Source organism: Onychostruthus taczanowskii, unplaced genomic scaffold (assembly GCF_017590055.1).
Source record: "Onychostruthus taczanowskii isolate IOZ18803 unplaced genomic scaffold, ASM1759005v1 scaffold16, whole genome shotgun sequence".
NCBI classification, from domain to species: domain Eukaryota; kingdom Metazoa; phylum Chordata; class Aves; order Passeriformes; family Passeridae; genus Onychostruthus; species Onychostruthus taczanowskii.
The window spans coordinates 1,252,392-1,540,749 of NW_024498795.1; the positions used below are offsets into that span (position 1 = coordinate 1,252,392).

General features: G+C 36.1%; 4 protein-coding genes across 4 annotated transcripts in view; 2 read left to right on the forward strand and 2 right to left on the reverse strand.

Annotated features, from left to right (window-relative positions):
- Nucleotides 1-26,163: 26,163 nt before the first annotated feature.
- Nucleotides 26,164-54,688, reverse strand: SOCS6 (suppressor of cytokine signaling 6). Its single transcript, XM_041399384.1, has 2 exons — nt 54,154-54,688; nt 26,164-32,169 (listed from the first exon to the last, which is right to left on the reverse strand). Exon 2 carries the CDS (start codon nt 32,042-32,044, stop codon nt 30,440-30,442), a length of 1,605 nt encoding a protein of 534 aa, XP_041255318.1. The 5' UTR covers nt 32,045-32,169; nt 54,154-54,688; the 3' UTR covers nt 26,164-30,439.
- Nucleotides 54,689-87,128: 32,440 nt separating this feature from the next.
- On the forward strand, nt 87,129-165,931 carry RTTN (rotatin). Its single transcript, XM_041399304.1, has 49 exons — nt 87,129-87,185; nt 87,775-87,962; nt 89,200-89,395; nt 91,091-91,180; nt 92,341-92,419; nt 93,677-93,791; nt 94,321-94,471; nt 95,384-95,549; nt 98,055-98,236; nt 101,336-101,451; nt 103,173-103,343; nt 104,720-104,932; nt 106,168-106,280; nt 107,362-107,488; nt 108,501-108,626; nt 110,726-110,842; nt 112,559-112,698; nt 112,913-113,084; nt 113,983-114,082; nt 115,077-115,165; nt 117,272-117,389; nt 117,661-117,757; nt 118,502-118,570; nt 118,903-119,091; nt 119,781-120,020; nt 121,419-121,563; nt 122,342-122,496; nt 123,744-123,963; nt 125,617-125,745; nt 127,053-127,160; nt 127,808-127,966; nt 129,320-129,391; nt 132,789-132,981; nt 134,820-134,902; nt 140,922-141,030; nt 141,728-141,926; nt 142,918-143,008; nt 143,990-144,143; nt 144,296-144,433; nt 145,278-145,489; nt 149,271-149,376; nt 152,716-152,810; nt 156,483-156,560; nt 157,991-158,117; nt 159,841-160,040; nt 161,869-162,136; nt 163,369-163,472; nt 163,825-163,894; nt 165,501-165,931. The coding sequence occupies exons 1-49, from the start codon at nt 87,155-87,157 to the stop codon at nt 165,581-165,583; spliced, it is 6,693 nt and encodes a 2,230-aa protein (XP_041255238.1). The 5' UTR covers nt 87,129-87,154; the 3' UTR covers nt 165,584-165,931.
- Nucleotides 165,932-179,588: 13,657 nt separating this feature from the next.
- Nucleotides 179,589-209,496, forward strand: CD226 (CD226 molecule). Its single transcript, XM_041399215.1, is given in 11 exon segments — nt 179,589-179,688; nt 183,556-183,590; nt 183,593-183,729; nt 183,731-183,767; nt 183,769-183,836; nt 198,979-199,055; nt 199,058-199,311; nt 202,292-202,298; nt 207,029-207,138; nt 207,970-208,029; nt 209,365-209,496. Coding segments are annotated over 11 exon segments (1,017 nt in total).
- Nucleotides 209,497-221,756: 12,260 nt separating this feature from the next.
- Nucleotides 221,757-288,358, reverse strand: part of DOK6 (docking protein 6) — a 239,576-nt gene continuing 172,974 nt past the window's right edge. The window contains exons 6-8 of the mRNA XM_041399372.1: nt 282,154-282,292; nt 261,259-261,376; nt 221,757-221,965 (exon numbers count right to left, since the gene is read on the reverse strand). Coding sequence (XP_041255306.1) covers nt 221,826-221,965; nt 261,259-261,376; nt 282,154-282,292 — 397 coding nt within the window. The 3' untranslated portion in view covers nt 221,757-221,825. The remainder of the gene's footprint in view (nt 221,966-261,258; nt 261,377-282,153; nt 282,293-288,358) is intronic.

The window sequence follows — 288,358 nt, forward strand, 5'->3', positions numbered from 1 at the left end:
AAGAAAGGTCTTTTATTAGTTCTAGGCTCTTGGTGAGTAGGAAGTACAGAGGAGGGAGAAAAATGCAGAAAGAGTTTGGGGGGCAAAATGAAAATAGAGCTTTATTTCTCCCAGCAATTTTAGTTTTGGAAGCTCTTTAATACTAAAATTAGGTGAAAGCCTAAACTGATGTAACTGAAGGACACAAAGTTAAGATACTGTTTCACTGTTAACATAAAAACTCATCCGCAAGAATCAAATAGGAAAATGACTATCAAATATCTAAATAATTCCTGTCAAATCATCAGTGTGGTTTTGTAGATTGCATGTCAGTGAGGAGTGCAGAAAAAGATAAATATTTTAAAATACAGTTTCTTGTGAAAGAAGACAAGATTTTTATTTTTCTGGTTTTACCATTAAGATCTTTTTCTAGGCATCCAAAAATTAAAAATCATTTATGTCTTAATTATCTTAGAGTCACTTATCTTTGTTGCTACAATACTCTTTTCACTTGGAGTTTACAGTCTTTGGAGCCACTGACTTGATCATGCAAGTAGCAAGTCCTCATGATTTGGCCAATTTACATAGCTTTTTAAAAAGAGGAGAGAAAAATAAACTTCTAACTCTAAACTAGTGCTTTCACCCAGCAACCATGGAAACTTTCCACTGAAATTGAACGGGCACCACGTGGTACTGTGAAAGCAGGGCTCACAGCTGAGCTGTGGGGTATCTCTCTGGCATGGCACTGGACCAGTGAAAGAATCAAAAATTAGATTATTAACAGATAAAGCTGTTTCAAAGCTATGCAAGAACCACCAGCTGGCCAAAATTCAGATTGTATACAAACCCCTTCAGAGGGGCAGCAACATAGCGGTTTAGGATTCACCTCTTTGTCATCTAACCTGCTCTAGTTGGCACACCATCTGCTGAAATGGGACTAATGCTTTCCTGGGGAAATGAGAGATAGGTAGAATTACTAATAATTGGCATGGGGGTTATATGAATATGTATGATCTGAATTCTCTGTGTGTGTGGAAGCAGACCGCTTTGGCTGTTCTGGCCATTTTCATCATGATTTGATAGCAGCAGATGGAATTCACTGTGTCTTTTTAAAATATTGAAGTTATTTCTCTTCCCTGCTGCAATAAAGTTTGGAAGTGACATTTATAGTCTATAGGTCAGATCCTGAGGGGTGCAGTCACACACTTGCAAGAATATCTGGCCAATTCACTGTATGAAGAAAGAGTCCAGTTCCATAAGTCTCGTGGAGCTAAAGTCCCTGTCGGGAGTTCCTTGACAATTGATTTTAAGAATGAAAGGCATTCAAGTTAGATTGGGCTAGTCTTCTGTAGGTTTGTAGCTTCCTCTGGAATGAGAACTTATGTCTGTAAAGCTGTATCTAAAATATTCTGCCTTTCTAAAGCTACCATTACATACTGGCGTTTGTATCACATTCTTATGTGCATGTCAAATCCACATAGATTTGTATCAGGCTGGTTTTCTAGTCCAAAGTCAATCAAACTGATTGAACTGAGCCCAGAGAGACCAGCAGTGGCTGGGAAGTTGCTATTCACAACTCAGTCATCATTTCAGTCTGCTCAAAATAAAGTCTGCTCAAAATTTTGGTGTCACCAAGCTGGACTGGAGCGAGTAATGATATCTGATATTTCTCATATGCAGAAGGACACAGAAAACTGTGTGCTTCAAAGCTAAGCATAGTCTGTAACTAAGATGTATTTATGGGCAAAAACTCACCTATTTCTCATAATACTGATAACAGAAAAGTATAATGGTACTTTACCTATCTTTTCATAGCTGATGTGTGTGAGAACACAGGTTTTTCACATTTCTTCCTCTCCTCCTCCAATCCACCCTTCCCATTCTGCCCCCATTAGCCAGAAATTAAAAGAGGTACAAATTGTGCACTTTACTATTTAAAGTTTTTGGGACCTCTTACCCTGTCACAGTCCTTTCTATTGCCCAGTCCCACAACAGGATTTGCAGGTTTCCAATAGCCCCATATGTGCTGTAGTTCTGCTCCACCCTGCTCCAGGGTTTTCTTAGGAAGGTGTAGGAGTGGGATAACCAAGGAGAGGACAAACACAATTCCAAGCTGCTACTCCAGCAGCAATTGAATAAGAAAAGGGAAGAAAGGTATGCTGCACATAAGAAAAAGCATTTGGGGTTTGCAGTGCTGTGTTGAGTAGTACTGGTAACATCAACGTTAATAATGCTGGCACCTCCTCAGTATAATTTGCATTGGGAAGAGAGAACATATATACTGAGCATCAACAGAATAAGGTAGCTGTATACATCCGCACACGAGGAAATCCAGACATTTGAATCACCCTTTTTTCTCATTCCAGTACATTTCCATGGATAAAATGTATGCTCTGTGCACTTCTGTAGCACTCTTGAGAAAATGAAGGGGAAAACTGCAAAACTGAAAGGGAGAATGAACTCTCCATATGTAGCAGGCCTGACTGTAACCACCATTTCTTTTGCTCCATGTCATAAACAACTGGGATTCCAAACAGATCCCTTTATCCCATTTCTGTTTGTCAATATCTACATAAGCCTGCTAAGGAAGGATGCAATACACCACCTCTTTAGGCTGCTTGCCTTAGCAGTTACCTTACCAGTTTTTCCCACTTATATCTCAGTTCAGTCTCAAACAATTAAGTTTAAATGTATTCAATATTCTGTTCCTTCTTTGATTTTTTTTATGTTTGTAGGGTGAAATAAAAGCATACGTGATATTTTTTCTTTAATTCAATTAAAAGTAAAAGAAACCAGACCTCTTTTATTCCAGATACAAGCAATTTATTATACAGGTCTATTAAATTAAATAGCAAGTTACATAATTTTGTTTCCAGGATGCATATCTGTATGTATTTATCTGATTATTTCTTCCAGGGCTGGATATATGCATAAGAGTGATATGCAAGTGACACAGCAACAAGGATAATTGTTCTTACCTGGTTAGCAACACATACAGTTCTGGCCATGTTATGCAAAATAAGTGTATGGACTTCATCCAGTGTGTTAAATCCTTTTATCTCTAAAGCAGGGTGAAAGAAACAAGACTCATTAATTTCATTCTGCTTTTTAAACTAAAATCTGTCCAGAATTTATCTGCTGGATCTCCACCAAAAAACTCTGTCACAGGTGCAGCCAGATCACTGAAAATACCTACGAACCACAGGGTCATCCTGATCCAGCCCACATGAGTCACTCATAGCTGCCTTAGAGAAAAATATGAGAAAGATACCATGAGAAAAAAAAATCAGCTAACCTGAAAGAGAAACTTCTATTAAAAAGACCCCAAAAACCACCAAACCTAAAAAACCAAACTGAAATACATCCGCCCCACCCCACCAAAAAAACTCAAACAACAAAACCAGCCCAAAACAATCTTGACTGGGACTTCAGTTGTGAGCAGTGTGGTATAAGTGGCCACATTTGGGTCCATATGCATTCCCCCAGTCATGCCTGTGCACTACAGACCTCTCCAGATTCTGAAACCTGATTCATTCTCATAAAAACAAAGAGTCAATATGTCTGTGTAGCCCCAGTCTCAGAAGTACTTTTAGATCCTTCTGATTAGAACCAGGTTTGGTAGTCAGTCTTAATGACTGGGGAGCACAATCCTTGACTGTCTGCCAGAACAAAAAAAAAAAAAAATCAGGACATGTCATGAGAAGTTTGCAATTGAAATTATTAATGCAAACCTCATTAAATAATTAGGGAGCATTTTGGATTTTCAAAATAAAAGATGAAAAAGAATTAAAGAGGGAAAGATCACATGTGTGAAATCTAAAGACCCTAAAAGAAATTAAAACAATGGGAAAACTTGTACCAGTAATAGCTGCCAGACCTTGCAGAAAACACAGATTCCACAAGAAGATCAGTACATCTTACCTAGAAGGCAGCCTCTTTCGCTTGAACTGCTGTTCACACATGATGGTCTTGTAAGGAGTGCTGCTTGATTTTTGAATCAAAGAACTCTCGCTTTTACTGTCTGAGAGCTTCAGGATACTACACCTAAATTATACCTATTCCAGCACAACTTTCATCCTCCTCCAGCTTGCTAAATGTACCCCAAATTCAGGTATCCTATTAGACCATCACATCTGGAGATTTAAGAGAATAGAAACCACTTGCAATGTGTGAACAGTTGTATTCCTCGTGGCTCTACCCTGCCAGAGGCAGCAAGGCACAGTTATATAAAGAGTGTTCTCAAGTGTGAAACAATGTCCTCAAACACCAGTTCAGGCTGCATCTCAGCCCCATGGGCTCCCACAGTTTTAGTACCAGGGCTAAACTGGTGAAAACAGACGACATGTTCACCCAGAAAGAGACATGTTGAAACTGAAAATTAAGAAAAATTGCAACTGAGGATGAAAAAAAGGCATAAATTGCTTTCTGGTTAAATGCTTTTGAAGTTAATGGAGAACTTTTCCCAGCACTCAAGGACTGGAAGTACCATCTTAAATCCTTTTTTGGTCCTTATTATTGATAGCTTTTCACAGAGAGTAACAAGAAAATATAGAAGTATTTCCAATAATGAATTTAACCTGCTTTTTTCAATACAGATTCTGTAAGCAATTAATATCCTTGAACATATTTATTTAATTAAATGTATTTATTACTTTAATTTGCTCAACAGAAGCTGGCAAGAATTATTTTATTTAATCTTTAGGCTGCACACCCACACACGCTTTCCTGCAAGAATTTTAGATTTCATATCAGAAACCTGAGATCTTTTTAGTTGCAGAGCGTCATGAATATTGTTTATCCCTTTTAACTGGCTCCAGTCATCAAAGTGTTGAGGAAAGCAGCTGGGACTGGGAATCTCTCAGGAACAGAAAGGCAGTACTAGGGAATGGTAGTAAATTTACATCTCTGAGTGATTTGAGGGCAGTAAAGACCCTCCTAGGAAACAGAATCCATTTTAAGATGGCATGCATACATAGCTGCATCCAGAACTTAATTTCTGAAATGGATTTTTTCATGTAATAGTCATGAAAATTTTTGACCTGTACTGTTTAAAGGCTATGGCACAGGGGCCATTTTGCTGTTCTTGCCATTCGTTGCACAAATACTGTAATGTCTGCATTCACTGAATCAAGAATTTTCTTTGTGTTCCTGAATGCTGTCTTTAATCAGTTAAAAAGTGAACCAATCAATGCTGTTACATTTCACAGTTACATTTTGAGAGTATTTTTAATGTTAGTAGAACTTTCTACATTGCAAGTGGTTTTGTTCATTTATTAATTAATTGGTCTCTGCCCATGCCATGGTATTTTAACAGCCTGTTCTGCAAAGCTGTGATATTAGATTATTGGATGATATTTCTAGCAGTTGTAGAAAACTCACATTAATCTTCAGTTAATTTTTGAATACATTTGTTAAAAGCCTAGCTTTGCTTATGATTTAGAAGTCTTGTTTGCAGCTGACAACAAGACAGATCAGGTACCTGTAAATGCCTAATAAACCTCCTCATCGTTCCCAGAGGAAGATCCATTATCAACGAACCTTAAAAAGGAACATTCAAAGGGCTCTGACGGTGACCTAGGGTGCATCTCACCAGGCTGCAGTGCGTGAACAGACCTGCTCCTGGGAGGCTGTGGGGAAACCTTGACAGAAGTGAAAATATAAGCAGCAATTTCTCTTCTGCCATGGTAAGTAGCTATGGTCTATCAGATCAAAGTGAGTCCATAGGACTGCTGCTTCTTATGTGATGAACACAGGCAATGAAGGGGTTACCATGTCATATTTTTTCCCAATTGCTGTAAATGTGGCTGGCTAAGGATTCAGGAAATATTTGCTATAGTTCTATGCCAGCACCTGATTGTGAAAGTCTGATTAGATTGAATTACTGAATGTATTGTCTGGTTTGCATAATAGAACAAAGAAAGGACACACCCTTCTCCTAATCCTATACACAGTCCTGGTGCTGTATTTCCACACTGAACAGATTTGCAAGTTTTCTACGTTCATTTACTACCCTTATGGGGTGAAAATATAGGTTGTACTTAAAAATAGTGTCACCACACTAAATATGACTCTAGCTTTAGAGCTGTTTTCTTCTAGCCACTCCTAAGGTAATCTACCTCCAAGCTATCATGTTGTTACACGTCAATGCATCATTTACTGACCACAGTGCAAAACATTGTTCTCCCTGCCTAGACAAACCCACAGCAGTAGTCCAAGAACACCTAACTAGACCTGAGCCTGGCATTATTTTACTATGACAATATTAAATGTAGCTCAAGAAGAAATTTTAATTTTGCCAACTACAAGGAAGTCAAAAATAAACTGCGAAACATTCAAAAGACTTTACTTTTCCACTGGTTTCTTTCAGTCTCTTATTCTCTGTGGCATGAGAACAGTTTGATCATGTTTTCACAGAGAAGTGCTCTGTTTGGACTTAGATACACATGAATGTATTGCACCAGTCCTTACAAACACATCTGTCATGCACTGGGGAGTTGGGCATAAACCTATCAGCTATTTGATGAATATACTGAGCCTGTTAGTCCATCTTGTCATTCCTGCTGCAAAGTGCCCTGCTGCCTCAGTGGAGCTGCTACTTTTGTCCCTCTCTTTTGTTTAATATTTCTTGCTTCCTGTCTTGTTGAGGCAGAGCTGTGTCTGCTGTGATAACACAGATCAAACATTTTTGAAACAATGAAGAAACCCAAGTGTGCAAGGATTTATTTTCAATATATGTGATTCACAATCAGAGAGCTAGGAAATGGCAGGTGCAAGTGTTAAACTGTAAGATTTGAAGTGTAGCCTGCTTTATATATCTTGAACGTAAATGAAAAATGAAGCTGGGAAGCTGCAGCATCCTGGAGTGAGTACCACAAAGCCAGTCATTTATAGAAGACAGCCACAAAACCATGAATGGGTGGAGACAGGAAGAAAATCCACTGATGTGAACAGAAGAATTATGTGCTTTGGGGCACAGAGGTCATTTCATCAGTTCAAGAGGACAGAATCAAACGAGCATGAGAAACCTTGCAGGAAAGTCGTCATAGCTGTAAAAATAGGAGCTCCTGTAATGAAAACTGATATAGTCCAAATGACATCAGGGGAGGAGAAAAGTAAATGGGATTAGTGTCATTTTACATCAGTCAGCTCTACAGTATAATCAATAATTTGTTTTTTCAATTTTTTTTTCAATGGACTGCAATTTAAAATAACCACAGAAAGTCTGACACCCTCACAGAAAATAGAGTTGTACTCTGTGGTCATAATTGCTCAGTTACATATAACTCTCATTTTTAAGGTTCAAACCAATAACTTATGGGACAAGCATCTTCCTACATACTGTGGCAAATCTTGTAATGGTACAGTGGTGTTCATCAGACATCAAATAGAAAGATTCACAGAATCATTCAGTCTGGAAGGGACCTATCAAAGTCATCACTAGATGACTTTCAGCTTCTGGCTCTAAAAAGGTCTGCTTCAAGTAGGTTGCTCATGTTCTTCTCTAGGTGAATCAACCTCTGAAATAATGGAACTTCCAAAGATACTTTGGGCAATTTGTTCCATTGTCTGACCATCCTCAAGATTAAAAATAAATATCCCTATTTCTTACATAGAATTATATCTGACAATCACATCTAGAAGAAAATTCTCACCTACCAACTCACGTCTCTCATCTCAAAACCATGTGTCTACAAGAGGAGTCTCACTCCATCTTCTACAAAGTCTCCCACTAGGCAGCTCTGGACAGCAATAACAGTATTGTGTCTCAGTATTTTCTTCTCAGAGCTTTCAGCTAAAAGCTGGATTTGCTCAAGCCCAATCCTCTCAGCTTTCCTCATGCACCTTGTACTCCAGACCCTTGAGCATCTCAGTGGTGAGTCCAAAACGGGATGCAGTACTTCAGAATTGATTTCCCAAGCACTCTACAGAGGGGAAGAGTTTGTTTGCTGGCTACAGTCATGCTAATACAGCCCGGGGTGCAACTGGCCTTTTGCATTATAAAGAAACACTGCTGGCTGATGGTCAGTTTGTTGTTCACCATGATCCCCAGGGCCTTTCCTCTGAAGCTGCATTCCAGCTGGTCATCTGCAAACTGTGTCTGTGCACAGGGTTATTCCATCTCACGTGCAGGACTGTACCTGGTCATGTTTGACTTCTCGCAGTACCTGCATTTTTCCAGGCCACAAAGATCCTTCTGAAGGGCAGCCCTGCCCACTATCATCTGCTGAGAGCACAGTGAATATCTTCTCTGCCTCATCATTCAGTTCATTAAGACCATATTACACAGCCTCAGAACTGACCCCCAAAGGACGCGACCAGTAAGCAGCTGTCAGATGGACTTTGTCCCATCGATCCCTCTGAGACCAGAGTGACATGCCCAAATGAAAAAACGGGCAATTATAGCTCTTCCCCCTGCTGTGACTGGTGAGAGCATATGATTGCGTTGGCACAGGCTGTCCCAGGGCAGGAGTTGCTGGACTGTGCAATTCCCCAGCTGTGTGAGGGAATGAATCATCCGATAATGACGACACCCATACTAATCATTCATATGATGCCACACTATTCATCCTACAAAACTAGACACAGTTGAAGCAGAGAAGCTTTCTGCAAGCTCTTATCATCTCCCTGGTAGTCAAAAGGGTGGTCACCTCTGATCTGGGTTCTATTACCAGTTTTGCAGTAGATTTCCTATATATATATCCTATATATTCCCTATTAACCAGGGCTGCCTTGAGCTATTTACTTGGTTAAAATCTATGCAAAAAATGTTATCACAACTTTAGTGATAAATATAGAAAGTGAGTTAATAATAGAAAATAAGAGTACTTTTTTCAATGCATGCTCCACTTTTATTAAATACTATTTATTCTTGTTAGTGAACAATTGAGTCTAATGATATTTGCAAGGGGTTTGAGATATTTGGAGGAAAATGTAAAGTGGTACCATTGTTTCTTAATCAAGTACTGTGACAATTATTTCATGGGGTATTTAGATCAAGGCATTGACAAATCTCCAAACCAACTTCCTCCACACCCCAGCTCTTCCCCTGATGGTGCAGAGCTTGCAGTGCTCCCATCAGCTAGGCGGGTCCCCTCAACAGGAATATGAGTGAAGCCATCCAGCATTTCACTTTGGAAAAGGAAATGCATTTTCCTGAATATGTGCCAGGTTCTACTCCACCCCTAACTCTCTGCACTGCTCAGTTATACACTGTTTAATGGCATGAAAGCTACAGAATTAGTGATCCATAACTGCTCTATCACTGCATTTTCAGTGACAATGACTGACTTTATTGCTTTATAAATAGAAGCATGAGAATAGGTATAACAACGAACCATGTAGATAAATGAGCCCCTGACTCCTAGATGATTCTAAAACTTTCTTTTGAACCTGAAAAATAGAGAACCAATTGTCGAAATGAGGTAGGATGTGTTCTAAATACCAAGTATTCAAAATAATGTGAAGAACCACAGAAAATGTACTCTGTCTATATGAATATTAAAAGAGTGATAAGTTATCTATGATAACAGTTTTGTAAGCTCTACAACACTTAATTAGTAGATACAGCAATTAATATGAAAACCATTCTATCCAAGGTAGACCCTGTAAAGGCATAGAGCAGTGAAGTAGTAATAAAGACCAAAGACAAAAAGCAGTAAATATGAGAGACATAGCTACATCAGTTATAGTTCTTCTGTGTTAGTAATTTTCAAAACAAAAAAACTCAATAATTCTGGAAGGGTCATCCAAAGAAATAAGAAGAAGAGGTAGCAAAGGAAATTACCTCTGTCTCCAGATTCTGCCCTTTATTACCAAACAATTTAGCCAGAAGTTTTCTGAAAATACCAATTAGTTTTACAGTGAGAGTAATTATTCATTAATAATGAATACTGTTGATGACTCCATTTCATTTCACATCAATCCAAAGCACCTGTTCATCCTTATTACTTCAGCATGATAGAAAAAAATTATACTTCCCTAAATATTTCATTGAATGTGCCATTCACCCTATTTTTAAAATAGTACCAAACTAAGTTTCAAAGTAAGACAGTGAAAAATTTCATTTGGAGAAGAATGACATAAAATATTTTTATGTTCTGAATTTCTTCTCCTCTGCCGCACTGTTTTTCAGATAAAACTACACGCCAGATTCAAAATTCCTGAAAATATAGCAAGAACTCTTGTACCATCTGTTTTCTGCCCCTCTGCTGAGGTAACATCCTTTCTGCAAATTTATGTCAGCAAAGATTATATTAAGGCATATGCTGAAAAATATAACAGCTAATTTTTCAGAGAGGCTAATCTTTAAGACTTGTTTATAAGAGTAAAATTTAAGTTAAGAAGGGTAGGCTGAATTTGAGTTGAATTTGAAGTCTCCATACAAATATAAAAGGACTAGTATGGCAATATGCGCCTGGGGCACCATTATGAAATTCCACTTACTGCGTGTTAGGCATATCATTTTCTGAACTGTGTATTTCCTTCTATAAATAAGGTTTCCAAAGAATAATTGCATGAGAGGAAAAAAACACAGAGGATAAAAATATTTTTTTTAGTAAAATAACATTTAGCTAAGTACACACAAAAAAGTTATCCATGTTTTTGCTTTAGACGTATTTTCAATTAAAAAAATTAACTCCAGGTTTTTTCTACCAATTGTTATTAGAATTCAGAAAAATGGCTATTACTGAAAACTATTTTCTCTAGGCCTTCTCACCACATGCATAAGTATTTCTTGTCTTAAGACTCCATGATTTAATGTGAACTGTGAGTAACATGCTTCACAGAAGTAATTAATAGGTGATTTATTTTGTAATTCATGACTTAGGCTCAGAAATCCATAACAAAATGGGATCAAAAAGTAGGCACTTGAAATTGAATTTCTTCTTGGAGGACACCTGAAAGCATCACCCTGTTCAGCACCATTTTTTAATGAAAGATTAGGAGGTTTCATTTGAATTTTGCTGAGCACTTAATTGTTAATTTTCACTCATGGACATTTTGCTCATAAGTTTAAGACTCAAAAGTTGTCCTAAAGCATGGAACTGGAGCTTTCAAGTGGTTTAACTGCCTCAAACCCTCTGGACGAGATCCTGCTTTCAATTATGAGGCCATGTTTACAATGAAATTTCATTATTTTCTCTTTAATTCAGAAGATACAAGGCTACTTCTACCTATTTGGTTTCCTGGGATGTGTCCTCTTCTTCTTCCATATGGGGTTTGAAGACTCTGGATACTTACAGGTTTTTTACTAGCATCCAGTAATGCCATCATATAACATGTTTGAAAAATCTTAGAATGCCTCTCAGATCCACCTTGCTGCAGTGGAAACCTGCCCATGCTTATATCTCTGGAAGTAGATCTTCTCAGTGATTCAGGTTAAATTTACAACAAATCATCTCAGGAATGAAAGCAGTAATATTTTATGTACATGGCAGTGGGATGCATGGGCTTTGTACAGATCCTGTATTTCTAGAATTCATTTACATAGGTTTGTATTATCTGTGCTTTTCTCTTGGGCACCAAAATCCTCCATTACCCAGAAATCTGTGTTAATTACAGCTGGTTCTCAAAGGAGATTTGATTTTCAAGCTCACAGGCACAAGAATGGCAGAGCACTGCCTTCCTCTCCCAGAGCTTCCATCTCCTCTGACCTTTGCATCCCAGGTATCCCAAGTGAGCAACAACACTTTCATTCAAAAGCAAATTGTAAATTTGATCTCAATGCTGCAAATTCTTACCTATTTAGATAATTTCACAGCTCTGATTATTTTTGAGGAAATTCATGGCTGTGGTACATCATGCCCCTAGAAGCACAGACGAGGCCTGAAAGATCCCAAGATCCGGATACTACAGGTATGAGTCAGCTCTGAAAGAAATAAGTCATTTTGCAGAGTACTGAATATCACTACAGTTACTAATAGAAAGATAAAGCATTAAAAAGTTATGTTTTTTATTAAGAAGATAAAGTGGTTTGCTATAGCTACCAAGACTCCTGCCACATAAAGGCATTCTCTGTTCTCATGTCACCAATAACAGGAGGCAGGTTTATGACAGCACTTGCCACTGGTTGAAGGGACAGGTCAGAAGAGGTAAAGGGAAGAAAGAACAAAATATGCAGCTATGGAAGCAATATTCGAATGAGATGAAATTTAAACACTCTTCTTTCTTGGAATTTATTTTTGCTTAGAAAAAAAAGTTGCAGCAGTAAACAAAGCTAAGGTAATTCACAGTAACTACTTTTCTTCTAGTTTTGCAGTTCTCTTTGTTTTCCATACTCCCTGTGAATAAAGCCTACCTTAGAAACCCTAACCACAGTCTCTGATGAGTGCAGTTATGAATTATGAAGAATAATTATGAAGCAGTCTAGATTTGAAGATTTTATGTATACAGTCATGGCAGACTACCAACAAGGTCATTGCTAAGATCCTATGTAACTTGATGGTTTTATTAAGGACTTCAGAGGAAGAGAGCAAACCACATAAATTCAGGGCTGTCTAAAGGGCCACTTGTGAAAACATCTGGAAAAAGTGATCCAAACAGTGAAAATTACAGTTCTTAAGTGAGAATCAATTCTTCTGAGAAAATATAAGAATTACCAAAACCTTCTGTGCCCCTTTTCTAATTTGAACCTCATCAAGTCGAACAGCTACTGTCCTTACTTCATACTCCTCCTTAAAAAACTGTACCAAAGTTCCTACTTTCTTTCTGTTTGTTTCTCCTAGATTTTGATATTTACATATAGTCACATTTTTCACTAAATTTATGGAGAAAATTTAAGAATAAACAGAAGTTTGTGCTTTGTCTTTGACAAACCTTTTCCATATGATTCCAATAAATAGTCAGAATAATGCCATACTTCACCCTATAGCATTCAGAGAAGTTAACTATTAAGGGAAGATGGATAAAGAAGGCACGGTTAATCTTCTCTTTAGTATAAAAGAAAGTTTTATTCTGATTTTTCCTTTTTCATAGAAAGAAAGGTGCAGTCTTGTTCAGCCACTTTATGCAGGAACTGGTCCCAGTCACCCTTTACAATGATTTAGGTGTGTCCCCTAAGCCTGTTACTCTGCTGTGCGCAGGGTATGAAGTACTGACATATGTCATTAAAAATTCAACAAATCCCCCTTTTCTGTCATTTCCACCAACTTCCTGCCTGATAATACTCCTCTTCCTTCTACAGCCCATACCAGCGCAGCACCAAAACTACTACTTTTCAGTCATGTTTGTGTACTTTCAAAAAGAAAAAAAAAAAAATTCCCCAGAGAGCACTACTTGTGTTATTGCTGCATCAGCAGGTTCTTGCTTGCTTCCTGTGATCACTAGGCAAGGAGCAGTAGCCACAGGCAGAGCAGCTCCCAAAATCAACAAACAGCCAAGCTGATGGGTAGGATCTGGTTTTAAACTGAGAGCAAAGAACTGAGCTGTGATTTAAGTCATAACTAGTAATAAAAAAATGAGGAAGATAAAAGGAGAATGGGAATAGGCTCAAATGTCTGGGGACCACTGTAATAGCTCTCATTCCACTGTGTATTGGAAAGTATCAGGTCAGCTGATAACAAGAAAATATATTCTAATCTCATTATTGCTGCTGAATATTGAAGTGGGAATAAGCTAGGTAAGCCTGTCTCAACCTTCCTATTTTGTGTCATTTTAACATGTAAAAGACAGAAGAATTAAAGGCTTGTCCTTGAATAAATTACCTCTTCTACACATACAGAAATGCTGTATAGGTTACTGTCTCTCTCATTTTCCTTCCAACCATTCTTCATCACAATCAGAAATCTACAGCTAATTGTCAAATGGCATCCTCCATGACTAATTAACTATCAGGGAAGCTAACATTACCAGGAATAAAGTGTTTGATGGGGTGTTTCCCTCTATTTCACATTCAAAGAGTCTGTTATAAATTGATGATTCCACAGCTGACTTTTCTTTCAAATGCCAAAGCCTTTCCTATGTAATAGAATGTGAATTTAAAGTAGAAAGGCATTATCCTTTATGAACCATATCACTGCAACACCGTAAATCACTTTTCTAAATGACTTCTTCATGTTACATGAGTAAAATGCTGAACCTATCAATCCCTCTTGCTTTATGAGTCTCGGGACAGCACAAAGGCGTGAAAGCTGAAGGAGTATATATTAATCCTTCTGAAAACTCACGACTCAGCTAATGTAAAGAAGTGAGCAGGCCTGACACTGCTCATTTGAAAGCTACAAAATGAATAACTCAAATGGGGAAGGTAGTGCTAGCACGTTCTCACAAGGAGACATAACAAATGGCAATCTACTGAGCATATATCAACAAAATCTGAGCACGCTAGTAAAAACATCTATGGTGGAGCTGTCAGCACAACAAAGACAGTGGGTTCAGAGGAGTCCACAAAATTCATCAGAGGGCTGCAACACCTCTCTTGTAAAGACAGGCTCAGAGAGCTGGGGTTGTTCAGCCTAGAGAAGAGAAGGCTTTAAGACCTTACAGCACCTTCCAATACCTTGAGGGGGAGTATTAGAAAGACAAACCTTTCAGCAGGACCTCTTGTGATGGCGCACAGGGAAATGGTTTTAAATGGAAGGAATGTCAGTTTAGATTAGATACAATGAAGTTATTTTTTTACACTGAGGGTAGTGAAACACTGGAGCAGGTTTCCAGGAGACAATTCCTCATCCTTGGAAAGTCAAGGTCAGATAGGATAAGGCTCTGGGAAACCTAATCTAAACGAAGATGTTCCTGGTGATTGCAGGGGAGTTGAACTAGATGGCCTTTAAAGGTGCCTTCCAACCCAAACTATTCCATGATCCTGTGATCTTCTAATATATTTAACTGGATACTCTTGTTTTACCCTTTCTACTATCTGGTAATCGTACACTGCAGTCAGATGCTACAATATTTGAAAAAGCTTCTTACAGCAAGATTTTAAAATTGCTAACATTTTAACAGTATTACTAAATTTGAAGTGGTTATTTGATAAATTCCTTGTTATAGTGAAATTATGGTTATACAAATATTCCTTCCCCTGACAATTACCATCCATAGTGACCAGCCTCAAGGCTTTAGGTAACCTCTTTCATCCAGAGGTGAATGAAGGAGACACACAGCCCACAGCAACTTTGCCTTGCTAGAGAAATTTGGGAATTCAGAGATACCCCTTGGATATTAGCTACACCAAATCCAAGTGGCAGTAGCAAAACCCAGACTCCTCAGCCAGCAGCTGTTAATGGTTAGCATACTTTTAAAATATAAGTATGCCCCTGACTTCCTCCAAAGAACAGCCAAGGCTGAGGGAAAGGTTTTGCTTTTAAAATATATTGTCTTTAACACCCTAACCTGTGGAATCAGTATTTGGCCAACTGTTGGACAGCTTCACAAAACAGGACCACTGGTGTGTAACTTCTCCTAGGACTGAAAGAATCCTTGTGCCACTTTCATCAAAGAACCAGAAGCCAGAGCTGTAATTTTTGACTTTGTTTCTTTAATAAAATAAACATCCATATACATAAATAAAGCAATGACATGCTGTTGAACAGAGATTTCTCTCTGTGCTCTACAAAGGCTGTATGGAGCCCTCCACAGGCATGTAAATTACGACATCCACTGGAGGATGTTATGATCAATAGTTTAACTTCAAATTTGTAGAGTGATTCCATGTATCTACTGATCAATAGTGATCTGATAACCTTTCCAAGTACCTGCCCATAAATGCTGCCTCTTTGAAGACATATTCCAGCTGCAAAATCACATAAAAATTAAAATAGGCTGTACTGTGAAATTTGAAAAAAATTTCAGTGTTATTCTAACCCCTCTGAAGGCAAGATGCTTTTGATTTCAATGTGAATGGAACATGAATTCTCTCCATATTGCTTTCCAAGAACATATAAAAGTTATGACACGGTGAAATAATGAATTCAGCTACAAATTTCTAAACTATTTCTCCTTTACTGACTGTATCATCAGAAACTTTGAAAGCTCTAATTAAGGACAAGGCTGTCTCATACTTTTATGGGGTTTGACCACTTTTAATTTCTTCTGTTCAGCAATCTGGAAAAGTTATAATGATAGACATAAATATCATACTTTAAAATATACAAGCGAGCACTCTGTTTATTGCATTTCTTCTCACCTCCACAACATCACTAAAATAATTATCAATGTACTTAAAGAAATCATAGTTGACAGGATCTAAGAGACACTAAGTTAGCCTAGCAATATAAAGAAAAAGATAATTTAATATTCGAAGTTCTTAGCAAATTCAGGTCCCCTAGAATAAGTCAATATCTATTGGCATTGGAATATTATTTAAAAAAAAAAAAGCCCTCACTACATGACAAAAGTAGTTTCTCATACTGTCTGACAAATTAGCACTTCTGTTAATTTGGCACAAATATTTGGCTTGAATAATTTCCTAGAATTATATCCATTACAGTTTGATGCCTGTGGCTGAACAAATTTCTCCCTTGAATAGAGCAGAGATGAGTTACTATTGACACCCACAGAAATGTAATTGCCTCCAAAATCCTGACTAACAACAGCCTCTGAACTCTGAAATGCCCCATCAATGTTTGTCAGCTTACACTGGCTTTAAAGCAATTTGTAGTTTGTCATCAGAACATTTGTCATTATATGAATTGTTCCTGATTTCTAGCCAGAAAGATCAAATGGAACTACTTGTTCTACATTTTTGGTTCAAAATTTTTTTAATTGTGTTTATAGAATGCAAAAACAAAATAAGAGTATGCCTCAGTCACCAGTCATTAAGTCTTTAATGTATTTTTTTCTTAAGTCATAATAAGAAATGCAGGCTCAGAAGATACTTATTGAATAATTTAGTTTACAAGGAAAACCAAAATAAGTTTACTAGTTTCCAGAGTTCTAGGAGTCATCTTTTAAGCAATGCGCGTTGCATACCATTTAGCCAAAATTTTAACTTTAGTACTAAGCTACTGTGCTTCATTTTCCAGATGCAGTTTCTTGCCCTGAGTCTACTTAAACCAAGAGAAATCCTTTGCAGCTTAGAAAAAACCTAAACAAATTAAAAAAAAAAAAAAAAAACAAAACCAAAAAAAAAAAAAAAACCCCAAAAAAACCAACCACCCCCCCAAAAAACCAAAACAAAACAAACCCATAAAAAACAAAAAAAACCACCCCCCCAAAAAAACCCAAAGAAACCCCCAGAAGGTACACAAAATGCAGAAAGGTACTTTATTTACTTTTAAGCTGCTTTTTTTGATGTGTGCATGAATATTGCATGAATTTCAAGCTATTCATGCACATAGGTGATTACAGAAATTTCCATGCAAAAGAAACATTTGTCTGCATGTTATCATGCTGCTTATGATGACATGAGACTAATTCACAACTGTAATCACAAGGTCTGAAATGCTCTTTTGACCTGTCTGAACTTCTCCAGCATCCTCTCCCACACAGACATGAATGTGCACAGCCACCCAGGCACAAAAATTGATGGACAGATTGCACTTTAGATCAAAAACTCAGTGGGATTATTGCTTTGAGTACATTGACTTACCTGGATAGTTTAGGTGATCTCTTTGGAGTCTCATCCAGTCCAGTGCTTGCTTCACATCCTCCCCTCAAATTAGTCATCCCAAACCATAGTGCTTTGTGTAAAATTTATTTTCCTTTTCCACCTGTGTTATCCAGTGCTTTTTTGTTCTTGTCTGGCTGTCCTGCCAAGAGGCTCTGGGAAATTAAACAACGGGTGCAGGGTCACATATGTGTCAGCTCAGCCAAAATTGGCATGAAGTTTTAAAAACAGACGTATAACTGCACACAAAAATACAAAATAGGAAGAAAAATGTGAAACCTTGTCACTTTGAGGGCTGTTGAGTTGGTTTGTTTTTTTTTTTTTCCTACAGATAGTCTTAGGCAAATTAAGGTGCTGTCAAGAGAGGTTCTCTTCTCCCCTTTCTCCTGGTAGATCCTTGATTGTGTTATAGAACCACCTTCTTGCTCAGAAATAGTAAAGTTCGTAAGTTTTCCACTTCTTGTACCACCTCAGAAGGACAAGTTGTAGAAATGAACAGTGTTGTATCCAATTTTTAAAAAATGAAAGACATTTTTGGCTGTTGGCACCTATATTAAACTCTCTGTTAGACAACAGAGACCCACTATTGTTCTAATCTTTCTTGGAAGCTAAGAGAAAAACAGTACAGCAGTTCTCTAACATGAAGAAAATTAACCTCTTTTTCTGTCCTGATTTCTAAACTTTCCTGCTTTAGGCCTGTAAATAACTGCATTTAAGAGAATTGTGAGATGTATAAAAAGACAAAGGATTTTATGAGGTAATAAAATATTTTCTGTATTTATATTACTGTGTACCTAAGAAAAGAAGTAGTAGATTTGGAAAAGAAACTCAAGTAAGATCTGTGTAAGGCAGGGACAAGCTTCAGTTTGGCTCAAAAGTTGTTCAGATACAGTTTGACAATAAAGCATGCATTACTATTAAGAATATATGAGGATATAATACTGTACTATCTTACTACTAAGGATAGATGAGATTTTAATAATATATCACCTCTCTATATTCTATGTTTTACTTCCTGACATCTTCCCAAGATGCATGCCAACTGTCTCATGATTATTTAATGCATGTTTGTAAGACTAAGATTTGACACTTGTAAAAGGTCTTCTGAGGAGAAAAAATTCGTTCTCATCCATAATTTCTTTTGTAATTCCACAGCTCTGCAAAATAATTTGTGTTTAAAATCTAACACTGACTATCACCTTCTAGAAAAACCATAAGATTTTCTGGTCCCAACAGACTCCTAGAGAAAGGCAAGAATTTCAGTTAATTTGCCAGATTTTCACAGCATCCACTCTCTCAAATTAGAATTTGAGATTAGGAAAAAAAAAAAAAGGTAACAAAAATTACTTCTTTTACTATATAGAAGACACATGATTTTTCTTCTTTCAGTACTATTGACTAGCTCAGTTCCTAATATGGAATATTTTCATTTTCCTTGACCTTGAAGTGGAACAGGTGATGCATAAGCATTTATGGTTCTATATGTATGAGGCTCCAGATTTTCTTGTATGTCCCAGCACTTCAGATTTTTCTAATACACTTTTAGAGTTTGGAAATCACCATTATGGGCTTACTACTTTTAATTACTTCACACCGTTTAAAAAAAAATCTTTGGTCAAAATCCTTGGTGATTTTCAGTTCTCTCCTCATGAAAAACCAAAAAAAAACACTGCAGTATTTGGCATGCCCTTCAGCTTTAGTACTTTTGGAATAAAATATATCTTCCCTTTGTTCGTTATCAAAATCTATTTATATATTTCCACTGGGAAATATCTGAGACTTATAAAGCAATGAGAAAAAGCACTAATCCATTCATTAGCTGAGCATTTGATCTTTTCCAAGACTATTCAGGACAAAAAAATTAGGCTTCACTATTTTTCTTCTACAGCAATATAATCTTTAATGAAAATAATCAAAATCACAAAGCTGTTTTTTGATAGGTCTTTGAAGACATAATCTCTGAAGCTCTCTGAAAGCAAGCTGCAAAACACCTTTGAGAAATATATACTGGTGCCAAATTATGAAGCTCAGACACTGTATGGGGGTAGCATGACCAAACTCAACCATACACACTCTGAAGAAAAATAAATACTAAATCACTTTAATGTAGTGTTAATCTTTACTCAAGATGTCCCCAACCCCTCTAGTAGTATTTCTTCTCCATTTTACTTGCATATAAAAATAGAAGGATGAAAGATATTTTCCTCATTCTCCTCCTTCCCCTTTTTTTTATTTCCCCTTATCTATTTCATCAGCTCAGCAAATTAAAACAAACCAACCTCCAATGCAAGAATTAAAATACAACATTAAATAAATATGTCATTATGTTTCAAGTCAATTTTAAGGATAAGCAGGTCAGATTTTCTCCTGAAACCAACTGATACACAGAGATTTCTACCATTTTCCGTGCAGTTAAATATGCTTATGCTCTGGCAAACACAGGAGGAAGATGTAATTTCAGATTTGCTCTTGCTCTTCCTGTTTGCTGAAATATTTATACTACACAGATTCTGTGTTGGTTCAAAAAAATGTCTCTCTCAAATATGATATATTTCAAAGCTTTCAGTGCTAGAATGAGTCTGAAGCAGATCTTGAATTAATTTTAACACTGGCTTTGCACTAAAAAAGTACAGAAGAGCTTCATGAAAAATCTCTTAGATGCTCCAGTTGGGGACAATCCTTTACCTTGCAAAGGCCAAATTATTTACTGTTCTGTTTAATATTTCCTTAAAATAAAATTTAAAAAAAAAAAAAAAAAAAAAAGGTAACACTTTCCACAATGATCAAGAATGTACTTATCCTAAAATTTCCCTCTAACTCCAAAACATAGAAATAAGAATTCTTAGACAATATTTCAAGATTTACAATTTCTCATCCAGTGCAAAAACATAAACACAGGCGTAGAGTCAGACTACAAATCCTCACATGTCAGCATTATGTTTGTCCAGTCAGAAGCCAATTCTGGAAAAGATGACCAGCACAGGAAGTAAAAGTAAATAAAAGCAAGTAAAAAAGAGAAGAAATACTACTAGAGGGGTTGGACACATCTTGGTTAAAGATAAACATTAAATTACAGGGATTTAGTCTTGCCTTGCATAAACAATCTGCCCTTCAGATGCCCTCCTAGCCATCCTGTGCCATCACTGCATTTAGGAAAACAGAACAAGTATTTCTAACATATGAACTTACAGTGTTCTTGCCCACACACATTCTTAGCATGTAAAAAGGCCCATGAAAAGGAGATTCACACCTCAAGACCAGCTGTATGAAGCACATGCTCCTTTCTTTTGAACCTCTTCCTCTTACTTTTCCTTTTTCTCCTTTAGATCTTATTTTGGGAAAGGTAATGAATCATTGATCCTAGCTCCCACACAGTTCATCAGCTACCTGAAATAATTCCTTTTGTCCTTGGCCAGCAACCTGCATGTTACACCCACAGTGGGCTGGTTGTGGTGATCCTGAGTAGCTGCAGGTTATAACTCAGGGCAGGTAAATTGTGACTAGCAGCACTGGTGCTAAATGGAAATTCACTTCTCTTACATATTACACTTATTCTTGTTATGACAACCCTTGAAAATGCTTGTCTTGGACTCCTAAAAGCCTTAAGTATTAATTGTGAAAGTTTTCTACAGAGAATTCTAGAAGCTAATAGTTAATCTGCTCTAACCTTAGGATGACTTCCTTCAGGTCATCAAGCAACAACCACTGCCACCTTGCTGGAACCAGACCAGGCTTTAAGCCAGCAGCTTTACCTGGAGCCCCTTCCCAGGGCTGCACAGACCCCGGAGCAGTGACAGCACGGACTTTGCCAGGCACAGGTCTGATGTTTGTGCGGTGCTTCCTCCTCTCTGCCGTGTGAAGGGATAGAGGTGATCTTTGAGTCACACTGCAAGTTTTAATAGGAATGTCCCTCGAAGTGAGCAGGGAAGAGGTGCTGCAAGGGGGAAATGGCACCAAAACAAGGGATAGAAGCTACAGGAGAGAACTAGCTGCAAGTGATCAGGCTGGGCAAATTGTGGGGAGGAAAACTGAGCCACAGTCCTGAGGAGAACTGCTGACTCTACACACTGGTATGCCCTAGACTAGGTAGGTATATGAATGTGAAGTGTCAGCATTGTAATACATAATTCTTCCTTTTTTTAAAAAATCATAATTTTAAAACGTTGTTAATCTTCAAGCAGATTTCCTTAAAACCTCTATTTTATAACAGAAAAAGAATTACATAACCCTACAATCTCCGTTTTGAGTAAACTATAAAAACTTTTCTTCAAATTTTTATTCTAGGAGCTCAAAGCTATTATTATTATTATTATAACTGTTTTGTTCCCTTGCATTTCATTGTACATCAAATATTCTATACTATAAAATATTGACGATTTTCCAAGGACAATAACCTTCCAATGATTGAACACATTACCTAAATTTCAAGAAAAGCTAATCTCTATGAAACTAAGCAGTTCCCTATCTCAGCTTGTGCAAAATATATCTTTAACCTTCCTGAAACTGCAGAGCTGACAATACTGGAAAAAAGTCTACCTCTACCTCCATAAAAATCCTTCTTTAGGTACCATTACAAGTTTAATGCTGATATAAGTAAATTTACATAAACTAACCAAGTAATTTGGGTATTACCTAGGAGGCATGACATCTAAAAGTCAGTCTCTGCTGAGTAAAATTAAAACTGATACTTGGAACAAATAATTCACTAAAGTTTTTGAAAATAATTTTTATGTGTGTTATAGGCTTTTCTCAGGGTTCTTAAAATTGTTTCTATTTTCAATATGTCTCTTTTTTAAGTGACACCATCATTTGTATATTTAAGTACACCCTAAGGCTTCTCTTGAGCACTGATCTATTTGTGTGTGATACATGCCACTGACGTGATTACCTACATATGGACAAATCTCAAGGGTTTATTATTTTGTTGTTCTTTCACAATCCTTTTTCATTCACAGTTGTGCACAATGGTAATGTATAAAATAAATTGGTATTTTGGGGTAGCTTGAGGCAGGGATTGCTTCATTCTCTTGAGACAGACGTGGTTTTGCCACTGAACAATGAGGTTAGCTGATCTTAGGAAGTTACCAGATCATCTCAGCAGTACAGAAGGGTAACATCAGTGAAAGCAATATTTAGTTCTTACTTTTATGTATTACAGTTGGAAGCCCTTTTATTATATTAGAATCATATATTAAATTCATACATTATCAGTTGTTGAGAAATTAGTCTTTAATTATTACAACAGCAATTGCTGTTTCTGAAACAATTTCCAGGCTAACATTCTGCTTCTTGGCTATCCACAGAAAACTGTTCTAGGATTCAATTTAAAATTAATTAAACTTGAAAATTTATTAGGGTCAGTGTTAATTTGAAGATTTGACGGGGCCTTTTTTTTTTTTTTAACATGTAAGGATTTTTTTTTCCCAAATACCACTGTTGGAGAAAAGGTAATGATCTAATTATGAGACAATATGGCTTTCATTTTAGCAATAAATTATCTTCATAAGAAACCTACACATACAGTAAATTAAGTACCAAAAGATGACAGTGAGGTTATCTTCACTTTCACTATTATATTAACTGACATGAGTGCACAATTCTTTGATGAACACATTCTAACAGTTAACTGGTATGAAGATGTTAATGATGTCAATATTGAAGTTTATGTAACAGCCTGTAATCAGAGAAAAAAAAATTTCCCTTAAAATACAACAATAGTAATAGTTTCCATCATTCTGTAATTTTTTAATTTAGATTTATCCACTGAAACAAAAATTACACTTGAAGAGAAAGAAAACATAAGGGGAAGTTAGAAAACTTTAAACTGATTGATTGTCACAGGTGAGTGACAAAAAGGAACAAGCCTTCCATGGTCCTGTGCTTTGTTATTTCCTACCTTTACTATAGCCCAGAAAGACAGGAGTTTCTAGAACATTGCATTTCTGAACTTCATGCTTGTGAGAACTACAGAGTATCTTTGAATTTGTTGCACAATGAAGTCTTGAAACTGAGACTCTCAGAGATTTCGGCATCATCAGACTGGCAGAAAACTCTGCTTGACTAAAACAGTTCAGGTAACTTTTCCATTAGCTCAAAATAGGACTTTTGAAAGAGCTTTGCTTCAGAAAGATCAGGTTTGAGGAAGGCTGGAACGCTCACAGACTTATTTTCTTCTTGGAGTCATACAGGGCACACAGCCAAGGAAGAAAGGCGCCCTGGAAAAAAGTAAAGTATGCTTTTCAGGGGAAACAGGCATTTGTATTAGTGGGCACAGAAAACCTTTTGACAAACAAAAACTCCAACTAGAAACTGAACAAGACAGCTGCTGTCTCCTGATGGAAGCAGAGAGCTGGGGCAGAAGAAGCCCAGCTTTTTTTGGGAAGCAGCACTACTAAAAATCTCTTCAGCCCAGATAGCCCTTTGGTTCCTGTGGTGTGCTCAAATGCAGAAACACCCAGTAAAAGTTTAAGAAATTCAAGCTGTTTTCCTTTCTTCCTTACTTGAAAGGTGTATAACTGAAAAGCCACATGAATTAAAAAATAGATACAATGATCACACGATAATAGATGTCCTATCTATTTTTCAAAGGGCTGCAGCATCTCTCCTATGAGGAAAGTATAAGAGAATTGGGATTGGCCAGCCTGGAGAAGACTGACCTAATTTTGACCTTACAGTACCTGAAGGGAGCCTAAGAGGAAGGTGGGAGACTTTTTACCAGGGTGTGTAGTGACAGAATGAAAACGAATGGCTTTAAACTGAAGGAAAGTAGGTTTAGATTAGCTATTAGGAAGAAATTTTTCCTTTGAGGGTGGCAAGGCACTGAAACAGGTTGCTCAGAGTTGGGGATGTCCCATTCCTAAAAATGCTCAAGGCTGGGTTGGATGGGGCTCGGAGCAAGCAGGTCTAGTAGAAGGTGCGGCAGGGCTGTTGAACTAGAAAATCTTTTTAAGTCTCTTCTAACTCCAAGCCATTCTATGAAGCTGAACAAAGCATCTGCCCTGAGGCAGAACAACTCCTATTTCCAAGTCATTCCTCAAAGCCTAAGAAATAGCCATTGGTCTCCACTCCCTCCAATATCCTATTCCTATTCCACATGCATTGAGAGGAACCAATAGCTATTAGCTTATCAGAAAAAAAAAAAAATCAAAGTGCATACTAATGGTGCAAAAGATGCCAAAATTGGCTAAACCTTAGCCTTTGAATAGGAAAAACATAAAACCAAAACCAACCAAACCAAAAAGATGGACTGCAAGTAAATTGCATGTGCTAGGGAAAAAAATCAGAATATTGGAATATTGTTTCCTAAGTATCAAGGACTTAGCCACTAGATCTGGCAGCTTTGTAAGTATTGAGGTCTTAATTGGAGAAGGTGACATTTCAGGCCCTTGCTTGCTTTGGTCCTGCCAAACCTTGCTTTGGTCCCAGGGCTGCATTATCAGACATACAGCAAGATTGCAGCATCAGGCAGTGTCTCATTCCTTCTCTTCTACCACAACTATGAAGTTTGAATGTGGGGTAGAAATAGTACTGTAGGCATAAAATATGCAGCTCTGTCTGGATCATGAGAATTTCACAGGTGGCTGAAAAATTACTGCTTACTCACCTTTCACTACTTACCATGGAAATATTTGAGATTAAGTTTATTTTTCACTGAATTTCCGGAGTGAATAGAACAAACATAAAGAACATCATGCAGACCTAGTAACAAAACCCCTGCAAGATTCCCCAGGGGAACAAACCCCATGGGAACAACCACACAATGTACTGAGCATAAAGCAATACCAGCCCCAGCAGCAGGAAATAGGAGAATGTGCTTTTCTCTTAAGCAGCAAAAGCTACGAATCCTTCCTGGTTACTGTTTGAGGACTTATGTTACAGAATAAACAGAAAAGTACATATTATTGTGGACAATACGAGCACTAATTACTTGCTACCAAGGCTGGACTTTTAGTTTGTTTGCTTAAAAAAAAACCCTCAAACCAAACACCATCACCACCACACCTGGTTATAAAGCAAGACCTAAGGAACTGCTGGCACTCACTTGAATTTGAGTAGTGACTCCAAGTCCGAACTACATGGAAAAAATGTGAATAATTGTGCATATCTTCTGTAACACACTATTAATCTTCGACCTTCTATTTTATTTGTGCGACTTCCCAGCATCAAGTGAATATATGATGAACAATACAATGTCTAAATTTTGATTTTGGAGATACATAAGAAATATGTGGTTGCTTGAAAGGCAAGAGGCAATATATTATCTTTGAGGTACATCTGGATGAAATGAAGACTTTGGTTATGAATTCTGTAAATTTTAAATGGAAAAAACCAAATTAAAATGATCAAAAGGTTAACTTAATATAGTATTTATGCATATCTTTCAAAAATAATATTCTAGTTATATCCTATGGCAAATTTTTTTTTTAATTAGAAATTAAAATAATTGGTATACAGAAATACTTTGAAAGTCAACTAGTAAGGGTTAAAAAGTACAGAACAGTTAAAATAGTAACCATTAAAATTTAAATGTTTAAGTTGGATACCCAAATTTTACAGTGTCTCTCAGGATGTTCTTCTGTTTTAGAACGTCTTTAATGTATAGAAGACTCCACAAACCTTTTTGTGAATGAAATTTTTATTTACACACTGTATCCAGAAGCAGATACATAAATCCTTATACAATTATTTTTCAAAAATGTGCAAGAAATTACTATAATTTTGTTTACAAACCAAAACACATTAAAATCAATGGACTTTGGATAATTCACTCTGTGGCGTGCTTAGTACAAATAGTGCACACCAGGTCTGAAACAGAGAAAAGTGTAAACTACAGCAACCTGGATTGCAAGTATTAATTTCATGGCACTCCATCATCACTATAAAAATTCTTTAACCCAACAGGTATTCATAAAAAATTCCTTTAGAATTTTTCATTATCTGTGTAGAATTTAGACCACTTTCCAGATACAACAATGCCATATTTTTCACATTATGAACTACTATCTAGGTAATTTTTTATTTATAAAGAATGCCTGTAATTTTTATTCTTTGCAGTCATAGAAAGATTTAAGGAAATTAAATTGGCAATCATTAATTCATCTATAGCTTAGCTCAGAATTTGAAAGTTCAGTAACAGAGAAATACTTCTCATCATAGCCCATATATTGCTGGTATGCTGTTTTAAATTTATAATTCCAGTATTCACACAGATGAAATGCATCAAAACAAAAACTGCACAGATTTTATTTAGGCCAGCAGTCAACATTCACAGAAAGAAATTGGCTTTAACAAAATACAAAGTCAGCTCATCTGAGAACAAAAAGTTTAATTAATAATTGCATTTCTGATCCTTCTGACATAATTACATTTTGATAAAAAGATGGCATTCACTATGTCAACAGCAGGATAAATGCTATATCCTTCAAACAGATCAAAGAATATACATCACTTTCAGTTGTTTATAACACTGGCTTACAAAACAAAACAAAATTTAAAAAAAACCCCAGGAAATTGTGCAAATTTATTATTTCTAAATACAAGGTGTTGTTTCACTCTTCTAATTGGTAAAGCAAAGTTATCAGTAATGGTAATCATTTCAGCCACTGAAAGGAGTTTTATTTTGAAGTTTCATTTTCAAAAAACTTTTTCCTCAATTCAATTGCATAAAAAGCATACCTTTTGAACCCTTAAACTGTTGTGCTGAATAAATAGCCATATTTCTACTCTATGAGGACCATACTCTGTTAGCTTTTGTTCCTAGTGTATTTACTTCCAAAGGTCCCCAAAATATCCTCCATCATCTTTCTTTTATTTCTCAAGGACACTTTGTTCCTCTAATTCTCACGAAACAGAAGTCAACACAAATTTTGTGGTTATTCTGAGTGTTATAAATTGACTCATAACTAAATGCTACTGTGTTTCTTTTATATTAATCTTTATAATAAGAAATTGTAAGTGTCTTTAATATTTTCAAAGTATTTTTTCTGAGTTCCTTCTCCTGGCTGGCCAGACACCTCAGTATGAAAAAGTACTGTGAGGTTCTGATTAAAGAAACCTGTAAAAATAAGTATCTGTGTCTACTGATTTAAAAGTATTTGGAGCTTAGTAGAAATATCACCACCATTTTTTATTCGGAAGCAAAGTGCTCTATGGTTCTTACATCTTAGACCTCAAACACTCTTAAGTGTTCCTTTTGTGGTAGCTTTATGGCAGGGGAAATGACAAAGTTAACTTGACCCAATTAAGTTCACAGATGAACAACACAGCAAGGAAGGCAATTCAGAAAGTGGATAGCTGTTTTAAAACAGTTTTTTTTTTTATTATTTTAAAAAGCATCATTTATGAGCGAACAACTGAAATTTATAAAGGCATGGGCAAGAATTTTAGCATGTGTGTTCTTGCACGTTTTTCAATTCCACAATAAGACCAGGATATCGTAGCTTCAAATATTTAGGTTTCAACGCAATGACTGCTAAATTAATGCATGTGGCATAGTATAAACATATGTTTAATGTATTCAATAGTGGTATTAAATGACAATGAAAATATTTCATATACTATAATCTTTCAAAGATTCTGTAGAATGCATAGGCCCTATAGTATGGGGAAAGAATTTTTAAAGTGAAGAAAATGCCAGAGGTTTTCTTCCAAAAGTATGCATCTGAAATCCATAAAAAATGATTTTATTTTTCCTCTCCACAGACAGAATCAGAACACTGTACCATACAATAGGTTATTGTGCCTTTTTGAATAAAGTTAGTGATCCTGATTCAGGGGAGGGGGCATGGGACATGACTGGGGAGGGGGAGAAGTCAGTAGAGGAAAAAAAAAGAAAACAGAATCCTCCCTTTCATACATATATCTCCATGGCAGAGCCAACAAATCACATGTATAGACTGCTCTAGATTATTTTCTTTTTTAAGTTTAAAACTTTATCAGACTAAAGAGGAAATCCTTATTCTCCCTCCCTTAAAAACAAAGGCAGTCTTTATCTACCTTTGATTTTCTTTTTTTATTTTTTACTTAAACATTATGGTCAAAAAATAAATTAAAAAAATATAAATTTTGTCTATCAATTCAGGCAACCCAAGATGTAGTGCTACTGCACCACCTTGCAGCAATACTGTATTCACTTCTAAAGACTCATTTTAGGGGACAGAAATGCTAGATTAAATAAGGAGAAGAAAATGACCCAAACAAGAAAGATGTATCAAAGATGGACTTTTTTCCTAAGGTGATCTTCACTCATTAGCCACTTCTACCAGAGAAGGGCAATATGACATTTTAAAACACAAAACTGGGGCGCAGAGGCATGCAAAGCAAGGCCTATCAGCAATGCAGAGGCAGGCCTCCTTCCCAAACCAGCTATGACCCCTTTAGCAAGTAACTCATAAAAGTGATAAAAACATGGGAGAAAAGAAAACCAAACTAAAATAAAACAGGAAAATGCCATGGATTAACCTTGCATGATGAAAATATTACAGTGTAGAACCTGTACTCCCCACTGAAAGTCTTTTTTTCCCTACAGAAGGTTAGAATAACTGTAAGCTTTCCAAATGCCAGAATCTTTGACAGATATCATAAACACTTACCTAATTGATTCAATATTTCATATGTCAAAACATATTTCATGACAGCAAACTGAAACATATTCTGCGGTCACTGTATATCCAAACATCTCTTCCCAATAATTTGAAAGGCTAGGAGAATAGCACTTTAGAGATGCATTTAAACATCTTCCATATAAAATGTCATCAGTCCTGTTCCTTCCTCCTCAAAGGATATAGAAAAAAGGGAAAAATGATCCAAAGGATATTAGTGTATTCCTGTACTTTCTGAAGTGAAAGAAAAATGTAGAAAAATGGAAATTATAACATTTCAAGTAACTTGAACATAAATATGGTAGAAATAATCCTATTAGAAGTTTTAGCCCATCCCCAAAATGGCTTACAAATTTATGTTCCCATGATAACAATTCTTAGAGTCTTCCCACAAATCCAGGAAACTTCCTTCCCTTACTCTGCAAGAGTAGGCAGGAGGGAAAAGGAAAGAAAGAGTGGACCTGGTAGATGTTAATTTATTAACTGATGGCATGATTTCAAGAAGTAATATTTTACAAGACCCCAATACCACAATTTTCTTCTAGGTACTGTACATTGACTTTCATAAACTGTTTTTTAAAGGCCATTTTTTGAGGACAAAACACTGAGACGAGAAGGCTGAACCAACCTTCTCAAACACAAGAGTGTACAGACAGTACAAGGCTTAGGAGGAAGGCTTTTTTTCTCCCAGAGATATGCTGCATAACCATGTTCTTATCACACAGCTCTGTCTATACATTGGGGCATATCTCTACAGAAATGTCTAATTACAACACTAGGAAACAGTTTTTAACTTAGATGTAAAATCAGTAATTTAGAATACCAATATGTTATTTATCCATGATCATTTTTTTCCAGAGGTTGTTTTAAAGGAAAAAAAAAAATCCATTCAACAAGTTTCATTTAACTTTTACTTATCGTTGAATACACATGAAATGTGCTTTCAATGCATAAAAATCACAGTGGATAGCAGCAAAGGACTTGGGGGAAATTAAGGAGAATTTGATCATTCACATTGTGATTAATCTGCACATTGATGAAAGATAGCTATTTCACACTTCTAAAAATAAACTTGAGATCATTCTTTCCAACAAAACAAAACAAGAAAAAAAAGCCTCCCAAAATACACAACCCCCCCCCAAAAAAAAAAAAAAAAACATAAATCCAAATGCATTACTTTTCTTTTGCAGACAAAAATGAAATATTTTTATGGCAGCAAAAGATTTTGATAATAATGAAAGTCTGTAAACTGTAATTCAATCTCTTTTTGTTGTTGTTGTTCCCAAAGTGCAAGATGCAAGATTCCCGTAAGCTTTCAGTAGTGCTTTTCCTGTAAATAATCCTTCATTTTGTTTGGCAAAGGCAGTTTTTGAATCAGGTCTATTCTGGTGTACTGACGTATTACAAAACGACACAGGTACTGTAAAGAGCGCACCTGCATAAACCGGGACACTGGATTTGTCAGTCTCACGGGGTAAGTTGCAGATCCTGGTAGCCGGGATCTGGAATAGCAGAAAGCTCCATTTTCAGAGTCCCTGATTGAATGTTCAATTAAGTCAACTATAGACGTATGTCCCTCCACATCTGGCTGTTCATAAAAACTAAACCTACCATTTGAGTGTTCAATTCTAGTGTGAAGAGTTTTTCCATGGGAACGAAAACTCAAACTTAAAAGATAACGATCATCAGAACTATCTCGAACAAGAAACGAGCCATCAGGCACATTAGCTAATTTTCCCTCTGCCTCCCAGCGTGTAATGGGGCCCCAGTACCATCCTTGTTTTGCAAGTTTTTTCAGTTCTTCTGTGAGGCTTGTCACAACCATAGGACCGCTGTTCTGTACAGAGTCATAAACTCTTCCAACTCCTGGGGCAGTGTTAGGATCAAAATTCAAATGGCAGCGCATACTTTCAGCCACATGGGCATCTGTGCCATTTAATCCATTGAAGTTCCTTTGGATTTGATTATTCTGCATTGGAGGTAGCAAAGGTGAGAGTGGAGGGACATCACTATGATTAACTCTTGGGCTTTGCAACATGACTCCTGTGGTACCAATCAACAAACCATTCACCGTCTGGTCCACAAAGATATCCGGTGCAACGACTATGTCCTGATCCACTTGGCTCTCATCTTCATGGAAAGCATTTCCCCCCACTTGAGAAGAAACAGTCGAAACTTCCATGGGTGAGGAACTATCCAGACAGTAACTACGTGATCCTTCCAAAGGATACATTCCCTCATCTAAAGGCACAGTATACTGAATGTAGTCCTGAGGCATTAATCCAATAACTACAGGCACATGTTCATCAATATGAAGATGCAAGTCCCCGTTCTGAGATTCCGTATTTTTTAATGCATTGGTTTGTTCCTGGAACACATTTTCTGACTGCAAGTCATGGAAGTCCTTTCGAACACCATTCAGCGCTGGGCTTGGATTAGAGGAATGGACCAAGGCCTTGACTTTCACTTCCATTTTGATGCAAGTCTCTTCTGAATTTGTAGGTCGAAGTGGCCATGGAGTTGGGCTGTAATGGTGATTACGGAGGGAAGTGGATCTCAGAGGTCTTTGAGCTCGCACATCTTTGAAGGTTATTGGAGCAGATGAGGAAGAAAATGTGTCATCATCTGCAGAGCTTACAGATGGTGTGCTGCCTTTGCCTTTCTGTTTTTGTTTTGCTGAAAGCCTCCTTTTTAACGTACCCATTAAACTTTCACTTTTTGATCTATTTTTGCCTCCTTTTTCATCTTCATTATTGACTTCACAGCTAGCCAAATCTTTACCATAGCAGCTGCCAAACAAGGAGTCATCTTTTCCGAATTCACTTAATGATGGCTGCTGAACCACTACAAAGTCACTTTCATCTTTACTTTTATTTAAGTTAAAGGACTTGCGAATTGTTTTGAGACTAATTTTCTTCATTATGACAAGTTACCAAATCTGGCTGATCAGCAGTGCTTGCGGTGATATAGCCCTAACACACGAAGAGCAGCTTCTGCTTCATTTATGTGTTTTATCCAGCCTCATTTAACTTCAAGAGCCATTTCCTAGAAAGAAAAAAAAATAATTACATTCACAAAATAAAAATTTCAAAAATTATCTATAAGGGTTCCCCTTCTCCAAGCAGAACAGAAATTGCAGTACTTTAACAATGGGCAACACATAAAAGTAAAAATAGGTTGCTGACTTTGAAACAATTAGGCTCAAAAAATGAAACTCCTACATTTCCACAACTTCATTATGCTTTCAGCATGATAATTTTTGAAACATCCACACACCTTATATTACACTCACAGGCACATATATTTAACGCATTTATACATAATTTTCAATTTTCACATGAATACTCTTCTCTTTCCAAAGGCTCCTAAAACATCCCCCCACAAGTAACTACAGAAGATAAAACTACAGAAAACATTCTAATCAACAGAAATCCTACATCCAGGTTAAACTGAGATTGGTCCTAAAAACAGGGTCTTATAAGGTTATACTTTCTCTACACAAGAAAGTTGAGTAATATTTAAAAGGTTACATATTTAGAGCAAAACTAACTGTAGTGAAAATACAGATTTTCCTTAACAGCAAAGTAACATATATTTACAGCAAGTCCCCTCCTGAACTTCTGTGAAAGAAAGGATTTCCAATCTGTTTTAGCCACAGAAAACAAAGTCACAGCCTCTTATTGCCTAAAATTATTAGAACTTTTCTTCCTGTATTTCTGCCAAGATCTAGTGGACACAGCTGCTCCCACCCGGCATCTTACAGAATCAGGTACCCACAAAACTGATCTTTTGGATTGGTTTTTTCCTCGATTGAGGTTTGACTGTGTTTTAGGTGGGCTTTGGAGGGGCATGGTTTGTTTTGTTTTAATTTTAGCTAGACCTTCCAAAGTAAAGAGCTCTGCAAAGAGAAAGACAACGCATGAGAAAGAGAAGAGAGGGAAGTTGCTACTCTCACAGAAGTAGGTACTACAATTAGTAGTAACTGTTATTCCATGTACCTCCAAATATGTGTGATGTTAGCAGCACAACCTGCAGCAGCAAGCCTGGCTCCAGGCTAAGCATGGCAAGCTGAAGGAGTCTAAGAATCTTTCAAGAAATCTTCCAACCCTGGTGGACTGAGGGGAAAGTAAAACAGCCCTTATATACGCACTTCCCACTTTTCTCCCAGAGTATCACAATATAAGCAAACCGAGAAAAACAGTGCAACAGACTGAAATAAGTTTTATCAACTAAACAATACTGTTTTCTTAAATAAACATTCAAAAACTGCATAAAAGCATGGAAGGACAGTGATTACTATAACCAAAAAGCAGTCTACTGCCTATTGTTGTTGCCCAGCCCAACTTCTCTGGTCCTCAAGTATACAAAAGGTAAAGGATCACATCCAAAGCAAACTAAAAGGTAATGTGAAACATCTACGGATTCTGAACTTCAAAACACCTTGAAAAATTTTAAGTAAAACTGCTGCTAGAGGGGTGGACACTGTTCCATAAAAAGCAGAAGTAGTAAAGACTGATTTACGTGGATTGTACCCCAGTCCTATCTGCATCAACCTATTTCAAAGACTGGTTCTGTGTCATAACCTCTGATATTTCCCAAGTTCATCTTTAGAACACATTCAGGTCTTTCCATTTCATTTTCTTAGTTATCAAACTAAATAATACTTTCCTTTCTTTCAATGGGGAGGAAAGAAAAGGTTACTCCAGTCTCTAAACTGATTTGCTTTCTACCAGCAAAGAACAAACACGACCAAAACACTTTCTAAACAAAAGCCTAAGAATCAATAACTTGCTATAAGAGTATTTTAAGACTTAAAAAACCCGAACCAGTATTTTATGATATGTTCACTAGTTATTTTCCACTTTTAACAGGATACCTGTTTTATCAGGAGTCATGAAATCCTAAAACACCCTCCTCCAGTTACACAATATGAACACAATCCTGAGTTATGGGTATGAATTTTCAAAGGTTAAGACACTATGTTTACTTTCCTACAAGTGCAGATAAAGGGAGACTTACATGTCAATTAAAAGGAGGCTCAAAACGTCATTGACTTTCTAATCCTAAACCATTTGGATTTTGCCAGCTTTCCAATTTGCAGAACTCTTTTTGCCATATGTAACCAAATTAACCTACAAAATGAGTTAAAATTGCAACTTAAGGATTGCATTGCTTCTCCTAAACTAACAAAGTCAGAGCATTGATTCATTTGAAAAAATTAACTCTGCTTTTGTGCACATAGTACCAGAAACCTGGGAACTATCACATTAGCTCCACCTGTGAAATCCACAGTGTTCTCCAACTGCTTCTGACATCCACAAGCTGATATTATTTCCACTTTTCCAGAAATGTTCCCCCCTCCTTGTGGATGGTACTGCCTGCAGATACCAATCTCATCACTCTTATGACCAGTACCAGGACTCCAGGAAACAGCCGGAAGCTGAATCAGGGGATATTTAGGTTGGACACTAGGAAAAGGTTTTTCACACTGAGGGTGGCTGGGTACTGGAACAGGCTCTCCAGGGAAACGGTCACAGCACAAAGCCTGACAGAGTTCAAGAAGTGTATAGACAACGCTCTTAAGCACCTGATGTGATTCCTTGGGCTGTCCTACACAGAGCCGGAAGCTGGACTCGATTACCCTGAATGGGTCCCTTCCAACTCAGTATATTCTGGATTCTATAAAATGGTTGGTTTATTAGTTGTATTCTTGTAAAAACTCATGTCAAGGTATAAGAAAGGTTTGATAATCAACTGTAAAGCCCATAAAAAACATGCATCTATCCAGAAGCCCAGTTCATTCATGCATGAGAAGATGATAAAAATCTAGTGACAGTCCAGGTCAAAGCTCTTCAAAGTAAACTGAACACGCTCATGTCACGAGAGCAAGTCTCTAAACAAGCTGTCCATATGAGACTCACTCTATGATACCTCCTACACATATTTTATGCAGGACAGGAAAAAAAAAAACCACCCTGAAGTCAAATACCCTAATTGATCCCAATACTCCTCTTTCTTTGCACGTACTTAAAGAACACCAGCTAATTCTGCATTGCATATCAATGTGTTTATAAACACTGTATAAACAGCCCTCAATATATGATACACTCGTATGCTTGCAAGTATAGAATTCATTGCGGTCTTCATTTAATAGAGCTGGAGCAGAAGAGGCCAGACATGCACCCCTTCCTGGAATACATTAAAATGAATTATGCAACTTCTTCACGACCCTCAGCGCAGCAACAGCTTCACTAGTACTTTGCATGAATTACGGCCTGACTGAAGTCTCCCACTGATGTGCTCTTCCAGTGCCATCTGCTGAACAGTGAATTAGACAGCCTAACAAGAGACAACTCTAGAAATTCTTCTGGCAGATGTTTGCAACTATATACAGACTTGAACTCTACCAATGTATTCCCAAAGCCTGGTGACTATATGTGCAGAAACACCTGGAACACATAGACTGAAAATGAGATTAATCAAATCCAGAAAGAGAAGGAGATCTTAATGCACAGAATAATGTGAATGAATGAAATTTAAACTTATAAACTTTCATCACAAATTCTGCATCTCAGAATTTTTACTATTATGCAATTTTTACTATTTTTACTAATTTTTACTATTAACAAAATACAAGCCAGGTCTCTGGATGAAAACTACCAGCTTACTACACAGTAAACACCACGTCCTTTCTTGCACATAAAAATAATTAAAACTAAATTTGCACACCTCACTTGGAGGAAGAGCAACATTTATCAATCACATACAAATGTGAAATTACTAGTGAAGATAATTAGAGCTAAAAGTTCACTTTACAGACTGCTTCTTGGAAACATGAAAAGCAGGCGATGCAATGGTACATTAATTATTATGATGGCCAACACTGATGTATGAAAAATTATGGAAGTTTTAATTATATATTAATTTCTGCAAATCCGGTTTGAATATTCCAACACTTCAGAGTAGTTTCAGTTTGATGGAACAAAATAGTTTCAGTACATTGGAATCACATAGCTAACTCTAAGCAGTGTTTGCAAAAGTACACCAACAAAAAAAGTTTGATTATACTGTCTTTATTAATTTCTGATCTTTTTCACACTTTTATGTTAGGCATACTCATTTCCCAAGACAAATACTATAAACAATGCTACCAAAATGCACTACAATAGAAATAAACTAGGAATAACTTTAAGGAGCTAGGACAGAAAACATCATACTGGAAACACACAGCAAAATACAACTCATGTTTGAACAAAGAATTGTCCTTAAAAAGTTTAATAAAAAATTTTATCACAAAAATGACTTCAAATTATTAGTCAATGCTAGTTCAGAAAAGCTTTCTAAAATAAATGTTAATCTGCTTATTTATTTCCTTAAAGTGAAACAGTTGAGCATTGAACTTGATTTGTTTTTAGCTCCCATCATCCTGCATCATTCCTGAAAAGTCTGTCTTTCACTTAGAAATACATAAATCTTTATTCTTATACTGGTTCATCATAAGACTTCCATAATTTACAATTTCAATTTATCTTATTTTAACATAATTATTTATATTAGGAAAACAACTAAAAATACCTCAAAAGTGAAAAGTTTCTGCATTCCTGGGCATGACAACAACTAGGTTCTCATTACAGTCAGATAATGAATCCTATTCTAATCTTCAGAAGTGTAAGTTGTCATTCCCCAGCTTTCCCCAAATTGTCACTGAAATATATTCATGCATTCTTTGGAAGAGCATGTCAAACACAGAATCTTAAGGTAATGCAGATTTCAATGCTGTATTTTGGAAATTCCTAAGTGTCTGTATTTTCTCCAAAGTTACTAAATCTATTATTATGAATTATTAAGAAGTCGGTCTCCATATGCATTCCCATCAATTTTACTCCAGTACTGAAGTCTGTATAACTGGAAGTTTTTCTTCAAACCAGTATACAAAATACTGACTCGAGGTATTTCTTGCTATGTACTTAGAGCTTCAGGTTATATGAGTAAAAAAACTATGCACAAAATACTCAGTAAGTAAAGAGAGATTCAGTATCTACTTCAAACACCATCGGTTTCTAAAAGAACATACACACTACAAGGCAACTTTTTGCTTTTTCTCTACATGTGCCATAAGCACGCTGAAGATGGTGAGTTTTTTCCCTTTGCTGATCTTCAAGTAAATTCCTACATTATACTCCTTTTCAGTAAGAAGAATCTTTAAATTAAGCCATCTAAATTCCATTGCATACTCTTATACTTTGAAAACAATAAAAAAAGGTAAATGGTTTTAGTAGTGGCTTCCTTGCTAATGGATAAACACTCCCCTAATATGATCACAAATTTTATGAAAGCCCTTCTGACTCACACACACTGCTTTTCTAGTGAGTTCAGATGTACAACTCCACATAAAATTGTAACAAGGAAAAAACAGATGAGAAGCTCATCTGACAGCACATTACACTTATAACAATTCAAGAGTACTTAAAGCCTCCTATTTTTAAGCTAACTAATCAAACACCTGAACCATGAGTTATTCACTACAAATTTAAATTTATACCCTCTATGACTGGAGCAGCTGAGGAAAGTACCATCAACCTCTCTACAGGGCAATATAATTGAACAGGTTTTATACAGATTACAATTTAAAACCAACCAACCAAGAGTAAGTCACATCATTTAGTCATATCATCTTTCCTATTTTTTTTCCTCCTTTTACAGAACTTAAATGGGCAGTAGTCCATGGGCACTACTGTTCCAACACAGGATAGTGTAACCCTAATCACTACCAACCTTTAGCAGAGAATAACCAAGGTACACCTTTGGTAACACATAGAAAAGTGGAGTAAATTAATAATGAAAACTTGACACAATGAAATTTTTCTTTGTCACTTCTGATTATGGCAATTAAAAGTACGTAAAACCAGGAACATAGCCACTGGAAAAGTCCAAAGACCTTGACTTCTTTTCCCTGGCCTGCTGTTGAAAAAGAATGCCCTTTAACATTCAGATTTCCTTGATTTTAATTTTTTTATTCATTTTCTTTCTTTGAACACTATTTAATCCATGAGTGCTTGCAGTAGGTCCTGTTTTTTCCCATATTTGGTTGCAGAATGAAATATTTCTATCTGATTGGTGATCTTCCTCTGGGGAGTAACTTAATGGTGTTAAATGGCATCTCTATTATGGTTTGTATGTGTATATACAGACTTGTAACTATAATAATTTCATCACTACAACAGCCAAACCCAGTTACTAATATTAACAGTCCTCTGTCAAGGTTACATCTCTGTTACCCAAGGATGGCTGGCCGGGATCTGTATCTGCTCCAGAGCTACCATGGGCACACTAAATGGGGGTGTTAAACTGAAGTCGGCACCAATTGGTGCCGGCTCAAGAACACACAAAACATTGTGATACCGGAGCTGCTGTTGGAGGAGGAAACTCCAGGGAAGCTGGGTGGATGACAGCCAGTAACCACTTGAGCCATTCCTCCTAGATCTCTCACAAACTGAGAATCAACACTCAAATAGGGAAACAAGCAGACTGTACTTTGCATACATTTAGTAAGAGACAGACACAAGTACCACCTTTCATCACTTTCTTTTAAGCAAACATATGATAATAAAGCATACTGTTAACAAATTGTTTCAAGCATGTGGAAAAATTACCAGGAAAATGAAACCACAATTTGGCTCTAAGACCATGATTAACAGCAAGGGGAAAAGGAGAGGAAAAAAAAAAAAAAAAAAAACCAAATTCTATGTATGCCAAGGTGCTGAAAAAGAGAAAACATTTTTGATGGATCAGATGGGAAAAGTCACTAAAGAAATCTGATGTGTTCACGTGTTTCACTGCAGAAAATCCCATCCATTGACTGCAAATAAACTTTGGCTTTTAGTTTTCACACAGCTATGCAGAAGCAGATGAAGAGTGAGAATAATGCTCAGTCAGGCTCTGCTTTCATTTCTTACTATTTTACAAGAATGCAGCAGCCAGCCTTGGAGCAGACTGTCAGCAAAAATTAAGTACTTTCATAAGCAAAGGTTAGACTTACTGGGAGATAATGCATGAGAATTCCTTTCCAACTAACGGTCCATCCCTCATTCCATCCTTACAGAAGATCACATCAAAATGTTTTCCCTCCATTGTAAGGTATGGGGTAGCCTGAGCTTGATAATGAGGATTTATGCTTATCCAAGATATTTATGCAATCCTCTTAAACCATAACACAGTTTGTTAGGAGTCTGAAAAACTATAATGCTCTAAAAACAGCATTTCACTTTACAATAAAGACCAACATCACATTCTGTAAAAGGAATCAATTTTTAAACATTTTTGCTCTTAAGATGGCAAGGAACAGATTCTGTGCCTATGTATTTGAGGGCAACATAAGTGTTTGAAATTAATACCAGGAAAATGAAAGGAAGAACAGGAAAAACACAGTAAAAACAAAATAAAATTGCATTTCTGCACTTATTTTCATTGAGAACTATACATAAATGTCTAAATGCTGGAATATATGCTGAAAAGAACATAATATATGTAATTGTATGGATGCAGGTACTAAAACTTAATGCAGTTTGGTTTCTGAATCCTCAATTATGCATTTCCAAACATAATTTTAGAAATGCTATCCATCCGTTCAAAGCATATGCCAGAAAGACAGAAATAATAAAGCAGACAATTCTCTCAAAGTGATTTTTTGTGGTCAGCAATAATCTGACCACTCTTCATGTCAGTGACAAAATAATATAATTGTGAGAAACACTTTTCCAGCTCTTCCCAAAAAAGGAAAGAAAACACTCAGCAGACATGAAACAGCTAAATAGTACCACTTCACATTGACTTATATTAATTTTGGTTTCATTTTCAAAGTTCAGGCTGGTGCTTCTACAGCAAGCACAGAAACACTGTTACTGTGTACAGCTTTCAAAACACAAACCAAGACAGCTGAAAAAGGCCTGCTGCAAAAAAAATATTTTGACAAGGAGACATTAAACAGGTACCATGAACGATCTTTTCCTGCTGTGCTATCAGAACAGACATTCAACTTCTCAGGCCAAACATCTGTCACCAAAGAAACCCACAGTACGAGGAGCACATACCAAATAGGCAATACAGAAATATACCTCTCAGTTAACACCTCTAATGCTACATTACCTGTTTGTTTCCTGCTTCAAGGGGGAAAAAAATTACTAGGGAAAAAAAAAAAAAAAAAAAAAAAGGGAAGACATTGTAAGGAGAAAGAGGAAAATACAAGAAAAGTAATAGAAAGAGAAGCCTCATACCATATGGTACCATTACAGAGATGATCATTCTAGGAGGTATTGAAAAACATCTGGAGGACAACTCAGTCACTGGTCACAGCCAGAACACTGTCATGAGAGGAAAGTCCTGCTTGTTAAACCTGACTTCCTTTTATAACAAGGTAACCCACTTAGGTGATCAAAGGAAGAAAACTGATGTTATCTTTTTGGATTTCAGTACTTTTTGGTACTGTCTGTCATAGGATCCTTCTGGACAAAACGTCCAGCACACAGCTGCATAAACACAGCATGGGATTGGTGAGCAACTGGCTCACGGGTCGGGCACAAAGGGTTATACTGAATAGGGTGACATCAGACTGGCGACCTCTCACTAGTGGGGCTCTGCAGGGCTCCATCCTCAGCCCTGTGCTTCTTTCAACATCTTTAAAAATGACTTGGACACAGAACTCAAGAGATACTGAGCAAATTTGCAGATGAAACAAAACTGGGAGGTCCTGCAGAGAGACCTTGACAAGTTAGAGGGCTGGGCAATTGCCAACCATACAAGTTTCACAAGGGCAAGTGCCCAATTCTGCACCTGATATAGGGCAATCCCGGATGTACAGACAGACTGGGGAATGAGATGCTGGAGAGCAGTGCCACAGAAAGGGACCACAGGGTACTGGTGAATGGCAAGTTGACCATGAGTCAGCAGTGCCCTGGCAGCCAGGAGGGCCAAGCCTGTCCTGGGGGATATCAGGCACAGCATCACCAACCGGGCAAGGGAAGGGATTGTCCTGCTCTGCTCCGCACTGGGGGAAGCCTCACCCCACCTCCAGTCCCTTCCAACTCAAAATATTCTGCGATTCACGTTTCTATTGAAAATTTAAAGGGTTTATACAGCATCACTACATATGTCACTATAATACAGATTTTTAAATGTTGCCCCCTAAATTACGAGTGGTTAATTTGTTATAGTCATCTTTTTTTGCTTCTGCCTGTCCCAGTCACCTGACATGAAAATAAAGACAGAGGAAGTAGTTTTAAATTACTATAGCACCAAGCAAGCATGACTGATAATTTTGCTTTCTTTAAGGTGCAATATGGGATACTCTCTTCTTCAAGAACAAAAAAGAGAAAACAACAGGAAAGCTATGAAGTCACATTCACAAGGGGAAAAGCAAACCAAAAACAAACAAGCCCCAAAACACAACAAATCCACAACAAAGTTAAACCTAACTTTTAAACACCTCACTTGCCACACTATCTAGCCAACAGGTGGCTTCATAGCCCATGTTTGCAAAACAAGCATCTTCACCAGTAAGTGGCAAACTGCTCACCTTTCCACTTACATTTGTCATTTATGCTTGCTTATATGATGGACATCCAGGACCATATGTAATTGGCCTCTATTCTTACAAATAACATCCACCTGGCATAAAAGATATTAAAAAAAAAAAAAAAAAAAAAAAAAAAAACTGCACAAATTAGCTCCAGGTAATACAAATCCTTTCTAAATATCCAGATGGAAAAAAACCACCAGCCTTTTAAAAAGTATGCCAAAAACATAGTAATTAAATTCTTCAAGCAATAATTCAAATTTAGTTATCTAATGTATTCCAGCAGGAATAAAAGAAATGTTGTTAAACTCTAAAAGATAAATATATTTTATAGTGGTCTGTCTACCAAATACACGAGCTGAAACAAAGGCACCTGAAAAAAGTTTTCAAGATAGTGACTGGCTTTATAATTCACTACACAGAAAAAGAGGATTTTGTTCTTCTGCCATATGCAGCACAGTCATGTTCTGCAATTGGAGAATGTGTAATTGTAGGAAGACTCATTTTCTGATTTTTCAGCTCTTCTAGAAGGCCCGAACAAACAGCAATACACAGCAGCCTTACACCATCTTGTACCATCCTGCCTTGGATCTCATGACTGAGGCTGACTCCAAATTAACCTCCTCAGTACAGTATTTCATTGAGACTGAATGACCCTTTGAACTTGTATGACCAGGTAGAATCTCCAATGTTTTTACTGTTATCACCCCCACCTGCTTCATTCAGGGCATTTTCAATAAGAATAAAAGCATTCTTTCCTTGGAAGATAACACGGTCCTCTCAATTCAAGCTAAGATGCAGCAATTCTTTATGAGACAGTTAACCCTCTACATAAATGGAAGGATTAAATGAACTCATTTATGGTCTGATGGGAAAGAACACAGTGCCTTGATTAAAGAGAAATAAAAGTGGAAAGATCTTCCACAACATCTGTACAGAGTTCACACATGCAGAGAAATCTCCAAGCATGCTGAGGAGTAAGCAGCTAATAAGCACAATCCCCAGAATCACAGAGAAGAAAGGACTGACCTCTGTTTTGAGACTTTCTTCACTAAATTATCAGAGAAATACAATGTATTTGCTACACAGATGTCACAAAGGTCCCACTATTCCCCTCCAGACCATATAAAAATGCTTTTAGCTGAAGGCAGCAACATTTTTCCAAAGCAATAACCAATTGTCTTACCAAAATACATACATAACATACACATAATTTGAAAGTGTATACATCCTTTCAGTAAAATTCATTGAAAAGAGAAATAGATATTCAGTGAACTATGAAAGACCTGGGATGAAAAGGCATTGCCTACATTTCAGCAATAAGTATATTTAGTCAACCAAGGTCATTCTAATCCCTGAAATAACAACAAATACATAAAATACTGCAATAGACTGTCTCACGTAAAGTAAGAGGCTTCTATTCAAGAAGCCAAGTTCCCTAGTCACTTCTCAAAAGTTCAAGAAAAAAAAAAGCTCAAGAGTTAAACTCACATTCAGAGACTATTGTTTGTTTTAGCATTACTTCCCATAGAAAGAAAACTCAACCATGCAAGGTTTCTGTGTATGCCCTGAAGTCCCTCGAGGGCTGCCCAACCAAGTTTTATCAAATAAGTAGAAAGGCAGTGTCCCAACTAAGAGAGCAGCCATGGCAAAAATTCATATATTCTTACATATACAAAAATCCAAGGGCATTTCTAAACACAGGAAAAGCTTTATCTGGAACTCAAAAGTATTTTGAAAACCAAGGAGAAAAGTGACATGAAACATCTCCATTTCTCAGAGAGATGATGTTCACAAAAACTGCTTCATTGTAACATAAAAATGTTTACCTCTGACCTTAAAGATACCACCCACGTTCACTAGAAGTAAAAGTATTTTGTTACTGTGACCTGTTTTTCAATTCTGGTCAACTGTTAAAAAGCAGAAGGCTTAGGAGATACTTTTTATATCACTGCATTAAGAAATCAGTAGCGCAAAATATTAAACCTTTAAAAATTATCTCTAAGTTCCACTGACAATTTTACTTTCTTGAAAATCTAAAACATTATCACTAAAATAATCACAATCAACTTCTCTCAGCAAGTAAAATCCTTTGTGCTTTACCTCTCAAACAGCATAGTGAGAAAAGTAATTTTATATCCTTTATCTGAACCATTTATAGAGAAAACATTGTAGACAATTTCATTAAGGTTCCAAGTCTAAGAACTCAGAAGTTGAGAAAAGCTAGAAGGGTTTCCTAAACAATTCTCTTCTTTTTTCACACATGGGACAAAAATGTTTACATTAATGCTGCTCTTCAACATCCTTCAAAATGTATAGTCCTACCAATTACTTACAAGACACCAATTAAACTCAAAATTCCAGACAGAATTATTGACTTCATTAAGGACATTTTTGCTGTCTTCATGTCCAACATTTAAATGTTAGTGCACAGGCACTCAACGCTCTATTCAACACTTCATGAGAGTCAGAACATAGAGAGATTAATTTCCACTTTTTTAAGATGGATTCATAAGCTGAATACTATGCACCATCAGGCAAAACTAAGGTAGTTTAATTCTGAAACCTAAATTTGGATTCACGTAATGTGGAGTAATGGTGAAAACGAGTGAGAGCTGCTGGGGTTTTGAGAAAACACCTACCCTACCTAAATCTGAAATCTCCCACACTTCTCTAAGATGGCAGCAGAACTAAACAACAGCAGCGCCAGGAGTTGATTGCAACAGCAAATTGCTGCAAGAGATCACTTAAACTTCTGGTCCCTTTCAGAGGTTTGCTGACAATGGAGGAATAAGTATACCAAACCTTTCAGTAAACCTTCTATCACTGTCCTCTAGTCATGATCCAACTTCCCGACTTCCTTTAAAAGGTCACAATTCAGCAGATATTTTACAAAGTTCTTTCAGCCCAGTTGTTTTATTTATCAAAGCAGTAAGCAAATGCCCACGTTACAGTACCAAGATGTATCAGGTAGCAGGATGAGGAGCAGAGGATCCATCAGTGGTATGTAGCTAAAGATGTTAAAAAGATGCAGAAAGAAATAAAAGCAAACCACCAAAGTTACAGAGAACGGTAACAAAAAAATAAAACAAAGCCCCTTCTTCTCTTAAAAAAAAAAAAAAAAAAAAAAAGTGCAGCAAAACCCAAACACCTTTCAAGGTTAGTTCTAAACCATTAATTAAAATGATTGAAGTACAAACCACAAAGAAAGCTAATTCAGACTAAAAAACAGGCCAAGGCCCAGAGTTTAAGTTTTGCATGATACAAGCTCTGAGTTGGCTAAACTGGTGTCACTAGCATGGCACAAAGCATTCTCACAACCCCCACTCCATTCTGCTTGTAACAACAGATCTGAGGTTGATGGCCTGCTTTCCAAAAATACAATTGAAAGCAAAGTACATTTTGACAAACTACAAAGGTCAGAACTGCAACTACTCTTACCTAAAATAAAGAAATCTGGCTTTTGTCCAAGTTAGGATTATATTTTTTTCAGTATCTAGGCATAAGCAGTCCCTCTAAAAATCTACAGGAGTTGCAAGTACTTTGGGCATACTACAACAATCAGGTTCCTTAAAACTTTCACAGACATGCGGACCTTTGTTGTTCTTGAAAATCCTTCACATACAGGGAGAAGCTTAATTGAGGAAGCATCAGAATTTCAGAGATTTTTTTTTTATTTTAAATAAAAGCTCCTCAGTAGCCTTTAGTCTTATTTTTTGTAAAAGCAGAAGTACTTAGTGTTAAAAGAACAGTATCAGTGGCTGCCCTGTGGTTGACACCTTTATCTACATGTTTAATACTGTCTATCATCACCCAGAATCATGCCATATAAAGTTCAGTGGAAACCACTTCTTTTTGTGGACATCATGAGAAGTGGAAGCATGATCAAAGAATCCTTCTGGATCACATACGGAGCTTGCACAAATGGAAATCAAACTACATAGTCTAATTTACTTGGGCAGAGGTCCTAGACACCACAAAAGGAGAGTCTCACTTAATATATCCTATGTGCAGCAACAGTTTCAGATGCAGGATGAATTGGGAGAGAAAGTCAGATGCAGGTTTTCCCTCTCCAAATCAGTTGCTTACTCCACCAGGATGAGAAAAAGCACACTATCTAGATAATTCTCAGCTCTGTTAATCTTCTTCAGAATGGCTTTAGAAGAAGGAGTAGAAACCTTTTCACACTACAGAGCAACCAAAAGGCTGCTGTTCAGAGTAGTCCTCATACAGAAAGGACAGAACTGGAAAATTACTGTGGCTATCTTACATTCTGAATGAGGGCTCTACCTAGCAAGCTGTTATATCCTATATTTTTATATCACTGGGAAATGCAGCCTGTACTGCTTGCAGTCTGTGAAACCTATAAATGCAAATAACAAGGAAGTTTTTGCCTACATACTTTTGTATTTAATTTCATATTTCACTGCAGATACATTTTGTCCTTCACATAGAAGATATGCCCAATATCCACCTATTATCGATGGTCCTAAATAAATAACAATGACAACAATCCACTCACACACACTTGGGAATCCATTTAAAAGGCAAAGGAGCATTTAGTATATCAAGCATAAGGAACCCACTCCTACATAGTTGCACCTCAACTCTGGAACACACCTACTATTTCGTGATACAATTCAGCTGAGATTGTCATACAGTATCAACTACAGAACGATCAGTCTTTCATGGCCAGGAAAAGAGATCCAATCAGTGAAACAGAAAGTAAGGTTTATTTTACAGACAAGTCAGCACAACACAACAAACCAGAATGCAGAGGGTGAAGGGGTAGGAACAGAACTTCCTTCTCCTTTGTTAAAGACTGGGGGGATCTTGAGCCAGGTGGACCGCAAGGGGCAATCATCCTGAGTACCTCTAATTAAGCAGTCTCTCCTGGAATACGCTCCAGTAACACTATCTGTATCAGTCAAGCACCAAGCACTATGTGCCCACTAATCCCCTCTAGTGTTTGGCCTCGCTGCCCCTCCAAGGTCTTAGGACCCACTGCAGAGAGTAATCCAACCTCGGCATTTCAGAAAATGAGAATGCAAAACACAGCTTATTTAAAATATTTCCCTTCCCGATTTCCCTGGCAGGAGGCCAAATAAGAACAGAGTAAATGAATCATCTTCTTTATGGTTTAGAGTCTTTCCACACATAGGAAATAGGAGATATGGCTGCGCTTAAAGTACTGTCAAATACACCAGGTAAACACACCTGTAGAAAGAGTATTATCTGCAGCTAACATCACAAAATTACTTTAACACTCTGTTTCCCCTAAAAAAGAAGGTGAAACGTTAAATAAATTTCTAAATTCACCCTTTTAAATCCAAGGGTGCTTTTAGGAAGGCACATACCATTACACTGCACAACTTGCACACTGACCAGAATAGGAACAGAATTTTGACTGCACAGGCAAAGCTGTTCAGCCATCTTTTTCATAAAGTCCTGACTTGTCAGAATAAAACCTTTTTACAGGACTAGACCAGTTCTGACAAAACCTATTCCACATGCAAATTTTCTCATTTTGGGTCAAAATGAGAGAGACTCTTAATTATTCATGATTAAGATCAGGAAAGTCTTTCTTTCTCCTACACCTACACTCTCATCACCTGCAGACAGAAACAGCTCACTACTCCAACCAGCGAATCTGATGGCAAACATATTCATGGCAGTTTTTAGACAGACACTGTTTTGTCCTGATGCACGCTGGAAGATGGTTGGTTTGGGGTTGTTATGGGTTTTTTTTAAATAATTGCCAGTAGCAGAAAATCATTTTACACTTAGCCCTAAACTATCTGATTTTGCTAATATTCTGTCCTAACCCAACAAAGATTAATTAACTGTGAGCAGATATTTAACTCAATGGGACTCCTCACTGTACATTGTATTCAGCTTGCACATGAAAAAATTGGGCCTTACACTGAGCAACTTCACATCAGTGTATAAATTGTTATACACAGACAGGATCAGAGATAAAATTTTCACTGTCTGCATGAAGTAATGCGCTCTATCAGATTTACACAAACTCAAAGCCCTTAAGATAGCCATCTCCAGAGCAAGGTCAAATTTCTGCAGAGCCAGGAGTATCGAAGGCTGGCTGCAAAAGCTAGCTAAGCTTCAAAGTTCAACCACAAATAAAAGAGTCATGTACATGCACACTGACTTTCTTTTCTCCCGTTCTGACATTAAATTTAAAGACACACTATAAATAAAATGAAGGAAAAAAAAGTATTAGCCCAGTTTTAAAAAAAAGACAATCAAGGGGATACATACTTTTCAATGCTGATACACAGAACTTAAGTTCTTTTTTTTCTCCCATCAAAAAACATTTAAAACACTGCAGATTCCAAAAGCACTTATTTTTGTAATACATAGGACATACAAGTCAGTACTGATAGAACAACTTCTATTCAATGTCTTCTTCTGATCATCACTGGATTAGACAACAGCTCAGATAAGTGCAGTTGGTGAATAGAGACTTTTATCCGTGCAGTAAGGGACCATAGAATATTTACATTCACAGCAAGTATTTTCCCAAGTAACTGGATTTTTTGCACAAAATAATGCCAAAGGCTAACGGCTAGTATTTTATTACCTCTCAGTTTTACTTACTACTACTAACCAGCAGCTCCTTTCCTTTCAAAAGCCAAAGAGAGGACGAAAGTCAATGTTTCAGTGTGCATTGATCAGCACTGGTTTTGCTTTTTTTCCACTGAAGAGAGAACAGGGAGGGGAAGGAATAAAAAAGCCACCAGCCACCTACCTTACACAGACTGAGACTTAAGCTCTTACACACAACTCAGTGACTCGTACCTCTGAATGCACAAACCAACTATTCTAGAGCCGGTCTCCTAAGGCTAACCAAAATTCCACCCTGGAAAACTCCCCCAGCACATGTTTCACCCAAACCAGTATCCCTGCACAAACAGCTTCTGTTAGTGTATCCGGCAAGAATTCCTTTCTTGCCCAGTTCCCACCAGCTCCTGAAAGAACATCCATCCAAAAAGCTGCCTACCCTGTTTTTTGGAGTAGAGCTTCCACATAGCTCATCCTAGAAGGCACACCTTCTGTAATCAAAAACCTTTGCCCTGCTGACATTTGTCTCTGTTTCTCTATTTTATTAAAATGCATAATCTGATACCTGATTACTAACCCAAAGGGATTCCAAGGGTATTAAAACCCATTACTGAAGTCAAACACAGTCAAAATTACAGCTTGTAACTGCCCAGTCCTGCAGCACTTACTGAGGTAAAGCCAGGAGAGACAGAATTCTCTAGAGCAGAAGGAACAAAAAAAGAAGGCAAGTTTGACCACTGTGTTGTAGACATCATGGGAATGAAAAGAAACATTTGGAGTAGCCTACTATGTTCTCAACCTATTTGAGGAATGCAGACTGCTTTGGAGAAGGAAAAACAATCACCTACTCAAGACTCCTACAAGCTACTCTTTTAGCACATTTACCAGAAAACGTCAAGATTAATTAAGAATAAAACTACTCAAGAAAAAAACAAGAGATCACACACTGTAAAACCAAGTCTGACTGGAATCTCACTTTCAACAATGTTTTCAAAAGTAGCACTCTATGTACTGTTTTAAGCAATACAAAATATCCTTGAGGAAAAATGCAGATTTAATAACTTTGGTAATCTCAAATGCTAAATTAATCACTTTATCTCCTAACTGCATTCACCAGATGAACTCAAGATCATCAAAACCTAATACAACTGCTCTTACAGGTCAGTATCATATACATCCACGTTAAATGTACAAGTACAAGTACAGCTGCTGATTACATTCTGCAATAAGAAGCAAAGAACAATACCATATGTCTGTGTGATTTACTTAACAATATGCACAGGTTCATTTTCATGGTCTAAATTTTTAACTTCAGACCACTTAAACTCCCAGAAAAAATTACTAATATCTACTATCTCTACCTTCACTTCCAGAGAAAATGGCTCTCATCCAAAACTATTTTACAGCAGTTTACAGCAAGATTATTTAGTGTTTTCAACAAAAATCCCCACATTTTACAAATCTAAGATTTTTTTTAAATTGACAACCTATTGCACTTGGCAGATTACAAAAAAAGACTGCTTCCCAGAAGATAGAGCATGAGACACTATGTGCCCGAAATATACAAAAAAGGAAGCAATGTTAGGGGAGCAGCGCCTGGACAGAAATGTCTATATACAGCATTCTATGCTTTGCTCTACCTGCAAGAAAGATTTGCTTCATATTCCATCAATGGAGTTTAAAGTCAGAAGCAGAACAAGTCAGCCACTCTATTGACATCCATGCTAAACAAACACCTACGTTTAACTTGCATAGTTTTCTTGGTGATGCAGCAACCAAGAAAGAATTTTTAGGTAACATGTGGCCTCATAAATGAGGCCAACTGAGTTCCTCAGAGTCCGAAGTGTTATGTGAATGGTTTAGAAGACAGAAAAGGACCAATAGTTCCCAAAGTATTTTATCTTAATATTTTCCAGAAAAAAAAAATTCATGAGAGATAACAGTTTAATTAATCTTTTATAAATTAAAAATATGCAAAGATAGGTTCTTAAATCCACATTACAGACTAATGAGGAGCAGTTAGATTTGCAAAGCCAAACACCTCAAAGCCTTCTGAAATTGTCTGGAGTTCCAAATGCTTATTGTTCTCATGCCTGTACATGACAAAAGACCACATAAACTACCAAAACAAAATATCCAGAGTAACTTTTTTTAAGTGAGCTTAAGGACCTGAAGAGCTAAATTTCTAATGCTTTGATCTGAAAATTTTAATTCTCACAATAAGCAACTAAGCCAGATTTTGCTCCACATTGCCTATTCAAATTCAGTCTGTGTAGACTCTGGCAAAGTTTGTGTACCCTTTTTCATAACCTTGATGTATCAGTCAACACTTTACATAGAGTTAGCTTTCCATTTTCATCCAGGGCAATAATTATAGGCCAATTTTCTTTCAGTTTGGTTTTATGCACCAGGAGAGGCTGAAGTAGGCAACAGGTTTTTGTTTCAATAGTTTTTTTCAATTCAGCTACGGGGGAAAACCTTCTGCAATGAACAAAAACCCAAAGCCATGAGTTTCTAAATGTTTCTTTCAGAAGTAATGTAACTATTTTTAACACAGAAATTTATTCAACTTGCATAGTGCAGTGTTTTAATTCAGAAATCAGTTATTTCAAGAGGAAAAAATAAAACAATAATAAAAGAAGGAATGCACTGTGTACCATGAATCTTTATATTGTGCTGTATCAAAAATATATTTGAGTGGTATGATATGGTAATCCTGGACAATAAATATTCCATTACAAGCACAATCATCTTCTTTTCTACAAAAACATACTGTCATATGTAACTTGACATTTGAAATCATCAAGAATGATTTTTAAAAATGTTTTTCTTGAAGGATAATTCCTTCTCTACTACGACAAATTTATTGGGAGGGACCAGGACAAAGGTGGTAAGAACTTGGGACCTTTGTCTTCTGAAGACTGATATTTATTTCCAGAAAACGAAGTGTGCAACAAAACAGAATGCAAACAAATTTTGGAATAAACATAAGGACAAGGAACATTACAGATATAATTCTTTCTCTTCTGAAAAATAAAAAACATAAAAAAGAGTAAACTCAAATTTCTGTATTTGCTCTCAGTGTAATACTTTACAGTACAAAACATACAGTTACATGGCATAAGATATATCTATTCTGTTTTTCATCCTACCCAATTTATATTCAAGCCGTTTTAGCATCTGCATTACATTCCCTTTTATACTATTTGTATCTTATTTTCTTCTTTGGAGCATCAGAACTGCTTGAGCTACCCTCTCTAATTTCTTGCTAATACACATTTAAAGCCCTATCAATAAAACACTGAGGCACACACTAGCTGAGAACAGTCGTCTCCTTCCTATCTATTTTATGTTATTGCATTGTACTACCCAAACACTACTAAATTCGTGCTGTGTAGGCCCAAGAGGGCTGTAAAGAAAGAGAAAAAAAGGCACTGGAGTTAGGGATTACCCTGGACTATGGCCCCAGTTTTGCCAACAATAGCATAGCAAATATGTAGTGAACTCAGGGTAGCCCTACCAAATGAAGTCCTGCAACTCAAATTACTCTAAGACTATAAAAAAATCTTAAGAGCAGAAATAATTTACTTGCTTTGTATGAACAACTTTTTGTTAAAAGTTCACTCTCTCACTCCACCAATTGATTATGTTAAGGAGAGTCAGAAGTTGTAATCTACTCACAGAACAGTAAGAACCAGTTACCATTTCTTCAAACCATCCCTCTCCAAGAATAAGCCAAAGTTACTGACCAACTTCACAATCTAGGATTAAAGAAGTTAATAGCATAGTATAAATTAATACACAGCTGTTTTTTAGATTCCAGTACCTCAAGTTTTTATGGAACTTAGAATTATCCATCACATCATCTGAATCCATGCAAACACTTTGATGCTGCAATACATGCAGCACATTAAAGTGATGCTCATGAAACCCCTGGAAACAACACAGAGCTTCTCCCTAACTACTCCATACCCATGCAGCTATCCAGGGAGTTAGCTAACGTGGGTATGTCTGCATAACAATACACTGTTATCACTTAAACTTCTAAGTATTAAGGCTTAATTTCATTAAATTTTAACTTTTAAAAAAAATCTACCTAAATCTCAAAACTTGGGATAGAGGGAATGCATCCCTGATTAAGCATACAGGTGAACCTGTTTCAAGTAAAAGCTCAGTTCCAAACACAGTGCAATGCCACAAACTCAAGAAATCTTGAAGAGGAAGTGAAAATTCCCTTCAAGTACTGTTTAACACATCAGAAAAGTAAGCATTTGAAGAAGCTGAAATTGTCTTTCTTAAGTTACACTGTGAGTTATGACTACTGTCTTATTGCAGAAGACTCAAAAAATACCAACACATTCTCTAGTTGTTTAGAGTCTTCCAGCCAAGCTAAGTAATTTATTTTGTAATTGCACCAAAGCTTCCATATTTTCTACAATCCAAAGATGTATCTATTAGCACAAACAAAAACTAGAAACAGAACCAGTTCTGTTTATTTCCACCCAGAGCAGAAATGCAGATGCATTATTCCTTGAGTACTTGTGCAGACAGCAACTATCCAAGACAGGAGGCCTGCAGCAGGCATTTTTTAACTAAAAAGGAGTATTAAGAGGATAGACATGGCATAAACGTTCCTGGCCTGTAGGAAAGAGTGGTTGGGCCCTCACAGTGAAAGAGCACAAGAATTTTTTAAGGGGAAGTCAGTTTTCCTGACTAAAGCATATTCTACGACCAACTTCTTTAATGCAGTAACCTACTCCACAAGAAAAAAAATAAAAAAAAACCAAACAAACCTGTGTTCCAAAGTGAGATGATTTTGAAAACATAGGAAGACAAAAATAAAGAGGACAGAAAGACATAGCCAAAGCACCCTCACATCACAGAAGCATCATCCACTGCATCTCTCAAAACCCCGTTGTTTTGCAAAGGCTTTTTTCATAAGCAAACGGGCTGGCATGGGCTAGTTGTTTTCTAAGAGAAGTGGCATCATTACGGAAAGAGAGTGTAAAAAGCAGCTCGAAGAACAATGAAAGCGAGCAAAGTTTGAGGATCTGGTAATGCTTTTGTTAAAGTCAAGTTCTTAAGGGCTGCCTGTCACAGAAAGGAGCCTCTCTCGTTCGCCCCTTGGGGAGCCCTTGGCGCACCCTCACCTCGCAACAACCCGAGGATCCTCCACGGCACAAACCCTGACACCGGCTGCCCAAATCGCCACCTCCGGACACCCGCCCCGCCGGAGACGGGGACATACAAGCCTCAGCTGAAGGCGGGTTTCACGGCGGGGTAAAGGGAAATCAGCCCAATTCCGCCGCCCCCCACAATGGCACCATTAGGCGCGGGGTGCATTCGGGCAGCGGCCCAGGGTAGCAGCACGGGAGCCCGACGGGCCCCGCTGCCGCGACTGGCGGGGACGGGAGGCTGGCCTGGACCCCCTCCTGTCACGGCGGGGGCTGGGCAGCGCCTCGCCGGCCCGGGCCCGGCACTGCTTCCCTCCTGCCCACCCGGCCGCCTCGCAGGCCGCGCCGCGGCCCCGGTGCCTCCGCAGGGCCTGGCACCGCCGCGGGCTCGGGGAGCGCAGCAAACAAAGGGAGCGGAGGCCGGGGCCGCGGCCCGGGAAGAGGGCGGCGGGCAATGGCGAACCGTACCGGCCCAATCCACGGGCTCCCCCTCCACCGCAGCAGCCCTCCGCGCCCAGCGGTGAGGGGAGGGGGGAGCCGGGCCACGGTGCTCCCGTTGCCCCGGGGACGCTCACCCAGCGGAGGCCGCGGTGTCCCGCTCCCGGCGCGGGCCTCTTCCCGGGCACCTCAGCGGTGCGGCCCGGCCTCCGCCGGCTCCCAGGCTCGGCGGGGAGCAACCTCCGGGGGTGGCGGAGCGGCACTCACCGAGGAGGAGGAGAAGGAGGAGCTGGCTCTGCTGTTGCTTTCGCGGGGCCCGGCCCGGCTTCGGCTCTGGCTCCCTCCCTCGCCGTGCCGCCGCCTCCCTGTTCCTGGCGCCGCCGCCGCCGCTTCCTCCGCCTCCTCTGCCCCCACCCCTCCGTCCTCGGAGGGGCGCACGGGGGCGGCGAGCCCGCGATGGCCGCCGCCTGCCGCAGGCACGGCTACGGCTGAGGCTGCGGCTGCGGTGCCCGCGCACAGCCCGGCGGCGGCAGGAGGGCCGCGGGCATCCCCGCTCCGTCCTCCGCCTGCCCCGCCGCCCCCACCGCCCGACGGACACCACCAGCCCTCTGCGGCCCGTCTGCCCCGCAGAACCCGGGCCCCTTACTCGGGTCTGGGCGCCTCGCCCCGGGCTCGTTCCCGCTTGGCGGCCGCGGGAAACCCGCGGGGGGCGGCCGGGAGCCGCGCCGGAATGGAGGCAGGGAGGCGGTCTGGCTTTGTTAGCCCCGGCCCTTTCCTCTCTCCCCCATGCGCTCCGGTGTGTGACCTCTCCGCTGGGCTGCAGCAGCTCATCAGCGAAGTTCATAGGAAGCTGCCTCCCCCATTCCTTCTGACCACAGGGAGCTGCCTCCCCTATTCCTTCGCTGGTAGCGCCCGACCGGAGGGGTCCCTCAGCCGCTCCCCGCTGCCCCGCAGAGAGGCGCCGGCCATGGGCGCTCCCCGCCAGGCCCGCTTGTGCTGGAGAGGGAGCGGGAGAAGGAGGGAGGTGTTTTCTCCTCCGCTTCACCTTCCCTCACACCTCTCTTGGCGTGAAAGCGACGCGCCAGAACAGGCATTACTTTTGTGCTCAACTTTGCTTCACAGATCTCCTCGAGAAAAGTGACACTAAACTTCAGGCATATCAGCTGCGCTGCAGCAACTTCAGCTAAGCAGACTGCTTTGATTGCTTGTTCTCCGGTCTCTTTTTAAAAATAAAATGCTAACTCGAGAGCAAGAAAACAATTCTTAATTTAGGATGTGTGAGACTCATGGAAGTGACTAGCAGGGTGCGAAGGATTAAAATCTATGGACTATACGGCTCTTAAAAGTTGTTGTAAGTCGTGTTTGCTGACTGATGTGGAGCTAGTAAAATACTACCTTCGTTTCCTGCTTGTGGTGCATATAACTGATGCAAATCAACAACCAGATTTGCACAGATAAGTATAATTTGCTTACCTATGTAGTCCTATGACGGTCAGTAAGAGTATTTGTATGAGTTACTATGAAACAACTGAGTTCAAGGTTAAAAAGTATCCATTGAAACTCAAGGTTGTGAGACTATTCGTGCACATTCTGCTTGAATTCCATGAGATGTGAGGTGTTTGTGAGCTCAGGTCAGTGACTTGTTTAATTGCCTAGGTTATTTGAGGTCAGAGTGTGCCCTGATTGCATTCACATTTTTATATCCCAGGCATTTATAGAGTTAGATACTTTCCTTGAGTCTCATCCAAAGGTCGTATGCCTCCTTACGTGTCTGTTCAACCTCAGTTTCTGGCAGGCAGGACCATTTCAGGAGATGCTGACTCTAATCAGAGTTGCAGAAAGATTTTTTTTTTTTTCAAATATAAAGTTTAGCTTTTTCATTTATAAATAGAATGATTTATGTTTTTATTAAGTGTTTTAGATTAGAACTGTTTGTTTTACAATTATGATTACAGGTTATCAGTGGTATAACAAAGTTAAGAATCACTTCAAGTGGATCACATGAAACCTTATGGGTTTTAGTTTTTGTTTGTAAAACCAATATTGTTGATATGAAAAATACAAATTACTTTCTATGTTGGCAGTGGTGTTCAATCAAAGAAAGAAAATTAAACAAGTAATAAAATGCTAACTTTTTTTTTTTTTTTTTTTTTTTTTTTTTTTACAAGGTAGAGGGTTCCTTCTCCTAGATGAACTCTTGTAAGTTTAGCAACCTAGTTAAAAAAGGAAATAAGAGAGAGCAAGAAAGGCACTGATGGGGAAAGTTCTTCTTCATGTATATGTGTGTATGTCCTTACCTTCTCTCGGGCCTCCTTTTCCTTGGCATACAAGCATTTGAACAAGTAATTCTTTTCAGGATCCTGCTGGCATTCGTGCTTGACACATATATGTAGTATTAACTTAAGCTGGTTTAGTATTAACTTTTCAGCAGCAGCAGTATGTGAAGAAGCCAACTGGGCTTAAAATGTTTGTCCTTCATTTTGCTTTCAGGGAGCTTTTACCATAAGCCACCTTTGCAGCCATCTACATTGCATGTGAGATGAATGTTTTAAATTGTCTTAGAAATCTTATTCTACAGTCTCCCAAACTATTAAAAAAGCTGTTGAGTCTGGATGACGAGGTTTTCCAGTCCATGTGTTAACCAAAGGTTTCCATGTGCTTGAAACTGCCTCCTTGTTGGTCTTATGAATCAAAGGACTTAGCTTTTTGGAGAAATGGGGACTGATAGACAACAGGAAGTTTGAAGAAAAGAAATGCAAAACATTTGGTAGCTTTTTCCCCTGTGTCTTCCATACCTTAAAATTCTTTTCAGTAGGGATGATGTTAATTATGGTTTAAATTAGCATCACTACTCTAAGCACTCACCTTTCTCATTTTCTCTTCTCCTGCCCATGCACACCCCTCACTTTTTTCATGGTGGCTCCAGGCCTCATTGGTTCTCTCTAAGCCAGCTCAGGTGGCAAAATCTCTTGAGGTTCATTTTCCTAACAATAAATTGTGACGTAAAGAAGAACCAATGCCTTATTTCTCACATCTCATTCTTTTCCATAGGCTACCAGTGTGCTCTCAGCTTGTCTCAGCTTAACGTAGAGCTTCAGGTTTAGGATAGACTTTTTCCCATCAAAATGTGGCAGCAGGCAGCTGTATCCCAGTGAAAGCAACAGTTTATCACCAAGTCTGAACTCACGTAAGTGTGCTACTATGTTGCATCTTGGATGGCAGACAAGAAGAATGCAAGTGGGATCACTCAGATCAGTTTTTCTTGGCTTAAAAACACACATTGAACTAAATTTGGGCTGTTTGTACACTCATGCATCTTGTTTTGATGTTCTCTGTATGTATGACCTACCAGACTTGCCTCACAGTTGCTATTTTTTTTAAATGACAAGAATTAGAAATTTGGTCTTAGTAATAGGAAATCCAAATTTTTCCTATTTTCTTATTTCCTGATTTCCTTATATCTGGGGGTTTCTAAAATCAGTTTTCTACACCCATTTTTAATGACTTTTGGGTTGCAAGTTGGTATGTTCTCTATTTTGATATACTTATGCCTTTTTCACATTATATTTAAAACTACAATGAAATAATGAAAGTATAATGAAATAATGATTTCATTTTTTGAGATCAAACTGTGTATATACAAATCTGTAGTTCAGAGGGGATAGGTCAGAAATCTAAATTATGGGTGTTCATTGACAACAAAGCTAATAGTTATGTCCATTATATCTATTTCTTTCTTATTGCTACCTACCTGCCTGGCATAGGCTATCATCACCTTGTAACAACTTCCCTGGCCCTGGCTCTTTGGCCTGAATTGTGGTGGGAGGTTAGTGTCTTTGTCTTATTGTTCTTGCAGGCATATAACTGTGATTTTATTTTAAGGACCCAAATGCCTTCCTTTCCTGTTCTGTTCAGTATATTTCAGAAGGGGAATTTGTTGTCATTTTACTAAAATGTTTAAATTATTCTAATGCTTTACAGGAACTTGATGTTTTAGATTGTAAGTGTTCAGATCGCCTTGAAAATATATATTCTTTTAAGGAAAGCCATATATCCAAAATCACTAAATTGCTGGTCATTTTTGTAACTGTGGCCTAATTTTCTGGTTTTTTAATTCCCGTACTCCTTTTTTATTATGTGAATTTATGTATTCCTTTATTTGTGTTTTTAGATAATATTGTATATTTATATTCCTATGTTATAATATGTATTAGAAGTACTTAAATATCACATCATCATATATGGTTTTTAGACATTGTAGGTTGTTTGTTCCACTTCATTTTCTCTTAGGTTCTTTCACATTTTCTGTTGATAAATTCCATTTCTATTATAAAAGCTAATTTATGTAAATATTTTCAAAGTGGTTTTTTTTTTCTTAATTTTTGGAGAGACCTCCCCCTCCACCCAGTTTAATAGTATTGTTACAAAAATAACCCCACCAAAATGAGGTGAAGTATACAGGAAGTACTTTCACACAGACAAACCGTTTGTCTCAGATTGGAGTTAAATTGGCATTATTTACTGACACTGCTGAAATTAAAGGTACAGATGGCATTAAGACCTCTCACAGCTACTAAAGAACTATCATACATAAAAATGATGTGCTACATTTTAATCAGAGTACTGCTATTGCTTCTGCTTCTTGCTGTTGTTATGTCATGATATGCTATATCTCTTATGATTATGGATAAAAACCAAGTCCTTACTCACTTGGATGTTTTTCAAAATGCACCAATTTTGAGTGCCACTCCCATCTCTTTAATTTAACATCATTTTAAGATGAAATATAGTTCAAAATTATTGAGGAGCACTTCTGAAATTAAGATCCTTGCATTCATTATGAAGCCTTCTGCTGATGATAGAGTTTGTTCATTTTTTTAGCAGGAGTGCAGCTCAATATTTACTTTTACTTTCAAAGTTTTCCAACAATTATATTACAGTAGAAAACAGTGTAAAAAAAATGACATCTCTAGTAACAGCACAAGAGGACTAACTTCTGATCTGTTGAGTAAAGGAGAAAGGGAGGGGACATTTTAATTTTTTATGTACCAAAACCAGAATGGTTGGGTAAATTGAGCCTCAAAAATTGATTTCTGTTAATGTCAGAGAAATAAAATACCACTTTTCTTGTTGACAAAGATGCATAGTAAATCATGACTATAGCTGGCTGCAAATAGCTCTATACAGTGAGGTTAGCCAATGTATCTTATTCATTGATTGCCCATATTGCCTGTACAGTCACTTGTAATCTGCATTGAGTCATGTAGATGTGGAGATTCAGAACAAAAGGCAAGGTGGAGAACTCGTCCCAGCTCAGACCTCATCTGTGTAATCACTGATGACACAAACAGTCTGAATCTCTCGGCCCTGAGGACTTTGCCCTGGAGCAGGGCAGTAACAAAAACAATGTATATGAAGCCTATACTCTCAAAGCCAATGCGTTGGTGCACATATGCATTGTTTCATCTGCTTTCCCATATTACTTCATCAAAATAATATATATAAAAAGCCACAGTCATGTATTTCTCTTATAACAGTCAAGCAGAAACTTCGCATAGGCTTCCTTCTTCAATTTGTTTCTTCTGTTAAAATGTAAAGCATGTATCCAGTAAGAATGTATGTATCCATTTTTATGGCTACTGGTGTCGTGTTTTTTTTTTTTTTTTTTTCTTTTTAAGAAAAAAGAATTATGTTTAGAACATTATATTCTCCCCTGTAGCCAGATTTATTATATTCAATTCCTTTAATGTTCTTTACAATGCAGCTCATAAGCTTGGCTTTTTAGGCTTTACTTCAGTATTCACAGCTGGCCCAAAGAGTACACCTAAAGACAATCGTTTTGGAAAGCAAATGCCAAAGACAAATCAAAACAAATCCAAGTATCACTTTACTATACTTAAACACTCTGAGCTCTGGGTCATGGTTTTGCCATAGGTCTGGAGAATCAAATGAGATTTGTGGGATTTGACTGAGAATGTGACAAGGGTGTGTGTTGCTCAGATTTCTGGTTTCTCTTTTTGAGGAAGTGAAACTGGTCCAGAAAATGTTGAACTTGTACTGCTTTTTCAGAGTAGAGTTCATGACAAATATGAGTCCCAAAATTTTTAAATCTAAAACTGGTAATTTAAAAATAGGCAATTTTATTTTTCAGCAGTTTGTTGTCTTTAAGCAGGACTACTTAAAAGGAAAACAAGCTGTTGTTTGTTTTGTCATCTTTAAGGGGAAATAGAGGAAGGAATAAAAAAGGGGAAAATATTTAGAAGATGACTTACTCTTTCCTTTTACAGGCATAAATATTTTTTAAAACTTATGAGGTAATATTATTTTTGCATTTTTTCTTCAGCCTGCTCCTGTTAGAGTTATATGTGGACTAAGCATACAGCTGTAGCTAGAATTTTATTGAAAAATCTAAATATAAAAGTTTGTTGACATCATCGTACTTACTTCATTAAACCATATAAAAGGATGCAAAGTGTAGATGCTGGCTCAGAATGCTCACAACAGAAGATTGTATTAAATTTGAAAATGTCTGAAAACCCTAGTAGCAGGTGTGCCTTAAAATTAATGTTCCACTTGCTGTGTAACAACTAATTGTTCCTTTTGGCTTTGAGTGTTGCAGCCATTTCCTTAGTTATGAAAAAAGAAGGTCAAAAGGGTTCTTTTCCGTCCTACTCTTAAGAATATCCTTTTTAAAACATGCATAAGAGCACAATAAATACTCAGTTCATGGGCAGAAGCATATTAAAAACGAACAAACAAACAAGCCTGCCCCTAAAATGGAGGTAGGGTTGCAGGAAGTCATTTCACAATACCAGCTGAGCAGTTCTTGAGTCTTGATTGCCCTTCCCTTCCAGTTCACAGAAGAGATCCACATTTATCCCAACACTGCAAAGCTCTGCGTGTGATGCCACGAGCAGTTTCCCTTGATTTCTGAACTCCCTCTGAATTCACCTAGATCCATGGCTCCTCCAGTATTCTCATTTCTCAGGTGCTTATCCTTCCACTCTTAGGTCAAGAATGACTCTGATATTCTTGTTTCTCAAGGTCTTATCATTAGAGGGTGTACCTGCAGCTGCTAGTTTTGACATAGTTTCTAAATTATTTTAATCCCTATTTTTTATATTTATAAAGCAAAGTAAAATAAATTTTAAAAGAAGAAAACTTTGAGCTGTATCAATCAAGCAATAAAATTCACAGCATTCTGGAAAAAAAATTACTATTGTTGAAGAAACAATGTTTAAATCTAGATGGCTTACAGAGGTACATATGGAACTTCTCACATTTAGGTCACAAGTTCAAACATGGTCTTCATTAGCTGCAAATTAAAACGATCAATAACTGACATCTGTTACATAGCCAATATGGAATGAGTTGCTTTCTGAAGTGGATGGCTCAAAAGACATAATTGGTGAACTTGTTTCTAAATGCACTCTAAACATGCACATTTAAAGATGTTTGTTCTCAAAAATGAGTAATTTTATCTCTCAGGAAGGAGTCAACAGTACCAACCTCTACAATTTGGCACAACACATTTGTTACTTCTGTAATTGCAACAAGTAAAATACTGATGTTAAGAGCTCTGTTGTACCTGCAACCTACTTTCTCAATGAAGTCAGAGTTTTCAATTACAGTTCTTTACATATGTGCTGATCTCTCAGTAGAAGTGAAGCGGATTGGCAATGCAGGGTGGAAAAACCCCTTGCCTGCACTAGGGGTCTATTTTCTATAGACCTCAGTCCCAAGTCAGATCACTGTGAAATCCTGAAATGGCATTGTGTGCATTAGGAAACAGCCTACTGTGCCACTATGTATAATTTTCAAAAACACCCCAAGAACATTTATGAAGATGTCTATGCAAGTGTAGACCACACTGAGCCAGATGAAATTTGGGCTATTTTACAGAAGTAAGTTTGTCAAATTCACCACATAAAGCACACTGAACATTTGAAAAACATGAGAAAAAGATTCAGAAAAGGTGAAAAATTCTCATACAATGATTGGGTGTCTAAGTTGTTTTCAGTATGTAAAACAGTCAGGAAATACTCTGTGAGCTGATCTGCCTGCTACTTAGTGACCCAAGACAGAGTTGCAGTAATAAGTGTATGATCTTTTGTATAATCCTTCTTTCCCACAAAAGCTTTTTGGATCCCTTAAGGACTTCGCTGCTTTTTATTTATGAAGCAGTAAATTTTGTTAATGTTGATTATAGTGTAGCAAAACTCTTTTTAGTCATAATATTCTGTTCTACGTTAATGTAACTGGAGGCATCTTTTGGAAAACAATTGAAAGAAAGAATCAGTGACTTGGACACGCTGAAGATCATATCACAGCTTCCTTTCATGCAGGAACTTCCTAAAAGAAAAGAGCAGCGCTGCATATGCAGTGTGCTCTTCTAAAGCTGGAAATTATTACTGATGTAAATAACACTGCAGCATCTTCTTTCCACTGCATATGTAGTATACTTTAATGTGCATCTTACTACATGACAAAAATCAATGTTGGTAAACCGACCTCAAAGAATGACAGAATCCTAAACTCCAGATTGAATTATTTCAGCTGAAACTGATAATTAAGGCTATTTTTTTAGGAAAAAAAGGAGGCTAATATGTTGGCTAAAAATGCTAGCGATAGTGAATACACAAACACAGTCTCATTTGTGGGTAAAAATCAGATTTTAGCTGGCTATCAAATTTTGCTGCAGAAAAGAAAATGCTTTGATGGAAGAAATGGCATTCTACTAAATAGCATGCATTTAGGGCAAATTCTCAAAGACGTGAAGGGCACTTAGATATATCAGTTAGGTGCCTCATGGATCTTCATGCCTTTGAAAAAACGTCCTCTCTTGCTCTGTTAGGATTATCTTAATGCAGAATTTCTTTTATGACTCATCTCTATCATTTCTTTGCTGTAAATAAAACATGGTCTTGGCTTTATAAATATGTTGATGGGCAGCATGGAAAACATTAATTATTGTAAAGCTGAAGGATACTTAGCAAAAGTGAAGTGCATGAATTGAGAAATTTTGTTTGTAATTTGTTTGATTGATTTGTAAATTATATTCAATGGCTGCAAAAAGTTCTATGCAATCTCACTATTTTCACACCAGAAAGGTCATTTTACCATACAGGAAAAATAACAAAATTTCTATTTTTCTCATCTGAAAAAAAAGAAAAAGACAGCGAAACAAAGATATTTAAGAACATATTATTTAGCACTAATATTAAGAAGTTATAGAACACATTGACAAATATAGAATACTACCTTTTTCATAATGATACCTATTTTTCATAAAAATAAGAAAATGCTTTGATACTGGTAACATGTAAGTATATACCTAGTGGGAGCAATTTTCATACGTAGATAAGATAGATCTTTACATATCAATCAGAATTTAATTTTTTATAGGTAAAAATTTGAAACCAAATCTTTATTCTATGTGAATCCTTAGCAAAGTCGGTGCTCACTTCAGCATGACTGTGACTTCTTCACTCCTTGTTTAAATGCTAACTAGAATGGCTGTTTTATGTAAACTACTGAATGCTAAATAATTCCTGTAGCAATATGAAGACAAAATAATTGGGATTTCACTTTAAAACTTTTCAGCTTCAGAAGTCACACTACTTATATTTTCTGTTATTAAAAACAAAATTAAAAACCAAAATTAGCTAAATGAAACATCAAAAGCAGATTAACAGAAGTGACTATTTTTGTTGTATTAGAAGAGGAAATCTCTCAAAATTGCTCTTGTAAAAGTGGTCTCTAAATTTTTGAGAACTGTTTTAATATCACTGATCATTGCATCAAGTTATTGTTGGCTGTTGCTCATTCTTTGTTGTAGTGGTATCTATAAATATGTATTGTACAATTCTGCTTTTTTGTCCACAGCATTCAGGTTCAACACTGTAAGAGAAAAACTGACCTAAAATGTATAATTTGAATGGGATTTAATATACTCATTATCACCACGTTTTCTTTTAAGTGTATTTAATCTTAATCAAAGGCTTTTTTAGAACAGTATTATTACATTAATACTATTTTGCTTAGCAGGCAAACTTGAGATGCAAAAAAAGTTCAGTTAGTTTGATGAGACCCATGTGTCATTAAGATGTTTGGCAATTGACCACATTTCTCTCTTTTTAGTCTTCATTATCAAAACCCAGGCTAGTAATTTTCTACAATTTTTTTCCAGTCTTACTAAATACAGAGAGAAGTTGTGTCTGATAATATGCAACATGTATGTCAGTCAGAGAGGGGAAACTTTTCAGATTTCAGTTAGTGATGAAGGCAGAATTTTAGCATTATCTGTTTAAGTGTAATGAAATGCAATTTTTTTAATATTTTACAAAAATACTACTGTAACTGTGCCTTTATGGTGAAGTCTGTGGTGTAGAGTCTGCAGCACCTTCTTGAGCTTGCACTTGTCAGGCTGGGAGGAGGGCACGGTTCAGCCCTACATCAGGAGATGTGGTTAATTTAACTTCCAGCCCAATCCATACTTTGTGTAATGCAAATCCAAGACCCATAAGCAAGGCTGTAATTTTGAAACTAGTTAGAATGCTGGGTGTGATTTGTCAAATATATTTCAATTGGTCACATCCACAAATATCTCTTCATCCTCCATGCCAGGTATCAAGTCCCTGATACTTCCCTTGCACATAGTCAGATTATGCTGCTGCAGCATAATTGATTCTGCTGCTGCAGGATCAGCTCAATCCTTTATCCATACTCAGAGCCTGTCAGGGAAGGAGATGGGATAGTTTTTCAACAGTTCAACAAGCGGATCCAGCTCATAATGATGTATTTCCTAGGTCCAATATAAGCTTGAGAAGGAAAAGGCAAGTGCAGGACCACTGTACCCCAAAAGTCCATAGTCACACCAGGTCAGTGTGAGTTAAAACCACATCTTTAGTGCATGAAACCCCTGATTTACTGATACTACAATGTGAATAGGTAAGACAGCCAGAGGATGAGTGGAAGGCTTTGTGCTTTGACCAAAATTCAGTAGGACTGAAGTAGCAGCAGACAGCTTTTCAGAGTATTTTTTCAGCTGACTGTTGTTCTGGTTCTTGAACATATCTTCAGTTAAGAGCCCTAAAATATTTACAAGAAAAATCATACAAAGATTCTAGAAGGAACTCATTCATAAATATCAAAGTAATTACTCTAGATGACTCACTTTATGCCAGATGAAGATCCTCCTGGGAATGGCCAGTGATTTCAGATTTTCCAGTCTACTTGTGGCTGATCTTTGATGAAAAAAAATGGATTAATTTCAGTGAAATTACAGTAATTGGTACTACCAGAAAGTCTGTTTCTAGCCAATCATTTACTAATTACTCACTGGTGCAACAGAAAGTGAAAGTATCCCTTGCCATGAAAACTTTCAGGTTACTGGCACACAAGATAATCACTATGGTGACTTTATTTCTCTGTAGCAATTCACACCGCTTTGCATATCACTACCCTGTGAGTAACTAGATCCTTCCATACCATATTGTGACTATTTATATGCAGAGAGTTCTCACCAGCTCTCTAAGGACCCTCTTCATATCAAAGTTTAATTGGTATATGATAATTCACTGTTAGGTCTCTTAGCAAGATTGCCCTAAGCAAATAGGCAATGCATCTGAAAAGGGTAATTTTTCTCAAAAAAATTTAATAGAACATTGCTTAGACTTTAACATTCATCTGATAATCAAGACATATTTAATTCTTCTTATTTTTAGATATCATTAATTCAAAGGGGAAACTTGGATGTTTTCTCCAGTCTGTAACTCTCTTACACAGATTCAAAAGACAAAAGCTGTATTGTCTGTTTCTAAGGAAAAACTGCTGGAGGCAGTTCTTTTGTTTTTCTAATGAACACCATATGAAAACAGGCATAGAATAACTATTTACTTACATGTAGTGGTCTTCTAGGATCTCTTACATGATCTACTTTCCTCATCATGACACTGGTCAATCTATTTACAAGACTAGTCTCTTTTTCCCTATTTTTTGCAATGTAGCAATTTGTTTATTATTTTGACTTGAGTTTTTAATGAGGCTGCTCTATTTAAGGGTGAATGATATTATTAAGTATAGTTTACCAGACTTGAGCACATCAAAGTGCAATAGTATTTAATAGTTTTAAATGTTACGGAGTCAGTCTTGCTCACTTCCTTATTTCAAAGTTCAGATTTACTGTTCAATAACACCACAACTTTTATTGTTCCTGCTGCTAGAAGTTTCTCATTTGTCTGGTTAAGGATGATTTGGAGGGCATGTTGGAAGAGAAATTGATGTTTTTATAGGCTTTCCTGTATTAAACATTGATGGCTGGATGTGGTTTTAGTGATCAGCTATAATGATTTACATATTTGCTTTCCAGCCCAGCATTTTCTGCTGCATCAGTTCCATACCAGGCAGTTTGTGTATTTTCCTAAGCCTACTGACATAACAGCACCGGCCACGTTGTGAAATGTGTCGGACCTTGGCCTCCACCGTTCTGCTGCCAAAGAGAGGGAAACAGTAGCTGTACACTGCGATACTGTTGGATGGGGTTTTTATCCCCTCCCCTGTGTATGCAGATACACACAATGAGTTGGATACAGCACTCTGAAGAACAGCATTTCTTTGCAAACACAGTACAGGTACAGACATATATATTTCCCACATATATTAATTTCCCTGTGCAAGTTATTTTCTTCTTGCTGCATCATTAATTTTCTCAGAGAAGAAAACCTGATCTACTCATTTTAGCAACTATAACTGTGTTTTATAATGAAAAGTAACTTTTAGAAAATATTTAGCTAATAAAATAGTTGCCTATATAAAACCTTATTTGAGAAATAAGAATGCACAGTCCATAAGAGACAGGCTGAACAAAAGCAAAAGTATAGAAACTGACTTGCAATTTTCCAGTTTCTCTGAAAGTTTCAGAGCAGCTAACTACTACTAAAGATATATAGCATTCATTCAGTGAAGAATGACCTCTAGAAAGCATGCATCAAAAGCCAATAAAGTGAGGCAATGATTTATGTGCATCCCAGTATCAAAAGTGACTTTCAAAGGTAAGAAAGGTGTTCTGAAAAAATTATTGCCCCTGCTTGGAAAAAAAAATTTAAAAAAGCTTTTTTTGGAACCGATTATATTAAAGTGAAATGGATAACAAATATATCTGAAAGTAATTGCACAAATATTCAGTTCAAAGAAATCATAGGTCACTGGTAGGATCTGATGTGGTCAAAGGCTTTTTTTCTTGTGAAAAGCTTTGTAATTAAAACCACAGTTTGTATGGGATAAATATCCTACAGGGTTTTTCAGCTATAAATTGAGTTAAATACTTAATTTCTGTTAAATAAAAATACTGAGACACACCTAACACTATGAAATAAGAAATAGCACGTTGTTGGAAGAGCATTAGCAGAAAAAAACATTACAAGAAAGTTATTTTAAGTCTTGTTTCTCCCTACTTATACCTATTCTGTCTAAAACTGTAACTAATGGTGTGACATCTGGCAACCACATTACCTCAGGCTGTGACCTTGCCAGTTCTTACAAAACTGTGGGAAAAGTTTCACAGAGTAGGCATCAGGTTTGGATATCTTTTAACTGTCTAGAAGCACAGAATCAAATATAGATACAAGCTACTCAGATCTTTCATTTCTAAATAGCTATACCTGCTTTCCTCACAACAGATTTCTTTCAGCTTTTGGTCAGAGCAGTTCCTAAGTCATTACAGGAAGGCTACATTTTCCCAAATTAATTTATATCATCCAACTTAAAGAAATATATAGCAAAAGAGAGATGATTCTGAAAAATTGTAAAGTATTATCACAAAATTTTGTAGCCAGGAACTTTGCAAAGTTGTGCATTTTTCCTATCTGTTTGAAAAGGATGCTGTTTTCGTTACTAATATTAAGAATTTAGGTGCATTGTTATCTGACCATGTTAAAAATCATATTTGTAGTTATAATCACAAATATTTTGTTTTCCACCTGCTGTCAAGATAGTAATGAAAAGAAGATAAAACAACATCCTCAGTCTGCTTTCTGGCAGAGGTCACTTTCTGCTAGAATCTGATGCTCTTACAGAGTGAGTTTCTTTGTTCAGTCCCTGGAGAGCTTGTCACAGTATTTCCTCATTGCATGGCAATGATCACTGCAGAGCAGTTTTTCATTTCAGAGACCATCATGTTGCATTAAGCACTGTGAGGAGTGGTGTCTGGAGAAAGTCCATCAGTGTAAAAATGAAAGTTAGGAGGAACATTAACGTCAGACATGAGTATGAAATCATTGGTTCCACAGAAAAAGGAAAGAAGTCTTGGCTGAGTTGGTAATCTCCAGCTACCCAGAGACCATTCATTCTCTCTGTTTATCAGATGGCCATTTCATAGGTTTGGGTTTTGTTGTGGGGGTTTTTTTTGTTGGTTTTTTTTTTTTTTTTTTTTACATAACTTCTCATGGCTTCTTTAAAATTGCCAGAGAAAATAGTTCTTTTGCTGAAAAAGCTTTCTTAATTTCTTGTTTGCCCCACTGATAAAGTGCCTAAGGCACAAAGTGAGGATACAGCTTTGGAAGAATTTTAAGACAAGAACCATCAATTAGACAGGAGAAATCCTGTACCTCTGTACTTCTTCCAGTGTTGAGAACACAGCACCATGTTTTTTCTTCTGAAAATTTGTATAAGTAATTTAAGTAATATAAGTCTGTACTATGTTTGTCCTTTATCAAAGACATTATCTAAATGTTTAATCCTTCTACTTACATCATCACCCATTTTATTGAAAATTTCTGCCACAAACTGAAATTTTCAGTGCCCTTGTGTTTTTCTTTCTATAAATTGGGTGAGAATAAACACTGAAACAAATAAAGCATTTCTCTTTGCTCCTTAGGATCACATATACAGGGAAGATAAGTCTTTAACAGAATTTGCAATTCTCCATATTCAGAAAACCCACAGTTTCATCCAAGAATCCTTTTGGTAATGACTTTAATGTTCGGAAGCTACCAAAAATCTTCCTGTATTTTTTGATATCTAAAAGCCCATTTAAGCTCTACATGCTACTTTTGCTGTAATCATAGGTCTGGGTTAAGAAGTTCTACACATTACGAAAGATGCAAGTTACTGAAATAATGTTCATATTTTGAAAGAATGTTCCACTTTCAGGTAATGCGAAAAAAGCATCAGAAATATGTGCACCTAGAAGCTGCATATTTCTTCAGAAGACATGTATCTTAGCACACAAGTTACATTATATCTAGAATCGTAAGCCATTCCTGGATCTATGGGATAATTGTACAAGATACACAGAGAATGCTAGCACTGTGGCACTCCAGAAAAAAACTACAGTGGCAAAGTAATATCCAGCATTCCTGCAAAAAAATAGTTCTTAAATGAAAGTTAATAAGATGAGTTACTGTGGATACAGACTTCTCTGACTGCTGTCGTGGCTTGACCTTGGCAAGCTGCTCCGTGCCCATCAGCTCCTTTCTCACTCCCTCTCCTGGAGAGCACAGGAAGAGAAAATTAAATTAAAAAGTTTGTGGGCTGAGGAAAACACAGGGAGATTGCTTACCAATTACTGCTATGAGCAAAATAGACACAACTTGGTTATTATCAATTTCTTTTATTGCCTTATAACAATAAAGTAGAATTTTGAGAAAGAAAGAAAGAAAAAAAAAACATCTATCCCTACCCCTTCCCCCTTCTTCCCAGGCTCAATTCCTTAAGTCCTCATTCCTCTAGTCCTCCCCTGTTGCCAGAGGGGAGATCAGTACATGACAGCTCCTCTGCTGCTCCTCCTTCCTCCCACTCTTTCCCAGTTCCAGCATGGGTTCCCCATCATATGACATAGTCCTTCAGGAGTTTCTGCAGCATGGGTCCTTTCCAATCTTCAGGAAGATATTGCTCCAGCATGGGTCCCCTACCCAGGCTGCAGTTCCTGCCAGGAGCCTGATGTTTTGTGGGATCTCTCAGCATCCTTCAGGGTATTGCTGTCTTCTGATGGGGGACATTATCCACAGGGTGCAGGAGGACATTCTGCATCACCGTGGTATTCTTGGACTGCAGGGAATCTGACCTGGCACCTGGGACACCTCTTCCCCTCCTTTTCTGACCTTGGTGTCTGCAGGGTTCTTTCTCTCACATTTTCTCTTCTCTCTCTCACAGCTGCTGGACAGCATCTTTAACTTTTCATTAAACACGCTTTCCTGGAGGAGTCACTCTCATGGCTGTGGGACTGAGCTGTGCCCTGTGGTGGGTGGGCTGCAGCCAGCTGCAACTGTGTGTGGTGTGGGGCAGCTCATGTTGTGTTCTCACAGAGGCTACCCCTGCAGCCCCCCAGCTGCCAAAACATGGGGACCTACACCCAGCATGATGCTTCAGTGCTCTCTTAGCTGAAAGCAAGCACAAGCTGGGGCCTGATGCACATGGGGGTCAGTGGCACACAAGTGAACAGGTCAGCAATGTGACTGAAACCTGAGGAGCACAGCCATTGGTGGTGTCAGCTCTGCAGGTCTCACATGAGTAATGAAAGCATGATACTTGATAAGGGACTCCTCAGTTTGGGCATGACCAGCTTGGAATTTGGATAGTACTTGTGACCAGATTTGGAGGCATCTCTGAGCATCTCGGGTGAAAACAAAGGGAAGGACATGCAGATGTTCAACACCTGAAATTCAGACACAGGGAAAGTCAGGATAACCACTCACACTCGCTCTCATTTGGAGGTACTTATAAAAATATTGCCCTGGAAGAGGTGAAAAACAGCAACAGGAAAAAGGTTCAAGTCATAACACATCCATGGCTCCTGTAGGCCTGTTTGGGGTGGCAGAGAAGCAGCCAAAGGCTCATTCAGTCCAAGCTAGAGCATGAGCCAGCCTTTTGCCTCTAATCAGGTTGTTTCTCGTTCTGCATGTGTGAAATAATTCATGTCCCTCACCTGCCTCTCAGCACTATGGTACAACTTTAATAAAGAGGACAGCAAATTCATCCTGTGTGTCACACCCTTCACTATGATGCAAGTGCTCAAGTACCTGCTGGAAAACCTTGCCAAGGGAATCAGTGCCTGTGGTCCAGGTATCATTTCCATTATTAAACACTGATTTATTTAATGTCAGTATCAAATAGAATGCTAATAGCCAAAATTTGCCCAGTCATATTTAACATATTAAACAGATGTAAGCTTCCCTGTTGTTATCCTTAAATCCAAAGGATTAATCCATAAATTCAAAGTAAACTTGAAAGATACTCAGAAAAATCAGCTTTCATATTGAGGGATCTAAATGCTGAACAGACTGGAGAAGTCCTCTCTCCCTTTGTCCAATCTACATTCTCTGTAAGAAAACAGGAAAAAAAAGGAATGTCCACATACCTTAACAAATATAATAGAAAAATCTAAGTCAAAGACCATGGCAAAATCTTTGTAATAGTAATGTACAAAATATATTCCAACACTATTCATGTGAAATAGAGACAGATGATAAACAAAATGGTATTCTATTTCACTTATACAGGAAAAATAAGGACTTAATCAACTAAGTTACAATATATATATGCAATCTTACAAGCCTTGATATTCAAACTTAATTTTTTTATAACTGGTGATTCTTAACTAAATTTAGAATAATGGCCTGTAAAATCTTTAGGTTAAGCCAAAAAATTATTGAAAAAAATTTCACCTATTTCAAGATACCTTAAAGGCAATGTATGAAAATGAAACAACCTTTTTTCTTCTATCAGCAAATAAAAAACTATAAATTCAGTGCAGTTCACCAACAAATCCACAAATTTTTGAAAATCCAAATAATCTTTAGATTTGTTCTGAATTTTAAGTGACTCTCAGTCAAATTTGGTGCTAAGTAGATTAAAATTTTCTTTTCCTCAGTATTGATACGCTTTGATAATTACAGTTATGTCACTGACTATGTCCTCTGATGTTCAAATTCTATAAACAATTCTACAAACTGCAACTAGCTAGCTATGCTTTGAGTAATAGGGTTTCAATTAATATAAATTCAAACTAAAAAGTATTTTCCCAAAACTGGTCTGTAGAAATTCCTCTAACAATTTTGTCCCTTTTTTTTGTTGTTTCCTATTTTAAAATCTCATTTGAGACAGTTGTTCCAAGTTAGAGCAGATCTTGGTTGCAACTTGCACCAATGTAACCAAGTTTTGAGAAAACGGCTTACAGAACAAACAAAGACATAAAGAATCAAGTGTTCTCCATGTAACAGTGGTCTAACAATAGTTTCACTTTATGTGTAGAGCTTTTGTTTCTGGATCTGGGAACAGCATATGGGCAATTCCTCTTACCCTCGGAGGTCAGATTCCATTATATCTGACCTCCACATTACAAATTAGCAAACAAAGCCATTTGTGAGCCTTCACTGCTTGTTACTGTTATTCATGCAAATCTGCTGCAATGTGCCATTTAGGACAGTCCTTGTTGTAGCTCAACAACACCACGATCTATGCCAATGGCCAGCAGACTGAGATACAAAGAAAGAAACAAGAAGTTAGCATTGATTTTTCCAGCTGTCCGCACCTGCTGGTGTTAACAGCAGAAGTATCTAAAATGAAATGAGCCAGTCGTTGGTAAAGGAATGAGGGTCTTGCCCCCAAGAAACAACAGAGAGAGGCCTGCAGAGAAAAAGGAGGAAAAGGTGTGAATTCAGTTATCAGGAGGTTCAGAGCTGTTAAAGCCCCAGGTTGGAGGGGAAGAAAAGAAAAAAGATAAGTTGACATTGAGAAGCAGGTTTATTTCAATTCATCCTTTTTAGATGCTAATTCTTTTTTTTTTTTTTTTTTTTTTTCATGGACTGATCTCTATCAGATTGATTTATGTAGGTAAGGCATACTTAAAGACAATTACATATGATCAAAATAACAGCATTGATTGCTTTTTATTTAGAGTATCTTATTTTAGGTATTTTTGGTTCAAATGCTGTAAAATCCCAGGATCTTGAGAAAAGGTATGTGTATGCCATGAAGATGCCCATTTAAGCTATATTAAATTGGGGTAAGCATGTAGAGGGATGCTAGTTGTTTTGGAGTTAACCTGAAATAGCAAAATTTTAAGCGTGGTTATTATATCCACTTAAATGGAAAATCTGTAGTAGGGGGAGTCAGACTACATTAACTCCTCTTTTTGATGGTAACAAAGTGGCCTTTACTAGAGAGTGTAAAAAACAGTCGAGTAACAGCCAAGAGATGGGTTGTTTGATCTTGCAAATTCCTTCTGTATATAATTTACATAATTTTCTGTGACTCAGCAGTTGTTTATCAAATAGCTTTCATTACATAGGACTTCACAGATTCTGAGCCAAGCATCTTTGTAGCATTTATCCCTTCAAGTTTGACTTTAAATTATGGACACTTCCATGTAAAGAAAAATTAATCTATTTTATGTTGTTAATCATAAAGAGAAAAATTCCAAAATTTGATGGCACATTGGTGTGTGTGTGTGGGACATGGACTATTTTTACATAACAAATGAGTTACATAATCTGTAAGGAAACAAAGGAAGATAACAACATTTCTGTTTTCCTGGCTGTTCCTGTCCCCATGTTTTGATGTTTTTCTCTATATGTGTTTGGGAATTACTACATGTAATACGTAGCACCAGTTTTCTTACTGCCAGTGTTTTTATGTCTTCTTCTCCTTTGCTGGAAAAGTTTAAGGTAAAAATCAATGGGAACTTTTTCCTGTTTCAGTTATATAAATGTAGTTCAGTATAGTCCTTGGGATTTACTATTTAGGACCTTCCTTTGTATTTAGGATTTCCAATGGAGATTTTACAAATCATAAAATCGCAGGAATTTGAGAGTATTAAATTCTATGTAAAAAAAAAAAATAGGAAAAGGAAGAACAAACACTTGAGACTTTTGATTTTTAAAATATGTAATAAACAATTAGTAATATAAGGAAATATATTATTATAAATATGATTGATCATATATTTATCTCCTTTTCCTCTTTCTTATGTTTAATGGCCAGCCCTTCCAGTGTTTCAAGTCACAGACCCAGTAATTTCAGCGATGCATGGGGATAAACTCATCCACACAATTGTAAACCTGCCTCAGTGTTTTGGCAAAATATACATCTATAAAAGTATTGTATTTCACATCTGCATTTAGGGCCTCTTTCCCAGCCAACGGTCAGACCTTCTTTAAAAATTTTACCTTCTTTAAAAATTTGATCTGTATGCAAATAAAATAGCAATTTAGGCACGGACATTTTTTATCTGTTTTAGTTGTAATTAGATAGCCCACAATTCCTAAGAGGATATTTTATTTTTTCTCTAATTGTGATAATATTATAGCCAAACTACAAGTTATAATTGTGTAACTTACTACTATACAATATAGTATATCTGAAAATCCAAAGTACCTTGTTGCATCTTTTTACATTTTACAAGATTTTTTCCAGGCCATTTGCCAGGAACAAGCACTAAAATGCATCCTGAAATGCTGCACTGTTCATTGTAGCCGTTCTGATACACTGCTGAGTTAAACGATCTCTAATATCAATACCTTTTCTTTCCAAAACTAGTCACATCCGGGCACCTAAGAGTGTTTACTTCATCTGGGCCAGCTTTTTTTTTTTTTTTTTAAGTTATGAACGATTTTCTCAAACAAGGAAGTTCTATTAATATAAGTTTACAGGCAAGAAGCCCATGTCTATGTTCTTCTCTGACTCATCTGTTATCAAAAGAATGAGCATCAGCTTTAGAAAACTCTATTTTACAACTGCAGCCTGAAACTTCAAAACTGTTTAGAATCTTTCAAAGTCAAAAATTTGCAATGATAACAACTCAGATTAAACAAAGACTAACACAGAGAGAAAAATCCACTAGCTGTATTTGTGTCATGGAAAGACACAAAGACAGGATTTATCATACCTGATCAATATCCACGTGAACACCCTATCTAAACCTGGTAATCTATTTAAAGCTTTGCCCAGTGTGGGATGCTTCAACTAAAGAGGAAGTCTCACTACTCTCTCAAATTCCAAGTGAATTGTGTAATGCTGTTGAAAGCTTAGGACATGCAAGTATTTCCTAAATTGACCAAATACTGAGCTGAGCCCTGAGGCTTCCCTTAAAGCTCAGGAGTCTGTCTGAGACCATAGTCAGGATGTGGTTCCCTGGCAGGCCCTCAGTACTTGCTGCCTGTCAAATACACAGCCAACACCTGTATTTGACTCTTCTCAACCAACTTAAAGCAGAGGGAACTACTAAAACAATTCCTTTAAAAAAGTAAAAACAAGAGACAGGAAGCTTTTAATGAAAAGCCAGACCTAAGGCTGGAGGACAAGAAGAGTGCTGCTAGTATAAAGCACCTGTGACTCTGTGTCTGCACCCTGAAAGTTTTACTTAAATGTCTTCCACACTTGAGGATAAAGTCTGCTCTAGAAAGGGACATTTTCGTGCTGCTGGATGAGATAGCTTGCTGTGCTAACTATGAAAACTGTCACATCCATAACAAATAACTTGTGATGAAATATTTAAGTAACAGGATCGTTTCGGATTTCTAGTGGCACTGTTTCAGAGAGCACACAAGGCTGCACAGATAAAAAAGTCAGTGGAATTTCTTCAGTAGTGAATTACTGCTCATTTTCTCTGAAAGAATTGTAAATGTAGCTGTATATTTTATTGTAATATATCATTTTATTTTAGAAGTAGCAGAACAGCTGGGGTTATCCCGGTGTCACCCTATTTAGCTCTACTTTTTGAAGCTGGTGATTGTCAAACAATTTCAGCATGAATGTTTATCATATAAGGCCTCAGATCTGGAGAACATTTTCTAAATTAATTGTAAAATATTGCTTAAATTATTTCTGACTTGATCTGAATAAAATATAAATCAAAAATATTTTGGGACTGAGTTGTACTGAGGGATATTTTTCTCCCTCTGTTCTGAGTCCTAGCATTTTGATATGAGGATTTGACAGCTTTATTTTTCTGAAAGGCCAGCAAAATGATAAAGAGGAAAACTGAGATCCTAAGAACAAAAAACTAGGTTCTTTTTGAAAAATAACCAATATACACCTCAGGCTGGTACGTGATTTGCAATGATGTAAGTGGGCTTGCATTTTTATGTACTACAGCTTGAAAAGCACCTTGATTAATCCTGATTTTCTTTAGAGACAGAAAAGCTTTTAGAAACTGATGTTTTAAGAAAATGAATAAAAAGGGATACATATAGAAATTGCACAGGGGAAGAAGGTTTGAGACAAACAACATGCTACCCAGTGATAAATATATAGAGGGTGTTAGAATCAGAGTCTGTTGTCTGTCAGGAATGAAAATGTAAGCATGTAAAACGGAATGCAGAGAAAAAGATTTATCTTTACAAAGAATATAAGAAGTAAAAAAAAATATTTCAGAATATTTACAGAAGTCAAAGAGTTGAAATAGGCTAAATAAAACCTTCATAAATACTAGAGAGTACATTTTTCTCTTTAATGCAAAAATGATCTGGAAGACTTTCTAGACTTTAATTCATTTGTAATTTGTAGGTGTGGATATTGAAAAACTGCCTAGCAACACTGAGTGTCCAGTCCCTTATTTTTAACAGGATTGAAACATCTAGCTCTGTTAACTTATGAACCCTCTGAGCCCTAATATTGTGTTTAAAACGAGGCTGAGGCTGTGTGATAAGACATCTATTAACCAAATAGAGGTTGATAATGATCCCTTTGTTTCTGAGTATCTTCAGATGTGACTGCTAAATCATGCTTCTACCTTTGCACACCTGAGTCTCCCATTTTCCCAAGTTGTGCTTCTGCTGTACTTCAGTCCTCAGGGCAAAGAAAAGCAGTCCTGTCCTGCCTTGAAAGTCCTTTGTGTAGTGGCTTGGTTGCCCAGAGGGGTGCCTTACATCTCTCAATTTTTAGAACATTACCTTTAAAAAACATAACCAACAAGATAAAACGAAACAAAAAATTAAATTTTTTTAATTAAAGCCTGTTTCCATTAGTTGGCATGCACTGAAAACCACATGTCAGCTGGTGGGTGTGTATAAACACAGTGGTGAGGCTGCAGCTGGTCTTCAGACAGAAATAATGCTGCTGCTGAAGCAGAGAAGGATCATGTCATTTTGGAGTGTACAACCTATCAAGCAGTAATTTGGGGCTAGATTGCAGTTTTGACCTCATGCTAGCAGTGAGGAAGATGAGCTATATGCTAATAGCGGTTCCTAGCACTGCTCCCTGTTGTGCTGGGAGTGCACACACAGCAGCTGCTGCTGCCCTCCCCAGAGCTGTGCACATCCTGTCCCACACCAGCCCATCTCTGCTGACATCTGGGTACAAACAGCAACATTGCTTGAACCGTGTCGAGGCTGCCACCTGCCATTAATCAAGTTTCTGTCATCACTTTTGTCAGGTCCTGATGAAACAGATGAAGTTCTGAATGGAGCAAAATAAGGAAACAGAAGAATATGCTATCCTTCTTCATTCCTCTGCATATATTTTTGGAGAAATGCTAGCCAACAGCTTGTCATTTCACTGAGACATAGCTGTGCAGTGATACAGCTTTCAGACAGTTAAATGGGCAGCTTGCATCTAAAACAGAATTCTGGGAAGAACAATCTGAAACCAAAAACCTCTCACTTTGAAGCATCACCACCTAAGTGTTATTTAATCCATAAATAGTGAGGTGATATGAACGCACAGCCATCCTTCTACTAAAGTGAGAGCCAGCAATAGACCCCTGACTTGTGAGAATTACAAGATTGAGATCTAAGAAAGTGATTTGTGGCTCATATTGGACACACAATTATCTAGCACTAGTCCCAGAGAATCTACACTCTGCTTTCTGAAAGGGTCACACAGCTAAAATGGATTCTTAGTGAAATTAGTTATTTTGTAATTGTACAGCTAATTAATTTGTAAAGAGAGACCTGCTGGCACTGGAAACAATATTCACATTCATCAGATTCTTATTAAAAGAGCTGTTGAACTACTTTAGGCTGGCTGAACCTCTCTACACCTGTCTAATCCAGGTGTCTCCCAGTGTCTATGGAAAATATTTGCCTAGCGGAAACTAGATAATTTCAAGGCATGTTTTTTTGACAAATGTCTCTCTTAGAGATAAGTATACATCTGCTTCCTTCTGCTGATGCCTTAATTTTAGCTTTTATATTTTTCAGATTCTGTACTGCTTTAGTGAATAATTCTGAGCTTCATATTAAGGGACAGTAAGCTCTCTTCACAGAGTAGGTAGACAAAACAATTCCTTTTTTAGCTTGTGACCAAGGAGAACTGACCCAAATCTCAGGCCCAAGAGCATAAACAATGTAGACTGAAGAGAGAAAAAAAGGAAGGATGGGACTTCATAAGCTAAAGCTATAGTTGGACAATTAACTCCAATATGCTAATGGACCAGAATTTATAAAAGTGTGAGGCCTCATGACTGGTTGTCCATTTTGTGACCATTTTGGTTCATCTTCGGTGTAGCCCTGGCTGGGGTCTTGTACTGCCCATGGTGTATCCATTAAGGTCTTTTAATAAATACCTACTTTAACTTTGTCTAGTCTCTGTTCTAGGTCAGCCTTCACAAGGAATCACAGGCAGTGAACAAAGCAATAGAAAAATACTGGGATACTCTTTCCTCTGCTCCTGACATTAGCAATGGGAAGGTATATATAGCTAAGTGGCCCTTTTGCTACACCTAAATTCAATATACAGGAATTAAATCACTAAAAAAACCGCAACCAAGAAAAAACCCAAACCATAAACCAAATGAAAACTAAAAAACAATGGGACAAAAAACCTTCAAAAATATTATCATGTAAGAAAATGCAGATTTCTCTTCCATAAAGTGAAGAAGAGAAACATTGTCTAACATAAACAGTGCTAGCTCTCCCAGCGGCCACCATTACATTATTCATTAAAATGTCAGTGTATTCTTCCTCACTAAATATAGGGGTTTGGAACATTTAAATACTACCTGTAAACATAATGACTTTTCTATGAAAAAAATTAAAGTTAAAACATCATATAATTTTATCACTGTTTCATCCCAATATGCATATTTTACATGAAATTTGCTACTAGTTATCGACAAATGTGTGAACTAAGAATGGTAAAGAATTCAGTACTGAATAAAAATATTTTTAGCCCAGCATATGTCATATATCTCGTATCTTTAGGATACTATTAATAAAGTGTTCCTATATGAAACAAAAAAAGGCATTGGTAAAGACTGAAAAAACATATTTTTTTTTTTAATTTACACTTTGAAAACCAATTCATTGATAATAGCAGAAAGCTTTCCACATTTTCCTGCTCATGAATACTTCAGATTATTAAGATCACTTAAAAGTGCCTATATTTGAAAAGAAATCCTTGGGCGATGCATGCCATCAGACAACTGACTCCTTTAGGCAGCACTTGCAAAATTAGAGTTAAAAGAAGGTGCAAATCAGAGACAGGAGAAGACAGGCTTAGTGGAAATATTTTTCTTATATTACTTATACAGACATGTACACACAAATAATAATAAAATTAAAATAAATATATGTATAAGCCTATAGGGCTGATGAAACACAAATGCGAGGTTAGTTTTGCCTTTTTAAGCAGCGTTGATAACAAAGCTTCAGTGTTCTAACATATGACCTCTTCTTCACTCAGTGCAACTGAAGTTTCTGTGGTTTACATTTATCATGTTAACCTGGTGAAATTATGATCAGAAAAAAGTAAAAATGACAGGTTGGCAGCTCTGCTGGGTGTCATTCTATCAATGTCTCATTTATTCTCTCAGGCTACACATGCCAGTACAGTAACAGAGTGCATTCAGCTACCTGCAAATGAGCCCATTTCCCCCCTGCTCCCTGTCATTCATTGCCTACTGCCACTGAAGACTGCAGACACTTCCTCTTGCTAATAATCAGCTCTGTGGTTAATTCTGGAGGCAGAATACAGTCCATCCAGCTCATTGCTTGGCAGCTATTCTGACTTAGCTGTGTGACATTAGCTAAAACTTATTTTTGTCAGTTCACTAAGAAAATATCACTAGGTGAAGGCATACATATGGTACATTTTCAAACTGACTTCTGAAAAACATTCTCAGGATATTTGGAAAAATGCCTGTTTTAAAGACAGAACTGAAGATTAGTACAGAAAATAGGTTTTCTGCATACACTATACAAGTGCTACAGGTGAACTTGAGTATGATGCTTCTGCAAAAGTGCTTGCAGGATCAAAAAAAAAATCTAAGAGTTGCCACTCAAAACACGCCAGCAGACAGTCTTCAATTTTTAGCAATTCAAAGGCTGGGTAGGAAAACATGTAGGGAATACAACTGAATGATTTTTATATAAAACAAATAAAATCAATTTACAGATGAAATCATCAGCAACAAATACCTTTAAGATCTGTAGTCATTAAAAAATGTACATATTTTTCCAAGACTGTTTAGTTGTCTAACAAGCTCTGAAAGCTTGCCAAGAAATTGAGAAGTCTCACATTGTTCATCTTACTGTCCAAGAACATTCTCAGGCAATTACAGCTCTTGCAGATGTCATGATGTCAGATTTGTGGGCAATGACAAGCCACGTGATTTTGTGCTGCCTTCACAAACACCAACTGATCAATGTGCAGTATTAATCTCCAAAAGTTACTGTGCCTATATAAAAGCATGCAGTAACAAATGAAACAGCAACAACAATACTTAGAGTCTGTCAAAGAATGGTATTGCAATATATCTAGAGTCCAAGAACCAGTTTCAAAGCCTAGGAAAATCACATGAGAAATTTAGAAATCAAATCTGTGTTAGGGAAAATATTTATAAGTCTATAAAAATTTCTTAAAAATAAGTCTAAATCTGCAATCTGTGCATATACCACTTCAAACAGTGTTTAAGATAGAAATACAAATATTTTTATAATTTTTATGATCTTGATTTTTTGCAGAAATTTTTTGCAGTATATTTATTTTGAATTGATCAAGAGATGAGAGCATCTAACTCCACTGTCAAATATTTCAACAGATAACTATTTTGTTTTCAACAGTTTTTCAAAAGCTAGAGAAGTTGAGAACACAAAGTATATAAATTCAATTGCATCTTCAGTCACTGCTGTTTAAGTATTACTTTTGAGAAATTGTACCCTACTCAAGCCAGGACACAATTTACACTACAATTGTTGCTTCAGTAATTTTCTCCTTCTTGTCGTTTCTGCCTGATGTGAATCTACAGTGTTTGAAGCATGCAAGCCCCATGCATGTAGAGAATGCCACCTCTCTTGTGTGATGAGAAGCATAATTTTAAGAAATGTGGTAGATTCTTGACAAAAATTTGGTTGGAAACAGAATCTCATTTCCTCTTTCTTTGGCACCATTTTTGGTTATTTATTAGCTCTAAAGGAAGAAAGCATTGGAGAAAAGCAATAAATGTGACGGCACTCTTTTTCTTCTGAAGTTAAAAACACAGAATAATGGCCAAGCTCGTGAAAATGACGAGGTGGCTGTGATGTGTAGGGTAATGACATGAGTTTGCAAAACTCACTTTCTGAAGTAAATAGAGAGTATTACTTATCTTGTGGATACTATTATTGCTAATTAACAGAGACAACATTCAAAATTATATTGAGCTTTATTAATGTCAACCAAAGCTTTTACAAATCCATAAATTAATGATACAAAATGACTCCATAAGTATTTTAAGAAATTATTTCCTGTTTTGACTGAGTCTTGGTAATTTCATTACAGTTACATCAGAATAAAAACAAAATGTCATAATGTGGGCTAAAATGTGAATATCTTCCAAATCCAAAACCTTATTACTTAAATGTTTTTATCCTTTGCAATGATGTACAGCATTAGTATTAGTAGAAAAGAGTAACCTCCATGAAAACTTTAGTTCTCAAGAATATACTGTTTCCCAGAACAGTAGAGCGTCTTCAGATGTTTAATATTTTCCAAGCAATAAACTGCAGAAGCAGGTCCCTTTAGAATAAACTGTCTTTATGAACAAGTGCAGTAAACCATGTGGTAAACTACATAAAAGTCGTAGAGAAGTGCCCTGATACAAACTGAAATGCTAGATGTTTTAATAACATCAAATATTTTATCAGCTGTTTATTAATTTTAAATGACATAACCATAAACTTGTCCATAAAAAGGAAAATATATGTGGCAATTATGTGCCCTGAGCCAAAAATCCCGTGCAATGCACTGTGCCCTCAAGTGAAGCAAAGAAGTTATGTACACTAGGCATTGCATTGCCAGCTCTTTCTGTGAAGTGGATGCAGATTCAATCCATGGCTGTTTAATCCAACCTTTTCATTTTGGGGAAAAAAAACCCCAAACCCAAAACATGCCCATGTGCGGTTTAATTTGGCTTTATATTTTGGAGGGAACATTCCTACTACCTGTGAAAAGGTAATTAAAATCAGATGAGAGTAAGAAATGCCTTTCCAGGGGGCACTGACCTTGTTGCCCCCAGGTGATGACCACAGCCACTGCTGGGGTAGAGTTGCCTTCTCCTATATGAGTGCCCTGTCCTGCCCAAAGACCACAACCCCTGCCTTGGTGGGTGAGTGGGCACATCCCTGCCTGTGCTTCCCAAGTCTATGGGCCTGTTCTCCGTTAATTTGCCTAATCTGTTGTTTTTGGCTTTCCTGTTATTATCTGCATCGACAGCCTCCTCTGCCAACAAATTCTGCAAGTTCATCACCTGTAAAAATATGTTTTTATAGGTTTTAAACAAACACCATGGAAGAAAGATTTTCTCACTTAGGTTTCTTGAAGGCCTTTTGTTTTGCAGTTCATGCTAGACATTTACATTGATATTGACTGATTCACCAAATACAATAATCTGTATTAAAATAAATTATCTAGCTATTATTTAGATGCAACTGTTTTTTCTGCAGTTCTCTGTAAGTCAATTGCATATCTGCATATGCAATTTAGCACAGAAGATATATCCAGTTAAATGGAAAATTAAATAGGAAAACAGAGAAATTAGAAAGTCTCACTAGGGAAGAAAATATAGAAAATGAATTAATAATATCATTAATGAGCTTCCAAATTTGCATCTGCTCTGCTGTAAATACAAACATTTGTAACACATATTTTGGTTTGGTATTTTGTACCTGATTTAGAAGCAGTGAAAATCAGAAATTTACATTAAAGTACCTGATGAGATCATGTCACAAACTTTAAGATAATGCAATAATTACATGCTATTCCTGGCTGCAGAAAGCACAAAAAAAAAAAAAAAAAAAAAAGGTTTATATCTGCGTCTTCACTGGCATTAAAAGAAAACCTTTACAAAATTGCTATCATCCTACTGATTTAGAATACAAATTTCAGGAACGTGGTAGTCAGTTACAGCAATAAACACACAGATACTTGTATATGTGCAGGCCGTCTTTACTGTGCATGTGCAATAGGTCCACCACAGCCTGCACAGATAGATAACTAATAGTTGAGGCTTTGTTTGTTTGTTTGTGCTTTTCTTGTTGGGGTTTTTTATGTGGTTTTTTTTTTTTTTTTTTTTTTAAATTTCAGTTACTGATGTATTTTTTTGCCAACAGTAGGTAGTGACAAGAAAAGGATGAGAAAGCTTGGGTATGAGCAAGCAAGGTAGGCCTTCAGGGCAAGAAAGGATACTTTTAAATGGACTCAAACAAACTGAGTCAGATGAAGAAAAGATGACCATACAAGGATAATTTTCTTATGTGGGGAAGATCTCAACTCTCTTGTCCATTTCTACCCCCTTCCATTCCCAATACTCTGATCTCTGCTTTCTCTCCTTCCTTTTGGCAATCTTCTTTCAGCTGGCACGTCACAAGGTTAATTTTAACTATAGCAGTCAGTGATGCTTGGGCATCGTAGTCCCTATTTAGAGTTACTATCAGAGAGGTACTGGGAATTTATGGGGTTTTTTGCATCTGACATGCCCTGATGTTTCTTTGTCTGGTTGCTGCTCCTTGAGATAGGTGAAAAGCCAGACAGCAGGAAATTCCCAGAGAATTGGAAGTTGCAACAGTTAAGCTCACAAGTACAATAAAGATATTATCACTAATGGTATCGAGGCCCTGTCAGATCGATAGACTCTTTGATATGTTGATCTTCAGAGAATTTTTGGAATGTAAAAGGACAGAAGTCAGAGCAGTAAAGAAGGAAAAATATGTTATGAATAGACAGCTTTGAAAAAAGGATGCAGAGATAATAAGACTTCATCCTGTAATGAATGAGTCACAGAAATAATAAATAAAAAGAAGACCAAAACCTTCTTTAAAACCTCAGAAAAAGTTTTTTCAAGCTCCTCTCTCTGTATGACATTTGAAATAAGGGAAATTTAAAATTACAGCACATCTTGTATTGATAGTGCTAAGAGATAGCTTTTGTAAAATAACCTCTACAAAACTGTGAGAATTACAAAACCATCTTAATTTGTGCACCTGCAGTTATATGCTAAAATGCCATGCACATAGACACACAGCAATATCCACTGCTTGTCCACCTTTCATCAGTTTATTGGCATGGAACCCACCTAACACACAGGATATAAAAAAGAAAAAAAAAGTTATTTGAATTATAGAAACCAAGCTTGTGAGGAGTCAGGAGTAGGCAGCTCTTTAAAGTTCATCTTATGCAGAGTGCAGTAAGGAAGGAACAAGGGACAATGTAAATGAGATCAGTGACTAATTTTCCCAGTAGTGGAACTCCTACACATTTCAACTGCAGATCGGTAAGAATATACTTGGAAGAAAAGGTACCCATGTTAAATAATGCCAATGGAGAGGAAAAAGTCCAACTGGCTTCAGAAGCAGCTATGGGAATATACAAGCTAAGGGGAACAAGCAGGTAAGATGGAAAGCAGAGCTGCTCACATTAGTCCAAAACAAGAGCTGCAGACACAGAGGGAGTCAGTGCTCCCAGTAATGAGAGACTAATCTTCCCCTGTTTAGGTTGTCTTATAATGCCAGCAATAATTATTGAGCCCATACACCACTTCTTTTCATTTTTAATATCCAGTAAACTTTTTTGTCTCTGTGTGTGTGTTTTAGTTAGTATTTTATGGAGACATACACTTTTCCCTTAATATATCACTCTTCTATTTCTAAAAATTAAAATATTCAAATTGAATATAAGTCTTGAGCCATGACAGCATAAAATGTATTGCACCAGCTGGTACAGCAGTCCTCTGGATCAGTTTTGGGTAAACAATCATCTCTTTTCTGGTCTAAAACAAGAGCAGCGGAACTGAAGCTCCTTTTCAAGGTTAGGAATATTTCTTAAACATTAACCTAATTAGGCCATCATTTAAGAAAATCTGACCAAAATGGACACAATTAGAGTGCAGAAGTATATTGGCAATGGAGAGTGTATGTCTCTTCCATGAAACGCTTCTGTAGCCACTAACACCAACACTCAAGACAGCGTCAGAAAACTTTTGTTCAATATAGATTGACCATATTTAAAGAGGTGAGAAGGACTCAGATTGAACACTCCCATAAAGGTGAACGATGTAGCTTTTCCTCCTGAAGAAATTTTTTTTTTATTTTGTGAAATGCCTGCTTCCTTAATTCTTTCTTCTTGCTGCAGAAATGAGATACAAATCCACTTTATTATCACCACAAGTATCACACGGGGTCACATAAAGTTCCCACCAGTCCTATTTGGGGAAATGTGAGTAGCCTAGTGTGCATCTGGTTAGAGCTCTTAATTTTTCATTGAACAAGTGTATCATGCACAGCTAAAAGGAATTTTTACTCAGTAAGTGACGCTTCTCATGTAATTGCTCTTGATAGATCCATGCGAGTTCAGCCTCCTGTGCTAAACAAACCCCTGTTGCAGCAATAACAGTACATTTGTAATTAGTTCAATAAACCTTTGTTATATTGTTCTACAGACAGAAATACTGTCCTGCAAAATGACAGACGCTTTTGAGTTGCAATTAAGAATTTAGCAAAATCTTGATAGGGCAGATGGAGGACATTAATATGAATTTACTGTGAAAGAGTAGCACAGTGATGGCGACCACATAGAGAAACAATTAGCCATAAACTGAGCGGGCAGTGATATATATATCCTTTGGAAAGCGTTTGCATGTGCTGCACCGCACCTTTACATTTTTATTGTGTGGTGGTAAAAATGTAGCTTCTTGTGCAATACATGGTATAACTCCTCCCTGGTAACTATTATAAGGCCATCTTCTTTTGTGAACCTGCAGTCATGTGCAAAAAAATTTACCAGCAAAAAAATGCACACAACGTGTATCATTTGTCCAGCTATCATCAATTTATTTTTTCCACTTATGATGGCAAGCACGAATTTTCAAAAATTGTATCTGCCCTCAGATCAAGTGACCAACAATGTACCATCCATCTTTAGTATGTGCTTAAGAAACTCCTTGTGAAATAGCCTCACATTATAGACAAAGCAATGTAGTCCTAGAGTCTAGGTTACATAAAAAACAAAACCCAAACCCTCCTACTTCACCCCCTCATTGCTTTGCTTTACACGAGTCAGGAAGGGCTGACTTTTCCAGAGTGTTGGCAGACATAATCAAAGTGACATCAGCAAACACTCAATTATCACTATAAATGTAAACTGTAAAATAGAACAATGATTTGGGTTGGAGGGGACCTTAAATACCATCTAGTCCCAACCCCACTGCCATGGGCAGGGCACCTTCTGCTAGAACAGGTTCCTCAAAGCCCCATCCAGCCTGTCCTTGAACACTTCCAGGGATGGGACATCCACATCATCTCCGGGCAACCTGTTCCAGTGTCTCACCACCCTCACAGTAAAGAATTCCTTCCTCACATTTAATATAAACCCACCATCTTTCAGTTTGAAGTCATTTTCCCTTTTCCCATCACTACATGCGCTTGCTAAAAGTCCCTCGCCACCTTTCTAGCTGTCTCCCTTCCGTACTGGGATGAATAAATCATCCCCTGGCGGAGCTCAAGGCTGTGTCCTCTCATCCTATCACTGGTTAGTCGCCTGAGAGCAGAGGCCGATCCAATCTGACTACACTCCCGCAGGAAGGCGCAGATACTCGGAACTTTAGGTCCCTCAGCCGCCCCCCGCCGCCATCCCGGCCCGCGGGCCCGGCGCGGGGCTTCATGGGAGCTGTAGTTCTCTGTGCTCCCGCCGGCGGGCCGCTGGGCGATGAGAGTTCCCGGCGTGCTTCGCACGCAGCGCCGGGCGGCGGGCTCGGGGCGGAAGCGGACGGACTACATTTCCCGAAGTGCTCCGCGGGCGCCTCCAGCCGGGCGGGCGGCGGGTCGGCGCGGCGGTTGAATGCGGCGGGCGGAGCGGCGCGATGGAGCTGTCGGCGCTCGTCAGGAAGCTCGGTAATGGCTCCGCTCCCTCCCGGGCCCGCAGCCTTCGTGGAAAGGGAAACTGTGGCACGGCACTACTCTGCGGGAGCTCGGCCGCGCCTGCCCGGCCTCCGCCGCCCCTCTGCCTGCTGCTGTTCCTCTTCGCCCCCCGCGGCAGGCGTGGAGGGGGCGGCGGCGCTGCCCTAGGGGGGGCATGCTTCCATAAGGAAATGCCAAGGGCTTCCCCTCCAGACGCGGTGCCTCTCGATTCAGTGCGCTTGGGTAGTTTTTTGTTCTGTTGGAGCTTTCCGCACCCACAACATACTCTGGTAGGGGTTCCGGTACCAGGTCAGATCAGTAGAGGCGCGTTTGGCACCGGATTGTAGCAGTGTACCTTATAATGTCTCACCGCTTTATAATCATGCCAACACACTTGATGAGGTTGCTGCTGGTGAGTGCTAATCGTATTTGTCTTCCTGGTAGGCATGATTCTGGCAGCTTGTAAACCGGCTTTCTTTCACCGCATCTCTGGCAGCATTAAGTTTCTCCAAATAAGAAAAAAGTTATGTCAAATAATTTTATTGGTTTCTTAATCACTTTTTTTTTTTTTTTTTTTGGGCAGGTCATGAACTGACAGAGATAAGAGAGCGATCTTTGAAGGCTATTCTGTTTAAACTAGACCACAACTTGATTTCCTATGCTGATCTGATCCACGAAAAAGCGCTTTTTCGGAACCTTTTGGAGTGGTTCAATTTCCCAGTTGTACCAATAAAAGAGGAAGTACTAAATTTTGTGAACAGTTTGATCAAGGTATGGCATATTAGCATTCATTTATTTTTAAACTGTATGTTTTTAGAATGCTGAAGCTAAATAAAGCTGGATAATACTTGACTTTGTAGCTCCATGTAACGAGATTTTTAGAGTATTTTACAAAGACAGGAATAATAAAGCCACTGTGTGTATACCAAAAGTAAAACAATTTCAGTGACTTCAAATGGGTGAGAGAGGTGAGACAAATCTTTTTTTCTAGGTTTCTGCTTCAGTTTCTCAGCTTCTTCAATTTCTCAGCTTCTTCAGTTTCTCCTCTAGTGCTTCATTTTTAACTTGGAGTGTGATTTGCAGCTAAGTATTTGGATTGTTCCTGGAAAGTAAAGATTGGAACATTGTTGCAACTAATTTGAGAAAATGTTACAGAAACTTCAGATAGCTCAGATTTGTACATTCTTGTGTTTTAATCACTGAACTGCAACTTTGCAGAGCTAAAAAACAACCCATTCTTGATACTGAAGGATGGATGTCAGGCTTTAACCCCAGCCAGCAGCCAAGCTCCACACAGCTGCTTGCTTACACCTTACCAGTGACACTGAGGAGAGAATGGATTGGTGAAAGGCCGAAGACTCATGGGTTGAGACAAAGGTGTTTTCATAGGAAAAGCAAAAGCTGCATGCACAAGCAAAGCAAAACAAGAGATTAATTCACCACTTCCCATGGGCAGGCGGGTGTTCAGCCATCTCCATGAGAGCACAGCACCCTCACATGTAATAGTGACTTAAGAAGTGACTCCAAATGTTCCCCCTTCCTCTTCATTGCACTCCCTTTACAGACTGAGCATGCTGTTGGAACTAGATGATCTTTAAGGTTGCTTCCAACCCGGTCTTTATGTGATTCTGTGATATGGAATATCCCTCTGGTTGGTAGGGGTCACCTGTCCTGGCTGTGTCTCCTCCCAAACTCCCCTGTACTCCCAGATCCCTTGCCAGGACAGCAGAAGAGCCTTTGGTTCTGTGTAAGCCTTGCTTAGCAGTAACAAAAATATCTCTTTATTATCAACCCTGGGTTCAGCACAAGTCTAAAACACATCCCTGTGCCAGCCACTGGGAAGAAAATGAACTCTACCTCAGCACAATGGTTTAAACGAATAAAGGCAAACTATAACTCAAGAATTTCAATTATTTTCTTTCTTCCCCCTGCCGCTCTCTATTCCCTGCCCCCATCCAGAGACCTTAAGACTCTTCAAACTAACTGTCAGTTATTTGTCTTAATGTAGCATCCACCTGCTGCCCAGAAAATGGTTGGAGTTGGTGCAGTGGAATTCTTCTCTCAGCTCCGCTCTGACGTCGATCCAAATTTGCAGGCCATAATTGATGGGATTGTGGATAGATTGTTCTTTCTTTCTTCTGAACTCCCTTCTAGTTCTTCAGTATGTTATCAAGCTCAGTCTCAGCCTTCAGCAGATCAACCAGGTAAATTACCTCTTTTGAACTGTAATTTATTTTATATTAAAATAAAGCAAATGAAAAGGCTATGAGAAGCTGATGTTTTCTGGCATTGTAGGTGAATTATTCCTGAGTGATCAGTGAAGTGTGTTTTAATCAGATTCTGCCAGAGACAGTGTGACCTTAGCTAAATCACCTGGCGGCGTTCCTGTAATGGAATTCCGTATCCATTTCCTCAGTGTATAATATCTGTTTTCTATAATGTACAAAGAGCATGACACAACTTCCAAGGACAGCTTTATGGCAGCAAGTGTGTAGCAACTTCAAATAAATCTGTAATTTAGCCAGTGTGCTATGCTGCTATTCTTTGTATAGTAGTCTCTAGCTTGGAAAGCAATTCAAATCCTGTGAGAAGTAAAAAGAAAAAGAAAAACCAATAGTTGATCCTAATAGAATGATTTTTGAAACTACAGTAGCTGTATGCTCTATGTACTTGGTATTGGATAACCATTTGTCGTAGAAGAATACCTAAACTTTCTTTAAAATGTCGCATTATGTGTGAAGTGCTATTGCTTGCATCTGTTACCTAGCTCATTATCTGTCTGTTACAATGATTTACATTTCCTCCTAGATGTGGTCTAACCCATTTGGTTCGCCTCTTCTGCTTTAAAAATTTTGGAAGAGAGATTGGAGGAGAAAATTACATATCGTATTACATTACCTCCTGCTTATTGTGGGAAAGACAGTGCTGTTACACAGTGTGTGTAGCACTAATGACCACACCTCTGTCACCCATGCTGTGCAGTCACAGAGATAAAAGTAATTTTTTGGTGGTTTCTGCCCCTCTCTAATGCTTGGAGATTTAGTTCACTAGAACTATGTGCCTGGTGATTAATTTTTAATATTTTTCCTTCCTATGCCCACACAGGGGCAGATTTTTACGTAATGTTTCTACTGTATGGAGAATAATAGTCTTCTACATGTGCATTCTTAAATTATATCTTTCTGAAACTACTCAGTTGAAGTTATTTATACTGTAAATTGTATGCATGTGTGGATGGAATAATCCTAATGCTTTCTAGCAGGAGTGTTGTATTTTTCTTTCTGTTTCAACTTCAGTTGCTGGAAAAAATTACTGTAAACTAATAACTTGGCATTATCTAGTTTGATCCTTTGAACCATATGTTATGGTCTGGAGAGATTGCTTTTCATGTTAATATTTCTTGTGTATCTTTTTATATACAAGAGTTTGCATATGAATGATACGGGGCAAAATACATTTATACAAGATGGCAACTTTCTAGGTGACCTAAGAAGACAGCTGTTAGGTAGAAAAAGTTTTAAAGTAATTAATTTAAAAAGTTAATTTTATTACTACAGAGGTAGATTAAAGGAAAGCCATTTATTTGGCTGCCAGTCCTCCATCAGGCAATACATTTTGTGTAATTGTTTTTGCTATTGTTTGGATGGTAGGCTAGTTAGTGTGAAAAAATGGAGAAAAATGCACCCTTTACAGTTGCAGAATATGGTTATAAAAAAATAAACACTGTCACACTGTTTTTGCTCCATTTTTCTGATCATCTGAGACTCTTTTATCCTATTAAGGAAACTGATTTAAAACTCAAGGGCAAGAGAGAGGTAGTTAAGGAAAAGCATGAAAATAAATTGAGGGATTCTTTTGTGTGCATGCATTTTTTAAACTTACCCCTTTTTTCATTTTAGTTCTGCCTCAAGAGGAATTATTCACTGGATATTTTTGTCAAAGTAGAAGTCATCTGCCGCAGTTAGAAATATCTCCCAAAAGAACAGTTGGTATGTGTAGTTATAAAAGAATATGTTAATTACAGAAAGAGCTTAGAGTAGTAATTTAGATGGAATTCCATTACAAATGTGGATAGCAAAATTGGCTCTTCTTTTTCCTTTTGTTATTCCGTGAAATCTAACACCACAGAAGGTACAATTATAATGCTTATAAAAATTACATTCATCTTAATAGGTATTTCCCTTTTCTAGTAAATAGTGTAGCCCTTTGGAATATCTAAAGTACATTGGAAGGTGGTGCAATTTTAAAAATTATTTAAATTGCCACTGTTTTCAGATGATCTGTGTTTCATAATCAGAAGTGGCTTAAAGGATTAAGTACCTTTCATTTCAACAAAACTTAGTCTGAAGTATCTTTCTACTTTTTAGAAACTGGTTTAGTTGCTCGGGGAATCTTTGCTTTATATTTAAATGAAAACCAGTGTTATGCTTTGATTTTTTTTTTGTCAAATGATATGAAGTGTTTCACTGACAACCACAGACCAATAATATTTTGGCAAGTCTTTGCCTCTACCAGTATACTAGTAGCAGTTCACAGGAGAGTTTCTTATTTAAAATACAGTATGGTGCTGAGATCTAGATTTTAAAATAGGACTTTGCAGTTATTGTAGGTGAATCATCAGTTAAGTTTTTAGAAGAGTATCAACTATCTTAGGAATTGCACAATAATTATTACAAACTTCTAAGTTAGAAATAGCTTTAAAGTTATTTTCTTTAAAAAGTTGTGTCATAATTTTGTAAGAACAATAATTTCTACTGCTTGAAGAGTTAAAACCATGAAGTGAATTTTCCATTTTTAGACATCATGCTAATGGATAAAATATTCTTTAGCAGCAGATAAAAAATTATAATTTGATTGAAAGCATGGTGTGGCAGTTTAAGTATTCTTCCACTAATGCTGTGTTCATTATTTTCTAAAGGTTTCTTCTATAAACATATTTCATTTGGATTTGATATGACCTTAGTGGTGTTTTGGTATTTCTGAAAATTCTAAAAGCATTTGAGTTTGTGCAAGCCTATATTTACTAAAAGATATTTCTGTATAAGATAATATATGTACTGTTTATAAGTTTTTTACTTTGCCTTAAATGTATACAACATAATATTTATATAAAATATATTTCAAGACATCCGCTCTGGTTTTTTTGCAGTGAAATGCTTGAAATTTTCCACCTTTCCTTGGCTAACTCTGACTTCCACAGATAGACATGTTCTTTCATCAAATGAAAGGTGCAGTAATAGAAACATTACCATTTCCTTGTAATTTCTCATTTTCGGGAATAGTGGCTGTAAATTTCTGTCCTTCTGCATCATGAGGTTGTTATTGTAAATGAACAATGATAAACCAGATGAGCTAGCTTTGATAAATGAACTGGGCTAAAGCTGGGCACTGTCACTCTCCATTTTTTCTGTTTAAATCAGAGTGTCTTTGGGTCTTTTGTTCATGATACTTTAGTCTGTATTTTGAATTTCTTAAGTTGATCAAAGATTTCTTTCAGCTAATAATAGAACAAGCTGAAATAAAATCATTATTTACTTTACCCCCATGACCAGTTGGTAGGAAAATCCCCACTATCAGTAGCAGCTTTAGGCCAGTAAGTTTAGGTACAGGGCCTTATCCAGGCATTAAGTCATTCCAACTGTCTTTCTCCGGTGACTTTTTTTTTTTTTTTTAAATTTAGAAAAAGTGTTTGAAGTGCCCCAAGGGAGAATTCTGTAGTTGGGATTCCTTATGAGTTGTTACAGAGCTCTGATAGATTTCTAGCATAGTTTTTTTTTTTTTTTTTTTTTTGTGTGTGTTTATTTTGTCCTTTTGAAAGATTTCTGAAGCTGGAGAACTTGTTTAATGTTTAATTTCCTTTATGCCAGAGTAGAGAAGAGGAACACAGATTTGTAATGCTGGACATATTTGATTTTTTACAGTGGTTTCAGAAACAGTGGTTTCTGAAACAGTTGGAAAAAATGAAGTAGCATATCCTAAAGATTCTTATAATTTACTAATATTCATCTTAGAGAATTATTATTGCTAATATTCATCTTAGAGAATAAATTTCTCCCTTTTATGGAATTTCCCTCTTATGTAATGCAGGTGCTTTTAGGTTATACATGAACCTTAGTAATGAAAAAAACTTTCTTACTGGTATGAGTTATATTACTTGCTATATACCACTGAGATGATCACTAGCTTCACAGGGAATTTCCAGTAGTTCTTATTTTAATTTCAAATTCAGAATCAGTAGTTATTTCTCTTTTTGTAATCAAATTTTACTTGTAGGAATTGAGTTTGTTCTTTATTGTGTATAGGATTCATATAGCTAAGGAATAATGCAACTGAAAAAATGATATGGCAATAGAATTACAGGGATTTCTTTTTCTTTAGATTCTTCAGTGTTGTGATTATAACTTTCTTGTAAAGACTTGTTCAGGCTAATAATTGCTGGTTGGTTTTTATTTCATTTTAATACATATTTAAATATGAACTTGTAGCTCTTTGAGAAGTAACAACCAAAGTTTAATTTGGAGTACATGTGAGCTTCTTCAGGATGTGATTATGCAAGATTTTCCTGCAGAGATCTTCCTTCAAAGGCCGAAGATTGTACAGGCAAGAATTCACATAAAGTTTAAAGTTTTTATTGATATAAACTTTGCCAAGGATGAATTGATGCAAATGATTCAATTTGTTTTTAAGCAAAATAGTTAAACAGAAGTGCCTTCATGCTAACTCCAGGTGCATAGGAGAGGGGACATTGGCTATATATTGCAGTGTTAAAGTTTTTTGCTTGTAACTATGTATATTGCTAATCACTAATGAAGTGTTTTCTGAAGTAATACTTTGTTTCTTCTGAATTAGATAAATTTGTGTGGCTGTTGTCTGCACACCCTCTAATGGGCTCCCATAATGAAAGTGGTGACTTTATTGGAAATATTATGTGAAACTTGGCTTCTTCTTTAGGCCTGGTGGTCTTGCATTCAGTAATGAAACAGTAATTGAGCCTATTTATTCTTTGCTGTGATTTTGAAAAACACTTGGAAACATTTTTGAACTATATTTAGTGTAAGACTTGGTGGCATGGTTGTTCATGACAATTATTAATATTGAGGTCTTGATGTTGGTGGTTTTGTCTTTTCAGAGCCTTTTGTCTCTTCTAAACTTGGCTTTTGGAGGAGATGGGAGACACCAGTTGGCTTTGCAGGCTGTGTCATGCTTGCAACAGCTCTGCATCTTTTTGAGAAGTAGGCTTAACTTCCATAGAGATCCAAGTTTTTCTTCCTCAGAGCAAGGTAGGTGTTTTCAAGTATTTGAGATACTGTTGTTTTTACTACAGATAAGATTGTCTAAAATGGCAGAAAAAAAACCCAAACCAGAACCTTATAGCAAATTTAATCTTGTGAAATTATTTTGGTGTTCAGTGCTATTAATATTAATTAAAAAAAATTTGAGTACTTGCATTGTTTTAAAGTACTTATTCAGTTTTACTTTCCTGTTATTCCCCATTCATGAACTTCTCCCAGAATCCAATTGTTTGTATGTCAGCAGGGAAGGGATTTTTAACTAAAATGAAATTAAATCTGTAAAATAAAAGTGGGCAAAGTTTCAAAAAAGCTTTCAAGCTATTAGTACTTAACAATGTAGTTACTAATTTCATGAGCTATGTGAACTTTTTTTTTCTTATGCTGATGGCTAAAAATAGTTTAATCATTGTTTTGAATTTTGCAGTCATGAGGTCTTCTTCACAATGCTCTTAATGCTTAACTGTTGTAGCTTTAATGGTCTAGATTACTTATAATGGTCTTCTTTTTTCTATTTTGTCCTCTGAATTGAGTCAAAGCTTTGTTTCCATAAATTGGTAGTCTGGTTCTCTTCATAAGATTGCCCCTATATTTGGTGTCTTAATAAATGGTACTGGCTGCTAATTCAGTTATAACATCAAGTCCAATAGCCTTATCCAGACACTGTGTTTCCATTTTTAAAACTCAAGATTTATGATTCAGCTGGAATCTTCAGTGGTGTTTGCCTTGGAATTTGATTTCCGAACTCTGCTACTTGCCAGTGATCAGTTGTTCTATGCCATCAGTATTTGCATGGTGTTTTTTTCCATATCCTGCCTTAGTTACTTTTACTGTTTACTATATAGTATCTTTCAGAATAATGGATACTTCTAAGGGAAAATATGTTCTTTGTGTTACATAAAGGCACAGCTTCCCAGAATTCATCTATATCTTACTGTCAAGAAGCAAGAGGTGCTCCTCATTCTCAGAATCCATCACCTGGAAGCAGTAGTCCTCGGCCCTCTGTAATTGGACGGACGGTTCAGCGTCCTAGAGGAGATGGTCAAGATTGGGATGCAGTATCTTCTAGGTGAATGAAACAGGAAATAACTTATCCTTCAGTTAAAAACATTTTAATATAGGATTATATTATCAGCTCCTTTGTCAGTGTGTGGATTGTTGCAATGGTTTTGGTAACTTGTGAAGATTCAAATTGTGTTTATGAATTAAACCTTTCTTGAAGTGGTGTTCAGAATACATAAAAACACATCTATGTTTTGTACCCAGCCACCATTTTAAACAAATTCTCTTCCTATCAACTGTTGTTGCTTGTGCATGTATTTGTAAGACACAGAAAAGCATTTATTCAGTCTATTGCTGGAAAGTCAGGGATTTTTCTTTTTTTCAGCAGATGACCTCATAAGTTCTTTTAAGTGGAATGGCCATCCTGTAGGTAACAGTATTTAGTGTTGTCAAAAATGCTATGCTATATAAAGATTTCTATTGAAGTCTTTAAAATTTGTTGTTAAATGTGACAACAAATTTCAGTTCTATAATATGTAAATATTTGACTCTTACATGAAATTATAAATTATCTGTGTACCCTCAAAATGTAGAAGTTTTTGTGTGTGGTTTTGTGACTTGTCTTGACCCAACTTAAAGACTTAAAGCTGCTGTTCAAAGTACCAATGTCTTCTAGAATGTGGGATTTTAAAAGTCCCTGTAAATCTGTGTGCTTGTTGGTAGTTCATTTGAGTCCCTGTGATGTATGGGCTTAGTGACTGAGTACTTCCTAGGTATTTAAATAGACTGTGATGAGAATAGCTCAATTGTAAATACATCTTGACAGTCATATTAAGAAGGTATTTTTATTGAAGTGCAATATATTAATTTTTATCATGTATCTAATATGGCACTGTCAATGAATTCCAGGCTTTATGCCTTCTAGACCCTGGCCGTTTTCTGAAGCTGAACAGTTAACAGCTTAACAGCAGCTGATGCATATTGTGCAAGAGAGAGTGATGGCCTGGCTGTCAGTCTAGAAATGAAAGCTGCATAAGAATAAGTACCTGTTCAGGCAGTGATGAGACTTCTAGAAACCAGGGAGTGCTAATAGGGTCATTTTATGAGCTGCTTATGACTGTACACCTTTATCTTCTTGCATCCTGTGTGCTACAGTAGAGCTGCTCACTGCCCACAAATCTCATTTCTTACAAAAATTTAATTTAGCCATGTGGTAGCATAAAGAACAACATGATGTTGAATAGAAGATATGATAGAGAGAAATGACAGTAGTGTTGCTCTGATATTTCTGATTGTGATAAGGAAGAGCTTCTTTTAGTGAATCTTGTCTTTTTCTATGTAATTGTAATGTAAATTTGTTTATTTATTTGTATATTGTTATTCTATATGTAACTCTTCTTTTCCTTCTTCTTTAATCTTGAGACTCTTCAATCTGTCTGTTTGTCTGTTTCAAATTCTGCCTGGAAACTTAACCTTTCCCCTTCTGAATTGTTTTTGTGATTGATACCTCTCCTTCCTTTTCCTCTGGTAAGTGCAGCCATACCCAAACTACATATTGGTGAACTCTTGTGTTTTGCTTGTAGTTCTCTGTTGACTTTCTTAATCAGTCAGCATTTAACTTCTTATAGACAGACATCTTTTACATTTAATTGGACAATAGAATGTAACACAGTCATGCCACAATTCAGTTTCTTCAGCTTGTTTAATGATAAAAAAGGGAACCAATCAAAAGCCACTTACAAGTCATACAGGTTTTTAAAGGAAATCAAGATTGCTAAACATTGTTTGGGATAAGAAAACATTAAAAATATGTTCTGATTTTTATTAATTATAATGCTGATAGTGGAATTAGATTATTGTTGAAAACTAAAACAGTTATGAACTATATATTGTTCATAATATACGAACCATATATACTATATTTAATGATATATTCATATATCATAGATAAAATACTTAATAATTTTAAAAATGTCTTTAATAGCATTCTGTATACTTTGTTGTATATACTTGATAACATTTAAGGGTTTCTTGGACAAGGAAATACTTTGTGCTTTACAGTGGATAAGGTAGTCCTAAGGAGTAAACAGAGCTCATGCTTCGTAATTTTCCTTCTAAGGATTCTAGAATGGTTTCAATATAGTGAGTATAATTCAGGCTGAAATTTGATTTATTAAGTTGTGTTGCTTCAAGCCACTGATAGATTTTGTTCATCAAGAAAAAAAAAAAAAAGAATTTCAAATCAACTGCTATTTCTCATGCAATATTGTGTCTGTTGAATGTGTATTTCTTCCAGTACAGAGTGCTAAGTGATTTTGAAGATGATTGTCAAAATATTTGGCATTCACTTGTGATGCTACCTGTTCTGACATTAAAAAAAAAAAACAGCTAAACAAAATCTCCCTCTTCTTGCAACACTGGAAGATAGCAGAGAAAGTTTGGGATGGGAGGAAGGATATGCTTAAGGCAGGAGTCATGAAAATACTTAATGCTGTTTTTAACATCTCTACATATGTGTTTTCTCTTTGCAAGACTTAATTATATTTCTTTATTTTTTAATTTTTGTTTTAAGTGGAAACAGTACTCAAGCAAATGCAAACTCCAGAATCTCACTGCATTCCCCATTTGATGTAGGACATATTGACCTACCAGATACTGAAAATGAGGATACTTTGGAATTACAGATGAAGCAGCTTAGCCTTCCTCAGTTCTGTGTTTCCATCTTGGAAAATGCAATACCTCTTCTAAGAATAGGTGAGAAATTTTTGAGTTAAGTATTTAACTTGCGTATCTTTCCCATCTTTAATACAAGATACTCTTAAAAAGTTGGTTGATGAGGTGACTGCCTCAAACAAATAAGGCACAGATGACTACTGATGTACTGTGGCTAGTTGCAACAGGTCTTTACTAGGGACTTTGTTCAGGTCACAAAGCTTGAATCTTCTGACTGATTTCCAGAATTGCTGCAGAAATTTTAAGTGTTTTTTACTGACAGTGCCAGGAAGTCAGTATATGGTGGAAAAATGGTGTGTCAGGATAAAATGGCATTCAGGAAGATGGAAAAATAACCACTCTTAACCAAAGACGTTCTCCAAAGAATCTGTTCAAGCATGGAGTTTTCCTCCTGCTCAAGAAATAATAAACAAACAGTCTAGTGAAAGGCTTGTTTTTATTCTTACAAATGCAGTAAAAATGGTTTAAGGAACATAAGTAATGATAGTCTAATTGCAAATTTTAATTTATAGAGGTTCTAAATTGCAAAGCCCTTTTGGGGGACAATCTTTTTGCTCTGAGGTTGTCTAAAATGGTATTTAGCTGTAAAATGTAATATAATTGAAAACAGGTATTGGTAAATGTGGTGAAGGTTTTAAATATAGGAGATGGAAATGTGCATCTATGTATGATTAGGATACTAAAAGTTAGAGGCTTCTACTTATAAAAATTCTATGAAATGTGTATGAAAATTATTCAATTCTTTTTTTTGTTATAAACCAACGAAAATGAATTAAAGTTTGGTTTCTCCCTTTCATAATAATGGTATTTAAATATTAATTAGTCACAAGCACATTCATGACTTCTAGCATCTTTTATTTATAATGTAAAACTGCAGAAAATATATCTTCTATCTTTTCCATTTCTGGTGCCTGTCATTTCGAATCTGCAGAGTTAAAAGTTTTTCTACATTTCAAGGTTCTTTCAATCTTATCATAGAATTAAAATAGTTTTACTTTCTGGAAAGGTGGACCTGTCTTTGTTTATCTTTCCCTTAGTTTTTTTACACTTCTTTAACTCTCCTTGGTGATAGTTCTTCATTCTTCCACTGTGCTGTAATGAGGCACAGATTGTAAGGAAACTAATATTTTTATCCTGTTCCTGTTGATCTGAAAGCCTGTGATCTGAAGGCACACTGTGAGACAGTGTGATATTGTGAGACAGTAACACACAGTTTCTCATGTGGTTATATTTTTGGTTGTTATCTTTAGTAAAATCAACAGACATTTTAATGAACATTATTATCGACTTATATGGTATAGTGTAAATTTTAATCTAGATGTTTAAATTACTGGGTAAAGAAAAAAACAGTAAGCTTCCTTTTCTTCCTTCCTTTTCTTTTGCAATATGATGTGTATTTTAGTTAAGCTTCAATTCTATTCTTTGTGGAATTGTTCATTGGAATTTTTCTTCCTTTGTGCTGATCTGCCTTGTAAGCAAAGTGATTGCAGAAATCAGTAGTGGTGTGGACTTGTTTTGGTTTTGTGGGGGTTGTTTTGGGGGTATTTTTTTTTTTTTGTTAAAATGGAGAGATTTATTAATTTAAATTGGCCTAAAACCAATGGAAAACAGAACTTCTGTGAGATAAGTAAAACCAAGCTTTCAAAAAGGCTTTGTGCCATTTTCTGTCATTTCTCACCCAAAGCAGATCACTGAAGCTACAAATTGCAAAAGCTGTGGTCATTATCACTACACATCTAGGCACATAGAGAGATAAATTTTTTTTCCTCTAGTATATCAACAAGGCTTCTGCAGTGTGTAAAATTTACAAGAGATAGAAAAATCCACAAAGAAATAATTGTTTAGTTATAACAAACAAGTACAGCTTTATCTTCTTTAAACAGATTTTGTTTTGAGGATTTTGAGGCATGCAGAATTTTTATCTTAGTTAAAAGATACATTGAAAATTCAATGCTGTTGTGTGAAATCCATCTATGACTTTAAATAGAAACATACCATCAACAAGTAACTAAGCCAACAGTTGCACTACATTGATTATTTAAGGGAAACTGTCACCGTATGGTTCCTTAAGATGTCAGACAGTTTTGGCATCTTCACTTGTGTGAGGTTGAAAATATTTGGTCTGGCTCCAGATATTCTGCCTTGTTCTTCACAAAACCTTCTAACTCCTCTGTTTTCTCATTATCTGGGTACATTAGGAGGAGGTTTATATTTGTAGTAAATGTAGGCTGTAGATTTCTAAGCTCAGGCCAAGTTTCTTTGTGGCCACATATTCAAGCTTAAAATTGTACAAAGGATAAAAGTAACTAATGGTCCAGATTAGCCTTGTTATTAAGAGACATTCAAAAGAATAAATGAAAATTAATAAAAACCAGCCTACAAGCAAAGGGGAAACAGAGAATTGTGCAAGTAGCTCAAGAGGGTATTCATCTCTATGTCTTTCAAAATATCTCAAACAAAATAATCGTTGAAGAAAGGCACTCCTATACCAAAAATGCAGGTCAATGGGAATAGGTAATATATACAGAAGATTTGTAACACTAGAAGAATAAATGAAAATTAATAAATACCAGCCTACAAGCAAAGGGGAAACTGTTACAGAGAATTGTGCAAGTAGCTCAAGTGGGTATTCATCTCTATGTCTTTTAAAATATCTCAAACAAAATAATCAGTGAAGAAAGTCACTCCTATACCAAAAATGCGGGTCAATGGGAATAGGTAATATATACAGAAGATTTATAACACTACTGTCTGGCTGGGGGCAATTAGTGACTTTATTATGAACTTTAAAAAAGTCTGTAATCAGACTTACAGCTGTAGTAAAGTTCATGATTATTTTCCTAAATAATTTTGCGATAGGTTTTAAGGAAGTTCAGGTTTTTTCTAAGTATACAATTGCTTTAATCTATTGTGACTTTGGCTGGTTGTTGTCTTCTCTGATTCAGAGCTACTAGTTGTTGAGGACAGTTAGCATTAGTTTTGTAGAAGCATACAGGAAAACTAAAATACCAGAATTTCATATGAGTAATAATCTTTTGTTTATTTACAGTGGTGTCTTCTGAATATCAAAACATAATATTTTGTCTATATTTGAATTTATCCTTTCATTTGTGTTCGTAGGCAGTAGAAGAGTGACAATGGAAGTTCTTGAATTGCTTGTGGAAGACATGTCCCTTATTGGTGATGCTATTTCTGATAACGTTTGGGAAGATGACAGCCTTTTTGCATTGGAATTGGTAAGATTCTTCAGGTTTTGATCAGCCATATTTGTCTCCTTTGTTAAGCTTCTGACATTTTCTGCAGTGATTTGTATATCTAAGCTTCTGCTGAGCTGTGTATTTGAAAATTTTAAGTAGTTTATTACTAGTTCTATTGATGGCATTTTTTAAAATGTAAGTTCTTTTACCAGACAATATGTAGAGTTTCACTTCAAGCAGCCATTGAGAGAAACATGTAGGGGAGGGAAACTGAGGGAAAAGCGGTGACTACAAATGCTGGACACCAATTTGATGTACATAACAACTTTCCCTTTCTTTATTCCTTATAAACTATCTGTTTAAAATTAGAGAGATGTTCAGATCCAAGACTGGAATTCTAAGATACATGCTATCCATTTCTTACACAGGAGCTATAGATCCCTGCACAAATTTCAGGTATCTTAAAAATGTTGCTTAGCTGGGAAAGAAAGGAGAGGCCTTTTTGGCCCAGTGGAGATTCAAAGTATTAAGGTGCTGTTGACTAAATATTTTAAGTTGCTGAGCACAGCTGAGAGTAGTTATATACATTAATTATAAAACTAGTGAAAACAGATAAAATTATTATCACTTGCTTTTTTGAAGACAAGTGAAAGGTGAAGCATAAGGTAGCATGGCTCAGTCATGTAACAAACACACCAGAGTTGCAGACTGAAAATTGTCTAAAGACTTGAATTAAATGTACTGTTAAATGCACTTGACTTGTTAGAATTCATGAAAATACTGCTGAATAAGAAACAATAACAGCTGCAATATTAATTAATTAAAATATTGCTTTAGGCTTTCGTATTCTCTATTTTATAATTGTTAATATTTAAATTTATAGGACCTATTCGTGAATGAGATTTTTTTCTTTTATTTTAATCTTCCAATCTGTGAAAATCTGTTATAATTGATCAACATCACATCAGTGCTGAAGATTCCTTGCAGAACATTTAATCTCAGAAGCTTAATATCTCTTCATCTACTTGTTTTATGATCTGAATCAGTATATTTCATTACTTATGAACATGTCAAACGACAGTAGAATATATTATATATATATATACACACCATACTGATTATTATTAGTAGGATAATGTTTGTTTCCTGGCTACTAATAAACAAACCCCTGCAAATAAGGTAGGTAATGGTGCACAGTTATATTAATCTTTTTTTTTTTTTAATGGGGGGGGGGAAGAAAAAAGTTTTGCTTTTTCCTTTGAAAATCAATGGGGATAAAAAACTCTTTGATGTTTTCAAAGCTACTGTGAATTGGTTTGGGGAGGTTTGTTTTTTTGTTTTGTTTTGTTTTGTTTTTTTTTTTCAATTTTAAGGTAAAGCTTTATTAGCGGGTTCAACTGAGGACTTAATATTTCCTTATTAAGACTGAACTTCAGGTAAAATTTCAGAAGGTAAAATGTGTAGTGAGCAGAAGTAAAGGTGGTGGGGGGAGAGAGAAAAGTGGGAGAGAAAAGGGGAAGGAGCAACCAGGAATGGGTAATTATTGGGCAAAGTATTTAGAACTAATAGTGAAAGTAGACTGAGGTCTAGGACTAATGCATAGGTGACAAAAATATTGCAATGTATTTCGCAGCATTTATGCAATTTTAGTTTATGTGGCATAATTTTGCTGATGATACTGCAGGTGCTGTGTAAACACTGTAAATAAACAGTGATGATTCATTTTTTTCTAATTATTGTATTTCTGATTTTGTTTTCAGAAAGACAAATTGCTTCTGGTCTTGGGTTTGCTTGGAGAAACTATATTATATCACAAAAGCAATATAAGTGCAGAACAGCCCAAGGTGATGCTGGTGCATCACAGAATGGCATTTATTAGTATTTCACTCTTCACTGTTAGATTGCTCCAAGTACTTCTCCCTGTAGAAAAGGTATGTCATCACTAATTATGAGTGATTGTCTCTTGATTTTGCATTTTAAGAGGGCAGCAAGAGATACCTTCCTCAGGGGTGAATACTGAGAAAATAGCCTCTTGAACAGAGAAATTAATCTGATTTGCACTGGGTGATGTATGATCGCAGATGGCAATTTTGTCTGTTCTTCATTTACCAGTGTATTCTGCAGATTACAAATCTTAAAAAAAAATAAAATAAACAGAACATTTTTAATACAGTTTTTTAATGAAATTTGAAATTCAGTATTCTTTTTTTTTCCTGTAGTGTTTTTTTTTTCTGATATGATGTATGGTTTGCAAGGCTCTGCTGCCCTCTGCTCGTTTGTAGTATGCATGCAAGTAAGAGTAGGATTACGTAACATGTAAAATCATCACTCTTATTCTAATGGAATGTAGTAATCAATTACATTTTGTAAATTGGAGTGATTTTAATTGTTCTTTGCTTCCAGTACTCTTTTAAAATTCTGTTGTACCTCTTGGTTTTTTTTTTTTTTTTTTTTTTTTTTTTTTTTTTTTGACTCTTTTAATATTCTGTTGTACCTCTTGGGCTTTGTTTTCTTTTTTTTTGTGTTTTTTTTTTTTTTAGTGTGGAGGGGATTTTTTTGTTTATTTCAGTTGGGAAGGTCTGATGAAGTTTTTGTGTGATGGAAAGTGTTAGATGTTTAAACCTGAATCAGTTGTAATTTTGGACCAGTTTTTAGTGGATTGTAGCTTTTCCTAAATATTAGTCCATCGGATTAGAAGATTTCAGTTACTGGGGGTTTGTCACAAATATTAAGTCTTGTACCTGAAAATAAGTGTAGATGTACTAATCTAATGACTTTTCACGGTTTTTGTCTTTTATGTTCTTGTGTGCCTAATGCAAAGTTTCCATTCTGTGTATAACAAAGTTACTGTGTTTGAGGTCAAAATTTAAGTTGGAAGCATGTTCACTTTTAATTAAAAATAAAAGAAAAAACCCAAAGCAACAAGAAAAATCCCAGTCCTTAGTTTGTAATATGACCATGTTGAATTGTGGACAGCTTTTTAAATACAGAAATAATTGTGGTTTGTGTACTCTCTGCCATCTCGTGGTCAGACAGTGAATTGACTCTGGCCAGCAGTGTGCCGTGCCTGGATCATACACAATTTCTGTGACTGGTTGCAGGTCTGATATTAGGAGTGACATCTAAATAACTATCACTTTCAATGAAGAAAAAATAATTCTTCATATAAAACTCATTTAATGAAATGTGTTTTCTAAATTTTCAGTAGCAGCAGTAATGATTGTATTTGTTGAATGACTGCAAGTGGTATTGTTGGTTTTACTGTATTTTCAGGCTGTTATTCTGACAGTTGCTTTCTTTTTCAAAGGCGAGTAAAGTTACACAAAAGAGTTTGCTGAATGCTTTGTTCCTTCTCTCACTGGATATGTCATTCTCCTTGGAATACCCAAGCGTACACGAATCCGTTGCAGCCTATCTGGAGCAGATGAGTACTGAGAACTACAGTATTTATAAACAAGTTTCAGAAGCTGCATATTCAATTGAATGCACTTGTACCTTTATGGTTGAAGCTCATAAGGAGGTGTGAAACTTTATTATATAAAATATTTCCTGTTGGCAAATTTCTTTCCTCACTTTCTTTTCTCTCTAGTAAAAATTAAAGTCTAACATAGCAGAGGAAGATCCCCAATATGAGTATTCTGTATGATACAAGGTGTAGTTAATTTATATTTGTTTTCATTAATACTAGTCATGATCTTGGTAAAAAATCTTATCTGAGGTACAAAGAAATAAACAATTAGAAATTGGAAGAAGGCACAGGACCTCTTATGAGCAAAGAAAGGAGCAGCAAATACTCTGCTTATTATATACATATACATATACCTGTATATCAATATATATCTTTATATATAATATGCATTTATATATTCATACAGTACACTATTTATTTTATATCTATTAAAATATATAGTGTGGGTGCATGTGTGTTGTTCAGGAGTTAAATATATAGTTCAGAAAATTTTAAATCCCTAGTACTTTGGCAATTGCAGCTTTAGTAAACAACAACTAGACTGGCTGAGGTTTGTGTTTTTCTTTGTTATGAAGACAACGGCTTTATTAATTAAGAGATTCTAGCACAGTACTGAAATATACTTCTCCATTATCCAAATGGATAAGCAATTTTGCACAATGCTGGTTCTATTGATACTAATATAGGTGAATATCATACAGAATATAAATAGTGCTCTCTTAAATCAGAGTTAATCTATCCTTTGTCTAGTCAAGTTCTGAAGTTAATAGAAGCATTACTTTGCTCATAAAATGCTCTTTACAATGAAATTAACTCCATCCAATTTAAATGGCTCATGTTTAATGTATTTCGTTACCAAATATGATGAAGACATATGCACTTAAATTTAAAAAAAAAATCTAACTTGCTTATTAATAGTGATATGTTAAAAGTTTAATAGTTAAATCTTTTATTATATTCCTCTCACATAAAATGCATATTGATAAAAAAATACTGATTTGAATAGTGTTAGTGTTCATGCTTTAGACACATTATTCCTACTGAGTTTAATTGAAGTTTATTGGGACTCAGCAGCTGAAGGACTTTCAGCTCCCCAGAACAGGTTCTAATTTTTTTTTTTGTTGAAATGTTTTGGATTATTTAATTATAAACTCTGTGAAAGACTGGACAAAAACCTACTTAGTATTCAATTATGATAAATTTGAAAATATTATGCAGTAATATTTGATACTTTTAATTTTACTGATTTTGTTAGTTTCATTCTTTTTCTTCATTTTATTTCACAGGGGGACAAGAATCTTTCTGAATTACTAGAACTGGCAGATCAGGCTTTGAGTAGTCTACCCTTCCACCTACACTTTCCCTTGCTTCAAGAATGCATTCACATATGCTCAAATATGTAAGTATATTACTATTTAAAACTCTGCTTGAGAAAATGTGTTTTTTTTTGTTTTGTGGAAAAGGTTTCTCAAGTAGGAACTCATTTCTTTATTCCTTGTAGGAACAATTATTTTCTTTTAGCCATTGAACAGACTGCTTTGTGCCATTCTCTGGATTTCTTGAAAACTGAATTTCAGTTCCGAAAAAGTTAACTATATTCTATGTGATTTATAAGGAAGCAGTCTTAAACACTTTGACTTGCCTTTCAGATTTCTTGAAAATCCTTTGTCCTGAGTATATTTGTATAATTGACTTTTATTTTTCTTTCAGAAATCCTAAAGGACTTTCTTTATTCAAGATGCTTTATATTACAACATGGCATCTCATTTATTAAATAGCATATTTTTATTGCTTTTACGATTTTTCCATGTCTCTAGTTAGAGAATAAGTTACGTTATGGTGCCTGAAAAAGTTATCGAAGAACAAAAATTTAATTATATACTGATTCAGAACTTGACTTTAGGGATGTTTTTCAAAGGAGACTACATTTAAGAGCTTTCATGTAATTGTTCTAAATGATGAAATGTAAAAATGTTTTTCAATGTTCTAATGCTTTTAGAATTTATCATCGTTTGATTGATGTTTCAGGCAATAGGAAATTCAATTTTTAACTAATACCAATTCCCATCATGATAGTGAGATGGACTTTAACCTCTATAATGAAAAAATTCTAAAAGCACAGGTGGTTTTCATAATCATATATATGATCAAAGGTATCTACTGAAGCTCAATAGAATTTTATGTTTTCAGATGAACATCAATTTTTTTAGGCTCTTAATTTTGATCAGAGAGTTTTGAAAAAACTATGGTCTTTGATTACCTACACGTTTAAAAAAATAAAAATATACAAACACAAAGATTGATGCTATGAATTTGGCAAATGTGTTGTCATCTCTGAACTTTTTACTGTTTTCCAGAATGTATACCATTACAGGAAGTATTTTTCAGAGATTATCCTGAAATTTAACGAGAAAATATTTGTAGGAATCTTTAGGTACTGTAAAATAAATTGGTTTAATTAACTATTTTTTTATTTTTAGTTGGAAGTCTGCTGAAGCCAACTCATTGCTTCAGGTGGAGGGTCAGAAGTTGCTTCTCCATCTATTGTCTCATCCTTTGTTGAATATAAAAGCTGAAGCCTATCTCTGCTGTTTGGAAGTGGTTAAGGTTTGAATTAATGCTTACTTAACACTCTTGGTGTTGCACTCAATAATGCATGTTGTATGGTTTTGTCATTAGAAGCATTTTTAATACAAATTCTCTTTACTGTGCTATATGCTGAAAAATCAGCATAGGCCTGGGCTTGCAGTTTGCTGTTACATTCTTGATATTAAATCTACTTGGTTAGGTTAGACTTCAGGTACTGCACTTAAAAATGATACGTAAAGAACAGGTAAATCCTTTTATATACTAAAATACTCCTAATGTTGTTTGTATTTTGTTTTCTTTGGGGTTTTTTTCCCTGTTATGGAGCCATGTTGTGTGTGTTTTGGGTTTTTTTACATGGGTATTTTGTCATGGCCTTAGTTTTTTGTAATGATAGCCCAAGGGATAAAGAGCATGAACTTCCTGAAAGTATGGCTGTACTCTATGCTGGGAAATGGCAGTGTCATATTTATCGGGTCATTTTAGGTATTCAGTAATATTGGCTCAAAAAATAAAAATAATTTTTGTGTTTTCATATAATACTTGATTGGAACTTTAATTTCTATTATGGACATAATCTGCACCTGGTGTGCTTGTAGCACAATCCACTAATGTATTGATATGCTGGAACTAGTCTCTCTGAAAAAAACCCTTATCTCTGCTGAATGACACTTGTCTCTTTTTGCAAGATTTTTACCAGCCTGTTTTAGGTTTTTCTTATTGTAATGTAATGCCAAACATTGTCTTATTTAGTGCAATATAAAGTTTTAAAATTTATTTTCATAATTATTCAAAATAAAGCCAAAATTATTTTCTATTTCTTAGTCTTGTGCAGTAACAGGAGTTTCCAATCAGTGATCCAAACAGATTGTGTTTTTTCCAGGGCTGTCATGTTTAGCTTTCAAAACTAGTCCTCCAAAGGGCATAGAAAAAGTCTTTTACTGCATGACAACTTTGGTCTGTCTATAAAACAAGACGTGATAGTGGAGACTGACTTGAATTTTTAAACTAACCAACTTTATTTTCTCTGAAGGACTGTCTAGGTATCCATCATATTGCGAAGCCCGTGCCTTCAGTCTGCCAGGGAATACATTTTCTTCTGCACCCTAAAGTGTTGTATGAAATCTGCACATTTGGCCTTCAGGAAGATAAGAATGAGGTACGGTGTTTGCTAGCTGCCTTTGTAAGTTGGTGTGCATGCAGAGTAGGTGTTGATATTCTCCATAGTGGTCTAATGCTTACTTGAAGTTTTGACCAAATATGGTTTCTTGCATACAGGAAAGCTATGCAAATAGTAAGCTTGTAGTAAATGGAAGGATTTTTTATACAATTAATTCAGAGACAAGATAATACTATGTGCATAGGATGCTAGTAACTGTAATAAATACTAATGAAAAATGGAATAAGCTACCTTTTTACTTTTTTCCTGTAATATTGAGCCCTAGTAAAATGTATGTATGATGAAAAAGTATGTATGGTACTTCACATTTATGGGAAACATGAACTTTGAAGTCTCAAGTTTTGTAAAAGTGGGGTAACCTCAAGTTTTGTAAAAGTGGGGTAACCTCTGAAATGGCTGAGAAACAAAAAGACACTTTAAATCTGCAAGTCTCTGCTATATAATTGTATTTCACCACCACAAACATCTGTGTTTAAATATAGTTACCGGAGTATTATAGAATTGTTCTATAATGTAGGATAGGACCAAATTTCCATTGGGTTAACTTATATGTATGACTGCTTAACATGTGTCCACTGGCCTATAGAGCTAAGTAGGGAGTTGTGAGAGGACATAAAGTTACCTCTGTTCTTTATAACAACTCCTTTATACCTGAGCAATAACATCCCTACAGTCAGAAAGGATACTGACTAACAAATTATTTATATATTTTTAGCTTCTCTTCTGGAATGAGACTTTTTTTTAAATTCAGTATTAGGCACAGTTCCATTTAAAAGTGATTTTTTTAGATGTGAGCATTTTAAAGAGAGAAATAAAATGTCTGAGAATGTGCTATATGTTTATGCCTTGAACGTAATTTATCTTTTGCAAGGAAAGCATTTATTTTGGCTACTCTATTGGATATGTTATTAAAAAGACTGAGAGTTTTCTGTATTAGTGGTTGTTCAAGCAAAAGAAATACATTTCAATTGATGCAGAATTTAAGAAATCAGAGATAGTGCCTATTTACAAATTTGTCACATTTTGTTTCCTACCTTACAGTGCATTTTTATTATATTTCTAACAAAATAGATGAAGGACATTGTATCCAAGTATTTTTTTAATTTATATTACTTCTTGCTGTATAACTGCTGCTTAAGTGTTCATGAAGTATCAGTTTAATCTTTTAGGCATGTGACATTGAGAAAAAAATTGACAAAAACCTTGTATTTCAAGTTTGGCTTGATATTTGCTATATGATTCTGTAAAGCCAGTCTTTCTCTAAAGATAGGCTAGAGTGATATTATTAAAGGCTATCCTTGTTGCCCGGGGTGAGAGCATTTTTAGCTCTGGCATAAAATGCACGGTTTTAGCTGCTGAAGGTAGGTGTTTTCACACTATGTAAGGACTAATTAATTATGATAAGCTGGGCTTTTTTCCTATGTTCTCATTGCATTAATAATTTTAGCTTGTAAATACTCTAATATTACATGTTATGTAGATTATATACTGGATATGTTAATGCAGTGTAAGTGCTGTATCATACAGCTTTTTTGGTTTTGATAGAGAACTTTAGATTAATTATGATACAGCTTGAAATATTCGGTAGCCGCCTTAGTTTGACTCTTTGCCTCAGGAAAGTGAAATGGCCACGTAACACATAACTTAAAGCCACATAATGGCTTTAAGTCTCTTGTCTTTCTTGTATTTCAGAAGCATATAATAGACCAGGAATAAAATGCCTCAGAAGGCAAGGTCAGGAAAGAAGAGAAACAGAATTGCTTTTACCTGCAGGATAGAGGGACCAATAGGTGTAGAAGTTTTAAGTAATGATTTATTTTATTTCGAAAAGAGAAACCAGAGTTCTAAGGAGAAAATAATTATGTGCTGTTGAGGCAGAACTATTTGTGTGTTTTCTCTTGGAGGCTTTTCGAACAACTTAATATGTAGTTGAACTGGCAATTAAGTGTAGTATTCTGCAGTAAACATTTTTTGTCTTTGAGATGTTTTTGTATAACATTTCCAATTACAGCATTGACAAACTGACTTAGACACATTGGTGGTTGCATTAGTGGATTGTTTTTTTTCTTATTGAGCAGGTGAACTCTACAGCCAAGGCCATTCTGATACATCTGTTGCAAGGACGGTTAATGATGGAAGTAATGACTTGGAACAAGTTTATTGAGGCCCTCTGTCCTGTAATTCCTGTTTTACAGGTACTTCTAAGTGTTTTAATCTGAATTTGGTGTATGCAATCACATATATCAGGTTAAATAACAGATAGAAGTAGCAGATGGAAAATAGATAAACAGTAGCATACATACAGATTTGTTCTATCAGGTGTCAATTGGAGAAATATTTTATAGGTGTCCTAATATAGGTGTCCTAGCCTGGTATTACTTGTGCATGAAATTTGAAATATTGTAGCACAAATAGCCAGTACTGACTGGGGCTTAAAAGTTTTGAAGATATAAGTGGATAATGCAATGACAGATTAAAGCATTCATAATTACTGGAATGTCTCCCATGTCTTAAATTTGAAAACTGTAGCTCCTCTGTAATAGTTTTCTGATCAAATACACACTCAAAAAATAGCAATCAGCCTAAACTATTTTTTATTGGTTTTTGATTTTTTTTTTCAATATTACAGAAATATCTCTTGAACCTTAGTTTTCATGTTTCCAACAACGTACAAATTTAATTTTCATTATTTTTATTCTCAGCTTGATCTAAATGGAACTTTTGCCTTTCTCAGTTGGATTTTCAGCGTGATTACTTCATCTGGATTCTTTACTGTTCTTTTACTAGTACTTGAAATTTCCGTATTGTGGTCTGCTCTTAGTCTTCCAGATTAGATATTTTGCTGCGTTTGCTTGGTATCTGGTTTTTTTGCTTTATTTCTCAGCTAATAAATTCAAGTATACCTTTTGTCTTCATTTTCTCCAAAAAATCACACTCAATATTTATACCTACTTACTTGTTTCCCTGCTGTGTGTTCATTAATTGCCTGCACCTCAGTATTGCCCTATTTTGAAAAAGTAGCTTATATAACTTTTCTCTATATGCAAGTTGCACAAAAATCAAGGCAAAAATGAGGAGAAATTGCAAATAAGATGGGCCGTGAAATAGATGGCTAAGAAAGAAAAATATGTAGAGGAAATACACTGAGAACTTAAAGGAGAAGGGAGAAGGGTTATTTCAGAGCTTTCTCAACCAGTCATTAGAACTTTTTTATGTTACCTGCATATATATTTTACAAGTGATTGACATTCAAGATCAAATAGTTGGGGATATAATATAAGATGTAGGCTAAACATGTGAGAAATGTTTGTGAGTAGAATTTCCCTCTATTCTGTAGCCTGTAGTGGCTTTGTACAATAGATACCACAGTAGGGTATACCAGAGGTCTGTGTTTACCAGATGCATATAAAATGCATTGTATTTTGCTCTACTTTTAAAAGTTTGTAATATCACTACTTGATATAGCTGATTTCCTTTTGTCTGTGTGCAAAAACGCTTTGATGAAGATCTGAAAATAGGTAGAATTTAATGTTTTAAAATAATTTTCTTGTAGGGACTAAATTTTATTTATGGGAATGGAAACTGACTTTATAGAGCAGAATCATGTTAACAGATTGAAGGGTGAAGATTTGGTTCAAAGCACCTCCGACCCATGTAAAGAAATTTTTACTTTAATTTATATACAAGATGATTTATTAATTTTTTTTTCACAGAGAAATATTAATCTGCAGAATTTGAATGTTTTCTTAAAAATAGCTGCATAGTTGTTTTTTTTTTTTTTTATGCTGCTCTTTCCACACTCTCCTTTAGCCCCTAAAATGGAATTAATTACCTTGTCTAATTTGCTAAGTTAATAAGTGGATTTTTTCCAGTAATTCTGGAAATTTCTGTTTGCTGTTTGTTTCACTTAGGGTTATGCTGACACAAAAGATACTTTAGGTAAATGCATCCTCTCTTTGAGTGAAACAACGACTGACAAAGGAGAGGGCATTCTCCCGGGAACTCCCAGACTACAGGCTGCTCTGCGCCTTCTCTTCTCAAAAAAGCAGCTGTGAGTAATGCTCTGGAGTGTTTCAGCACATCATCTCATCTTGATGACAATAATGTCTTCTCCTAAATGTTGATTTGAAAGATTGATTAATGAATTCTGAATTTGGTACTTCCACCACATATTAACTTTTAAAATGAATTAATTTCTAACTATATGGCTGAAATTTTCCAGTATGAGTGCTTTATATATTTATTTTAAGTATTTGTTCATTTAGGGTTCGTTCTGTGGCTGCTAAACATTTAGCATTCCATGTTCTTAGTGAAGAAGGGGCAAACCTGAAACGCCCGTGCCTGGATGGTAATGTCCTTTCCAGCATTTCAAACTTATTTATTATAGAGGGAGCTATGGAGCTAAAATTGGATGATAAAATGAACTCAATAATTAAGGTTGGTAAACTCTCTAATTTTGCTCTTCTACCTGTTTAGTCTCTGAATTTCCACTTTCAGAAGTTGCAATTTCATACAAATTGCCTTGTTTCATAGAAAGAAATCTGTTGATGTATTCTTTCTGTGTGCACTGAAACAGTAGTTCTTATGCTACCATTTGCAACACTAAGAAAAAAGTCGTTCCTCTTTTTGTTCTCTGCAGGAATGATTTAATTGCAGAGAAGACAGGCTTAGTCTCTTCATAGCAATTTCATTCTGTGTGGATAGATTTTTCTCACATATTTTTTCCCCACAAAAATAATTTTTACTAAAACAGGTGCAAATAATTTTTAATATGAAATATTTTAAAACAGATTGCAAACTTATATCTGTGTTTACTTAATATTGCTGCTGTTGCAAAGTTTGAAGCAAATAATGAGTTTATGACTCAAGGGAATACCTCTCTTTTTTTCTTTCTGATTTCTCATCTCCCTTCCATTCTCCTTTCTTCCTTCCCCTCAATACTTTCTGATTAACAATATGATAAGCAAGTGCTTAGATGCTTGACTCTATTGCCATTAAAAGTCAGTCCCCTTCATAAACTTAAAAGCATGTTCTAGCATTTCAGCATAGTGTTAAGATTTCCGTAGGCCTACATAAATTAGCCATTATTTGTTAGAATTCTGCAGCTATGATGCACTAGAAACTGGTTTTCATATTCCACAGATGTTATTAGAGATTTATTGCAAAAAGATTGTAACCTAATCCATTCCTCTTACATTTATGTAGGATTTAATCAAATACATTCTAATAAATAATTAGGATATTTTTCTTTTCTACTTCCTGTTAGGAAATTTGGCTGGTATCTTTGTTTCATGGTAGTATCCTGGATGCAAATCTAATATGGTTTTACTTTTAGGCAGAAACTGTTGAAAAGCTGTATGACATTTTGACTTCTGATGCTGTTGACCTAGTTTTACGGAAGTCTGCAGCTGAGCAGCTGGTTGTTATTTTAGAAGGTAAAATTCTTCTGAAAATTTGTGTTCATGTGCTGGTCATTTGTGAGCTTGAAGTTTTGCTAGGTTGTCTGCATGCTTGTGCTAAGGGTCCTCTTTGTAATTTTTATTATGTGAATTTTGGTAAAAAGAAGTGGTTGAATTACAATGCAAGTAAGCAATCTAAGAGCATTATTTCACTTGGTGCATAACTGTCTTTGATGTCTTTACTGTATATACTCAAACTCTAATTCAAGGAATTTGGATTCTAATGAGAGTACATAAGTTCTTTACAATGGAAGGTGAAATCTTAGATAATATTAAAAATACTGTCAGAAAAATTGACACAAAAATAGGGAAGTGTATCTCCTTTGTCTCATAAAACATATGTAGTTATGACTGCAAAAATTTTCAGATGTCTCAAATTTGAAACAAAGCATAGGATGAAATTGTGAAGGAAAAAAATGCAGTTTTATCAGGACAAATTGCATTTGAAGGATCACTTTTAATTAAAAACAAACATTTTATTAAAAAACAAACCAACCCAACCAATTCAAATGTCATACCTTTCTGCAGTTTATGTTGTTGAATCTTCTTAAACCAACTACTCTAAAGGGTAATATCAGTGGAAAATACTTTCATGGTGATTAAGTAAATACCATTTTCAATTCCATATTAAACTGTTAAAGTCTTTTAAAATATTTGAAGTGACATCCTTGTTTGACTAAAATTGAGTTGCAGTGGGATACCTGTAATTTTTCAACATAAAATTCTTGTGGGAATTTATGTAACATATTTGAGAATCTGGTGTTCAAGAGGCTACTATAGTCAGGTAAAAATACTTTGAGAAGTCTTGCCTTGCTAGAGATCTGTATTACTGTTGATTGATTGGCAATATTAGAGACTTATTATAGATAGCAAGAGTTTGTAATCACATTAAACAATATTAATATTAACCATTTTGATATTAAATGCATGCAGAACCAGTCATTCTTGCTATCTTTTGCTTTTCCTACAGATACCAAAATGCATGACATTCTGAAAAAGTTAGGTGTGATAGAAAAGATATTGGCCTACCTTAATGAGTGTGTACACGTGGATGGCAAGGTAAAAGTGTTGTTAGAGGTTCTTCTGCAAGCATTGCACAGCATGACAGTCGTAGAGTCTGCCTTTTTCTGCACTTGCAACACTGGTCTTCATGCATTGACACAGCACTTGATGCAAGTGTTCAATAACAATTATAATTAAAATATGTATTTTGTTCTCGTTTTGATAATGCTAAGATTCTTTTAATGAGAGAAGATCGGTTTCCCTACCTGTGAGAAAAGATTTCCTGAGAGTTGTGTATGCGAGGTTCCGGAATGAACCAAAACTTCCCTGAAAGCTTTCTCAGTAGAGTACAAAAAAAGTTTAATGATCATTAAAAAGCAAAATATTATGTATAATAGTCTCTAAACTTAAATTTTGAAGCAAATTGTAATTAAAAATTGAGATGTAATTGTATGATGTGCTATTGTAAACGTGTCAGATTGAATTTCAGGTATAAATAATTTTCTGACGAATAGAAGATCACTTCACCAGGGAGGGTCTCTTGGCATAGATGATGGTGCTTTCTGTTTTTGTAATATGTGGGTAATCTGATGCTTGATTTTTTTTTTTTTTCTGGAATTCATTCCTTGAAATCATTTCATGCAAGCACATTTAAGCTAGAAAGTGTTCAACGTGACTTGAGTGGATAAAGATTTTTGGCTTTCTTGCATAGTATTGTTACTGCATTCCAGCAGTCCAAACCTTGAGTTTTTTTAAGAAACCATGAGAATTTTCATGTAGTAATGACTTTTTTTTTTCTAAAAATATTCTAGAGAAAAGAGCTGCTTGATGTTTAATGGAATTCTTTTTTTTTTTTTTTTGTCAAACTAATGAAAGTTACTTTTTCAGAAATAGCAGTTTTTTCCCCAGATTATCACTATCTAAGATTATCTCTATAGCATTAAAGAATGTCTTGTCCAATTTACGATCTCTTGTATAGAAGTACTTCAGTAAACTGTTCTAATGCAGTTGAAGAAATTGAAATACTGGGTTCCTCAGGTTTCTGAATATTGGGTTGGTTTTTTTGTGTCAGTTTTATAGTATCTTCTTTAGAAAGAGAAAGAAATGAAACTGTTGTTTTGGTTTGGGTAGTGAGTAGATATTACTCAATAATAAAGAAGGACAAGCATGGGAAATATATTGCCCTGAGCAGATTCTTCATAATCAAGTAAGGGTCTGGGATGAATTTTATAAAGGGCTAAAAATATTATTTTAAAGTTTAATCTAATCCAGGAAGGGCTCAGGCAACAACTCTTTGGAGTCTGTGTCATTTGGACACTATCCTGAGGGAATTTAGTCATGATCCTTGGTTCTCCCCTTGAATGATTTTTAAAAATTTCAGAGTCAATATCAAGGAAAATTCAACAAAAAATCTTACATGTTCTTAGAAAAGTGGCCACTGAGAAAAGAAAATGAAAGAAGTAGTAGAAATAAAAGTCAGCATCTAAATAAGGCTTTATATATAACTGTGCAAAAGATTTTTTCCATACTAGATAAGTAGGGGCTTTCATTCTTGTGGAATGAAAATAAAATTTATTTGTTGATGCTGTTTACAAAACAGATTTTAAAGGCAGAAACTCATAGGCAAAGTAATAATACTGTGAAAGAAATACTCCCTTCTCATTCTTAGGAGTTGTGACTTTGGTTGTATTTTTGGCCATTCATTGGTACTTTAACTTTTAGCAAACTGCTTTCCATTCTTATGATCTGACAAGCTGGGATCCAGAAAATTAGGGTGATATAATAAACTATTTACATTTTTTTAAAATAAATAAATTTAGATTGTTGCAAATACTTGATTTTTTTAAAAATCCTTCAGCTTACATATATCCTTTTAAAAATTCTGTAATTTGAAAGCAAATGTTACAATTCTGTTATGAAGCCAGAGACCAATAAAATTACCATCAATTAATAATAAAATGAATCAAGAAGTAAAAAATTTTTCTGAGAATATGCAGTTGTCATCTAGCTGAAATGTGCTTGTCTAAGTAAGTTCTAGACTTCTCTTTTACAAATAATGGAATTTATTGCTTAATAGTGGGACAGTATTAGTCTATGTTAAGTGCATCATAATAAATTTTACTGATAGTTTTATTTATTTAATCTTTTTCTCTGTTCCTGCAGCTTATGGAATCCATAGTGGTACCGTGTCTGACACTCCTACGCAAAATTGTGTGTGCTGACCCAGTTGTTCGCCTGTCCCTAGCACAGCAACCTTCTCTACTGCTTTTGCTATTCAGAGGTGAGAACTGTATTTCCATTGTAATACCCCTGTCAAAAGATGGTTAATGTTTCATAAAATACCTTCTTAAGAACTTTGGATCACTTCATGATATCATATTCTGATATTTAAAAGATAAATCACTGTGTGCTAGTTTTCCCATGTTGTGGCATGTGTTGAAAGTGTTGGCAGGAAACTGTGGAAAGCAGTTGCTTTTAACTACTTTTCTTCTATGTATTATTAGGTATCAGTTTTTTCCTAACATATCTTTAAATATCTTTGTTTTATTCAGTTTCCCTGATACTCCAAAGCGATCGTGCTGTTTTAACTGAAACCACAGTATTGCTTTGTCTTCTGTTGTTTGATGAAGTAGCAAGAACAGAAACATGGTATGAAAATCCACTTATTTAATAGCATATTGTAGAAAAATTTAAGTTTTTAATAGAAATAAATTTTTATATCTCTCCAGACAAGTTATACCCCAAACTTTTATAGATCCAAAATTGCATATTTGTAGTCCAGATTGTTTCAATAATTGGGTTACATGCTCTGGAGGCCTACATGGTACAATTTTGCACTATGAATACCTTAGTGTTAATTTTAAGTTTATTTTTCAAAACCCTTGATTGGTCTGTAATGCATCTTTTCCATTAATGAAAACTACAAAAATCAAATAGCTAGCTGTAGACATGTTTTTTTAGCTTAATTAGAATTCTTCTATTTACTTTAGCTTTTAAGTGTAGCAGTTGTCTTTGAAGCAACAGACCTCATCTTATGATATTGTATTTAAAACCTGCATGTGCATGAAAAATATGCTTTTAGAATTCACACACGTGAAATATACTGAAAATACTTATGTGTGGTTTTTCCTCTAAGAGAAAAAAGGAAACAAGTATGTGGAGTTTTTAATGTACAGTATATCTGCAATAAGTATTCCATTATGTGTGTGATTTCAGAAATATCTTAATGTTGGATAATCTTGACAAAATGTTGTTTATTAATACAAATTATTCACCAATGGGTTAGTAAAGATCTAGCTAAATGGAGAAATAATAAGGAAATAACATATGTAGCATTAGGAGAAAATCAAATCTTAAAATAGAGCGTAATAACTATGACTTAATCTCTTGCAGGGCTGGTGGCATAGCCAGTAATAATACTGAGGTACCTGCCTTCAGTTTACCTGTTGCTGTTGTTAGAAGGTATGTGTGGGTGCTGGCTGCTTCGTTGGTTCATTGGTTTTGATTGTTTTACAGTTAACTGCTGACTTCCATTTGCTGTCCTTCCTGAAGTATGGAAGTGACAGAATGAAGGGGAACCTTGATCAAAGCATTTTTATGATGATGACATCAGCGTTTTTACATAGGGAATTTTTTTCTCCATGCCTTTGTTCTCTGTAAAAGAGTTTCAAGAACTTTATTTGCAAACTTACAAGCTGGTTGTAATAAAGCACTTAATTTAAAAATGAGCAGACAAAAAAAACTCTCACCAACCACTTCCAAAAAAATTGTTGTTGTTATTTGGATATTTTTAGGTATCATCTCCCAGTCAGGATCACTGCTCATCATGTAGTTAGCCCTAATACTGTTGTGGTGCCATTGTCTTCTGAGTGCTTGGCTATGAAACCTGTGGCAGATATGCTTAAAACAGCTTGGAATCTGTCATGGTACCATGGGATTGAAAACCTACTGCAGCTGGTAAATTATGAGAAGGAAACAGAAAGGTGAGCCATTTTACCTTTCATTTTAAGTCCCAATATATCTCAATTAAATTAGTGTTTCATGAAGTTTAGATAGGTTTTCAACTTCAAACAGCAGTTCAAGCTGTTACTTGTTTGAGAATGCTGTCATTTAAACGTAAAGGATTGCATCCCAAGAGGATGAAGGTATGTTGTCACAGCTAATGTTTTACCTAAATTGCATTTTTACATGATGTCTAGAGCTTGATCTAACATTGATAGTCAGGCTAATTCCAAACAATTTTAAATGAGCTCTGTGGCTGTTTTTCTTTATAGTCATTAGGGTTTCTTAAGGAACTGACTATCGTTTTTTACTATGTAGACCCCCAGATGTAAAGTTGCATGACTTTCTCTTGGTTTTCTTGAAGGATTAAATTTCAAATAAATATTCTTAATGGTAGTACTAAGAATTATTTTTTAGGTATCATTTTTCCAAAGAACTCAAAACATCTCGTGATTTACGTGTGATGGTGTTGTTTTTGGTTTTGTTTTAGTTTTTTGTTTGGTTTGGTTTTTTCGAAGGTTTAGTGAAGAAAGAATTGGCTAACAAAAATAATGTTTTAAGCCAATTTCCCTTTTGTCTTCTCAGTTAATCAGGAAGGGGAAGAAGTCAACACTCTGAAACAGTTTGTCAAAATGCTGACTGTTAATAACTTTTCTCTATGCCTTTTCAGATTTTTAGACTCTCTAAAACTTTCCTCAGAAGACATTCTTATATTGAAAATAACTCACACAAACCATGGACTGCAGGATTGTCTTAGTTTGATCATTCAGGCAGCATCCCACAGGGATGCTAGAACTGCTCTCACTAGGCTTAGCTTCTATGTCCTGAATGACAGACTTGCATTAAAATGCAGTTCTGGGCCTTGTGGAACCACTTTGAAAAGCTTTGTTTGGCAGAAAGCAATGAACAGGTAAGCTATTGACTACAAGAATGCATTAAAGGTTGTTGTACTAAGTCGTAACATTTCTATTTTTTGTATTTTAAATTTAGGGAATTGATTGTCAATGCATCTCTGATTCTGATATATATGCATATATGTATATATATACACAAACATGTCTATCTATCATATGTCTATATATTTATATATTATATATGTGTATATCTATATCTGGGCTGACAGGAGCCTTAGGCAGTTGAACAAGGGGTAGTGCAGAATCCTGCACCTGGGGAGGAAGGAGCAAGCCCATTCCTCTGGGGTGAACCAAGCTGGAAAGCCACTTTGCAGAAAAGTATCTGGGGGTCCTGGTGGGACACCAAGCTGGAAATGAACCAGCAGTTTGTCTTTGCAGTAAAAAAAGCAAATGTTATCCTGGGCTGCTTTAGGAGGAGTGTTAGCAGCAAGTTGAGGCAGGTGATCCTTCTGTTCTATTCAGCGCTGGTCTGGAGCTCTGCGTCCAGTTTTGGACTTGCCAGTATAAGATAGAATCATATGGAGCACACATACTGGAGAGAATCCAATGAAGAACCACAAAGATCATGAAAGACTGGAATATCTTTCTTTTGAGTAAAGGATGAGAGTGCTCGGACTGATAAATGTGGAGGAAAGAATACTCCACAGGAAAGAATGAGGTTCTTATCAGTGTGTACGAGTACCAGAAGAGAAGGTGGGGCCAGGCTCTTTCCAGTGGTGTCAAGTGAGAGAAGGAATGGCCACAAACTGAAACACAAGACGATCCCTGTGAATATCAGGAAACACTATTTTACTGTGAAGGTGACCAAACACAGACACAGATTGCCCAGAGATATTGTAGCATCTGTATCCTTGGAGTTACTCAAAAGCTTCCTGGACCCAGTCCTGAGCAACCAGCTGCACATGGCCCTTCATAAGCAGGGTGGCATGACCAGGGGACCCCTGCAAGTCCCTTCCCATCTCAAAGATTATGTGATCTAGCAATTTACATACACAAAAACATCAAATACTTCAAATAAGGACTATTTGAAATACATAGGTAAGCTTTGCTATTATTACCAAATGCTAGTATTTGATAGATAATTAACTTTTTATTTCCTGTACGTGACCCAGGTCAGATTTCTCTACAGTTTATGAAACAGAATTCCATTATTACCATATACAAATAGATTTTAAAATATGCATAACTATTTTGCATAACAGTAATAATATTAACATAGTATGTTGTATATATTTGTGTCATTGGCTAATACAATGCCATATTTGCTATATGTGTAATATACATATTTACTCCATATAATTTAACATTTGCAGGTGACTTCAGTCCTATTAGCCTGAGGTTTTAAATGCTCTTTTAAAAAGGTACAAGAATGAAAGCTTTTATTTGTATTGCAGGTTTCTTCAAGTGCTTCCAGCTTCAGTGGAGGATGAAAAGCTTTTGGTAGACATCCTAAGATTTTTAAACAAATTGCTTAGAGAGCAGAAATCAAATCTGGAGTCAGACCATCTAAAGTGGATCTTGAAATCATTGCTTAAAAATGTAAGAATGGGGTTCTTATATATACTTACATGATTTGATTGACCATATAACTGTACTTGCACACACGTGTGCACCTGCAGAGCTGCATGAGAGTGTGCTTAGCTACATAGCTGCAAATGTATTACCTCTGTAACATGGAAGAGCATCCATTGTCTTACAAAGGGTGTCCTGTGTTAGATACAGTCTGCATGCAGTTACATTTTCCCATCTGCAAATACAATGTAAACATTTGTGGAAAAACGCTTGTAGACTTAATTTCAATTTCAATTACAGGTACTTCAATTTATATCGCTGCTTGGGAAGCCTATACATTTTTTTAGGTATGGCCCATTTGATACATTCATATAAAACCTTAAAGCCATTTGATATGAAGTCTTTCAAGCAGCTTAGAAGTCCAAACTGCAGCCTGAACTAATTTTGTTACTGTGTTTTGTTTTTTTGTGATCTATTTTTTATTGCTGGTTATACTTTGAGCTTTCTTTCATCCTTCATAATACACTTCCTTCTTAATGCCAGAATATTTGAAAGGCCTTAACACTAGATTATTTTATGGCATTTAGTAGATTCAAGATTCAAGTTAGTGGTATGATTTTAGTAATTATAGGAATTTTTCACTAAATTTTTTGCAGTTACTTCTTAGTTAAGTAATCATGGAATTTCTGGTTTATAGTGTGTGTGGTTTGCAAGTTTTCAACAGAAAAAATGGCTTTAACGAAGGCATTAAAAGAAGATTTAAACAATTAATTATGTGACTGTATTTTTTATTCTTTTCTTTTAGCAGCCAAAATCCCTTATGGGCCTTCTGGTGCGACCAGAATCCCAAGTGCAGGATGAAGTGGATGAAACACAGGCTGCTGTCAGGCAACGACTGGATAAAGAACTCGTTCGTCTTTTTAACCTGTTGTTAGTTTGTTCCATGTCAGTGACTGACAGGTACAGTGCAAATGGACTTGCCTCTGTCATTCTGACTGGCCATCATAACACCTATTGCTGCTGAAATTTTGGTCACCATTTGAATGTTGTTACATCATGGCTCAGTTGCTCTGAACCGTGAAGATACACTCTTGAAATGAAAATCAACATTAGATATTCCTTTTAACAGTAAAATTATGAAATTAACCAGGAAATGTGAAAGAGAATGTGCTAGTGATCACTTAGCAAACAGATAATTAAATTGATTACATGGAGAAGATGGGCTATTTCCTTTTTACTGCTGCAAATTTGCATGAGCAAATGGTAACTGCATTGATTTTGTAGCATGTATTTATAGCAAAGTAAAACATTGGAATGTTGGAAATAGCAATAAATGTTTCTTTTCATTGAACTCCTTTTTGGCCTATTTGCAACTGCTACTTTTAGCATGAAGCTCCAACCTTTTTCTATCAGTTGAGCAAACACAGAAATTAATTTACATTATTTTTTCTTTACATTTCTCATAAAACCTTTCCCACACTGAATCTCTCCATCCAAATGTATCCTAAGAGCTACTAAAATTTCAGTTTAAGGTAATTTTTGGTTATTTAGTGTCACAATATACCTTTGTGAAAATACTTTAAAAATGTTATCTTTTTCATTATTTTCACTTGGTTGTTTTTTAGCAGTTTTGACAGCAGGGAAAGGGCATATTATAGAAATCCATGCTAGTTATGTATTTCACACTCCTGTATTTTTTATCTACTTAATTCTAGATTTATTGTTTTTTGCAAGAAATGTTTTTAAACTTGTCTCTTGAATCAGAACGAACATAAGTGTAACAGGCCATACATTTAAGAGCTGGACTTGATAATCCTTGTTGGTCCCTTCCAACTTAGAATATTCTAGACACTGTGTGATTCTGGAACTACTGAGTTTTGCAGCTCTTCTCAATGTGTCATCCATTGTCCTCAATCTCTTGCTCTTTATTTAACATGCTCCTTAATAATGAGATATATCTCATTTGGTTTTTTTTAGTTAAGCAACTTCATTGTAATCAGATGCAATATTTTCAGAACCAGGGAAAAGCTAGAAATGTCAAATCTGATTTCATATTACTCTTTGCTTAATATAATATTAAGTAATTGAGATGCTGAGCCTCACAGGCTAACAGTAAGAAGAATGAGGCATTGGCCATTTTCAAAATGATTCTTTGTAACAGCTTCATATTGATGGATCATCTATTTTGTTTTTTACAATTAAACCAGAGAGGGCTTGGAACTTGCTGGCTCGTTCAGAACAGAGCTGGCTCTGAAGCTGCTTCAGTGCTTAAGGCTAACAGATGCACCACATTTTTATGGACTCCCATCACTGGAGAGAACATTGCAAGGAATGGTTCATATTACTGCTCTTCCAGGCTGGAGTACCTATTCTGCAGCAGTTGAACCTATCACAATTTGTAAAAAGTATTTAACAGGTCTTCTTGAGGTGAGTAGCTTATGTTCTTACTTAGCTTTTGGTTTGAATGCAGGTAAAGAACTGTGTAACTAATGATACTATGCTTTTTACAATGTACTTTTAGTGAATGTCATCACTATAGCAATATAGGTGTGGGAAAGATGCCTTTTCCTGCTAAGTGAATAGGAATGATATGGAGACTAGACTGATGTGTATCTGTAGTTCTGAAGATTGGTTGTATTGCATGTGCTTTCATCATTGGTTTAAGAGGTAATACAAACTGACTTAGTTTTAAGGAAGATAAAATATATATGTGGTGTTTTTAATAACTGGAACTCCAGGAGGAAAAATCCAAGATAACTTCCCCCAGGCAAAATCCACATATGAAAGGTGGTCTGGGAGAAGATTAGCTTGTTGGGTAGTTTGTTAACACAGAGAAAGCAGAAAAGAGGTAATTCAAGCTGCTGCGGTTGTTTAAAAGACAAAATTTCTTTCTTATTTTTAGTGTTCTTCTATGTTTGTCAAGTCTGTGGATGTGGTAGACAGCTAGCTTTTGCTCCTAAAATGATATCTTTTGAAAACTCCAGTCTTCTTAAAAGGAAAAGCATAATGCTGACTTTCTGTTTGTTTAACACATATTCAGTAATAAAATTCACTTTTAGAAGTTTTTAGTTCAAATACCAATACATCTGATAAAGGAGAGATATAGTGTTTTAGGGGCCTTACCTTGCCCAGATTTCTTGAGTAGAAAGAAATAAGCATTTTAGATCTGTTTGATTAGATGAGCTCTGTCATTTGAAGTCTAGGATAAAAATAGCACTAAGGTTATAGATGTTGTCATGGAAAAGAAAGATTATTACTGGAAAAAATAATAATAAGTATTATGGCATGAAATCGACTTGTGATGCATATACTCTTGTTCAGAAGAATTAGGCAGTTTTATTTGGCCTAAATATGAAAGTAAATGTGGGTTTCTTTTGGAGAAGAATGTGGAAAGTGGGTATAAAAAAACTTCTGTAGGCTGGGACACTGAAAGAAAGAGCAACAGCACAAATGCAGAGGTTTAAATCACTGTGTTTTATGGAGAAAAGTAAATATAGAAGTGTATCTTCTAAGTTTATTATTTTTTTAAAAAGTATTTTGGGGCACATTTTGTTGAAACCAGCATGCCTTTTAATATGCATGGTTACTTATTTGGTCAGACCGTTTATTTTATGTTAGGATTCACTGACCTTTATTTCTGTTTATAAGTATTTTGTATAGAAAGCTGATCAATTTCTTCAAATCACACCAAAATATATAAATGACACTTTCTCTTGAACACTGAATTTTGAAAAAAAAAATTATTTTTAATTCCAGACATAGCAAAAGAAACCCTGGGTACAATAAATGAACTTCCAGGTCCGTGGAAAGAAACTTTCAGGCTTCTATTCAACTTAGAGCTTACTATTTTAAGCTTGATTGTATTCTTCATTTAAACAGAAAACCAAAAACCACATATGCTCAGAAGTTTAAATATATAGGAAACCATCAGATAATCAAATAACTCAGAAATAAAGAAATTCTTACAATTCAGCTAGAAATCTATCAACTTTTCATGGGTTTAAATAATGACTTAGTGTGTCAAACAGTTTGTGTGCAGTTTGCCATAAAGCTGTTATGAACTTGTACCCCTGCTCTTAGGTCATCTCATCATTTTATGTTGAGTGGGGGGGAAATGCCATGTCCTTCATGGGAAAAGGTGTGACAAAAAGCACAGTCCTTTGCTTGCTTCACTTATCTCACGAAATGATGGCTCAAGCCAACGATATGGTGAGTGCATTCCTATTGTCCTTATCTCGTCGCTGGTGAGGGCTATGCAGAGAGATTTTTACTGCTGAAGTTCAATGATAAGTTTCTGTCATGGTTTAGGAATGGTACTCCAACTGAGTAGTCCTGCTAAAACCACACCACTGCTTACTCTTCCTTCCCCTCCAACTGTAAGCACAAAAGACAAAAAAACCCCACATTGATCTCATTTGGTCTATAATCTTAGATAAATGTACAGGATAGAGCATATTATAGAAAATGAAATTGTTTTGTAAATGATTTTGTGGATTTTGAAAGGCCTTCTTTCAGAATAAGTATAATTTCCTTTTTTATAAAAAAAAATGAAGCATTGGGATTTTTTGTAGGATGAATAAATATAAGAATTTTTAAGATCATTATTTCTTCAGCCTCACAGACAACAGGCTTTCTAACCTGTGTTTAAACATTCATGTACATTGAGCTTTCACAGTTGTGTGTGTGTATATATATATGTATATGTATGAAAAAATATGTATATACATGGAAAAAGGATTGCTAGATAAAAGGAGCAATCATTACATACTAGCAAAATACATATTGTGCTTTGTGTCCATGTACATGTTTGAGGGCTAGATTTGTCAGTTTAGTTATACAGCCTTTATCTTGAAGCAGTTGAAGCAAATTCAACAATTAAGTATTATTTAAAGAATTAAAATCCAGTCTTAGTAATATCTGTGATAGCCACAAATGAAAACCTTTCTTTATGATCAAGCACACATGTAACTAGTAACTGCTAACATGTAGCAGTATACCTGCTTCTCCAATTTCCAGGTTTCTCTTTCTTCAGTTCTCTGCTCCTTTTTCAAGATATTAGGTACTGAGTTTATTAAAATTGGAAGGGGACAGAGCTTTAAGTACACTGCAGGGAGACAGCAGCCTCCAAAGACTTAGATCATAAATGCATAGATGAAGGTGTGGACTTGATTTTTTTAGTATCATTGTTAGAGAGTAATATGCATAGTAGCATAATGATAAGTTTAATTTTCTTGTGTTTCTAAGTCATACTCTGTGTTTATGACAGTGTTACAGTTTAGACTGTACTAATAAATTTTAGTCTCAAAGAAATTTTAAAACCCGGCTGTTGTTTACAATCATGTGATTTATTGTCAAATCCTTATGGAAAGAGAAATACAAAATTATCCTTCCTCTGCACAATTAGTGCTATACAAAACTGTTTTAGTAGTTGTTGGTAGCTCACATTGTTAGTACACTAGCATAGATTGAAAGATTTATAAAATAAGTTCTTAATTTGTTTTCTGTTTGCTAATCAGGACTGGATATCTCTTTGGTCTTTGCCGTATGATAGTGGTGAAGAGCAAGTTCTGTCTCATCTAGGCCTGGCATGGCTGGTTCCTTTATGGGTAGATAGAGATCCTGAGGTTTGTTACTGTGATATTAACTTCATATCTTATTTTTACCCCTAAGCATTTGAAAATTTTTGATTCATTAATGTATTTAATAGTAGAACTGCTGTTCCAAATTATTTAGAATGTTACTAACTGTATCCTAAATAACAGTAATAATACAGTAGGGAGAGTGTTTCCATATAAACATCATCTAAGAAATCCTTCCTTATATCTTCTGTCTTCTATGCTTTCATTAGTCACTCACTATCATGATTCATAGGCAGTTTTCCTTGTCATTGTTGTAACTTAGCTGCAAAGCAGAAACATTTACATGAACTAAAAATTCAAAGCAAATCTATTTAATGGGAATCTGTTAAATTATGTGAGTTTGCTAAATGGACCTATTTTCCATGTGATAAAATATGAAGAATATTAAAGACTATCTTTCTTAGTTTTGAATACTTAAAAATAATTGTTTATTCACTTTTTAAATAAACACAAAGTGAAGTTAGTTTTGATTGTGAGTAGAAAGCAAGAGAAATATAGGAAAAGAGGTTGTCACTTTTGAAGTTATTCTCTTAAGCTCCAGATTCAGTTGATACAACTTAATATTAATAATAAAAAAAGTATTGTTAATTACTGTAAGAAATACCACTTTCTGTTGTGCTTATGTGTACTAGGTCAGATTTACAGCACTTGGAATAGGATCAGCTCTTACATCTCTTGAAATAGGATGCATTGCTTTAGCAGAAAGCTGCCAGAATATTTCAGGAGGCCTGTGGGGAACGGTGATAAATATCCTTCTGGATCAATCTGAATGTAGCATGGTACGCAGGGAGGTATGTTTCTTGTGTCCTTCTGCTGTTGTAGATTGTCAAGTTCTTTTTGATTATGGCGAAAAAAGATTTTGTATTTTTTATTGTATATATATTATCAATTATCTGATGCTGTTCAACATCTGCTGCTTTGTAAATTAAACACCACCTGATTAATATAAATGTTTAGCTGCTTATTGAGGAATTGCATAAGTAGGAGCAAATACAGATCAGTTATTTGAAAACAGAAATGACATAAACAATACAAGTGAACTCATAAAAACTGCTAAGGCTTACTCAGTAAGATAAATAGGTTGCTAAAGCGTAACTAATCAGGCTGATTTTAATTGCTGCTTTGTAACATTTATGAATGCTTTGGTACAAACTCATCCCCTGATCTGCAGTAAATATGTGTTCATTACAGACATGAAGTAATCTAATTTGTCTAGGCACTAAGGTTTACTGGTGAGAACTGAAGGTCTGTACTATGGTAGAACAACACATAGAATTATATATTGATGAATTTAAGGTCTGTACATTTTATTTTCAATTTTTTTACAGCTCTGTTGCAAGGTTTTCCTTCTGTTCTAATCGATAAGAAATAAAAGCTCTGACACTCGGTGACTTGTTTTTTTCCCAGCTCTACTGCTTAACTAATATTATTTTCCAAAGTAATATTTGAAATTATATCTCAAAATGGCTTTGATAATGTGTCCTTCATTATTTTATTTAACTCCAAATTATTGTCTCAATTACATTCTCTTAAGATTCATATCATTGACAAAAGATTGACAAAATATAAAAAAGGGATTTCAATCCATGCACAGACATGCAAAATATGCATGTCTGTGCATGTAATATAAATTAGAAAAACAAACATGCTGTGTATTTATAAAGGAAAATATTTGAAACATGTCTCTGTCCTAATGGGTTCATCACATTGTCCCAATTGTTATTTAATAATTAAAAACCCCAAAACACAAGAACAATGGACTGACTGATCATAAACAATTATCTAGGTTGTTCTGTTCAGGAGTTTTTTCCGCTAGTACGTGTAATGCTTGTTCTGTACAATTGACTGTACTGGAACAGTGATGAAAGTATTTTATAAATAAATTTGTTTCCTTGTGGTTTCTAGTCCATCTTTTCCTTGTCTTTTTTATATCAGCCTACTCTTGTGCCATGCTCTAATGACATCTCTTGTAAGTGAAGTTTGAGGGCTTTGAAGTTGTAATTATTTTTTCTCAACATGAACATGAGAATTCTGTGTATTTCAGTGTATATCTGAAGCAATATATAGACTGTACTCTTCAATCTGATGTGGTTTTTTGAAGTGTGATGGCTAGATGGCAATATTGTTGCTTTAATTTCTTTCAGGCTGCTTTTATTCTACAAAATCTACTTGTGATTCCAATCCCTACAGAAGACACTAAAGATTGTATTTGGCAAGTGAGTGACTATTACATTTGATAACAAAAGTCATAGTGTCCCAGAGAGATGTCATTTGATATGAAAAGTTGAGTCAGAATAACTATAAAATATGAACTTAAAAAATTACATGTCTAAGGTTACGTTTTGGAAATAGAAGTAAATGAATAGACAAACTTCTCTCAGACTTTTGGCAAGCTCAGTAAAACAAGCAAATTTAGATTAAATATATGTTGCATTTCATGAATGTAGTATCTTTGGGTTCCCAGGAAACTTGCTTACTTACATGGTATATCATTAATATTTTAGGATAGAAATTGATAATTTATTTTACTCACACTTGGAATGCAGGTAAAACATGATTTGAGGGGCATGAGGAAGAGGATTAAATTCTGTTAATGCGATGTTTATAAAATGTTTTGAAAGAAAGATGAAGCAGTTTGTCACTTAGGGCAATTTAAATGCTTTCTGAAGACAACCACTTGCTCAAAGCAAAGTGAACTAGACCAGGTTGCTCAGGGCTGTTTCCAGCTGGATTTTGAGTTTCTCCAAAAATGGAGACTCCACAGTCTCTCTGGGCAACTTGTTCTAATCTTTGACTACCCTCAGATAGAAAGTTTTTTTCTTAGGTTTAAATAGAATTTCCTGTATTTTAGTTTTTGCTCAATGCCTTTTCTTCTGTCACTGGATACCAGTGAGAGGAGTCTGTCTCTCTTTTCCTTCTCTTATCAGATATTTATTGAACTGATAAGATACCTTGGAAACCTTTCCAGTTCTGCTCTTGAGTCAGTCATCTTCTTTTACTCTCAGCAAGTCTGGTTCATTGTACATCAAGATACTTGGATCCTAGCTTGCAATTTTTAATTTTTTTGTAACCTTGATATCTGCTCCTTTCAGTGTGTGAGATTACTTATATGGGAACAGTGTATATTAGTTTTTGAAGAAATTTGCAGATGCAGCAATATTATTTTTAATCTGTTCCTTTCTGCAAAATATCAAGTTAGTGCTGAAAGGCATTCCAGCTGTTTCACTAGGATAAGTTATCTGTGATTCATCTGTACCCAAAATCGATCATGTTATTTCTTGAAGAGTTGAATTGTACAGAATGTCTCATCTTTTCTTTACAAGTAATCATAAAGGAAGATGTGGAAGCAATTTTACAAATCTGGCCCTTGTTTCAGTCTTACTACTTCTAATTTATCAATATAAATAGTAAGTGTTTAAATTCATAATAGTAGGGGGTTAAAAAGGGCAGCCAGTTTAACTTGTCAATATAAACTTTATTAAAAGATGCTTTTTAGTCTTTTATAAAAAAATTCAATTACTATGGTGAAGTGACAAAAATTGAATCCAGTTGCACAATTCTGGATGAATTCCAGTGCAATTAAAAGAAGCTTTGAGTCAATGTGATTCTTATTAAGAACTGCATTTAGTGGAAATTGCTCATCACTTAAAAAGTGTTCATGCTGAAAGATGTTATCAAACAACACTTCATGGTTACTGGTAAATTAAAACTGCTCAAAATAAAAACAACAATTAAAACTGTAACATACCACCAGGATAAAATTTTATATCTCAGAGTAACTTTTTTCCCTTGCACTGAATAAGGTAATTTGTTTGTTTCCTTTAGTGCCAGGAAAAAAAAGGAGGGCTATTAAGTGGATCTTGGTGAATAGTAGGAATACTGTGCCATAGCCAAATTAGACCATTACCATTTTGGTAGGTAATGGTCCTACCAAATAGGACTGGAAAAAGAAATATAAATAGAATTTGTAGGCCACTATCTTCATAAGAATGTCTCTAGTGTTACTTTTGTCTAGTTGATCTGCTATATAATATTTCATTTTGCTATGTCATTAAAAAAATTTCCTACACCACTCTTTAGTCATGAGTAAAGTCAACCTGTGTAAAGTTGCACTCTAAGAGCGCAGCAGACTGTGTTGTATAAAGATTGCTGAAGTCAGAGCACTCTGTCAATGTAATTGATGAGTAGCTCTTTCAAGGCCCCCATTTGTACTGTAAGGTATCTGACATGGCTTTTGAAACTGGCAAAGATAATCCTGGGCAGTAAAATTTGGACTAAATTTATCAGTATTTCCTAAGTTTGCACTTGCTGTAGTCAATATGGTCTAAGTCTATTGCTGACAGTGTATGAGTAGAGTTTTATAATTCATCATAAATAGTTTACTTGAAATGCTACATTCTGTCTCAAATTGTTTGTCATATCTCATTCTCCACTAGCTGGTGTAAAAGGCAAATAGTGAAAATAGTTTCTGTATTACAGAAACTAAAAAGAATGAGAGTAACAATCTAAAATTTTGGTAATTACTTATCTGGTAATACAAAATAGTATTACTGCTTCTACTGTATCTGGTTTTGGGTTTCATTTTTTTAAAATTGGGAGATAAACTTGTATTCAGTGTAAATGAAGGGGTTGGGGGAGAGTCTCTTGAGGATAAACAGTGTTTTCAAATTACTTATTTTCAGTTGATCCAGCTCTGCTCTCTCCTGACTGCCAAAGAAAATATCTAATTAGCACTGCAAGTTTTTCTTTCTATAATTTCAACTAATTTATTTTTTAACTACTGCAGTATGCCCTCTAAAACTGCCTTTCTGAATGTAATTGATTTGAATTTCTGAGTTCTTCTGCTTTTGCTTTTCTAATTTTTATGGTCAGTCTAAACCAGATTATGTGTAGCTTAATAAAACTTTTTGATTTTTTGTGTTAACTTGGAAAACACTGAAGAAACATTTAACAAAGGTAGTCAACTTAAACTGTTTATTTGAAATATGACTAGAATCCATTATTTTAAGGTATAAATTCACTGCTCTAGGAAGTTTTCCCTGATGTCAGTATTTAAAAAGAAATAATTGAAAACCACACTTCAAAGAGAATTTTTTTTGATTATGTCTTGTTTTCTAAAGTAATCTTTTTTCATAGAAGATTGACATAGCTAGATGTAGCATAATGACAGTATACTTTAGGGAAGGATGACTTTTTCAGGATATTTAGTCTTATCTAAGTGTGCTTTTTGCCTAAGGAAAGCTTTTTCATTGCTTAATATCTCTAAGTAGAAATAATTGAGACATTGAAATTGTAAAGTGTACTGATACATGTACTATCTTGAAGCCACTCATTTACAGATTTTCATGAGTTCTTACTTAACTGTTAGCACACTTCTCAGGAGATAAATATCTGTTTGATTTTGCTAAGTCATGACTGCTTTTGTAAAATGCTACAATTTAGCTCAACATTACAAACTACATTTCATTTTTGGAATTTATTAGTTACAGCCTGTAAACCAGTGTGCACACATATACACAGCATTAGCCTTAGTTAGGGTGAGTTTTTCTGACAGTTTATTCTATGTAAAATATTTCTTTAAAGTAATGATGTCTGTGAATTTCATGTCTTCAGGGTCCTTGTGTACATGATGAAGAATCTGGCCTCTCTCAGACAGGAATACCTGCGCTTAAAGCCCTTTTGTATCACTGCCAGTTCTATGAACATGTGAATCACATGGTGAAACACTGTTACCTAGGATGTTACATGTTCGATTTGAATTCTTACAAGGAAGACAAGCTCAGCGTTGAAAAAGGTGGTATTACTGGTAAGTGATGTTGGTGTAATCTTCTGGTATTTGAAACCTACTTAAATAAAGTGCAGTTTTGAGTAACTTACCTCCAGTAATTCTTAATAAGAGGGGAACAGAATGTATATAAACCCTGCACTTAAATATGTTTTGAAGTCAAAAGATTGCTGTGAGGATTTAAGTAAATAAGTCTCTAGTTTAACATAGCTCAGAAAAAGTTCTGAGCTGTTATTGAAGTCTTCAGAAAGCTGAAAATGGAAAAGACGTAATTGGTTCTGCAGTAAATTTTCTTGCAAAATATTGGGGGTAAAATACTTTTAACATTTTCCACTTTATGACATCCAGTCAACTTTCATACAAGGAAAATTTGAGAAAAAGAAATACATTAACTTTCTTTAGAGACCTGTTTCTTGATGTGTTTAGCTTCAAGGTTACATGAGTAGGAATGGACTCTAATAATCTGAATTGAGCTGCATTCTAAGACATTCAGATATAGTATAATTCCTAGGCTGATGAAATGGAATAGTCAGGTTGGATTTATTTGTGTATTTTTAATTTGTATTCCCTTGGAATACCTCAGGTCTAACTTTTATGTTTACTAATAATTTATTGAACGATATTTCTAAGGCTCACTATGATGCATAGTGGGAACACACTTCCTTGTCCAAATATATCTGATGATGATAAGTTTAATTTTTCAGAGACTTTATAACAGACCCAAAGAAAAGAAGTGTGCTTAGTAACTAACTGAGAGAAATACCTCACCAGTACACAAAATTCCAGCCATAAAAATCCTCAATTTCTTCAGTGTCTGCTTTTTTTAATCTATGAGTGTAATTTTTCAATCCAACACATTTTACTGCTCCCATGGTCCTCTAATATGTTCCTTTTGGTAGTTCTGTTAGCTCCTGCAATATTGTATCTAAGAGTAACTCAAAATGTAGAATGGTACAACTTTTCAGTGAGCAATTGGGATAAATTTTATTCAGTCTTTGCAAGGCAAAGCCAGAAAATACAGTATTTTAGGAATAAGAAACAATATTTTTGTTCCTTTAGAAAGGGAAGAATGGGACCTAAACCTTATAGGGTTTTTTCCTATGTAGTTTTCTTACTTTCTTTTTATATATTTTTTTTGAATGTATAAAAGTCATCTGCAATGTAATGATAAAATAGTTCAGTTTAGTAATTACTGAGGATACATATGGGACATGTACTTTTGTGGGGTTTGCATTCACAAACTGTGTAGTCTGACTTTATTATTTTTTATTTTCTAAGCATATGACAACTTTAAAAGTATTACTGTCAGATTTGTGCTATACCATTTTTTGGTACTTTTTATTCTAAAACAGATTTAAAAGTAATTCTACCTTTGTTATATTTATGAATATGGGTCCTTTTGAAACTATTTTTCTAAAAATGCGAATTTGAAGTTTTTTGAAGACAAACTTCAAATTTGCATTTTTAGAGAAATAGTTTCAAAAGGACCCATATTTTGAAGACAAGGACATCCGTTTACTATGTGTGTTCTTCGAGACCCTAGTATAGTCCTTCAGTACTTTTGTACTCTTGCATTTTAACTAAAATGAAATCTGAACTGTTTGAAATGACTGAAGGCTATGCAACTGCAATTTCAGTGAAGTGTAGTTTTTTCTAGACTACTTTATGTTGACCTGAAAATTTTTTGTTTCTGTTTATTCGGGGAATTTGATGTGTAAGATTTCATAGATACCATGTGTGAAAACTTGTGTTCTGAGATCTTCAGAAGGATAGCGGTGGTTGGCTATTTTTTCACTGAAACAGTCCTTTAAAAAGCTTGTTACAGCAATTTTGATTCTTTTTTTTTTTTTCCTCTACAGATTTTGATGATTCTCTCAATCTTTGGAAGGCTCCACCTAGTCAGAGAAAATCTTCACATTCTCACTCAACATCTGAAACTATGGTAACTTGCAGAGTAATTATTAATTTAAATATAAAGTTGTTTGTGAACTGCTTTCAAGAAAATTAGCACTCTTAAAATTGTTAAAAAAAACTCCAGCAAAACTCAAAACCTGAAATCAATCAGAAATTAGCTGTGAAATTGAGTTGAAATTTACTCCAATGTAGCTTTAATATGCTGAAAAAACCCTTTTGTGATTCTTAACCTGAGCAAAAATAAATAAGGTAGCTTGTCTTGACTAGCTAAGTGCATAAGCCAGTACTGAATTCTGTAGCTTCCCACAACAAGACATATTCTCTAGAGATTACTCTGTAATTGGCTTTATTGACAAAATGCAGTTGTCTCCATTTCTGGTTGTCACTTCTGTTGCTTTTATCCAAATTGTTTTTCAGAGTGAACCTGTGTTTACACAACACAGCTACAGAACTGGATCAGTCAAAGCCACATAAATACATTGGGTATTCTGTGCCGTAATAAACTCTGGATTCTGAAAATGCTTTTGTAGAATTTACAAGTGGCACAAGTGCTTGCAGACATGGAAAACAGAAAACGGAGGGCTGCTTGAAAAATTTGTTTCTGACTATGGCAATAAAAAGCTGTACACATGTGCCATCTTTCAAGATGGCAAATGCAGAGGAGAAATTGGAAGACATTCTTTTCGTTCCACAATAGATTTGCAGTATCAGTTCTGGCTGTGGAGGAAACTTCTATAACATTCATTAGTTACCTGATAAAAATAATGTATTTTTCAAAGACTGCAGTATAGAGCCAAGAAAACTGACATGTTGCACTGAAATTTATTTTTTAGTTTCATATTTAAAAAAATTTCATTTATGAATGACCATTTAATCTATTACTGAAGCCAGAATATCATTGTTTAGAAGTTTCTTTTCTCTCAAACAGATGCATGCATGGAAATGACAAATGCTGATAAATCACAAGATCCTGTATGTTTTTCTTGACAAAAATTTCTATGCTCAGTTTTCCTGTGTAACATGGTAAAAGTAAAACCAGAAAAATCAGTATTGAAATTTTGTCTCAAAAGTATTGCACAAGTACACTTTCCATGTTCTTTGATTCTCTATTATAAATTTATTGCTGTCTAGTACTGATAATGTTATCTTCCATGTTTTTAATAATTGAGGAAAAAGTGCACTTTAGTTGTAAACTGATTTCGCATTTTCAGAAATTTTATTAATTAATTTCATTTTCACTAATGAAGAACAACAAGCCCCCAGCCCTTTAGGGTTATTTTATACACAAATATTCAAATTTGAAGATCAAAACTAAAATAAATTAAAGTGCATGTAAACCAGGAAGTACCTGCAATCATGATTGCTCCTTAAAAAAACATTTACATAAGAATCTCATATTTTTTAAAAGCGGTTGTTCCCAGATCACTTTTTACTGAATAAATTGAATGCTGCTTACTTAGAGGAGTGAAAGTTGACCAAATTTCATCTTGTTTTGCTCACATTACTTGAAGAAAAAATTAAACTTCAGCAATTCTTATCAAGGCTTGGTGTCTAATTTACTTAAAATTGTGCTTGAGTTTTTATGAAGAATTGGACAAGTTCATAACATTAAATTTCTTCAGCTTCAGTAGTTAACAAAAAAGAAAAAAAATGTGGAATCTACTAGATCAAGTTAATGTGTGATAATTATATATGTAAAGTGGCATCATAGTTTAACACAAAGACTTAGCTCTACTATTCCATTCACCAGACACACAACTAATAATTAACAGTGGAAAGTACAGTGTAATGCTAAGCTATACTAATTTATATCAGTCTTCCACATATTGTAGACTTCATACTTGTTAAGATTAGGCTCTTACAGCTAACCTTGTGAGTTTTACAGAAGTTTGTGTATTGTTTTGTTTTCATTCTTTCCCTGACACCTATGAAGATGTCACACTAAGACTTTGATTGTCATTTCTGGATGTTAGTTTAATTTCCATTTATCCTTCATGGATTTTTTTTTTTAGCAACTGTAAACTTCTTTTTTTATTAACTAAGTTTCTTACCTTTAAAAAAAGCTTGTCCTGGCATGTTGTATTGAAAATCTCCAGCCACAAGATGTAGAGGTCTGATGTTCCAATGCCACTATTAATTGAGAAAAAAGGTGGATGAACATAACTTTGATGGAGGCTGATTGCAAATTGTATTTCAGAGGGCAGTTATCTGAAGTGTGTATCTAGTGAAGTTAGGAAATACTTCTCAAAATTCAAACTTGTCCTGAAATCTCAGGTATTTGTAATTTATTCCTACATAACTTCAAATTTGTGGGTCACAGTTTGGCCCAATTTCCGTTTTGATGTATGAATAAGGAAATATGTTTATGAAGGCATTACAAAAAGTTTGTAGAAGTTTATTGCTAAATGTTGGATGTTAATGGTGGTGGAAGACACTGTTATTCCAAGCCCACGAGATGGCGTGTTTTCCCCATCACAGATGGAAAGGAATCTGCAGGTCTCACTGAAAGGACAAATGTGTTTTAGGTGCATGGTGCAGATTTGATGAAAACACCCACAAATACTTGAGAACGAGCAATCAAACCAAGTAGAATTTTTTCTATTGAAAACTCTTCTCTCATATTTTAATAACATTAAAAAAAATTGATCTAAATAGGTCCATATTGATTCCTACTGCTAACATTCTATTATTTTTCTCTGCTTCCAAGATTTCATGTAACCAGTACTTTATTTGAGCTGTCTGCTATCATGAGAATATTTTTTCATAGAGCCATATGACCATAACTGAAAGTTGCAACTAAATTACTTTTTGGCTTCATTGTTTTTCCTCCATCCCCGATTATTTTCCCCAAATTTGCAGAAAGAAAATTGAGAAAATTAAAAACAGAGTCAGAAATTTTGCAGAGACCATAAGTAAAATTTTGTTCATTTTATAAAGAATAGTTGTGTGGTGATGAAATCAATGATTCAATGTAATAGAAAAAGACAGCAGAACTGGATTGTCAGTACTCTGTTAACTCATATGCACTGTATTTTGTGTCTTTAAGATCCTAGTGGATTACAGATTTTTGTCAAATTTATTTTTATTTTTCTGTGAACTGAAATGTGGATACTGCAAAAAGGCCAGTTGTGAGATAATTAATAATCCTGGTCTTTTATAGAATAAATAGTTTAAACATTAACTCAGGTTATCATTAGAAAAGACGAATCCTTACTCTTGTTTTAACCAACATGTTTGGTTTGTGTTTCGTGGATATGATAAGAGATCACAAATCTGCATGGAGATACCAACTTGCTTTACACTGCATAAATATGCTAGGGCTGTTCTGCGTCCAGGAAATCTTAGCAAAATGAGCAGTTATTTAAAAACTTGAGCTAAAAATGTTGTGGGCTAAAGAGCTACAGACATCTCCCAGACAGCTTTAAGTCATGGCTATTCTTTCCTATGAAATCTTCTTGCTATTTTGTATGAAAATGTGTGCTTTATTTTCTGGAACTGTGGTTACCAGAGTGCTATACAGTTAAGTGATTTAAACGTTTGAAAAGGGAACTGAATAGAATTAATCACTGCAAGCCTATTAAAGCAATGCCAGAAGGATTTTTGTACTAGAGGTTAAGAAAAGACCTTTTATTCCTATCTAGTAGATAAATGGCAAAACCCTCACATTTCTCCTGTATTTCCACTCTGACAATTTTTGTATTCTTTTGAATTGGTTCTAATCTGCAGTTGTCATCTCCCTCTCCACACACACAGAATCTTTTCCCCTATTACACCCCCTTCCAAAGTTTCACTGTTAAGCAACGCAATGCTTCATTGCTCTCAGGAACAATATGGTGGCAGTAGTAAATATCCTTTACTAAATACTGTGTGCCAAACTTCCAGTTCATCCTTATCAAAGGTGATTTATAGAAGTGGTAATATTTTTTTTTTCTCCTGGAAGGCAGAACAGTGTGGAAACAACTTCATTGTGTTACTGTGTGTTTTCTGTTATGACAGCAGAAAATTTTGGGGTTTAACTGATTTCCCACTGTGATGCAATTATCAATAAATGTTCCATTAGTGCAGGAAGATGTTATTTCTCTAACCAGCTTTTGCTGATTTTTTTTTAATTTATTTTTTTAATATAACTGAGAATTACTTGTTTTCTTGCCCAAAGTATTTAGAGAGTTGTAGAAGATAGAGGGAGAACAGTTGTATGAGGTAGCTGATACTTTTTACTAATATGTGAAAGGTAGTGTAATTCATAATAATATCTGTAGGATGACTGTCAATAGAGTTAAAGTCCTTTTAGGGTTTCACTTGTTTCTGAAGAACCGTATGGACTATTAGAAATTACATTTTTGGTTTGTACTATTTAAGGAAAAGTGTTATGGTTTTTCTCACCTATTAGAATGCTTGGAATTGACGTATAGTGCTGAATAAATGGAGAATTGCCATGTGTCATGATAGATTAGCTTAATAGAAATAATGGATTTTAGTAATTATTTAAATTAGCAAGCATAGAACTTCAAGTAAATTTTTTAAATTGGCAAATATGCTTTTTAGTTGTGCAATCAAAATAGACTTTGAATTTCAATCACTCAGTACAGCTTGGTACTGCATTTTGATAACAAGAAAATAATTTAGCCAAGCATTGTCCTAGTGTTTATGTGATCCAAACTCTGTGTGTTTTGGACACTCTATGTGCTCTATATGCTTTATATTTTGGACACTCTGTGTGTTCTGAGCTCTGTGTGCTCCCTGTGTTTTGGACACACCCCCAGATCTTACTGTAGCTTGTTTTATGTGTTACAAAAATCCTCTGACTTTCCTTGAGGAACAACTGAGCAGGCTTAAGAATAAAGACTCATGATTGTAGGATGAACAATAGTGGGAGACCAGAGGAAAATGCAGGAGAAAAGGAAGTTACAATGTGGAGGTTGCAAGGATACAATAACTAGGAACAGAGTGATCTGTGATTTCCTTCCCTGCACCCGTTTTGTCTGTTGCTTTTAACAGTCACTTTTAACATTTCCTTGGGTAAAAATATATTCCAGCTGTTGGAAACCTTTGCGATATTTCAGTCTTCCTTAGAAAGCTCACTGTGAGGAAAATTCTAATAACACCCTTCTTCAAGTTGTAATTCTGGGATTTCGTTGGATTCTCCAACATTGTATATTCTCTGCTTTGTATAGTGACACTCTTGAAGAAAATTGTCTAGTGTGACATTTCCATCTAGAAAATAAAAACCAGAAGTGAAAGAGTGACTTGACATGATAGTTACTTGTCCTGTGCTCTGAAACAAGTTGCAGGTCTTGCTGTGTCTCAAAAGCACATCATTGAGATGGATTCTGGGTCTTCTGATCTCAGGCTTGTGGTTTTGAAACACCGTAGCAAGAGCATTAGGAACTTTTGAAAACATGTGAAATTTGTAATGTAAATAATGCAAAATGGGTAGGAGGAGCGTGGTATTATGTCAGTAAAGTTATCTGCTGCCATTTAAACATCTTATATCTTCACTATGAAATGAATAGATTTAAGGATCACAGGATTAAGGTTAAGAGACGTACCCAGAGTTCAAAAGACTCAGGGACAGCAGCTTTGACTGATGACAAATGCACTTGTGATATTTTTATCTGAGTGTGTTCTGGTACAAAGGGACAAGTGCTGATGTTCTCAGTAGAGCAAATAGTCCATGAAAAATTTAAGTGCTTCAGTAATGTCTTTCTATCTTTATCCAAATGTAGGTTGAGTCAATTATATGGATGAAAAAGAAGGATGAAGAGAAGGAGTTTCTAGTAACATAGGCATTGATCAGTTTTTGACTAAAATGTTTCAGACTGTTCATATTACCCATCTTTTAATAGTTTCAGTTATTGGGTTTTTTATCATATATATACACACATAGTGGACAAAATCTAATTGAATTGATTTTGAACAATAATATTTATATCGTATTTGATTATGTTGATTATGATGGGTTGTTCCCCCTTCTCAAGCAGAATATAAAGAAAAGACTAGTCTGTAAAGGCTGGAATCAACTAGTTTCTCTTTTTATGGCTTTCTAGATTCTGTCTGCATCACCATCACTGGGGAGTGTTACTGAGCTTCAGGCAACAGTTCCAAGTTCAGCCAGTTTTATTCCAGAAACTGTGGTTGATCGGCTTACGGCACAAGGTAACTCAGGCTTGAGTCCTGTACCTGATGCTAAATACGGTGTATTCACCTGTTCACATTTCAGTGTTTGTCCATGCTCTACATTGTACAGCTTGCATGTTGCTGGAGCAGTTGATGCTTCGAGTAGTTGTTTTAGAAGACAAATATTAAATACTTCCTTTAATATGAAGTTTGACAGAAGCAAGTGAAAATGGTACTGCTTGAAATATTACTCGAGTTGGGTTCTCTTCCTGGCATCTAGTCATGCTTTCAACACATCAGTCATGGCAGAGCTGTCATATACATACATAGGAGTGTGTTTGCACACACATACACAAATATGTGTATATAATTATCTTTATATGTAGAAAGATAAAAACTAATATAATGTAAAACATATATTTATAATCATGTATGTAGAGAGAGCTGTGTACAAATAAAAATATTTTTCTTTTAAATAAAGGACTGGTAATTTGTGTCTTTCCAAATTTGCTAGCTATCTCTATTTAATGCCTGGTAGAGGGAGAATTTTATTTGGGAACTATTTTCTGTATCTGATTTCATTTTTTTTTTCCTCCCCTTCATTCCTGAATATACAATTTAAATGTGGAGAGGACTTGGATGTTTTATGAAAAATGCAAATAAACTTGGTTTATGTAACTGATGTAATTTAATCTTTTGGTTGTTTTGGTTTTTCTTTTTATTCAACATACTCTAGGTCAAAGTGATACAACCATAACAGAATCTCCAAGTCAACATGATTCTCCCATGTCCGCTGCTCTGTCTAAACAGCGTGCTGTAGTTACACCTGCCCTTTTGTCAGCTGTTTGCAGCCTTCTGCACAATCTGCTGGTTGTCATGCCAAAGGATACTGGAATTGCCCTTCAACAAACACATTTGCTAACAACTCTCAGCAGGTATGAGATCAATAACCGTTGAACTACAAACAAGGTGTAGCAATAGATGTTTAAAAAATCTTCGAATGAGATCTTCCCATGTTTATTACTAAAACTGTTAAACAAATTGATCACTTCTTGCTCCTGAAGTGTTCATTTTTTTTTTTTTAATAAAAAATACAATCAGTTGAAGAACTGAATCAGAATTACTTTTTTTTTTCAAAGACTAGATAGTCATTGGTGATTCCATTTGTGGTGGATGTCTTAAACAAGACTACTGTGTTCTTCTCGTGATGTTTTAGGGTTTTGTCTGGTATTTGGAATTGCAGATCATTTCAACTCATTTTATGTTTTTCTTCTTTGGATTGTATCAAGTATTTTGAAGATGGGCCAAGGATTTTCACACTAAAAGAGAGTAAATAAAACTTGCCAAATTTGGATGATGGATCCCAGTATTTTACTTCCTTTTAAAAGGAGGAACCACTTCAAAGAAGTCTTCAGATTGTGTGCCATGTTTCCATTTCCATTGTAGAAAATTCTTTTGTATGTAAAAAATGCTTGGAAGTCGTGAAGTGTAGCATGAAAAATTAGTTCATCTTTTGGCAAAAGTTTTCAAGAGCATTTTTAGTTGCTTTTCATAGTGCAATTAATGGAAAAAACTAAACACAGACAAACAAACATAAAACCCCAACAACCCTGGTGTGAATACAGCTAATATTATTGCAGAGCTGTTTATTCTTCTAGGGGAAAGAAAATAAGAAATCAAATAGAAAAAATTGATTTTTGCCAGTACAGTAGCAGCTATTGGAATTTATATTAGTCTAGCTATTTTGAAACAACATACTGCTGCTATAGTTGCCATTGCACTAGACTTCCTTAAACTAGTGGAGTTTAGCAGTAAGTGCTTCTTACTTTATTTCTACTTGGTTTATTTATATTATTCTCTTCTATGCAATGTTAATAGAAGGTTTATTTACTTAACTATATTTTTAACCAATATATTTTGTTTTAGTCTTGTAAGTGCTAATCTGGTTGAAAGATGCATCTTGGAACTGAAAGCTCCATTGGGTCATCGATGTCATATAGAACATGTAAAAGCTCAGGTTAGAGAAGCATTTGTTACTTACTAATTTTTTTAAGTTTTGAATTTAATTATGCTAGTATAATTTATCTTCATTAACATAGTCCAGACACACTGTTATAGGCTATATTCATGTGAATCTGTGTGCTTTTGACAAAGCTTAAGTGAAAATAAACCATTTTATTCAATGTATAGAAGGATTAATTTCTTTGTTAGGACTATAATTGGAATGACCACACTGAAAATGAATTGTCTTTTAAAAGTGTAAGTTAAATTCAGCCATTGAAGAAATTATGTAATAGAATTTTTTGTATGTTACTGAAGTATGAGCCAGATATAGTTGCTGACACATTGGATGTTTCTTGTCTGTAACAAACCTGGCTGCTATTCTTTGCCTCTGATCCTGCAGACACTTACATAGCTCTCAGCTGATTTTGATGTATGCAAACCATATAAGGTTACTGCTGATAAAACTACCTTTTTATCAAATTTAACTCTGTAAATACAATGTATAGAATATGCTGTTTCATGACACGGCCATTTCGTAGCTTCTGCTGCTCTGCATTCAGATTTACTTAGAAGTAAATTACTCTTCTAATTAAAGAAATGCGCTTCTGCAGAATACTTATGAGAATAAATAAATGTTAGCTTCTGTTTCTAGGAAGACACTTGTATTCCTTAGTATTAATAACCATTTTTGTGTTTTCCTTTGTGACTTTCCAATGAGTATGTTGCTGTAAATGTAGTAAGATTCATGACTTTCTCACAAGGAACTTTTGCTTTGCTACTAGAAAATTGATTGCACACGTGTTTCCAGACTAGGGATTCTGTTTCATCTTTTACAGTAAAAATTAAGAGAAACATTTTAAATTCATGTCCTGTTATTTAAATGGTGTATATTAAAACATTATGAATCAGTTAACATAATGTGAGTAAACTTACAATAATGTGGAAGGTGTAAATATATGGCTTTATTTCATATCTTTCTACAAACATTTAACAGGTCTTGTTACTACTTCAGTACTTGTCATCTGTGTCCAGGCTTCTAAAATCATGTTTATTGGTGGACTCGCAGCTTGTAAGCCAGGATGAACTGCTGAAACCTCTCTTGGGGAATACCTTCAGGATTCTCACCATACGTCCCAAAGATGGCTTAGGTAATGAAGTACTTTGTTTCCTTTATAACAAGACAGAGGCAGCTCTTCATTTAGGTACCACCTTGAGGTAAATGGACAGGTATGGTCAGGCTCAGCTTTCCAGGTTTGTGCACATTTGTAAATGTTTTGATTTTTCTGTGTTATCTTTGCAGATGCCGAGTTGACATCTGTACTTCATGAAACATGGGTAGACTCTTTCGGCCTTCTAGCTACATTACTGTGGAAAAGTGGCCAGATATCTTTTCCAGCTGTGACAGCAGCCCTTGCAAATCACTGTACAGCAGTAATTGGTAATGACTATTCCAGCATGGTTTTTTTTCCTAGCAACTAATAAACAAATAGAAAAGACAGTCATTGCTCTTTAGATGCTATTAAGTAATTGCTAATGAGATATCCACAATGAAAACCAATGTGTCCAGAGCTTGACTGACTTGCTTTGTTTTCTTCACAAGTATGGATGAATGATTTCAGTTGTAAACCTGAACCAAATGTGGCATTTGTTAAATGATCCATTAGCACTTAATTTTTTCCCCTTCTTTCTTTTTAAATATCTTGCATAAAAGGAAAGCAAAGTTTTGAGAGGAGATGAGAGATATAGAAATCCAAGGTTATTATAAAGGAGTTTGTTTTTTGTATTTTAATTATTCTTCATTAGTTACTTGCGTAGTTAGGCAAGAGTCAGTGACGTGCTTCAATACTGAAGTATGAACATAGTCCAGACAAGCTTGTGCCTGCTAAGAGATCTACTGAACTCAAATCCAATTGCAAATAAAGCAGCTAATGCATACTGTTTGTTTTATGATGTGAGCTGTTGATAAAATGAGGAGAGTTCAAAAAATTACTGGACAAATGAATGATTTGAGTGAAATGGAGATTGCTTTTTTTGTTTTATAGTCAAATGAATGCAGAGCAACTGATTCATTCAACCATTATAAAACTCAAACTTTTCTTTCTTAGATTATTTTGAAGTCTTATAAGATGCATAGAATTTGTAGAATTCCTTGAACAGTGCACAGTATAACTGCTTCTGGGTTCACGTGCTTTCTTTGCTGAGTCTTTCTGTGTTCTAAAGTATACTTGAGCTTTATTCATAATGAAATGTAAAAATATTAATTTTTTTGTTTAACCTTTTAGATACCATTTCTGATTGTATTCATCTGTCTAGCACATATCCTGCTTTATATGTGGCTAGTTTACAGTTCCTCTCTGTCCTTTTGAATGAGGAAGGAAGAAAACAGCTCCAGGATAAACAGAGTGTATGTCAAAATCCAACTATTAGCTTTCTTCTGGATCACACTGAAGAATGCCAGGCACCAGTAACTCAACTTACTGCTTTAATTATTCAGGTATTTAAAATTTGACAATGGGATTGCAGGATATGGTTTTGCATTTTTGATTCTTTTACTTCCTTTGTATTTAATCCTTCCCTTATTTACAGCTTGGTAGAAGTAAGCAAATTATATGTGAAATTTGCATCTTATTTGTTTTCCCTCCAACTTAGTTCTTTTATCCATATTCTTTAATTTATGTGCAGTTTCTCACTGTAACAATCATAGTGATCTGTGATTAGAAGTGTAGATTTTTTTTCTGAATGATGCACATTATATGAATGTCACTTATGATTTCTTTTGTTCTAAAGTCATTGTCTTACAACTATTTTTTAATAAGTATCTTAGTACTATTTTGCTATGTAAAGCATATTTTTTTGACATTTATTGGCCATATATTGGATGGTGTGACCAAAAGAATGCTCTCTTAGTATTCATCTCCCCGCTTCCTATGGATGCCGAATTCTTGTAGAATAACCTTACTCCTACCAAGACTTGTCCTGGTTTCTGTCACAAACTTTGTGCTCCTTTCCTGCTCTGTTGCAACACTGTGGCTCTGTTGTATTGGGGCATGGTATTCTGTCCACTGAGAACCTGCTGTCTTTCATGGAGGAAAAACTTCCCAATAGGGTCTTTCACTCTACAGGCCACATAACCAGAATTCTCTATGTCTTTGGCAACTAATTTCAGGTAATTTCAGGGCACAGCGTTTTCCTGTGAAGACGTGATTTTCAGGGACTCAAGCAAAGCAGGGGCACTTTGTTCAAATCCCATAGTTTGCTGAATATCCTGTTGGGTTTTTGTATTAATGCTTGCATATGTGCCTGAAACAAAACTCCTTGGCTCTGACACAAAAAAGTATGCATGAGAGTATGTCTGATGAAGACATGTTGTAACATTGGTCTGTTTTCATACAAGTGTGCATAACTGTTTATCAATCTGTGTCAGCAAAAAGGGGACAAATCCTATGCTGAGAGCAGAAAAAGTTGATACAATGGAGAATGAACTGCAGCCAGGTCAATGAAAGGACATTAGACATAGTTTGAGTATTGTAAGAGACATCAGCTTTTAACATGCTTTTTCACTGTTCAGAGATGAAGACAGACGTTGCATTTTGTTCATAAAAGAGTTCAAAAGTTAGCCTATGCTCTTTAGGTCCTTACAGGGCTGCTATGATCCCCCAAAAGGATAACAGAATTAGGAAAGAAACAGCTTCAGTTTCTTAGATCAAAGTACATATGTTTATTTACACCCCATCGCAGTGATCGTTGAGAGGACAATGGAATAATAAGCACATGGGATGTAAAGTAACCTATTGAAACAACAAACACTTAAACAAAGCCACCATTAAAAATGAAAAAACAACCCAAAAGATTTTGGACTTTCTTCAGGAGAAGCACTTTTAAAGAGAAGCAGTCAAGCAAATAATTGGCTAACATAGAGAGGATGGGAGACTTTACAAACAAACAGTCATCTCAATTAATCATCCTAAATACATACAATCTACAGAATACCTGATATATGCAGTGGCAAATGCTAATTTAGTACCCAGTGTACAGGTGTGAATATTGTTAGACCAGGTCTCAACTTGGAATTCATTATCACATATAAGAAATCTAGTAAGTGCACATGCTGACTTTGAAAGGCTTTGGTTGTTTTGTGTATGTAAATGTTATTTCTTGTGTACATGTGCTTAAGATCAGAAATAAAATTAAGAAGGAAATCATAACCTATATATAAACTCTCAAATTTTGGCCCTAACATTATTTTCCTAGATATAAAGCTTACCGTATAATAGAAAGACTGTGGTCTCCCCTGCAACTAACTTACAGTAGGTGAAGAGTAACATAGCCAGATCTGCTGTGGATTTATGGGACATCTTAAATTTAATATGCAACAAAATAAAAAAATAATAATTCAGGATCCATTCTCATTTTAATGCTTTTATTATAGTTTAAAACTATAGAATCTTTTGGCACAAGGTATTATAAATTTCTAGAGTTATTTTTTCCATTCAACTGGTAGTTAATCATTAATTAATTCTTAATTACTTGTGCTCCCTATGCTTGACATAAATTTTCTTTTTTTATTATGAACTGCAGTTCTTGATGGCAGAGTAAGAAAAAATGCATAGAAGAGCATGCTTCAAGAAAGGACAGAATTTTACTAGTGTTCAAGATAAAATGTAGAAAATAGTAAGAAGAAATTAAAACTTTTGAAAAAGTTATGGATATAAGACAACTCATCTTAATTATTGGATCAGTTCTACTCTACCACATAATACTTACAGAGGTTGATAGGCAAAATACCCAAGAGGTTGATAGGCAAACGTGTTTTGTATTACTAAAGTATTAATGAATACTAAGAAAAAGTAAAAACATTTAGCAATTTAATAGGGCAAAAGTCTTTGAGTGGATAAGTCATAAAACCTACATCTTAGGCTATGCAGGATTACTGGAATTCAACAATTTTTTCTTTCCAGGCTTGTGTTAATTAGTTTTAGCTTTTAAGCTTTTAAGTACTCAAACATCTAAATTTTTTAATTTGAAAAGAAACCATCACCCATCAGAACAGAAAAACAGTGAAGTTACTTCAAACATTCTTGTGTTGCTGTTAGATTTGAGATTTCACACCAGATCTAATAAGAACAGTTGTAGTCTAAATGTAAAGCTCTTTTTTGTTGGTTATAAACACAGAACCCAGTCCATGCTTCGGTGCTTTGATTTGGTGTCAGTTGTCCTTATCAATGTGGTGTTGGGATTTTTCTGGTTATTAACTTTCTATTCTTTATTCTTTGGCCTTCTCACCCTTGGTTACAGTGAACACTTCAAAAAATGATGATCTTCGAGCATAAATTGATATTTTATTGCGTATGAAAATTTGAAAAAATTAGTTCATTAATACATGGTGTATGTAGAATTAAAATCTGTGAGATCATATGGATAGGTACTCATGAGATTTCTGTCTAAAATATTAAGATTTTCTTAAGATGTTGTATTTTTGGCTAGCTTCAAAATACGTTTTTATCTTTACTAAGATCCAGCAACTGTTCTTATTTTCCTATATTTTTCTATTTGCAGTGGATGGTGTTTTCTGTTATCTTGGATGTCAGAACTGGCATGGTTTTGTAGGGAAAATTGCTAGATAGACAAATTCTGTAGTGGATAATATATGACGCACAGAGTGCTCCTTGTCTTTCAACTATCTTGTTATGTGATTCCAAATAAATATTCCTTTGAAAACAGAGATTATGCCTAGGTTATTAGAATTGTGGTGATGCTCACAAAGACCTCACAACACTAAGAAAAGCTACCATTTTTCACTGGTTAGTAAGAGTATCTAAGATAACTCTCAGTGATTTTTTTAAGGAATTTCACTGTATTTAATCTCCTCATCATCATTGTGTAGAAAGAAAGTGAGATTGCACTAAAGGCATATCAGTGAGTTGTCTGCAATACCAAGCCTATTCCTGAATATGAGAAAAATAATGGAATGCCAGGATTTAGAATCTAGGCCTTAGAAAAGTAGAATATTAAGAAAAGAATAAGAGGAGTGGGCTTAGGAGAAAAAAAAAAAAAAAAGAAAGATATAATTTTAAAAAATCAGTTTCAAAAAACCCTGGAACACTTCACTGCAGACTGACTATAAACATGAATATAGAGAGGGAGAACTCTATATAGGGATAGAGTTATAAATCATCCAAATGAAAATATAGACTCTGACAATATATTTATAGCTATGAATACTACTTTTAACATGGTCACTTTTTAATTTCAGTAATGAAATTGCATTTCTGTAGGTCTGTGAAAGAAAATCTTCAAAGGATGTGCTGAAAGAAGCTGCTACAAATGCACTGTTGTCTCTGTTAGCTGTCAGTAAAAATGCCCAGAAATGTGCTTTGGAAGGTGAGCATGTCAAAATTATATATGAATCAAATAAATTATATATGAATCAAATTAAATTATATATGAATCAAATGCTAGCAGGTGTTTTGCATATTACCTTGAGACTAGTTTTTTTTTTCAAAGCAGAAGACCTAGGTTTCAATGGCAGGGGTTTTACCAGATTTTCACTAAGAAATCTTAACTAATAATTAAAGTTTTCAGCTGCAGATGAAACATTATGTTGTAGCCAGTTTAAAACTCTGTGGTAAAGTCACAGGTCTGTGTTGGAGTAAGAAGAGACCTGTTAGCTTTTTACCACTAATGGCATATTCATCCATTAGAAACTGGAGATTTTTCACTGGCAGTATCCTCCAATGCTTTGGTAGGTGAAAGTATGCCCTGTGTTTTCAGTTGTGGCTGTACCTGAAATAAGAGGAGACTTCTTTTTCTCAGCTTTGTTCTTCCCTGGTTCTTTAGTCACATTTTACAGTTCAGGTAGGACTTTCTTCCCTTCACACCTTCTAATCACAGGCTATTTGTGCCCTCTAGAACATGGGAGAATGGAGAATTTGCATTTTTCATCTGGCATCATGTGTTTTACACCTTTTGATCTGGCCAAGTATATTTTGTCTTGGGTGCTTTCCTGTAACTTTCATCTGTTTTTTCCACTCTGTAAACCTACCCTACAGTGACATTGATAGCTTAGACAGATCCTACCCTACACTGACATTGATAGCTTAGACAGATCTGCTCAGTGTCTGATCCCTTTAGTAACAGAAAACTCAACTTCAGGTCTTATGCTTTCTGCTTTTTCCCAGTGTATTGGTTCTGTACTCAGCCCTTACTTCAGTCAGGTTCTTCTGTTGATGACTTACTAGATCATCTAATTTCCAGCTTCCTGTGAAGGCACTTCCACTGCCAGAAGTGCATCATTCTGTGCTACAGCAGCCGTCAAGTCATCCTTGCTGTTGTGCAACACAGACCTTAGAAAAGAGGAAGACAATTTCTGGGGCTCAAAGCATAAAGATACATGTACCTCTAGTATCACCTGTTGAGCTCTTAAGGGATACTTTAAGTTAAAAAATGCAAAGTCCTGCGCCTCAAAAGGTACAAGCCCTTACAGCAATAGAGGCTGACTGGAATGCTGAAAAAAGGAGCTGGTAGGCAGCAAGCTGAATATGCGAAGACTAACACCATCCTGGGCTGTATTAACAGAAACACAGCCATTAGATCAAGGGGAAAAGTTTCTTTTCTCTACTTTCCACTTGTGATTAAATCTCTAATAGCACATCCACTTTTAACCCAGTACAACAAATGTCAACAAACTGGAGCAGAGGGCCCCAGATGGGCCATCAGGGTGGTTGTGTTCACTTGTCATTAGAGAAGAAGCTGAGGGAGCTGGCTTATGTTCAACGTGGAGAAAAGAAGGTTTTGGGAGGACCTATGAGATTTTGAAGAAGTTGGAGGTGAATTTCTTACGGCAATGCATTGTATAGGAGGATGGAAAGAGTGGGCATAAAGTGAAACATGATAGGCAAACTGCCTGTAAATAAATATTTGCCCTTTGAAGGGAGTAAAGCAGTGCTAGACATAGTGTGCTGTCTCTGTCTTTGGACATTTTCAAGACCCAGCCGGATAAAGCTGCAGGCAAACCTTGCCTGCTTAGAGCTTGCTCTGCTTTGAGGAGAAGGTTGGGTATATGATCTCTGGAAGCCGTCTCTTCCAACTTGAATTGTCCCATTATTATGGAATCATAGAATGCATTGGAAAGGGCCTTTAAAGACCATCTAGGTCAACACCCCTGCAGTAATCAGGGATAACTTCAACTTCATCAGGTTACTCAGAGCCTTATCCAACCTGTTTCCAGGGGTAGGGCATCCATCACCTCTCTGGACAACCTGTTCCAGTGTTTCACCATCCTCATTGTAAAAAATTTCTTCCTCATATCTAGTTTATTTGTCTTCTTTTAGTTTAAAACCATTACCCCTTAAAACAGGCCCTGCTAAAATATTTGTCCCCATCTTTCTTAAGGTTTTTCTTTTAAGTGGAAGGCGACAACCAGGTCTTTCATTAGCATTCTCTTCTCCAGGCTGAACAATCCCAACCCTCTCAGCCTGTCCTCATAGATGTATTAGATCCTTTATTGTGATCTGCCTCTGGACCTGCTCCAACAGGTGTTTTCTCTGCTGGGGACCCCAGAGCTGGATGCAGTGTTCCAGGTGGGGGTCTCACCAGAGCAGAGCAGAGGGGCATAATCTCTTCCCTTTGCCTTGCTGGTGATGCTGCTTTGAATGCAGTCCATGATTTACTTGGCCTTCTAGACTGTGAGGTCTTATTGTCTGGCCATGTCCAACTTTTCATTCACCAGCACCCTAATTGCATCTTGTCAGGGCTGTTCTCAATCATTTTATCCCCCAATCTGTATTGATACTTGGGATTGTCCCAACCCAAGTGCAGCACCTTGCACATGACCTTGTTGAACGTCGTGAGGTCCATCTGGACCTTAAGCTTGTCCAGGTCCTCTGGCTGGCATCTGAGATCTCAGTTGTGTCAATTACACTCAGTTTGGTGCCACCTGCAAATTTACTGCAGGTGCACTCAATCCCATGATGGTACTGATGAAGGCATTAAACAGTATTGGTCCCAGTATGGATCCCTGAGGGACACCACTTGTCACCACTCTCCATCTGGACATTGATCCATTGACTGCTACCCTCTAGGTGTGACCATCTCACCAATTCCTCCTCCATTATCCAATCCACCTGTCAATTACTTAACTCTCCAGTTTGGAAGGATGTTGCAAAGGACTGTGTCAAAATCCTTACAGAAGTCCAGACAGATGATAGCTGTAGCTCTTACCTTCTCCACTAATGTTGTCACTCCATCGTCTTATAGTAACTTAAAGGATAGATCCAAAGAAAAGAGCCTAACTCAACATTTTGCCCTTTAAGTCACCTGAACAGTTGCTTTCCTTTGTCTCACCACAGATGCAGCAAATCTGCTGTTAGGAAAAGGTTGGGTGAAATAAATGGATGTCCTAAGCTCTTGAAGTTTCACACTTCTAAGGAGCATTGTTGAAGATACCCTGAAGAGTTATGAGTTATTATCCTCCCCACCCAAATCATCTTCTCTCAATCTTACCAGTCATTCCTTTGGGCATTCCTCTGATGGGACTTTGTTGCAAGAGAACTCAAATGTATTCTTGCTTCTTGAGAGCGTTCAACTAGATGCGCTTCATCTCAGAAAACATTTGCTACTTCCTGATAACAAGCAGATCATTGCCAGAAAGATACTTTGGTTTTTAATAAAACATTTTTGATTTGAATGTAATTATAAATGTTACTGGTTTTTGTCTTCCAGCTGACCTGATAGACAGCTGTATAGAAAACATGAAGCACATTCACGCACAGCTGAATTTGGATTCCCTAAAGCCTGGGAAAGCACAGAGAAAAAAGGTAGCTATAACAACCAGAACATTGATAGGATAAGGCACTTCCTAGCTTTCTTTTGTTTGTTTGTTTTCTTGAGGCAGATACTGCTTGTATGTGTCACGGATGAGACAAAGTAAATGACAGCTTGTGGTGGATCCAGATACTGGAGCTTCTGTAGAATTCAATGATTTTAGAACTTTTACCAACTTGATTATCTCACACGGTCTTCCACCTAGAGGTCTCACTAGGTCTCATCTACCTTTTCCAACACAGAGATGACTGCTACTTCAGTATTGTCAGGCAATAAATCACCTCAGTTCATACTTTGCAGCTGCCTGGTCTTGGTTGTTCATTGGACAAAGTCCCTGGGCATGTCCTGGTAGTTTTTTTCCAGGCCTCTCTCTGGTCCTCAGGATCTTCTCCCATTTGCCAGATTGTTCCTCCAACCAGGATCTTCACATTCTTCTTTTTGGGCCCATTTCTTTCTGTGAGGGACAGTCTCTTTTCAGGAATCCTTCTTTTTTCCACTATTCTTTCCAGAACTTCAAGCTTCTGTTTGCCCAAACTCAGTAATCTACATGTGAAGTACAACATGATCATCATCTGAATTACTGGTTTTGTCTCATGTCTTTTCATTAATTGGAGGATTTGGGCCTTCCCACTTTTAGTCTAGGTTATCAGAATTAGCAGCTAGTCCATCCTGGCTGAAAGCAGGAAATAGCAGGCTGATTGATAGTGCAAAATTCATTTTCAGACATCCACTCACATACACATCTCATCCTTTTGTAATCTGTTGTGCTTGTAATTTATGATATTAGTCTTATAGCAATATCAGAGTATTGTTTTCAAACTTAGTTGGACTTTCAGTCTTGACTTTATGGCCCTATCTAATCCAGCTAATTTTTTCCATCTTGTTTCCACAATAATTTTTTGTTTTCTTAAGTTGTTTTTTTTCAGTGTCTTTCAACCGGTGCTAGCTGTTTTGGTTTTGTCTGTTCTTGTATCAATCTCCCTCCCATCCCAAAACTAGTTCCATTCTGCTTGTGCATGTAAGTCATAGCTTTTTTACTTTCCTATTATCTGGCTTTCAGTTTTGTTTTGTTTTTTTTCTTCTCTTCTCCTTTGAACTTGGTCTGAACATCTCAGTTTCTTGTCATCATACTCAGTTGTCCCTGCTTTCTTAACTTGTTGTCAGTTTTGGGTCTTTTTAACCTCATACTTGTGGTCCTTCCACTGCCTCCATTCCCAGTAGCTTCTCTCCACTCAGTTTTATTTATTTAGCCTTTGTTTTTCAACCTGCCTTCCAGTTCTTCCAGACTGTCATGTCACCCAAGTCTTCTTTACCACATTTAGATATAAATTATGTCTTGCCATCATACAACATTTCATAAGATTTTTGTTGCAATCTGCTTGTTTTGTGCCACTTTGATCTAAGGGAATTAATAAAATACAGGCAGTAACCTCTGCTGTCAAGTTTGATATCTTGTCCACTCCCACGTAAATCAGAAATTGCAGGAAACACCTTCCTGTAGGGTATTTCTGCATTTCTTAGTAGTATTTATTAATAGTATTTTAAATAGTATTTTTTCTCTGAGATTTTGATACAGACATTAGCCTTGATTTGTGAGAGTATGGAATTATGTTTTATAAAAAGGAACTCTTAAAAAAAATTTGAGTTTGACCCTGAGATGTGAAGGCTATCATATTTTTTCTTGAGATCTCCTAAAGACATTAATTTTCCCTTTTCAAGTGTTGGAGGCTGAAAGGTGTCCTGCCCTAGATATGTCCTAAAAGGTTGAAGTCAGCTGATTCTTTGCAGTTTTTGGGTTGAGGAGAAATTTAAAACTTGAATGAAATTGGAGGAAAGGAGCCTCTGAGAAAGTTCAGAAAAACAGATTATGTTTAATTGAAAATTCTTTGAAAGATTTGCAAAAGATTTTGTGACAGATTTCCTGCTGAGCTGGGACTGCACGTTACGCATCATATGAAAGTGTGCTCTTCATCATATGTGGCACATAATGACAGTTTCATGTGGGGGACACTGAGATATTGCTCTCATGGTAGATTTATCTGATCATTCACAAAACTGCCCCTTTGCCCACTTCAGGGCACAACTCTCAGAGGAAAATCACGACAGCTTCTTTTCTTTTTTAACTTTCTCTGCCTCTTAATTATTGGGGAAAAACGTGTTTTACCTAGCTTCATTCTCAGGTCAGCTGAGGTGTTTTACTTGATATTCCTTTTCTTTCACAATAATTAGCATGATGCTAATAAAGAGCATGAAATGTATTTAAAAGTAGTCAAGCTTTCAAAAAATCATGTCAAAATGTTATTGTAATAAAAAAGCAAGATATCCTAAAATAAATAAACAGTGTTATCAATGCAATCCATAACTTTTTCAACTTCCTAGAAGTTTGTACATTAAATATGAGTTGTAGTTTGTGGCATTTTAATGTTATTTTACTTATTAACTAAATTAATGCATACAGAATGCCTTGAAAAAATTCTTGTCTTAAGAGTCTTGCCTTAGTGTTAGCATTTTATTTGACTAGAGGTGAGACAAACCAGTTATAAAATGTATTTGTAATAATGACTTGTATGTTTCTTCCAGACCTACTACACCTGGCTTTCATTAACCTTCTTGCAGTAGGCTGTACTGCAGAGTACTTTGTCTTTAAAAGTCATCAAATACATGATTGATGATGTATAAGCACGTTATGATTTATAAGCATGCATTGTTTCTTCACCTTGTCTGAGATTAAGTATGAATCCTATTTTACATTTTTGTTTCTTTATGCTTGATAAGACAGGAATAGTATCCTGTGGTGAACAAGCTTATTGGAATTTGGTAATCTTTCAGAAGTAGTTTAGTGTGTCACCTTATAGGAGTTAGGTCAGCCATCACTGCCCTGTAGTGTCACAGCTCTGTCAAGAAGATAGATTATTTTGTTCACTTTTAACTTGAATCTTAAGGTAGCACCTCACTGTCCAAAGGTCTGTATTTATTTTTCTAATATTCCTATCAGGTTGGAAGTTATTTATAGCTTCTATATTTATGGTTAAGGATAGAAAATTAAGATCCTGGGAATATAAGGATGGATTGGCCTGGCCCGCTATAGAGATCACAGAATATTCTGAGTTGGAAGGGTCTCCCAAGGATCATCAAATCCAGTTGTTAAATGAATAGTCTGTATAAAGGTCAAACCCACAACCTTAACATTATTGGCACTATGCTCAACTGAGCTCATCTCAGGGTCTGAAAGACAGAGCTAATTTAACCTTGTTTTTTTCCAAGGAAGAAAAATAAATGCTTCTAGGCAATCATTCATTTGACTTGTTTTAGACATGTGCTTTAGGATGGAACAAATACTCATGAAGGTTCCTCCTGTTCTTTATTAGTTGTAAGAGAAATGGAGCTCAACATTGTAGATTTCTGCATTTGGTCACATTGGTGCCCCTAGAAATAGTATCTGTGGCTTATAAAGAGAGATAAGGATAATAAGTTACTGGTTATAAATATCTTTAGTAAATGTGCTTGAAGATGAATTCTGCGTGAAATCAGAAGAAAACTGCTGAGCAGATGTGACCCAAATGTTGATACCTTAGATTTGCACTTCTTTTGAAATATCTTTCCTCCTTTTACAAAATTCATTCTGGTCTTACACTGATGATGTTCAATTATTTTTCCCTGGATAGGAGGATAACCTTATCAAGGAGTTAAGGTGTTCAATGCAGCTCCTTAGAAACTGCCTCTTTCAAAATGAAGAATGCAAAGTAAGTATTCTTATACTGAAGTAATATGAGCACATTTAGTTACTGAATGAAGATAAATTTTTTTTCTACTTTGAAGTTATTTTCAAGAGGGCTAAATTTAAATTTGATATTAATGGCAAGAAATACTTCATATTTCATTATTATTCCCACTTCCTAAGAATACTTTACACATCTATTAGGAACTTAGTGTTCGTATGGAAACATCATCTCCCAATGGTTTCAGATGGCTGTTATCTTTTATATCCACTTCTGCTTTTTGTATGTCAAATAATTCTAATTTTCAAAGCATACAACATAAAAAATGGATGTGGAGAAAAGTGTGGGGCCACCAGGAAGGTGCATAGTGATACATTTCAGATCTTAGAAAGTTGCTTCCTCTCCTTACTTTTTTGCCCTTCTGAAAGACAAGAAAACCCCAAAATGACCCCAATGAAACAAGCAAAACCAAACAAAAACCCAAAATCTAAAAAAAAATTTGCTATGTTTTTCTTTATGTGACTTAAATTGTACTAATCTTCCAAAACACAATTTGGTTTTCATATCCATTTTTTTATAGAATCATGTTTCTTGCTCAGAATTTTGAATGCCTTTTCATTTTATTCTTGTTTTTTCTCTGTACTTTTCAATTTCTTTTCAACTTCCATTCTGCCTACCTGTTTTTTCCATGGGGAGAATACTACATTACTTGTTTTCACTTTTTCTTATGTTTGTTCTTTCTGATCACTGCTTTTCCTCTTTCTTATTGCTGATAACATTTACAGATTTATTTCCACTTTCACAGTTTAATTTTTCTTGGCATTGTGTTACTTGTGCTATTTATACAACTTGGGCTACTTTTAGCAAATGCAGTGGTAGAGCTACAAGATTTCCTGAATTTCCAGGAGTACCCCTTTTCCAGGGCATGTATTAACATCCTTTTTGTATGCAGAACACTTGGGGCTGAATAAGGCATCTGATTATTCCTTAAGTCTCCATAACTTGGTTGTGCCATAATCTCAGCTAAGATTATTGTGGAAAGTTTTTCTTCTTTTGATCAGGATCTGCAGAAAGAATTGCTTGGAGGATTGAAGGAGGTTGCTGTTGATAACTGAAGATTTCTATCATTTGCTCTGTATACAACTGCACTCTTGTATTTCCATGTTTTTTGAGTTCCAATAATTACTTTAGAAGGAGTTGAATAAAACTTTAGAGAGCTCTTGAAAAAGAACACTTGGAATGAATAAGTCTTTTCTTTTGTTTGCATACCTTTCAGTAATTAAGATATGTTGTGGTTTTGACTAGTGTAGAGTTAAATTCATTAGTGGTTGAAATGATGGTGTCAGTTCTCCATACAGTCTTTTAAACCATAAGATGAAAATGTGGTTTTCTGATTCTATATTTCATTTTCAAAGGACTGATTGCATTTGAAATTCTTCCTCTTCTTGTTGTAGATGGCAGCACTCAAAGCTCATCTTGTTCCTGTTCTGCATTCTCTGTGGCCGTGGCTTTTAGCAGATGATTCCTCAATGCAAATAGCTCTGCATTTGCTTTGTGTCTACACTGCAAACTATCCTGCAGGTATGAAAGTCATGCTGTGGTGGAATACATCAAAATATTTTACCAGAATAATTAAGACAGAAAAGCAAAATAAAGGGAAAAGAATGTTTATTGCTACCATGCTAGGAAAGCGTAAAAGCACTGGTCCATCAAAGTCCATCAAGAGTTTTGATTTTATTACTTTCCAGACTTTTGTTCAGATCTGGTTCAAGCTGTTGGATTTAGCAAGAGTAATTGTACTAAAGGATTAAATAGCATTTAATTCAAACCATTATGTTTGGAGGTTTTGCTGAATGTCCTGCCAAGCTGAGTAGTATATTATAGTACTGTTCTAGAAATTCTTTAATAGAGAACAGTGTACCAGTACTTTGTATGGATTGTGCATCAGTCCTTATTGAGGACATTCTGGTTTTGAAATAGTCAATCAAATTCAATTTTGTATTAAATTTCTTCAATTTATTTATGCCTTGGACTCAGTAGCTTGCATTTGTATATTTGTCATAAGGAATCTCCTTTTCATGTGAGCAAACCTTTTATTTCCATTGATAGTTATCTCCACTGCTAGAAGCCTGAACTTTCTTCTAGCATGGATTTTTCTTTCCATATCCTGGTTATTTAGATTTAGCAAATCATAGTTAATAATTTGCAAGTAGCTTGAAGAGGCACAAATGTGTCTGTTCCTTTCTCCCTGTCAGGATACCATAACTATTAAAATAGTTAATGGTTTAAATATGACTTTTTTTACGTTGATGTCTCCAGACCTTAAATGAATTTGCAATGTTTTTTTTTTAATAGAGAATTTTTTTTTAATATGGGCTGAAGAAAGGTGTATATTAGTCAGCTACAGAGTCTAGAATAAAAATGTGCTGTCCTGTCCATCAAGCTGAAGTAACTCTAGGCTGCATTTTTATTGTCCTTGCTGATAAGAGCATGTGCTCGCTGATCAATCACGTTTTTTTTCTTTCTGTTCAGAATAGCTAGCTTATTGAGGTGTCCCAAATTCACCTACTCTGAACTGGTTAACCGCTCCTCCTCAGTATAGTCAGAGAAATGTATGTAAATATTTGTCACAGTTAAACATTGTCTCATTTTTGTTTACTTTGGCCATGTAAGAAATTACCTGTTGTTGCTGATGGCCAATGCCACTAAAAAAAAGACATATAAATGCCTTCTGTACAAATATAGATATTTGTATTAGATCGGTAACATAGCTGTTCCCTGCTGCTGTATTAATTCAAACTTGTAGCTCTGTAGCATAGGATTGTGCATTCTTCTGTTGTACAATGTAATGACAGCTGCAGACAGCACTTATATTTCTTAGAAAAATATTCTAAGAAACTTACATTAATCCTTTCAAATTATACAGAGACCTCTTTTTCTGAGCCAGTTTCAGAGAATCCCTTCAGATTCAACCTCCAAATAATTGTATAATTAGGTATATTGTTCCGGTTTTTAAGGAGAGTTTCTGAGATGGAGCAATGGCTTCTATTTGACAGCAGAATCACCTCTTACATTCTAGAACAATAGAACAGTAGATGCCTATTCCAGTAAAGTGCTACATTCAGGCACAATTCTATTCATAGCATGTCTGATTGACTTCATTGGGGTTCAAAGAAAAGATACCCAACAAATCATTTGGAAAGTTCCATCTCAGTGTTTGGGCAGTTGCACTGTTCTTTCTGTACATTTTTCTTTTAAATACATATCTGCATTTCTAATATGATAAATGTCTCATTGCTTTAAGGTTGTACTTCACTTTGTTGGGCCAGTGGTGGGCAATCATCACTTCCATCTGGACGAAGTGCAGCTGGCAATTCATTAATGCATTACATCTTGAAATTGGCTTCCTATGTGTCAAATGATAACAGCCCAGTTCAGCAGGTGGTCTTTTGTCTAATATCTAACCTTGCTCTGTCTCATGACTGTAAAGGCATTATTCAGAAGGTAAGTAAATGGTAACCTGTATTTTAGCAATGGATGCAGTTTCCTTTTTAATAAACCCTCATATTTTAATATGGAATGTCCTATGATCATATAGACATGCATCTGTGGGAATCAAATCCATTGTGTCTTCTCAGATGTGTTACTGTTCCCTAAGAGAAGAGTGTAATTCAATTATCTTCATGGTCTGGACAATTTTTGATAGAGCTTTTTGTAACCTCTCTGTTTCAGTGGGTTGTAACGTTTTTTAATACCCATATATATTGATAGCAATCAGTAGTGGATCATGCAAGTGAGTATGCTGTAGAACAAACTGCACGTGAATGAACAAGAAATTAAACACTGTAAATCATTAGGTATGCTATGGGAAACATAACCTTCGCAAAAGTTTTAGGAAAAAAGCAATAATTGGATGTTGGATAAAAATATTTTCTTATTACACAAATGTTTGTAATGTCTTTTCCTTTTTATATATTTTGTTTTAGAATGATCCTTACTCTGTTTTATGAAATGTGCTTTGAAAAATCTGTTTCCCTTAAACTTTGATCATTTAAATAAATTCAGACCTTGAGAAAAGAAGACGGACCATGTAGAAAGTCAACTGTAGTAGTGACATGATAAGATGAGCTAACGCAGCAGAAATTATAAAAAGTGTGCTTGTTTCTAGCATCTTTTATAGTAATTTATTAATTGCAAAATTTTTTTTTTTCATTAACAATGTTCTGCTTTTGGACCTAATTACCTGTTAGAAATGTAGAGAGAAATAGATCTTTTTGTGATGCTAATTATGTAAAGCATGGTCATACCACTGCAAAGTGGCTAATACTCAAACTTTTTGATAGAAACAAGGAGTTTGGGATCTCTTCTGTAGTAGCTGTTGTATTCTGTGAATTGTTTTTGCTTTTAGACTTTTAGAGTTTCACTCTAGTGTGGTAGTACTTTCTTCTGTCTCTTGGGCTCTGCTTTCATAAGTGTAAGCAATGCTGTATAACCAATTCCCTCTGAAAATTAAATTACCAATATTATATTCTCATAAAGAAAATCACAATGAGTTTGTATGCTGGATTGCTTGCTTTCAACCAGATGCTTGTATATATTGTCAAGATTCAGTGAGGCTGGGAATATTTAGTAAAGGACTTTTTCATTAGAGGAATTTATGTTAGAACGCCTCCCTCTTGCAACTGGGGAATTGATTTTCGTCTTCTCAGAATCTCCTTAAAGTGGAGGCAAAGCCTGAGATGGTGTATGTCATATCAATGTACAGTTCTTTTTCTTCAATGCTTACAAAAATAGAGGACATTCCTCTGGCTGGCAGTGAAGGGAGGAGTAGGGAGGAGTGGTGCTCTAGGTTCTTACGACTCACGACCAACTCGAGACATTTTATGGTAACTTTAACATTTGTTACTAGCATGCAATAATAAGTAAGGAATCAAGAATGCATTTTCTAAGTAGTGCATTGATTCACTTAAAATGTCACTAGCTTATTTATGGGTAGAAACAATGAATGCAAAACAAAAAACTTATGTAGTGGTGGGAATTAGCCTTTAAATAAATATATTGCGTTGGATCAACTTTTATGTATCTATGCTGCATAAATTATTATAGAAGAAATGTATGTTACCATATTAACTTTTTAACCATGCAGCAGATTCTTTTTCATATGTAATTATTTTCAAAAATCCTTGGCTAATAATGGGTTGCCTTTAATGTCTAAATTTAACAATACTACTACTGTCTGGTCAAGTATGTAGATTGGAACCTCAAACAACAGCAAACAAGGCATGGAATAAATTACTATAAATTCTAAAACCCTTTTTCTTTCTTCTAACAGAGTAACTTCCTGCAGAACTTTTTATCTCTTTCATTACCAAAAGGAAGTAATAAAAATTCTGGTAATGTATCTACTCTCTGGCTAAAGCTGCTACTGAACATATCTTTTGGAGAAGATGGACAACAGATGATTATGAAGATAAATGGCTTTTTAGACCAGATCATTGAAATGTGTAAATACAAGCACAAGAGCAGCCAACATCTAGCACTTCTTATTCTACATAACATATGTTTTAGTCCAGCTAATAAACCAAAGATATTAGGTAATGGTAAGTATCTGAAGGGTATGCAAACTATTGTTCCCTGAGAATATCATGGCTTCCAGACGCCTGTATTTTCATGGCAGTTTGGGTTACTGACCAAGAACTCAATGTTGTTTTTTAGAAGAGCATTTTTATAGAAATTAATTCTTAGAAGTAATTACAGAATACATATTTTGGCAGAGAGAATTACAGTAATTCATAATAAAAGGAAAAACAAATAAATAGTTCTCAAAAGAAAATCAAGATTCATTGTTAGGCAGATCATTTATATATAATAACAGATTATGAATGAAAGAATTTTTGCCGTTTTCTCAAACAGCTAGTTTTTCAGGGAAGGTTAAAGGATTCTTTGTATCAGTCAGTTTGAAATAACTGAAGTTCCTATCTTTCAGTTGGACAAAACTTTCTTGGCTTGTGCAAATCATGAATGTTGAGACAAACCATTTTATGTCCTATCATGTACAGAAAATGTTTACAATAGTGATAAAATTGTCATAGCATATATATTTAATGTAACAATATGTTCAGAACTTTTTTATTGGTTGTTTGTAGAAGGTATGTTTCTTTCCCTCATTTAATTGCAGAGAGAATGCTCCTGTCTTTGTTTCAAACTCTCAGCAGGTTTTCCATAGTGTCCAGGCTTTTTATTTTTCCTAAGATGTGGATTTACTGCCTTAATTAAATATACATTATTTAGTTACATAATCTATGAATTTTTGTTGTGACGTGAAGAAGCAAAGTGGAAGAGTTTGGCTTCAGAACAATGCTAGAAAATTAAGGCACCTACAGGGGGGTGGTAAATATTTCTCATTGGTTGCAAATCATCTGCATAATAAGTATGAAGGGAAATAGAAACATCTTAATATCCATCCTGATGTGGTTCTAATTGTGGCTACTGGGAGTTATAAAACAGTTTCACAGCTTACTTAGTCCCTAAGCATAGCTGATAGCTATACATAATGTTCATGTTTTATTACTGGTGGCTTAACTTTTTAGCATTTACTTGGTTTTGTTTTGCTATATTGTTTTTAACACTTCTTTCAACGTACTGTGATTTTATGAGCATATTGAAATTTAATCGATAATAAAGTTTCTGTAATTCCTCTGTCGTACCAGTACTTGTCATAAAAATAAGTATACTCCAAGCATCAATCTACTGAGGCATGTAAATATATTTACATTGTTCTTGATTATTTTCTAGATGCATTTGCTTTCATGTATTTTATTTGTCTCGTTAGATCAAGCAATTGCAGTACTGTCTGACTGTTTAGAAAGTAACAGTCCTGCTGTTCAGAGAATAGGAGCAGCTTCGCTTTGGGCTTTGCTTCACAACTATCAGAAGGTTAGTATTTAAGAAATCTATGAAAAAACTGTAATGTTATACTTTTATGCTGTAAACAATACAGTAATCTCTAAGTAAATAATAATAAAGTTTACAATAGTCATTCTGTTTTATTTTAATCACGTAGCTGCTGAGGCTGGGAGATTAAACAATGTGGTATAGAAGCAGTTTGTCCTTTGTAATTTGTGACTACTTATATAAATGTGGTTTAAATGGTGATAGAGTTATATTAATTCTAAAAATTCCTACATCTCATGCTCTGATGAATTATTGCAGTTTTTTTTTTTTAACTTTGCTGTTAAGGTGTGATCATATGGGTAAGAAAGCTCATTGTGTTTTGTGTGTGCTACAGGCAAAAGTGATCTTGAAGAATCCATCCATAAGAAGAAGAATAGATGAAGCTTATTCTTCAGTGAAGAAAAGTAGGTCTTACTTGTACCTAACGCCAATTTTTAATTTTTCCATCATTAAAGCATTTCAATTTATAACATCATAGTAAGTTTTTGTTATGCTACAAGTTTTTGAAAGGATACTTTTGTCCCTAAAATCACAATTAGCAATGTGGCTTATGGTTAGGCATCTTATAAATAGAGATGGAGAAAAATGCCTCGGGTGAAGACCTGAGGTAATTACCAAGGTTAGTTTTGAAGCATAGGTCTGATCATGCTTGCAATAAAAAGCCTTTTCACAATACAGTTCTGTGAATCTTTAAATCTTAAATTTAGTGATAAGAAAAATTGTTCTTTTAGCAATGACTTTGCCTAACCGTGCTCAGCCTCAGGGTGTTGAGCCACACAGAGAAGGGATCAGAACAGAGCATTGTTCCCACATTAAAATATCCTGGCATGGGTTAGTGGGATTCTGGAAGCTTCAGGTTTTTGCTTAAGTAACTGAACATAACTCTTGTTTGAATGGCTGCAATACAATAGGATCAGCTGAAGAACATTCAGTATGGAAGGTGCTCAAACAATGATCTGGCTCTTCAGTAGCTAATAATGGGTTTATTGATTGTTAGTCACATCAAGTTAGGCTAATCTTGAAAGGACATGATAATGTCTTTTTAAGCTAATGAGCTTTCCTACTAATTTAAATTGTTCTATGGATGTACTCAAACAGGTTTATTGATTAAGGGCTTTATAATACAAGGTTTCCATACTATTTGCATAACATATTTGCCACAAACTTTCTCTCTACATTGGCCATTGCTGGTATCCTAATAAGGAGGAGGTATATTTTTCATAGAATATCTCATCATTTTTCCTGTGCTGTCACCCAAATTCATTAATTTTGTGAATGTACTGTTGTTTCAAACTCAGCCTTTACTAAGTCAATCCTTAAACATAACAATACAACATTTCATATGCTGACAATATGTTAAGTCTGTATTGTTCCTTATAGCAGAACTACCATGGATCAGAGACTTTTCTACCTTGTTGAATCAACAAAGTAGAAATATGTACTTTATACGTACAATTTACCTTTTTTCTTTTATAGACTCATAACATTAATCCCCATTTGTTTGTGTACTGCTATAGAACATGAAAAGTCCCCAACTGAACTATTGATTTCTAATTCAATAAAAATTTACATATTCAAAATAAGGGATATAAAAGATTTTATGCAACTGTCATTGTTACACTTTACAGTTGTGTAATATATCATCAATATTGTCACTAAAACATTCCTGCATTTAGGGTCTCAACTAGCCTGTGCTTATAAAGCTTTGATCACTTAACAGTGATAATTGGGCTAAAATGGTAGATTGCTATTCTGAGTACACGTGGGGAAATATTTCAACATGGCCATTGTTATTTTACATTTCCTGCTTTGTCGTACCCAAGGGTAAATCCAAAACAGACTTTGCAACGTAAAGTAAAAGTATTTGATTTGCTACTAATTAATACAGAGGTTAAGGTCGTAAATCAGCATGAATTCTTGCAAGGCATTTAATGCAATCGTTGGAAAAGTAATTTTGTATTAAGAATCAACTAGAAATTCACATCTTGGATTTTTTTTTTTTCCTTTCAGGTTCTCCCCAGCCAGAAGAAAATGAACTACATGCCTACCATGTAAAATGCTTAGAGAATGTAGTGCAGCTTCTTGATTGTTAATGGTCATCAGTCGACTTCTCATGTTGAAATTGAATAGCTTATTCTATGAGAGCCTGAAATTTGAAGAAAGCACTTCTGATTCAGATTTGTGGCAGCAGCAGATTTGCTGTGGAAGAAATTGATGAAGCCTTTGAGGAAGGAGTTCATCTCTTTGAACCAAAGAAATTGCACTGTTTCTGGTTCAAACTGTTTGTACTGTAGTCCCAATGGGAAATTATAATTATGCTACTATGTAAGGCGTTTACACAGAAGAAGGAATGTACCGGGGAAAAGATTTGAAAAATGAGTTATTTTCTTAAATTATGCATTGAAATTGTTACTGCAAAGTATTAGAATTTCTGGTTTGGATTGTTCTTAATAAAGGGGTTTTTAACTGAGATCAGCATTTGTTGTGAGTGAAGTGGAATTTTTAAGATTGCAGGTGTACACTGTGTATGCTCAGATGCAAAAACTGGAAATGTTGGCAACTGTGGTGTGTTACGCATATTAGATGCAGAACAGCAAGATATGTGTTGTGGTTTTGAAGATGATTTCCGTTCAAAGTGCTGGATGCTTTTTAAGATGCTAACAATTGAAAAAGAGCTCTCAATTGCTGATATTAGAGGTGACAGTTATTTTAACACAGCAGTTTATTCAGGATATGAGGTGTTTGCATCCATTTTAGTCACATTACAACAATGTAGAAAATATCTGAGTCAAAATCCTTGGTTTCTAAAGACTTTGAATCTTTTGCTTGGGGCAAATTCCTCCCTTCCCCCTCATTATCCGGGCCTGTGTTGCCTTTGAAGTGCTACTATGTAACTATTGCTCTAAGTTTTCCAGTATTCTATGCTGACAGAGTTTGAGAAAAAAAATACATTGCTGTCTGAGCACAACTGTTTTTCTGGCCGTGCTTCTGGAGTATCTAACAGGGTGTTTTAATTTCCCTCAACACATAAAGCTTTTATTTTATGTCAGAGTCAGGTAGAAGTGAGCTAATTCAAAGCAAAACCCAAATAACATCTCTAAGAATTGTAGCAAGGCCACGTCGTCTACCTGTAATTAGTGTTTTCTTAACCAGGTGATGAAAGTATTTTCTGCTGACAGAGGGGATTTCGGTTTATTTGTTTAGCAGTGCTTGTAAATTATGTGTGACTTGATATAATTCAGCTGACCATAAGTGTGATGCTTATGGCTAGGTTAAGTCATAACTAGAAATGTAATTATTGGCTGATCTCCCATTCCTCCACCAAACAAAGAGCAAGGATGGACCACCAATAACTTGATTCTTTTCCACTCACTCTATTGTGTAATTACTGTATTTTGCAAAGCAGTTGTTAAATGCTGTCATGCTCATCCCACGGTATTTATTGCAGAACACTCAGCTGCAGGGCAGGAGACAGCTCTGCAAGTCAGCATTTGCTGACTGGGCTTGGAAGTTTGAGGTCTCTTCCCCTCAGATTACCAAGTGCTGACTCTCTTCAGAGACTTATGTTGCACCATACTCACCCCAGTGATCTTTCTCATAAATCAGTCACTAAGTCAAAATGCAGATTGTTTGCCATTTTTTCTGTTTCAAAAGGACAAAAAATGACAGCACTCAATGCCAAATGAATTGTAATGGAAGTTACCACTCCTGCAAGGAGGGCAAGATCTCATTCAAAGCATAGAAATACACATGGATCTCATGAGGAGAATGAGGGCTGCAGTTTCGTGACTTCCATGAAGTGCAAGTACAATATAATAAGGCCAGAGAATATCTGGATGCTTGTTTTCTATTAAACATTTCTATTTTACTAAGCTGTGCTTGTTCTTGAAGAATCTATTTATATTGAAAAATCTGGGCAAATTGCTAATATATTTGTTGTTACAGTAAGCCTCAGTGCTGTGCTTATCCCAAGATGAGTTATTTTCTCAGTATTCTGCAACACTTTACAGTTGTGGGAAGCAATTGTAGCAATGTCATAAGTAAATACTTATGTTTGGTGTTGCTATTCTGGAAAATCAAAACAATTTTTAAACTCTAAGGGCTAAAGTCTATATTCATATTTTAAATAAGCTTTTCTCCTTGAAGATTAAGGAAAGGGGCTTTATGTCATTATTTAAAGGACAGCATTTCCTTCCATCATGGTTTCCCTTGAAAACTGGGAACATAGAGTGGCTGTATCCTGCCTTCCTGCAGGTTTACAGAGTGAGTTATAAAATATAAATGACCCTATATTTCCTGTTCACTGACACTTAGACTGCCATAAATAGCCTCACAATAACCTTTATTCTTCATGAATTTCATGAAAAAAGATTTACATATTTAGACTTTTTTCACAGTTCATTTCCAAAGTTTGGAGATCATCCATCTATCTTGAAGGATGGGGTATTTGTCATGTTTGTGTTTTCAAAGAAAATTAAAATCTTAAATACCTTCAATTTCTAATAACATAAAATAATTTTTTACCTTACAGAGGAAAGTGCAATTAAAGTGGAGATGGATTTCCTGAATAAGCTACAGAGTTTAAAAGGTAGTATTCAACTTTCGTCTAGTTTCCCTAATAAAAGGCACAACCATGCAAGCTAGGAGTCTCTTGAAAATCCTTATCCAGGAGAATTCAATTACCATTTGCACTAACTGCAGATATATCATGCTCTTACTTGGCTGCTTTATCTTTTATGATAAGCTTGTAATCAGAGAGAAGTTATTAAATTCAAAAGAGGTAAGTGCATAAAATCCACTAATAATGAGGCTTTCAGATTCTTTTTTAAGATGGATGTGTCATCTAGTGCATGTTCAAAACTTTCACAGAAATAATTTTCACTTAAGTGGAATAATATTGTAGATTAAGCTTAAATAATTTCATTTTGATTGTGTGTGTTCATGCAAATAGAGACATTTAGTCATGACTTACTGATGAAGTTTTCAAACCTTTGAGTAATAGGTTTTCAAGCCTACTTAAAAATCCTCAGGAAAAATACTTCATTTATGAGAAAGGGACTATTTTTTGCTCTTCTAGCAATTTTGACGTATGGATTCTTCTCACTCAGCAACTACACATCCCTGGATGATGTTTTTCATTGATTCCCCTCCATACCAAACCTGCAAATTACAGCAATTATGGGCTTGTGGCAGCAGTACTAGCCAGACTGGGGAGGGGAGTTTTCTGTACTTGAGACTTCAGCGCAGCTTTTTTAAAGAATTTCTCTTCACAGTAAATAAAAGCTGCTGTGACAGCTTCTCAAATCTGCTTTTCCTTCAGAGAAATGTTTTAATGTCTTCTAGGGTAGGAAAAAATGGTTAGCAGCCGCACAAAGGTTGCTGTCCACTGGGGAATCTGGGGGCACTCCACACTTCACATGAGGTTTCTTATGGTTATGCAAAAAACAAAGTGATTACTTCAGCTCTCAAAGATGGCTCCTAAAGTAATCACTTACACCTCCCCTGCTGAGGTAGCTGCCATTGCTTTGGGATAGAGAAGCACTTGTGGTAAATACAATTTCACAACGCTGCAGTCCTTGTAGGCTCCTCTCTTGCTTCCTGGGCTGCCCTGTGGAAGATGTGCATTCTACATTTATCACCTCATCATCATCATCTTTTTGTGATTACCTAACTTTATTCAGGAATTCTGTGTGGCCTCTGAGCATTCCTAAGACCTGGTTAGTCTCCCTGTGTTGTAACCCATAAGGGTTTGGCTTCATGACTGAAGGTCAGTGTGTACCCTCTGGCCTCAGTTCCAGCTATTCTTGGGCACGTCTTTATTTTTATAACTGGTATTTTAGGTGCTGAACATTAGGTAGTAGGGATTTTATGATTCAGTTTGGTATTCAGGGTATGTTCCCCTCCACTCCTCCTCCAATCAGCCACCACAACCTTTAAAAAACAAATAAAGAGAAAATGGAAAAACTGGTTGCATTTTCACTGGAAGAGGAGAATTCTTACAGCACCCACTTTCATGCATCCAAAATGGAGTGTCAGTCTGTGTTGAATTTCAGTCAACCTATAGGTTTAGGCTCAGAAATGTCCTCATTCCTCTTAAGCAAAACACATAGACCTGCTTTGAATGGTCAGTCAGGATGTTTTGTCATCATTCCAGCTTCTTGATTGCTTGCCAACAGGCCTATAAGTTTGTATGTTTTTAGATCCCAGTCCTTAGCATTTACTACATACATGTAAGTCTTTGCTGAGCAGAACACAGGATGGCAATTCCCTGTGCTTCACATAACGTAGGTAATATGTTATTTAGCTCACATGTGACTTGCAAATTTCCACTGTTGTTGCAGATATTTCTTTAAAAACTCAGTTTCAGTAATGCTTCCTAATTGAGAATGTCTTCAGAATACTGACCTGGAGTTGAAATACAAATGAGGTCAGCAGCAACAGGGGGAATGCATTTAAACCCAAATATTCTCCCTCACCAAAATATCCTTCACTAACCGTAAGTGGCAGTGCAGAGCTTCAGAGAGATAGAGCAGAACAGGAGATTGGGAGGATGTCCTCAGCCTGTGGCCCGCTCTCAAACATACTGGGAGTTGCAGGATCACCTATGTTTTAGACCCAGGGGATAATTAAATGCATGTTTTTGAGACCTTTCTGGCCAATCTAGATATGTCTGCTAACCGAGTTTAACAACAAAGTAATAGTTTCTCAGTTTATTTTCTGTGTTATGCTGCATCACAGGCTGCCACTGACTTCAGACACCAGTTAGTTATCTGAACAAAAAACCCCAATAAAACAAACAAATGAGCCCAAAAATAACTATTTTGAGAGAATACAGTTGTTATCTGTATTAACATGTAGGTGGGTTGAGAAAGAAGCACTCCCAACTGGGGCAATACCAATCAACATGCAAGCATCAGCATAGTAGCGTTCATCATATAATTACAAGCTTAAAGTCTTGTAGGCAAGCTCAAAGTAATTACACTCTGAGGTGGATTTCACTAAATCAGGATAAGGAAAATTGTCTTTCTTCTTGGTTTCCATTCTGGGACTCTGTAGCTGAGGATTTGCAGAAGGACTTTCTTGCATTGCTATGGCAGCTGGAGAGTGACTCACTCCTTCTCAGCCAGAGTTTTTCTTGCCCATTAGGATATTTTTCCAGAAAGATGTCTTTCACAGTTGAGTAACAGTACCTGAATAAAAACTTTTAGTTGCTTCCAATTAAAACTACTTTATCTGAACTTCAGAGGCTTCCTGAATCTCGAGTTTGGTGAATGGAGGTTGGACTGCATGAAGAGATCTTCATAGGTCTCTTCCAACCCTAATAATTTCATAATTCTGTGAGTCCTGTAGATCTACTAACAGGCTTTAGTGCCTATATGACTAAATGCTCTACAGTTTCAAAGTTTTTCATAAATGACTAATAACTGTGAAGTTTCAAGGGCTAACACAAACTTCTCTTGCAGGTAGCAGCAGTGTTACTGGAATTCTCATTTTTTCTGAAAGTTTTGGTGTGATTTTTCATCTGTTTGTGTAAATTAAGACATCAGCTGCTCATTAGTCCACAGCTCAGGAGACTGTTCCTCTGGTGTTGTTGCTTCATGCCTGCAAGATCTACTGTTTCCAGCATTAAAAATAAATTTAAAAAAGGAATATTAAATTTACTTGCTTGCTGGTTTCTGACCTAATAACTGCTACTCTGGAGTGAAAAATCTTGCATTGTTCAAAATTATTCTGCAATAATTAAAGGTTGGCAAAGCATCCCTGAAAAAAATACTTATTAATACAAGAGAAGGAGTGGAGCCATACAGCAGGAAGTTGCCAGCAGCTGGCACAGCCTGTGGGGAGCTTTTGGGGCTCTGTGCTGCCTGTGGCTCTCTGTCTCAGGAGATTTATTGGAGAAAAATTCTCTCTGCTCACTTTTGGTGTTTGTTGACAGTAATTTGCCATTTTATTGTTTCTATTTATTACATTTATTGTATAATGACAGCAATCCTCCCTCTCCATTTTGAATAAAATATTTTTACATAGTTTTATGGGGCAACATGATTGAGGTGTCACAAAAACACCTTAAATACTGTTCTTAAAACTAACTTTCTTAGCAACAGAAATTTGCCTACTGTAAAAATAAAATTATAAAAAAATTGTAGGACAGCAATGGATTATAAGGATTTGTATTCTTCTATGAGTATTACTGAGTTTCTGTGTGATTAAACATGCAGTTCAACATTGTGAGGTTTCTCCAACATGCTTTTCAAAATATAGTATGACAAACAGTGAGTGTGGATTTTTTTTTTTTTTGAAGTAACAACAACTGATTTTAAGAAGCAAATGACCATAAAATCAATAGAAAAATCTAATTTTAGGTGGTGTTCAACTAGGTCCAGCAGGAGAAACGTTATTGTATGGACAAAGTCACTAGGGAATATAGCAGGAATTGAGGTCAAAATGTAATCACCCAGAACACAGCTCTTCGGGGTGGATTATTTTATTCTCTCTCTGAACTGAAATACCTTTTAATGGTAACAAATCTCCTTATCCTGTGCAGGGAGTGTATTTGCCATAATGTGTTAGAAGAAAGATCCTTAACAGCCTACGCACTTTTTCATCTAATTATCAAAAATGTTCTCTGCTTTCCCTCCAACATGCTGGAATAACTTTATTTACAGTTAGAGACAAAATGGCCACTTGGAAGGAGTGGTAGGTGGTAAGTGCTAAACAAAGGGTTTGAAATCTAACTAAAACTGAATGTTTAAAGAAACAGAAGAGAAGAAGTAAGGGAAACAGAGAAAAAAAAATTGAATTTTTTTTTTTTTTTTGTGTGTTTAGCAACAACCTAAGAGATGTTCCACGGCTGCTGTTCTAGAAACTTTTGTTGGCTCTTTTTCTAAGAATAACAGTTTTGTGCCAACCTCTTGAATGTTGCATCTTTATATGCCAATGTCGTTATAGTAAGTTAAGGTGTTTTTTTTTGTTTTTTGTTTTTTTTTTTTTTAATACCAGTGTATTAAAAAAAACAACAGTGTAACATTATCAATAGTGACATTCTTACAAATGTACCACAAAGAGGTGACTTCCATGTGTGTGCTCAACTTCTCATACATGAATGAAACAGCGAGCCAGGCTGGCTCCTCATGGCTGATTCTGTCTTGTCATCAGTGCATGTTATTGCTGCATTCCAAAGGAGTTCATTTCTTCATACAGAAATACCCCCTCCCCCACCAGAAGAAGTATAACCTATGTTTTGGTGAAGTTATTGGAAATTCTTACTTGGTAATGTTGAGGGTAAGGTTTTTTTAGTTTCATTTAATTTTGATTCCTGGGATTTTCCTTGCATATATCAGTACACCAACCATGACAGCCTTTTTTTCAAATGCAGCAGAAGGTCATGTAAGTGTCAGAAATTTCTGTTAGCAGAAGTAATTAATACTGTCAAAATCCTTTCAGAAAAGCAAACTGAGCTATTTAAGATGCTTTTAATGCTACCCGTCCTGTACAAAGAATGACTAATATCAGAATGAAAGAAATTTGTATTTTTGTTCTCAGAAGCACGTATTCACCATTTGCTGAATTCATTCAGCAGCCATTTTCTATATATTATTTTATATGTATATATTTGAAGCAGTAGAATTTCTACTTCAGTGAAAGTGGGACACATATGTATTCGTCTCAGGCTTGGTAAAAAATGCAGTTGATTCAGTTGTGTAAAAAAAGGTCCATGGAGACTGAGAAATAATGTCCAGGAAATATAATTTACTGTTATCTACAACAGAAACAACAAAAAACAGCGCACAAAACTTTAAATCCCAGGAATCCAGGAACAAAATTCAGCTATGAAAATACACTGCATCTTTCATTTTATATTTTGAAAAATAATAAAACAAAAGAGTAATTCAATATAGCCACATTTCCCATTGCAAAAAAAATATGGTTTGCAATGGTTAGAAACACTGATGCAAGTAAGCTGAAAAATGCAATTTTGATCTTGGACCTCTGGATCTGGGATGTTAATGTGAATAAATCAAAACCTGAATTTATGTGGATGACAGCCCACTGTGTGCATGAAGAGCCTTCTCCCATAAGATATTTAGGAATTAACTGCCTGCTAAGTCAAGATCTCTGGTTATTTCTGATCAAACTAAATGCAGAAAACCAGCTCTTTAAAACTATCCTAGTAAGGTTTACCTCAGATAATCTGTTGAAATTCCTGTCTGTCTAATGCATCAGATTATTCTGGTAAGCCTTTGAACACTCGCACATCATAAATTCAGATCACTACCTTTTAAAAAAATCTCTTTCACTTTAACAAAAAAATAACAAAAAATCCACTAAAAACAGAATGTTGAAATTGTACAAAAAAGAAATATCTGCAATTTTTCCACTTTGAGTGATTCAAAATCACAGAATCACAGAATCATTTAGGCTGGAGAATATCTCCAAATCATCAAGTGCAACCTCTGACCACCACCCCATCAATTAGACCACAACAAGCAAGTGCCACGTCCAGCCAGTTCTTGAACACTTCCAGAGATGTTGACTCCACCACTTCCTTGGGCAGTCTGTTCCAATGCTTAACAAGATTTTGCAAGAAGAAATTCTTCGTGATATCCAACCTGAACCTCCCCTGGTGCAGTTTGAGGCCATGTCCTCTCATCTTGTCACCTGTTACCTGGGAGAAGGGGCCGCCCCCCACCTGGCTACATCCTCCTTTCAGGCAGTTGTAGGGAGTGATAAGGTCTCCCCTGAGCCTCCTTTTTTCCAGGCTAAACACCCCAGCTCCCTCAACCTCTCCTTGTTTGGTTTAGTCTCTAGAAGTCCCGTGCTGTATTTAAACTGGCAGGAGCTTCGCCCATGATTTTGACTAAGGGGAGTTCAATTCAACCATCAAAATAAGAACATAATATTCGTCTGATGGCACCAACAATATGTTAGGATAGTTATGTTGGGATAGTTGAGGAGCATTTTTTGAACAGATATGCTACTTCACAGGCATTTTATGACTCCTATGGATCATAGATGTAATTTTTAAAAAATGTGTTCCAGATCAGTGCCTCTTGTTGTGAACATGCCAGTGAAACAAAAGATCTATGCAGTTACAGTAATTCAGCTTTAAAGTTAAATCTGCCTAAAATAACTTTTACTTATTTTTCAAGGGGTGCTCTGTAGCCCTGTAGACATAATTAAACTTTCACCTTCTTAGAAATCGGTGAACAAAATTACAGGCTAAATTTTGGAAAATCAAGAAAAATCTCTGATATTCCTTCTCAAAACTGAAGACACTAATTGAGAATATGACTCATCACAGCTTTATGTCAGTATAAATATCATTGATTTCTTTGGAACTACATTAGCATGAAACAGATGTAGTGTGTTGCAGTGGATAAGACAGGAGTTTATGGCACAAGGAGTTTATGGCACAATTATGCTACTTCTACTAAAACAAATGATTGCAGCAGATATTCCTTGGCTCCGTTTATTCACAGTTGACTGTGATACCTTTCTTGTAAAAGCTCTGCTGTTTTGTTTGGCTTTGTCTAAACAAATGAAGTTCTGCAAAGCAACAATATGCATAAGAAATATCTGTTCTGAATCTTAGTAGGAAAGAGAATTTTACTTGAGGAATTCTATTTAGCAGTGTTTTGGGGGTGGAAAGGTAAAGAAAAGCCCAAACTAATGCCAAAAATATCCAGTTTCATTCATAACAATAGAACAGAAGTTTATTTCTTCTTTAGATTTTGGTTACTTTTTCATTTCATTGTATATGAAAAGATTTGGTAGGATATAGTTGTTTTTGCATACTTTCTGTGTCATTCTTAAACCCTTTCCAAGGTTTAGACTGGGCAGCATTTAGTTCATGATTCATTCAAAAGTTTGCTAGCAAATGGTTTTTGGTTTTCTGTTTTGAATATCTCCAAGCAGGACAGTTTTAAGAGAAGAGTTCACTTGTTTGTTCTGAAGAATGCCTTTTTACAAGGTGCAGTTTGAGTGATTGGGTTTGTACCTTTTCCAACATTTAAAGCCAGTAAACTGTTCCAAGATCAAAAAGTGGAAAAGAAAGAAGTGGCCATGCATTCTGACAGGGCATTTGTGTGGAAACCAGGATATTTGTGCTTGGCATTTGGTGTCTGGGGTGGTCTTATTTGCTTTTAGTTTTCTCTGTGTGTGTGGGTTTTTTGTGTGTAGAGGGGAGATTTTAGAATTGTCTGCTTGAGTTGATCTTGGAGGGGAGATGAGCACTATCAGAAAATTAATAACTGTCACTTTGCTGTTTACCAAGCTTTTTCCCAATAAAGGGCTTAAGAAAAAGAAGATGCATGAGATAACTTTGCTACAAAGGTAACTTGTCAGGTCCTGGATGCATCAACAAAAAAGGGTTAAATATGCCATATAGGAAAGATGCATTGTTTGCTCTCTTTAACTTTCTGGCTTGATTTTGAAGGCCATTTAAAAACTCCTAAGCTTCTTTGCCTTATAAAAGTTTGAGGTCTTTCTTGGAGAAATTTCTGAGCTGAAAACATCCTATAATTAAGGATAGCCTCAACCTTAAGTGAACTGCCTCTGCAGGAAGTTTTCACATTCAGGCTGTGTTTGAGGACATTGTTTAGGAAACAGATCTGTAAGCCTCTGCCAGAAAGAGAGAAAAAATCCAGCAACACTCATTTCCTTAAACAGACTTTTAACAGGGTTTTTTAGCAGTGTGATGGGCATAGAAAGAAGAGTTGAACTAGGAAAAGAATAATTCAGGAAAAATAATAGGTGTACTCTGAAACAGAAATTTCCATTTCCTGCAACAAAACCAGATCTTTGTGAGAACCTTGAAGCCTTTCTGCTTTGATTTTTCTTTCATTAAAATAAAACTTTCATGTCTCTGCAAAAAAACATCACTTTTTGCAAACTAATAAAATGAGAGATTTCAGCAGGAATACAAAAATTCAAGTTAAAGAAATAAACATAGTCAACTACGGAGAATTAGTACATTAAGCACTTTGAACCCAAATGTACTTTACTTTCTTTTGTGAATTAGGTTTTTTCATGTTTTTCAACTGTTTTCTTTCATGTTATTACTGGATATAAATGCTTAGACTACTTGACAATATATTTTGAATACAAATCCAGTACTATCTCCCTATTACAAAAATAGAAGAATTCATAAAATATTTCTAAGGAAATTTCTGATACCTTATTGACCTAATCAGTAGCAAACATTCACAGCCAAGATCACTGAACAGAAAAGGCTTAGATTGATGAAAAAAGTGTTGTGATAATTTTTAATATTAAGCAGTCATGTAAATAAAAATTAAACAAAATAAATTAAGTGGATAATTTATTTGGTTGATTTGTTGGGATTTTTTCTCCCTTTTTTAAGTAGGTTAACTTGGTTTTGTTAATTGTCTTCACAAGTATCTTCACTTTTCCCCCTTATTTTCACTTTTGTTTTATATAAGTGCAGAGGAATAATCTGAATGGCTGCTTTAAGGGTTTTGCCGTCACACTCAGAGACATGAACTTCACTCAAGTTTGACAAGTCCTCATAGACAGACACTCCAGCCATGAACACATCAAAGGAATGTTCCTTACACATTGAATTTGAAAATTCCATGAACTTTCTGATCTCCTACCAACACACCTTTCACTCTAGAATCAGTAGCAGTAGTGCTTTGTGGTGCTCAAAAATTGCTCAGCAATGGTGTTTCTTCCTCTGCTCAAATCAGAGGTTTATACCATTGGTACATCTCACCATTAGCCATCTGCTATTAAATGTATCTTTTACAGGTTCAGATGATGCCCATTACACACATATAATCTCCCTGAGAAAGCTGTGAAAATGCTCTTCTCTTAGTGCCCTCTAACCTTGACATCACAATGCCATAGCTTAAACCCCATCTGGGAGCCCATCCCCACACAGCCGCTTGTTCATTCCCCAGCCAGTTGGATCAGGGAGAGAATTGGAAGGGCAGAAAAGCTAGAAAACTTGTGGATTGAGATAAGAGAGTTAAACAGGAAAAGCAACAGCTGTGTAAGCGAGCAAAGGAAACCACAGAGTCCATTCCCCACTTCCCACAGCAGCCACGTTCAGCCACATCCAGGTGCATTGGGTCTGGCTTAGATGAAAGCAGTTTTTCCATAGCAACCTCACAGTGCTCTGAGGGACTGATGGTGTCTCCACCCACCAAACCACACCCTCTGGATAGATCTCTGGGCATACTTGGAACTGTAAATTACACTGCTGAGGCAGGAGCTCGAGATGACGTAAAGGTGCTGCTATCGTCTGAGTGCTGCCTCAGACCTAGGGGAAGGTGCACTGTGAGAATTTGCACCTGAATTGCTCACCTCTCTTGTACACTTTTGCTATTAATATTGTTACTGCTATTCTTTGTTTTCTTATCTCATTGCTGGTTCCAGTAAACTGCTCTTATCTCAACCCGTGATCTTTACCTCTTGTGCCTCCAATTCTCTCCAGCCCTATGCAGGGGAGAGAGGGATGAGAACATGAAATTGGAGAATACATTCCTAAACCACAACACTGACACATTGAGGTATTCAGTGTTATGTTAGGATGAATAGCCAAAAATATATGTCATATATGCAAAAATGCAGAAGCATTAACACTTATTTAAGATTCCTGAATTCATACCTTCTTGCAAATGTTTGGGGTTTTTTTTTGTTTGTTTGGGTTTTTTGGGGTTTTTTTTCCTTTGTTGTTGTGGGTTTTTTTTTTTTTTTTGGTTGAAACATATTTCATAAAACTATGATTTATATAACATTACCTCTTGCAGCCCAGTGTGTTTAGGAATAAAAAAAATTATTGAGAAGTTGAGCAGGTAGATTCTATTTTCTTTACTTTTCTACATTTAGAAAAGTCTTTGAGATTCAATTTTTTCCCTCTCTGGATCATCTTTATCAAGATATCCCCAAAAAGTGACCATAATTAATTTACAAATATTTTCTTTCTCTTTGTAGGAATGTTTAATGACCATTTAACTTATCCTTTGAGATAAAAAAATACATACAGAAGAATCCTATCCTTTATGTTACTGAATAAGACATGCCTATAGATTAATCCAGTTTGGGGTGCTTGATTGTTCAATTAAATTAGATGCAGAATAGGAAAAAGCAAATTGAATTATTGTGCCTTTACCCATCTGTACCACTCAGCCATCCCACTTAAAGGAGCAGAGAATCATGCATGGAAAAAGAAGCATTTTTCTTGATGGTGGACCCTTATCCATAGAGAAAAAGGGACATCCCTTGTCACTGAATTTTTGCTCTGGATTAGTTAACCTGGCTTCTACAGGGTCAGAGCTAAACTACAGGGGTTCTCGCAGCAGCTGTGAAATTGCTAAATCCTCCCTCCTCCCAGCCCACTTGCTTCATTACCTTCACTGAAAATCATTGCAACTAATGAGCCTTTTTGTCCTGGCCATTTTCCAGTTGGTCATATTTGCTGGTAAAGAGGTGGTAGCTGGGATGGTTCCCCTTCTGGCTGTCTCTTGCTTCGCTGCCCCACTCAAGGCCTTCCTTTCTGGTGGTAACAGCCTTCTGCAAGAATACTTGCCACTCTTTCTGCAGTATTGCTACAGGCCTATCTGTTAAATCTTAAATACTAATGAATCATTAAAAAGGGTATTAACATATTTGCTGGCCCTTTATGTGTGCCTTATTCTTCAGAGTTTTACAGCAATTTCTATTAAAAACCTCATTACAGAGATTATTGTGACATGCTTTGAAACAGCAACATTCATTACATATTATCTATGTATTGGAATTTGGGAAATTAATGCACCAGGAAATGAAATGACTCACCCAGGGTCTCTGAAGATGTATGTTCAACTCATGATTAAAATCCAAGCTTTAGATCTGCTTTGTGTTTGCTGCACAATCTTTTTTGCTGTTTCTCTTTTTTTCTTTAAACCACATCAGTTTTTCATTTAGATGGAAAATTCCATTGTGCTGCTTTTGTTGTAAAAAAATTACTGGCATTTAGCCAATTATTTTAGTTAAATGTGGCTTGTCTGTGGGCATTCCCTCCCTCTACTTGGGGGTTCAAAGCATGGAGAGAAATGGGATAACTGGGAAAGAAGAGCCAGGCTGTGGGGAAGGATGGGCAGAGAAATGGAGAGGCAGAGACCAAAGAACTGCTCAGGTGATGGAGTGACTGTGAGATGTGCTGCTGCTGTTGTGAGTCTTGCATCCACAAATGGTCAGTGTGACATGGATTTTCCAGTCTTTCAGTTTGGGTGGGGTAGGGAGAAAAGAGGGTTAGAGGTAAGGGAGGAATGAAGAGAGGCTGTGAGGCAGCTGCACCTTGGGTTTTTCCATCCATTACCTGCTCTGGTGTGTCCACTGCCCAGGTGGGTAGTGTGGAGATGGTAGATATTTATTTTCACAGGCTACATCTTCTGTAAAAATACGATGCTTTATGTGTCTGCTTCCAAACTGTATGAGTGGAATCAACTCTCACAGTGCCTACAGCTTTCTGATTTGTGTCTTGCAGACGTGTTGCCCTTGTCTCTCCAGGGGACTTGTACTGGTGTCCAGAGGGGACTTCAATTGCAGCCTTTAGGGGGGAGACCCAGCAATGCCCTGGCTACAGGGTATTTTTTTAGCAGGTATGATGAGGGATCCTGTCCTTGGGCCCAGCTGCCCAAGAATTCTTGACATTTTCAGTAATTTTGTCTGTTGTAGAGCAAATAAATGTCCTTAGACATCAACATATCATCAATACTTAGTCATCATAAGGAGTTAGAAATTTATTTCTTAACTTCTGTTTTCCTTTCAATGCCAGATGGAGAGAAATGAACAAGAAATTCAGAGCAATAAAATTGCAATTTTCTACACAGACAGATAAGCGAAGAATAATTTTCATTTAAGGGAATATGTCTTCATTTTGGAGATGTCCTGAATGTATCTTAGCTTTGGTTTGAGAAAACAGATGTGTGAAAAAATTCATTTGTAATAATAATCGTAAAGAAATTAACATATGCTTATATTTTTCATTCCACTTTAGATTTTGTGGAACACCACTCATCTGTAAAGTACTATATGCGCATGTATTATTGCATAAAGAATAATATTCAGGTTAGAGATGTACTTTCTTTTTTATTTTTTTTTTTTTTGCCTCTTCTGCATCTGCAGTGTGAGAACTGCTAGCCAGAAGGTGAAAATTTAAAGATGGAATCCATATAGTTCCAGTGCAGCAGATTTAAAGGCTGTAATGCCACAGAGCATCCAGGAATCTGACCAATTTATCTCATAAATCCTTTCAAATTCAAAATCTGCAGTATAGTATCTGAAACTTCCAGTTTCCTGCTTTTCTTATCAGTAATGCTTCTGTGTTTCCTGAGACAAGCTAAATATAAGTTAATCTTTTGATCTGTTTGAAAAGATAACTTTGTCATGCAAATAAGACTCGGTCTCCAGTTCAATTCTCTTCCATTTAGATTTTTATGCTGAGCATCAGAGGGACCACTGACTATCTAGGTGTACTTTGTGAATCCAGATTTTGGATTGTCCATGACAATTTCAATTGCTTAATTAAAATGTAAGTAAGTAATACTCTTAGGAAACAGAAAGCTACTCAAAAAAATTGTGTCCTCTCCAAGACAGGACAGGACAGGTCCAAGACAAGAATTCTTATGTTCAAGACTTTCTTAATCCTCAAACCTGCACTTCTGTGAAGTTCCAGTACTTGAGGAAATTCCCAAAATACTGAAGTAACTGCAATAAAAACAATACACAAATGAAGAAACAAAGTCAGTAACAATTTTAATGAGGGGGTGGTTGTGTTAAAAATAATTTGGAAAATTAAGCTCAGGCTTTTAATAAAATATTTTGCATAAAATATTTTTCTGTACTTAAACAATTTTTTTTATTTGTAACATATCTGGTGAATCTGTGAGTGTGGTGAGGCACAGGAGTAGTTCTCCCTGAAAAGTTGTGGATGTCCCATCCCTGTAAACGTTCAAAGACAGGTTGGATGGGGCTCTGAGCAACCTGGTCTATTGGAAGGTGTTCCCGCCCATGGCAAGTGGGTCGGAACTAGATGGTCTTTAAGGTCCCTTCCAGCCCAAACCATTGTATGATTCTGTGATTCTATGGTTCTATTAATTCAAAGTATACCACTTCCTCATAAAACAAAACCCTGTTTAGAGGAATACAGTATCTGCAACAATTTAATTTACCTGCAACAGTGAACATGATTTCCCACACAGGGGAAAATAGAAAATCACTAGAAAAAGCAAATAAAATCACAAGGAAAGAAAAAGGAAAAAAAAAGTCAAGGTTTATTGACATCTCACACTGAAACTCAGATTTCTTCTTCCTCCCAGGGTTGCTCTCTGTAAGAAGAAAATTTTTAAAATACTTGAAATTTCTGTGAAAATTTTTTCAGATAACAGGAAGACAAGAATTATGTCAGCTTAAGAGATTAAGAAGAGTATAAGTTTTTTTTCTAAATTTTGACAAGACGACACATTACTAATAATATAAGTATAATTACTAATTTATATAAGTATATTAACTTTTATTTATTTCTAAAAATAAGTAAATTCGGGTAGTACAGTTTTTTGAGTTAAAAAGTTGTATAGAGTAGAATTTTCTTGTTCATCATTTGGTGGATTCTCTTTGTTGGTAAGGTGAAGTAGAAATAAGTGCCCTGTAAGAATGTGAAATTACAGTGGCAAAAGGGAGTAATTGGAAAAATTGAAAATCATAGAGTCATTTATGTTGGAAAAGAACTGTATGTTGTATCATCCTAAAAGATGCCTAGTGTTATATAGATACATATATTCACATTCTGATTCCAGTCAGATTGTTGCATTGTGGAAGATGTTTTGAGCAGCTGTGGTGACGAGTCCTTCTCTAGCTTGTGTAGGCTATTATTCACCTGAAATATTAACTTCTGTTGTCAGCTTTTGTTCAAATTACACTTATTTATTCATTAGAGAATTTTAATGGGTTGATTCAAGCTTACTTTTGACTTCAAATTAGTCATATTGTTCCAATTTCAAGCAGCTCCATAAAAATGTGGTTTGCCAAAGTGCAAAAATACTTGCAGCTGTCCCAGGAAAAATCCATTAAAAATGTAAGAGTGAGGCTTGTTTTGACAAATTTCAACATGAGTCATGAATACTAAGGATTCTTACACCTTTGAACATGAATTTTCAAGCTGCATAATTTTGATCCCAAAATAATACCTCATGACATATTATCACAAATAAATCCTCAGACCTCAAGATGTTACTTTTTATAACTAGTCACCGACTTATGACCTATAGAAACTGTCTTATCTTCTCTTTAGATGTTTTTAATCCCTGAATAATAGATAAAGGTTGAACTGTGGTGTCTGAAAAAAACCAGTTCATTTTGGATACATAGCATGGAAAAATTCTGGTTTTTTTCGGTGATAAGCCCTGAAGACCCCTGCTTCATCAGTTATTATAGTATCCAAGCATATTGCAATATATTTATTGGTAATGAAAACTTTATTCTGAGATTGAATTTGGTGGAAATTTAGACAACTTCTGATGCAACTGCACTGCATCAGAACTCCATCTTGGTGTTTCTCAGAATGTGAAAGTAAAAAGCACATGGTGTTTTTCATATTCCAAAAGTGAAAATATCCTGTTAGGGGGGCACTAGATGTACAGAGGTTGAATAAAATCATGTCACACTGTAGTCACTGGTTCCATGTTCTTTGAAAGGGACTACACAGTTCTTTTTATTATTGGCTTGCAGCTTTGTGGAAATAAGGTTGCTTTCTTATTCTTAGTTAGAATCTTTTGGTTTTTTATCATATTCACAATAGATATAATCAAAATTCACTAGTGGGGCTTGGATAAATTTTAACACTTCAGCGACATTCACAAATTAAAAGTAATAATAATTTGTAGGTTTTGGGGTTTTTTCCAGCAAACTTTTTTTTTTGCAGTGCTTTGCTTGTAGTGCTACCAAAATTTTTTCTGAGTTTCTCTATGAATTTAATTTTCAGTTATGTTAATACTGAAACTGAATTTCTGTGTGTGCTTTAGCCAACATGGAAGCATAGTTTGCAGATTCATCTGCTAAGCTTCTGAGAAAGTGAAAATGCAGTGCATATATCCAAAAAAAAAGCCGTGATAATCCAGACATCCCGGATGAAACTTAATGTAACTCTTAGGGAAAACACAGCTGTCTTGAATCCAATCTATGGCATACATACCAAAGACAAATACAATAGAAGAATTTATTTTGAAAATAATGCTCTTCATCGAGAGCACTTTGGAAGATCATGGTCTTTACTATAACCAACATTTTCTCCATTGTAACTAATCCAGAAGAAATTTTGAAAAAGGTAATAGAAATAACTCAGGTTATAAAAGATCTTATTTTTTAAAAATTTCAGATATATTCAAGACAGAAATCTATGCCAATTCAGGGAGCATCTGGTATTGCAACTTTTTCTTTAAAAGATTTTTTTTTTTAAAATGGAAAAGGGAAGAAGGAGAGAAAAAGATCTAACTATTCCCATGTACTTTCTGTGTACAGAAAGTGTACTTTCCAAAAACCCTGTAATTACCTGAGCGCTCATCCCATTTGGTTTCCATTTCAGTCCCATGACTAAGAGGAGAAAGAACTCTTTTCTAGTAATTTTCCATGCATGCCTAACCAACATGGGTCAACTGAAAACTGAAAACTTAGAACAATCATGTACATATGGCAGAATAGCATTCAAAAATAAGAAATTGGTCTTCTTGTTTTGTTGATTTCTTAGTCACAATGTAGAAAAATCATACTCCTCTTTCCCATTCCCCTGAGTGAAAATAGATGCTGTTCAACATTTGATTATATTTCCCAGCTAGGAAATAAAAGATCAAAAGGAAATTTCAGTTCCTAGCATTTGAAAGATGGGAAAACAGATGTCTTATTTGGTTCAATCCCACCTGACTTCTGGCAGTGCAAAGCCCTTATACAAAATGGGTCCGTTTTCTATATAATTCTGGAAGTTAGATGCAGTAGAGATCTGGAAGTTCTTGTAGTCCTTTTTCTGGCCAAGGCAGCAGTGATACCAGCGGTTTGTTCCTGGATGTCTCTGCTAGAGTTAATCTGAAATGATGCAAGAAACAAGGCAGTCACCTTCATGTGCAATGATCCTCTTCTGTCCAGCACCTCTGCTAGGCAATCACCTTACAGATTTGAGTACCCTGTAAACCACAAAAAAAGTGGATTTATACCAGAGGTAAGTTTTTTGGAAATGATTCTATAGCATTCAGTGTTCTCAGTGCGTGGGATTTCTCTTTGGTTTGAGCACACTAAAAATGAAACCTTAATCAACAGAAGACCCTTCATGTTTCAAGTATGTATATTTAAAATCAACTACAAAGGTAGACAATAATTTTGAATATAAATGAATTCTTTTACATTTAAAGAATCAAGATTTATGAGTACAATCTTGTTCAGCTCCTGGTAGATATGTATAAACATGATCTGATCTGAGGAAAAAATGAAGTGTATTGCCAGCAAAGATAAATATTACAGCTTTAATCTACACTGCAAATTAAATATGTTATTAAAACCAGACTCTAGTGAATGTATTTATTTATGAAGTAGTCATAGTAGAACAGTTTTCAGTCAGACTTCATCTTTACCAGCATCTTTGTCAGTACCAAGTATTTTAACTCCTGGATGACATGTTGCTGAGACTAAATAAACAGTAAACTTCACATACATGTAGAGAGAATTTTAGCTGGTTACTGACACCAGATACATAGTTTTTCATGTCTTCCAAACTGTAAAATTAGGACATTGATGTTTATCTTTAAAGTGGTGGGGGTTTGTTTTGTTTTGTTTTGTTTTGTTTTTTTTTTTCCTTTCTGCACCACGATAAGAGTATTGAGAAAGCTGAGTGTTAGTCTCATATTTTACTGAATATGAATCTTGTTGTAAAAGATTCACATAAGACATAATGGGGGTCCTGGTATAGTAAGTGCTTTTTAAGATATCTTTTTTTCATGGAATAAAGAAATCTGGCCAACATACAAGAATGATAATTTTATAGGTAATTAAACTTTTTTTTCCAATTACAGTGTGGTGTTTTTTGTTTGGATTTATAAGTTATTGATTCCCAATAGACATTACTTTTCTAAAAGCGTTAATTTATCTACAGTCCCCCAGACAAATAAACAACTCACTGCAAAATCCATTTCTTCTTCTTCAGCTAATCAACAAATATTTAATAGACTAATTTATTTTTCTGTGATTTGTGTAGTGTCTAATGCTTTGTAATTCATGCTTTTAGTTTTAAATATTGATTGGCTGAGCTAAAGTTGTGAAATGTGTGCCTGTAAAATCATGCAACTTTGTGGACACATATATTCAAAATGAAACTTAAGCTTGCTCTATGAATTGGCATAGTGAAGTTAAGTAGACATTATTACGGTTTTTGTGTCAATCAAAACTGAAGCCTGGTTTATAATTTAAATCATTCCACCAAGGCATTGAAAATTGTTAGGATTTATTTATTTATAATGACCTGTTACTGTTGGACACAGAGACATTCCTGCACCAGCTTAAGCAGGTAACTATGCCATTGAGGAATTTGCAGTGCATGCTTCAATGAAAGCTGACAGCAGACTACAGATGTAGAATATATGATTGGCTTTCAAAATTTCCATTGAAAGGAAATAGCAGAAATAAATAGAAATAATGCCATATGGCATTATGCTCATGATGGAGATTTCTTAACTAGAATAAATGTGAAATGTTCTTCACATGTCAATCATATCTGCTGGCATCTACATAAATTTGAATAAAGTATCCTGGGTTAACTTTTACTATCTTGCAAAACAATGAATGTTTCTGCACTCAATCTGTTCCAAGTTGCTCTAACGCTTCATTCCTGGCAATCAACAGAGGTCATGAGTCTGATGCTGCTTTCCCATGTGCTTTGTATAATTTTTAAAATTTCTAATACAAAGTGTGATGCAATTTAGTGTGATTCTGATCTGCATAGTTTGAATCCTTGAGTGCTGACCCTTAATGAGTAAAGATTTCAAGGAGTATCTAAGGGTTACTGCAGTGTTACTAGATCCAGAAACTCAAGTGGTAGCAAAACTCTGACACTACAAGATCAAGAAGTTAAAAAAGGTTGGGGATCATGGCTTGCTTTTCAAAACAAAAACAGAAAGAGAAGAAAGAAATCAGGTATTTGAAAAACATTAAGCATGTTTTTCTTGGTATTTTGACAATATCTCTATTTTCCTTTAGAGTAAAGGTGTCTTTATAAAAAGAATGTGGGTGATGGTTGCATTCTTTCATGTGTGGTAAAGATGTATTGAATAAATAAGAGACCACAACAGATTTATAATCTGAGGTGTCAAAATAATACTGGAGAAACTCTGTTCAGGACTCTTCTTGTGGCTCAGTCTCTGGTCACAGAACAGCAATTCACCCCACCATGATCTGAGTGGGGTGAACACAATTCTTTTTCAATCAAGGACAAAAGTGAGGAAAAAAAAAATTATGGCTGAGCTGTCATAAGGACCTGAGATCCTAGTATAGGAGTATACAGCTCTCATTACAGAGGTTTTCTCTCGGTGTACTGTCCTCCTTGTTGGTAGATGGAAGACCCTAGAACTGGTGATAAATCACCTCTTAAATAAAAATTTTGATGCAATCATTCTAGTGATAGATATATTATTTTTTTTTACTAGATGTGGTCTTAACTTAGTCCTGGAGATTTATCAGAATATATAATAAAAATCTTATACATATGTTGCTCCTTTTGCCATGAATTTTGGCTGAAGGTTTCCTGTGGCCTTTGTGAAATAGGTGAGAGAGGACTCTTGCAGACTGCACAATGTTAACCATGCTTTCTTTATGCCCAGTGACTGAAGCAGTTACTGAAACAGATTGACAGAAAAGAAATAATATTCAGGATATTAAATCAGAGTCTTCACAGGTTATATAGCTACAGGATATTCTTACATGTAGATGCAGTGCTGAAATCCTGCACCATAACTGCAAAGAACTTGAGAGTTGGTGCTGCCTCTTTTACACATGAATGTATGGGTAAAGAGCACTCTAGTTATCCCACAGGAAGATACTTGCCAGCTGGGTGAATCTGAGACTTCTTTTTTTTTTTTTTCCTCCTTGCAGAGTGAGCATATATCCAACAGTTTTCAGAACTGAGTTCAAGGGACTTTTTTTTTATCCTCAATGTTCCCACATTATATGAGTCACAAATCCTCCTGCACTAAGCAGACAAAACACTTTCAGAGAAAAATTCTTTACATATTTTCTAAGATACACTGATTATATAAGAATAGTCAGTATCTTTATTCCATCATTCTTAATTAACAGTTTAAAAGTGATCTGTAGTTTCTTATGTACAATGCTTAGGCATGTATGTCTGGAAACTGATTTCAAGTTCAGTATAAAATGTAAGGAGCTGAGATTGAAGTCACTATTAATAGAAGAAGCATTACAATTGAAGACATCACACAGGAATTGTTGATCATTGAAGAGATGTTAATTCATGCACTTGCTGACTGGAAGAAAAGGTATTTGAAGCTGCAGGTGTTGAAACTTTAATTTCAAATGGAAGAGTGAGAGAGAGCAGTGCACTGGGGCAGTCCATTGGACAGGGCTTTGTGGAGGTGCATCTTATACTTTTCATCCCAGGTGACCACTCAAAACACATTAAACAACTGCGACATTTCACCAATTGCCAGCCACATACCTAACAGCAGCAAAGCAGCAGCAGGAATTCCTGCAATCCTTCTTTCTTTTGTTTTAAATATTAACTTTTGCAAATAAATGTATACAGAGAAAAGATATATCTGCAGTCTTTGGAACATTAAAAGGAAACATTGAAGGATATTAATTTATAAAATTGTGGACAAAAGTATCGGGAAAATTCCTTTTTTCTTTATATGATGTGCATTGTCTTTTCCTGGTTTGTCTGGTGTTTGATTACCTTTGGCCATTTGAGGTATGGATACATTTATTTACTTCATCATTTAACCTATGGTTAAACCTTTGGTTTAGTCCTTTGGTTCTTTTCTGCTCTGTTAAAGCCATCAGTACAAAAGCTACTCATCTGTGATGGTTTTTTAAAAGTATGAATAAAGTATCAATTTACAGAAAAAGAGTTGAAGGAATTATTCTGGTCGGGAAATTCAGGTTTTGTCATGTCATTTACATATCTGCCTTAAAGTTCTTAGTCTGTTGTTTTTCAGCTTTACTTGACTCCACGGAGCATTATAATGAGGGTGTATAAACAGAAAAGCTAAAACGTCAACAGAAAAATACTGGGTATAAAATATGGTTTCCATTAATATCTGTTCATCTAGAACTTAATAATTCTCAAACCTGAATTGTATTTCTGTCTTGTTCCCAATCTAGCAAAATTAATTAGTGATAATCTACATGTAAAATGTCTTCCAGGTCCTGGGTTCTGCTGAACTTGACGGATATATTTTAAGCTCCCTGTACAGACACTATGCAAAACTTTCTTCCTCTTGCACTCTCATCCCTGTGATTATACATTATGTACCATTACTGCTTGGTTAGAACTTTCTGTTGTCATTGCCCATAATGATGATCTTACCCTTTTCTGTCTTGCCCTTATTGAAAGCATGGAGAATTTCTTTGTTAGCTGCTGTTCAGTGTAATCATTTTCCCATTTCCAGACCACCGTATTAATGCCTCCAACACACCCACAAACTATCCTCTGACTCATGCTGCATTGAGAAGTACTGGTAGCAGTAGGCCCTGAATTGAGAGTTTTAAAGTTTTCATTGAAATGTAATTAGAGTGTTGATTATTTCAAATTTAAGCAGAAATGTCTCAACAATTTGCAAGGAACTTTGTGATGCAGAACTCAATCAGCTAAAATTGGATCAGAAATCTTATAATGGATGATGAGCAAATTTACAATGCAAATTTAACTTAAAATATAAAATATAATAAATATAATTAGAGAGATCATAAACTGATATTGATCTACTATGCACCATGCCTTTGCTACACATCTAGATAAAAAGTTGAAAGTCTTCAGTAGTGAAAAATTATATAATATATAAACTATTTAATTAAAAACTAGCCTTTATGTCAGAACAGTGTTATATGTTTATTAAAAACACATGAAGTTTATAATTAACTGGAATATTTTTGTCCTGTGTTTGTATATTTGCTTTTTCAGAACTGTTAATTTTAACAAGAATTTCTATATATTTGGAAAACTGTTTATTTTCTCAGGAATTTTATTTTAGTTAGGTGTTGAAATAGTGTTAGTTTGACTTTAAATATTCCATGCTATGCTCTGAGTAGAAAGGGAGAAAATTATTTAGATGTAGTGCCTCTTATATCCACAGTGTGAATTCAGAATTGCATAATTTGTTGGGTTTTTTTTTTTGTTGGTTTTGAGGTCCTGAGGGATGGGATCTACCTCTTTTTTTTTTTTTTTTTTTTTTTTTTTTTTTTTTTTTTTTTCCTTATTCTTTTCCTGTTCTTTAATTGGCAATTGTCAGGTGTGGGGTTTTGGTTTTTTCTTTTTTTTTTTTTTAATTTGTGGTGAATTGTTGTTTCTGTCAATCAGTGACAATGAACCATTTTCTCAGGGTATATGTTTTGCTAGGAGCTCAGAATAAGAATAGAAGTTCATTAATAGAGTATTTAAATGCCAGATGTAGCATGAAGTACTCCAAATTTTTAAATAGAGTGATCAACCTCTTCTGTGATAGCAGAGACAGATCTTTTCTATTCTTGGCTAGTGTGATGATATCCATGCCACTCAGCACTTACTTTTATATTAATGCTCTTCTGCCTGCCAAAAGCAGCACGTTGCATAGCTTTTTTTCAAGTCCCTATTCACCTGAAATAACTTGCTTTCTATTTATCTCTGTCTCAATTTAGAATGTGATTCATAGGTCTACAGTGAAAAATTATCAGACTTTTAAAACACATGGAAGCAAGAACTAATCCTGAGGGACCTTCATTCTTTGGCTCTTAGATGCTGAGCTCCCCAGAGCCAGAATTATCTCTGTATCTTACACGGTGTCAGCCACACTGTCAGCACCTAATTAGAAAGCAAGAAGATAGAGACAAGTGAAGATGCCTTTTTCACACTTCTGCTGTGATTATTGACCTTTTAAATGCTGCTTTTCTTACTTTTTATCTTTTATGATGAACTAAAGATTGGATGCCTCTTCACTATAAAACGTTGAAAGGAAAGAAACCAAGACAGCACTGTTGGGACTACAAGAGATATTTCCTCTTCATTTCCTAAGGAAAAGCTTGGATCAAAAGCAGTTATAGAATTGTGGAAAGCTCAGGCTGGAAGAGATGTTCCAAATTCATCTCATCCTTCTCTGCTTTCTGAGGCAGGAGAAGCATATCCTTAATGTGTCTGAGAAATTCCTACGTTGGCAATGCACACATAAAACTCTTGTGAGGGCACACTACAGCACGTAACCAGCCTTACAAGGAGATTTTTTTTCCCATTATATCTAACCTAGATATCTCTTGGTTAATAATGACTTTATTATAAGTTTATTGCTGGATATTGCTCATGCTTTATTTGTGTGAAAACTCTCTTTCTTCCTCACAGAAAAACTAAAACATGGGAATTTCAATTTAAAAGGTCAAGTCAGTATTTGTTGCCTTTTAACTACAGCTTTCTATTGTTATTGTTCTCTGAAAATAAAAGAGAAAGAAAGTGTCATGTTACCAGCCTTAATCCTTCATTTTTTTGCCCAGAGAATTTGTGGATGTCCCATCTCTGGAAATGTTCAATGCCAGAGTAGTGGAGCTCTGCAAATCTTGGTTCAGTGGAATTTGTTTCTGCCCACTGCAGGGGCTTGGAACTAAACCGTTTTTAAAGTCCCTTCCTACCCAAGACATTTATGATTCTATGCTTCTGTGATACCTCTGCACTAAACACACACAGTTCTTTCAGCTTTTCTTCTCTGTTCATGATTCTAAATTTAATCAGTTCTTGTTCTCATCTGAATTTTCTCCCATTTGTGTAAAACCTTTTTTAAATAAGATAAATAGTATGAAATCATTTTCCATTTAAGGTCTTACCACTACTAAAGGAAGCAGAAAAATGCCTCCTTTGTCTTGTGTGTAACTATCTCTTGACATACCTGAGAAAATTTGTCTTTTGGAAACAGAAAACGTGATAACATTTTCAATATTATTTTCCTAGCAGTGAGAGCATCTATATCTTTTTATTCATCTCTGGGGAGGTTTTTTACTTTTTTTTTTCTTTTTCTTTTTCTTCTTTTTAATTCTTAACATTTTGAACATTCAGGTATTTACTAAGAATAATGATGCCATTAGGTACTCTTGGTTACTTTGTTTGCATTGGAATGAGCTATGTTAAGGGAAAAATTGTAACATTCAGTACCTATGAGGACTGCTGTGCTTTTACCAAAGTAAGAGAAAATTAGAAAGCATGTTTTAGATGTTCCATACGAGCACTGCTTTGGTGAACACGTGTCAGATGGCTGCTATGGCTGTTACCTGACCTTTATCTCTTTGGTGACAGTTTGGGGATGACCCTCACGTCTTGTCTGTTCACCTGCTGGCACATCCTGCTCTATGGGGAGATTTGCTGCTGCTAGGGTAGACTTTAGGGTGCTGCAGTGAGACTGCTGAGGCTTGCCCTGCTGCTTTTTCACATGTACACCTAAGATCAGTCCAGGAGAGATCTGGAGCACATCAGGCACGATTACACAGTGCTGGAGGGGGTGATCAAGGACATAGACAGCTTAGGTGGTGTCTTCTTCTTGATTCTGTGGAAGGGAAAAGTCCTGCGAAGAGAAGGAGAAGTCCATGGGCCAGGACTGAGTTGCATGGCTGATGTCAGCAGCAAGTTGCCTTTTATCACCATGGGCTCTTTTATTGATCAAGGATTGCTAGAAAGAGACAGGATCTGCCTGAGGACAGAGGAGAAAAACATTCCTGAAAACAGATTGGTGAGGGGAACTCCAACAGGAAAGGGAAATGACAACCCGCATGCGAGCAAGGAGTGGACTGGGCTGACAGGCATAAGGTGTGCAATTATATTTGGTGCGCATAAGTTGTGCAATAATTTTCAGGAAACACCTTGAAAACAAGAAACCAGGGTACAAGGGTGACCACTCCAATTATGCCTACACAAACAGGAAAATGCTAAGGGGGCACAAACGGAATCTTTTTTTTTAAGGGCAAGTATTCTGCTACCTCTATATCCAAGAATACTTCATCCTCTCAGATACTCTTCCATAATTTTATGCCACTGCAGCCACCACTTGGAAATTCAATTTAAATAAAGTATGATATTATCTTTACTATCCAACATAACTGCTGTTACATCCAGTAGTTAAATCCAGATTCAAACATTTTGTAACTTTGGTTTTTGTTTCCCATATAGTAAATGTGATGGATGGAAGTTTGAGATAATGCAATTTTGAAATCATCACAGGATGCAATTAATAGGAAAATAGAAAATATACAGTGACAGCTTTAAAGTATCCACAATTAAAGGAGATAGTTTTGTCTAGGACAGACAGAATAATATTTTATTTGTGGAAATACAAGTTAACTTACTGAATTAACATAGGCAGATAAAAAGCAGAGGATAAAAGAAATTACCAATTCAGATATTTAAACTTCCAAATACTCTAAAGGAAATCACTAACAGGTGATTACTATTTAATGTCTGAAAAGTTCCTATCTGCAAAAGCTTCTGCAGCTGCATATATTTCTGATGATGAACCTTTCTTTCAGCTGGCTTGTAAGGCAGAAATAGAATTTATAACTTAATAAGGACAACAAGAAATGTGAATAAAACTTTTGTTAAAAATACTGATGATATATTGATTTTTTTCTGTTTTCCTACCAGGTACCAAGCTGCATACCAAACTTATTGTGAAACAAATTAGGTATTTCTTTCTTCACCCGTATATTTTCAGTCCGTAAAATAATCCATTCAAAGGATCTGAGAAGTGAGACAGTGATTTTCCCGTAGTGTGTCCTCATGCTACACTCCTGTTGTCGCCCTGATTTTGTAAGACTTTGTTAAGCCTTCTGATGTTTGCATTCTTTCAACAAACTTTCTCACACACAGTTCTGTAAATAACCTATGTTTTGCATTCTTTCATGGAGGTGGAGAGAATTGATGGCCCCTTGGTCTGTCCAGTGGCATTGGAGAGGTGGCACTGTCACCCTCCAATCCACTGTCACCTTTGGAAAACTATAAATGTTGGAGTCAGAAAATAAAGGTTTTTTTTCTTCTTCTTTTTGTTCCCCTGCAGAACAGCAGTGTCTGTGTCATCATTTCGTGTCTTATCACAACATCCTGTCATATAACTCTTCTGGGGCTGGGCAGCTTGGGTTTGTACCCTATCCATTGCCTTGGCATCTGTGGCTTTCACTCTTGAGAAACCCTGGTTCCAATAGTCCAAAAATCATGGTTCCAATAGCTGCTTAGGATGCAGGCTGATTTTTCCCTTCCCTTCCCTTCCCTTCCCTTCCCTTCCCTTCCCTTTCCCCCCCTGTTTTCTTCCCTTCCCTTCCCTTCCCTTTTCCCCCCTGTTTTCTTCTCTGTGGCTTCAGCCGTGCCATGCCCTGCTCTGCCTGCTGGGCACCTCTGAAGAGCCTGGTGGCAGGTGTGAGTAGCTGGGCACAAATCCACACACACACTCACACAGGCTGTGACATGCAATGCAGTGTCCCAGCACAGCATTTCTCTCCCTTTTGCCACTGTGAGACAGCACAGGTGAAGGCTGAGCACAGTACCCTGTGTTAACTCCTGTCTGCTCCTTGAACTCCTGTTGCTGGTAAAATTCTTCTTCATCCTGATCCAATGAAATTGCTGTATGGGATGAAAGTCTGGAAATCTGACCTCTCAGATCTTCAAGACTCTTCTGCAGGTAAATGTTGTCCTAGTGCTGTATGATTTTAACAGATGACTTCTTCCCCAGCAATCAAATTCTCCTTGCTGGAAGTTCATTATTATTTATAGAAAGAATGATTTTCTCATTCTTACTAGAACTGTACTCTTTCTCCCTCCCTCTCTTTGACTTCTCCCTTTCCTTGCACTCTAGGCAACTGAAGTTCTGCTTACAATGGGAAAAAAATCAACAAAAATGGAATATATACAAACAAACTGCAGTTGGCAGGTGAATTACAATTATGCGCTCAATGTTTAGTGTACAGTGCAGTAATAATGAATAATTCGTACACGGAGGCACCAGATTTTTCACAATATAGTTTAATATACATTTAAAGGGATGTATTAAGGATATAAGAGTATAAATACTTCATTTCAACTTTTGTGATCTGAACAACTGTTTAGTTAGATGCATTAGTAAAATGCATCTTCAAACACAACAGTACTTCTGGTTTCTGGTCTAATTGTAGAACTGGTGTCAGTAACTCATTAAAACTAAAAAAAATTTCTAAAAACCTGTGTTTTTGGAAACTTAACCAAATCGTGTAGCACGGCTAATGCAGTTGGAAGACATTAGTTTAGAAGCTAAATATAATGTCTTATTTAGTCTATTCAGGAAGGATGAAAGGGTCACTCAAAATATTTTCTCTTCTGAAAATTGATTTACTTGATGAAGAGCCCCAGAAAAATTTTTTTCTTCCTAAAATTTTAAGCCTCCTTTCCATGTGCAATTATTGTCTTCTGTCACTGCTTATTACAAGCACATGAAGAAAACTGTATTTGTGCGTGGAGCTTCAGCAAACTGAGTGGAACCTGGGAACCTGTCTATGCTGTAGAGCTGTGTTAGATTTGTTAAGATTTGTTTTGAAAAGTTTGCTAAGATCATTAGTTATTTCTGATAGAGAGCATTACTTTTTAAGGGAATGAAAGAATCTCTGAAGAAACAGTATCAACTTACACTATCAGAGGCCAAAACAACAACAAAAACAAAATAACCAAACAAAAACAAAATCCCAAACCAAGTAAAAATGAAACGGACATGAAAAAACTGAGAAATTCTGAAAATCTCTAGCAATGAATGGGGACCAAAACTTTTACATATGAGTTATTTTGACTTCTAAGTGCTTATAGCAAGGGCAGGCGGGGATGGTGAAAAATGATACCATTATTTAATTATTCCTTTAGAAGATTTTCTCAACTTCAACTATTTCCCTGCTGCAGAATTTTAATTTAGTTGCTTGATTTTTTAAATCTCGGGGAGTTCCTTTACACTCTTCTGTGCCTCCATATTCCTGATATTTGCTTTCCAAGAAAAATATTGAAAGATAATAAATTTTAAAAATATGAAATCTTGCAATTTTTTTCTCCTTTAAATACCCAGTATCAGATAGGCGTAGGTACAACAGCAAAATATGATGAGATAACATACTGCCAAAGAGGTTGGTGGAGGTTAACAAGCATGTGAGCAACTTCCTTACTAAGGAGAGTCCTATGGACCTATCCTGGGTGCTGTCACCTCCTCCTACTTTCTGTTCAGGAAGCAAGATGATGTGACAATGGGCAGAGCAGACAGCAGTGGCAGTGTCTGGCATGAGCAGCAGGAAGGCAGAGCCTATTTTTAACAGATGCAAGGATAAATTTTTATTTAACATTTCTGAAGTGCTCACACACGGTGTGTCACCCCGAGCCGCGCGTGTGCAGGGGTGAAGGTGTGTGGGTGTGCTTTTTTCCCGTAGAAGGGATTCTGGGAGAGGGAGGTTTTCATCCCACACGTACCAGGCTGAAAGCAAAGAAACTGTGTTTAGAAAGGTGCTAAATAAAGTAAGTGATTGAACAGAGGAGAAGGAGGATGAAAGAACTATGCTGATGCTGCTGTCAAAATAAAAGGGGACAATTGCTTAAAACAAAAGCCTGGAATACTCTAGTGTACTTAGAAGATTTAATTAGAACTACGTAGGCCTGATTTGCCATTGTTTGTGCCTTATATAATCATATAAATTGTTCAAGGTACCATATTGTAATAAGGGGAGATACTTACATTATTCATAAAGAGTGAAAATACATTAATGTTGCTGCACACTTTCAAATAAAATATATATGCAAACAAATAAAGAAACAAACAAAAAAAAAAAGTCATGACGTCTGTATTTGAAAATGGTCATGACAGAATGCAGAGCAGCCAGAAATCTCCAAACTGTTTCTATTTTCATTTGGCTGCTTGTACCTTGTTCTCATTATCAACATAACACTTTTATTTGTATCAATGCAAACTATATGCAGTTGTATCAAGATTTCTATATGGAAAATTTTCACTGACTTTGCAAGGCAACGTTAGCTTTGTAATGTATCTGTTATAGTATATTACAATGTTGCAATAATATATATTATCAAGCAACTGGGATATTTTGTTTGGCAAATATAACACAGAAGTTAACTAGTAAATTTTAAGACAGAAGGGATTTTCATCGTTTGGTGGAAATGTTTTATCTCTTTATTCCCAGTTGATCATACGTGCAATGTACAATTTTCTAGCAAATACATGGCAAGCAGGGGGAATGCTGGTTGTTATAAGGTCCTATCACTTGGGTCAGGGGGAAATGCTCTAGAAGGTGGGAGGTAGCATCATCAAACACAAAATTCCCTATTAAGCATGTTTACATAGGAGAAACACCTGGAGTTCAGGCTGGCACTGTAATGAAATAATCAGGACAGTGAGGAGACACCCAGGAGAAGATGGGGAGATGTCAATGCTCCTGAGGAGAATGTGGGTAGCAGTAAGGCTTGCTCTACTGGTGGAAAACCAGACTGCACAATGAGGCAAGACTTCTTTGGCAGGAATGTGTGGCTTATTGTAAAGCAGGCTGTTGCTGGAATTTAGCAGTCTGAAGAAAGAATCTGACCTTTAAGAATAGTGTTCCAGAGAGAGGACGGGTTTTGATCACTTTTTCATTTATCCCTCTTCCCTAGCAAATCTGAATGAACCTGCAGATCTGTATCTGCAAGGAATATAAAAAAACCCTTACCTGATTTAATGTAGTAATTTTGAGGGACTGCACTTTAAGGAACCTATTTTGTAAGGTTAGAGTCCCATCAGAGCAGTCATTCAGCCTAATTTGAATAATACTTGGACTTCCATGAGTAAATTCTTGCTGGAATTTGCATCTTAAATGATTATCCGGCCTTTGCAGTCAGCTTCAGTAACAGAAATTTAGCTGTCTTTGGCAAGCTGTGTAAAGAGTTAATTAACTTCACTGTGTTATACCTTCTGTTTGGTTTAGTGAATTTATCTCTCTTCTGTCCTTGGCTGTCATTAACTTTCAGTCTCCTTGAATGCAGTCTACATGGATCTTCAAGTCCTTCATTAATTATTTTAGGTAAACTCATTAGACAGTGTTCCTTTTGTCTTTCACATTTCAACATTTTAATCATATTTCAAGTCTCCAATGGTAGAGGGAACGTAATTTTCTGTGCTGTATTCCATTGATAAAAAATTGCTGGCTAGACCTTTCACAGAGACTGACAAGCTCTCTGAAGTTACAGATTCCCACAATGGAGTCTCCATCCTGTCAGCATGGATGGAATCACTTATTCCTAGCTAGCCTACTTACCTTTCAGTTGTTGCCACAGAGCGAGACAAACACGTAAAAAATATAGTGTAGTGACTTTTTTTTACTTAAAAACATCTAATTAAAAAAAAATCTCATTGAAGAACTTGAAAGATTGATCCTTTTATAGTGTAAGAAAAACAGCGTGATCATAAATCTTTTCCAACATTAGTGTTCAGCAAGGTGACAGTTCTCATCCTAGCTTATGGGATACAGGCATTACAAAACTGACTTTAGAAATCAAGTGGCTCTGATTGTCAGAGAAATTGGCAATCTTTTTATTGCAGACTTTTAAACATTTATTAAGTAGAAAACAGAAAATTGTTTTAATAAAAACAATAACTCAGACTGATTCCAGTCAAAATTATTTAAGATATATCTCTGGTTTCTATGTGGTTAAAGTCTTGAATTTTTCTAGAAGTCTTCTTTCATACCACAGACAAACAGACCATACAGATTTTCCCCAAGTAGAATGTATGAATGGAAAAGATTTTTTTAAAATTTAGGTGGTGCGAGTTTTGTGAATGGGAGAATTGCAGCTCTTAGGCTGGAATGCCTTTTAACATAATTTACTAAATCATGTCCTGAGGGTCACATCAAACCATTTTCTTATTATAACTAGTGTGAAAGAAGAACAAGATTACGCCAAGTTTAATTAGATTGGCCCCATAATTTATGCTGCTGAGTATTTGCTGAAACTGTTAACAGAACATTCATGTACTCAAAGTTTACAAAAATAGCTTTCTTCCAATGTCATCACAGACTCAGAGTTCCATAAAGACTGTTTTGTCTAAACGTGTGCAAATATATAGTCATAGATAGGTATAAATTATATTTTTCAGCATTTCAAATTATTTCAATATCATTCTGCTGTAAGTCAATTTTATAAATATTTGCTGTGCTGGAATTGTGGATACTAAACTTCCCTTGAATTAACTATAACCAGGTTTTTGCTGGGTTTGTGTTTTTCAACAGATGCTTTTGAAGTGTCTGAGAAACAAAATAATCCCATGTTTACCAAGCCAGGAGGAAATGTTGCTTTTACTTCCCTGATAAAATTGGAGATTCAGTGCAGCAAGCGATGTGGGAAAGGATTAAAGCAGATTGGGTAGATATTGTCATTCTGTGCAACTCATCAGGAAAGCAAAGCTTTGGTTTGGGTTTCAAAGAATGTACACCAGTGGATTGCTCTGATCAGGAAATCTCTGGAACTGTCTTTCAAAATGTTACAGCCTCTGACTTTGTGATGTACTTCTGTGTATCTGCTGGGAGAAACAAAAACTATATGATGAATTTTACTGTGGCTGTTAAGTAAAGGAGAAAATGGTAAATGTTCTAAAAATAGAACCTTCTGAGGCATTAACACTTTTACACAAATAAAATAACTCTTCAGTAACAAGTGAGGATTTATTTAAATAACACATTCCAATTAGCAGCATGTACAAGATAGCTAAGTTAACAATAAATCTTATTTTCTCAAAAATAAACTGGGTTTAAGCTTGTCTGATCTTATTGCAGGACTTTAGACCTGTTTGTGAGAAACTGGTTTGATATCAACAATCACAAAATAGAATAGAATAATGGAATTATTTAGACTGGAAAAGACCTCCAGGATCATCAAGCTCAAACTTTGACTGGACACCATCTTGTGAACTAAATAATTCCTGTTGTTTCTTGAACACTTCCAGGGACAGTGACTTCATTACCTGCCTGGGCAGACTGTTTCAGTGCCTGACCACCTTTTTCTGATGTCCAACCAGAACATCCCATGGTGAAGATTCAGGGAGTCTCTTGTCCTGCCACTGGATGCCCGGGAAAAGAGACCAACCCCCACCCGGCTACAACCTGTTCAGGTGATTGTAGAGAGTGATAAGGTCCTCTCTGATCCTTCGTTTCTCCGGGCTAAACAACCCCAGTTGCTTCAGCTGCTCCTCATATGGCTTACAGGAAGGAGATGCTTTGGAAGGGGAGCCTGAATTTGCAGAAGAGGTGGGCATTCTGCCAAAGAAGTCGAAAGGAGAATTTCCCATCAGCAAATTGTACTGCAGGGTCCGTCTCTCTGGGTGCCTCCCAGTGACCCCCGGCCAGCCCCGGGTCGGCAAACAGCGGGGGGGCAGCCCCGAAGTGACCGACAGCGGGGGGACACTCTCTGGTGCCCCGAGGGTACTGAGGGCAGCTAGGCTAGTCACCTTTGCAGCAGAAGAGACACTGGAGACATCAGTGGAGGGTAAAAGGCCGACTCTGAACAGGGGGCCAATCCAAGGTTTATTCGGAGCTCCCCAGGGAGCCCCACACCTCAGGGTGCGCCGTGCTCAGAGTGAGACAAAGGAATCTCAAGGTTACATTTAAAGGGGGGGAGGAAACCGAGGGTAGATACATTTGCTGACCAATAAAGACCCTCCAGGGATGCAGCCTTAGGGGATGGACATTTGGGATAGCGTATAACATCATCCTTGGAGGGCTGACCCCTGGCTTCGGGCTAATCACTCGACGGCTTTGACCGAAAGATCTAGATAGAAGGGATGGGATGCTGAGTGACTGACAGAGAGCCAGGGCGGGGATTTGGGGATGATCTCAACACAGGAGAATGGTTACACAGGTAGAGGAAGGGGGTACAAAACAGGGGACATCATCGGGGGGGAATAAGGGGGTACAAAATCCAACTATTACAAAGTATTACAAAGTATAAAAGCACGCTGCAACAGCAGGGCCTTGGGGATGAGACCTGTCCTCCAACAAAAGCAAAGAGCACACTCACAGTCATATTTGTCATGTAGAGATTTGTGAACTGGGCTCCACCTTATTCAGGTAAGGGGTTTCCTCATGGAGAGCTGAGAAGCTCTCTAGATTTTGCTGTTAATATTGTCACAGCTTCCTTATAATGGAACACATAGACTCTTGAAATTTCTCGTACTGTGGGTTTAGTTCCACCTTTACTTCTATTTTTTGTTATGATCTATCCCACCCCCCCCAAAAAAAAAAAAAAAAAAAAAAAAAAGGAAACTATCCCCCCCCCGCCCAAAAAAAAAAAAATAAAAAAGAAAAGGAAAAGTTTTGCTTCTTCTCTGTCAAATGCATTTTGAAGACCTAATCCTTGTACCACCCAGATCTTCTTTTGCAGCATTCGGTCCAGCTTTTACTTCTCTGTCCTTGCTCCTGGTGATACATGCATATTTGGCAGAGCTGTAGCGTGATCTAAAACTACAGAATATGTTTAAACTGTGATATTGTTAATTGAGAAGAGGAGAATATGCTTGGGGAAAAAACCATGATGACCTGCTTTACTTTGAATACTTGACCACAGAAATCCATAAAAATTGGCAGAATGTGATAAAAATACAGGAAACAGGACAAAAAGTCCACACCTCTGACAATTTTAAACATATAAATTTCAAAATCCTGACTATATTGATATAAGCAAGTATGTCTTAATTGTGAAACAATAGAAATATTTCCTTCTAACTCCCAAATGCAGTATTCTAACACCAAAATGAAAACATATAGTTGCAAAAAATACAGTAACCTTCAGAATGATCAGTTCTACCTATACAAAATATTTCTTCTCCAAAAGTAGAGTTTAGTTTCCATGCTTCTTTTGCTCTTGAAACAAATTCAATTTCTTATTTTAGTCCTAGCAACAGTAGCATAGTTGTGGCTGTTTATTGGAGAAAAGAATATGAAAGCATTGAAGAACATGAAGTACAATATGAGTCAGAAAACACTCCATTGTATCCTTTTTAAGCGCCCACCCTGTATTATTAAGTGCACTTTGCTGAGTTTTCATTAATTTCAAAGAAAGTGAAATATCAAGGATTTCCTATTATTTCTCTTCAACATTTGGAACTTTTTCATAAGATACAATCAATATTGCTGGCGTGACATGGAAAAAACAGTAAGTGGAGAGAAACAGCAGGTCAGGCATGAGCTCCCACTGCACCCTTTGGCACAGCAGTGAAGTCTCTCACAAACTCATGAGTGACTTACTCTGCTTGATCCAACAGTTGTGGCTAGAATAAACAAGCTGCTGCCAGAAACTTGCTGCAGTATTTTTTTTTTTTTTGAGTATGTTCTACCAGTTCAGTCATGTCACTTATTTTGGCTTAACGTTACAGCTAAGCCATGCTCCAGCTCGGATTTTCTACCAAACTCTTCCAACGCTTTAAGCCTGTTGGTGTGATTCTGCATGGGTGAAGCGATTCTTCTCACCTTGCCCAGTTCCAGAGTTATTTTGAAATACTGAGTCTAGAAGGTGGGAGGAGAGCAGGAGAGCTGCTGTTTAGGTTTTAGGTTGAGAGAGTAAGAAAAAAAGATAAGAACCCCCCTTTCATTTTTTAAGCTGCTGCTGAGAGGAGCTCAAGAACTTTTGAAGAGCAGGAATCTTAGGTGAAAGGCTGTATTAAGAGCACAGGATTATTTTCAGAAGAGGCAGCAGTCCAAAAACTGCTGATTCCGAGAGGTGGTATGGTAGAAAGAAGCAGCTTGCTTCTTGTCTGGAAGTGAATGAATTTTTGCAAAGAAAACACTGTGGAATTATTGTTAAGAAAAAAGGGAGAGAGGAATAGATATTCAAGCATCATGAAAACCGTTCTTTTAGTTGTATCAGTAGAAGTCAGCAAGCTGCATTTATTATTTTTGAATACTAGAGAAAATTAAACCATGAGATTAATTCAGTATCACTAAGTTTATCCACTCTATCCTACTAAATATTGTGACTGCTATTTTCCAGAAACAGGAATTTACAGGTTAAATTGGACTTCTGCAAATATGTTTTGACCTCAAAACATGGAACATTTAAAGCAATCTATTTGTAAAGTAGTGTAGTTCTTGTTGGATGACTCTTACAGAAACAGCTGAATATTACATATTTATATAATGTATTCAAGAGATTTTGAATTAATTTCTGATGTATTCTTCACTATATCTCTCCTTCTAAAAATTCTTTTAATTTGCAGATCAGTCATGACACCAGATTCCACATCTGAACCCATTTTCTGTGCTTTTCTTACCATGCTTTTTTCTTTGAGACAGTCTTTGAAGAAAGGAAGCAGACTTGCAATCCACATATTATTTTGGTAGATGATTGGGAAAGAATGGGACATGCCATATGAAAAGACTGAAAAATTAGCAGTGCTGGAACAGAAGTACTTATTCCCTCCTGAAGACACAGACATTTCAGAGAGTTTACAAATTAGTTCTCACTTTAGCAGAAATCAAGGTAGCAAGTTCTCTTAGGCAAAGTAAAACAGAAACATGTTTTTGTGTGGTCCCCCTAGATCTGAAAAATAGGTTAGTGGTTGTATTTACATTCATGTTTAGGGGGTTACATCACAGTTCATACTAGGCCTTTCACCAGCTTTGTTCCCCTCCTCTGGACACATTCAAATACCTTTACCTACTTCTAAATTTCTGGGGTCCAGAACTGCACATAGTCCTCAGGGTGAGATCACACCATGGCTGAATAGTAGGATAGTCTTCATTAGCATCCAGATGAAGAGCAGGGAAGCACTTGTACAGTCGCTGGTGTTTATCATACATTCCTTGAGAGCTGGAAGGAGACAGCAGTGCTTCTGGGCCATGGGAAACAGACAGAAAATAAGAACTGCACTAAGGGGGTGAGGAGAACCAGGATAGGAGTGAAATTATCTTCCTTCCTCCTTCATGAAGTCATTCAGTATGAACACTTGGTATCAAACCATCTCTGTGGGTCTCCACACAACCAGCCAGCAGTCCCTGGGCTTGAATGCATTCATGCTGGATTTCTGCCTTTCAGCTATGGAGTAAATCAGCTATGGGGTAAACGATTTCAGTGATCCCCAATCATGATACCATACATGCCAGTCCATCAAGGCACGTGACAAAATACATGAAGGTCCTGACAAAGCAGCTTGAATCTCTTGCTAAAATAACTCTCTGGCCCATCAATGCTTCCTCCTCAAAACCAAAGTTGGAGCACTGAGGGTTGAAAAGTGTCCCACAAAAAAAAATTCCCAAACTTGCAGAGAAATACTAATACTTGACAGAAGTTGTACTGATGCTGAAAATATACTTAATAACCTCCTGTCAGCATAACACCTTTGTTGAGAACATAAGAACTAAAGAGACACATGACAAGCCTCTGACATGTTTCTGCAAAATCTTGACTGGGATGTTAAAGTCAGTAATTACAAATGGTTTTGTGTAGTTAAAGAAAACAAATGCCTAAGGGAGGTTTTGCTCACTTCAAATGAGAAAAGGCACGCAGGCTTTCAGTTGTCGTTAGTTAAAAGAAAAAGAATCTAATGATTTTTTGCATCCATATTTAACTGACAGCTGATAATCTCAGCTCTCAAACTCATTAACTCAGAGATTATAACCATGACCTGATAAAACTGAAGGTGAAACTTCAGAAAAAAAAAAAAAGTAGTCTGGAGCAATTAAACTGAAGGGTGGGGATGCTGCTGAAATCCACAACTCTATCCAGAGTCACCCATGCTTGATGACAATCAAATAAAATATTTAAATTTTTTTCCCCTTGCTACTTATAGGATGGGGTTTTTTTGTATTACTGTAAGTACTCCCTGGCACAGACAACGGCTTTCTCTGGTGGTTAGAAGTAAAAAAAGACATTATAATTTTTCCTGAATTTGGAGGTAGGTATATGAACCATCCTGCCATTTAAAGTACGCAGGAGCTGAAAACATTCTGTAGTAGAGTGATTTCATATGTGGTTATGACACAAAAGGTGTTGGTTTGTGTTATCAGGCAGCTTTGTCTATAGTGCCACATACCTTCACCAGTGTAAACTTCTGAGAGAATTTTCTTTCTTTATTCTTTCCAGTAAAATAGCATTGGATTCAAGGATAAGACTCTTCTGTAATCAGTATTTTTTGTCATCCTCTCCAATGAACACATTAATACAAAAGAGGCGTACCCGAGCAAGTGTCAGGTGGGATTCAGGACAGCCAGGTAAGATGTGAAGCTTTTTGATCCTGGAGAGGAAAGATATCTGGTGATGCTCAGCAGCTGGTTAGCTGGGATTACTGTCATTAGTGACACTGGTTGCTTTCCTTTGTCTATGAACTAAGCACAGAACTTGTCTACCCCAATGGAAGCTGCACTTTGGGGCAGCTGTGGTTTCATTGTAGAGTGAGCAGAACATTAAAGAGGGAGTACACTTGAAGACAGATTTTAGCTCCCATTCACCAATGAATAGCTGAGAACTTGAGCTGTGGATTACCTGTGTGACTTTGATAATATTACCTCTGTTCTTTTCTCCAATGCTTTTCACCTAAAAAATAAGTACCTCACCACAAACTTGAGCACTATAAGAACAAATCGGCTTATACCTTGAAGCCATTTTCTTGTCTGTCTCTAGTTATTACAGGTTGTTATTGAGTTTCATTTGAAGATATGACTCCATTCCAAAGAAATCAATGCATTTCAAGCAAAGTTACTACAAGTTTAACTTTTTCTGCCTAGGTTGCAGTTTTCAAAGAAAGCGTTTTTGCTTAGGCTAGAACAAATGGGGCAGGTTTCTTGACATCTGTCATCAAGGCAGGTACAATACTAGGTGGTTAAAAAAGTGGGATGATAACAGGAGAAATTTTAGTGACTTTTTTTTTTTAAAACAGATTTCTTTTTGAATTAAAGCAGAAATTAACTGATGCCATTGCGTGAAGTACTGAACAGAAAATCTCTTGAGCATTGAGATGATCTTCCTGGTACTCTGAAAAATAATTTACTGCCCATGGAAGTATTGAATGATTGTTTGGTATCTCCTGTGGGACAACCTTTACAATCACAGAACCACAGGTTCAGGTTGGAGGAGACCACAGTGGGTCATCTGGTTCAAACCTCCTCGCTCAGACAGGGTCATCCTGGAGCACATGGCACAGGATTTTGTCCAGATGGTTCTTGAATGTCTCCAGTGAGGGAGACACCACAGCGTCTCTGAGCAATCTGTCCCAGTGCTTGGGCCCGTACACAGTAAAGAAGTTCTTCCTGACATTCAGGTGGATCTTCCTGTGCATCAGTTTCTGCCCATTGCCTCTTGTTCTATTGCCTAGCACCACTGAGAAAAGCCTGGATTCATTAATCTTCTTGGCATCTTCCCTTCAGATACTTATGGACTTAACAGGTTGGACTTGATGATATCAAAGGTTTTTCCCACCAAGCTGATTCTGTGATTCCATGACATTGATGATGTCTCCTCTCAGTAACCTCTTCTCGAGGTTGAACAGGCCCAGCTCTCCCAGCCTTTCCTCATAAAAGGGACCCTCCAGCCCCTTGATCTCCTTTGTTTCCCACACCAGTAGCTCCATGTCTCTCTTGCACTGAGGAGCCCAGAACTGTACAAACCACTCCAAATGTATCCTCACTAGGGCTGAGTAGAGGGGCAGAATCACCTCCCTCAACCTGCTGGAATGATCTTCCTAATGCACCCCAGGATCCCAACAGATCCCTGATCTGCTTTCCAACAGATCAGCCCCAGCCTATACTGGTGTGTTGAGTTATTTCTCTCCAGGTGCAGGACCCTGCATTTGACCTCACTGAATTTCAGACAGTTCTCTGCCCATCTCTCCAACCCACTGAGGTCCTTGAGAAGGGCAGCTTTCAGACAACCCTCTGGGGTATCGGTCACTCCTCACAGCTTTGTGTTAGCCAAGAACATTCACTTAAGTAGACTGAGGACTTTTATTAACCATATATTAAGTAACTTACATATGGACAGCTTTCTCACCAGGGAAGGAAGGAGATAGAAAAGGATGGTACAAAACATAGCTATTTCTTTTTCATACTGTGCTGTATTCACTCACCTTTGGTCATCCCAATCACAACTTTATTAAGAGCTGGTTCAGCATAACAGAGGCTTTTTAGAAATGAGGAAATTGCTGTTAAGTCTGAATATTGAGCATGAGCTGTCATGGAATAATGTCTTTATATAATCACTGATTTTTCAGCTTAGTTTGTGATAAAAAGTTCATGCTGATTTATATTTTTACAAATTACCAATTGTATTTATTGCAATAATATTTTAGCAACTTGGGATCACAAATGGTTTATTACCTACCTAGCTGAAAGGATTTCTGCTGCTGTTTCAATGTTAGATTTCCTGCTGATCTTCATCACTACTGCTTGTCACAAAAAGGGGAGTAATAAATCAATTTGCAAAACATACTGCAGCAGGTAAGGATGGATGTGTTAACAGCTCATCCTACTATCCCCCTCATAACAAAAAAAACCCTGGTATCCATAAATAATTGAATTTTCTCACTAAAATTTTAAACTTGAAAAATCCTATCAGTTCTACAGCCTATGAAAAAGTGACACCCTCTTGGTTTTTTTTCGCTTTTTTCCACATTAGGGAAACAAATGGCTTACTCAAGTTCCTTTGTCAGCTAAATGCTTACTGTGGCATTGTTGTTACACGTTAAGGGTAATTTGTCAGGAGCAACATCAAGCTAGGCATTGCTATTCCTATTTTGAGCACAGAGAACAGGTGATATCTTGAAGTTTTCTACATGTTCTAGCATTTTTTGTCCTCTGATTTCATGTTCCAGATTTACAGCTGGATCCAAATTAATAGTTTAAACCTTATCTAAGGTATCTTATCAAACTTTATCTAAGTTTGCTGCATTCCCTCCAAACATCTCCAGTGGTCTGATCAAGAATCTCTCTTCTTCCAAAGGAAAAAAATGTGAGCAGAAAATGTATTCCTTCCCCTACCGCAACATATGATGCTGCTGGAATTTTTGGGCAACATATTCCCCAAATAAAAAGGCCTTTTCAGGGTTTTATGACACAGTGCTAATCTCATGCATGTTGCAGTTTGCAAGTCTACCTGGATTTTTATTGTATTTATTGGTTTCAGTGAGAAAGTCAGTAATATCAGCATTATATTGGAATTAGATATTTTAGACTATACTATCATGTATGATGCAGTTTCCACCGCTATGTTTCTGACTAAATCTATGTCTTCAGAAAGAAGAGGAGGGTCACAGAGGCTTTATCAAAAGCTTTGTACTCTACTCAGATCTGGGTAAGGTCACCTGTTGAGATGAAGATTACTCATGGTTTGTACTGTATATTTATTAAGAACTTTCTCTTCTGTGTCTACTCTTTATATCCCCATAATCTTGTAGTGTAATCTTAAACTATATAGACAGGAAAAATTGAAGATTTTAAAATATGATTACTACTACTCATTATTTTTTGATGAATACCCCTTAATGCTCTACATACAGCTACATTTAGAGACTACTCTGGGCTATGTTACTAACAAATTACATCTTTTGATTTGATAGCCTTTTTGTTATTTGTCTCTTTGTAAATGTCTTTTTTCCTCAAGTCATCACTTGTAAAACTGAGGCAAAAAATCATATTGTGTGATACTCTTTCTCTAATCTGTTTTTTCCAGTTCAGCTTCACTACAATTCTTTAGGATAGATGTTTCTTTTTTTTTTTTTTTATTTTTTTTAATTTTTTTTAATTTTTTTTTTTGTTGTTGTTGTTGCTTTTTTTTTTTTTTTGTTGGTGTTGGGTTTTGTTTGTTTTTTGTTTTTTGTTGTAGCAGTCTGTGTTTTGGAACACAGAGTCTTTTTTTTCCCCCTTAATAATCCTATTCAAGCCCTGAAGTTTAGAAGTGGAAAGACAAGGAGCCAATTTCACTGCTTCTCTCTTGTCTCTTGACACCCTTATTCGGGGGTGTGTTTAGGGAAATGAGCGTTCATGGTGGATGTGAGACCCCATTTTCACAGTGGATGTGAGACTGCCTTTCCACCTATCTCCTCCCAGATCTCACTCCTGTATGATCCAGTGACAAGCCCCACTGTCAATGTCACTGTCAATATGTCCTGATAAAGCCAATTTCTCTCATTCTGACTGTTGGGTCACTGTTTGTACCGGGATGAAGCTCTTCCTAGAGTGGCCATAGGTTAGGGACCAGTCTTTTGCTTCAGAAATCACCTTTCCTCCATACCAGTTTACCCAGGCATTGTAAAATTTAGTTGTCTTAATGAAATGGCTAATTCTTAGCATAGTCAATAGCTTCAGAATAATTAATGTTTTAAGATGGGTGTAGGAGAGACCGCATCAGTATCTGAAGAGTGTGTGTGTGGGGAAGGGGCATTTCACTGGTGCTTTATCAGGGGGCCAATGTGAGACAGCTGGGAAACATATTCAAGCTGCAACTTCTTTTTTTCATATGACTTGGATATGAAAAAAACTATTTGTATTGATGGTTTCATACTTCCCAATAATAAGTCAGCATCTGAAGAAAATTTTTTCTGCTTTTTCAAAGCAGCAGTTGCTTTGAGAAAAGACCTTCAACTTTTTCTTTCTTTCTTTTTTTTTTTTCCTTTTAATGTTCTTCTAGCCTCCTTCTAACAGTTATGGAAGATCCAATTTTCATGGCATACACAGCAGAGAAAGAAGAGGAGAATAATCATCACTCAGGCAGACAGAGGAGATTTATGTCAACTGCAAAAATGTCTCACAAAAACATTAGAAAAGATCATTAGGTTCTTTCTTAAGAATGAAGCAATCAGAGCACAGGCCTTTTATTTACAGAATAGACTTTATTTTCTCTGTGCTGGTAAGATGTGGAAGGTCAAACTGGCTGTGCTGGTAGGGCCTGAGCTGCTTTGGCAGGACAGTGATGAGACCCTGGCTCTTTTGGTGTTGTATTGCAGCCTATCCCATAATTCATATGCAGGATTAGAGACTATTTGTACTTCTGCAATAGAAACACTTTTACCTAGGAGGTGGACTCTTAAGGATCAGTTTTAGAACACTCTAATATGCAGAATGGAGCTGCATACGTTTACATAAAGTTAATTTGGTCTGAGAAATCTATGTGTATGAGAAGCCTATGTGACAGTGTGAGAAAGAAAATGTGTTTGATGTTGTCTATGTTCATGGTTTTTGCATCTCAAATTGAGAGCTCTATGGAATAATAAATACCCATGATTTTCCACACAGGAGGTGTTATTTTGCTGCTGGGCAAACAGTGCTATTCAGCTGACAAAAGCAAATGTATCAGGGCTCCTTGAACGTAGATTTAAAAGTATGAACAGCAGCTTGGTATCTGACAGCTTTGTGGTTTCACAGGCTTCTTGCCATTCACCACAGTAATTTCAGTGTTTTCGTTTTGGGGATGCAATTGAAGTGTAGCCCCTGCTCTCCTCCCCCACTCCTTCACGCCCTTCACTTCTCCCCATGCCCAGAAGAAAACAAAGCAGGAAGACTCTGTCACTGTCAGGTTATATTTAATAATTTATTATAAGGTTTAATTGAGCAAAAAATAAATGAGAACATGGAAGGTATATGAGTAAATGGTGCAAAGCAGAAGAAAGCATGACTGAGAACATTTACAAAACAATACACATACATATGTAGTTGTATGTGCGCATACGTATATATTCTGCTGAAACCTACAGAAGAAATCACACAGAAATTGAACAAACAGACAAAAAAATCATTAAACAAACAGAACTAGAAGGCAGACCTGAGAATTAGGATCTATGCATCTTTTGGCCTTTTACAAATCTGCTGAATTACTGAGGACAGAATCCCAGTAAATGAAAGTGTGTTGTTACCACGACAGCTGATAATCATCCATGTCAGCATACTGCAAACTGCATGCCTGGCCCACCTATGCCTGATTCCACTTTTCTCTTGAAGCATACACAAAAATGTTGCTGGATATGGTGTTTGGGGTTTTGTTTGGATTTTTTTTGAAAGGGGTTAGTGGTGGAGGCATCATGAGCCTGCCTACAAATCAAGTACCGATTTGCTTGGCTGGCTAGGAAGGGCATCACAGCCTGACAGTGAAAAGCACATTTTGCACACCCTTCTCCAGTGAAAAGCTTTCTTCACGTGCACAGGAAAATAGGAACCTAGTTTCTTCTGAGAATAACATGGACACAAGGCTTTTCTTCACTATTTGAGCAATAGGAGTGGTTATCCTACACTTCAGCTAAAAATCTAAAATCCTAAACTAAAGCGTCCTTTCAAATTACACTGAAGACTTAAATTGTTTACAATGTCATATACCATTAAAAACATCTTCTTTTGGTTTTCTGTACTCCTGAACAAGGACATGTTTCAATGGAGGGTTTTTTTTTTAAATTTCACTTGCTGAAAGTTTTCAGATATATAAATGCTTTAATGTGAATTTGATGAGGATACACAGAACTGTACTACTAACAAGTTGGTTTATTTCCTGAGTTATCAAATGTCATAGCAGTTAATTCTAACTTGGGCACAGCCTTATAAATGAAACCTTGTAGCACTGGGTCATTTCTTATGATCCCCCGATAGTAAAATGCCAAAATAACGGTGTAATGGATTTGATTACAGAGAAGGTCTCAGTTGGAGTCCTGATACACAAACATCCATAAGCTGAGAAGATGGTATTGTTTTACTGCTTTTAGAGACTGTCAGAATACATCCCTGCTTTACTGAGGGTAAAAAACTGGGATAGGTTGAGATTAAATATCTGGAATACCAGATTGTTTTGATTATTTGTGGTACTGCCCTTATTTCTTTTCTTGGCACTTTCAGCTTGTATTTTTGAAAAAATTGCTTATTTTTGTGATTTGAAGACAAAACAAAATCTATAGTGCACTCCTTTGCAGGTATGTAATCTGTTTTAATTCAAATTCCGTAAACATATTAGTTCTACCAGTAGGATAATCCACAGGGAAAATCACATCACACATAGCATAATAAGAACAATATGTTATTTTTTTTTTCAAAAACAATCCCAAAACAACAGCTTCATTTCTGTATCATAGTAATATCAGTGAACAGCAGCTGAACAAGTGACAAATTAAAACCAAAAAGAAAACAACCCCAAACTTATCAACATTCTTATTGGTTTAAAAACTAGCAAGATACACACAAGAGAAACTTCCAAAAGCTCAATTTGAAATGCAATATTATAACTCTTTAAATATTTTATGAGTCTGGCAGGTTGGGACCCAATATTTGGTATTTGGATTATGTAAACAGACTTTCCAGCATAAACAAACCATGGTTTATTGCTGCTTAGTTTCAATATTTCCCATAGATTTGTCCTTTCCTTTTGGATTTTTAAAAATTTCTTTTGAATGAACTCCACCAACTGCAATTTGGAAATTTTATTTTTAACAGTTACTGTGCTGTTTCATGCTATATCACTCGCTCAAGTAGTTAAGAGGGAGGAAAAAAGAATCAATGAAGCAAAATGACACAACCATGGATAGCAACTAGCTCAGCATACCATCTAAACTGCAAAGTAGTTCTGCGTTTTTTTTAAAAGTCTTAGAAACTTTGCTGAAAGGAAATAAATGTAATAAAATATATTGTCATTGAAAAACTGAGTTTTGAATACCTTGAGGGGTATTATAGGGTAACTACCATCTGTGTGATTTGAAAATGAATATATGAGATTAAAGAAAAGTAAAACCTTTTCCATAATAATAAAAATAATTTTTTCATTGGGTCAAAACCAGAAATGTTTAAATTCAATCTTCAAAGGAATATTCAATGATCAATAGTACAACTAAGTCTTTAAAGGGCGTAAACTCAAATCTCTTTGAAAAAGACTTATGAATGTAGGAAAGGCAGTCACCAGAGTTTGAATCAACAGGACAAAAAATAAACTCACAGTCTATGAAAGAATGTGAAAGTTAGAACCTGTTATCTTCTTCATTAATTTCAGACACATTCCTTTACCTTAAAGAACTTCTCTGACTGTAATAAGTTCATGATACTGCTCCTTCTGCTAGTCTTCTGCTCTCCCTTGGCTGTGTGTCTTGGGGTAAAACAAGATTTCAGTGAGGAAACAGGCTGTTTTAAGGGCTGGACCCACCAAGGAACACAAGAAGCTGGATACCCCCTCTTTTGGAAGGGTAGTTCAGCAATTAACCTTCTTTATGACCTTCACCTGACCTAAATTCCCACCCACCTTCTCTGTTTGAAGAATGCTCATACATAGCTTGTTCTAACTATACTGTGCAACTTAACCACCTGCCTCCTCTCCAGGTCTTATTCCAGGACTAGGGGACAGGAGGAAAGGACCAAGGATACACAGCAGACAGAACAGTTGAAGTATAGCTGCTACCAGCACTTGCTAGTTTACTCCTGAGAGTTCCAAATAAGAAACGTTCCTTCAGAAAAAGGAAAGATTTAATATTCAGAGGCTTGTTCAGAGGATTGATCTCACTACTGGTTTCATTTCTAGGGTGTTTTTTTGTTTGTTTGTTTGTGTGCTTTTTCGTGTTTTTTTTTTTTTTAATTTTTTTTTTTTAAGGGCGATGATTATTATTTTTGGAATCATAAATATATCAGGGCACCAGGACTCTGATTTTTCAAATTTACTTTAAAATCTTATGTGCATCATGCTCCTTTAAATATACTCTGTTATGGAGCTCTGTGAAAACCCAAATCAATGGTATTTATTTACAGAAGCTGAAACTCTGCCTCAGTGAGTACTCCCTAGTGCAATTTCCTTCAAAGCTGAGATGCTCAATAGGAGTTAATCCTCTGAACAGCTTTGTAAGTCTGACACTAAAGGTTATTTCCAAAACCAGCCTGTCTGTCTACAAGATAGGTGCTAAAATGTTCTTTTAGGCTGCAGACCCCAGAAGTAGAAGCTGTCCGCCAAGTTCTCAGACTGTATTGTTCAAGGTGTAAGTAAGGCAACATAAAAAACATTTCCAAAACACATTCCTGCAGAACCTTGTTGGGCTAGAGCACAAGACACATCTTCACAGCTGTGCCCTGCTGGGCTGTGCTGTCAGGGTATGTGTGGGCTCAGGGGACCACTGCTCCTTTGATATCTCAGGCAAATGGTTCCACCTCAGGCTAGAGACCCACAGCAGTCTTCCAAACTAAACTGGACCAGGCTTTTCACTGCCACGTGAAATTCTGGTTCATCCAGCATCATACCTGCCAAATCACTCAGGTGATTTGGGAGACCCTTCCCAGTTCTCTCCCAGCCTGCATCAGACAAGTAAGCATGGTCTCTCCCCTGCCCTCTGAAGCTGGACTCCTGCACAGAAACAACTCATATTTTTAGGATGAAGAAGAGCCTGCAGGGCTTGGTAGGACACTCTTCTACCAAGAGGGTGCTTGTCTCTGCTTTTATCCATATTTTTTTTTGTTGTTGCTCTTTTCTAATAGTACAATGCATTGAGAGTTATGAGAAGAGGACAAGCATCTGGATAACCGTGGGATAAACGTGTGATGAGTTTGCCAACATTTTCTTTAAAGCAGGGGAGCCTCAGGAATACTGAGATAGCCTCAGCTGTGTGTCCTCAGATATTACTGGGGCAGGCTGCCACCATGTCACAGGACTGACTAGTGCCACTGCTTTGACTAATTTCTTGGCCCTGATTAGGCTTGATTTATAAATCTGTAGATTAACCTTACTATCTGTGCTATACAGTTAGAGTTAAATATCCTTACATATAATTAGAATATAATGTTTGAGCTAGAAATATCAGAGGAAATGTACAAAGCTATCCAACACAAACTTCAAAAGATTATTTCCGCACTATCCACATTGTTAGCCTGTATAGTTAGATAAGATAATTAATATGAATTACTAGCATGGCTGACATATTTCTTCTAACCTTAGGCTTACTTAAAAAGACAACTTTGTAATTTTACAAAAAATGCATGCCAGTGGTTCTAAAGGGTATTTAACACCTGTCTTAAGAGTTTATTCAATTAGATTGTTACACTAAGTAATTAATTTGTAGCATTAACCAGTAAATTTTATAAAATTATTTAAGTGAACAATAGGTTATCATACTAAGATATAAACAAGAGCACAGTATCTTTCTTTTTTCTTCAATATTTTCTCTGTTCATGCTGATGTCTATATGTGTATTTGAAAAGAGGAATGTGTGTTAGAAATATTTGTATGTATTAAAATTAATCTCTAATAATTAAATTAGTCTTTATTAAAATTAATTAAAATTAATATTTAATACTATTTTTTCCTACTGAAATAAAACTGTCTTTAGCAGACATTTATTATTTTCTTTGAAATGTCTATAATTTACTCAACAACATTAGAATGGGAGGAACCTTCCTACAGAACTCTGTCAGAACATTTTGAAATTAGAAGCAAAAAGGTTGAGCACCTCTGTATGTATTTTTATGCATCATTAAGGAAGATATCACCCAGAATTCAATGGGCTGTGAAATATTCTAAATCATACTTTTGACAATACCTGGCTGCAGTGGGTTCCACAAAGTTGTGTGATGACATCGGTGGTGCGTTGTGCAAAATACTGTTTTTCTGTATTGCATAATTCATGTCAGGCAGGCTGGCACTTGGTTCTTCCAGCCAGGTTAGGGAAAATGAACCCATCATGCTTTGTACAGAGTAATGTAGAGCTGTGAATCAGACTGAACACACAACATTGTTTCCAGCTCCTGATGAAAGAGAAGAATAATTTGGGAATATGAATTTGGACTATGGGAAAGTGTTTTGTGCTCAACACGGCTCACTGCTGTGTGCTTAAGTCTTTGTCAATTTCTCCTAATCTTTTCAAAGATTACAGAATCTGGTTTTATTTTTTTTTGATTTCTTACCACATTTTTCACTTTCATAAATTTCTCCACCTTTCTATAATGATGATTTTCAAAGAAATAAAAGGGTGTGTCATTCTTTGGTAAGATGTCATAACACTTCTTTTTTCCATGTATTTTCTGTTTTTCCTTGCAACCGTCTGAAATTAGAACAATTTAAAAAATGCAGTTCTGGATATCTCCTGTCACAGCCCATCATTTGTGGAAACTCAGGAAATGTGACAATAAACATCCACAAAGAAAATTTTATTTTATGTAATTTATTCTGTTTTAAGTATAGGAGCAATGATGAAAATAAATGTTTAACTGAAACCCTTATCTTGGTTATTGGTATGGAACTGCCAAACCAGCCAATTAATTTTGTGCTGTTTTCTATGCCCACTCTGACTTGCTATCACAGTTTTTTAAAAAGACTGAAAACAATGTGTCAGCTGATTAAAAATTAACTTCATTCATGTAAAATAGTCTCACAGGAAAAAAATTACTGTAAAATACACTAATGTACTTGACAATTTCAGGATTGTAAGAAACCATAGTATATCTGTTGAACCTCATGAAGATCTCTGTATCAAAACAACAAAAAACCCCAATGAAATTCATTTTTTGGCACTTTAAATGTGATTTTAAAAAATAATAACTTCTTCATATTAGAGAGCCTATTACTTTTTGAGCTTGCATTTAGTTTAAAAGGAAATACTGTCTCCATTACAGCTAGCAATATTCATAACGATATGGACATTTTCAAATGCTTTAATTATATTTAATCATACTTAAACCTCAGTTACTTTCATGGGTTTTAATTGTGTCTGTAAAAATCTTTCGAGTTGCATAAGCTTGTAAAAATCCTTGCAAAGTGAAACTTCCATTTTCTTCAATAGCACCACTTCGCCAGCAGATTCTAATATTTAGGTTTCTAAGCACAATGCAATTTAAATAATTGCTGAATACACAAGACCTTCACCCATCACCTTTTACTGTCTTTTAAGGACCTGGACAGGGAGACAAACTTCTTGTTACAACAAGACAGTCAATATTCTTTGTGGTTTCTTTCATTCCGCCATAAGCTTATCTTTGTTTCCAACATACCTCACCTTTTTATCTAAAATAAAAAGTGAAGAACATTTATTTATAATATCAAGTACAAACACAGCCCCCTTCATGCAGTGTAAGACTTTATATCTGCAGAATTCATACATCCAGCCCTTTGATTTTAAAGTTATGTCACTACAGTGGTGTTGCACAGTCATTACCTTCTACTTACAAAACACAGATGGGCATTTTGACCAGTTCTCTGTGGTTAAAAATGTAAAATTCTAATATATCCTGTCATGTAATAAGTGTGTTTGGAAAGAGTCACAAGTATTTGAATGATGTATGGAAAAATGAAATTTTGCAATGCTGTTGGATCTATTCTCATAATCAAAGAGCAGCTTTTCACACTTTTTCCACTGTTCACTCCATTCCATGTGTGGATAAAAGCCACACTTATTCCTTTGCAGCAGGTATAAAAAAGAGCCAAAATACACTGATGTTAAACACTAAAGCAGATATTAATTGGAACTCATTACTCCTTCCTTTTTAGTATTTCATAAATAATTCTATATTCCATGCTAAAATGCACAACCATTAAGTTATATTTTCTAATGGAAAACCACCCTGCATTTTCTAGGTTACCAGATGGAAACTAGCACATGTGGCTGCTGAGCTAAGTCTGAGTAGAGGTTTATATGCTACAGGCTGATAGTCTTTGTCAGTTCTAGAGATCAAATATCTCAAAAAACCCTACTCCTCATAGTATTGCCCTTTAGACTGAAAAGCTGAACAAGCATGAAGTTAATTCCTTTTCTGATAAATGCAGTACATAGATATGATTAACGATTGACCTTTTTTTCTCTTTGCCGTAAGCAGGTAAGGGTCGTCACAGATTGCCTGCACTTTAGCAACTTCTAAATAAATGGGTGCCTGAAGGCTGTATTTTGTACTTAAATTATTGCTATAGAGAGCACTTTAAAACACTTTTGCCCTCAGACACTCAATTTCAACCCCTCTTCCAGCAAAGTCTTATTAACTTAGAACAAAACTTGATTATAGTTTTCTGCATCCCAACAGGATTACTATACATGTGTTGTGGAATGAAGTATTTTTCCCGAAATGTCATGGTAGACTTTTGACAAAACAAAAAAGAGCAGCTATTGTCAATGTCTCAACAAACTTTGGTTTGTCAATACATTTTCAAGTTTTACTTGTAGCTTTTGTGGAACCAAAGAAGAAGAAAACAAACACAGCAAAACCTCCCAAGGACAGAACTTGATACATGTCTGCCACAAAAAGTAATGTCTGAATATTTACGCAGTAAAACAGCAAAGTCCCTGCTACAAGAGATTCCCTTTTGTTTTTCCTTTACATGGGCAGAGGAAATTGTTTCAAAGGAGTGTACTCATAGACAGTTTAAACTATAAATAATGACATGTGGCTGTTTAAAAAAAATGGGACTATTCAAGTTCCTTAGCACCATGTGATGATTTATTAGCAGTCTCTTTAAATTTCACCTTTTCTGCACCAAGTGACTTCAAAATCAAAAGTACCAGCATGCATCAATCTATAATATTCACAGTAAAGATATATTAGTAACTATATTTAGTAATGCCATGTGTTATTGGTTCATAGGGGTGAATATATTGTTATCAAAGGGTGATTTCAAAAAAAAGTAAATCACAGTTACAATTATATATTCATATCACACCCTCTGAAACAGAAATAAAAGCAAAAGCTTTACTTTATTTCTTCTATTTTATCACGTACTAATGCTAAGTTCCATTTGTACCAGCTGCACCTGGTTACCACTGAAGACATTTTGTTGCCCTCCATTCCTTCACAGCTCATTAGCTGAAAATAGAGAGCAACTCTTGGGTCAGGAGTAGTCTGTGTGCCTCGCACAGGAAGAAAGCCGAGACTGGAACAGGGTCCCATGGGGTCCCTGGGTCTATTTAAAGGCCGCTGTAGTCTCTAGGCAGGCAGCTCTACCATGTGTTCCAAAAGAGAGTTTTCCTTCTGGTGGAAGCACTAGGAGCTGTACAAAGTAGTCTCAGTGGTCATCAGTTAGGTTATCAACATGCATATGCCAGGAATTAAAGCAATTCCATGAAAACAGAATTTTCTGGCACACTGCTGTCACAGTGTCTGCCTGGTTCTCATGGAGTTTTTCTGAGGAACATTTGTGGAAGCTGTGTGAATACATCAGCGTTACAGTGATATCATCTGCTGTTCTGGAGTGGCACTAATGGCAGCATCCACTGGCTCCTGAATACTTTTGTGCTTCAGATTACCAGTTGCCTTAGGCTGTGTTAACAGCACATTGCAAAGTTGCATCCTTATTTTCAAACTCTAGTGTGCTTGTGTTTGGTCTCTACAAGAAATAGGTTCCCAACTGGTCAGATTTGCTATAGATTGGTTGTGTTCTGCAGCTTTGTTCAATTTTCTGTGTATTGTAGGAGAGAGACCTCACAGATATTTAATAAATGTATGAGTTGAGAAGATGGTTGCATTATGCAATGAATGCAAAAATTTAGTAAAACTGCTATGTATGTCCATATATATAGCCAAAACTGCTATAATGCCCCCTTCCCTCCCTTTTTTGTGTGTTTTCTTTGAAAATAGCATCTACATTTTCATTAACTTGGCAATACTCAGGTACTGCATAGGAAGACAAAGCCACAAACACCAACTGTTCCCCAGGAAACAAAAAGAGAACATTATACAGACCTTATGCTTTTTATAGAAATACAGTTGAAGTACTAGGCTGAGGAATTAGATAGGTTCTTAAAGTATATGGACACTGGAACTATAAAGCAGTTATGTGTTCCTGTTTTGCCTTTTCCCCACTTTTGGGCTGTGTAGAATATGTAATTATTAAATGACTAGTATTTTAGTCACAGAGGAAGAAAGGTACTTGGATACGGCATTGAAAACTGTAGAACATATTGAAAACTTAATCTAAGGAGTTTCAAAGAAAATATACATAATTTTAGGGCAAGTGAATGAATCCCAGTTGCAAAGGAATAAAAATAACTGACCATTTCCCCAAAAGGCAAATATTTGGCAAAGCTGCACTGAGTAACAGAATTACACCATTATTGTTTTGTATCAAATTTCACATTTAAAGTTTGAAAATTGGAATTTTTCCCTAAGCAAAATGTCAACTGAATCTTTTTCTTAAAGGAAAGTGTGAATGAAGCTTCCTTGATGGGTACAGCTCTGAGAGTACCATAGGTACAGTGCCCTGACAGCGTGGGAGAGCAGGTTTTCATTTCAGCTCATCAAAATACTCTCTGCAGGGAGCCACTCTATTCCTGAGTATGGCAGCACTGTGAGAAGGAAAAGAGGTAGTGAATGAGACAAGAAAAAACGGGAAAAAGTAAATAAAGGTGGTTGTGGTGGGGTAGAACTGTTTCATTCAAGTGGATCACAAAGCTTTTTTATTCAGCAGCCATTCACTGAAAGCTCTAAGTCTGCAAGGTCTCAGGCAGGAAAATGGTTGGAGAAAAGCTGACCATACTGTATTGGTGAATGTTTAATCAAAAGCAGAAGTTTCTTCCATACCTTTTAATACATTTATATATATATATATATATATATATATATATATATATATATATATATATATATATGTATAATGTGCATATATAAAACAACCCAACAGCATTTTTTCAGTTAAATTATAGTACATAAAACCAATTGTTTCATTGGAAAAGAGTCTATGTGTCTCCTCCTTGGTACATTTCCTCAACCTGTCCTGAGAAACAACCAATGAACTGAATGCCTCTGGTAATCATGGCAATAGTTTCACTCTGGGAACAGAACACAAGGTTCCTCAGATCATACAAGAGGGCAAATTTTTCTCCTCACAATTTCAAACATTTCAGGGCATCACAAGGAGTACATAAATATTCGATAAGAGTTACAAAAATCTAAATATTCAGGATAGATAAAATTCATTTCCCACCTACAGGTATGCCTTCCAACTTATTCCCTCATTACTGATTACAAACATCTACTACAGTTTGTTTTTTAAAGACGTCTTCCAAAGACAGAAAATTTCCATTGAGAGGTACTCATCCTCCTTTTAAGAGTAAACAGGTGCTTGACACATGATCATACAAGATACAATGTGCATCTAGAACAGAAATCTGAGAAGGAAACACAGAAAATCAAAGTAACGCTGACCAGAAAGACAAGACCAGAGCTCAGCTCTACCATGTCTGGCCCAGCTGTGGCATGGGCAGTCGCCAGCTGGGCAAGTGGCCCACTTTTTTTTGTTTGAAACAAAACAGTTTTCCCGCTTTTTAAAGTTCGGCTTGCAGGCATGGTTACCTAAGTAATTTGCGAACAAGAAGACTTTGCAGCAGTTCTGAGGACTAGACTGTGCTGCTGATAGGGATGTTCACAGCTCTTAGGGGCATGGTGAAAATTGCATGTGTAAGGGATGAATTTGTGCCCCGGGAATTTAAGATTAGAGCTGGACCAGGCAATAACCTTACCGTAATGCACCAAACCCTATTCCCAACAAAACATATCAGCCTGCTGCTGCAGTATTTGTTGGTGTCTGGCTCAAAAAACACCCAACCACCCTCTAGGGTAGTGAGTGAACCCGCTCGGATTTGGAGATTGAGTAGGTGACATTGCAGTGCCTCCAGCGGGAATGTAGGCTGTGGCAAGGTGACCCCTGCAGCACTGACACCGCAGACTGAGTAGGTGACATTGCAGTGCCTCCAGCGGGAATGTAGGCTGTGGCAAGGACCTACAGAGGTTGTGGGCGAAGACAGGCTGTCCTGCTGGTGGGAGCGGGAAGGAAGGCCCCAGCGTCAAACGCGCCATTGCAGTGGAGCCCCAGAAGGGACCTTCTCCGGTCATGCAGAAACCTTCACACCAACCAACACAGTTTCATTTGTTTCCACCACTTTCTTACAACACAGACGTGTCCCCCTTCCTCCCTCCCCCCAACCCTCCAACCCTCTCCTTTCTGAACATATCGACAAAAGGAACGGCAAAATACAAAATAAATAAATAAAGACTTAGCCTCTGCTTCGGGGAAGCCGCCTCTCCAGGTTTCCGCATCGGCGGCGCCCCAGCTGGAGCTGGTAGGCATCAGTTTTCACGGCAAATGGTGGGTGCAGAGGGGGCCAGCGGCTCCCCGGTCCTGGCGGGAGGCTCCAGGCTCAGCTGTCCATGTGGGCTGGAAGCCCCCGGCTGTCATTGCACCAGCCCCGAGCCGTAGCTGAAGGCGTAGCTGCTGGCCAGCGACAGCGGCTGCTGGTGCTCCTCGCCCTGCTCCGACGGGTAGCTGGGAAATGTCTGCGCCCGGGACACCTTTGCTGAGCCGAGGCTGTGACCTGGAGCAGGGAGAGACATGAACACTCAGGATGTAAGTGGGCTTTGAAGATTTCACCACGGACACAGACTCCAGTGGATTAACTTCCTACTGTCCCATGGTGCCAGGTTGCCTGGAGAGCAGAGTGCTTCATCGGGCCCTTCTGCGGCTGCAGAAGAGGGCATTCCCTGTGGCTAAGGGCACACGTGACTGATAGATTCCCAGCCAAGGCAAAAGGCCCCAGAGTCAACTCAGGTATAATTTAGGGGCAGAATTATTTTTCAAAATTTCAGAGTGTCACATTTGTGTATTTTCTGCTTAATAAGTCTTAGTTATGTCAGTTAGGGCTCACAAACAACTAGCGCACATCTCTTTTACCTGAAGCGCTGCCCATCAAGGTAATACCATGGGTTTCAAAGGGATTAGTCCCACAAATCCCATTTCATTTACGTACTGTCTTTGAACATGGTGCCAGTTTGTCAGGTAAGCATAGCACCACTGTAATTCCAAAAGGAACTGGCAGTAGGATATGGTTCACATGGGAGAATACTCTTTGGGAGGAGAATGTGCACTTTTCCAGATGGGCTTGTAAATCTCATATAACCATTGCTTTAATCAGCAAGATGGGAAAGCACATGTGAAAAGCCAGTTATGAAACTGAGGTAACCCTAATGACCCAATTCTATAACCTGATAGTTTTCCTACCTCATATTTTCTTTTGAAATTGAAATTTAATAGGTAACAAAAAACAAACTTCCAAAATGCATATCTTTGTGCAATGTATCTTTTTTTTTTTTTTTTTTTTTTTTTTTGGAAATGTATATTGAAGCTTGGATTTAAAATGGTTTTACACAATGCTTAAAAAAATATCTTAATACACTTATTACCTGTAGGAACACAAAATCATATTTTTATGTCAACCACAGAGATGTTAAAGAATAGCTGCAATGGTATAGACTCAAATACTAAAGAATTCAGCTCATGCTGGCATGTTTCAAAACAGTTAGCAGCTGGCCCAGTAGTGCTGGAACCAAGGATGCTGTTCACCGGACTTGGGAAAACTTTTCTTCACTTGCATTTGGAAAAGTTTGATCATAACACATTACTGACTTCCTCACGAAAAACCCCACGGCTCCCCCTGAACATGAGACTACCAGAGCAATGCTGGGACCAAGACAGAAAAAAATCCTACTAAATGAAAAATGGAATAAAAGGTACATCTTAGTGACAACGAAGACAATAAAAGCAGAATTCCGAGTGGCATGTTAATGATCATAAAATCCCTCTCACAGTACAAAGCAGGATGAATTTTTAATGTGTATTTTTACTCTTCATTCATTGGGTTAAATTAACATTGGCTACCAAAACTTGACTGACATGAAAGGTTTAAATGTTTTCTGCTTCAAGAAGATTTTACATCAAACTGAATTAAAGTTTATGGTGACTGTGAGCTCTGAGCTACACAGTAGGTGATAATGTTTGTGAACAGTCTTAAAGGTTTTATTGCTTTGAGCAACTTTTAACCATGATATTAAATAAGGCCTTTATTCATGTTTTACTTTTGTTTGGGATTACATCACAATTACTGTCACTTTATTGCTTAATGTAATGCAAACCTAAACATGAGAAGATTCATGATTCTAGATTTTAATTTTGTGTTCCAAATCTGCCTCATTTCCTTCTCAGGAAGTAAGATTTTGCTTTTCTTTTACCCAGAAGAAGAATCATATGTCTTTTAAATGCCGTAAGGAACTGCTAAACCAGGCACATGATTTCCTATGCAAAATTTTTCTCTTTCCTACTAATAAAGATAAATAAAGTATGTCAAGTTATAACTTTCCTTCATTCTCTTCATGTATTTTATCCAAAGAGTATAAAACAATCCCTGTGACAATGAGCAGGAGTAAAGAGACTTACTAACAGAGTTCCGTAAACTCAGGCCTATTTGTGTCATCTGCTGTATCTTGTACTATTAATTTTAAATCTACTTTTGTAGAAGAGTGTAGCTTTAATACAGTGATGAAGAGTGCCCCTAATACACTAATTTCTAGCTAAGGAATTTAGGCAGTGTCTTAGAAGGTAGAAGATGAATTTGAACCTATTAGGGTTAAAAAGAAAATTAAATTCAGGTCTTTCATTTCCAAAAGCCAACACATCCCTTGCTGTTCTTTAAAGGAAAATTTGTAGATGCTAAATGTCACAACAGGGCTAGTTTTTGCCATTCTGCAGCAAAGAGTTTAAGGAGGAGAGTTTTTCTCTCCTAACTGCTAGGATATGTAGTGAAATAGAAGAAAGACAGATCGAAAAGATTAAGGTACACATAACAGAGCCAAGAGGTCTAAGAGGTCTGGTTGAGGTTCAAGCTGAACAGTGTAACATCAGCCAATGAAAATAATAGCAAATAGAGTAGAGGACATTGGTGCAAATGAAATGGGAGAGCTATGGGTAATAGAAAAGTTACAAGTTTGGGAAGAATGGATCTAGGCAATATATTTACTTTCAACATATTTTTTAAAAAAACCAATTAACTATGTTAATATACTGCAATAAATGAATAAGAAAATGATGGTGGCAAAATAATAAAATAGCCCAAAGGTTCCAAGTTGACTCTAGACTGCTAAGCAGTAAATTTCCAAAATTTAGGTTACTTTTCAGATTTTTGTTAAAATTCAGCATATCACATACTGGAAATTCTATATTATAATAGAGTCTTTTATTTTCATTCCTAAATATTATTTTAAGATTCATACATCCGATCAATCTTATGGAGCCCTAGGTACTGCAGTGTCTCCAAAGTTACACTTTATGTCAGCAGTAAGGATTTTGAAACTAAAGATACAGGTAAAGTATTTGCAGTGAAAGATTAAAGTTGCACAGCTTTCTAAGTTTCATGCTTCAGTCATATTTGGGCCTTAAGAGGTTAAGAGAGAAGAAGAACAGTACTGTTTGTGGATTTTGTAGCTCTTGGGTACCGCAGCGGCTTTTAAGAACACAAAACTAACTCTTCCCTACAATTTTGAAGTCAGCACAAGATGAATTTAATTCACACAGATTTCATGACCTGAAGACACCAGTGGAGCTGGGGGAGGTTTTTTCCCCTATGGCTTACAGAGGAAAAGTTGGGGTTTTTTTTCTGTTCCAGGACAGGACCTTGGAAACATAAGTATTACTCAGCCTGCTTCATCCTTTATTCAAATTTACTCTCAGGATTATAGAATGAAATGAAGCTGCAGTCCAAAGCAATTAGGTATGAATGATCCATCAAGAAAATTTAATGTAACCCAGTAAATTACATTAAATTAGATTTTTCCTGATCTTAATTATGTTGGAAGCGAAGGCAGTATACTCAAGGATCTTATTTCATGGCATGGTGCTTATTTATAACAATTCTTTAGAGGAAAAACCCAATGGTTTCCTAGTAACAGCAGTGACTGATGTACATATAAGTAGATCGATCACAACTTCTGAGAGAAAACTTGCAGTACTAAGCTAAATGAAAAGGAAAAAAAAAAAGAAAAGAAGAGATCCAGGGATAAGCTTTAAAAGCTTCCTTACTGCTGCTTATTGGGAGATATTTCTGTTTTAGATTCAGAATTCAAATTCCTAACTAGAAGGCAGGTGCCAACCATTTTTCTTTTCTAAATGAAATAAAGGTCACTCTTCTCTTTTCAAATACAATAATTCAAGGGATTCTCATCTGATGTTCATTGGTTAGAGCATTCATCTCTGATGTACAAGTCCTGTGTTAAAATTTCCCTCTGCCTGTGGGTAAGGTTCAACATTACACTTTCTGTGGAAAATCAGCTGAAAACGTTCCCTTTCTGCTCTGTACTGACACTGCTGCTCACTGTCCCTCAGTTGTGCCATTGAGACTGCAAAGCTCCTTTGCAGACTGAAGCACTTTGGGCATGTGGTTTGCAAGAGCCCTACAAAACTCTGTACTGGCAAAGCTGAGGAGCAGGAACAAGCAGCCAAGGGCAAGAGATGGCAGGTTTTTTCTCAGGCTGGTTTCCCTGCCAGATGGTTTGTTTGGCAAATGATGACCTGTGAGCAACGTGCCACCAAATGCGGGTGAATGCCATCGCCACCAGACTGCTCACAGCTCTGATGCAGGAGCACTTTGGAAACCCCATGACTAAGCTCTTCCCATACAAGATGTAATATAAGTTTATGTTTCTGCAGTACAGTGATTAAAAATTAATAGAATCAGAGACTCCCATGTTTCAGCTTCTGTTGCAGGCCTTTAATTACCTTATATGAGATAGCCATTAGGTAAAAATAAAGACATTTGCAGCTGCACAGCAAGCTTTCATCTGGGATTTCTTTATCTCTGAACAGATGACTTTACAAACAAAAGGCTGTACTTCTAATGCATTTATATTTTTCTAGGTAAGAATAATAAATTTATTTTTGAAATTAAAATTTGGTATTTCCATTTCCAAGATTATGAGCACAAAATTGAAATAATTAAATTAAAGCCAATTGGATATCTTTATTAGTATTGTGTTTTGTATTTGGGAGTCTCTGATAGTACGATTGCAGGAGTTCTGCAATTGCTATAGTTGTTTCTTTAATGCTATAGAAAAACGGTGCTCAAAAGAAATTTCTATGAATCAATCAGTGCAAGCTAAGAATAAATAAAGTGAATCAATTGTTCCATTGTAAAGCAGTTGTTTCTTTTTAGAAATATTAAGTGGAGAATTCTGTTGTTCACAATAAACAGAGCAGTCTGGGAAGCAGGGAAACTGAGATGATGAGATTTTATCATTGCACAACAGGATAGTGCAAGAAGGTGGAAAAAACCCAATTAGCTAACAGATGTTTCAAGAATGAAACATTAGTAAGAAGGAGTTAGCTCTATGTTGTTTCCTCACACAATTCTCCCTGGACAACATAAATGCAACTCTTGAGCCTGAAAAGTTCCCAAAACTAGTACCAGTCTTTAATCTAGATTTGTGTTCTCTAAGGACTTTCCCAACAGCAGTGAAAGCTCCTGTTTATACCAGAGGAGGCCCAGAGATTGTACTGAGGTTATCGTTTGAATGGGGAAGCTTGTCGCAAAGTGCTTCAACCTCTGATACTCTTTGCAGTATTTTTGTCAGGACACAGGACAGAGTGGGAAAGGCACTGTAGGTATGCACTGAAATCCCACTAGGGAAAATTAAACTCTTACTGAAAAGAACTAAATTTTTATGACTGCTTATTTCAGATGGAAGCTTTTATCCTCTAAGAGCTTTTGTTGCAAAGAAAGAGACTTCATATTTTATTCTGGATAAAGAATAAAAAAATTCTCCAAAAAACCTTTGGTCTCAAATCAGTTAAGTAGCTATTATTGCATCAAAAAGGATACTTTAATTTAAGGCAGAAAATAAATGATTGCTGCTATCCTATTTATAAATTGATACTAGTTAAAATTCTGCCAACTCTCTGTATTGAATATACAGTGTCTTCTATTGAGCTACTGATGACAAAGCAGCTTTTTCTTCTCTGCTGTTAGATGATTGGAAAAACTAAAGCAAAGTTTCATAGCAGGACAAACTGCTACAAAGCAAAACATTTATTTTGCAGTAATGATGCAGTTGGATTGGAAGGGCATTAATTGGTACAGCAATTATTATGCTGTCACTCACAAAAAAGATGCAATGGAAGGCAGCAGATGGAAACTGAAAAACAGCATAAACTACATTAGAGCATATTGATTTCCATATACTTATTGAAAGTGAAACTGTGGGCCTGTTTCAGTTCCAAATAAAGAAATACAAATTTTCCTTTGAATTTAACTGCACTTGGAAAAAAAACTCCAGGGAACACAGCTGGGCTCCAACTCTCATGTATTCTAAAATAATTTTGGATTTAATTCCATCAGATACATATATCTTTCTGAAGGGAGAAAGAAAATCAAAAAACCTAATTTTTGGGACAGATTTTTAAGGAAATGGTTTAGTTTGTTTATTATAAATACTTTTGAATGAAACTAATTTAAATTGAGAATGAAATACATAGGAAATATATGAAGAGAATGAATGACAAACTCTTAGCTTCCCCCCCTTTCAAAATATTTATTTTCCATTCTTAATTGAAAAATAGTTTAATTTTCCTCAGAATTTGAAATAAAAATAGTAACTTTTTAACTGTACAGCATCAAGATTAGTAAGTACTTGAGTAGATACATATTTGTTACAGAGCCATATCACTTTCCAGAATTGGAAGACTATTATTTAACTTAAAAGTCTTTGGCACTGTCATCAAGTCCTCCTCTAGAAAAGAAGGAGCTTTACATATGCATGTAGAAGAGACTGCAGGATTGCCAGTTTAAGACCAACAAATTTACAATATGCTGATTTTCAACATTCAATTTTGACACAATAATTCTGGAGTTTTGTGAAGATTGTGTCTACACGTCAATATTTTGAAACACAGAAAAATTGTTTCAATACCTACAATGTGAATTGCTTGTAAATATTATGCACAGGAAAAACAAGCATTATTTCATCTGTACCCCTACCTAAAATAGTAGGTATTTAAAAGCAGTATCTTGAAATGTGTAATTAAAGGCACTGTATTGACTGAAGCTCAGGTCGGCCTAATTGCTGCTGTGTTTTTCTGGGAAGTGTTTTCAAATACTTGCTGTCCTGATGCACTTAACCTGTGAAGCACCTACTTAGACTATCACAAGTTGATGTAGCTCCTGTGGTAGAAATATTAGAACATCAACCACAACTTTCTCAAGAATGAGTAGATTTTATCTTGATCTCTACTTTTAATTGATTTCCATTAATTTTTTTTCCTAATAATGCATTTAGGCGTGTTTATAAAGGGAAGAGACATATATAAATCCATGCTACCTAACATCTCCACCCATGGCAGGAAAAAGAAAATTATTTACACGTCTCACATTACCCAATAGTTTTTTCCATTTTTGCTCATGTTTCTGCTGCCAAAATCTGACATGTATTTGGAAAAATGGATCTATTTCACATATTATATCTCTTTGACTGGTGCTCTTCTATTTATTATCTGTAACTGTAGACCTGTGTGCCTGAACTTCAAGGAGATTAAATAAAAGAAACTGGAGCAGCAATTTTTGTAGTTTAGTGCTCTGAGCCAATGTCCAGGTAGGCATAATAAGCTTGTAGCTAGCTTTCTTATATTGTCTTCCATATAAAGACCACACCAGTCCTTGCAGAGATTAATTCATTTTGTCTTTGCAGCTTTCTGCACTTGCGCTAATGTTGGAGTATAAACCAGCCCCCTCTCACCCTCTGTCTTGAGTCCAGCTCTTTAACTATGCCAACACAGTCGAGAAAGGTTCAGTCATGTTCCCACTTGACACAAAATTAGGCTGAGGTCCAAATTTGCTACAAAACAAACACCATTTTCCAGCTGAAGACTCTTGGAAAGAAGGATTTTGAGTTTTGTTTCATGGATTCTATGGAAGTGAAATTTTCTGCAGTGACACTTTGAATTTTTAGTTTATTGATTTAAAAGTATTTTTCAGGGAACCCTGATAGCCTGGCATTGACCAGCGTCATATTGCAACCCAAAGTATTCTGTAATACAATGAAATACTTTCTTTTCAGTAATTTTTCTTGTGAGAGTAAAAAATCTTCTATTAAAAAAAATCAATTAAAGAAAGTATTGAGCTGCTCTTCCTGACTTGCTATAAGTTAGGAGCGTTGCAGGTTTTTCTGAACCTCTACACAGATGATCCAAAATTGATGTGTACGGAGAAGTTACTACGGTCAAGGATTTTGTTTTGTATTGAAAGATACAGGCATCACGACTTGAGGAAAAGCTTTTGAAAGGAAATGTGGGCAGTTTAGCACTAAAATGTGCCAAAATGTCAGCAAGTTAATTAACAGCAAATAAAATCTTGAATGAGTGCCCTAACAAAGCTACCTGAAAAGACTGAGTACTTTGTCCAAGGTGGCCCAATTTAGTCTTTAAACCACAGGCTTAGTCAACCAGAAACCAATATAAAGCCTAATATAAAACATCCCCACACAAGTTGCAAAATCAGGTTCATAATGAGAATACTAGCTGTTTCTGAACTTGTGCCTGTGCCATGTAAATTTATTTCATTCACCACAAAAGTAAACAAAGACTAAGCATTTTTATAAACAATGAATATAGTTTCACTTTCCTATTCAAGCTCAAAACTCAATGAATTTTTTAACAGAAACTTCACAAAGCAGACATTCCATGTTGGTAATACTAAGGGAAAAAAAAAAAAGATAGAGGAGAAATTTCTGTAAGTGACAATTTCTTTCACTTCAAGGAATGTTTGAATGAGATCCAATTGCAAAATGCAAGAAATAACAAGAAAAGAATGCTCTGATCCTAAGTGCATACAGGAAAGGCTAAAGTGGGGGGAAGAGACAACAGCTAGGGAAAACCCAACAAGGAAATTATTTTAGTGTTTACTTTGTATCATGGAGATATAACAAACCAACAAAAGAAAATATTCCAAAAAAATTAACCTGCTCCCAGAATAATTGAAAAGCAGGAAGAATATAAAGCTAGTGAAAAAACCCAAATGTGAAGGATAGATGAAATTGTGTGGATTGAGTTACTTTTTCTTAAATAATTTTCTGCCGTGTCTAAGCAAGTAGAGCTCCACACTTGGCTATCTGCTTTTGACCCCTGGGTAGAGCATGAAGTCATTATGACAGTCTACAGCTGGTAGATCTCTGGGCAGAAATTGGAGCATAATTTAATTTTACATCCTTGCAAAGTACATGTACCAGAATAATTTAAAGCTAGTAGCTATGTATGTAGTGTCATCATCCTGGTTTAGCAATTTGTTAGCTCAGTCCACTTTTCCCTTCCTCAAAATGTTTGTCATGTTTTTATTACAGCCAAACCGAGTGCCCCTTCAAAAGAGAGATTTTATCAGATACATTGTTAAAAAATCAAAGCCTAAATTTATCTCTGATGTAACAGAAAGCATCTCACTGAAAAATTCAACGTAAAAATGCAAATTTATACATTGTATATCACTTTGATGATAGGAATATGTCACTGTTAAATATTTATTGCATTTCAAATCATGTTGACATTTCCCCTTGGATACACTATTCCAGAAAACTCTATACAGGCCTGATGAAATTCAACTGATACTACAGACAAGAAGTGAAACAGTGAATTTCTAATTTAATATTAGAATATCTAAAGTGAAATGAAGGAAAAAATTGCCTGCATCCATACAAAGTGTGTAATGTGGAGACAGTATATTGCCTTTGAAAAGGGGGTACTATTGCAGGAACTATTGATTGATCAGTACTGTTTAATCTTGTGGCTGTTATAATTCTGCTGATCTTTATATTGACCAGTATTTCCTGGCCTGGTAGTATTTTCATTATAAACACTCCATTCACAAAGATTTATCACTAGCCTATAAAAAATATTGCCATAAAATGAAACTCAGCACATGAGGTCTGAGAACACAGTCAGAGAGCAAAGTTGGTCTGACAGAATGGAGGGAATATGTTTTTCACCACATTTTATGTAAGTAAAATACAGCCTTGATTGGAAAAAAAAAAAAATAGAGAAAAATTGGCAGACAGTATAGCTTACATTGCTTAACATAGGGAAAAAATGGGGATAAAGGATTTATACCAGCACAAATGGATATTTATTCTACAAAAACAATATTTAAAAGACAATTTTATTATGTGAGTAGAACATGAGAACTAAACACATGTAAAACAAAGTCTAAGACATGCAGGTGGTACATCTGAGCCCTTTCTTTTGCACTGCCAGCCAGTTTCTTTGCACACCTGAAGAAATAGGGAGATTAATGTTAGCAAAACTAACCCTTATCAAAAACAGACACAAAAAAGGCAAATCAAATTGCAAAACATGTTTTATGCATGTTTGGTTTCCACTGTGGAGTCAGATCTGCTCCACTTCTGGGCCTTTCAGAGAGGCAGGAATGCCTGGCTGTTGGAAATGGTAGTGAGGTGTAACAGGACCATCATTTTAGCATCAGCTGTGCCTGAGATGACCTCAGCAAATGGTTGCAATGCAGATTCAGCCCTGTTTGAGCCATGCTAGAGCTTCTCACTGCACAAAAGCAGCAGAATTCATCATCTGGTTTTGATCATTTTCCTCTACCTCTGTTACAAAACTCAGAGTCATCCTATTACTGCACTTCCACTGAAGGAAGTTCCCTGAGGACAAAGTGACATTCAAACTGCAGACAATGTTGTCCAAGAACAGGAAAAAGCCTTGGACTCTGGTAAAATGCCTTTCCTTCAAGGAACTTTGTATTTATGTTGTAACACAGGGATTAAACCTTGCTTGTGTGTACTTTGCTGGGAAGAGAAGGAGGAGGGTGGTTTGCGGGAGATAAAAAACACCTTTTCCAATTTGATAAAATGAGCTATTTAAACTGACTAAAGATTTTCCACCAATGAGAAAAATTCAGAGAAGATCTCACATTAATATATGCAGTGATGAAACACAGCTTTCAGAATTTCTCCCTTTCAAAGTCTACTTTTTTACCCATATATTAAAAGCATTTATTAAACCATTTGTTATTCAGATTTGGGGTCTCTATGAAATAATTTTCTATGAAATTGTCCTTAGAAGTATTCTTTAGAAGATCTTAATGTTATTTCAAGCTGCAACTAGATAATAATAATAGATGCCATGTAAAAGTGAAATATTGTATTAGCTGATAATTTGCTCTCTGGAAATGTTAAAAAGTTTCCTGAAACACCTGAAGGCAGGAAGACATACCTCTCCACCAATTCTAAAGGAGAAAGGACTTTTATTTTTTTTAAGTGCAATTTGAAATTATAGACTGTCCTTAATAAGACTTGAGACAACAAGCACAGTACACAAAAAATACAGAAATTGATTTCATGACATATATTTGAGGTATATTTTGAGGTGCTTGGTAGTAGCCATTGCAAGTGGTGGAAGAGTTTATGAAATGGATGGAATAAAGGAAAGGTCTCTTTCTGTACTGAGTGTAACAGCACTCTGAGTTCTTTTGTTCCTTGCAGAGATTGCATATATAAAATATGTGGCAATAAGGCAGTTCACAGAGAGGAAACAAATTATTTTCCTTTATAATTTATTCTCTAAAATAAAGAAGTTTATTGATTTTTAGATTATAGAAGTTTAATTGGAATAAAGTAGATGTCTAAAACATCAATGAAGCACTCAAGAAAGTTAATCCATTTTTCATGACTCTATAAATAATTTCTTCTAGCTGTAAAAGCCTTCAATTACCCACCAGGAAATCAAAAACAATGGCTCTAATTCACTGAGGGATGAAGTGATGTTCTTTTGCTTTTTTTTTTTTTCCCTGAAAGGGAATTCACTGTGATTCAGTGTGAACAAACTGGACCATTTTTATCACACTCGTGTAAAAGTAGAGGAAATGAGTGGAGGTAAATCTGGTAAGGGGTGTCAAGGAACTTGATCTGCTTGTTTCTGGAGATGGGAGGAGTCACTTTTCCTTTTTTAGACAACAGAAGAAACAGCTTAAACCGAGGCACTTCCTTCCACACCCATCTCCCCCCCACCTCCCCCCCAGTAAGCAAATAAACAGAATATGAAAACCAATTATAATAGTAAAAACCACTGAAAGTGCCACCCACGTGCCCTCCCTGGAAGATCATTATTAAAATTGTAAATATTCTGTCCTGTGTTTTGTTTTTTTTTCCCCATTCTTTAGCTGAGGATGTTTTTTTTTTTCTGTTAGCATTCCTTTTGTGGCCTTTCAACTCACAGAAGCTGTTTGAGCAGCTCAGCAGCAGTCCCTTCAAAAGATTTCCTCAATTCCAGCTGCTGGGAAGAGAGTCCTGACAAACCCAATTGACTGGTCTGCTGAAGCAGGAAGGGGTAGAGAACTATCACTATCTTAAATGACATTCATCCTGTCCTATCTCACTGCCTGTTAGTGAAGTGTTACTAAAGCAAGCCAGGAAATGACAAAAAAAGCATGCCCGCAGCACAAGACAATAAGCAGCAATCATATCAGAACATGACATGTACAAAGTAATTACACTTCCTACAGACATTTAGAGAAAAGAGTGTGACATTAAAGCAAGGCACTTTACTGATGGCGATTTTGCCATTGGCTTTGACTGGGAAGAATTGTAACACAGATTTTAAATTCATTATGAATGTCTGCAGTGGTAGCACACAGGTAAGAGATGCTGAGGTGAACAAAGATGAATTAATCTTGCAGAAGGGTTGAATGCTGCCGATATTGGTGGTTGGTAGCAGTTTAGCTAACAGCAAGACAGATAGCATAGACCCATCAGCAGTAGAAGGGAAAGAAAAGTTACATAGAGGATCCACTTCACAGTTCCTGAATGAAATCTCTGGAATTTTTTACATGTGGCTAGACCATCCAGTGCTCCAGTAATTTTCAGCTATTGGTGATCACACAGTGGCATGTGAAACCCAGAAGCTGCAGCTCAGACACAGAAGAGATTCAAACCAGCTTCTGTCACCACAAAAGCCTTGCTGCCTTTTGTGCTATTATTTTTCCTTTCAGTGCCTATTACAGCAGAGCAGCACATAATGTGGAAGCATACAGTATGAGACAGTATTCCTGAGTTATGGTACTACTTCTCCATGTACACTGCAAAAATTATTACCTTGCATGTAAATTTTTAGGTTTGCTAGTACAGCTCTAAGAGGAGAGAAGTAAATAATAGAATACAAGTAGCTTTCTGGCTGGACAAATGAATAGGAATTTAGGGAGCTGAAAATCAGCTGTGACTTAAAAGGAAGTTAAAGTATGAATTCAGCAGAAATGACAACTCGGCAGGTACCATACCTGGTGAAACATGTTATCATACTTTTACACTAAGGCAAAATGGCAGCTTGCAAAACTTCGTTGTACGAGGTACTGACTTCAGGTTGCAAGAGTAAAGCCAAACTAAAATTAAACATATATATTCTCTATTTTAAGAGTAGAGTGAGGACAATATAAAGGGCAACAACTAATAAGACAAAACAAAAAACAAACAAAAAAAATTAAACCCCCCAACAAATAAAAATATAAAAAACCCCCCCAAAAAAGCCCCAAACAACCCAACCCCCCTAAAAAACAATTTCATAAAGCAAATGACTTTTACCAGTTTTCCCAATTTATGACTTTATAGCCTACTCCTCCCTGGAGCAATAATAATTAAAAATTAGAAATTGTGAGGACTTTTACTCATTACTTTTTAAACAGAACAAAGCAGTAATGTGCATTTCTTAGCTGAGTCCTCAGGCTGAGGTGTGGGATAACTCTTATAGAAAAAGGTATGCTATTAAAAAAATATAGATGGGTATTTATTCCACAACCAGAAAAAGAGCTAAAATCTTTTATGTTATAGCTCACACCAGTGATGACTGCACTATCCTGATTATTCAGGACACTGATTCTGCATCACAAAATTACCATATTTACATCCCATTGCTAGAACTTGCAGTTAAAATAATTTTCTTTATATAGTGTTGCAGCTGCAGACATGAGCACTACTAAGGCACAAAAGAGGGAGCATTCCGTGATTCTTGGAGAGCTTTGTCTCTCACATGATTTTTGCATTCTTTTAAGATTTTATATTTTCTTTCATAAGTTGGAGAATGGGATCCAGTTAGTTACTTCCACTTATGTCTCTTTGCAATGAATATTTAATGAAATACAGCAAAGGCTAGAGAAGCCTCTAAAGCAGCTCAAAAATTGAGGTACTACCTCTAAATATCTGCCAGTCAGTACAACAGTACCTGGCTCCATAAATTCACTTTGAAAAACAAATGAAACAAGCATTTTTTTTTTCCTTTTGAGAACAACCATATGTTATAAGAAGAAATTTTCTGGGATGTGAAATCTGTCTGTCCATTTACCTTAGAGGATAACCTGGAACTGAATTTAAAATGTGACTGGGGAGCTATCTAAATTTTAGAAGGTATTCAGACCTGCTGCTGAGGGCTGTGAACCATATCCTTATAAATATGCCTATAAATGTGTTTCTCAGACAATACCTTGGGATTTCCATAGAAGCAATGAGCAAGGGGAAATCCAATTTTTATGTCTTTGGTAGAATGACTAAATAGCAATGACTCAGGCAACTGGACCATCATGATCCATTACAGACTCATCCTATCCATACTAAATTGCTATTTTAAGAGCAAAAATGAGGACGCATTAGCAGCAAGGAACTCAAAATGCAGTGTTGCTGTTTGTACCATTATTTGTCTTCATTTTAAAAATTAATTGCCCTGAAAAAGCAGCAGAGATGTATTAAAATATCTTGAATTTCCTCCCCCCAAAAGCAAAGAAGAAAAGAAAAGAAAAGAAAAGAAAAGAAAAGAAAAGAAAAGAAAAGAAAAGAAAAGAAAAGAAAAGAAAAGAAAGAGGAAAACCTCTATAAGACATGCTGTTTTATGCGACAGCACCTTTGCCAGAAGTGGGTTGAGGGAAAAGGAAGCATTATCTTAGTATTTTAACTTTGAACTGAGTAAAGCAGGCAAATAACATTCTTTGCTAGGTTTAAGAACAGTGGCACCATCTGAGAGAATGCTTTTCCTCCTTTCCTCAAAGCAGAATTCAGTTTTTGATTTACTGAGTATCACCTTTTGATCAAAGACTTCACATCTACTGTAGTCACTTCAGTGATTTCACACAAAATCCTTTCCAGTTCTTTTGATGCCCTATTTTTGCCTAACAAGAGCTTAATATGCACATATCTTTAACTTACCAACTGGAAGCTATGAAACCAGTGAGAATAATTTCAAATTATGATCAATATCAAATCACTAAGACAATCTGTCCCTTGCTCAATCCACCTGTGATGTAGTAGGAATAGGGCTGGGAGGATTCCAGCTTTCTAATCTTTCTGCCTGGAATGCCATGCAGAGGGTAAAACACTCTTTTCATTATTCTGCAGTAGCAGCAGTCACTGTGCTACCTGCTTTGTGCTCAAAGGTAAAAGCACATGGATGGAGTACAGTCCTTTTCTAGTGACAAAAGGGAGCACCTCTTCAAACAGAACCTCTTTTATTTTCCTCCCATTAGCATCATCTTGTAATGGCTCTGACTCCTGCCTAGAAAGCAGAGTTCTTACAGTAGGACTCTTCTGTAAATTAAATGATATTAAATGTGCATTTCCAAAGAGAGGTAGACTTTGTGATGATTTTTTCAAAACATGCTAGCTGACATAAAGCATTTATTATTATTTATATTTATTAAAGCAAATTATTATTATTTTAAATTTTGTTTCCTGTGTCTCTCTAAATTCTGCTATTTAATTTATTTTCATCACTATATGCAACATTTAATATTATATATTAAATTAGGAAGGTTAGTTTTGTTTTTAGAAAAAACTAAACAGCAAATAACAAAATAACCTAGCCACTCTCCCCAGCAAATATTATTTGTAGATGAGAGTCTTTTTACAAATAATTTTAATTTGATAAATTATAAAAAAGAGATATAGTTGACTTTTTAAAAATTTGAGAAATATTAATTTTATTATTAAACTTAAATATTATTTTTATTTAAAAAATATTAAATATTGTCAAGCAATAGGTGGTGGAAAACTTTTTGATGAGAAGATCATATATAACTTTTCAAAGGCTTCATACAACTTCTATTTCCATATTTCCATATCATGTTTTTTAAGTTCATCAGCAATATCATGCATAAATGTTTTTCATTAAGCATTAGAGAATAATTTACAGCAAATGCAAGATCTAATGTCACAAATCTTAAAAATATTGTAGTAGGTCTTGAATGTTGTTGAGGTTTACTATTTAATTATTTTTTGCCATAGAAGGTAGGATTTATTACATACACCTAGGCTGTCTCTTTCTCTACTATGTGTTCCTCAAGAGCCCATACATTTAAAAGGGGACTTGATAAAAAAGGATGCTTTATAGAGCATGTACTAAATATTATTGAGGGAAATGAAGAGAAATATATGGAAGTATAGTAAGCTGTGACACACCGTTAACCATTTTATCACCTGTAATGTGTCATGCTGGATTCCTTTGGCTGTTTACCCGTCTTAGAAACTCTAAATAAATCCATTTTTTTAAACTGGCGCTTTATCAGCTGGAATACCATTGCTGCTTAAAAGATTTTAATATCTCAGCTCCATTTATCACAGCTGCTGTCATGTCACAGCACTTAGCAGAACGTCCCACTGTCATATGAGAAGTTAGCACACCTGCTGCAAACTGTGAATATTAATTGACTGTATCACGATGCAAGTTTTTTTCATGCACCAGAAAAGTTAGATATAAAGCATCTGGATGAGAACGGCCTGGTCCAACCTAAAAACTGGAAATTTTTTTCCCCCAAGGGTTTAATTTCCTGATTAAAAAATACTCTATTTTATTTCACATTGTTGTGCTTTTTGCCAGACTGAGTTTTGCTGAGAAATAATTAGCCAAAATCCCTCTCTAGTTTAAACATTCTTGATGTGCTGAATTACTTTTTTAATTACTTTTGCTTCCTCCCACCACCAAAACAACACTGAAGCAGAGCACAGCTTTTTGTGCACCCAGGCATCACTCCAAGCTCCATCACTGTCCAGATATCAGCTGCAGACATGCAATTTCACCTCCTTCTGGGGGATTGGTCCTGAGCACAAATAACTTTGTGCTTTGAAAGCAAAGGCTGATTGAGGTCCCAGTGCCTTGTTCCACCCCCAGGGAAGGCTCAGAGCTTCACAGTGCTGCAGCCACACCTCGGGACCCCGTGTGTGCTGGGGTCTCTGGTGCGCAGCGTGACAGCCGCATACAGGGCCAACGGCACAAAAAACCTCCTCAGCCTCATTCAGTAACTGGGGGTCTGGCTGCAGATTCACAGAGCTGCAGCCAGTTTTCCTTACACTGTCCACTGCCCAGATAATTGGTGTGACGTTTCATTTCTCCCTTCGCCAGGAGAAGACACTCGGGCAGAAAGTTCTCTCTTCCAGCCTGTGCCTCTGGCCCCGAGTAAAAAGGGCAATTATGTTTCGTGGTTCAGAGGCTGACACCTTTTCCAGGCTGGTCAAGAGCAACCTTCCCCTTCTCTATCACCCTGCTGACAACGAGATATGATAGAAAAAGAGACCAAATGTGTTTCCTGCAAATTCATGCTGTTAGGTAGTTATATGCAGAAAAAAACCTGCCAGTTGGATAATTAGGGATGATGCCTGTGGTGCCTTTCCTTCCTGCCCATTTTGATGCCTAAGCAGAATTTCTTGCCAAATACATGGCCCGTTAATTTAACTATTTCAGATAAACAAGTGGATTAATACTGCCCTTCTAGATTAGAAATTGTAGCTGTTTGCTGTTTCTCCCTTTGTAATTTTTGCTGTTTGTTAGTCCTTGGGGAATGGGACAACTTATATAATTGCATTTCAGTTTCATATATTGGTTTATATATTGAATTTATGAGAATTTTCATCTCTCTTTCACTTTAGGATAATCTCTATATTCAAATACAAATGTAAAGGACTACATAAATTCTGAAAACAGAGTTAAAATATGAAACACAAAAAGTTATTTTAACTTTGTACATTAGATTTAAATTACAATAACATTTGTTGGACATGAAACTGCCATAGTATTCCTTTTTTCAGCATTCACTGGCTGCAACAGAAGAAAAAGATTATATCTTCAACAAGACAAAAGATTCAACCCAAGTAAGAAACTTAGGAATATTGTTCCAACTGAGCATTTTTACAGTCAAGACATCATAAGAATGATGTGATGAAATTAAATAAATAAGTAGCAGTTAAGGAGTACCAACTTTTTGGGAGCTGCTGCAGTATTGTCTTTCACACACAGCTTCCCTCAAATAAAGAAAGAAGAAATAAGGGGAAAGCCTTTACCCTATAAGCTACTACAAATTGTACAAAGACAAGCTAGATTCACAAGAGGGCAACCCGGCACTTTCCACCATGGTAAATGTTCTGTTTTATAAATATTTATATATCTATAAGCCAGCTATAGTCAGATTCTCCAAAGCTCATAAAGAGAACAGCAACAAACATGGCAGCTAAGCTATTTCCAAGTGAAACAAATTGAGAGCATCTCAGAATAAAAACAAAGACCAATAGGAAATGCCTCTAAGTTTTAAAACAGCATAGCAGCATTTAAAGACTATATTTTCTTTATTGTTGCAGATATCTGTAAGAACAGATGGTTTCAAAAAGATGTGTTTCCATTTAGGCTTCTGCCGTACTGTATTTATGAGAATGCAGAGTCACAAGACATATGCCACCTGGCTTTGAGCTGTGATTCGTTCAGCTGCAGAACAGCATTAGGTGAAAATCTTTTGCAACACTGAAGAGGTTGCTGGAATTTTGTAGGAATAACAGTCCTGCAGTTTGAAGCATTCTACCCTGTTTCAGGAAGAGTAACTATACCTGATATTGTGTTCAGAAGAAAAAGTAAGGAAGAAGAAAGAATAAGAGGTTCTTGTAGATTGAGGAACTAGCTTGTAACTTGGTTCTCATTGACAAAGACCCGGGGGAAAAAAAATCTCACAATCCATATAAGCAATGAGAAGAAATGAGCTCATAAGCTCATGAAATCTAGTCCTGAAGTCTCTAATATCTAATATCTAATGCACGATCCATAAAAGTTACTTCTTTCCTTCTGAAAACATACACTTAAAATGCAAATGTAAGAGACTGCAAAAGCTCTGGAAACAAAGTTAAAAAATTGACCACACAAAGATATTTTAACCTATACATTAGTGTTGGCATTCAGTCACAAGAAGATTTGTTGGATGTGAAACTGCCATAGTACTCCTTCCACTACAGCTCAGCACCTGCTCAGTTGCTTACTGCTATTCTTTATGTCTTATGGTTATCTTCTTTATGTACTTTATGGCATTTTAAAGCCATGTTTTCTCCTTTCAGCTCTAGGTTTTGAACAATCTTTGTGGAACATATTAGTTCTGTTTGAGTCCTGGAAAAGAGCAGAAGGTGGCAGAGAATTAATCAAAGACTTCTCTTTGCATTAATCCAGTCAGGGGCTGATACACAATTTCTAAGGGCTGAAGCATAGACAGCTACATGAAGTAGCTGCAAGGTAAGTTCTGGATGGATACAACCACACTACCTACAGAAAAAAGCAAAAAGAGGAAAGTGAAATTTTACTCTCAAAAAAAAGCTGCCAACAAAGCTTTCTCCCCCATTGTGCCCAATGCTCCTCGCTGGGAATCCTGTGATCACAGCCAATTTATGGTTTTGGAAATGTGTAATGTAGCAAAAGAAGTTTTTAAATTTCTGTATTCTAATGAAAGTTTAAATTTGATGACACATTTAGACAAGCACAGGATTTCACCTCTGTCTATCCCACATACTCAGTGCTGTGGCTTAAAGAGTCAAGGAAAGCAAACTGTTGGGGAAATCAAAACAAGCTGGAAAGGTTAAATGCAATGGAAAATATCCTTTGCTTATTAAAGAATGAAGAGTCATCCTTCCATCTGAAACAGCTAGAAATAAAAATTTTTCTTTTATATCTGGCTCATTTGTTCTGGTTAATTTCCTCAGTCTTGCAAAAGATTTCTGCCTAATATGACTGTGAAATTTAACAAATCACAGCTCAAAAGGGGGAAGATGTACTGACATTTTTGGTCATTGTTAAATGTACTTGACCACATTCAGAAGTGAAGAATGTTTTCACTTTAGAAATACTTGAAGTCATACTTCTTTAGAAGCGTAGCTTGCAGGAAAAGTGTAAACAGTGTTTTGAGATTCAGCAGAGATATTTATAGCCATTGTAAAACAAACAAAGAAGGCCAAACCCCAACTTGTTTCTATTTTGATACCAAGTAAATGTACAGACAATCTCCATGGAGTTTAATGGATCAGTTATTGACAAGGTGATTTGCTTTGACTGGTCAGTTGTATAGGCAGGTCTTGGCAGCCCTGGACTTTGAATTCTTTTCTAGATATATCATAGAAGTCATATTCAAGGAATTAGATAATATCTTCCCAAGAGAGGTATGCATATTATTAAACAGTTGTGTTATTATATAGAAATTAATTTATTTTTTTCCTCAGTGTTCTCCCTGTGAGCTGGAAAAATCTCCAAGATATGTTAGTAAAGAACACTGAATAAATCTACTACTGAAGGGCATTTCTCTTTAAATGCAGGAAGACTTTTAAAAAGAAATTGAACTGTATCTTCAAACTCTTTTCAAAATGTTCATTTATTTGCCCAGACTTCCAGCATATACAACAACTACTGCAGATATATGTCACACTGATGTATCTTGTGGGAATTTTCACTTCAGAAATTGAGGCGAGCAGTCACCTGTATTTCACACAACTCACTGAATGCAAAGGAACTCCTTTTATTCGCTCAGCTACTTCATGCTCAGACTACTAGTGTAGGTGCAGAGGTCTGTTTATAACAACAGCATCAGCTGGACTCAATGCTACCCTTCCATCAGGAATAGGCTAGGGAGAATGGTATATCTGAAATAATTCTGGAATTTCACCAGGCGAAAAACGTACAGTCTGAAAAAAGTGATACATCTGTGTGCTAAATCTATGCCAATGCAGTGGCATTGCAGCTGGCAGCTGCCCAGGGATCCAGTTTAATGAAGACTCCCTCAACACAGATAAGTAACAGAACAGGGAACTTTTTACTCTTTCCCAGCCAGATCTGCTGGTTCACGGAAGAGACAGTGCACTGACAGTGCTACAATTCAAGTTGCCATTTTCCTAGCAGGTTAAATAGTGAGCATGCTCAAAGATTTGTGACCATGCAGAAAGAATATCTGCCATTTACTCATGTGGTAATTCCCAAAATGCTGGTCACTGCCTTGACAAAAAGACAAAGGGCTTGAGCATCCTTTATTTCTGTGTTCCCCCATTCTAATCACCACTTTTTGTGGCATTACTTTTACCAAACCTAACTCACACAAACTGAAATTGCACGGGAGTATAGTTTCTTGCTGTAGGATTGTTTTTAACGGCAGCAGATGCTGTGCTCCAACTTTTGCTTATGTTAAGGATACTTTCAGATCCTTTCATTGTATGTTGTACTGAACAGCAAATCTTAATTACTTGGGTCTGAAGCCACACCACGTTTAGTTGGATCCATTAAAAGAAAATAAAAAAGGTATAGAAATTGTTCTTTTTTTGTCACATGACAGAGTATGCCAATTTAAAATATGTTTATGTTTCTAGGACACACTCTCTCATCCAGGCACATGCAGATTCATCCATCATGCATATGCCCAGAAAGCTGTTAAAAAGTTTGAAAGTGTATTTAATAAGAAGGACATTTAAAGCCACTTCTCTAGTATTAATATTATTATAGTATTAATATATAAATTAATATTTATATATTAGTTACCCCGTTTCTAGTGTTAGCAATGAGCAGCAATTTGGCCATATGACTTCAGATAGTGCATAAAAATACAGACTGAAAGCATAACAGCATTTAGTTTTTACTCTACCATTAAGCAAGCAAGAAGAACAATTAGAATGAGTTGTGTAAATAGAAAGTAATGAATGTTAGCATAGATGCTTTCCCCTTACATACTTTGCCTTAGAATAACTCTGAAGAAGGAGCACCGTATGGCTACATATACAAACAAAATGCTACAACAGTGACACTGTCTGCTAACAGCATGGGAATAAAAAAACCCCAACCATTTAGCAATTCATGTGAGAACTTCATGACAACTAAAAGAAATCTAATACTAAGAAATTAAAATTATCACTTTTATGCTCTGTTTTTCTGAATTTAAACCAAAACATACATTTGGATTTAGACTTACAAACGGTGGAAGAAAGAAATTTTAAAACTTCTGAAGGTTTCGCTAGCAAATTAATGTCTCCACCCTGCTGTTATGCTAAAATTATGGAAAAGGAACACAGCACTGTAGGTTTAATTTTGCCAAGAAAATAACAGTGCTCCAGCTGTCAGGACTACATGCAGAACTATGATAAGCCTGCTTTAAGAAATGCTTACTTTCATGTAAAAATGCACAGCAAATAATTTCTTCAGGAAATAGGAATTTGTGCTGCACTTTAGACCATCACTGTGTCAAAGAGAAGAAGAAAAGTACAAAGATGCACACTGGAAATTTATTCTGAATTCTAAAAACATAAACAGCCATGAGACACAGCCCATCTCAACAGATACTCTTGTTTCAATTAGCTGAACTGTCTGGATGGAGTTTTGTTATACCAGTTACACTAAAAACTCTGCTCCTTTGCCACAACATTCTGGAAAGACCAACCTAACTCCTCTTATACAGTATCCTTGTGCTAAAGCACTCCTTTGAAATTTCCTTTTGTGGTTGGGAAGGGGCAGACAGAAAAATTATTTGTATGCACTCATCACCACTGTTTTTTTTTCAGCATCCTAGATGGACAAATCCAATCAAGTTCATGAATTAGTCTGATTAATAATGATTAATATGGAATCAAAGTAGAAGTTGCAGAAGTTTCTGCACTGCAGTATCTCTACTGCTATGTAATAGATCTAATTTGTGGTTTGTATTTGCGTACACTTACACACACAAAAATCTGCTATTTTCCCCCTGGCTAATCCAATCCTGTTTTCTTTTAAAGAATTTGTGCCTAGTGGCACTAAGACATGTCTGGAAGAGTATTTATGTCACTCACCTTTTCCTTTAACTCTGTCTAGGGATGCACCTAAGTAGTCTTATAACTGTTGTGCTTTCTGACCACAGAATGGCATTTGGTCAAAAAGCCAATTAATTTTACCAAGTTATGCTTCAGAAACTGTTTCATACATTGTTCTGGTGGCTAAGATATTTGACACTACTTAGGACTCTGCCTTATGAGCAGCTGAGAGCAAATGAAACAGCTATCACTTATTTAATAAAGTAATCTTTAATGAAAAGCTCTAGTAGAGAACTGAGATCAGATGAACTGGTGAGAGGGAAAATAAAATCTCTGAGAAAAATATATCCTTCTTAAATATGAGAATGAATAGTCTACCCTATTGCTAGCAAAAGTAATACGATAAACTATAGACTAAGAAGTTATACATTTTCAAATTTCAAATATCCTGCATTTTCAAATTTACTCTTATTACACTTCTACAGCTCTGATAGAGATTATTCCTTCTTATTCCATCAAAAATCACAGAATTCTCACCCAAAGTATGTATATTCAGGTCTGACCTAATATTGGCCTTTTTCCATTCACAGAAAATCTGGTCTCCTGAGGGCAAGAAACATTTTCTTGCAAGGACAGATACTTCTTTGCAATTTAATGGCAATAATTTCAATAAATACAGCTCTTAAAGTCCTTTAATTGTAATCCATAGCTACATACTGTGCACAGGACAGTGAAACTAGAATGCCTCCTGGAGGTGTTCAGGTAATTTCAGCTAAAATGTTCCTTTTTCTAGAAATAATTCATATCTACTGGTCTCATGGTGAGTGGAGAATGTCCCTGTCCTTTAGGTAAAACCTATGTGCCACTTGTTTCAGCCATTGTTTCAGCAGTATAATCAGACTTAGTGATAAAAACTGATGTTCTCATCATATGCACTCTCTATATTTTTGTCTGAAACCACAGAGATGTTGATGACAGGTTGTGACTCTATGACATTTAGGAATAGATTGGATCATCTATATTATATTTAGAATGACAGAAATGTGAATATAGCAAAATAATTAGCTGTTTCTTGCATAGCTCCTTAATGTGAACAACAAAAAAAAGTATGCTTAACATGAAGAAAAGGCAAAATATTAAGATAAAATTTGTACATAAACGAGCATGACTATTCCCACCTTCCTTCACCCTTTTATCTGGGTACTTTTCTATTTCCTCTTTAAAAGGGCTGAATGTGCTGTGGCAGTTCTAAGGTTTGTCTATTTGTATATTTTTGCCAGTGTCTTTGCCTGAATTTTCCTACACACAGTGATGGCCTTTGCTAACACAGTGGACAGAATTATAGTTCTGTAATGTATTATATTTTTACTACAGGAAATTACAGAATAGATTGGTGGACCATGTGTCTCAATTGATAGTAAGGACATATGTTGGAGGTCAGTATGACTTTTTCTCCTTTTTGCTTGGAAATTTCAAGTGGAAAGCAAAATAATGGAAGTATTTAAACCAAAGCTGATTAATGATCCAGATGTTCACTAAAATCTATGTGTGTGATCTAATCCTTTAAGAATGATTACAGATAAGGTAATTTGTTCACAGACACAGTTAGTTGCTCTTGTCTGATAATAGTGCTTAATCTCCTTGGCATGGTAAATGCAATACTGAAAACAACAAAGCGGTTATCACCAGAAAATATACTAACAGAAGATTAAGTATATCCATCTGTACAGAGGGCCAAAATTGGTTTTGATTGCTGTTGCTAGAAGAAATGCAAGATAAAAAATATGAATGAAATCAAAGCAAAATTATACAAAGCCACTCATATATGTCTCTCTTATGTCAACAACCAACAAAATGATGGAATATAAGTCTAGTCAAAAACAGATGCAGAATTGAATTATTTTATGCACGCACTGTGAGAAAACAAGGTTATGAGCAGGTATACATACACAAAGTTTCCCAAGTTAAAAAGCAGTTCTGAGCAAACCATCTTAAAATTTATTAATTTTATTTTTAAAATTAATAAATGAAATTTGAGTCAAGCAATCAAATGGTATTAATAAAAAATATTTTCCTTTTTTTATCTAAAATAAAACATTTTAGAAAAGTAATATATCATAACTCATCACTATCTCATGATATCAACACAACAAATTAAGGTCTCCCAAACAATTAGGAAATTTAAAATTCTAATTTACTGGAGTAGATCCCATAATAGTTTTTAATACTCAAAACCTTATATCAAAATTAATCAATTTAAGAGTGTCTTTAAAAAGCCAATTTCTTCTTTGGCACCATCTATATTATATACACACATTAAAAAACTACTTAGTATTTAGACAGTGGATATAAAAATCAACATCTCTGATGTTCTTCCTTTTCCTAAAATCTACACATATGCTCTAGAAGATGTTTTCTGTTTTTATCAGTTTTGGTTTTGGAGCTGTTAAATTAAATTTCCTATATTTCAGTACACAGATACCATGTTTCTAGAAGCATTGCACATACAGATAGATTTGACAGATAAAATTCCTCACCATTGTTCTTGCCAGAAGGCAGAACATACGTTTCTGTTCCTTCCATTCTGGAAAAGGCTGTGTTATTGTCACTACAGTGCTTTTATTAACATTCCCTGGCAGAGAACAAGATGCTTTGTTTTTTTTTTTTTTTTTCTTTTTTGAGCCACTATAAAATAGAACCTCATCTTCTTCCCTCTTTATTTTCTATAGGATTGGAGGAGTCTATGATATTAAACACACTTCCTCCTCTAGGTCAAATAAATAAGAGACAATGTAGCCCTGCCACAGCAGGATCAAAAAGTAAAGGTGCTCATTGCTAGTATCCATAAGATAATCTGTAGGTACAATGTACTGTTTTTAAGTGAGTGATAATCAGAAGAAGGAAGAGTTTAACAATTTTCTCTTTCTCCTAAAATGCTCAAGCTTAAGATCAAACTGAAACTCTCAAGCCATGAAAATACAGCAGTTATTTAAAACAAATTTAAATCCTGGCACACAGCTTTGGTGGGAGGGACACACTACAATACTGATTATTCACTTTTTGAAAAGTGACCTTTCCTGATAAGAATCTCAGATAACATCCTTTCTCTCCCACCCTCCCACCTCAGGTATCTATAATTATTTTGTCTATTTCTGGCTTCTTGAAAGGAAACAGATTGTCAAGTAAAATGATGAAACTGAGGCTTCACATTAGTGAAAGAAGTGTGAATAGAAAAAATGAAACAGCAAAACCATTAATATAAACCCTTTTCTGAGGAATTATGATAAGAAATTAAATAATAATTATTTGCTTGATTTCATAATCAGACATTAGTAATGTTTAATAAATAACACCCTTTATCTCAGTCATGTACAAAAAATACATTGGTGGTTATGTGTAATATTTTTTCAAATCATCCTGTCTCTCAGTGAGGAAAAAAACTAATTTCAGAGATAAAGTAGCTATTCCAAAGAATTTCCCTGGGACCATATATACCACTCTCTCCCATAATACAAGAAACTGTTTTATGTCTGTGCCAGTTCAGTGATCCTGCTTCATAAGATAAGCTTTGAGAACCGAGAAAGAAAGGTTATCACAGAAACCCCTTATTAGGAAAAAAGAAATCCTACAAAATTTTTTTAGGTGTTCAAATTTTTCTGGACATGGTCTGTAAAAAGCACCCCATAAATATGGGTATCTGGAGCTACTCACATTTTTTTATGAAGACTTTGCTGAGACACACGGTCTCAAGAAGGACTGAGAGCTGTGTAGCAATACTTAAAGTTTTCCTGTGCTAACAATTCTCATAGCTGGTGCAAATTCCAGGCACTTATCTGCTTTCCCAGGAGTCACACCTTCAGCTTGCATGAACTGCTATAATCATATCAGTATCAGTGCTGACTTCTCTTTAAGGGCTTAAAGCTTCCAGAGCCCCAAGGAAACATACCCCCTGCAATACTGAGGAAGAAGTAATCTGCATCTGGAAGGAAGACTGACGGATTTAGGCCAATTTAAACGTTAAATTGGTTCAGAGCCAGGATCCAATTACATTTTTATTCCAAAACTTGTGCGTCGGCTCTTGCATCCCTGCTGGAGGTCTCGTTGCTGAACACTGACCTGAGCCCCACAGCTGCTACAGCAAGGAGAAAAATTCCAAATGGAGATTTGGGTCATGGTGCCATTGAGGCACAGATGCACCAGTCGATCACACAGACTGAATCTAGATCAGGCCTCAGAATATGAGCTTGTTTACAGTGAGCAGGTAAGAACAGAGCAGGGTGTTCAACTTGGCATTATGCCAGAGACTGGAAACCAGACAATGCCTGATTTGTTATTATGTCCAAAGGATACCTAACTTGGCATAAAGTTTGCCCTAACAAAGCTACCTACCAAAATATATTGAACAAATGTAAACTATTTTAATTAGCAAGTCCCAGCTCAGCATTCTGAATCACAGAGCCATGGCATTTCTTTTTAAGCTGTGGCACTTTCAGACTGGACTTAATGCTTTGTCAAATCACAATTGTCCTATTCCATGCATCAAGATGATCATAATGAAAAAAGGTAACATTTTAATCAGGACTGCTACTAATTATAATATATTATATGTCTATGTTATGCATCAAAATCCATGCAGAGATTTTTCTCCTTTTACAAATGAGCAAGCAAAAAATCCCAGACACAAAAATCTTTCATTGAATTAGAACTTGAAGATATGAAGGCTTTCAACTTAACAACACTCATTAACACCACTGAACTTGGACTGCTAGGCAGACTTTCCTTTCTTCTTGCCCTTCATTTCAATTTTCAGTGTACTGATAGTCATAGTGAATATAAAAGACCTGAATTGCTTATCACCTTATGAAAAACTTGTAAAAGGCATCTACATTTTGGTACAATGGTTCAACAGTGTGCAACCATAATTCCTCCATTGTGACCATCCAGGCCAGAAACGGTTCCTGTATGTCTTTGTGCCCAAAGTGCCTGTCCTCAGGAAAGAAGCTTCCAGTTATTTTGTGGCAGCAAATGTGTCTATTGCACTTTCCAAAGACACTAGATTTAGTGCACAGCAAACATTAGTGATATTGTTTTGTACTTAGCCCTAATGCCAACATAAAAAAATGAAGTCAAAGCTTGGGATGAAAAACAAAACATCTCCTAAGCAAAGGAAACTTTAGAATGATAACAATTATCTTCAAATGACAACCACTTTTAGCACATTAAAATGGTAACTATGAACTACTGAATTTATGATATCAGATCTTAAAAATACAGAATAATAACTGTAGTGAAATAAACACTTTTGATATCTTATGTAGGATAGGTATAAAATATATATCTCTTCAGCAAAAACACTTTGAGGTCTCTTTGTCAAAGCTAAGCTGACCTAGAACAGATTGGGATCTGGCACTCATTTTGTTCTGACACATGATCAGGAACACTGGACCTAATTGTCACCAACTCTTTGTATATCAGAGGCATCTGAATAATAGAGAATAATAATCTCGTATGATCTACAAGAAATGAAAACAATGTTACACAGGCAAGAATTGAGAACAAATTTTAACAGAAATATAATGTTCATTGGGCAAGTCAAAAAAGACAAATGTGTCACACAGACAGTGTAAGGAGATTTACAAGATGCTCTACATGGTCATGTGCTTTACAAAAATAAAAATATGTGATAATTTGATAGGTAATATGGCTTTCTTGTTGAGTCCATTTTTGATTGAATAATATTTTTTGATCTAATACACATTTTTGTAAGGAAAAAGTCCTGGATATGAGTTATTTAAGTTTGCAGACATTTAGAACTGAATATATAATTTACAACATATATAATGAACACATGCAGGGTTTAGCACATTTAGAGGCATTTCAGGTACAAGTTTAGAAGAGATTTCACTTTGAAATAACATCTTTATTACAATAATTTATCCAAACATATTGCATAATAATATATGAAACTCAAATCTTATCTATGATTATATATTTAATTGTGATCCATGTAATATTTTTAAAGTTTTTCAAGGTTTAAAAAATCCTGTTAATAATTTTGCACTACCTTATTGTATAAGATGTTTGGGGTATACTTATACTATAATGAGTGGTATACTTATGTCCATGAGCTTTGTATTCAGTTTCTGTTAGTAAAACTCCCAACAACCTCCCACCCCCAACTGTAACTATCTGGAAAAGTGGAAAGTCCTCTAAGTAAGTATGTGTCAGCAAAATGCATAGAAGTATCTCCATTTCAGACAAAATGTTATGAACTAATTCTGCATAATTTTGTCCCAGAAAAAAATCTCCGGAAAAATAACTCTAGGTTGATGGCTTTAGTGGCCACTTAAAGAAACAACAAATTTCAAAGAGTAGGTACATAAACTGTAGCATCCTGTTTGAAGACCAATGCTTGGTTGTCAGATGAGAGCTGTCACGATAATTGCCAGATTTCAATGATTCCTTCCCAGGTAGGTGAAAACTGCAAGTGCTGTGCAAACAGTCAGACAGTGAGTCATGCTGCCTCCAAGTGTAAGGTAATTCACTCCTCTGAGGTCAGCAAAAACAGGGTTCAAAGCTGATTCTATCTATCACTTCAGGATGAAAAATAGCTTCAAGCAGCAACTCACAGAGTTTGGCGTTAGAGCTCCTACTGACTAGGGGCTGTTTTCAGGGAGATAAGGGCATCATGACTCCCCTACTGTTGAGGCTGAATATTGCTTTACTGACAGTCTAAAGGTATAAACCCATTCTCTAGTTATTAATCTATACTGCAGTGCTATATGTTGGGACAATTTCATGCTGTGTGATGGTACTGAGAAGTCTTTATTAAACCATTTAACCATTTCCACAGCTGCAATGATATTGTAATTTTTTTTTTTTTGTCTAACCTCACTGGTGTTAAAAAGTAAGACAAAGAAATGTCTTTCATAAAAATAATTTTTAAGGCCAAAGCAAATGTGCAGATATTGTATCCCATAAAATGCACCAAGATCCATAACTATTAGGATAAATATTGATTTCCATCAAGAAGGCTCTACATAATTACGTGGGTCACTGAAGAAATGCTCAGAGGTGGGGATTCAGTTTATGCTACAGTGCTTGTGGACATGAGACATAGAGGAAGGTTTTCATCCTGTAAGGTCTGCAGAATTTGGCTGTTTTTTTTTCATGAGCAAGAATGATTTGGCTATAGTTAAGGACCAATGCCTTAACAACAAATTAACTTCTCTTTCTTGTCTAGTTGGGAAGGTTTTCTTTTACATCTTACATGGTTTTGAATGTTTAAATGAAAAAAAAAAGGGTAAGCATCTTATATTCATAGCAATGATACTATTCAATTTCTCTGTACATTTTCCCATTTGATAGCACCTATGCATTGACATGTCATTCATGTCCCTGGCAAGATTCCTGTTTACTGTAACATAAGCAAAAAACAAGTCACACTATGAAGACAGAAGCTTAAATTGTCCCCCTCTTTGGTGTTTTACTGCATGATAAACACCATTGAAAAATATATGACTGATTCCTACAGTTCTGTACAAGATTTGAAGTTGTCTGCTTTGAAATGCTGGCCAGGAAATCAAATAAAAAATGATAAAAAAGCTCAAGAAAAAATCTTTTTCCTCATTCTTATACTAGATGAAGAGAAGATCTATGGCCTAGAAGTTACAGGAATTTTGCAGCCATTGTCATTGAGAAGAGATCTTCTCACTGGTATCCTAGAGAGTCAAAATGACTAGCTCATGAAAACCAGTACTTATTAGGAGTGAAGAAACACACACTAGTACAGATAATGTCTGGCATTTGCTGGCCATGACACTGTTCCCAGCCCTCCCCCTCTTTATTTGTTAAAATTGGGTTGTGTTAGTTGACAGGAGACATGGTGACAGGAGAAAAACAAGACTCTCCAGAAACAGATTAAACCAAAACACACATGTTTGATCAGAGGCAAGTGTCTTTATAAGAGGCATGAAAGGGATGAAAAACTGCTGAGCTATGTCTCAGAATTAAATACCTGCTCTGATGAATGACGAATAATGAGACATTTGACAAGACTGAATGAAACACATTTCCATTTCCTAACACAAGACAGGTTATCTTTTCCATCATAAAATGCCTGTGACTTCAAATGTTTGGTGATGATAGAACTTTCACCTCACAAAGAGAAACCCTGCAGACCTGCTGAAATGTCCTGGAACAGCATAACAATAACAGATAAAAATAAATGGCCACAACCTGTCAACAACCAATCATTTAAAATTGATGCTGCATTTACAATTACCATGAGAATAGGATTATTGAAGTTAAAAGGTTCAACACATGTAAACTGACTCTGAAACAAATTTTCAGCAACAGCATTACTTGTGATTATTCCCTAAACCTGAGATGTCCACATATTAAAAGAATAAATAGAAAGCACATTTGGATACCTGAATTCCTGCTTTGATGCCTTCAGCTCACAATCAAGAAACTAGGAAATCTGACAACCTCCCTTTAGAAACCATAGCACAGCATATAGAAACTTAAGAAAACCAAACCTCATTCCTATTTTAGCAGAAAGGCAGACAAGTGTATGGAGACACAGGTGCTATTCTGGCATGTGTGTATCAGTATTTAGGAAGAAAAGGTTTTGTTATCTATTTATACAGATGTAGAGAAAAGTGGCAAAATAAGGTAAAAATGAAAACTTGCTTCATGCAGTTTTCACTGACTTTCATGGATAAGATCCATACCCAGTAATAACAACTTTACAGAATTTCAGCAGAGAAAACAATAAGGCTGTTAGTTTAAATGCTTAATTAGTGAAATGCAAAAACAATGAGCAGTGTTGCAAGCCAGGAGAAGAGAATTTTTCTTGGAAGCTGAAACCAAACAGCTGATAAAACTCCTATTTTAATTACATTTAATTCAGGAAAGATAAAACGTGGTATAGCTATAGCTAACTAGCCATGTGTCTTTTTCAAGTTGAAAACACAGCTTTGCACAATTCTCAGCTAAATATTCAAGTGATAAAGTAGATGCTTTACCCCGAGCGCATGATAATAGTGACTATAAGCAAGTGGCACCAATTCAGCTCATATCAAGCAGCTTTGGAAAATCCTGCACTGGCTGTATTAGGCTGAACAGAGTTTAGAGAGGAAAAAAAAGAATCATTACCTACAGCAGCAGTCCATACCAAGGACTGCCCATCCCCAGGGGCAGAGATGGGTAGGACAAGACCTTGCTCTTGCACTTTCTTGCTATCCTGACTGAGCATGAAAGCACAAGGAGGACAAGTGGCAGATAGAAGATGCATCCTTAGCCTCTTAACCAACACACCCAGGGTAGAACAGCCTCTCAGGCACACGGCAACAAACTGTGCCTCATCACCACAGGCTGCTGGTTCCCTCCATTTCCTTGTGCTGGGCTGAGCACACGGGAGGAGACAGGACAGTGATGGGAACACAACCACACTAGCCATACTATGTCACACTCACTACAACCAGCTCAGAGTAAACACCAATGGCACTGTCCCTCTGCATATAAACCTGATTTACCAACAATAATGTAAATAATTGAGCCTTTAAAGAGAGTAGTAGGAATCGTATAATTTTATCTTCACTCTGTTTTGGTATTTATCATGTAAATTCCAGAGTATGCAACTCTGGTTTGCACCAAGTCCTTTATCTCTTATCTCTCTCCAGATCTGGTATTGTATTTTTTTCCATGTAGCTTTTATAACAGAATATTTCATTTGTTCTTAAACTCAGGGAAATGAACTTTTCATCAAAATCATTCCCCAAAAGGAAATGTCAAAGAATTTTGAAAGATAAACATGTATCCAGCAGCTAAACAGCCAGCTTGCTTCTAGTATTTAAACATAGAACTGCAAGGAGCTGCAGACTTCAGTTTTTGAAAAGATAAAACTTTTACTTTGTTGCAATCTTGCTAACTCTGCATTGGCAAGATATTTCCTTTGTTATTCATAGTTCTTACTTCTGTGAAATTTATCTTAGTTTCTTACAGTGTATCATTTTGATCAAATAAAAAGTTGGCAGGATATAAAAATTCACCAAGATGAAAAGGCTTTCTATAACAAATAGAAAATGAAAGACATTCTAAGATTTTTGAACATTTTTTTTGTCTCTACTGAATAATACTATGATTTTTTAATCAGTTCTGCGCAGCTCAAATGCACTATAGAGTTATAAGGAACATATTCTTATGGCTTGATTAAACTGAACATACTGAGTAGGGCATTCATTGTGCTTAAATTGGCCTTACCAAGAAAATAAATAGTCCATACTAGCAACAGACCATATGCCATGTGCCACAAACGCTGTCACCACAATTTTTTTTGTTAGTTAGCAAAATGAGATACGTGTAAAATAAAATCTTATAGAAACCTAAGGTTAATGTATTTGAGATCTTATGATGCCCCTTCTATAAAAATATGTTTTTCAAATTTCATAACAACCAAACAAGAGTCAATGTTATGTCAATTTAAACCAGCCCTTAATCATACATTTATAGATTCCTATTTTATGTTGTACAGTTTATAATGTGAAAGGAGGATTTTTTTTCCACTGAAAGCAGAACACAATCAATTGTATTTAACATCCTTGGGCCTGGATTCTTTCCTTGCTGCAGCTGGCAAAGCTGGTATTATTAACATTCCTCCATTCTTCCTGTTACCCAGCCTTCAAGTTTACATTGTTTCTGCTTTATAAAACATTTTATGAACATGTTCTATTGAACTGTCAATTTCAATAATTTATTTGCTTTTTGTAAAAATATTTAATGAAAGAAAAAGAAGTATAAACTGTTCCTGCAAAGAAATACTAAAGAAAACACATCTTTTTGCCAAGGTATTGTTTTCACAGGTGCTCAGGCTTCCCCTCACCCCAAGTTGTCTTAAAGGGGCTTTAATCATCCATGGCTTTGAGTAAAAATTTGAGTGATTTGTCAGCATAAAAGTATTTCAATTTTTCTGAAATTACAAAAATGAACTGACAATCTTTTGGATTCTAACCATGATAACATACTTAACACAAAATCAGATAGTCACAGCTAAAGCAGTCCAGATTTATTGGTGAAACAATTTAATAGAAAAAAGCAATTTTCACAAAATTGATCTTTGACAAGTGTTTCAATTTTCTCTTTGATCTAACAGTGCAAACCCTTCTTCTCCAGAGAACCCAGTACCAGCTGAAAGCATCCATGGAGCTGGTTATGCCAATTCTCCCTGCGCACACATTCTTTCATTGCACTGCAGCTCTCATGGCACAGTGCAACACTTGAATCTTACAATACAGCAGAGAGATCAAATTACTGTAGCATAACTGCAATGAGTCTCACGCAAAGTCAGAGTAAAGATCCCTGGCATCACTTATGCAAACCTGGGGGCAAAGCTTTGTTTGCTTCTCACATTAATAGTGAGTGAGAAGCTATTGTCATCACATACTTATGAAGTCATTAAGCTAAGACATAAGAAGAGATTTATACCCAAGAATCTGTAGTTTGCACTGAAGAACTTACATTTGTTGGGTTTTGGAGGGGAGAAGAGGCATTCAGCCAATATTTAATTGCTCTCCTTACACCATTTGGGCTTTCAGCTTTAAGTCAAGAGTACAGTGACTTCTGTGCTTTCTGATCTGGCACAGAACAACTCCATTGACAAGTGATCTCACTGAAGGACCATCTCCTGAGAGAAAGGGCACCAAAGTATTGGGCTTAAATGAAACCAGGAGGTCTGAATTTGACAGCAAAATATGCTTTATTAATTGTATTTGGCTTCCCACCTTCCTCTATTTTTCATGGCTCATAATTGAAACAACCTCTTAACTCAGCAATGATTTATCAGAATGAATGGGAATGTGTCAAGATACTCTTTAGAGCTTGTCAGTAATGCTCTTGGTTAGAGGCAGCAATCACTGTTGAGCAAAATGAAGTTCTTTACTGGTTTCTGAGTAAGACATATCCCACTTCCAATATGCCATTTTAAAATCAGACTAGTGATGCACTACTTAGCAGAGAAATTCAAAGCTCAAAAGGAAAGGATCAAATCTACTGCATAAGACTTGAGAAGACACGTAATACAGTCATTTTAAATAATGTAGCTCTTATGCAGTTTCTACTCAGTAAGTATCTTGTTCCAGGTGTCCTTTATTCATATCTCAAATTTTATAGGCTTCATTTACTAATGTGAAGGTCCTGATGCAATTCAGCAAAGGAAATGGGAATGTGGAAGGCTATAAAGCATTTCAGCTTTAGCTGCTGGTAGACAGTTACTGAAAAATTACTGAGCGATCAGGTTTATATAACAGATATATTCTAACATTTTGCGTTATTCACATTGTTCAGGCACCAAGATTAGATGGGGAAATGGATTCCGTACTCTATTGCTGGGCATATGAACAAACAATGGAAATGCCAAAATGACAAATGCTCTCCCATTCATTTTACATGCTTTAATTTGCAGAAAGCTGCAGAAGCCTACATCAGAATTTCCTGCAGGATTATCTTAAGGAAGGTTGAACAGGATGATTCAAACCCCTCTAAATATTTAGCAACCTGAATATTCTCTGATCATTTTTAGTGACCTATCAGAGTTTCTGCTTCGATAAGGTTGGAAAACTGTGTAGACAGTTTTTTTTTTATATGTTACTTTGTCTCCCTTTTATGCACAACACCTTTTAGCTGACCAGATTAAGACTACATGTTACCCTGCTTAAAATATTAAAAAAAAAAAAAAAAAAAAAAAAAAAAGAAGGGTGAGTTCTCACCTAACAAGGCCAAAAGACAATGTGCATTGCAGGCTTGCTCACCAAGGCCACAGAGGGACCACATCTTCCTTCCATTTTGGTTTGCAAAACCAACCTTATGTTTCTTGCATTTTTATTGTGACATACAAAAGGTAATTGTACATTAACAGCAAAATTCCTTCAGACTCCATCGGGGCCATTTTTTATTTTGGTCTGCTTATGGATTTGGCATGTGCTTACAAGTTGAAGTCCTATTTGTTCAAAGATGATAGTTTTATTTCTCAAAATTCCTCACTATGTTTAAAAATATGACTCTTAGCAGGCTTCTTAGTATTTTTCCATGTAATTTAATTGCTTTGATATGAGTTTACAACAAACTGTGGCAATAATTTGTGATATAGGAAATAAAAATAATTATAAACAAATTGTGATAACAATACTATGGAAAAAACCCCCAACCCTTTAGTTTAGTTCTCTTTTTGGAAGAAACATGTAAGATGTTACTGGTGTAATTCTTATACAAGTATATGCTCTTTCACATAAGTACTCTCACTGAATGAGTAGCATTGCCTTTGTGGGTAGGTGTCCATTATTTTGAGTATGGATAGCAAAACCCAAGTCCAAAAAAGGAGGACAAACCAGATCAGAAACAACAGGAGTGACTGAAAGCATTTCTTAATTTTGAATTTCTTGGAGAAAGGCCAGGCTGTAATTAGATTTTCTGAACATAATTTCCTCAGGGATTTCAGCAACTGCAATACAAAAAGCTAATTAATGTTTCAATACCAAAATTTTATTTGGCCCTGTTTATACAATAATACACAAACTAAGTGTGTTTAACATTCGTATCATCCAAGCTCTAAAGGGCAAGAACTAGAGTTCTTCAGATACCTGAAAATTCAGTCTGCAATATTTTTTTTTTTCATTTTAAGCAAATTTAAAGCCCTAAATGAAAAATATAAAAAAAAACCAAAACCAAAATCAAAAAACCCCCAAAAAGATGAATCCTTGTTAATATCTTTTCTTGTATAAAAATTCGTGTGTTTTGTTTTTTGATTTTTAATATCCTGTGTAACAGCGCTAAATTTCATGGTAGGTATAATCAATAAACACTGAATTACAAGAAAACATACAGGGTATTTTTTACATGCTTATATGGGTCTTAGAGTTTTTCCTTCTTAATCATGATTTCGGTTAATAAGATTACTCTTGGCTTCTAATTTTTAATCAATTTTTAGATCTTGATGTGTGATAGCATAACATATCAATGAATGTTTGTCTTCTTTTGGGCTCAAAGTTTTTTTAGAGCTGTCAATTATTTATGAAAACATACAATTCATGTATGTCATACTCATGTATGCACAAAAATGGTGTAGAGGTCTTTTTTCTCTGTTATTTAAATTACTCTTTGATAGTAAATATTAAAGGACATTATTTAATTTCTGAACTGTAATTGAAGGCAAACTTGGATTATCAATATAAACTAACCTTTTATAATATTTTGTGCAACTTGTGTTACTTTAGCTCTATTATTCTATGTATTAATCGCTACAGTTCTTTATATGCAACTACTTTCATGGGCTAATGGAGCATAATAGACCAAACACTCATTTATTGAAGGGCCTTTTTTCATCTGAAATGTAGTTTTTAAAAACCAAAAATCACAAAACCCACTACCTTCTTACTCCATAGAATATTCATTAACAGATCAACACACACTACTAATTAAGTTAAATTTGACTGCTAAATAACTCCCAAAGAGCCAATTTATCTAAGGTAGTATGAGCACATATTCATTTCTCCTTATACATCACCAGCTGTTATTAATTAAATTCTAGTCACTTCAGACTGCAAGTTTGAAATAATTGCCCCTGTGGAAACACTTGCATTTAGCATTGAGCCCGACTACTACTACTGGTATTGACCATCACCTGGATATAGGTAGACACCACTCTGTTTATTTCACTTTAGAGTCTCTGAGATATTCAGAAATATGTGAGGAATTTTCAAATTTGTTTCTTGAATGTTCAAAGCTTTGTTGTAAATGCCCATGAAATGCAGAGCTAAGTTCAATGTCCCGTTCTCTAAAGAAAACATCTCTCCGAAGGTGCAGCACACCTTTTGAAGCTCAGAGGAGATCGTGGCAGAAGGTGATTCTTCCCTCTGCAGCAGCTCCTCTCAGCTGGCTGCTCTGCTAAGGTGAGGGCTGAAGTGATGCTTGCAATCTGCTTCCCTGCTACCCAACTTCCACCCACATCTACGGAGCTTCCGTGGGCTGATGCTTTGACAGCCCTGCAGTGCCAAGGCTGTCGCTATGACAAGGTATGAGGAGGAAAAGGTGTACTTTGCACCCGCTTCACTTTCTGCACAAATTCATTGTTTTTAATTAGTAATTGCAGCAGAAGGTTCAAAGAGATTTTCTTTACAGATAGAGAATGGTAGTCTTGCATGGAAAAGTTTTGCAACCAGAGTCTTCTGGATGCACTTCCTTGCCCACTGGCAAGACTGAATCAGTCTCTCCTGAAACCAACTACATTTTCTCAGGCTTCAGTCATCATAGTACATGTAGGAAAAATGAAAATATTAAGTTCTGAATAATTTATTAACCCCATGTTTCAGTGGAAATGTGAATAAAATCTGCATATTTCCAGAAAGAAAAATTCTTACATTTTTAATACACTTTCAATACGTTGAATCCTGCACAGCTTGATGGTATAGATATTTTAATTGTTACTTTATATATAAAGTTTTGCTTTCCTTTATTTTGAAGGCCATTTATAAGGATTGTTGAGACTGAATATAACACATTTACTATTTTGCTGATGAAGAAAAGACACATCAAGAACACAAGAAGAAGAAATCTAACATCTCTACAAATAAATTTCTTTTTTGCATTCTTATTGTGTCCATGAAAAAATATCAGTGATATGTAGGGTGATGTACAAGTATAACTTTTTTTTACAAACAGCTTCTGAAAGATTATTTTCTTTTTTCCATTACTGGTATTTAAAAGTAAGAGTATAACCATGATTAAAAATTAACTTTGCTCTATGGAGAATAATGGGAAACAAATGCTTGTACCCTTTAATGACTCACCCACTGAATGCACAGTTCACCTGCTGATTTTAATTTATGTGATAATTCACAAAACAAAGCATTTAATGTCCTTCATCTATATACTGTATTTCACTTATATTAATGAAAATATGTACTGTCTCCTTGCACTGGGTACTCTTGTTTGTAAGCAGTTTCTAATCTCCTATCTAAATGTAAATTGTTTATGCAAACAGATTATTAAAAGACAACTAAAACGAAATCCTTGAGGCCTTTAGAAATAATACAAAGTGAAATGTTCACAAAAGACTATTTTTAAAAGGTCTACATTTTAAATGTAACAATAATTTCATTTTCCTAAAAGATACAAATCAATTTCAGCTTAAGAGCAGTGAATCATCATCATCAAGTTGTGCTAATTATAGCATTTAAAACCTTTAGCAAATCCAAACATATGAAAGAAAACCATAGACAGAAGATGATTTGTTGAAGGTCTGTGAGTTAGTTGAGTCAACAGTTCACATATATGATTTGCCAAGCAAATTTACCAAGAATAGCTCTTCTTCCTAGAATTACTCTGTTTTAATCTTGCAACTCATATAGCCACTTTATGTAGATTTAATTAGGCACCCTGAGGTTGCCCAAATACTTGCCCCATCTCCTTGGTAGAAAATACTAAAACAACCTGACATTCATTAGCTACTGAGAAGCTACATTGAGCCAAATTGTCTATCCAGCTTTATGTGGTGATTCTAGAAATAATTTTCACCATTTGTTTACAAAATGACTAAAAGAAACCTGTTTTATGTAAATTTGGGAACCCTGCTGAGGTTCCTGACAATTGATAAAATGAAATGGAGAGAAAATAACCAGTGCAAATAAAAAGCAATTTGCATGAATTCTGGTGAAATGGAAAGAAGCTAATGGATATGGCATTATAAGCAACTTGCCTTGTAAACTGTAGATTTCTCCAACGCTGTTCTGCCGGGTGATGTGATGCCAATATGCACTACGAGGAAGTGAGATCGACTTGGATAAAGTCATTGGTTCAGACAGACTGGTCTGGAGCTAAAAGCCAAAGCAAACATAAATGGAAGGTCACACATAAACATACTTGATAAATAATCTCAAAACTGTAAATTGAATCTATGTTGTCATGAACATACCATTTTCTAAACCACCACAGGTTTTACACTATTATTTAATAGTGTAAAATTGTGTTAATTGTGTTACAAGCATCAGCACTGTGAGTGCTCAGGAAAAAGCTGCAAAAGTATGTGTGGGTCCATAGTTTCATTAGCAGAGGTTAATATTAGGACATCAGAATATGTCCCTATTTATCTACAGCTATTCTTCTTGCTGCCAGGGTTTTGTTATTTTCTTCTTTAACTCTACGATAACGATGGATTAACATATGCCTGAATTCTAAAACCCCTCTGCAATCACATTGCCTTTTGGTCATTTAGCCTGCATATTGGATTGAATACCCAGAAAGATGCTAAGAGGGAATCTGAGCCAACCAGCAGAGAATTAGCAATGGAGAGTTATTAATCTCCTAATCCTCCTTTGAAAGGGAGGCATCTCATCACCAGTAGCAGGCTCCAGCTTCAAGAGCAGATTTTCTTGGTCTGGGGGACTTTATGTGACTGAAATTGGGAATTGCATGGGAAGTGTTCCTGTGACCAAGAGCTACAGCACAAAAACCTGACAGGAGGAATGTCAACTTTATTAAAGAGATCTCTATCTCCAACAAACTACTGATGTGAATGAAAGACAAGACAACACCACAGAGAAAAAAGAAAGATGAAGGATTGAGCATTCTGGCAATCTCTTTGGATATTCCTGTTATGCTTTCTGTGTCTAGAAGAAAAGAGAATGCACCTGCAAATATTTTGTATCTCTGGCTTTACAGAATATAAAATGTGATCAATAATTTTTGGGATCTAACAAATCACCATAACATTGTGAGCATAATTTTCTCAGATGATGTCTGAAAAGATCAATACTGAAGGATCAATTATGTCTGAATATTTAGAATGAAAAACCTCTTAGTTTCAGGGGAGGCACCAGGATGGCACTCTGAGAGGGTGTGCCTCGAAGCTTATTTGCAGAGAATCCAGCTACAGAGCAGAAGGTATTCAAGGTTTGGATCATTTACTGCAGGTTTAGTCATTAGTTCTTAAGGATTCTTCATTGAGAATCACAATGCCAAATTTTAAAAAAGCCCTTTTTAACTGTACAAACTCATATTATTCTGTAATTTAAATCTCTTCCTCAACCCAAAATAAATATATTTAGAGACAGTATCCACCCAAATCTAAAACTATTTAAATTTTGAGTATTAACACAAATGAATGCATGGAATATATTTTGCTTCAGAACAATCTGCTGTAATTACTTCCGTTGTTGTTTTCTTGTCAACTGTCATCAAAATAACTCCCAGTCTACAGCTAATATCTTTTTTGCTCATTTACAGCCAAGTATTACATTTCATTTGTCAGTGGTGCAGATCATCACTAGAAGCTATTTGATATGAAGTAAAGAGCTTGCAGAAGCATTCAGTTCATTAAAAGAAAAGTTTGAAAGCATTATCCAAGAATTCCAATTTTAGGGAGACTTGGGGGTTTAAAATTTATTGATACACAGAATTTTCTTTATTGTAGAGATCAGGACAGTAACAAACCCTCTATATTATTTTACCAAGTTTCTATAGCAAGGGTAACAAGGGTAATTTTGCCAAAGAAGAAAATTACATAAAATCATCTAACTTTAGTTTACCAATGATTTATGAATAATTTATTGACTCAAAGGTAAATTAAAGGCAAAATCTTTTCTTAGTATGCATTCTGAAATAAATAATTCCAGTAAACAGAACCACTTTGACTGCAGTTTATTATCTCAAAGCTAAATCCAGGGACTGAATGGAATATGTCGTTAAATGTATCATCATTCCTGATCTGAGGTGATTAACTCCTGTCTGATCTGACCAATTGCGATGCAGAAGAACTTTATTTGCACACATTAGAGATTTAGGAGAATAAAAAAAAATTGTTCTCATTATAAAATAAGAACTGCTTTAGTGCAGAAGACTGCACTGCAAGCATTCACAATACTTTGTTTCCTCAGATTCTCTAACTAAGGAACAACTTCTGATACCACCTTTTGGGTAAGAATTATCACCATATGCTAACTGCAATAGGACCAGATGAACCATATTTCTTTGGGGACTCCATAGAGAAAAAAATGCAATTTCTAGTTTATTACAATATCATCCTCAGAAAAAAAAACCAGCCTACTTTAAAATAAAATATCAATTTTGTTTTTCGTTTGCAACTTTAAAATAGAAACATAAACCTTTGGATTTGAAGACCTTATTATCTTGTATATCATATAAAGGACAATAATATTAATTTATCCATGAAGTTATTTTTACTGAATAGTAGACTACCATCAGCTATAATTTTTCTTTTAATCTGTTTTATCCACATAAAACTCACATTGTTGATCAAATATAATTGACAATGACAGAATGCTTACTTCTACAAACTGCTGATAGTAAAAATATTCCTCTGTTCAAAGAAAATCAAATAATATATTGACTCAAACCCATTTTCTCTGAAGAACATCTTATATGTTACACTGTGGGTGTTTCAGATAAAAAAACCTTGAAAACCAAAGTGAAGAAAACACATGAAAACATCTATATAATCAATTGCTCATATACTCCTAGATTGCTCTTTGCTATATTAATAATTACAAGCTAAACTAGTATTTAAAATACAGAGATCTACTCTTTCGGAATCCCTTATTCATAGCTGTAAATTAAATTCTGGCAGCTAATAAAGTTAAACTAGAAAAACAAAACAAACAAACAACTTGTAAATCAGGGAAGATTTATAAAACTGTCTAACTGTTAAAAAATTAGATGCTCAGGTTCAAGACCTCTGGTGTTCCAGACCAGTGAAAGAGAACACATTTATAAGTTCAGAGACTTTGCCCTCCATATCCTTCCCTTTTGTCTTTTTACTATGCCTCATTAAAAAACAACTGGCTTCTCCTCTACACTTTTTTGGAAGTAGCTAATGCAAATAGAGAACTTTTCACTGTGGAAAATCAAGTAAATCACCTTTAAATTTTCTTCTTTTCTCAAAGCAGGTAGACCATCCTGCACAGATTTATTACTGTCCCTAATTTAACAGAAATGTAATGGTTAAAAATATATTTAAAAATTATTTCACCTATCTCATTAAGCTTGTTTACCATGCAGAAAATTAAAACATCTCTGAGTCTGGGTTTCTTCTTACATAAGAGGCCAAAATTCAGCTGTTGTTTCCAACACTGACACATTTTTCTCAGGAGCTGGCAAAACAGGCTCGGATGCATTAGCATCAAATGTACAGAAAGGGCCCATCATGACAGCAAAGGTAGCAAAGACACAGGGAAGAAGTAAACATTTCTATCTGGGAGTGAAATTGAGGTGAATCTGCCCCTCTGCTTCACTCTGGTAAGATCCCAGCCAGAGTACTGTGTCCAGCTCTGGGGTCCTTAGCATAAAGACAGGAATTTGCAAGAGCACATCCAGAGGTGGGACTCAAAAATGATCAGAGGGTTGGAATGCCTCTCCTGTGAAGACAAACTGAGAGAACTGGGATTCAGACTGGAGATGTTCAGGGAGAAAGATGTTTCAGGGAGACCTTATTGCGACCTTTCGGTACTTTAGGGGCCTGTAAGAAAGGTGGGGCAGACTTTTTAGCAGGGCCTGTTGTAACAGGACAGGGAGTAAGAGTTTCAGATTAAAAGAGGGTAAATTTAAATTGGACATGAAGAAGGAATTTTTTGTGGTGGGGCTGGTAAAACACTGGCATTGGTTGTCCAGAGAGGTTTTGGATGCCTCATCCCTGAACACATTCAAGTCAGATTGGACTGGGCTCTGAGCAACTCGGTCTTGTTGAAGATGTTCCTTCTCATCGCAGGGGGGTTGGACAAGATGGCCATTAAAGGTCCCTTCCAACCCACAGCATTCACTGATTTCACTGAGCGTTGTTTTGCTGTGTTGCATCTGTGTTCTGGTCTTAATAGAGGAAAGTAAAAGCAATATACCAAATTAAAGATGCATCTAGAATGACTTGGCTACAAATATTTCTCAAATCTGATGAGACTTCACGAAATAAAACCCATAACTAATAACCTAGACTTTTTTTCCCAGTTTATGAGGTAGAAAGTGAGAACAGAATTAGAACTCAGGTGAAAAGTAGAAATGCACACATCAAAACCATATTAATTCAGGGAATTTTGTGGTGGGAATATAAAAACCCCAAATATCACTGAAGCATTTTTGTTACCTGACAGGAAACATTTTTGTTACCTACAGGAAAGTAGTTAGGCTTCATCCATTTCCCACAGAATCTGTCTGATAAAATACCTTTTATACAGTGAACGTTACATTTCTTTCCTGTATCTAAATCTAATATCCAAAGCCATAATATCCAAAATATTGAGCTCTATAAAGTTTTTGTTTTTCCAGTGACAACTTTATTATTCTTACAGGTCTATTTGATTAAATAGAAATTAAAAAAAAATAAAGATAGAAGTCTATTAATGTCACTGTAAGAAGTTTCCCATATTTTTCATTATTGTTCTTTTATGAAAGTCTTAAAGAGTAAATTTTATTTTAATTCCCATAGGCCATCTCCATTGACTTCAATAGATTTGTTACTCTGATACCAGTAATGAATACAATTCTAAAAATGAAGCCTGTTAACTGTATTAGGGTTCTGAGCTTTGATCTTTTTAGCATATTATTCTCTCTGTTTTATTTTTCTCATTAAAAAGTCAAAACACTGAAGGTGACAGAAAATACATTTGGCTTGAGGAGACAAACTGAGCAATTTATAGTTCATTCCATATTTTTTTTTTAGTCTACAATAAGGACAGTTTGCTTTTTACAGATATGCTCTGAAAATAGGTTAGTTTATTATGGATAAAACCCTCTGTCTCATTTCAAATTCTCATTAGTGCCTTTAAACAAATAGCAAGAGAACTAGGTCACAGAAGACTAACGAGAATTGTCGTCTAGAAATATGAATCGAATATCATTATTTAGATTTTTTTTTCTTTCTAACTCCAAAGAAAGTTACTTTGTGTGTTATGCATTGAAGAGAAAGAGGGCTTAAGAAATATATTTCACCTCACAAGTGTCAATTAGCTGACATAGACTCATTTCACTGGTATCCACAATAAAAAATTACTAGAGCTTAAGAATCACACAATCTGGTAGGCAGCATTAGCTCAGGTATCACCTGAGTTAGAGAACAAGAAGGAGAAATGTTTTCAGGTTTTTTTAAATGAGTTTTCTCATTTTCTTATCATGACCAAAAAAATGGTATCATGTTTGTCTTTTTTGCAAAAGCAGCAGCTGGTGTCCTGGATTCAACTTCTATACTATGACACACAGATCTATTTGACAGAAATCAGTTCTCATCCAGCACTGTAAAGCAGGCTGTTCCTTCATCAGCAAAGGTTTGCCCATGTTTCTTTTTAAATCAATTCTCCTGCTCCAAACAATTTTCCAATTTGTCATTTTGAATTCTGTCTCCATTGATCCACTGCCACATTGTTATAAATGTAAGATCTGGAGGTGTAATAACTAGACTGAGCCTTGATCCTTCTTCGAAAATACTTAATAAAACTGGATGCGGGATACAGTCCCATGAAATACCAGTGAGAAAATTCTTTCCTTTTTTTCTGTAGCCCTTTTTTCACAACCACTTAGCTTGCTTATAATACATTCATTTTTATATATGTTACTTGGACTGTGTTAATTACTTAAATATGTCTACTATTAATATAAACATTTATAGATATCAGCAAGCTATTTATTTGCCATGCACTGCTTTATACTTATTTTTACATTTTTATCCAGCTTGCTGTTCCTCATGGAATACATAATATTGGCAAACCTCCTACCAATATATGACCTTAAAAGTCTTCTGAAAAAACTTGTAGAAAAGCTACCTGTAAAAGTAATTTCAGCCTTTATAATATATTTCTAGCATTAGGGCTTTCAATAGTGATTCCAACCTTGCTTTTACCTTTTGGAGAGTATGGACCAAAAAAAAATTATGGACCAAAAAAACAAAGTAAAACTAGTAACACTGCTTTATGGTGACAGGGTGGATGATGATTATTCTTTGGTGGTGGAATAACATTGTGAATTAATAATAAAGCAAAGGTGGAAGAAAAGTATTCTGAAGGAAGATTCAAAGGGGCTGACTGTTTTTTTATATTTCTTGCCACACTATGAAAAGAGAACTGTTACGCTTTGCTTTTTTTCTGGTGGAAGTGTATTGGGCTTTTTTCTTTTATTTTTTCTTTCCTCTAAAAGAAGCTCATAATAGATCAGTGTTGCCAGACAGAAGGGATTAATGTTGGAGGAAAATTAGATACATTTTACAGCACGTTGGGATTATATTTGTCAAATGTCAGTAAGGTGTGTGTCTTCACCCATATTCCATCACAAAATTGTGGGGTTTTTCCTTTTGTGAAAGAAGTTTCCTGGAAACTAAAATAATTAGTGTGAGGGTAGAAGCTCAGATTCTTATATTTTTCAAAGTTTTGAGCCATTTTACTATACATAAGAAATACTTTATCCATTTTTCATTGCATTAAACCATTCACTAATAACATAGGAGATAATGCCAACATGGAAAGAGCTGAGACTATTTCAAGTCTGGCTATACTTCAGGTTTTAGTGGAAACAAACACAACTGAGTTAATTTTTTTTAAGAAATGCATGCATGTGTGTGTATATATATATATGTATATATACATATATATATACATATGCGTGATAAAGAATACAATATTGCACAGAAGTTATCTGCAGATATTGATTGTCCTTTCTGTTGCCATGAAATAGGAGCCAGCTATGTATCCTTGCAGCCCAGAATGCCAGCCACACCTGAGGCAGCAGGTTGAGGGAAGTGATTCTCCCTCTATTCTGCCTTGTGAGACCCCCACATGGAGCACTGCATCCAGCTCTAAGAGCCCCAGGACAAAAAAGACAGGGACCTGCTAGAGCAGGTCCAGAGGAGGCCATGAAGATAATCAGTGGGAAGGAGCACCTCTGCGGTGAAGACAGGCTGAGAGAGCTGGGGTTGTTCAGCCTGGAAAAGGGAAGGCTTCATCTCATCAATGTTTGTAAATACCTGATGGGAGAGTGCAAAAACAGAACCAGGCTCTCTACAGTGGTGCCCAGTGACAGGACCAGAGACAACATGCAGAAATCGAAACAGAGGAGATTCCCGCTGAACATCAGGAAACACCTTTGCTGTGAGGTTGAATAAGCACTGGCACAGATTGCCCAGGAAGGCTGTGAAGTCTCTCACATTGCAGATATTCAAAAGACACAAGGACATGGTCCTGGACAACCAGCTTCGATGGCACTACTTGAGCTAGGGGGGCTGGACAAGCGGTCCCTTCCATCCTCAACCAGTCTGTGATTGTCATTTCCAAAATTATAGAGAAGGTTTTACTGAACATGGAGAGTCACAGATCTGTCTCCTGAACAAGTAAGTCAGCTGAGGTGGAAAAGAACAAACTGAAATGCATCAGTTAGAGAGATCAAAGAAAGAGACCATCAACACAGACTTGTCCTTTTCACTTGGAGCAAATGTTTTCTGGGTAATTCAGCCTGAGAGTTATGGAGTTCCAGAAGCGGCTCTTTCATGAGGTTTGTCAAGCCAGAGCTAAAAATAGTGAGGCTTGCTATCAGTGCTGACATAGAAGTCCTTCCTCTGTCCTCATTCTCCTCTCTGTTTTTCACTCTCCTCGCTCTGCTGAGTACTCCTCTCTCTTACTAAGCTACTAGAGTCTGACCTCAACCTGAAATGCTCTGGCAAAGTCTTCAAAGTATGAGATTTTTTTCATGGGATTACTTGCCAAAAGATATGACATATCTTAGACAGATATTAGGGACACTTGAAGTCTCAGTGTTTTACTTGAGAGTACTGTAAGGACAGCCTTTCTGACCACATAGAAGTTTGCTTTAGAACTGGTATGGTAGAAGCCATGGTATGAAAAATGTCTCTTGGTGGAGAACAGAATAGAAAATCTTTCTCTAGCATGTAGCAAGGAAGGTGAAATAGGGATGAACACAGACTGCCCCCAGTTGGGAGAACCCCACTTGAATAAAGTTGGGCCTGAAAACTGGATTTCTAAAAAATGCTGTAATCTATATTCACTGTTCACTGCACAGTTATTTGGCTTCCATTACTTCTGATAAAGCAAATTACTTGGACCTCCTGAGATTTCTCAAGAAGTTTTTCTTCTATTGTCTAAAACAAATCAGTAGTTTCCAATTACACATATTTGTGGAAATCACATTTCTTTCAGCTTCTTTATTTTGGTATACAGAAATTACTGACCAGTGAACTTTAATAAAACAACAGGAAGACAATTTTCTGAATACTTTGTGAAACAGTAATCATCAATAACTTTTCATGAATATTCCTCATTAAACTTATCAGTGCATGACTCAGGTATTCAGTAACACAAATAGCCTGGGTGACCTCTACTTTCTGACATTTTCGGAAGTTAGTTTTATATGTCATCGAAAGACATTTCAATTAAAAACATGAAATAGCAAATCTAGAATACATTAAAATTACTACTATGTAGTAAAATCTTCTCAGATGACTCTTCAATATCTTCCAAAAACCACGATTCCTTCCTTTTAACTAGTTATTTTTTAGACATTTGAAATGCATCTTGAATCACACATACTAGGGCTAATTATATATATGCAATGTACATGAATGTAAATTATTAAGTTTTAGCTTTGAAACATACTGCATTTTTTTTTGGGAGGGGAGGGAGGTACATGCCTGTACATATGAACACACAAGTAAACATATTAATTTCGTAAATTTAAGAAAATCTATTCATTAATAATTAAATATTTACTTCCAGAGCTGCATGGCCTTTAATGAGTTTTTTACAGATCTTAAATCAACTGAGAAGCTGGTATATAAAAATAAAGGGCTATTCTTTTCCACTGTGTGTCCTCACACACAGGGATCACACCATGATCACGTATATAGATAGATACAGACAGAGATTTCTTGACATTGTTCTTTTAAAATTGAAATAAGAGATCATTAAAAAACAATGCATACACTTCTAAATAAAAATATACCATATACATTTGGAAGTATTTGGGGTTTTGTGGCCCAGAAACAACTTGTAGTGAGAGACATGATTCTCTGAATTGCAATTCAAATTTCTGCTTATAAAAGAAGCCCGTGAAATTTTTGCTTCCTTACTGATGTGTATTTACTAATATAGTAGAAGTAGCTTCAAATAAGGAATTCAGTTTGAAAAGGTGGGAGACAGAGAAGTGTTCATAGATTGCTTTATCTTTCCATATACTTGCATCAGCCCAATAAATCCTACCATTAGCAATCTTTCTTCACCTAATTTTGTTTTCAGACAAAAAACAGGTGGTTTTTTTTCTGCTGGCAAAAGTTGCTTGGCACAGTAGAAGTTGTGCATACATGACCACATGCCATATAGCTCAAGCTTTTTGAAATTCATAGTTGCTATTTAATGAAACAATCCTTTGCCTGTTTCAGCTTCACAAAACAAAGGAAATAGAATTATACCCGTTGCCATGGAAATCTGTAACTCCGTTGCTTTTTTTCCTTGTAAAACAAAATGTATGGAAAACTGAACACCAAAAAATATGTAACACATCACAGAAATGCCATAATTTTACAAAGGATTCTACAAAATCTCTCATGTAGTAGCAATTGCAACTTTTACTATTATATTCTACAAGGAAATGATTAAGAATAATGAAGAGAAGAACCTTTGCTGATTTATCAATGGATTTTGAATCACAAAGACTGTAGAGATGTGCATTCAACAGCCAGTCATACGAAACCATATGAATCTTGCCTGGCAGCTGTCTTTATGGAAATGGATTCTGACAGACTGAATATGTTATGAGACTAGCAGCTTTTACCCTGAGACAGTCATAAGAAACAGAGAAATAGATACTTCTGCCATAGCATGGAAAACCTTCATTAATTCCTTGCTGCTGAATGCTGCAGAACTGAAATATTTTTGAAAAACCTATTCCTGCAGTTGAGATGGAACAGCACTTCATTACATTTAATATCTTCATCACCAATGTGGGCAGTGGGACAGAATTGAGTCTTAGCAAACTTGGGGATGATATCAAGCAAGGGGGAATAGTCAAACACCCAGACAGGAGGGCTTCTATTCAGAGGGATTTCAGCAAAGCAGAGCGAAAGGCTGACAAGATTGTCATGAAGTTCAGCAATGACAGATGTCAATGCTGCAACTGGGCCAGGGCAACTGCACACAAGCACAGTCTGGGGACTGACTTGCTCAATAAAAACTTTGCCAAAAGAAACTAGCTGTGCTGGAGATAATGTGAATGATCAGTGTATCTATGCAGTGATAGAGGCTAATGACACACTGGACCACATTAGCAAAAGCAAGGCCAATACAACCAGAGAAGTCACATTTCCCCCTGTTTGGCAATTGAGAAACTACGTCTGGAAGTTTAGTTATGTTCACAAAGTCTTCAAGTCTGGGCCCAGGTACAAGAGGAATATCAAACTGGAGAGAGCCTGGCAAAGAACCTTTAAGAAGCAGAATATGATCAGTGACGCTGGATTAAATGTCTCATGCTTATTCACCATGAGAAAGGAAAGGCTAAAATAAATCTAAACCCATTTTTTTCTCTCTCTTCTGAAAAATATGTTTCAAAGAAGACTGTTACCAGAGATGTACAGTGAAAGGACAAGAGTCAACAGGTCACAGCCTGTGGCACGGGAAATTTGAGACAAACTTAAGGAAAAAATCCTTCACAGTGAGAGCAGCCAAGTGCTGGAATGAGTGCCCACAATCTGCATCATTGGGGGTATTCAAAACTTGACTGGATAAGACCCTGGGTAATGTTATCTAGTTTTGATGCTATGCCTGCTTTGAACAGGCAAGTAGGTGAGCTGACCACCCTTCCAATGCCAGTATTTTTGATCCTATATTCAGTGGGTTTGAAAACTTGAGAGCTAATGAGATGTGCTGTGCCATTGAGCCATACTGACATTTTGCTGACTGTAATAGCTGCTCATCTTTGTTTAGCACAGCTGCTGTGGTCAGTGAAATAATGTCAAACCAACAGCACAGGGTCTACAGTCTCTACTACTGCCTAACAATTCTCCTCAACTAGATTCCTGCACAGCCGATAAATAAAAACTGTCATCGTATAAGGCATCAGTAGCATAAGAACAACAACCCACAGCTGAGAGAAAAAAAGAACATAACCAATCTGTATTTGGATAGACTCTGATAAATACATATTAAAAGACTGCATGTACTTGCAGTACAGGAAAGTTTCTCTATATCAGATATGGCTTTTTTAGATGCTCGGTATCTCTTGTCTTCAGTGTAAACATAATCAGAGAGATTGTAAATAATTTTCATGTTAAAATCCTTGTCATCTTTATAAAAAGGAATAGAAGCAGAGAAAAAACCGCAAAATTAAGACATAGGGTGAACTTCATTTAATTTTTGTCCTACCAACAAGTACCTGATGAGGCAAAGCACAAAAAGCACAGGAGGGAATTACAAAGTAACTTTAGGGCTGTTACGAGAATTTTTGATCCCTTCTCAGATTATTACTTTCTATAATTCTCCTGTTCTCTGAAAAGCATGATGCCCCTCTGTAAATCATTGATAAAGAAGTTTTCTATTGATCAGAGACAAAGCCTTAACTATTCCCTTGAGTGATATAAAGAATTCCTAAACATAGTTACAGCAACAGAGGAAGACCTTGCTTGACAAGAGACACAAAATGATGATATAATTCAAAAGACTGATGAAAACCATGTGAAAAATACCTTTTTCAGGAGATAATTCTTCTGCGAATAAGCAACTGACTATGATTCAGGGTTTGTTTTGTTATTGTTTTGTTTTTGTGCTGTGCCTAGCATACAGCTGATTATTCTGTGACCTTGGGCAATTCATATACAGCTGAGTTTGGCCTTAATCTTTCTGTGCCTCATTTTACTCATTACTATTAATATTATAATAATACCTGTCTCTTGAGAGCACTGGATAACTTCATCAGCTATTATTTTTGCTAATAATAATAGAAGCATAGAAGCTCTATAGTTACTTCCTTTTATAAGAAACAGTTTTCTGAAAATAGCAGATATGAGATTAATACTAAATTAAGTCCCCTGGTGAGGTGGTTTGAGGATTATTTTTTAGTAATACTTAAGTCAACATAACCTGCTTCTCTGTTGAGAGAGTTCAATTACGTGAACCTACCAGCTCAGTTACACAAGTGTGCTTGTTTCAAGGCACACAATACAAAAGAAAACTTCCCTTCCATATTAAATGCTTCTCTGAGGTTAGTTAAGGAGAGGGCTGGGCTTCAGTCAGACATGCAACAACCACCATATAATTACAACAGCCATTCTAATTTATAGCTCATATCACCCACAGCTTTAGCAAGCAAAACTGCTAAACAAATCATCAATTTTGATTAGAAAAAAGTTCTTTGGCTCTTCATTTCCTGAATTTCTGGAAACAAATATGAATTTTAGCCTGACAGTGCCTTTCCAACTACTTTGTTATCTTTGTAAATATGCAGTATTTTGCAAAGCACAAGAAAAGTGAAAAAAAAATTACAAATTTGCTCATGTCTCTAACCTTCAAATCCTTTTATATTGAAATGCAACTTCATAAAGTTGAAATAAATGACATCTGACTTTTAAGAAATAGCTCTTTAACAAGAGTCCAGAAATGTAGATAGGTGGCTACAGGGATTTTCAAAGTGCTTACATGCTAAATTCTCAGGACAGTTGGCATCTTTGGATACCTTACCATGAAAACATCTTTGCCCTGTTGCATTCAAACAAGCTAACCAGACTGTGGTGACCTAAATAGAAATGTTCACAGTGCAGCCCAGCTGCATGCAAACATGTAACTGAGGTGAACAGAACAGGAAAACAGTGTTCCCAGGCTTCATGTATGCAGCTTCAGGATGGATTCATAGGATGGAGCGGGCTCCATACAGATGAAAAATTGTACCATCTCACTTGTGAGACACCTTTGTGAAGCTTTTCATGCAAACTTTGGCCGAGCTCATAGTTTATATTAGCAGGAAGGCAGATTTAAATCTGAGTCTTAGGTAGTATGATGGACAAATAATTAAAAGAACATGGTAACAAAATATTGCAGAAATTTTTAACGAGAAAAGAATGAGAGTAATTTCTTGGTAAGGATACTCATCCGTGTGTTAAGGTACTTGGGGTTTAGTCCACAGGAGAGATTTAAAATACCTTTTTGCATTCAAGATCATCCAGTCCTATGGCTATGCATAAGAGAAATTTCAAAATTGTGTCAGACAAAGGAAGAATTTAATTTTTCCCATCATACTCTGAATGAAAACCCTCATGATTACTACCATCTCAAAAACATTCAAAACTCCAGGGCAAGTTTAGTTTCCAAATGGCAAAACAGATTTAAATTACATCACCAGCTACCAAAATATTTGACAGACTCTTATGTAAGGATTTCCCAGCTCTGCTCTTACACCTACCCACACCACTTACCTACACACCCCACAAACCTTTATGTTGTCTGCAGTGTTTGTGACATGAGGAACAGCTCTGTCCCACCCCCATCACTTTGTAGGAGCAGCTGCACAAACCCTTCGTTGCCATAGTAAAGACTTTCCCTATTCTGTAATTTCATTCAGGCATACAGCAAAGATTCAGGAATGCCAACCACATAGAGTTCTTGGAGAATCTGGACTTTACAACTCATCTTTACATCTCTTGCTGACTTGTGGCAAAGTGCCACATAGGGGCACAATGAAACCCTGCAGTTCACAGAGGAAGAGGGGTAAAAAAGGTCTTGACTCGGTAAGGAAAGGATAAATGGGTGACTAGTGGCTGTGGAAGTTTGAATTTCTTAGTGGGATGAGGTATTTTCTTTTAGAAAGTGAATGACACCTTCTGCATAGCTTTTGAACGCTGCTGCAGTATTTGGATATGACTACTAGTCCCTGAAAAAATGCCAATGAAATAAGTCTACATTCAAGACAATGTTTTCTTTAAAATCAGAAAATAAAAGTGGTCCAGTTGAAAGGATCGTTAACTGTCACGCAGCCTGAATATCCACAAATCTCCTGCTTTCTTATGAAGTGGTGAATGTTGAAAATAGACTTCAATGTAAGTTTTGGGATTACTTCATCTGAGTACACACAGTTTTCTGAGCCTGAAAGCTAACAAAGAGTCTGGAAAAATTCTAAAAAAAATTCTCATAGAAATCAGAGTAAAGAAAAATGTCATTATATACTTAATGAACCAAGAATCCTATGGAAAATTACCGCTACCTGTGGGAATTCAGTTTAGAAAACTAAAACCAAAAAGTACACAGATTCTGACTTATGAGAAAAAAAAAAAACCAAAAACAAATTCAAAATTCTTGATGTTGTTAATCTTGGCAAAATTTATAGATAGTCTCAGACAGACTGACCACTGGAGTGTTCCACTGTGGAACACTGGAGTTTCCGCTGTGTTAGGGGGGGCTTAGACTGGACACTACGGAGCATTTCTTTTCTGGGATGATGGTCAACAATGGAAGAAGCTTCCTAGAGAGGGAGTCAATGCCTCAAGATGGTCAATCTTTAACAGGCATTTGGATAATGTGTTCAAAATTCTGCTTTAACTTTTGGTCAGCCCTGAGGTGATCAGGACTATGTGACCATTGCAGATCCTTTCTAATAGAAATATATTACCCTATCCTATCCTATCCTATCCTAGTACAGAAATAAGCTTCACAGCACCCATGAAAACCAAGTAAGCAACTGACCAGCTCTGTATTGCAATAAAGCAGCCAGGTTTTTACAGGGTTATAAAATTTCTAGGCACACACTATAGAGCCACACCATACATAGTTTCAGACGGGAACAATATTCAGCTAAGTATGCATGAATAGCTGACCTGAGGCTATGTTTTAACTTGCATAAAGTACATGAGGTCATGAATCATCATATGCATTCAGAATCTCAGTACTTGAGCTTACACATAAATTGGCAAGAGAAGAAAACATACTAAGAGACCAATGTGTCATGACATGGGATAATCTTTGGATGAACTGTAGAATTTTCTTCTCCTGTTTCTCCTACATGATTTGAATCAATTAGACACACTTAGGCAGAATTACAACATAAAAGATTTTTGTGATATTAATTATAGTGGTGAAATTAAGCCCCAAAGATATAGAAAATGTATTTTGCTAAATATTCCATATACTGATTGGGTCAGCAGCAGCCACTAGTATCTCTCTGAAATTCCCCTACTTCACAGCTTGAAATAGTAGGTGATAGGCACACCATTGCAAAAAGACACCAATAAAAACTGTAAACCAGTCAAAGCTCTGAAGATGCAGTGGCAAAAGTAGAATACTTCAAATTGAAACCATCATGTTAAAATCTAGAATATTTGATGTGTTTGTTGATATTTGATCCTGCAATGTTTGATGAATATGCATTTAGCTTGTGACTAGATTTGAAACACATAAAGATAGTACAGACTTACAGAACAAAGAAAAATTAAAGGTTCACTAATTAACTCATGCTGTTATTTCTTCAGCCTCACAGGTTTCATTTTCCCTCTTTCTAAGACAATTTACATTAAAACTCTATTTAAATTTTTATTAATACTCTGACAATACTGTAATATATATTTATCAGACCAGTCTTGTGAAATACCTTCCTCATCCTGTTCCTTATAAGAAAAATACAATTACCCTCAGTCTTATTTCTTAACTACCTTCCTCTTCAACATCTTCTTAAGCCCAGTTTCATTGCCTGATATTTGTCTCCTTTGGTAGATTCATTATTTCCCTGCTAATAACATATTTTAAAGCAATAATACATAAACTCATTGATATGATCTTTTTTTTTTTAAATAACAGAAATCTATCATGACGACTCTTTCACTTATATTGAATTTTAAAGACAAGACTTGTAAATAATGAGAAAAGAAATATACCGATGCAGTGTTTCATAAGGATGTTTATCTTCTGGGAGATGTTAAAAAGATCACAATCTAAAATGGATTTTAGCTCTGCTGTCTAAAGTAAAATAAATGTTATAGGAAACTTCCAAAGATAATAAGCTATGAAATTTGGGCCATTATAATTTATTCCTGCATTTACACTTCAGTCTTACTGATGTTTGATTAAGTTCAGCTGGCTAACATCAACTTTAGTGCTATCTTATTTAGGCTTATTGTTTTACATATTGTAAATTTTTATTCTTTTGAGAATACAAAATAAGTTTTTACTGGCAGCTCTTGAAAGAAGTAATTTGTAGAGTTACAAAGGTATAAGTATTTCCTCAGAATTCCTCCCTCATATGTGTAGTCCTAACATAGGAAATCTATAGCTCTTAACCTCCCATTTTCTACCCTTCAACAACAGTGAGGGCAGAAGCTATATTAGAAGTGTTTTCATTGGAAGTTAAATGGCAGAAGATCAAAGCTGGCATTAGAAAGGAAAACCAGAGATTAAAATTCCAATGCCATATTGTCATCCTGGTGTAGAGGTTAGACAGACAAGTGCTGCTGAGAACAACTGTTCATATGCTCATGTGTAAAAACCATCCGAATACCAATTCTTTAAAAAAAGATCACCAAACCCAGCATCATCTCCAGATGGCAAAGAGATGGACACTCAGCCTTCTTTTAGATGAAGCATTTAGGGAGGATGATTTATTCTCTTTTTTTTTCTCTCCTCAAGACAGGACAACTGAGAAGATCCAATGGTTTGCTGCTGCCTCTGTAAGCCAATTTGGTAAACCTGCTTCTTTTAGGTAGGTATTTTTGGGGTTTTTTGGCTTTTTTGCCAAACTAGCAAACTGAATTGACTCAGTCAGATAAGCACCTAGGTTAAGAGAAAGGAAGTGGAAGGAACTTGCAGTCCAGTCTGGGGCTGGGGAGGGGTGATGGAGCTGGCTGTTAGACACCCAGACGTGCTTCTGCCATGTTCAACATCAGACTACAGCCAGTGGGGGGACACAGGTCATTCCTGAGGATAACACTTTTGTTTGCACAGTAATTTCAAAACCAACAATCCAAACAGACTTCTAAATGCTACAGAGAAAAAAAACCCCAAAACAAACAAGGGGTCAGAGAGCGGGAGGGACAGAGGAAAAAACCAGGAGGTTTGTTCAGGTGATAAAAAGAAAGTTACTGACACTGTCATGTGGATACACAACAGCACAAAATAAAAGCATGTAAACAGAAAGACTGTCATTGTTCTTTTTAATTTATCTTCGAACTAAAATCACTAAAAATCACTGCAATATTGCCCTCTCTCCCACAATAAAATGACAAAACAGAATTATCATCTCTATTACAGTGATCCATTGAAAAATCAAAGATTGAAAAAAATTAATATAGAGGTAACAATTTCCCTGAAAATAATTTCAATTTAAGTACTAGCATTGGCCCAAATTTTTTATTGTCCCAAACAAAGCAAGCATAAAGCACTATCACTCTGCCAATGCAACACTTCAAATTCAATCAAGAAAACCACCTGAGCTAAATTAGATCAATGTCCACTTTGCTGAATTTTTTGAATAAAATCCAGTCTGCTTTGATCTCAGTAAAACCAATAACCAGCTCAAATCCACAGACATGCCAGTGACTACTGATCTCATATTTCAGGCCTTTCTTCCAGTGTTATAATCCAAAAGGAAAATGGGCAGAAGATGAAAGTGTGCACATTACTGCCTGCTTAAACTGACTTGGCTTCTCCTGCTAGAGGTGACAAAGAGGCAGATTTGGTACTGTACAAGCTGACACAGAACATTTTTGCTTCCAGCCCATGCACTTTCAAAGGTAATGGGAAGAATTACTTTCCTTCTCATGTCTCTCTCTTATTAACAGTTTATCCAGCATGTTGCTTGGCCTGAGCAAAAGATTTTTTAGCATAAAAATGAATTTATTGTTTAGCATTCTGAAAGAGAATTTTTAGATGGAGGGACTTCCATAAATAGTGTAAACATGTCCTGTGGCTCAGGCAGAGGCCATACCTGCAATTGCCCAAAGGCAATACCTTTATTCTTTTGCCATAATTTGCTTCTGGGTTGTTTTTTTTTTTTTTGTGTGTGTATTTTGTACTTCGTAGCTTTTTTTTTTTTCCATTTTTGTATTTTCATGGTCATGTACTTTGTATATTTACTGTGAAAGGTAATCATGATCTATACAGTTTATCAAGGTTGCTCTGGTAAAAAAAATCACTTTAATTTCTTTTATAATCTGTATTCATTTGTTTATACTAGATTGTACTACTTTTTTATACTAGATATTATAATCTGGTAAAAATTAAATGAAACTTCAGTGTATTCATTACTTAAACCTATTAACATTTAGAACATAAATATTCACAGGAGTCCTTTTTAATAAATGACTTCTAATGACTGGAAGGAAGAAGTAATGATTACTGTTGCATAGCTTTTCTTTTTCTGATCTGTACAATAATGCATATAGCATTCACCTTTACTTTTAAAAATGATCTCATATATATATATATGTTTATATATGAGATTTAATTCAACACTGTTAAACTTGAGCTGTTCATTACAGAAAGGGCCAGGAAAGAGCAAAATTCCCCAAGTGTAGTTCTATAGATAAAAAGACCTACTGTCAAGCTTTGGGAAGATCCACTAAATCCATGATTTAAAATATTCTTTTTCTTGTATTAAAATTTCAGATCTTATGGAAAAAATACACATAGGTGTTTGGTAAAATTTTTATAATTAGATACAATAACACTTGATAAATGGAATGTAACATGTACTTAGTCTATTTGATATTTTAGATTTTGTTTCTAACACGAATAAAATTCAGATGTTGCAGATGTTTAAATGTTCAGCACCCTACCAGTCAGAAGCAGCAGAGTTTCCAGATCCAAACTAACATTAGTTTATTAGCTGAAGCATAAAATCAACAGGTTTTTCAGCCTCTTTTACACAGCAGCCTTTGTGAGCCTCTCCTGATCTCCCTGTGCAGATCACAGTGCAGCCTTGTTCAGGAGACAAGTACATCACACGCGGTGTGGCTGATGAGTCATTTCTGTTTCTCAGCCTGCTCTCACTCAGAGTTTGATATTACGTACCATATGGCCACAGCCTTCATAAATATGGTTTCAAGGAAGTCATCTGATGGCAGAATGGAAATGGCTTTGTAAAGCAGCAAATCTGCTAATTGATGGGTGGAAGAGCTGAAAGTGATGGTTCTGTAAAAGGAAAATCTTGTATGATCCTGGTCTAAGCATTTATCACGGCAGCATGAAAATGTTCTAATTTCTGTTACTGGTGTAGACACTTTAACGGCAAACACATTATAAAAAAATGATGCATTTTTCATTTTTTCCCATTATTTAATCATTTTCTGTCCACAAGAATGAAGTAGTTTTTTGCCAGCAGACCTACTTTTTCACATTGCCTTCCATTTATTCTACCTTGTGTTGGACTTTCCAGCAGTTGCTTCTTATTAATTTTGATTGTAAACTCTTCCTGCATTTCCTGGCCAAAGTTTGTGCACCTCTACTATTATGCAAAGGCTCCTGCTTTGTCAAATTTTATGGAAAAATCAATCTTCTTTTTTCATAAAGCACCAAAACCAGGCCTTTTTTATGGCTTCCCAGTTCAGGTTTTCCTAACAGACATTCAAAGTCTGAGAGGAACATTCAACACAGCAGACTTTTGACATGGAAATCTAAGTATTTTTCCAGTTAATTTTTTGGTGAATAAGGAAAATTGTGTCTCTGCTCATGGGGGAAGTTGGAACTAGATGACCTTTAAGGTCCACTTCCATCCCTTAACATTCTCTGACTGATTCTCTGACTTCTCCGAGGAGTAATTAAGAAAAGTTGAACACTGGGGGTCTTAGGTTGGTCCTTACAAGAGCCTTTGTCTCAGCAGAGTGAGAAAGGTATTTTGACACTGGTGGAATGTGGGGGATAGATCCATATAAGTCATGTTTGCCTGACTGGAGGCACGTACAGTGTGGATGAGGAAAAGAAGGAAATGCCACAATTAATCTGAAATCTCTGTCTAGGGAAGAAAATATGCAGAGAGTCATGGTCATCTCAGAAGAAAAGCATGCAGACTAAGTTCCCTGGCCTAAAAGTCAGCTTTCCAGAACAACCATTAAAGACCATTTCTACTTCTAAGGAAATTGGGAAAGCTTTTTTCTTGCTGCCTTAAAACAACTCCAAATTTTTCCACAGTAGTCACTTAAACACAACTTGTCCAAACTGTAAATTTTGAACACAAAACAATAAAATAGCTCTATTTGAACTCAACTGCATTGCTACTTATAATGTAGAAATTATAATTTCTTTCAGGGGTTAAGAAAAAACAAAACATGTCTGCTGTCACCTAGAAGTGTTTATACTGAGTTTTTTTCCATCTGTGAGGCCATGAGGAGCAATTAAAACTCATTCATCAGTAGTCAACACAACAGCTAAAGGTTTAATCTTTGAGTAACAGAGCCCCAATTTCAGAGAAGGTGACCAAGGATCTCTTGTCTAATGGTATCCCCTGTTCCAAAAAATCACCTACAAAAGGTACAGAACACACCAAGGATCCCCGACCATGAAAGTACATGAATCTGGAATTCTATTTTGTCTTAGCCACACAGCTGATACTATCATTACAGCTGAATTCAACGACTTTGGTTTATTACCAATTTTTATAAGTTTAAAGACTTTTGGTAGAAGGACCTTACCCTTGCCTTCTGCTCCATTTCCATCATTAATCTTTCATGCTGCTCAGCTATTGCCAGTGTTGCAGAATGGACCTTCTGATATATCATTTCTCCTTCTCGTGTTTGAAAGGTGAACAGCCCTTCTCCTGTGTCACACATCCTGCAGGGAGATTTAAGCAGAACGGGAAGAAAAAAAAATGAGTATTGTGTAATTTTTATCTAACTATTATAAAAAGTGCATACCTCACAGCAGCAAATGCCAATTATAGAGATATAGTTAAACTCTGAAATTCCAAACACCAAACATCTGAAGTTATTTTTAACATCGGAGAAAAAGATATTCCAAGAGATGGGCAGAACTTCATTAGCATATTTTTTAAATTCAGTTTTAATCATCATCTGGATAGTGAAAAAGAAGCTTTAGCATGGAATAAAAACTTGAGGTATTAGAGTCAGTTTTTTCTGTCATTTTTTCTAAATGTCTGCACCAGTAAGTGGGACCTAAATTTAATTATCTTAACCAATTGATGCCAGAAATACATAGTACATAGTGACTTTCAAAAGCCGAAATTTTAAGAGAACACTGACCAACAAAAAATGCCATTATGGTTAATCACTACAAAGATGATGTATTGAAAGACAGCATTAAAAGGGTTAAATTATTACTACCTCTGTCAGTATATTTATGTGAGGCAGCATTCAAAGTTATCCTGGTAATCACAAAAGCCATTCAGTCCATTTGAGAATAGGAACAGTTGTAAAAGAAGATTAAATACTGAAAAAACCTCTCCATAAATAAAATTTACTTTCTTCTTTTGAGGGAGCAACTGCTGTTTTCCTTATCTGTGATATCAGGGCAGCATTATTCAGAGAAAGAAGAGTGGTGCACAGTAAATACAATGACAAAAAGGTCTGGGAAATACAGGAAATAGGAATAGGAAATAATGTTAGATTGCTGTGTGACCATTACTTGGAGGATGTACATGCTGTTAACCTGTGGTGCAATTCAATGTATTTATGGTAGTAGTTCCATTATATTATCAGTATCTGATTTACATATTTTTTATAGACTACTTGCAGCGTCAGAAATTGAATTTAAAAAATCCTTTTTATTTGGTCTGATACCTCCTGTAAAGATTTTCAGTTATCTGCAACAGAAAAATGTTGACTTGAGTCATTGATGCATAACATGCAGCAACAATAGAGAGATTTTGATTTGCCTTAAAACATCAGATTCCTTTATTGTTTTGGATGTTTACATTATTTTTAAGGAAACCAAATTTTGTTAATATCCCAGCACCTTCAGCATGGTCCCAGAAAGCCCAAAACTTACTGAATTTAAAAAAAAAATTAGAAAAACACGTCCCACATAGTTCAACATTCAAACGGGTTTTTAAATATTATCTTTAGAATTTGCATCCCATGTTCTGTATGATTATTCATGTATTAAATTTTACCAAAAAATTTTCCATCAAATGAACACACAGATCTATATTATTGTAATTAAATAATAATTTAAATATATGTCCTACTATATTACATGCACACACACAATTATACTGCAGCCTTTTGAAAAGACAGTACTTTTTTTCATGAGAGTTATCTTTTTGTCAAATTAGGATATGGCTCCCTAAACAATTTCATTTAAAAAATTGTCTGAATAGGGCTGTTGTGCTATATAAGGGACTGGTGAGAATTCAGCAGTTGCTTCTGCTTTCAAGGTTGACCAGTGAAAAAAAAAACCTTATTAACACTTACAAAATCTTTTCCTGTTCACTGGAGGAGACATGCTACTGTGAGCCTTGTAGAAAGAATTTATGCATGTCTGTGTTTGGGAAGAACAGAAAGTATCAGAGGCAGAAACAGTAAACAGAGGTGTTTCTGGAAAATACTTGGTGAAAATACTTTCTAATGATCAACTGAGGTATTGAAAACAAAATTCATCATCTTAAGAATACATGATTAACAATATTATCCATAATTCTGGAATAATACCAATTTTCTTCATTGAAAAACAGAAATAAAATCCATTTTTATAGATAGATATTATTTAATTGATGTTAATGGGATGTGCTAATTAAGAGATTTTAAAAAGAGCTTTTTGTATTAAATTCCAGTGGAGATCAAGATCCCTGTTGTAAACATTTAAGACATATTATATCCTTAGACAGAGTCCTCCAAAGAGCTTCTGGTGGAAATAAAATGTCCCCAGAGTTTTGTGACATTATGGCAACAGTCTTTCAGGTCCCTCAGGGCATCATATAGCCAGTACTCTGCTTTTGTGTAAAAAGATCTTAATAAAATTCAAACAGCGTGAAATGGAAAGTCTGGAAAAAAGGATGGGGTTTCAGAAACTGAAGGAAAATATGATCTTTTTGTTGGTTTCAGAGGCTGAAAAATCCTTCAGCGATAAAAACAAGGAATTGAGGAAAAAACAGGCAATGGGGCATAATTAACATTGTTGGACTTAGCTGCCTGTTTTCACCACACAAACCCGAACCATCCCCACTGCCTGCCAGAGCAGTCTGTCCCTGGCTGGAGGAACCGGTGTGGGCTGTGGCACTGCCACGGCCCCTCACCCCCTGCACAGGACACTGTCCTGCCTCCAAGCCTCAGCTGTGGTACACATGTCACACCAGGGTTGGAAAGCCATTGCCACCAGCCTCCCCATAAGGGCTTCCCTGGCTAATGATGGATGGTGTGCATACAGCTGCTCAAAACTGGAGGAGAAGGAGAATTGTGGGCATCATTTTTTAAAGTGCTGAATTCCCCTATCTTGACTTAAAGTTTAACAGGACTTAATGCCCCAAAGAATTAAGTAGTTGGCACATCTGAAGAAAGTGAAAGCAGCAAAAATGGTTAGCATAAAACTTTCTTTCTTCCATTTAAACTTCTTATGAATAATCTGTCTCCAAAGGAGATGAATCCCTTTGCCCCAGTAAGGTTTTCCTCTTTGTCTCTTCAGAGCATTGTTCCATTACTCTGAAGTAAAGTGAAAATCTGAGTTTAAACCTTCTAGTTTAGTCTAGTCCCATCTATTATTCTATTCTATTCTATTCTATTCTATTCTATTCTATTCTATTCTAGTTATAAACCAAGATGAGTAGCCTCATTAGGGTCAGGTTCAGTCTTTCTGGAACAAGGAAACATAGACCAAAATAGAGGCGCTCCTAAGAATGATGAAGATGGGGACAGGGAAAGGGTGCTCTCCAAAGCTTAAGGGTTTTGCCATAAAAGCAAAATCTTTACATATCTGGCCAACAGGAAGAGACAAGCCCATGAGCTGAAACAAAACTTGTCTTGTTCTATTTATAGTCCAAACAAAGTCAGTAGGACAAGAAGCTGTTATCTCTATAGCCCTTCTAGATGTCAGATAACTGTCCCTATAAAGCTCCAACTTAGGAGGTTTAGCCTTGCTAATGTCTTGCTAATTTCTCTATGTTCAAAGCATACATGGTTGATCAGTTGCCAATTCAATAACATTTTCATAACTATTACATGCCCTAAAATCACTTTCGAGAAAAGGCAGCACAAAAGTTGGGGCCTCTTTTTTCCTGGTACCGTTGCAGTTAAGCAATGCAGTCCTATCAACTCGGTATGACCTTCACTGTCAGAAAAATGTCGCTGATTTTGTATACTTCAATTTTTTTATGAGATACTTGCAGTCTGTGGGTGCTTGAAAAATGCCGATCTATTTCTGTGTTTTTCAACTTTGAAACAGAGATGTCATTAACCTATGCTTTCAGATATTTAAAGATTCAATGCATTAAAATGTATGAAGTGCTTTTATTGAAATAGGAAAGTGCATTTTTTTTCATGCATTATTACAGAATGATATAACTGGACAGACAGTGACACCACTAGATACACAGTTCTGCAAATAGTTGCAATTTTAAAAATTCTTTAAACACTGCAGCAGCTTTTCACAGCTATCACCATTAGCAGATGTGGCTCAAGAACCAGGAGAGAGAATAGAGAGGAATGTGGGAGCTCAGCTTTTGGCCTAGGACAAACTAGATTCAGTGATCAGCAGTGAAAGTTCTTGCTTTCATTGAAGGTAGAATTTCTGTTCAAGTTTAAGAGATTTTCCCACCACTATTGCCAGACATTTTTCAACATGTTCCAAATTCATACAATGGTTCCCCACTGCCTTTGCTTTGCTCACTATGTAATTTCTGCCTTTTAGATAAGATTCAATACTGTATATTGACCATGTAGAATTCCCTTCAAAAAGAAAACTTCATTGACTTGACCACCATTTATAAAAAGTACTTTTTCCCAGATAGAAGTTCATGCTGTCATGTCACCAGTGAAATATCTTAGAAGTTTAATAGTGCAGTATTCAGCAAGTGCATGAGAAGACAAGAATTTGACATTTCAGCTTCACTATTTCCATTAGAGGCAAAATCTATTTTCACAAAAATGAAGGTTGAATGAAAACTGAAATGCCCAGAAAAATTATTCCCTTGTTTTAAAATAAAAGATAACTTACATTTGTAAGTAGAAAAAACTTTAGCTCTTCATGTATCTTCATTTAATTTTTAAGGAGTTTTAATGATTTCTTTTTATCAACAAATAATTTAGGATTAAATAAATAATGGCAGATTTTTATACCCAAAAGCATATCAAATTACATACAAATAACTAAAAAGAGGTAATCATCCTCAAATAGAAACTGAAAATACTTCATAAAAAAGTTTACTATTAACTAATTGCTACTAATAACTATAAATATTAATAACTAATAGGTAAAAAATAACTATCTTACTTTAGCATTTCCAGTTCTTGAAATAGAAATAGACTTTAAATTCTTAAATGAGAACAGATCGTGAGCACGCAATATCCAGTAACCAGTACCAAACTGTATGTAATTGTTGTTGCGCACTCCACAGCTAGAGTTTGAAAAATGGTTTCATTAGAAGTGTGGAGCTGTTTACTCAGACATACTTCAAGGCCCAAAAATTAAGTTAATAAAATCACAGAATCACAGAATTCTTAGAATTGGAAGGGACCTCTGGAAATCATCTCGACCAATTCACCCTTCCAAGGCAGGGTCACCAAGAGTGGGTAACACAGGAATTTGTCCTGGTGAGTTTTGAATGTCTCCAGAGAGAGAAACTCCATAACCTCCCTGGGCAGCTGGTTCCAGTTCTCTGCCATCCTCAATGTGAAGAAGTTCTTCTTCATGCTGAGGTGAAACTTCCTGTGTTTCACTTTATGACCATTTTCTCCTTGTCCTGTCACTGGGCACCACTGAAAAGAGTCTGGCACCATCCTCTTGGCACCTGCCTTAGAGATGTTTATATGTATTGATGAGAATGCCTCTCATTATTTTCTTCTCCAGACTAAGCAGGCCCAGCTCCTACAGTCTCTCCTCATAAGAGAAATGCTCTAGACCCCAGATCATCTCTGTGGCCTCTGCTGGACCGTCTCCAGTAGCTCCTTGTCTTTCTTGTACTGAGGAGCCCAGAACTGGACACAGCACTTCAGATGTGACCTGACTAGGACTGAGCAGGGCGGAGGATCACCTCCCTTAGCCTGCTGGCCACGCTCTTCCCAATGCACCCCAGGGTTCCACTGGCCCTCCTGACCCCAAGGGCACTGCTGGCTCGTGGCCAGCTTGTCACTCAGCAGGACTCCCAGGTCCTTCTCTGCAGAGCTGCTCTCCAGCAGATCAGCCCCCAGCCTGCACAGGTACTTGGGGTTATTCCTCCCCAGGTGCAGGACCCTGCACTTGCCCTTGTTGAACCTCATTTGGTTTCTCTCCACCCAGCTCTCCAGCCCATCAAGGTCCCACTTCATGGCAGCAGAGCCTCCAGCTGTATCTGCCACTCCCCAGTTTTGTATCAATATCATCAAACTTGCTGAGGGTACATTCTCCATTTGTCCAGGTCATTGATAAACAAGCTGAATTAGGCCAGACCCAGAATTGATCCCTGTGCAATGCCAGTGACTGCAGGCCTCCAGCTGGTTTCTACTCCTCTGATCGTGACCTCTGAGCTCTGCTTTGATCCACCTCACAAGTGCTTAGCTAGGTAATGCTCATTTCCAGCATGCCAAAGAAGCTAGTCAGATGGCACATATGGGACCAGGCCTGTTACTTCTAAGAAGAGTAATAAATAAAAGTCAGCCTTTCTTTAAAGCCTTGAAGATGTGGCTGTCAGTCATGAAAAAGAACTAATTGGTATGCACTATCTAACTCTGAACTGAGACACTTATTTCTGGT

Coding starts and splice junctions, on each gene's coding strand:
- SOCS6 (XM_041399384.1), bottom strand. CDS start 32,044: ATGAAGAAAATTAGTCTCAAAACAATTCGCAAGTCCTTTAACTTAAAT.
- RTTN (XM_041399304.1), top strand. CDS start 87,155: ATGGAGCTGTCGGCGCTCGTCAGGAAGCTCG. Junction 93,792..94,320: donor AAAGGCCGAAGATTGTACAG/GCAAGAATTCAC, acceptor TTGTCTTTTCAG/AGCCTTTTGTCTCTTCTAAA. Junction 145,490..149,270: donor TTACTGCTTTAATTATTCAG/GTATTTAAAATT, acceptor GCATTTCTGTAG/GTCTGTGAAAGAAAATCTTC.